This window comes from Taudactylus pleione, unplaced genomic scaffold (genome assembly GCF_031769625.1).
Source record: "Taudactylus pleione unplaced genomic scaffold, aTauple2 ptg000116l, whole genome shotgun sequence".
Classification (NCBI taxonomy): Eukaryota; Metazoa; Chordata; class Amphibia; order Anura; family Myobatrachidae; genus Taudactylus; species Taudactylus pleione.
Window position 1 is genome coordinate 18187313 of NW_028284518.1, and position 288358 is coordinate 18475670.

Sequence of the window (288358 nt, forward strand, 5' to 3'; positions counted from 1 at the left end):
ATGGAGATAATTAGCTTTAGAACTCTCATGGAGTTCTAGCTAATTATAGGAGGAATTCATCATTCCACCTCTCCATAAGTATCTATTCCGAAAAGCTGTAATTTTTGCGATGACAGCTTTTCGGGAAATAGATACTTTTCCCTGCCTACACTACCTTATCGCGTCTGGAAACAGTGCTGCGCATGCGCTGTTACATCTGTAAAACCAGCGCATGCGCAGCACTGCCTACAGATGCGTTAAGTTTCGTACCCCCGACCCCCCCCACCCCCCTCCGCTCACCTTCCCGCCCCCCCGACTTACCTGTCCGCGCAGCAGCCTCCGGCTCCATCCTGCTGGTCTGTCATGTGGTTTCCCTGCAGACCACATGACAGATTAGAAAAAAAAAAATGTTTTTTTTCTTTTTCTAAACTTTCTTGTGCTCTGCTGGGGAGCACACATGACAGACCAGCCTCCGGAGCCTGAGGACGGAGCAGAGCGCCGGAGGGACTCGTCGGGGGACCTGCACACGCTGATACAGGTAAGTGGATTCTGCTATTCGCCACCTCACAGTGGCGAATAGTAACTGCACCAAATTCCGAAAATTGATCATTTTCGGAATTTGATGAATACCACAATTTCCACATCCCCATACTAATGTATGGGGAGTGTGGAAATTAACGCAGGGGAACTTAGCAAGGAGATATCTGTGATATCTCCTGTGTTAAGTCTGTTCATGAATACCAAAATAACGTTATTTAAGGAAAATGTCCTTAAAAACGTTATTTTAGTGTTGATGAATAGGCCCCTTTATTAGATAATTATTAAACTTCATTCATCTTCCCTGATCTGCCCAGGCCACTACCAGAACCTGCCAGCTACATATAAAGTTGATCACATTATCTACTGGTGTGGAGCTGTATTATATGTAAAGTGGCATTGTGTGCAATTGTAGCTCTGTATTTTACACTGGGCGTTTTTAGATTGTTTTAAATATTGGAACTTGGAGCTTATCTACAGTAGTTGAATAAGTTAGTACTTGATTGTAAAATAAGCTGGTGTGTGTTATTAGACACTAGCTGGGATACCCGGCGTTGCCCGGGTTGAAGACTGGGCCCTGAAGTACACCTGCAGCCTTTATTTGTTTACATTATTTTCACCTATAACCCCATTCCATTAATCCTGAAAAGGACCCCACTGTTTGCTAACATGCAAGCAAACATTGGGGTAATTACCGAGGATGAAAAGGGTGCAGCTGCTATGGTGCCTGAACTGTCTCTGTGGCACGCCGCTCCCCCTGCACTCAGTCATGCATACAAGGGGGGCAGATCCAGTCAGGGCCATCAAGGGAGGCCTAGGTGTCAGCAATGTTGATTTGATGCCTGCCGACCAGCTGATTACAGCTGGCGCATTGGCAGGAAGTCATAGAGAGACAGCGTTGCTGGTCGCGAGGCAATCAGAGCTCACGGATCGGCAGCCAATCAGCAATGGTGGCTCCTGATTGGCTGTCGGTCCATGAGCTCCGATTGGCTAGCGGCTGGTGCCAGATTCAAAATGCATTGGTGCTGTCTGTCCATGTCTGCCTCTGCCTGCCGCTAGCTGTAATTAGCTGGCGGTCCTGGCTCCAAATCCACACCTGCTGGCTGCTGATGGCACACAATGGGAGGCAAGAGGCTACTGGAGGGACACAATGAGGTGAGTTGCTGGGGGGCATAAATATCAGGCACTACTACTATGTGGCATAATCTGTAAAGGGCATTACTGTGTGATATAATGTGTAAGGGGCATTACTGTGTAAGGTAAGGGGCATTACTGTGTGGCACAATGTATAAGGGGCACTACTACTGCTTGGCATAATGTGTATAAGGGGTACTACTGTGTGGCATAATCTGAATGGGCTCTGTGTGGCATTATCTGAATGGGCTCTGTGTGGCAAAGCATGAATGGGCTCTGTGTGGGGGCAAATGTGTGGGTCTTTTTTTTACCTCTGGGGGGGCCCTTTTAAGATCTTCCTATGTGGCCCACAAAGTGCTAGTTACACCCTTGCATGCAAACACAGACGCTCTTTATATAATATGAACTTGCATGAGTCATCGAGTTTGCACAGACTGAGGTTACAAGGATACTTTTGTATATTTCTCACAGGTTTTTGGCAGACTGCCAATTTCCACTGGAGCCAGCCCCGAAACTTGTGTAATTTAAGAGTGTCCCCATTTTTAGGGATTGTATAACAGTGTATGGCCTTGACTAAGTTCAAACGGGATGGGTATAGGAACCCAGCGCTTAAACCTAACCTCATCTACCCTGCACACTGAACCTAACACTCCCTCCTCCCTAAGTGCCTAACCCTAACCCTTCCCCTAGTGCCTAACCCTAACCCTAATGCTAACCCTCCCCCCCAACCCCATTACTTACTTTCGGGATTCCAGTGGTCGGGATCCCTGCGCCAGCATTCTGAGTGCCAGAATCCCTGCGGTCGGGATATTGACTGCATTCCATTCAAACCTAGGCAAAAACCTAATCCTGTTCAAACTACACCACCACGCCAAATTTGGTGGAGCTAGGGGCCCGATTCAGACCCAGATGCTAAGAAGCATTCACTCATAGCTGCCGATGGTACGCATTGTGCGCATGCTTATGCATCACATTGTGCGCATGCTTATGCATCACAGTGCGCTTGGGCGAACAACTGCGAAAGATCGGGAAGCGTTCGCTTGCCGATCATAGACAGCCCACGAGGAGAAGCCATTTTTGGGTGGTAACAGGGGCTGGCCACTAGAAACGGGGGCGTGTAGATGTGAATGCAGGCGTGCCTGACCAAAATAACGCCATTTCAGAGGCGTGCATAATTAATAGGCAGTGTCATAGTACACGTCACCTGGTTGTATTTCACACTGAAGTGATCGTAGTGCTTGAGGTAGGGTATAGTCTGCATTCGCTTCCGATGGTTGCATACACTTCCTGGAGATGACGTGTGCAAGTGGGTGTCTTAAGACAGGCTGGTGGGCGTCTGCATACACAAAGCGATCACACGCCAAGAAATAGTGGGTGTGCTTATCGCTCGCCTTCTTGCTTATTATGTAGATGATGAGAGATGGAGACTTCTGCTTTTTAAGTTAATACTTATTCAAGTCAAGGTAAAGTATTGCTCTCTGTCATTTTCAAAAGAGTGTTCAAAGAGTGTTTCTAAAGTCTACTGTATGTGCAGCAGATGTTTGAAATTGAGTGAAAACAAAGTATACGCTTGTCAGAAAGTTTGTGTACAGGTCAATTGCTTACATTATTTTTTTAGGTCAACAGCCATAAAGGCTTTAACAATTAAAATTAAATACATGATTTTCAGGTGTGCAACTAGGTATTTGAAGCAAAAGTTTATAAGGGCCCCTATATACCACCCAATGTTGAAAAATGTATATAACATTTGTAACTCTTACAAGCAAGACAGGCCACCCTCTGATCCCTTGCATCTATGGTAGATATGCCCATGATGATTTTAATACCTGAGTATATGATAACTTAGATCAGTGGTTCTCAAATTCATTCTGCTGTAACACATTAAGGGGGTCATTCAGACCCGGTCGTTAGCGCCGATGCGCTCGGACCGGGTCGATGGCCCCCCACAGAGTATGCGCACGACGGCGCCGGCACCGTCGTGCGCATGCGTGAGACCCGCTATGACCGACAGCGCCGGTCGTAGCGGGTCTCGATCCAAAGGGGGCGAGCTGTCGATGTTGATTGACAGCTCGCCCCGTTTGGAAGGCAGGCCGGGGGGTGGCAGGCCAAACGGGGGCGTTTCCATGGGAACACCTACCGTTTGGGGGCAGCCACACTGACATCACTAGTGATGTCAGTGGAGAGCTTCCGGCTCTGACAGAGCCGAAAGCTCTCCGGGGCTGACGACAAGGGAGACCCTACCCTAGGGTCTAGTCGTAAGCCCCGATGGTCGTGATGGTCTTGACCATCGCGACCATCACCTTAGGCGGTCGTAAGGCTGTGGGTGTTAACCCACAGCCTTACCACCGCAAAGGAGGACGTCTTGAAAATTCAAGACGTCCTCCCCTCATTCAGACCGACTTCACGCTCTGTGCGACCGGCTCTGAATGAGGTCCTCAGGGCTCTATTGACTACAATCCGCATTTGTAATGCAGATTGTAGTGTGATATCACCGACTGAATTCGCATTGCGAATTCAGGCAATGTCACAGGGATTTACTACAAATTCCTTGCAGGGACAGAGCTTGTGCTAAAACCCTGGACCTCATTCAGAGTCGGTCGAAGCGGCCGCACGGTCGTACGGGAAAAGGGGCCGGATATTCAAATACTTCCCTCGCAAGTTGCGTCCCTAAGTTCGGATCGGTAGTTGGCCGACCAAGGGGAGGAAGATGTCGGAAGACAAAAAATACGCCCCCTTCTCGTACGCATTGCATGTCATCTCCAGGCATTAATCGAGACCATCGGGAACCATCGGAACTGGTCGTAGAGCTTAAGGTTGACCATACCCTCTCTTAAGCTCTACGATCATGTCAGTGTAAAAACCTCCCATGTCACATGTGCCATGACGCTACTTTGTTAATTATGCACTCCCATAATCCGTATGCACTCCCATAAAACGCAGTTCGCATAATGAGGCACGACTGCGTTCGGATCTTCACTCCCCCGTTTTCAAGCACCTTCCCCTGTTACCACCCACAAACGCCTCCATCTGTCACTCAAACTACTGACCTGGCTGTGTTCAAGGAGAGAGAAATTTCTGATCATAGTGGCTAGTTTGCGCATGCGCATTGCGAACTTTACGCATGCGCAGTATAGCGAACATCGGTGGCGTACGACCATGCGGCCTCTTCGACCAACTCTGAATGAGGTCCTCTGTCCCTGCGAATCCCCTCTGGAGCCTTATTACGGTATTTTCACAAAAAATGACGTAACAAGTGCCCCGCGCATGTGCTGACTGGCCGCCGCTGCTACCCCCCCTCCCTTAATTACACTTACCTGCAGTTATCGGGCCTCCGGTGATGTCCTCTGTCGCTCCGGTCAGGTGACATCCCATACTGCACTGGGACCCTGTCAGGTGATGACCGGGCCCCAGTGTAGCATGGGAGACCAGCTGACTGGAGGGAGGACATCACCGGAGCCCCGAACTCCGGTCCCTGGACTCAGGTAAGTTTCTTTTTTTTTTACTTTTTTTTTACAGTGAATCAGCTTGTGGTCTGTTTAGACCACACAGCTGATCACTGGGGCCGTGCCCATTATAGTGGAGCAAGAGTCCGGTAACTGGGGAGACCCTGGATAGCACCACCTCCAGGTGGATTATTATCACAGGGATTTCCCCGGTATTTTTCACATTTTATTTTTAGTAGCTTTGGTCAGATCACATTTCCCATTACAATTATGGAAAATGCGATCTGCTTACTAAAAATAAGTGATAATTAGGGCTTGGAGTAGAATTTTACGAATTCTACTCCAATTGCCCTTTAGTAACTGTAGGTGATCCTAAAATAATGTGAAAAGGGTGTGAAAACACCCTTTTTCACATTATTTTAGTAAAAATAATGTTCATAAATAGAGCCCTAAAAAGTGAGATCCACATACTTGACACTAAATTTTAAAGATATAAAAATAAATGTAAATTAAACTTATTTTACCCAAAGTACATACTCCCACACCCTTTTCCCCCTGTTCTCTTTAACCGCTGTAGTCTACTTACCTTAGGACTCTTTACCTCCCCATTTCCTCTTAGTATTCTGACCCACTGAGTCTGCGGATGCCTTCCCCGCCTGCTCTCCGTGACAGACGTCATGCTGCTGAGAAGTCTGCACTGCTGCGTCTGCCTGCCTGCTCTCGGCTCTGATTACAGCTGACACACCGGCCGGCAGACATAGAGAGACAGCGCCACCGAGACAATCAGAGTTTGCGGACTGGCAGCCAATCAGCAGTGGCTGCTCCTGATTGAATGCTGGTCCGCGAGCCCTGATTAGGTCGCAACCTGTGCCAGATTCAAGTTTGCGCCGGTGCTATCTGTCGCTGCCTGCCGTTGCACAGGCTGTAATTAGCTGTCGGCCTGGACCCAAATCCACACCTGCTGGCTGCTGATGGCACACAAGAGGAGGCAAGAGGCTGCTGGAGGGAAACGGGGAGGTGGGTTGCTGGGGGGCATCATGTTACTGTCATCTACTTCTTACCCCCCACCAGGGCACCTAACACTTGGTTGCTTATGCTCTGTTGCATATCTAGGTTTTGTGGTCACTAATGTAGCAATGTATATTATCTATGTCCTTGTCCTATTTTGTGTTTGATGTACAAATAAGCATGTGATGCCTGGGGTCCTTGGCACCAATATATAAATTACTTCTTATCTGCTGTTATCATGGCCCCTCTTCTGACCTATACTGGACAATGGATGAACTGGTTTATGACTGCCCCAGGTCTGCTACACTATGATTTTGATCTTATTTATATGTATTGCCTACACCCCTGTGCATACCAGTGCCCATTCCATTGTTTTGTGACATGGACAGGAGAACCTGTCTCACAGTGAGACAGATACATCTGCATGCATTCTGTCTAAGCATTTGACATATATATTTAAACCTATTTGATTTATTTCTTCCTTTGAAATGTATATGTGCAATGTATCTGAAATAACAATTGGTGATGTTTTATTACTGGCGATGTCTCTCATCCTCATATTCCTAGAGATATATATTTAATTTTACAAATGATTACCAGCTAGCTGCGGTGGCAGTTCCTCCCTTGTGGCCGTGAGAGATTAATTTGATTGGCCCACCAAATAACAGCCTGGCGCTAATAAACTACAATTGAATAATAGACCACAGCTGCAAACACCTATGGGTCTGTGTAAACCCAATAAAAGATCACCTGCTGATGATCCCAAACAAAGATAATACACTGATGGTATTGCGCTAATTGGATTTGTAATTACAAATAAATACTTAACGTGGCAGAAATGAATTCAAGACACCAAATAAATCTACCATGAATTTAATAAATACACAATAAGCATATCAGTAATGGTATACAAATGACATATAACAATCACCTTAATATTGTAAAAGTCTGACAGACTATCATATATTACCATGGAACCTCTTGATTCCTAATAGAAACCTGCATAACTGACAGGTTTACTAAAGAAAACATAAAAATATAAAAAAAATTGTATATTGCATGTAAACTGTGACCAATCAACCTGACAGTTCTCACCCGATCAAAGTCCACATATGAGAGTCCTAATAACCCCTTTGATTTTACCTCCGGGTTTTGACAAGGGGTAGCGCTGGAATGTTTTCCAAAGGTGTAAACAATACAATGTTATTTAGGAAACACGGACTCCATGCCAATTCGAAGCGCACATATAATCCACCTGTATATCCTGAAGAGTTGTAGCGGTTATTGGTATCTCCTACCGCCTGGCCAATGGACAAGGTTATCCTCTGATGGGGAAATCCTGAGGCTGTAATATGGTCAACACATGACCGCCTGGTTATCTCTCACCGTCTTGAATCCAGCCAGCGGGCACTGTCACCGCAATGTGTAGCGCTTATGGCTCTCCGTGGAAATAAACGAGTATCCAAAGTCAGCAAAACGACTGTGTCACTTGATGAAAATATTCTAACTAGTTTCGCTTCCACTACATGAAGCTTTATCAAAGAGCATTAATGAGAGAGGGAGAGAGAGAATATATTAGACATTTATATTGGAATTAATAGTGACATGTCCAATGTATTATATATATCCCAGCTTTCGTGGCTCACACAATCCATATAGTCCAGGGATGGAACCACATATTAACATTGTGTTTGGGGTCATAATGTATAGAATTGTGTTAGCATAAATCCGGTGGTTGCGAATAGATTTTCGCACATTACGGCAAGCAGATATTTGCAATGCCAGATTTATGTTTAATAATAGCATATAACAATGGTTGATTTGAGCTAGTTTTTCAGAGGGAACCCAGAGGTGAACTCCTGTAACAGCATCCTGAACCAACCAATGACCCCCAGTGAACTGGAAACGTCCTGCCCCTGGACCAATGGAAGATGACACAGCCTGCTATTATACACACCCATAATTTAACTGTTTAAATTAGGCTCCCCTAATCCAGAGAGCAGTAGCTGTATTCTATCAGTCATCTGGTGATGACTGTACTCTGGATCCAGGGAGCGCATGTGAACGTATGTATACTGGTTTGTAACTCTGACCTCTTTCTTGAACTATATTGTACCACTGTATAACTTGTAATAATGTTATTTATACTTTCAATACAATATTTACTTTTGTGTGTTGGACCACAGAAACTGGTGTGTGTGTGTGTGTTCACTTGATTTTGCATAAGGTTATTATACTGTGATATATATATATATATATATATATATATATATCACTGTAATTCATATTGTATTTTTGATATAAAGATAGCTACTATTATGCATACTAGTGATGTTACAATAAGGGAAGGTATTGCGTATGCATCACACGTTGCGTGCACTGTGCACACACAGTTTCATATTGCCATACGCAAGGTGCGTCCACGTGGCGTCAACAGGAGTAGTGAGATTTAAAGTAGGATTCCACAGTTGGGGGCTTTGTCCAGTCCATCTCACGCTCGGTGACTAACAGGACAGCACAGACGTTGGTCTAACAACAAAGGGTGGAGAGATGCGTCAATAAAACAATTTTGCTTTAAAACTATCTAATGTTGTTAAACCACGTCTGTCTTGTATAATCTCAGAGGTGCTGGTGCGAACCGAGGGACAACAAAGAAAAGCTATTTCTTTAGTCTGTTGGCGCGAAAGTACGCACAGCGAAATTAGGCGCACTGTATAAATTATGTCCTTGTACTGTTGCCATAAGTTATAGCACTCATTTTAGGTCTGAATCAAATTGGATAAGTTTATTTGTTTGAAATTATAAAATTGTGTGAGCATATAAGCACATAGGACCTCATTCAGAGTCGGTCGAAGCGGCCGCACGGTCGTACGGGAAAAGGGGCCGGATATTCAAATACTTCCCTCGCAAGTTGCGTCCCTAAGTTCCGATCGGTAGTTGGCCGACCAAGGGGAGGAAGATGTCGGAAGACAAAAAATACGCCCCCTTCTCGTACGCATTGCACGTCATCTCCGGGCATATAAGGATTAATCGAGACCATCGGGAACCATCGGAACTGGTCGTAGAGTATAAGGTTGACCATACCCTCTCTTAAGCTCTACGATCATGTCAGTGTAAAATCCTCCCATGTCACATGTGCCATGACGCTACTTTGTTAATTATGCACTCCCATAATCCGTATGCACTCCCATAAAATGCCGTTCGCATAATGAGGCATGCCTGCGTTCGGATCTCCACTCCCCCGTTTTCAAGCACCTTCCCCTGTTACCACCCACAAACGCCTCCATCTGTCACTCAAACTACCGACCTGGCTGTGTTCAAGGAGAGAGAAATTTCTGATCGTAGCGGCTAGTTTGCGCACGCGCATTGCGAACTTTACGCATGCGCAGTATAGCGAACATCGGTGGCGTACGACCGTGCGGCCGCTTCGACCGACTCTGAATGAGGTCCATAATACTTGCATAGGTCTGAGATAACAAAAGCTCCGTTCGTGCCTAAACGTTTAGGTAGCATGCAGCGGAAGTTGTCCGCCTGGGTAACTTACGATGCTTGTGGGGAATGTGGAAGCATATAAAAGTTCCAATCATTAACAGCAATGAGAATACAGTTTACGTTTAATTGCTAGATTTGATTGTTAACGTGTGATAGTTGCGTACACAGGCATGCAACGATACAGACACATGGTACGGTACGCAAGTACGGTTGAGAGTGTGTAAATTTGCTGCACTATAAGCAATGGGTTAATACATTAAATTAAGAGATATATATATATATATATATCTTATGTATATTGACAAAAAAAATAACTATCTGATTTGAATAGGATTACTGTAAGATTTTATAACAAAGTGTAAAACCTCTGGGAAAGTACTAAAGTACTATCTGTTTCTGTGATGTGATTTTTCTGTACAGAAAATATAGGCCCTCATTCAGAGCCGTTCGCTATTTGCGGTCGTTCGTTTAAAAACAAGGGGTGGCTATTCAAATGATCCGTACGCACATTGCAGTCTGTTCACACCTCTAAGTCTGAACGAACGAGCAAAACATACGCTCGTTTATTTGTTAAAAACGCCCCCTGGCCGCTCGCACCATACGTCATGTCCGCTATTTATTAGATTAATCGAGTACATCGACCAGCGTATGAACTACTCGCTATTCTTGTGGTTGGTGTTTGCTACCACAAATTTGCGAGCAGTTCTGGCTCTAAAATAACCCAGTGACGTGGTCATTGACGCTGCTGTTTTAAATATACACACCCATAAAACGCCCGTTTTGACCTTTAAGCACGCCTGCGTTCGGATCTCCACTCCCCATTTTCAAGTACCTTCCCCTGTTACCACCCACATACGCCTCATTCTGTCACTCAAAATAGCAGGCACTCGCTATATAGCGTACAAACAATTTTCGGCCGCACTGACTGGTTCGCGCATGCGTACTAAAAAGCGTACGCATGCGCAGATGTGCAAACATCGCTCGGAACGAGCGTACTGCCGCTAACGAGCGGCTCTGAATGAGGGCCATAGTTTTTCTTTTTGTGTATGTGAACAGTTGAAAGAGAATTGCATGAGTGTGTGAATCATAAAGGTACCGCAGTAAAACGCTGAACAAAGAGAGGGTCTGGCGGCGTGTAAGGATCGCAACCACACGTTAAAAGGTGCAGGAAACGTGTCCTATTTGAAATCGATTTCCAGGTGTGAGGCTGTCCTATGAAGACCTCAGGTGCAGGGTGCATGTCCTAGTTAAACTGCCTCTGTAATCATAAGACACATAGATAACCAGTACCTGTGTGTCTTGCGATTGGACCGCACGTTTGTGTATTGTACACATAGAGTATAATACACAAGCATGATTTGTGTAAAAGAAAGGAAATTTCACTGATTCTCTCGGTTCAAAGGTGCTGGTTGAAGTCCACTGGATGGGGTGGTGACGTTTCCCATCCGGAATTCTAGTGGAAATAAACCAAAGTAGGTAGGGACCCCGCTATATGCGTTGCCTGTTGTAGAACGGTCAGTTGCATATTGACGGGAAGAAGTTCCGTGGGAGTACTTAGAAAGAATCCCCCACCGGTCATCCTAAAGAAGTAATTTAGCAGTTTGGTAAAGATACCAATATGGGTGCTAAATCTACTCGTAGGATGACCGAATCAACTGTGGTTCTAGTTGAGGGTGGACCGAAAGGATCCACAGCAGAGGCGGGCTGGGCCAGGGGGCAGGGTGCCATGTGCCCCACGGGCCGCATGGCCATGCGGGCCGCGGGCAATCTATGTCTCTGACACAGCTGCCTGCACCGCGCATATATAACGCTGACCGGACGGAGTTCGGTCAGCGCTACACAGTGGCTGACAAACACACAGCTGCTGGTGCTGGCAGCTGTGTGTTTGTTTTAAGTAGCAGCCAATGAGAGTCTGTCAGACTTCCACTGACTGCTGCACCCACTGCCAGAGCCGCTCCATCTTCCGACTCCTGCAGTGGGTAATGGGAGAGACGTCATGACGTCTCTCCCTTAGTGCAGAGCGGACCGGCCTGGGAGGACAGACGAAGGAGCGGATGGCGGCGGCAGGGATTCAGGTAAGTGTTTATTTTTATTTTTTTATTACGTGTGTCTACTGGCGAGGGCACTACAAGGGGGGAGACCTCTACTGGGGGCCCTACAAGGTGGGGCACTACAAGGGGGAGATCACTACTTGGGGCACTACAAGGGGAGCACTACTACTGGGGGAACTACAAGGGGGGGGCTACTACTAGGGGCACTGCAAGGGGGGAATACTACTATGGGCACTACAAGGGGAGGGGACTACTACTAGGGGCTCTGCATAGGGGGGAGGGGACTACTACTAGGGGCACTGCATAGGGGGAGGGGACTACCACAGGGGGCACTGCATCGGTTGACCACTGCTGGGGGCTCTATATAAAGGGCAATACTAGGGGTACTGCATAGGTGGGATACTACAACTGGGGCCACTATTTAAGGGGCACTGCATATGGGCACCACTATGGGGGGCTGCCCCTAATCTTTATTTTTACTTTACATTAATACCATATGGACCCGCCTCCTCCCCAGAACACTTGAGGGGGGGGGGCGCCGTAGCACGCACGTGCTCAAGGCACCCTGGCTACATGCTACTCCTCTGCCAGGGCCACCTGCATGCATTTGCCCCCAGGCTAAAAGTTGCCAGCCAGCCCCTGATCCGCAGGGTACCTAATGCGTATGGTAAGTACGCAATGGCTTATGCTAATTAATGGATATGCATGACTGAGAGTGGTAAAGTATCATTTCCAAAACTTGGTAGTTTCGATCCCAAGGTATTATATATAGTACAAAATCAAATATGCCTGTTAAAATCACACAAATTGAGGATGAGAAGGGGAAATTCAAAGAGAAATGAGTAAGGAGCAGAAAACTGGTACTTTAGAAAGAATGAATGCACCGCCACCATATGTGGGAGGGGAAAGAGTTACAAACCAGTATAAAAAAAAATATATGAAAATAACTTTAACCTAATTCCCTGTACTAACTAATTTGGAATGTTTTTATTCATGAAGAGATGATGATCCTACCCTGGTCTCTGGCATTTCTCATGTACTCAGCATCCAAGAAGGGCAATATTGCCAAAGTAAAGGAGAGGCTGCAGCAGATGCAGGAGAAGTGGCTGGGACCAGCGAAGCAGGTAAGTATGATGCCATCCATAGTACCGAGACAGTAAGGCCCGGAATTAATTTAGAAAGTAGTGAAGTAACAGGAATATACCCTGTTTGCACAATAGCAGTTCCCAGTGTGAAAGCGGACAGGCATGGGGTATTCCTGTTACAAAGGTTGACATGTATTGCCCTTGGACTAGGTCCGAATTGCGGTCCATTAACACAGATTTTGGCCACATACTTCCCAGTTACAGTGGACTGGAAGAAAAATCTTTACTATAAAACAAAAAGATAATGAGACTGCAATGGATTATTTTACAAGGGAATTACAAGAGATGGCTAAATATACTGGGGTAGCCGACATAAAAGGTGATATACATCACCGGGAAGTAACCGTCTCAGTACTAATGGATGGACTTATAGAATCTTTGAAAAACAAGGGTACAAATCTCACTGCCCAATTGGAGGAGTATAACTGTAGATGCCCTTAGGGAATCCGCCTTACAACATGGTAAAAACATAAGTAAGCGCAAGGAAGAAAGGGCAGAGAGGCTAATGATGGTAAGTATCCAGGCTCTGGAAAACACACACACGACCACTACAAAATAGCACATATAGGGAACAGAGATGGTAGATACAGGGCCGGATTAAGGGGGGGGCAACAGGGGAGGTCATCCCTGGGCCCCCACACACAGAGGGGCCCCCACTAGCCACGGTGTAGTCGGTGGCTTCACCCGCTGCTAGTGTCCCTGCCGCTAGTGTAGTGTAGACCGCGCAGTGAGCGCGGCCACACTACACAATAACAAACACACAGCCGCCAGCGGCAGCTGTGTGTTTGTTACAGCAGCCGATGAGAGACACAGACTCTCATTGGCTGCTACTTCAACGGAGGGAGCCGGCTGGAGCTCACTTATGAGCTCCGTTTTCCGGCTCCCCCCCGGGTGATGATGGGAGTGACGTCATGACGTTGACATCTCTCCCATACTGCAGAAGAAGAGGAGCCGGAGCGGACAGTGGCGGTCGCGTCAGGAGCGGGGTTTCAGGTAAGTTGTGTTTTTTTTGTGTGTGTGTAAGGGGCACTGCATAGGGGGGCGCTTCATGAGGGCACTGGGGGCAATGCATAGGACAACTACTGGTGGCACTGAATAGGGGTGGGCTACTACTGGGGGCAGTGTGTAGGGGGGGACTACTTTGGGGGCAATGCATAAGGGGGAACTACTGGGGGCACTATATAAGGGGCACTGCATGGGGGGAACCACTACTGGGTCTGGGGGCACTATATAAGGGGCACTACTGAGGGCACTGTATAGGGGGACCACTACTGGGGAGTTATATAAGGGGCACTGCATAGGGGGGACCACCATTACTACTGGGGGCACTGTATAGGGGGACCACTACTGGGGCATTATATAAGGGGCACTGCATAGGGGAGCACACTACTGGGTCTGGGGGAACTATATAAGGTGCACTAATGGAGGCACTGTATAGGGGGACCACTACTGGGGCATTTTATAAGGGGCACTGCATAGTGGGGACCACTACTGGGTCTGGGGGCACTATATAAGGGGCACTACTGGGGGCACTGCATAAGGGGACCACTACTGGGTCTGGGGGCACTATATAAGGGGCACTACTGTGGGCGCTGCATAGGGGGACCACTACTGGGGGCACTGCACAAGGGGCATTACTACAGGGGACGGTGGTGTATAGGGGCCCCCACAAGTTTGTTGCCCAGGGGCCCCCACAGACCTTAATCCAGCCCTGGGTAGATATGTATAATCCCTTATATGGTGATAATTCCTATGAATATATATTAGTTATGTAATTCATGTACCATGTATTCTTCAATCTCTCATATACCCCATAGCACCCACACACAAGATTCTCTCTATTGTATCACATCTCTCTCTCTTTTTTCCCCATAAGTTTTTTTTCAAATAGATTGTATTCCCCAAAGTATCAATAAGTCCCGGATTTGCTCTAAATGCATAAAGAAATATTTCTACCCAATCTCCTCATACATACACATGTTTTTAAAACATATTGGAAATGTGATAATACTGTTTTACATATATGTGAATATTATTTAATAAGAAATTGTTATTGAAATATATTTTCCTTTATTTTATTTCATACCTGTGTACTCATTTATGAAATAATTATCCAAATGATTTAAAAAGGTATACACAGTAATCTTGAGTAAACTTGCAAGTACTGTAGGTTATTAAATGGTTTATAATTAATTATGATCTGTTATTTAATGATAATAATATAGAAATGTAGCCAGATACTAGAATCATACCTCTATCATATCATTTGTCTCTTAAACCTTTGTTCGAGTTTGTTGAACCCAGATATATTATATGTATGTTTGATGTCCATACACTATTTATGTTACTACATGAGTTAAGTTTAAGGTGTTTTAAAAGGTACCTGTAGTTAAGATGTATTTTAAAGCCTCAATGGAGCGTTATAAACCTAAGCGCTATTGTTATTATTTAATTCTCTTTTCTTTTTTTTCCTTTATATGATCATGATCAAGGTTTTTTCCCCCAAAATTTATGCCAGAGAAAAACATGTTTGTTATATGCCTTTTTCAAAAATGATAACATATTATTGTTTTGTTTCCACAGAACTGAAGTAAATGTTAACGCTTTCTGCATGATGACATTTAACCATCTATTAACAGTTTAAACTACCCTTTTGTATTGAGACTGGATAGAAGTATAAAGTAGAACAGTTTACTGTTGATCTTGTATGACTGCTAAAAAAAATACCTTATAGTTTGTGTGCCTTGTAATGCACAAAGGGTGCAGGATGAGAACACTGGTGAGGGAGGAGTTAGTACAGATATGGTGTGCACTAGTATAGTCTCAAACTGGGTAGAGTCATTCCCTGCTGCTTCAAATACTGCCGTGTTTACAGCACAAAAAAAAAGAAGTTTGTACAAGAATTTGTGTATAGATGGTATCCCTAAGATTATTGAAAGTGACAGGGGACCCATTTTTTTTGGGTGAAGTCTTTCAGGTCATGTGTAAGCTTATGGGCATTAATAGTAAAGTTCATACTCCCTTCTGACCCCAAGCCAGTGCGAAGGTGGGGAGAATGAACAGCTCTATTAAGAACAAATTGAGCAAAGTGATGACTGAAACGGGATTATATGTGGCCAGAGGCACTGCCACTAGTATTGTATAGCATCAGAACCACTCCCAGATCCCTGCTTAACCTATCACCCTTCAAAATCCTTTTTGGATGACAGCCACACGTAATGATAGATCCCCAGGATGATTTGAAGTGTAACAGTGAAGTGACAGTACAATACCTTGTCAGGCTGAGCCAGCAGTTGAGAAATCAGCAAAGAAGCCTGAAGCTGGTGATTCCTGACCTACCAAACACTAACTGTTATGATATGTTATGGGGACTATGTTATGATTCAAAATTGCTCAGGTTGCCTAACAGACAGGTGGGAAGGACCATACCAAGTTTTGTTGACCAGCACGACATCACTGAAAGTAGCCGAGAGAGAGACTTGGGTCCACTCCTCCCATTGCAAGAAGGTTGCTAACCAGGAGAGAACTCGTGAAGCAGAAAAAGGTGAATCCACACTAATATCACTTGAGAACCTGTTCCGGGAGGACTGAAAGGTAGCACTGTTGAACTCTACCTGAGCGTTTCAGAGAGTTAATGGAGGACTGTTATTTCAAGTGTTTTCAATCAAGAATTGTTTTGTTCCTGTTTTCCCTTTGTACTTTTATTTTGATCAGGACATTTTATTTTTGTGAGAGGCCCCGAGAAGTCGAGTATGGGTCTGGAGGTGGTTCTGATGGAGAGGACGAGAACTTGATAGAATCCCAGGATTGGTCTATCACTTTGATCAAAGCCAGAATAAGTAAGAGGTCTGGTAGTCACAGAGTTCGAAGACAGTGGGATGGACTATTGTCTGAGGAATACTGTATCTGTAAGTACTGCAAACCCATAATTGAGGATGAGTGCATCCAAAGATATCAGTCGAGTAGTAATGTTGAATTTGACAGACACCATTTGAGTGATTACCACTCGTTAGTGAGTAAGGTTCTAAACCAAACAGAGTGTTGTGTGTGTTCACAAGTACCTCAAGGACAGAGTAATTTCGGATTAGTGCCATACCCATTAAAGTTAGCAGAAGTCCTTGAATTATATGGGGGGAGACTGGTAGACAAGAAATATAATGAGACAAGAAATATAATATATATAGACCCCCTAGTCTTAAGCTCCACCAGTACCATGTAGATAGATCCCTGGTATGTTTAAATCTCACCAATTTTAGAAAACCAGGAAATAGGGAGGTGATCTGGAACAATCAGACAATGACCTACTCACACAGAGCTGATAATGAGCCTATCGATTCTGAACTTGGACGCAGAATTATTGCAAGCGGGAGATACTTCTGGTATAGTTACACGTGTAGATACGACAAAGTAATTGTTGGCAGAGTATCACTAGGGTACTGTGCAAATATTATATAACCGGAAATGTGTACCAGTCAAATGGGGGAGATGGGGACATGATTCTTTGTCAGAATAATGTGTTCAATGATAATGATGCATTCTGTTCCTTATGTTCTCCCAGATGATGTGTATTTCATATGTGGAAGGAAAGCGTACAAGTGGCTCTCTCCGAACTCTGAAGGTTTATGCTATCTCGGAAGGGTACTACCAGAAATCATGACCCTTACACATGATAAAATGATAGACATTCACTACAACTCTCCCCCTCCTTATACCCATACTCATTATGAACACATTTATAAAAGACACCTCGTAGACAGGGGAGACCCCTTAGCCTCAAATTTGATACAGGAATCCACCAGGATTCAATTCCTCATCGCCTTAGATATCACCCGTACAGCCAGAGGAGTTATAAATTATAGGTACATCCAAGTGTTGGCAAACTTGATTGATAATATCACTTAGATGTATGTTGACACCTCCAGGTTAATGGTAGGAAATTGCAAGCCTACAAGAAAGAGCTTGTGCAACACAGGATGGTTTTGAATTATGTCACGGCTGTAACGGGTGGGTACTGTGTAACCTTAGCAACTCAGTATGGAGTAAAATGCTGCACTTACATCACCAATAGTACAGATGATCCGAAGGAGGTGATTGAGCAGAAAATGGACGAAATACTGCAGGTGAAGTGGGAATTTAGGAGGAAGCACAACCTCACTTTAGCTGCATGGGCAAGGAATTAACTGGATGGGTCACCTGGTTGAACCCACTCAAGTGGTTCTCTGGGTTAGGAGAGTGGGCATAAGAAATGGTGACGAATGTAGGGAAACTTTTATTCTGTATCCTGGGTGTTATACTTATCGGCCTGATATTCAAATATGTTCCAATTATGACCCGGCAAAAGAGGGCAACCAGAAATACAAATTTAATGAGTCTGAGGAGGGGCAGTGTTGAAAATGTGGCAGATGTGGTGTATAATCCTGAGATCGAAAGCACAATCAAGTAATAGAAATGTGAATAGGTTTAGTCATGCTTAATTATATGTATAGTAAATGTTACATTAGACATCATAGAAAATGTAGTCCTAATTTCCCCATGCATTCTTTATAGGTTACATGAGTTCCCACATCCTACCAATGATCCTCAGAGGATCCGTTGATTGCGTATAAAGGCTGACTTACCCCTGTAGTCCCCAACACAAATTTAATAGTCAATGTCTGACTTGCGATATAGATATATATACACATACCTAAGTTATCAATTAGTGTATTGTATGAATTAATATATTTTTTTTGTGATAGTTTATGAAGACTATCAAAGGCTGGACTGTCGAAGTCAAAAATATTAAATACACTACAAAATAACTTATATCCCATATTTTACTATTAACTGGCATATTATCATAGACTTTTATGCAATAGATAATTATAGGTTAGCTAGTTAACCTCCAAGGAGTTATAAATCATGTTTGCTGACCCAGGTTGGATATTTCTGCTCAAACAACCATGGTATCATAAAATGTGGAATTTCTATTCCCCAACATTCCCCTGTGTTTGATGTACAAATAAGCATGTGATGCCTGGGGTTGGTACCAATATATAAATGACTTCTTATCTGCTGTTATCATGGCCCCTCTTCAGACCCATACTGGACAATGGATGAACTGGTTTATGACTGCCCCAGGTCTGCTACACTATGATTTTGATCTTAATTATATGTATCGCCCACACGCCTGTGCATACCAGTGCCCATTCCATTGTTTTGTGACATGGACAGGAAAACCTGTCTCACAGTGAGACAGATACATCTGCATGCATTCTGTCTAAGCATTTGACATATATATTTAAACCTATTTTAATTATTTCTTCCTTTGAAATGTATATGTGCAGTGCATCTGAAATAACAACTGGTGATATTTTATTTCTGGCGATGTCTCTCATCCTCACATTCCTAGAGATATATATTTAATTTTACAAATGATTACCAGCTAGCTGTGGTGGCAGTTCCCCCCTTGTGGACATGAGAGATTAATTTGATTGGCCACACATTTCCAGTGTTTGTGTCTGTATAATATATATATATATATATATATATATATATATATATATATACAAGAATCAGACATTTATATTAGAATTAATAGTGACATGTCCAATGTATTATATATGCCCCAGCTTTTGTGGCTCACACAATACATATAGTCCAGGGATGGAACCACATATTAGCATTGTGTTTGGGGTCATAATGTATAGAATTGTGTTAGCATAAATCCGGTGGTTGCGAATAGATTGTCGCACATTGCGGCAAGCAGATATTAGCAATGCCGGATTTATGTTTAATAATAGCATATAACAATGGTTGATTTGAGCTAGTTTTTTGGAGGGACTCCAGAGGTGAACTTCTGTAATAGCATCCTGAGCCTAGGCATCGCCCACTGTTTGAACCAACCAATGACCCCCAGTGAACTGGAAACGTCCTGCCCCTGGACCAATGGAAGATGACACAGCCTGCTATTATACACACCCATAATTTAACTGTATAAATTAGGCTCCCCTAATCCAGAGAGCAGTAGCTGTATTCTACCAGTCATCTAGTGATGACTGTTCTCTGGATCCAGGGAGTGAATGCAAACGTATGTATACTGGTTTGTAACTCTGACCTCTTTCTTGAACTATATTGTACCACTGTATAACTTATAATAATGTTATTTATACTTTCAATACAATATTTACTTTTGTGCATTGGACCACAGAAACTGGTGTATGTGTGTGTTCACTTGCTTTCACATAAGGTTTTTATACTGTGATATATATGCTGAAAGGCCTAACACCTGAAATGGCCCTGTGGATGGAGCCCTCTCTTTTCTCTCACATCCACACCCCCAGGACCCATTCTCCGGCTTTTACCAAAAGCCGACACTCAGATCTGTTTGTAAAACAGACTTTTCCTGGGGTTTAAAATACATATTACAGGAATCTGGAACACATATATATGCCATCCCTAACTTCTCCAGTGCTCCTATCACAATATATATGTCACTTTAAAAAGGACTAATGGTGCGTACACACTGGGCGATTAAAGTGGACGACTGAACGATAACGATATCGTTATCGTTCAGTCGTCCACTTTATCGTCCATTTTTAACACAAAAAAGATGAACGATGACGACGACGCGCGTTCCCGCGGGTCGTTCGTCATCCTCGTTCATCGGGCTGACATGCAGGCCAACCTGACGACCTCGTCAGGTTGCTGCATGTCAGGGAATGGGTGAGAGAGCCCGGCGCTGAACGATATCGCTAATGATATTGTTCAGCGGCTGTGCTCAATGTCATGAACGACATTGAGCACAGCCTGCCGGGGACACACTAGACGATATCGCTCAGGGAGCATATCGTCTAGTGTGTATGCACCTTAACTCTGGATTTATTATGAACTTGCATGAGTCATACAGTTTAACACTTGCTCAGACTGTGAGGTTAAATGGATAGTTTTGTAGCTTTCTGGTTTTTGGCAGACTGCCAATTTCCACTTGAGCCAGCCTTGGAACCTGTGTAACTTAAAAGTGTCCCCAATTTTAGAGATTGTGGGCCTGATTCAGAGCCGCTCGTAAGCGGCAGCTCGTTCGCTCCGAGCGATGTTCGCACAACTGCGCATGTGTATGGGTTGTAATACGCATGTGCGAACCAGTCATTGCGGTCAGAAATTGGGTGCTCGCAAAATAGCGAGGGCCTGCTAATTTGAGTGACAGAATGAGGCGTTTGTGGGTGGTAACAGGGGAAAGTACTTGAAAACGGGGAGTGGAGATCCGAACGCAGGCGTGCCAAACGGTCAAAACGGGCGTTTTAAGGGTGTGCATAATTAACAAAGCAGCATCATCGACCACGTCACTTGGTTTTCTTTTAGCCTGAACTGCTCACATGATTGCGGTAGGAAAATGCTACCACAAGCACTGCGAGCAGTTCATATGCCTTTCGATGTACTCGATTAATCTAATAAATAGCGGAGATGACATAGGATGCGAGCGGCCAGGGGGCATTTTAAAAAAATAGCGAGCGCATGTTTCATTCGCTCGTTCAGACATAGAGGCGTCAACAGACCGCAAAGAGTGAGCGCTCTATTTAAATATCCGGCCCCTTTTTCTGAACTAGCGAGCGCAAATAGCGTCCGGCTCTGAATCAGGCCCTGTGTTACAGTGTGTGACCCTGACAAAGTTCAATCCTAGGCAAAAACCTAATCCTGGTCAAACTACACCACCCTGCCAAATTTGGTGAAGCTAAGTCCAAAACTCTGGCCGTGCATAAAGGACGAACAGACAGACATGCTTTCTCATTTTTCATATAGATGTGATAAGTATTTTGACAACCAAACTGTTTAATTACTTTAGTTAAGGCTGAGCTATACTTGCCTACTCTCCCAGAAATTTGGGGAGGCCTTCAAGACTCTCGAAAGGTAGGACAAGCCTCATGCAGCTGAGGGTTTAATACACAATTTGCAGTAAACTGCATCATTTTTGCACAATGACACAAATTGTGGCAATGGACAGTGGGGGGCAAGTGGGGTTGTGTATGTAATTCCGGCGGCTGCACAGCCAATGCCAATGCTGGAAGACCGAACAGTCAGAATCCCAACGGACAAGGTAAGTAAGTACCTTATCCCTACCCCTCTTCCCCCCCTAACCCTCCCTTAGGGGTGCCTAACCCTAACACTCCCAGAGTGGTGCCTAAGCCTAAGTCCCCCCGGGGGTGTCTATACCTACCACCCCCTGCTCACACCCTAAATCTAACCCTCCTGGGGGGGGTGCGTAACCCTCCCCGGGGGGGTGCCTAAACCTAAGTCCCCCTGGGGGTGCCTAAACCTAACCCCCCCGGGAGCTAACGCTCACCCTGTCCCCGCTTACCTTCGTTCGGATGGCTTCTCAGGTGTCGGCATTATAACTACATCCCGGCAAGTGCTATGATGCAATTTACATTTTTTCTGTATCTTCCACCTGGGCCTCCATGTCTGCCATTGCCTTAAGGGCTACTGTGAGTAGTTCTCAGGTATGGACTAAACATTTCATGGAGGGATTACAGGTACATGTGTTTGATATCTTAACACCAAAGGCGTAACTATCGTAGGTTTAAGGTATGTGGCTGCTATGGGGCCCGGTCCATCTCCAGGACATGGCCCTCCCCCTGCATCCAGTTATGCTGCACCACACTTAGTAACTATTACTCAGTGCGTGACGGGCTCTCACCTACAGAGCCCCATGGGCGGCATCTTCTTTCCTAGCAATGTGCTGCTGAAGGCACATCTGCTGTTTTAGCCAGCTCTGTCTGTCCTCACTGATGCTGGTAGCCTAGGAGGCATAGCCATGGTCGGTGTACATCCCAGCAGGCTCAGCGCGGACACACCTCCTCCCAACATCAGTGAGGAGCAGTGATGATTTTCGGGGTGGGCAGTCTCTCCAGTCTCTCAGCAAATGTGGACACCAGGCTAATGCATCTACCAGCTGAGGTGGCTCCTGTCTCCTGTTGCTCTGGGACCTGCACCTTCTTTTGGTTCAGACACTGGAGATGCGAGAAGGGAGGGCAGGGAGCGTGGCTTGCGGGGCTCACGTCACATGAAAAATGGAAGTGTTGCTTGTCACCAGCCTTGGGTGTGGTGAGAATGTGGGGGCTAGGACTAAATGTATGAGTACCACAAAGGTACTAAGATTGGTCAATGGCAGATTGGGGGAGCGGCATATGCTTGTCATTTTTATGGACTTTTTTTTTTTAAGCTTTTTCTATTTAATCTGACTCCTCAGGTCACTAACACCCCCAGCCATATGTCCAACACCCAATTCCTTGACTCCTTCAACCATCTGCCCAACACCCCATTCTCTGACACCCCCCGTTCATCTCTTCTGCTCCAGCACACCATTCTCTGAAACCCTGTCATCCATACCCTATTCTGACACCCCCAGCCACCCTTTCCAGCACCCTGATTCTCTAACTGCTTCAGCCATCTCTCCAGCATCCCATTCTCTGATATTCCAGCCAACCTGTCAAGTACCCCATTCTCTGACTTTAGATAATTCTCCAGCACCCCATTATCTGACATCCATCCCCATTCATGCACCCTTCTCCAGCACCTCATTTTCTGATACCTCCAGTCATCTAGGAAAAAACACAAACCCGGGGTGCTATACAACTAGAGAGAAATAATGATAAATGGTGTAATAAGAACAAAATAAAATTAAAAAAGGGGGAAAATGCAAAAAGATAAATAAAAAAAATATTATTATTAATAAATGGGCCTCAGGTGATTGCTGCTACCAATAGAGGAGCTGACCCTCTTGAATACAAAACAATACAATACCAAAAAGGAACGTTATCGGTAAAGGCCTGAGGGTCTCATTTAGACCCGCTCGCAAGTGCTGAGCGCTCGCAAGCGGGTCGATATTGAGGCCATGCGCACGCGCAAGCCCCGGAGCGAGAGAGAAATTCTCTCATTACGGGGAGGCTGTCGATGGTAATCGACAGCTCGCACCGTTTTGTAGGCGGGTGGGGGGTGGCTGGCCAAACGGAGGCGTTCCCGAAGGAATGCCTGCCGTTTGGGGGCGGCCCCACTGACATCACTTGTGATGTCAGTTGTGAGCTTCTGGCCCTATAAGAGCCGAAAGCTCACTGGGGCTTGCGGAAGATGAGACCCTACTACAACCGTCCCGTCGCAAGCCCCGATGGTCGCAATGGTCTCGACCATCGTGACCATCAACCTGGTCACTCGCCAAAGCTGTGGGTGGTCACCCACAGCTTAGCAAGCGGCCAGGATGCTGGATTTTAAATGAGAAGCGGCCACCCTCATTCAGAGCGAGCACTCGCATTTTGCGATCAGCTCTGAATGAGGTCCAGAGTGTAGTAACTTGTTAATACATAGTAAAATCCACTATATGGAAAAATTTACACAGAATAACAAGAATAGAAAATCCCACAAATGAGAAATCAAGTAAAAATCTTTATAAACATTAAAAATACACAAAAAGCAAATGAAAATATTACATACAGAAAAATATAAAAATACACATATACAGCAATGACATGTATGACATGGACATGAATAGGACTAGAGAATAGGTGTATCCAAAAATGGCAAAAACTGGAAAAAAAGATCCTAAATAGAATCTAATAACCCATTATGGTGACCATTTGGGAATTCAATATATTTTTTAATTTACATATTTATATGCTGTGCATAAGGACTGAGATTTGACACAAATCCCTTTTTCTCTGGCTATATACATGGATGCTCAATGAACCAGTTCAGCTGCTGATATTTATCAGCTACACACAAGACGGGAGGATTTCTATTAAACTTATCCCACTTTCACAGGACATTATTGTCACGAACTGGCAACATAGTTGCACACTATTGGAGAACTGACACATCAGTCCTCACTCATGGCAGTTCTTAGACAAGGGGTTACTAGATTCTATTTAGGATCTTTGTATCCAGTTTTTGCCATTTTTGGATACACCTATTCTCTAGTCCTATTCATGTCCATGTCATTCATGCTAATGTCATTGCTGTATATGTGTATTTTTATATTTTTCTGTTTGTAATATTTTCATTTGCTTTTTGGGTATTTTTAATGTTTATAAAGATTTTTACTTGATTTCTCATTTGTGGGATTTTCTATTCTTGTTATTTTGTGTCAATTTTTCCATATAGTGGATTTTACTATGTATTAACAAGTTACTACACTCAGGCCTTTAGCGATAGAGCTACTTTTTGGTATTGTATTGCCTCCAGTCATCTCTCCAGCACCCCATTCTCTGACTCCTTCAACCATCTGTCCAGCACCCCTGTCACGGCTGCCGACACTTAAGACTCCTGGAGGGAGGCAGGCCTACTAGGCACAATAAACTGGGGTGGTCTTAGGAATGACCTTTCCATGAAACTCAGTAGCACAGGATAAAAGTAAAATAGAATTTTTTCACAAAAGAATTATAATCAGCAAGGTCTCATATAAAGTCTCAAACAGCACAGAGGTTCACATATGCAATAATAAGTATAGGAGAAAATCCCCAAATATATATATGCAGTCTTTAACATATAAGAACTAACGTGGTAGAGAACCCAGAGTCCTGTATGAGGCTAACACCTCAGGATGGCATTGAGGACCTTGGCCAGAGTAGAAGCCTGTAGTAATGGAAATCCGGAGCAGAACGAGCCCTGCAGAATAATATATATAATATATATAATATACTATATAATATAGTTCCGGGACAGGGACGAGACCTGCGGTGCAGTGAGAGATGAAGCAAACTTGAGCCTTGTGGTATAATGAAGACGGAGCAGGGTTAAACCCTGTAAGGCGATGAAATTCCTGAACAGGGTTGAGCCCTGCAACATGGCTAGAGTACAGAGTGGGGTTGACCCTGTGATGCGGAGAAGATTGTAGCAGGTTTTAGCCCTGTAATGTAGCTAGGGTTCAAAGCGGGGTTGAGCCCCTTGATGTGGAGAAGATTGTAGCAGGGTTGAGCCCGTGGTGAGGCTAGGGTTCGGAGCGGGGTTGAGCCCCATGATGCAGAGAAGATTGTAGCAGGGTTCGGCCCTGTAATGTAGCTAGGGTTTGGAGTGGGGTTGAGCCCCGTGATGCAGAGAAGATTGTAGCAGGGTTGAGCCCTGTGGTGGGGCGAGGGTTCGGAGCGGGGGCGATGCAAAGATGATACTGTAACGGTGCAGTTGACAACTGTAACAAGGATGAGTTCAATATCCACAGGAACGGAAAAACAACAGGCAAAGTAAATAGTGCAGGAAAATGGTGAAACTGCAGTGATGGAGCAATAAGCAATACTTAGGCAATAGGAATGCTGGGCCCTGTAGTGCAGCGGGTGACTGACATCAGAAGTTCATCTGGAATACAACAAAGTCCACAGCAATCCACAGGCACAGCGGGGATCTGGCAGGTGTCCAAGAAAAGACCTGAAAGCAATGTTGCACAGACACTGAGACACAGTTAGTAACAGGCTTTATACTAGAGGTCTGTGATCCATAGGAAGTTTCAGAACATCTGACCCAAATGGAATCAGATTTGAAATAATGAGCAATCTAGGAATCACACAACCTGACGACACCTGGGAAACAGATGATCACTTCAACACTCTATCCCCTGAATGAGAAGCATGCCAGCAAGCAGGATAGCTCCTCCAACGACCACAATGGAACTTTGGCAAAAGTAGTCTATCTTTATGTACTGAAATAGTCACAGTCCTGACAACCCCATTCTCAGATGTGCAATATTGCGCTTTATGCAGCAATGTTACGTCTTATGTATCAACACCGTCTAGATGAGAAAATAATCACAATGTTGCGTAATACAAACTCTGATTTCATATGTCCAATAGTCACTCCAAATCCTCTAGTATTCCTCCTTCTCATGGGGTCACTTCTTGTGTATGCAGAGTTCTCAATGTCAATTCATGCAAAACAAAAAGAGGGGTACCCACATAGTGTAAAACCTTTAACATTTATTTGAAATGTAGTAAAACGTATAAATCGATGCGTACCATTAAAAACCTTTTGGGAAAGGCACACTGTTAGACATATAGGGGCATTAATATGCCCCCCCTACAGAGCTTTACCTTCCCAGTCTGGATATACAGTTGTAATCACCATACAGCAAGTCATCAATGCGTTTCAACCTCCTCACAGGTCTTTATCAAGGTGTACAGTGATAGTGGAGTGACTCTTTTTATATAGGGTTAAGGCGATCCAGCCCCTTGCTTGTGTGTTAATACGTCTCTTTATGTATTATGAGGCACTAATCGCTTACCTACTTGTGAAGCTGTTGTGGAGCTATCTCTGTGTTTGTGGGTGCTGAGAGACCATGTGATGCATTCCATATCCCGGAGCGCATCACGTGACTGTTCTTTTGAACAGGAAATAGTGTAGCGTTCCACTCACTGGAACGCAGCATACGTTGCTCCGTCCCTTTGGATGTCAAATCCAATCAGATGATAACCCCTCTTAGTGGAGCTCAACGTATGATTCAGTTTATAAGGGTGTGCTGTACTAGCGCCCCTTGTGGTGTGGGATTTATTTTTAAATAAGTGTGTATGTTTTAACGGTAATCAGCACCTCCTCACTATGAGTCCTCAGTGCTGAGCTGGTAAACCATGTATAAATTTAAAATCATGAAAGCCGTATGTATCTTTACCTCCTAATTGTCTCATAATCTCTTCATTGTATTTGTCAGTATCCATTACTACTATACCCCCGCCCTTGTCTGCTGGTTTGATAGTAATGTTACTATTTTTTTCCAGTTGTTGTAGGGCCTTAAATTCTAAATGGGTTAAATTACTGTATATATCATGTTTTGTTTTGTCTCTAATTTCTCTACTTCTGTACACACAATTCTATTGAAGCTCTCTAAAAAACAAACCTCTGTTATGCATAAGGTTGAATGTAGATTTTGGTCTGTAGGTTTATAAATGACATATTTATTTGGAGTGGGTGTGAAGATGATCTTAACAAATTCTGTGAGAATCTTAACAACAATAATTATAACATACACTTAACTTTTAATATTAACCAGAAGGAGGTGAACAATTACATTTCGTTATTTATTCTACAGATGAGGGCATAGCTACAAGGAACTACAACAAGCCTACAGACAGTAATTCTTATATTAACATTAAGAGTCATCATCATCCTAGATGGCTTAGGAATATTCCTAAAAGTCAGGTCCAGAGGACCCGTAGGAACTGCACACAAGAAGATTGCTTCATTGAACAGGCAGGAGATATACGTCAAAAATTCCTAGCAAAAGGATATGACAATAGCAATATAGATAAAGCCATCAAAGAGATGGGGATGATCCCTCAGAACGAACTGCTAACGAATAAAGTTAATAATCTAAAAAAAAAGAAACCTAGAGTGCCTTTCATCACCACATTCAACAATCATTTAATGCCCCTATATGTCTAACAATGTGCCTTTCCCAAACGGTTTTTAACGGTACGCATCCATTTGCACATTTTACTAGATTTCAAATAAATGTTAAAGGTTTTACATTATTGTTTTGCATGAATTGACATTGAGAACTCTGCATACACAAGAAGTGACCCCATGCGAAGGAGGAATACTAGAGGATTTGGAGTGACTATTGGACATATCAAATCAGAGTTTGTATTACGCAACATTGTGATTATTTTCTCATCTAGACGGTGTTGATACATAAGACGCAAAATTGCTGCATAAAACGCAATATTACACATCTGGACTTAGCGGTTGGTGTTAAATGCTATATTGCTACACACTCATCCAGACGGTGTTGATACATAAGACGCAACATTACTGCATATAACGCAATGTTGCACATCTTGACTTAGCGGTTGGTGGTAAATGTTATATTGCTACACACAACGCAACTTTGTGAGTTATTCTGGGATTTAGCATCTGCACGCTAAATTGCCACATACTACGCCACAACGTGACCGCTGTATACTAAGACTTGGTATACGGATGTGACATTATGATTTGTCTACAATTGCATTGTATGTGGATATATACACAATATTGCGTCTGAAAAAGGGATTTCACTATTTTTCACCCTTAAATGAGTGATTCCCATTAGGAGCTCTTGGGAGCAAATTTTCCTTTATTGCATGCTATTTTAGTGATTTGTGATAATCACTTAGCCCCCAGGCTGCCCTATTTAACGAGGATTGCAATTGTTTTACACTAGTTACACCCCTGACTAGATGAGGAGGAGATATGGAGTCGTCTGGGACAGCAGATGTGTCTGCAGCAGCACACTCCTAAGAAAGAAGCTATGATAGGCCTCAGGAGGTGAGTGTCCACCCCGCACTGAGTAATAGTGACACAGTTCAACATGCAGGCCCCACTGTGAGGGAGCATGGTAGGTAGTGGGGGGGGGGGATGTGAGGGCAGGGGCATGTGCCCCGGTTACTTTTCTCAGGGACAGGGGACTCATTGAGATGGTATAGGGCACACATAGGCCGTCATGCAGAGTCGCTCGCAAAAAGCGCTCGCTCTGAATGAGGGCGGACGCTTTTCTTTTGAAAGGCGGCCTCCTGGCTGCTCGCTAAGCTGTGGGTTACCACCCACAGCTTTAGTGAGTGACTAGGTCATGGTCGAGACCATCGCGACCATCGAGGCTTGCGACGAGACCCTCGGGGTAGGGTCTCATCTACCGCAAACCCCAGGTAGCTTCCTGCTCTTCCTGAATTTGTCACTCGTTCTGGGGCTTGCGCATGCACAGTGCGAGCGCTGCGCATGCGCAGGCCCTCACCATCAACCCACTTGCGAGCGGGTCTGAATGAGGGCCATAGTTCTAGTTATGCCACTGGCTGACACATTTAACATTCAAACTCAGAGTATAATTGTAACTGGGAATTGGAACATTGGAAACCTGAAGTTTTGTGATCATGTATTCATAATTATGCCTACAGAGGCTTTGCTGCAACCAATTTAGAAATCCAACCTTCATCAGTAACCTCCCCAACAGTGCTGTGGTATGCTATTCATGGGAAATAGAGAACCACAATTCTGAAAAAATAGATGTGTTTTGGATTCAATGTTAGATTGGGTCATAAAGGTCCCACTGGGGGAATACAGTGGTAGGGGTCCAAGCTTAAGGGGTGTGACCAGCCTCCAGAGGGGGTGTGGCCAGCCACCAGAGAGTCTTGGCTAACCATTAGAGAGTGTATGGTCTGGGCACCTTTGTAAATATATATATATATAGTAAATACTGATAATATATATAATTATAAAGTTGCCCGGGCCATACACTCTCTAATGGTTAGCAAATGCCAGAAGGGCTGATGGCCCCCGGCGCGGCTCGAGAAGGGTGTAAGTGCCCCCGCTCTCCACCAGGGGCGTAGGGATGGCGGTTCCAGTGGAGCGCAAGCTCCAGGCGCCGAAGGTGTCTTAAGGCGTCGTGCCTGCTGGTTTGTAGGAGGGCGGGTTGGGACAGCGGTAAAGTCCCCGCTGGGCTGGGCATCTCCTGGGCCGCTTTGAACTGGCCGGCCAACCGCAGATCTAATGGCCGCTACCACGATCGGAGCATGCGCAGAAGCTTGTTCACCAGTGAAATGGCTGCGGGAGGACTGCTGAGAATCCGTAGGAGTTCCTCCCATGGGCCATTGCGGAGCACGTGAGTGACACCTCACGGCTCCGCCTCCAGCAGCAGGACTCAGAGTCAGGAGCCGGAAAGGGGCGAAGTTCCAGTGAAGGGACAGGGCAGCCACGGGAGTCGGGACTCAGGTAGGACCAACTGCTTCTCTCACCCACACCCTGCACCTCACACTACCTGCTCCTTTCACCCTCCCCTGCACCTCACACCACCTGCTTCTCTCACCCTCCCCCTGCACCTCACACCACCTGCTCCTCTCACCCTCCCCATGCACCTCACACTACCTGCTTCTCTCACCCTCCCCTTGCACCTCACACTACCTGCTTCTCTCACCCTCCCCCTGCACCTCACACTACCTGCTCCTCTCACCCTCCCCATGCACCTCACACTACCTGCTTCTCTCACCCTCCCCCTGCACCTCACTCTACCTGCTTCTATCACCCTCCCCCTGCACCTCACACTACCTGCTCCTCTCACCCTCCCCCGGCACCTCACACTACCTGCTTCTCTCACCCTCCCCCTGCACCTCACACTACCTGCTTCTCTCACCCTCTCCCTGCACCTCACACTACCTGCTTCCCTCTCCCACCCCCTGCACCTCACACTACCTGCTTCCCTCTCCCACCCCCTGTACCTCACACTACCTGCTTCTCTCACCCTCCCCCTGCACCTCACACTACCTGCTTCTCTCACCCTCCCCCTGCACCTCACACTACCTGCTTCTCTCACCCTCCCCCTGCACTTCACACTACCTGCTTCTCTCACCCTCCCCATGCACCTCACACTACCTGCTTCTCTCACCCTCCCCTTGCACTTCACACTACCTGCTTCTCTCACCCTCTCCCTGCACCTCACACTACCTGCTTCCCTCTCCCACCCCCTGCACCTCACACTACCTGCTTCCCTCTCCCACCCCCTGTACCTCACACTACCTGCTTCTCTCACCCCCTGCACCTCAAACTACCTGCTTCTCTCACCCTCCCCCTGCACCTCACACTACCTGCTTCTCTCACCCTCCCCCTGAAACCTCACACTACCTGCTTCTCTCACCCTTCCCCTGCACCTCACACTACCTGCTTCACTCATCCACACCCTGCACCTCACACTACCTGCTTCTCTCACCCAGCACCTCTCACCCCCTGTACCTCACACTACCTGCTTCTCTGCCCCTCCCCCTGCACCACACACTACCTGCTCCTCTCACCCTCCCCCTGCACCTCACACTACGTGCTTCTCTCACCCTCCCCCTGTACCTCACACTAACTGCTTCTCTCACCCTCCCCCTGCACCTCACACTACCTGCATCTCTCACCCTCCCCCTGCACCTCACACTACCTGCTTCTCTCACCCTCTCCCTGCACTTCACACTACCTGCTTCCCTCTCCCACCCCTGCACCTCACACTATCTGCTTCCCTCTCCCAACCCTATACCTCACACTACCTGCTTCTCTCACCTCCTGCACCTCTCTCTACCTGCTTTTCTCACCCTCCCCCTGCACTTCACACTACCTGCTTCTCTCACCCTCCCCATGCACCTCACACTACCTGCTTCTCTCACCCTCCACCCGACACTTCACACTACCTGCTTCTCTCACCTTCCCTCTGCACCTCATACTACCTGCTTCTCTCACCCTCCCCCTGCACCTCACACTACCTGCTTCTCTCACCCTCCACCTGGACCTCACACTACCTGCTTCCCTCTCCCACCCCCTGTACCTCACACTACCTGCTTCTCTCACCCTCCCCCTGCACCTCACACTACCTGCTTATCTCACTCTCCCCCTGCACCTCACACTACCTGCTTCTCTCAACCTCCCCCTGCACCTCACACTACCTGCTTCTCTCACCCTGCACCTCACACTACCTGCTTCTCTCACCCTCCCCCTGCACCTCACACTACCTGCTTCTCTCACCCTCTCCCTGCACCTCACACTACCTGCTTCCCTCTCCCACCCCCTGCACCTCACACTACCTGCTTCCCTCTCCCACCCCCTGTACCTCACACTACCTGCTTCTCTCACCCCCTGCACCTCACACTACCTGCTTCTCTCACCCTCCCCCTGCACCTCACACTACCTGCTTCTCTCACCCTCCCCCTGCACTTCACACTACCTGCTTCTCTCACCCTCCCCATGCACCTCACACTACCTGCTTCTCTCACCCTCCCCTTGCACTTCACACTACCTGCTTCTCTCACCCTCTCCCTGCACCTCACACTACCTGCTTCCCTCTCCCACCCCCTGCACCTCACACTACCTGCTTCCCTCTCCCACCCCCTGTACCTCACACTACCTGCTTCTCTCACCCCCTGCACCTCACACTACCTGCTTCTCTCACCCTCCCCCTGCACCTCACACTACCTGCTTCTCTCACCCTCCCCCTGCACTTCACACTACCTGCTTCTCTCACCCTCCCCCTGAAACCTCACACTACCTGCTTCTCTCACCCTTCCCCTGCACCTCACACTACCTGCTTCACTCATCCACACCCTGCACCTCACACTACCTGCTTCTCTCACCCAGCACCTCTCACCCCCTGTACCTCACACTACCTGCTTCTCTGCCCCTCCCCCTGCACCACACACTACCTGCTCCTCTCACCCTCCCCCTGCACCTCACACTACGTGCTTCTCTCATCCTCCCCCTGTACCTCACACTACTTGCTTCTCTCACCCTCCCCCTGCACCTCATACTACCTGCTTCTCTCACCCTCCCCCTGCACCTCACACTACCTGCTTCTCTCACCCTCTCCCTGCACTTCACACTACCTGCTTCCCTCTCCCACCCCTGCACCTCACACTATCTGCTTCCCTCTCCCAACCCTATACCTCACACTACCTGCTTCTCTCACCTCCTGCACCTCTCTCTACCTGCTTTTCTCACCCTCCCCCTGCACTTCACACTACCTGCTTCTCTCACCCTCCCCATGCACCTCACACTACCTGCTTCTCTCACCCTCCACCCGACACTTCACACTACCTGCTTCTCTCACCTTCCCTCTGCACCTCATACTACCTGCTTCTCTCACCCTCCCCCTGCACCTCACACTACCTGCTTCTCTCACCCTCCACCTGGACCTCACACTACCTGCTTCCCTCTCCCACCCCCTGTACCTCACACTACCTGCTTCTCTCACCCTCCCCCTGCACCTCACACTACCTGCTTATCTCACTCTCCCCCTGCACCTCACACTACCTGCTTCTCTCAACCTCCCCCTGCACCTCACACTACCTGCTTCTCTCACCCTGCACCTCACACTACCTGCTCCTCTCACCTCCCCCTGCACCTCACACTACCTGCTCCTCTCACCCTCCCCCTGCACCTCACACTACCTGCTTCTCTCACCCTCCCCCTGCACCTCACACTACCTGCTTCCCTCTCCCACCCCCTGTACCTCACACTACCTGCTTCTCTCACCCCCTGCACCTCACACTACCTGCTCCTCTCACCCTCCCCCTGCACCTCTCTCTACCTGCTTCTCTCTCACACCCCCTGCACCTCACACTACCTGCTCCTCTCACCCTCCCCCTACACCTCACACTACCTGCTTCCCTCTCACATCCCCTGTACCTCACACTACCTGCTTCCCCCTCCCACCCCCTGTACCTCACACTACCTGCTTCTCTCACCCCCTGCACCTCACACTACCTACTTCTGTCACCCACACCCTGCACCTCACACTACCTGCTTCTCTCACCCCCTGCATCTCACACTACCTGCTTCCCTCTCATACCCCCTGTTCCTCACATTACCTGCTTCTCTCACCCCCTGCACCTCACACTACCTGCTTCCCTCTCCCACCTCCTGTACCTCACACTACCTGCTTCCCTCTCCTACCCCCTGTACCTCACACTACCTGCTTCCCTCACTCTACCTACTTCCCTCTCCCACCCCCTGTACCTCACACTACCTGCTTCCCTCACCCTGCACCTCACACTACCTTCTTCTCTCACCCACGCCCCGCACCTCATACTACCTGCTTCTCTCACCCACACCCTGCACCTCACTCTACCTGCTTCTCTTACCCACCCATTGCACCTCACCCTACACCCATGATGTGACATAAGACTATATATATATATATATATATATATATGGGAAAAAAAGGGGGACAAGGACAAGCGCCTGATAGTGTAGTAATTAAGCACAAACAAACAATCCTTAGATCGCAGTCATAGGATCCCACATCAGATGTAGCCTGCAGCTTTTGTCTCTCCACCCCACAACAGCCAGGAAATCACCAACCGGACCATTACAACCTTTTTGGAGCAGAATAATTTGCTTCCACGTCTTAGTAGTGCCGGAGTAGCGGATGTGGCGTCAGTGTGGGGCTGCTACTAGGAAGTAGGGGTGTGCACCGGCCACTTTTCGTGTTTTGTATCTGGATCTTTCTTCGTGTTTTGGATCTGGATTGGTTTTGCCAAAACCACCCTTTCGTGTTTTGGGTTCTGGGTTTTGTGTTTTGGATCTGTATTTTTTTTAAAAAAAGCATATAAACTGCTAAAATCACATAATTTGTGGGTTTTTCTGCTCCTATGCTATTATTAACCTCAATAACATTAATTTCCACTCATTTCCAGTCTATTCTGAACACCTCACAATATTGTTTTTAGTCCAAAACGTTGCACCGAGCTAACTGGATGACTATGCTAAGCAACACGAGTGGGCGGCAGTTTGAAAAACTAGACCCCAAACAGTACATAATGCAAAGAAAAAAAAGAGGTGCAAGATGGAATTGTCCATGGGCCCTCCCATCCACCCTTATGTTGTATAAGCAGGAGATTCACACTTTAAAAAACCAATCCTTTCAGTACCAGGGTCTGCCACACGACTGTGGCTGAAATGATTGGTTCGTTTGGGCCCCCACAAAACAAGCTGGCAATTAATCTGTCCCTGCACAAACTGGCTCTATGGAGGCAAGATGTCGTCCTCATCCTCCTCATCCACCGATTCCTCACCCTCTTCAGTGTTGTGTACATCCTCATCCTCACAGAGTATTAATTCGTCCCCGCTGGAATCCACCACCACAGGTCCCTCTGTACGTTCTGGAGGCTGGTCTCCCTGGAAGAGTTGATAATTCATTTTGATGAAGATCATTTTCTCCACATTGTGTGGAAGCAACCTCCTACACCTTTCGCTGACAAGATTCCCGGCTGCACTAAACACTCTTTCGGAGTACACACTGGAGGGTGGGCAACTCAGGTAAAATAGAGCCAGTTTGTACAGGGGCCTCCAAATTGCCTCTTTTTCCTGCCAGTACAGGTACGGACTGTCTGACATCCCTACTTGGATGCTGTCACCAATGTAATCCTCCACCATTCTGTCAGTGGTGACAGTATTATATGCAGTGACAGTAGACATGTCAGAAATTGTTGGCACGTCCTTCAGTCCAGACCAGATGTCCAAACGGGCCCTTGACTTATGACACAGGCGCACGCTTGGCACTGCTACTGTGTTGATGCACGTGCAGCTACAGTGTACACAATTCACAAACAGAAAAAAAATAATTTTTTAATTTTTGTGGAGCGCACTTTGGGGGTTACACCACCCTTTAACAGACAGAGGCACACTTGGCACTGCTGCTTTGAGGATGTACGTACAGTGCACACAATTCACAAACACAGAAGAAAATGTTTTATTTTTGTTGGAGTGCACTTTGGGGGTTACACCACCCTTTAACGGACAGACGCACGCTTGGCGCTGCTGCTATGAGGATGCACACACAGTGCACACAATTCACAAACACAGAAGAAAATGTTTTATTTTTGTTGGAGTGCACTTTGGGGGTTACAGCACCCTTTAACAGACAGACGCACGCTTGGCGCTGCTGCTTTGAGGATGCACGTACAGTGGGCCTGATTCAGAGCCGAACGCTCTGACCAGAGTGCTCGCTCTGAATCAGGGCCCTCCTCCATGAAAATGGAGCGTCCTCCTGGATGCTCGCATAGCTGTGGGTGACCACCCACAGCTTATGCCAGCGTCCATGATGATGGTCGCGATGAGGGCTTGCAATGGAGACTCTGCGGTAGGGTCTTGCTGCCACAAGCCCTGGAGTGATTTTGGCTCTATCAGAGCCAAAATCACTCCCACTGACATCACTAGTGATGTCAATGGGGCCGGCTTCAAACGGTAGGCGTTCCCATGGGAACGACTCCGTCTGGCAGCCACGCCCCCGGCACGCCCACCAAAGGGGGCGTGCTGTCAATCAACATCGACAGCACGCCCCCTTTGGTGCGAGACCAGGAGCTACGGAGAGCCCATGCGCAGTGGGGCTCCATCGACCCGCTTGCGAGCGTCCTGCGCTTGCAAGCGGGTCTGAATGACCCCCTGTGCACACAATTCACATCACAGAAAATAATTTTTTATTTTTGTTGGAGTGCATTTTGGGGGTTACACCACCCTTTAAGAGATGAGCCAGCTGGCCCTTTACTTATGGGACACAGGCGCACGCTTGGCACTGCTTCTTTGTTGATGGAAGTGCGGCTACAGCGCACACAATTCGCAAACACAGAAAATATTTTTTTATTTTTGTTGGAGTGCACTTTGGGGGTTACAGCACCCTTTAACGGTCAAGCCAGCCGGCCCTTTACTTATGACACAGGCGCACGCTTGACGCTACTTTGTTGATGTACGTGTGGCTACTGTGCACACAATTCACAAACACAAAAAAATATTTTTTTTATTTTCTTTGGAGTGCACTTTGGGGGTTACAGCACCCTTTAACAGACGAGCCAGCCGGCCCTTTACTTATGACACAGGCGCACGCTTGGCGTTACTTTGTTGATGCACGTGCGGCTACTACGCACACAATTCACAAACACGAAAAAAATGTTTTATTTTTTTTTGGAGTGCACTTTGGGGGAGTACCCCTGATGGACAGATCACCCCCTGAACAACACTACAGCACCCCTCTAGGACTACAGCCTTTATGGGACACTGCACAACACAGTCCAGCCAGCCCCTATAGACTTTGGAGTGGACACAGCCCCTATGGACAACTGACTGCACAACACAGCCCAGCCAGCCCCTATGACAGCAGCACAACACAGCCCAGCCATCCCCTATGGACAACAGCAGCACAACACAGCCCAGTCAGCCCCTATGGACAACAGCAGCACAACACAGCCCAGTCAGCCCCTATGGACTGAGTGGTCACAGCCCCTATGGACAACAGCAGCACAACACAGCCCAGCCAGCCCTAGCTCCCACCCTCCCTCTTCACTGTCCACAGCCAGAGTGAGAAATGGCGCCGACGCGGGGACCTTTTATAGAATCCAAAACCCGCGAGATCCGGAAGGCGGAATGATGAAGTTTTGCCTCGATTTCAGTTCCGAGTCAGGTGGGAAAAGTCGAGCCTGACTCGGATACGACTCGGATCGGGGCGGATCGGGGGTGTATTGGGTGCCGCTGATAAGTTGGGCAGGAGCCGCTCACTGGTACGGCCTGAAAGAAGGAGGCCGTCTCCAAAGGATCACCTTATGGGCACTACTACAGGAGTGATACGAAAGGAGGCTGGAAAGCTGGGGCAGGAGGATGGAGAGACAGGGGGAAGAAGGAGGAATAAATTTAGCCCTCCATGCCACACTTTGACGCTGCCCCTAATCTTTATTTTTTCTTCTCTTTACTGTAATCCCATATGGACCCGCCTCCTCCCTGGAACACTTGAGGGGGGGGTGCTGGGCACCCTGGCTACACGCTACTCCTCTGCCCTCCACCCCACACCACAGGATTCATGATATGCGCTCAGGGGGAGGGAAGAAGTGGCAGCAGTGATGGGCCAGGAAGAGACGGGGGCATGCTGTGAGGTCAGGCCCCCGTGACTGGCAGCACACCTCCTTCACGAGCACTCGCCCCTAAGGTGCACGCACAGGGCAGACTGCCGGGGCTGATGTACAGCCTCAGTCCGTCCCTGTATGCATAGTCTGGAACAAGACCGCTACAGTAGGGGGTGGGTCCTCAGGCAGTGGGGCCCTCCAGGTTTCTCAGCACCCCGCACTGTCCTGTGCGACACTTCCACTGCCCTCCCCTCCACCCCTTCCCTCCCCTGCTCCCACCCCCTGAGCTTATAACTCCAGCATGTGGGTGGAAGGCTGGGTTCTCCTGGAGCTGGCCAGGTTTCGGTGCTGGCCACACAGATAGAATGTGCCTCAAGCCGGCCTTGCCCTCTACTTGTGTTATTAAAATATAAACTGCCCCTGCAGTGGCACCTATCTGGCTACTAAAATATTCAGCATTGTATTATCCACGAAGTGTCAGAACTGCTTTTCGTGAAAGGGACACCAGGGTCGGATTAAAGGGGGGGGGCGACAGGGGCGGTCGTCCCTGGGCCCCCACACACAGAGGGGCCCCCACTAGCCACGGTGCAGCCAGTGGCTTCACCCGCCGTTAGTGTCCCCGCCGCTAGTGTAGTGTACACCGCGCAGTGAGCGCGGCCACACTACACAGTGACATACACACAACCGCCGGCAGCAGCTGTGTGTTTGTTACAGCAGCCGATGAGAGTCACACAGACTCTCATTGGCTGCTGCTTCAATGGAGGGAGCTGGCTGGAGCTCACTTAAGAGTCCCGTCTTCCGGCTCCCCCCCGAGTGATGATGGGAGTGACGTCATGACGCTGACGTCTCTCCCATACTGTAGGAGAAGAGGAGCCGGAGCTGACAGCGGCGGTCGCGTCAGGAGCGGGGTTGCAGGTAAATTGTGGGGTATGTCAGTGTGTGTGCATAGGGGGGCCGCTTCATGGGGGCAATGCATAGGACAACTACTGGCGGTACCGAATAGGGGTGGGCTACTACTGGGGGCAGCGTATAAGGGGGACAACTTCTGGGGGCAATGCATAAGGGAGGACTACTGGGGGCACTATATAAGGGGCACTGCATGGGGGGACCACTACTGGGTCTGGGGGCACTATATAAGGGGCACTACTGAGGGCACTGTATAGGGGGACCACTACTGGGGAGTTATATAAGGGGCACTGCATAGGGGGGGACACTACTGGGTCTGGGGGCACTATATAAGGTGCATTAGTGGGGGCATTGTATAGGGGGACCACTACTGGGGAGTTATATAAGGGGCACTGCATAGGGGGGACCAGTGGCGTAACTAGGGGGGTCGAGCGGGGCTTGTGCCCTGGGCAACGTGGCAGGCCCAGCAGAGGGGGGCGCCAGCCAGGGCATTGTTACCCGCACCGCCCCCCCCCGCTTCCCCGACAAAATTTACTACTGTAGTGAGTGACTACAGCAGCAAGCTGCTGGTGCTGACTGTAGGGGGAGCTGCAGCAGAGACGCGCAGCCCCTCCAAGGCAGTCCTCCTGGCATTCTGCAGCATGCTGCTGATCCTGAGAGCTGCTGCCGGCGCCGGGTGACACGGATAGTGAAGGTTCTCCTTCCCCAGTGCTCTGCAGCTTCACCACTGGTAAGTATTGGGGGGGAGGGGGGAGCAGCATGTCAGCATGTGTGTATATGCATCAGCGTGTGTATATATGTGTCAGCGTGTGTATCTGTTTCAGCATGTGCATGTGTGTATCTGTGTCAGCATGTATGTATCTGTGTCAGCATGTGTGTGCATGTGTCAGCATGTGTGTATCTGTGTCAGCATGTGTGTATCTGTGTTACTGTCAGCATGTATCTGTGTCAGCATGTGTGTATCTGTGTCAGCTTGTGTGTATCTGTGTTACTGTCAGCATATATGTATCTGTGTCAGCATGTATGTATCTGTGTCAGCATGTGTGTGCATGTGTCAGCATGTGTGTATCTGTGTCAGCATGTGTGTATCTGTGTTACTGTCAGCATGTATATATCTGTGTTACTGTGAGCATGTATGCATCTGTGTCAGCATGTGTGTATCTGTGTCAGCATGTATGTATCTGTGTCAGCATGTATGTATCTGTGTCAGTGTGTGTGTGTATCTGTGTCAGTGTGTGTGTGTATCTGTGTCTGTGTGTGTATCTGTGTCACTGTGTGTATATATGTGTCAGCATGTGTGTATATATGTGTATCTGTGTTACTGTCAGCATGTATGTATCTGTGTAAGCATGTGTGTATATGCATCAACATGTGTGTATCTGTGTCAGCATGTGTGTATCTGTGTCAGCATGTGTGTATCTGTGTCAGCATGTGTGTATCTGTTACTGTCAGCATGTATCTATCTGTGTCAGCATGTGTGTATATACGTGTCAGCGTGTGTATCGGTGTCAGCATGTATGTATCTGTGTCAGCGTGTGTGTATCTGTGTCAGCGTGTGTGTATCTGTGTCAGCGTGTGTGTATCTGTGTCAGCGTGTGTGTATCTGTCTGTATGCATCTGTGTCAGTGTGTGTGTGTGTATCTGTGTTAGTGTGTCTGTGTCAGTGTGTGTATGTGTATATGTCAGTGTGTGTATGTGTCAGTATGTACTGTATGTGTATATGTCAGTGTGTATGTATGTGTATGTCAGTGTGTATGTCTGTGTATATGTCAGTGTGTGTGTATATATGTGTCAGTGTGTGTATATGTGTCAGTATGTACTGTATGTGTATATGTCAGTGTGTATATGTCAGTGTGTGTGTGTATGTGTCAGTGTGAATATATGTCAGTGTGCGTATGTGTATATGTCAGTGTGTGCAGCGCCGTAGCAGGACGGCAGTGCGCCCTGTGCTGCACTTCCACCCCTCTCGCTCACCCCCATCCCCCTCCTCCCCCTGAGCGCTTACCTTTTCCTCTCGGAGGTGGGTGGAGGGCGGGGATCTTCGCCGGCATCGCTGGTGTGCGCCGCGCAGCACTGCAGGTCACTTTCTGCAGACCTCTCCGGAGTTGGGCAGTTTGTGGCCAGTGCCGCTAGAGGATTCCGCCCTGTGCGGAGGCACTGGCCGCACCATCCTCCCTACGGCCCTGAGTGTGTGTTTATGTGTCAGTATGTACTGTATGTGTATATGTCAGTGTGTATGTATGTGTATATGTCAGTGTGTGTGTGTGTATGTCAGTGTGTCTGTATGTGTATATGTCAGTGTGTGTATGTCTGTGTGTGTGTGTGTATATGTGTCATTGTGAATATATGTCAGTGTGTATGTGTATATATATATATATATTGTGACACAGTCAGATTAGGAGGTCCCTCTCCTGGGTAGGGGACTCCTTCCTTACACACACACACAGCAGCAGGGAAGCAGCACACCAGTCTGGATGCGAGTACAAGCTGGTCGGCGCCAGTCTTTATTGTGCAATGTCAGAAATAACATAAAGAAAACATAAACATAAATCCTAGCCCTGTCGGGGCACTAACTTCACAGGTGGTTCCCTCACTACCATAACCTGGCAGGGCCTAATGCCCTCACCAGCAACAAGGCACAGCACAGTACTCACGGATAGGTTTTCAAGTGTCTCTGAGCAAACTCCCTGTCTGCTCTCCCAGGTGAGACAATCAGCCCTCAACACACTAGGCTTATATTGGCCACCCTCAGGTGGGAACCCAATCAAGCCTGTTACCAGGCTGCGAGAACCAAAACCTGGAGTGGCCGTGGGTGGAGCCCTCCCTCTCCTCTCACCACAACCCCCAGGTCCCAAACCAGCTTTTCAAAAAGCCGAGACTCAAGCCTGCTACACTGCAGACTTTCTCCTGGGGATTTAAAACACATAAGACAGGAATCTGGGATAAATGTCCCTGTCACAGACCACTTTACCAGTGATCCTATCACATATCCCCCCCCCTTTGTTTCGACCTATGGGGCGGAACAACTGAAGCCCCCAAACAATGAACGCGTGATAACGCGTCTGTTTTAGACAACAGGCCCCTGGCCTGTGTTCCACTGAAAATTTAAAAGTTTGTAACGCCAAGAACCATCTCGTAATTCTCGCATTACTGTCCTTATTTTCGGACATCCACTTCAAAGGGGCATGATCAGTGATCAATTTGAACTTTCTTCCAACCAAGTAGTACCTGAGAGCCTCTAACACCCACTTTATGGCCAACGCCTCCTTCTCCACTGTGGCACCGGGTAGGCATTGAATTTTGAAACACTGTTCAACTTTCGGAAGTCATTGCAGAAACGCACACTCTCGTCCGGCTTTGGAATCAACACAATGGGACTTGACCATTCACTATGTGATTCTTCAATAACCCCTAACTCTAGCATATTTTTAATTTTATTCGACAGTACCGTTCTATCTCTCCAGGGCTTTAACAGATTTATATGGTGTATCTGTTCCGGCTTTCTTTTCCCCGGCTGGTACACTTTGTAATTGACCTGTCCCACTCTTTCTAAGATTTCAAAGGGCCCTTGCCATTTAGCCAAAAGTTTATTTTTCCCCGTGGGAACCAATACTAACACTCTGTCCCCAGGAGCAAAGCTGCGTAACCGAGCATTGCGGTTGTATACCCTCTGCTGTGCCTGTTGAGCTTGTTCCAGGTGCTCTCTCACTATCGGCACCTCTATAATAGGCAATGGAACTAGTGTACCCTTAAAATGTGGTCTGGGAGCATAATACTGACACTCAGGGCAGGATGCGCAAAAGTTAGATACCTCTTTATGGAGCCCGGGCCAGAAAAACCTCTGCACTATTCGCTCAGTGGTTTTCTCTACCCCAAGATGGCCTGCCGTTATATGACCATGGGCCAGATCCAACACTGTTCTTCTGTAGGCTTTGGGAACTATTAGTTGTTCCACAATATCTTCCCCCTTCTTAATCACCTGATATAACAAATCCTGACACATTACCATGTGGGGATAGGACAAAGGACTATCAGGGTCTACGGGTTTACCATCAACTACTTTTACATTCTCCCTGGCTTTTACCAAAGTAGGGTCATTCAACTGCTCCACGGCAAAGACCTCTCTTCTGACCTCTAAATCAGGCAGATGATCAACTGGCCCAACAACACGTCCCACCTCAATGGGAGGCACATCAGTTGGCAGGCCACCGTCATGCTCCGCATTCTCTAGTTCGCCAATCATAGTAGAAAAAGGGAGTACCTCTGACCCAGAAGAAACTCCCTCCTCCACTACATCGACAACCTTCTCAAATGTATCGGGGTTGTTCACTTCTGGAACAAAACGGCTTTCCCACAACTTCCAGAAGTGAGCAAAGTCTCTCCCCAATATTGCATCGCACATCAGACCATGCACCAAACCCACAGAAACTATAGCCGAACCACATGGTGTCTCGATGTTCACCTCGGCAGTAACATAATATCGAGTATCCCCATGTATGCAGGTCACACCAACAGTTTTCCCTGTATGCCTCAAGGGGTTCACCAGCTCAGCTTTTATAAGTGTCACCAAGCTACCAGAGTCTAACAGTGCCTCTACTCGGTTGCCATCTACAGTGAGTACACACATGTGCTTATCAGTCTCAGCCTGCCGGTCAGCCGTACAGGCTGTCTGTGCAAAGAAAGACGCCCTGCGGTAGACATGAGCAGTATCACATTGCATAGGTTCAGTTGTAAGTGAACAATTAGCGGAAATATGGCCGAAGTCACCACACCGGAAACACTGAATCATATTAATGTCTAGTCGTTTACGGGGCAAGAACCTTCCTAGCCTGGCAGGCCTGTCTCCAGGTTCTACACCCTCAGTCTTAGGTACATTCCACCGCCCAGCACCCTTCTCCCCTGGAACAGTCTTACCAGTGTCTGTGGGAGTTCGCCGGTGCGCCATCGGGGCTCGGTGGGGCATACTCATCAGCTCCTCAGCCGCCACGTACCTCTCCACCAGCTCGACCAACTGGTCCGCGGACTTAGGGTCTGCATGGCTCACCCACTTGCGCAGAGTCGCAGGTACCGGTCCATCACGACCCTTTCCACGATCTGTGGTCCCGTCAGCATCTCGGGCTGTAGCCATTTTGAGGACAGATTTACGAGGTCATGCATCTGTGAACGTGGAGGCTTGTCCATATGGAACTCCCAGCGGTGGACCCGTTGGGCACGAACAAAGGAGGTGACTCCCAAGCGAGTTAGGATCTCCTGTTTTAGTTTTTTATAGTCCTTGGCATCAGCCAGGCATAAGTCGAAATAGGCCTTTTGTGGCTCCCCAGACAAAAAAGGTGCCACCAGACTTGCCCACTGCTCCTTGGGCCAACTCTCCCTTTCGGTCGTTCTTTCAAATGCGGCGAGATAGGCCTCCACATCATCGCCCGAAGTCATCTTTTGGAGGAAGTGACTGGCTCGTACGGAGTGAGTGGTGGTGGGAGGACCAGTAATAACATCTCTGGGCCGGGCGACCAGGTGCTGTACCACCTCTCTTATGGCCTGGCTGTTTTCCGCTAAGGCCTGGCGGGTTTCCTCAATGGCGACCTGTTGTTGCCTCTGGGCTGTCTCCAAGGCCAACAGTTGCACCCTGGTGGATTCCTGCTGAGCCCTGGTAGATTCCTGCTGAAGTTTGTTTGTCTCCTGCTGAGCTGCTGTAGCTTGGAGCAAGGCCTTAATAATGTCCTCCATTTTGTCCTGGGGTGTAGGTTGGAAGCTGAACCTTGCCTCTCTGAGCATTGGCTGACGCCTCCTCTATGGGACTCCAAGGACAGTGTTATTTCCACACTCACCAATTGGGTGTCTGTCCCTTTAATTTTTAAACGGAAAGTTTTCCTCTCGCTGCAACTTCAGTGTGTGTGGGTGCCAGCATTCTCCACCATATTGTGACACAGTCAGATTAGGAGGTCCCTCTCCTGGGTAGGGGACTCCTTCCTTACACACACACACACAGCAGCAGGGAAGCAGCACACCAGTCTGGATGCGAGTACAAGCTGGTTGGCGCCAGTCTTTATTGTACAATGTCAGAAATAACATAAAGAAAACATAGACATAAATCCTAGCCCTGTCGGGGCACTAACTTCACAGGTGGTTCCCTCACTACCATAACCTGGTAGGGCCTAATGCCCTCACCAGCAACAAGGCACAGCACAGTACTCACGGATAGGTTTTCAAGTGTCTCTGAGCAAACTCCCTGTCTGCTCTCCTAGGCTTATATTGGCCACCCTCAGGTGGGAACCCAATCAAGCCTGTTACCAGGCTGCGAGAACCAAAACCTGGTGTGGCCGAGGGTGCAGCCCTCCCTCTCCTCTCACCCACAACCCCCAGGTCCCAAACTGGCTTTTCAAAAAGCCGAGACTCAAGCCTACTACACTGCAGACTTTCTCCTGGGGATTTAAAACACATAAGACAGGAATCTGGGATAAATGTCCCTGTCACAGACCACTTTACCAGTGATCCTATCACAATATATAATGTGTGTGTGTGTATACATGTGTCAGTGTGTGTGTGTGTGTATATATATATATGTGTCAGTGTGTCTGTGCTGAGAGAGAACGCGGGGGGAAGATGATGCTGTGACTGAGAGACGACGCAGGGAGGGAGCTGATCGCCTGACTGAGAGACGACGCAGGGGGGGAGGTGACGGTATGTTGAGAGATGAGGCAGGGGGGAGATGATGGTGTGCTGAGAGTTGACACAGGGTGGTGTTGATGGTGTGCTGTGAGACGACACAGGGGGGAGGCTATGGTGTGGCTGACGGATGATGCAGTGGGATGATGGTGTGGCTGAGAGACGCAGGGGAAAGGAAGTTACACAGGAGGCACGAGGCTGGTTGAACCGCTGTTGTATGATGATGACTTTGTTATTATTCCCACACGAACAGGCATCTTCCGGACAATGTGACCTACATGAATAGTGAATACCGACTGAAGACGCCATCGTCCCAGGGAGGATACATTTCTTCAGAGGTTCCACGTTGTGAGAAACCACCGCAGAGGTAAGGTGCATATGGAATGTAAAGGAATGTGCCTTCGGCGCGCAAGATATGTTTGCGGTATGTGGGGGAGGGGGGGGGGGCGCCAATCTGAAACTTGCCCTGGGCTCTGCAGACCCTAGTTACGCCACTGGGGGGGACCACTATTGGGTCTGGGGCACTAATGGGGGCACTGTATAGGGGGACCACCACTGGGGCATTATATAAGGGGCACTGCATAGGGGGGGACACTAATGGGTCTGGGGGCACTACATAAGGTGCATTAGTGGGGGCATTGTATAGGGGGACCACTACTGGGGCATTATATAAGGGGCACTGCATAGGTGGGACCACTACTGGGTCTGGGGGCACTGCATAGGGGGACCACTACTGGGGGTTTGCATAAGGGGCATTACTACAGGGGACGGTGGTATATAGGGGCCCCCACAAGTTTGTTGCCCAGGGGCCCCCACAGACCTTAATCCGGCTCTGGCAAACACCGTGCAGTGCACATCATAAATTGCTATTGCTAGTAAAGTTTTTTACATCTGTTTATAGAATGAGAAGTGTCGGAAGAGAAGGGACCGACAGGGGTCAGTAGTGAGCCTCCAGTGACAGGAGGCCGTCTGTAAACAAGGAGTCTGTCAGCAGGAGGGGACGGAGCAGAGCGATGCGGGCGGGCCCGGCATGATGAGCAGGGAGCAGCTCCAGCTGTTACTGACTGATCACTGAGCCAGGGAAACGTAACCAACCCCGATCCTAGGGAAAGTTAGAGCCGGCTCCCAGCGCTAGCCCCAGGCACACTGCACTCAGACACCTGCACACATTCTCTAGCAGCAGCCGGACACTGACTTAGCAGCAGCAGCAGATCTGTGCACGTTTTGCTTCCTGTTGTGCTGTAAGTGCAGCTCAGCCACAGCAATGGGCAATGGAATGAATAAGGTACTGTACATTGCATGGCTTATCTATTTCCCTAGGTCTGTGTTTATAAATAGATGTGTCCGACATGCTGTTATATATCGCGATGAGACAGCCCCACCCACACTCTGTAAATTCCAGGACTCACTACAGGAGAGGGAAGACCCATGCTGTGTGCACTGTGCTGGCTGGTTTCCTCAGCAGAGGCGGTGTCTGCATGCTTTTATTTTTTACTCAATACCACGAACTCAGACGTAACTCTTGCTGTGTAATGGTGGTTATCTGTATAATCTACGGTACATATGAATTATAGTATGTATGTATGTGTACTTTGTGTATGTCTAATTACTATATGTCACCCAGCATGGTGATCTCATAAGGGGTGTGTCTGGTGTGACACACATGCTGGCAGGCAGCTTAATGGGACTAATATATTCTATTTGCTTCTTCACGTTTTCTGTCAATGGTGATCACATGCGTAGCTCCATTCAGGGACGTGCAAGAAATGGCTCATTTCCGTAGCCACGCAGTGAGAATCCAGGTGTCTGGGCCTCATCTTCCCTCATAAGCCACACAGATGGAATGGGCTGTTTATTTAATGCACTTGTGCCTGTTTCTAGCCTCACTGATCCCTCTTTGCAAGACTTTACCAAATCATACTAACTTTTTATTATAAATTACATTTTGTAGAGTATAGTAAATGACAGTGGCCGAAAGAACTATCCATTGGTCTTTAAAAAATTTTTTTTTAATTTAAATATTACCATTTCTCCCGCTGTAAGAATGTTTAAATATTAGCCATCAAAATGTACCTGGTTAGAGGGTAGCGCTTATTTCCCCTGCATGCTAAGGACCTGGAAGTGATGTGAGTGAGGGCGGAAGTGCGATTCCATGACCATAAAGTCCACCTAAAGAAGAATATTGTCCCCTCATGGGCTCGCTTCGCTCACCACAAGATTATATCCCCCCTCTATGTCCACGTGGATGGTAGGGAATGATGTTGGACAGCAGTTGATGATGTCAGGGTCCTCTCCGTGAAGGACATCTAGACTCTACCCTAGTTGGAGATATTGGGGAACATGTGAAATGTGATTCACACAAAACAAAAATTGCTGATACTCATAGCAACCAATGGGGGAGATTTACGAAGCCCAGAAGCAGTATCAGCGCACGTTATGTGCGCTGATACCGCTTCTCCCCGATGTATGATCTGGGCGGTAAATGACAGGGGCGCCATGCGCCCCTGTCATTATCGGTGCTGCTATCTACAAGATAGCGCCGAGCGGCAGGGCCATGTATGAACGGTCATAACGCATGACCGGCCGGCTGTAGCTGTCGTTAGCTACAGCCTGGCGCTAGCCTATCCCCACAGCAGGGACAGCGCTGTCCCTGCTGCGGCGGCTGCCGGCTGCAGGCTGCGTGCGGGGATCTCGCGATACTTGCGAGATCCCGTGCATGCTCAGTGGAGCCGGCTGGGACAGAGAGACAGCGCATCAGCACTAGGCTGATGCGCTGCTGTCTCTAGCGGGTAGCGCCGGAGGGGGGAGTTAACGCTCCCCCTCTCCGGCCGATGAGATGTTCATACATCTCATCGGTAGTGCTTCCTGCTTCGCCTCGGTAAAGAGGCGAAGCGGGAAGAAGCGTTATAGCGGCACGGTAAGGGCCGCTATAATACATCTACCCCAATGAGACATCTGCTCTTATTTTCCAAACTGTACTGGGAAAAAAGTTGGTTGCTGTGGGTGACAACACTGCTTTAAGTTATTGTAAATATTTATTCTAATGTATTTAATCATAATTTAGACTGTTTTGGACTAATAACTTTTCACTTCTGGTTTCTGTAAGACCTAACTTTGAAAGGCCTTGTACACATTAACATTATTTTAAAGCATTTCATAAGTGTTTTCAATGGTATTAAACTTGCTTGAAAAATACAGCATATAAGCTTAATGGATCTGTACATCAGTAATTCAGCAAATGTACGGATATATTTCTCAACATGGCAGTTTTTAGTGCTGCCTCTACAGTGTTCGGAAGCATTATTATTATTATTATTACCAGTTATTTATATAGCGCACACATATTCCACTGCTATTTACAAAGAATATTTGGCCATTCACATCAGGCCCTGCCCCAGTGGAGTTCACAATCTATATTCCCTATCACATGCTCACACACATACACACTACTAAGGTTAATTTTGTTGGGAGCCAATTAACCTACCAGTATATTTTTGGAGTGTGGGAAACTGGAGTACCCGGAGGAAACCCACACAAACAGGGAGAATATACAAACTCTACACAGTCAGGGCCGTGGTGGGAATCGAACCCACGACCTCAGTGCTGTGGAGGCAGTAACGCTAACCATTACACCGTCTGTGCATTAAACGTGTTTAATACAATGTGATTCTAAAGAAACATTCAGTTACTAACCACTTGCCAGGGTCTGTTTGTAACTTGTGTTTGACCAAACTGTATGGGAGCTTTGAGATGGGTGTTTTAATTTTTTTTGTTTGAACTTCAAAAGTTCTATGAAAGCAACAACAAATTGCAAGGGTTTGTCTTTCCTTTTAAGTAGCATCATTTTAAAGTGCCAGTGTGTAAGAGTCCTTACAACGTTAATCTAACTTCAATTTCAAGTAGTCCAATATAATCAACATTCAAACCACATTGAACACAAAAAAACTGCAATAAGGGACACAATGTATTTAACAAAGTGCTGATCAAAACTACAGCCACCAAGTCCAAGATGAAACAAAAAATATATATCAGACACTGTGCATACAATTGAATATGTAACTCCAAATTCCACTTCTGCTATTTAAACGGGATGTAGACACTATCCTGATGGTGTGAATGCCGTCTGTCGCAATACCAACAGCGGCATCCCGACGGTCACAATCCCAACAGATTCCGGTGGTGAGTGTTGGGGTTAGGCTGCGGGAGGGGAGGTTAGGTTTAGGCTGCGGGATGGGGGTTAGGCTATGGAAGGCGAGGTTAGGATTAGGCTCTGGGAGAGAAGGTTAGGCTATGAAAGGGTAGATTAGGGTAATGGTGCATACACACATAAAGATTTTCTGTCCAACCATCCAACTAGTTGATTGGTTGGAATGAAAATCTGGTAAGGTATGAAAGCAAATGACAATCAGCAATTTGCTCCCAAACGCCGGAAATTGGACAGAAACTGTTGTTTGAACAAATTGTTTAGATCAAACATTTAACAAACTTGTCTGAACGACCATTTTCATCTGTTTTCTGGCATTTAGGAAGCAAATTGCTGATCATCAGTTACTCCTATACGTTACCAGATTTTCATTCCAACCAATCAACTAGTTGGATGGTTGGACAGAAAATCTTTACGTGTGTATGCACCATTAGGCTGTGGGAGGGGAGTTGGGGTTAGGATTGGGGTTAGAATGCTTACCAAATCCGTCAGAATACAGATGTCGGCATGGTGATTGTCTGGATCCCGTACCCAACCCATTCAAACAAGTATTGCAACTTCTAAATACAGGTAGTACAACTAGGAGATGAGATCAGGACAAGACAGTTTTGATATACTGGTGGATCTGACAAACCTTGTGAATACCATAACTTTATCTAAGTAAAGTTGTGGAATTATTAGGTGTATACAGTACTTTCTGATATTTCACCCAACATGGAATTTATCTCTACTGGAAGTATCGCTGGTAAAGACATTAAATGTTTCACTTGAAATAATCCTTAATAAATTCCCTCTCATAAATGTACTTTGTATGGTGTCCATACCCAAGATCCACACTATTCACTCTAGTTAGCAGGATACCGACCCTCACAGATAGCTTGGCCCACTGAGGACTAACTTTAGTGCTCCAGAGTCAGATGCATGAACTCTGATTGCCTACTTCTAGCGAAGCAGAATGAAGCCTCAGACACAATTAGCCGTAGGGAATATGTTCTATTACTGCTTATGTACACTGGCGTGACTAACAATAAAGTGAGTGCACTGACTATGGGCTGTCATCCATATGCTGTGATGTTTATGTTGTAATTGGATACCCAAGTGGCAGTAACGGCAATAAGTCCTATGTGCAAAGGCCAATACCAAAGTAAAATAGTAACTATTGTAAAATCTTGCATTATTTGCAAATATAAATAAAAAATAATGTTGATTGCTAAATTTAATTCTTTCATTTTACACGACAAATTTCAGAATCATAATTTAAATCTTTACTCAGAACTTAATCTGTATAAGGCAGTATTTTCTTGTACATTAATACAAAATACACACAATCCCAACTTAATTGATTGTTCTTGTGAACCATCATCAAGCCATCTTGTTTATGCCAATTGCAAGAATCATCTCTACAGGGCTGCTGTACATTACGTGGGGTACACACTTTGCAAAGGGATCCATTTGGTAAATATGTGGTTGTGCATATACCCTTGCAATCGGCTGACTGATAGCTTGACCGCAGGAACCAGTTGTGACGTCATTGTTGCTGGTTCCTGCAACCAGCATATGGGACGGTGACCTGTACACACGGGCAGATATGCACGCTATAGCTTTCAGATATATCTCATCTGCCGTGCTAATTCACATATACAGTCAGGTCCATAAATATTGGGACATTGACAGAATTTTTAGATTTTGGCCTCTATTCACCACCACAATGGTTTTGAAATGAAACAAACAAGATGTGCTTTAACTGCAGACTTTCAGATTTAATTTGAGGGTAATTACATCCAAATCGGGTGAACGGTGTAGGAATTACAACAGTTTCAATATGTGCCTCCCACTTAAGGGACCAAAAGTAATGGGACTATCAACTCAAAAGCTATTTCATGGACAGGTGTGAGCTATTCCCTCGTTATTTCATTATCAATTAAGCAGGTAAAAGGTCTGGAGTTGATTCTAGGTGTGACATTTGCATTTGGAATCGGTTGCTATCAACTCTCAATATGAGATCCAAAGAGCTGTCACTATCAGTGAAGCAAGCCATCATTAGGCTGAAAAATCAAAACAAACCCATCAGAGAGATAGCAAAAACATTAGGTGTGGCCAAATCAACTGTTTGGAACATTCTTAAAAAGAAAGAACGCATCGGAGAGCTCAGCAACACCAAAAGACCCGGAAAACCACGGAAAACAACTGTGGTGGATGACAGAAGAATTATTTCCTTGGTGAAGAAAAACCCCTTCACAACAGTTGGCCAAATCAAGAACACTCTCCAGGAGGTAGATGTATATGTGTCAAAGCCAACAATCAAGAGAAGACTTCACAAGAGTGAATATAGAGGGTTCACCACAAGATGCAAACTATTGGTGAGCCACAAAAACAGGAAGACCAGATTAGAGTTTGCCAAACAACATCTAAAAAAGCCATTACAGTTCTGGAACAACATCCTATGGACAGATGAGACAAAGATCAACTTGTACCAGAGTGATGGGAAGAGAAGAGTATGGAGAAGGAAAGGAACTGCTCATGATCCAAAACATTCCACCTCCTCAGTGAAGCATGGTGGTGGTAGTGTCATGGCGTGGGCATGTATGACTGCCAATGGAACTGGTTCCCTTGTATTTATTGATGATGTGACTGCTGACAAAAGCAGCAGAATGAATTCTGAAGTGTTTCGGGCAATATTATATGCTCATATTCAGTCAAATACTTCAGAACTCAATGGACGGTGCTTCACAGTGCAGATGGACAATGACCCGAAGCATACTGCAAAAGCAACCAATTAGTTTTTTAAGGCTAAAAAGTGGAATGTTATGCAATGGCCAAGTCAATCCCCTGACCTGAATCCGATTGAGCATGCATTTCACTTGATGAAGACAAAACTGAAGGGAAAATGCCCCAAGAACAAGCAGGAACTGAAGACATTTGCAGTAGAGGCCTGGCAGAGCATCACCAGGGATGAAACCCAGCGTCTGGTGATGTCTATGCGTTCCAGACTTCAGGCTGTAATTGCCTGCAAAGGATTTGCAACAAAGTATTAAAAAGTGAAAGTTAGAGTTAGGATTGTTTAGTTTGTCCCATTACTTTTGGCCCCTTAAAAAGTGGGAGGCACATATAGAAACCGTTGTAATTCCTACATCGTTCACCTGATTTGGATGTAATTACCCTCAAATTAAATCTGAAAGTCTGCAGTTAAATCACATCTTGTTTGTTTCATTTCAAAGCCATTGTGGTGGTGAATAGAGGCCAAAATATGAAAATTCTGTCAATGTCCCAATATTTATGGACCTGACTGTATATATTGTGTATACACCGGCAGATGGTCGAGACTTTATATTATGTTCGCCGGCCGTACGAACTATATATAGTCCAGTATGTACCCAGCATTAATATCACTTAGCCAACATCATTTTCGAAATCCTACCATTGCATTTCCTGTTACCTGTAAGGGTGGATACACACCTAAATGACTGGCAATCGTGCCGTTGTTCAGGGTGACTTGTTTTCACCCTGGACATCATATGATTGCCGGTACACACTTAAAAGATGTCATGAAAGACGGAACAATTACTGTTCCGTCCTTCATTAACTTGTACAGGCTCACATGCGATATCGTATGATTGACTGTGCAGCAGGAACGCGCAAATTGGGCATACACACTGCACGATATGCCCGATTTGTCGTTCCGATTAGGCTAATTCGGCCAAATCGGGCCGATATAGTCCTAGTGTGTATGCACCCTAACTTATTATTTTAGTTAGTAAACCAGTCATGTAAATAAAGACGCATAACAGCAGATACCAGCCACAGGCCAGTAGTTTCCAGTAGTACATTTAGGCTGCCTGGGCTTTTCTTTGGTGACCCTCCCAAGGTCCATCTGTTAGGTAACAGTAGGTGGAACAGGAAATGGTCAGGTTATATGAAAAGAGAAAGGTGTTTATTACATGTGATGCAATTTTATGTTTTAGTAGACATGTCAAATGTGTAACAAGATAAATCTGTTATTAAAGTGTAACTGGACATGTCTGCAAGCAGTACTATAGTACTACAGTATGTGTAAATGTTTTCATTTAATTTCATTATTAGCCAGATGTTTTTAGTGATGTAACAGAGTGACGGATGGTGATACATTTTGTCCGTCCAGTGATGTAACTGGACGGATGGTGATACATTTTGTTATGGGTAGAAAGAATGATCTATGTTACTTGGTGTCAAAATTCCTTAAACTTCCTGGCTGTGTAAGAATGACTTCATAGTGTTACGTCTGTGTTTCTGCTGTAGTTGTGTTGCAACTATGATAGTAATGAAGTGTCAACTTGTTACTGCAGATTATGTTCTCAACCAAAATGTATCTTTCATAAAGTAATGCTCAGAAGACAGCATTTGCTGGTTTTTGTTTACTTTTCCCCTTCTCCTTGAAGTTTACTTATGATGCCCATATATAGTAGGGGAAAGTACAGAATTGGGATAGAGGTGGATCCTAAGTTTTCCTTTCACCAAATGATTCATATGCTATTTATATACATACTTTTATTATAATTCGCAGGTATCCTGTAGATGTTCCCCGGAGTAGCATACAGCTTAAATTGCTAGTTCCATCGACATACTATCTCTGAACTTTGCTTACTTGAGAATGCCCAGTTTTGCCTTGCAGTTGAAAAGCGTAAAACTCTGCTTTGCCTGTATTTGCGCACACTCAGTTCTGGTGCTTGTGCAGTGCAAAAACTCGTAAGATCTACTCCACAAATGAGCATATGGTGTTGATAGGTATTTCCAGGCATATTTAATTCCCCCTTGCCACTCCTTGTTCTTGCCTATGTACGGTATTCCGTGAATGCTGCTTTCTTGTTTATCCAGCTTCATCTTCCCCCCAAGTGTATGGTAGTACATTCCTCATAGCAACTTTATGACATGAGTCCCAGTGGTCGCATGCTAAATCAAGGGCAGGCGACATATGCATCTTTGGCTTTTATTATACCCTACAATACATGAAATGCTCTGCCACCCAACAGCATGTGGAAATCTGAGCTCCCCAACAGCTGAAGAGCTCCAAATCGTACAGACATGATCGAGTTGCATGGCATAGATATTACTGGGATAGTGAGACATAATGAATCTGGTAACCCCTTGTACTTGTATTTTACTTAATATAGTTGTCTATCAATTATTATTAAAATGTTTGAATGGAGGTCATGCAGTTCTGTGTCCTCTGGTTAGAACATGGAAATTATATGTTGGGCTTGTGCCCAAACTGACGTAATTGACTTTCAAGTGTCAGCAAAACAAGAGGGATTCTTTATGTACCCTATGTAGCCCTCACTGGCAGTGTTTGAACAGGTATATTGGTCTCAAGGTGTTATATAAACAGTAATGTGTATAAATTAGCACAAACATTTCTATTATTATGTCAAATATATACAGTATATTATGATCTATAAACAATGGACTCATTCAAATCACCTAAAACTGTAATGCTGGCCATACACTAGTACGATTTATCTTACGATTTCCCTTGAACTCCCCGGCAGCTCTCTGGCAGTCCCGAATGCACTTTGGACACACGATGTACATATGAACTCACGTTACGATCAATCATCATTCTTCAAAATGTCACTGAAATGACAGCGGTCGGACGCACGATGCATCGCATGGTGAAAAACACGGCACGATCAGCAGATGAATACGACGGATCATAAGGGCTGCACATCTGATCATACGATATGTTTTAGGAGCTGAGGGAGCGCCCATTGGATCGTATCCTAATTAAAGAACACACGATTTCTACACAATTCATCTTGTGACGCATCGAAAATCGGGCAATCAGCCCGAAATCATGCTTGTTTATGGCCAGCATTACTCTAAACCTTTCTTATTACTTGCAAATGTATGGATTATTTGTGGGTGTGTTCAGTAAATGGCCTAGATTGCCATCATGTCTGTTAATAAGTCTATAATATTTACTCCGTAATACCACAGTGAAAGACCCGCCATCAAAAAGCACTGAGTGTATTATTAACCTCTGTGAAGATGGGACAGTAAAATGTGCATCAGGACAGATGTCAGAATGCCTTCTAAAGTACACAATACTAATAGGGAACGCTGTATAAATGTTTAGCTAAAAGGTCATACAGTAGTTATCATCTAGGTTGGTGACAATTTTGTAAGCAATTACTCTATGGGCGCAATTCAATTGTTTTATCGCGCCCTATCTCCCATCTGAAGTGAAGGGAAATTGCAGAGCGATTTTCAATTGATGCAAATTATCGCAACGATTGTGCCCAAAGAGGTTGGGTCGCATAAAATGGCTAAACCCAACCAAAGTACTGGGCGTGATCGCTCCCGACAGGAGCAACAATTGAATAGCTTCGTTGGGCGCCGTCGGGGGACAGCTGCTGGTGAAAGCAATCGAATTGTGCCCTGTGATGCAGCAGGAGCTATTTGACAATTGCTGTGTGCTCAACTTTGATCCAGTTTTAAGTTTAGTTGTAAAAATTTATGTATACAGGTTGAGTCTGCTATATCCATATATTCCGAAATACGTTTTTTTTTTTTTTGTAGCATGACTGAGATAGTGAAACTTTTGCTTTTTTGATGGTTCAATGTACACAAACTTTGTTTAAGGCACAGAATTATTAAAAATAAAGTATACAATGACCTTTTAGGCTTTGTTTACGGTGTGTGTGTGTGTGTGTGTGTATATATATATGTGTATATATATATGTGTGTGTGTATATATATATATATATATATATATATATATATATTAGGGGTGAGCGGATTCGGTTCTGTTCGGATTTAAAAACCGAATCTTATTGGCTATCAGCTGTCACGAGTTTTGGATAGCCAATAAGATTCGGCTTTAAAAACCGAACGGAACCGAACACGCTCACCCCTAATATATATATATGACACAAAAATTAATTTAATGTATGTACACACACATTGAACCACAAAATTATTGTATAAAATTACATGCAGGCTGTGTGTATTAGGTGTATATAAAACATAAATTCATTCTGTGTTTAGATTTGGGTCCCATTCCCAAGATATCTCATTATGGTATGCAAATATTCCAAAATACGGAATATTCCGCTATCCAAAATACCCCTGGTCCCAAACATTTTGGATTTGGGAGACTCAGTCTGTATTATTATTTAGTACATGCATCTCCCGCGCGCTCTCGCCCGCGCTCGCGCCCTCTCCCCCGCTCGCGCTCTCTCCCCCGCGAGAGAGAGCGCGAGCGTGCTCTCTCACTCGCGCTCCTAAGCAGTGGGCTTAGAGACGCCCACTGCTGCTTTCTCACATCTGCACTACTTTGCACTCCATCGTATACATCGGTACCATCGACGTAAATTGGACCCTCACACACAATTTACACCAGGTCTGACAGCCACAGAAACAGCAAGTCTTGTCGCACGCAGTGAGGACTCAAGGGGCATATGCAATCAGAATGGCTAATGTATGCACACCCATTAAACGGCATTCAAGTGGACCTGCCTGCTTATTTATGACCACTCCGCTGTCACCACCCCAAACGCGCTCAGCCTGTTACTCACTCTGCGATGGCTTCTTATGTGCGTCTGTAACCTCAGTGCGATCGCAGCGCACGTGCAGTGAGGCTTTTACGCATGCGCACTACTGAACAGTTGGCTGATCTGCATAAGCAATTGCATCTGCGAACGTTGCTGAATCAGTCCCAGAGAGTGAGAGAGCCTCCAACGAACCCATGAAGATGCCCTGATGCCGACAACCAACCAACCAACCATTGGAATACCATTTGATGGTGGCAAACATTGGACCACCACCATAAAATGGTAAAACCACTACCATCGGAACAAAAACATTGGTTATTAACCATCGGATTCTGATGTCCATCCCTACGCTGAACCTGCACCGTGAAGTGCTCCTTCTCCAGCGTGATGTTCCCTCTCAGCCACGCACCCTCCGTAAACAGGAGGCACCTCCCATGGAAGTCAGCGCTGTTCTCGGACAGAGAAGCTCAACAGCAAGCTCTGGAAATACAGGGTACATTATACAAAGAGGACATGGCTCGTCGCCTTGTACAGTAGGTGGAAAGGGTTGTGCATGGAGGCTGTGGAAATATGCACAGGTGCCCCAGCCGCGGGGACATGCTGCTGATAATGCTCACGGTAGCTGCAATACAAATATCTCTCATCCATGATCCTCTGTCCTTCCCAGCACATCCCAGTGGTCGGGTCCCAGCCAGCTGCAGAGCAGAAGCAGTGGGAGTTGTAGTGAGATGCATGGGGCAAGTGTGAGAAGCAGGAGGTTGTGGTGAGATGCATGGAGCTATGGTGACATGTTTTAGGTTGTTATGAGGTGCGAAGCCCGGGGGGGACGCTAGTATAGACATATATACTGTTGCATACGGAGGATGTTTACGGTACTCTTCGCACAGCAAAAACTGTTGTCCTACAGAATATTTTTTGGTAAACAGCTAAATTAGCATAAATTGTGTCAGTATTGAAATATATATGGACCTAACTGAACATGCTGTAAATCTATTGGGCACATAAGCAATATGTTGTACCTACCCAATTAATGTATGTGTATATATAATATGATATCTAGTTTTCTAGAATGGCTAATAATCTCACCTGATCGTGTTTGTTTAAACATCCTTTTCCTGTGTGCAAAGCTGCTGTATTTGTCTATGGACGTTTATACAACAGGGAGTGCCTGAGGGCTTCATTTGTTTTTAAACTATTATTGGACATTTTGTTTATTTAAAACATTTTAGTCTATACCATTTCATAACTAAACTCAACATAATACCAGAACCTTAACTGCTACATGTACATATTTACTTTTATTTGTAAATAAAATGTATGTAAACAAGTGAGCTGTTTAGGTGTGAAGTGATGGTTTTGGTGAGTAGTGTTAAGCAGATCATACATCAGACCACTTTCCTCCAACTGACCAACTTATGGTGCGTACACATGGTCAGATATAACAGGATGATAGGAACGATAATGATATCGATGATATCGTTATCGTTCCTATCGTCCTGTTTTGGGGCCCCTCCGAACACCAAAGATGGTCGATGCGTGGGCACGGATGGTCGGATGGTCAATATCAACCATCGCCCGTGCATGATATCAACCAGGTTAGCCTGGTTACTAACGAATGCCGGTCATTATAGACTTTTGGGGGTTGGTGCATGTGCTGGATGTTCGATACCTGATAGTTGTCTGATCGCTCCGTGTGTACGTAGCTTAACGATGACTCCACACATCTAACCAACTTTTCATCAGACCAGCCAACTTTTTTTTTAACCAGCCACAGAAGTAGGTGGACAGTTTCTGCCTACTTCTGCATGTTTTGAATAAATATATTAAACACAGACATATGTAATACTGCTTCCGATGCCGGCACTTCCTATGATTTGCTTAAGATATTGCGACCGGTGCCCTCCAATTACCTTAATCCGAATGTTGAGGGAAAATAATATGACAGCAACACAGCGGCACTCGGTGCGCCTTGTAATAAACACACGGATCCGTGTGTATTAACACATATGGCTCAGTGTATTTATTACAAGACGCCCTGAGTGCCGCTGTGTTGCTGTCATATATATAGTCAGGATGGATATTGGCGGGTGCGGGGCTTGACGGTGCCCTCACAAAGAAGCAATACACAGGGCAAAAGCTGTGGCACTCCTATCCATAACAAACGCCAGACACTGGTGGGTAAATCAACATTTCAGTGTAATGACACAGTGTCATTATACTGAACCATTAATTTACTCACTAGTGTCTGGCGTTTGTTATGGATCGGAGTGCCGCAGCTTTTGCTATATATATATATATATATATATATATATATATATACCCACAGCGCCAAAAGGAGGTAAGTAAATCCACTATATCCCTTTTGGTAGTAATCAAGTGATTTTTATAATTGGTGTCAGTGTAATGCACTCCTTAATTAGTGTAAGTGTCAGCTCTAACAAGAGGGGGAATGGTTGTGGCTAACCACCATAAATAAAATTAAAGATGGTATACACAAGGGTTGAAAGTGAGCGACCAAGGTGCTTAGTACACAATATTAAACAAACGATAATGAAAGTGCTAGATGTCTTAAACAATTAAATACAATAAAAATGATAAATGAAGTCCTTATTGACTCAAGTAAAGTGCTTAGTGAATAAGAGAGCTAAATATTTTAGACAGATAAATATGGTGAATATAATAAATATATAAATTTCCTTAATAACTCACATAAAGGACCTCATTCAGAGGCGGTCGTTAGTTGCAAGCGGTCGCTCTGAATTAGGGCGGCCGCTTGCATCCTGAACGACCGCCTCCTTGTCGATCGCTAAGCTGTGGGTTAACACCCACAGCTCTAGCGACCGACATGGGTGATGGTTGCGATGGTCAAGACCATTGTGACCATCGGTGCTTACGACCAGACGCTAAGGTTGGGTCTGGGCACTCGTAAGCCACAGGGAGCTTCCTGCTCTGATCGAGCAAGAAGCTTCCCACTGACATCATTGCTGATGTCAGTGGGGCCGCCCCCAAACGACAAGCGTTCTGGCGGGAATTCCTCCGTTTGGCCAGGCACGCCCCCTGCCCGCCTCCCAAACGGGGCGAGCTGTCACTTACCATCGACAGCTCGCCCCGTCTGCTGCGAGACCCCTAGCGACGCATCCGTCGCTAGCCGGGTCTCGCGCATGCGCACAACAGAGCCGGCTCCATCGTGCGCATGCCCAGTGGGGCAACATCAAGTCTGTGGCGAGCGCTCAGAGCTTGCGACCGACTCTGAATGACCCCCAAAGTGCTTAGTGATTATATAAGATACCCAGGACAACGCCTCTACTTAAATAAGAGGTAATAAAATATATATATTTAATCCACAAACGTGACAATTATAGCAATAATTAGAATTAGTACATTTCAGAGCATGTCTTAAGTAAGAGAAAAATACCATAGGAAATAAATACTTAAAAAAATAAAAAATATATTTATTTTTTTTAAAACATGGAGGATAACTGCAATATGCTTATCTTAGAATAGAGATGATTAAAAAGTTCATGGAGGTAGAATGGAGTTAGCTTTCCAACGCGTTTCGTCAGCTGTATGATTTCATCAAGGGACTACCTATCTAGTGGTGTGCTCCAGCTTATAAACACCACTAATAGGGACAATTAGCACTTCCTGTGAGTGATTCATTCTAATATGTTATTCATATATTACATAGAGTTCCTATAGTGTATAGATTGAATAGAATCATGAGTCCAAGATACATAATAATCATATTAAATTACTAAATATGATTGCCACATTGCCGAGCGGACGTCACTTCCGCCCCCTATATCTGAATGTGAGAGTCCGGCGACTTCCGCCCTGACCTTCAGTGCAGCTTCCGTCCGATCATCATAGCGCGACACGTCCAGTCCCGCTGAGTGTGCTGCGGTCTTTATCCATGCGCCCGTGGTCATTGTTGGTGCTTCCGCCCAACGTCTCTGGTACTTCCGCCTGTCTTTACATCCATAGCTTCTGCCCATGCGTCTTTCTCATTCCGTTCACAGCGGTGGCCATCTTTGTAAGTCCTTTTCAAACAGCTTATGCAGAGCCCGATCGCCATGTTGGAAACTCCGATTTTTATGTGAATCCACACTGGACTCCGGGCAATTTAAATTATTCATAATATGTATAGAATCTCCATCTTTTAAAGAAAAACATTGGGATATTAATTGCTTCCTTAAAAAAATATTGAATGAAAGAGGGAGGCAACCCATAATGACCTCTTCCATATGTCATACAATATAGACTTATAAATAGCCCAAACCTTATATAACCTCTATCTAAAAGATGTTGAAGTGATATATATATATATATGTGTGTGTGTATATGTCCAATTAACTGTAGGTCATAGAACCATAAAACATAACAGATCAAAAAATTCCATAATGTATATAAAAATTACCTAAAATATGCCATCGAAATATAAAGGATATCAGATCAAAGAATTGGAGCTGTTTCTTAAAAACTAATTCTTAAACTTTTTTTTATCACTTAGTGCTCAATCAAAAATTGGAAACTATATGGGAAAGAGCAGATATCATAGGTTCTAATGTATGAATCAAACCCAGAAAAAAAATCGAAGAAAGAGATATATACAGTCAGGTGAATAAATATTGGGACATTGACAGAATTTTTATATTTTGGCCTCTATTCACCACCATAATGGCTTTGAAATGAAACAAACAAGATGTGCTTTAACTGCAGACTTTCATATTTAATTTGAGGGTAATTACATCCAAATCTGGAGTTGATTCTAGGTGTAACATTTGCATTTGGAATAAGTTGCTGTCGACTCTCAATATGAGATCCAAAGAGCTGTCACTATCAGTGAAGCAAGCCATCATTAGGCTGAAAAATCAAAACAAACCCATCAGAGAGATGGCAAAAACATTAGGTGTGGCCAAATCAACTGTTTGGAACATTCTTAAAAAGAAAGAACGCACCGGAGAGCTCAGCAACACCAAAAGACCCGGAAGACCACGAAAAACAACTGTGGTGGATGACAGAAGAATTATTTCCCTGGTGAAGAAAAACCCCTTCACAACAGTTGGCCAAATCAAGAACACTCTCCAGGATGTAGGTGTATGTGTGTCAAAGTCAACAATCAAGAGAAGACTTCACAATAGTTAATATAGAGGGTTCACCACAAGATATAAACCATTGGTGAGCCTCAAAAACCGGAAGACCAGATTAGAGTTTGCCAAACAACATTTAAAGAAGCCATTACAGTTCTGGAACAACATCCTATGGACGGATGAGACAAAGATCAACTTGTACCAGAGTGATGGGAAGAGAAGAGTATGGAGAAGGAAAGGAACTGCTCATGATCCAAAACATTCCACCTCATCAGTGAAGCATGGTGGTGGTAGTGTCATGGCGTGGGCATGTATGGCTGCCAATGGAACTGGTTCCCTTGTATTTATTGATGATGTGACTGCTGACAAAAGCAGCAGAATGAATTCTAAAGTGTTTCGGGCAATATTATATGCTCATATTCAGTCAAATGCTTCAGAACTCATTGGACGGCGCTTCACAGTGCAGATGGACAATGACCCGAAGCATACTGCAAAAGCAACCAATTAGTTTTTTTTAAGGCTAAAAAGTGGAATGTTATGCAATGGCCAAGTCAATCCCCTGACCTGAATCCGATTGAGCATGCATTTCACTTGATGAAGACAAAACTGAAGGGAAAATGCCCCAAGAACAAGCAGGAACTGAAGACATTTGCAGTAGAGGCCTGGCAGAGCATCACCAAGGATGAAACCCAGCGTCTGGTGATGTCTATGCGTTCCAGACTTCAGGCTGTAATTGCCTGCAAAGGATTTGCAACAAAGTATTAAAAAGTGAAAGTTAGATTTAGGATTGTTTAGTTTGTCCCATTACTTTTGGCCCCTTTAAAAAGTGGGAGGCACATATAGAAACCGTTGTAATTCCTACACCGTTCACCTTATTTGAATGTAATTACCCTCAAATTAAATCTGAAAGTCTGCAGTTAAAGCACATCTTGTTTGTTTCATTTCAAAGCCATTGTGGTGGTGAATAGACGCCAAAATATGACAATTCTGTCAATGTCCCAATATTTATGCACCTGACTGTAAATATCATATACAGGTCGAGTCTCCCATATCCAAATATTCTGAAATACGGAGTATTCCAGCCGTGACAGAGATAATGAAATCTTTGATTTTTGATGGTTCAATGTGCACAAACTTTGTCTAAGGCACAAATTATTAAAAATATTGTATAAAATTACCTTAAGGCTGTGTGTATTAGGTGTATATGAATCCTAAATGAATTTCATTTCTGTACACAAACTTTGTTTGAGCCACAAAATGATTGAAAATATTGTATTGTATAAAATCACCTGCAGGCTGTGTGTATAAGGTGTATATAACACATAAATGCATTCTGTCTGTATATTTGGGTCCTATTCCTAAGATATTTCATTATGGTCTGCAATTATTCCAAAATATGGAATATTCCATTATCCTAAATACCCCTGGTCCCAAGCATTTTGGATATGGGAGACTCAACCTGTATGTATGTATGTATGTATGTATGTATGTATGTATGTATGGATGGATGGATGTTGTGGTTCCAAATGTGCTTCCTTCATCTTTTGATTGACCTATGAGGGTGTTCTTCACTTGTATCTTCATTCCGAATTTTACCATGGAATCCAAGGGATTATGTTAACCTGTGCATTCGCTTCCAACTACAGTACCCGGTATTCCCAGGAGGTCCCCCATCCAAGTACTGCCCGGGCCCATTTAAACTTTACTTCCAAGATCAGATGAGATTGGTGTTCAAAAAGTGGTTTGACTGTAGGATAATAGCTTACACTGTATCATGTTCCATACCCTATGGAAAATATATCGGAAACACGGGTCTTCTTATATGAACGGTGCGATTTCATAATTGTCATTAAATCCCAATGGAACCAAGGTTTTCAGTTCAAAGATCCGATACATTTCCCTCTTTGACAGTTTCTTTGCCAGGTCTCCTCCTCTTTCTCCCAAGATAACCTGTTCTATAGGTTTAAAGGTAAGGTCCTCTGGGTTGGAGTTATGATGGAGTAAAAAATGTTTTGACACAGCATGACCCTCTAATTTATTCCGAATATTCCTTATATGTTCCTGTATGCGTAATTAAAGTGTTTTCGTCTTTCCAACATACTTCATGCCACAAGTGCTCTCCAGGAGGTAAATGTTGGATGTAGAATTGCAGTTCATATATGTTTTAGTTTATATTCTTTCGAGTTGTCTGAGTTTGAAAAGCATCTTCTCTGTGGATGAAGATGTTTACATATATTACTCTCCCACACTTGTAGCTTCCTATGCATTTTGGTAGCTGATTATTGTCAGTAGTACTGTCTCTAATCATACTTGGAGCTTTTGAGTCTTTTAAGCATCTGGCCTTCCTGTAGACCACCGGAGGTTTAGGTGGGAGATAGTCTTTGAGGATTGGATCCATCAGTAAAATATGCCAGTGTTTGTTCAAGGTATTCTTAATCATCTTTTCCATGATCATTGTAAGTCGTGATATAGGGGATTAGTTTATTGCCTTGGATGTCTTTCACCTTGTATGTCAATAGATCTGACCTTTCCCTTTGATTAGTTTTCCTGGCTGCTTCCATTAAAAGTTATTTTGGATAGTCTTTTTCTAGAAACCTGTCTGAATACAACTTTATTTGTTCTTCAGCTGTAACTGCCTCACTGCAATTACGCTTGATCCTAGAGAACTGGGAATGTGGTATATTGTCTTTCCATTTTTTTTAAATGTCCACTTTTATAATGAAGGTAACTGTTGGTGTCAATCTTTTTTTTAATAAAATTTCTGGTCACGATTTTCTTTTCTTTATGCATCAGGATTAAATCAAGAGAATCATTTGATTGTTCACTGGTGTTGAATGTGAACTTCAAATTCATGTTGTTGTCAATAATATAAGTAAAAAACATCTCAAATTATTTTCTCGTTCCATTCCATACAAGTAAAATATCTTCAATATACCTTTTGAATAAAATAATCTGTTCTTTAAAAGGGTTATTATTTTATATGTGGTCCCTTTCCCAGCAGCCCAAAAAAATATATATATCGCTATCTACCTCTCTATCTAGATCACAATATGTGGCAGAAAGGTAGCTGGTCCATCATAGTGGGAAGCCATTCACAGCGCCCCAGTGGCTGTAGAGACAGGGATCGTAGGTCAGTCCTGCAGCAGCACATCTGTGATTTGGGGGAGGGGGGGGAGTAGTATACTGTACTCACTATGAGGATCTGGACTGCACCGATCCTCTTCTACTACCCAGCCTGCCACTGACTGGGAGTGATCCCGGGCTGACAGGAGCAGCACAGCCGGCATACATTGAAGTAGGCGGACACTACCAGCCAGTTTCAGACTACTTATCGTTCAGGGTGAGGGAAAGTTTGAAAGTTCCCACTACACTAGAGCGACTAGTTGGGCAAAATCAAGCAGGTTTGATTTCACCAACTAGTTGGACCAAACTAGTTGGCTGTTTGGAACGATATCGTTCTAGTGTGTGGCCAGCATTAAAACTATATATTTTTAGTTTTCAGTTTTGCTATAGAGTGTGTTATTTTTTACTGGACCTATTTTTTTGTCGTGGCAATCACATAAAATAGAAGCAAGGTACAAGCCATAGTACTACACTCTTCTCTGTGTGAAGTGACGTTGGGTTGAATCTGGAATTCTTACAGCGGTACAGCTTTCTATAGTACAGTACAGTGTATATGGATTAAAATTCCATTAGTGTCAGAGTTCACATTTTTAAGGTTAATCATGGTTGTCAAAACAATACTCTGTTTACACTCAACAGTATATTTCAAAATGATTTTACCTTCTGGCAATCCCAGTTCAGTTGGGCAACTGGAATTGTTCTGCAAGAGATTTTTTCTATATCTGTATCTCTATCTCTCTACTTCAACCAATGGCACTTGCGGGACTCTACATCACACAAATGCAGGCACCACACTGTGGACTACTATGTCATAAGAGGGTAAAATCCAAAATGTTGGAGTGTAGATCTCCAGTGTAGTGTCTTAATTTTTGTGATGTGGAGTCCCGTGAGTGCCACTGGTTGGAGTAGATATCTGTTTTAATGTGTACACCTGGCCAATTGCTGTATTTTCCAAAGGAGTGCCCTGTCAGCGTTGTGTGTGTGTGTGTATGTATATATTATATATATTTATTATATAAAGTATATTTGTTGTACCTGAGGGTGCTAAAATGCCAAAGTCAGAGGGCAGTGACTATTTCTGGATCATGTTATTAGGTGTTTACAAGCCTTTTGGGGCAATACTCATTGGTTGCACACTGCTTATGATACCAGGTCCCAAAAGGATCATCCAGCGGAGAAAAGTTTTTAAAGGCTTTTTTCTAAAAATTAGCAAATTCTGTATTCTGGTGACTTTTCGGTGTGAGGGTATATTTACAGGACAATTCCATTCACCATAACAGTTCCTCCATATCCTATGAAGAAAAGTGACTTGCTGCTCAGGATTTCTTTGAACCATTTCAGATTGGAACAAGCACAAGGGCTCTCTTTAAAAATACGGACTGTATTTTAATTTTATTTCATTATTTTTACCACATTAGTTGTTTACTTGTAATTCATGTATCCAAGATGCTCTGGTCTCTGGGATTTGGGTCTTGACAAAGGTCCAGGTATGGTCCGAAACATCGACGTCTTTCTTTTACTATGATGTGAGTAAATAAACGTTTTCTACGTTGAAAAGACTGGTGAGTGTTCTTTTATTACCCGGAATATATCATGGCTAACTATGTATGGACTCTTTTTTTTTTTTTTTTTTTATGCCTGAGAAATATGCACCCCAGCAACTGTGATGCAAAAAAATTTGTGTGCCACTTGACTTTGGACTAATATATATATATATATATGTGCTATTTTGTGTGTAATAAGGGCATACAAGTTTATTCACTGTACAAACGGGACTTTCAAAAATAAAACGTTTTTTTTTTTTTCAATGTCTGGTCTTTTACTGTTGAAGACACCAAATGTTACCTAGACTCTGACCTAAAAACCTGAGAGGAAAGGTGGTTTCTGTGCTGCGTCCCGCAATGATATCCATGTACAGCTAGAGTGATTGTCTGGGTGTTGGAGAACTGTTTTGGTTTGGAATCTGTGTGTTGCTGAGCCACATAACATAGCTCGTCTGTTGTTCACAAATATTTGTTCTCATTTTGCTGATAAGAATGTTAAGAAATCATGAAGTCATTTTCTGCAAAACTAAAAATGAAATTAGATGAAGTGACACCAGCAGATCCATAAAGCTTCTTATATTGGGTGGGTGAGGTCTTCCTATTTATTATATAACATTTGTGATATCACTAGTGCACACACCTAATTAGAACATACTTTTTACTTTATAGCCCATGAAACGTGCATATTACTGATGTAAAATACTGCAGTACGTCCCATGTACATAATATAAAGCTCACGGGAGGTCAAGAACTTGTTATGGTTACCCTGTGTAAACCCCTAGAATCCAATGGTCGAGGTCTTCTGCCACTAACAACCGCCCGCTGTTATAGCGTTCACCGGTACTTAGGCGGCCGTCTGGACTTAAACTCTGGATAGTAGAGGTTTACACAGATCCCCTTAAGAAGACCGGAGTAGATGTGACCGCTAAAGGGCCAGTGATTTAAGCACAGTAAGTCCAGCAAATGGAGCGGCTAGAGAGCCGGAGATGCGGCTGTGTGCCGGTGATGTGATGCGGCTTTGGGAGCCTGGAGGTGAAGCTGAGTGCCGGTAGTGTGGCTTGAGAGCCGGTGATGTGATGCGGCTTTGGGAGTCGGAGGTGCGGCTGTATGCCAGTAGTGTGGCTTGGGAGCTGGTGATGTGATGCAGGTTGGAGAGCCGGAGGTAACGTGGAAGCTGGAAAGAGGAAATCCACTCGAAATAACAGGTTCTGGGATACTCTTAGACCATGCAGCAAGGCTGGGAGATAATCACAGGAAACGCTGAGTCTAGCAACAGGAACCAGAAGTGCACGTACGGAGACTCTATAGCCGGCAAAGCCATGAGTACGCTGCCTGGTATAAAAAGGATGAGGAACCAATTACATTGATGGATAATCATCCCATGTTCCCTGTAACGTGTGACGTCTTTCGGCATCCAGGTTGCCTAGAAACCGGTGGTGCAGTTCTTGCAAGGCTGGTGGAAGCGATGCCTGCAGTGTCGGAGAGTGACAATAGTGTCTGCGACTTGTAACAGAACTAAACTGTTCTGGAGTGTTTCTAATATCTTAATATATAGAATTGTGAATGTAAGAAAAAATGGTCAGATGGTCCGTAACACTGTAGCCTCCTAAATCTTGTATGGGTTTGTCTCTTCAGATGAGGTTGTGTAGTTTTCCTACTAGGACCCTTTTGATCATTATGCTCATTGCATAGTTATGGTTTCCATTTTTGTTAAAACTGTATAAACTCCTTAAGATGAAGCAATGACCTACCTACTTTTGGGGGCATATTTACAGCATTTTTTGAGGTTGTGATGTGATAATTTTGCCTAAATGTGCATTGTGAAAACTATTTTTGCAAGAATTTATCAGTTGAGCTGCTGAAACAGACCTTGCGAGAAAGCCCCATCACGGGGATGAGTTGGATGAAAACGATAGCATGTGCTCATGCGGGACAGTAGAGAGAGATCTGATTTAAGCTTTAAATATTTTTTTTTCTTAGTGACATCCTCAGAGTCTAAGACATTTTATATAGAATATTTTAATGCATTTTAAAGTTAAATAAATTCACTTTAGCCAAATTAGTAAATTCATAATACACGGTGTATTTCAAGTGTGTGTTTTCAACCCAAGTTAATTCAAATATATTCAAATTTAAAGCTGAATAATATTGCATTAAAGGATAATTGCTGTTATATCCTAATTTTAAATAAATGTCCCAGAGGATTACTTACTCAGGATCCAACATTTGGCTATATGATGGACCCTCTGACGATTTGGCCAGCCACTGTTGCTGAGTTCTCTCCTTTACATTCCTTCTGGCATGTGTTGTCAGCCTGTCTACAAAAAAAGAAATTGATTGGTGGGAGCGAAGAGATTGCAGCAAACTCATGGGACCATGGCAGATTTGATGTAAGCAATGGCAGTAGTAAACACAACACAACATATCGAAGGACCTACCAGGTGGCCTCAATGCTGGACCCAAATTTTACTTTGGATAGTACCCAATTGAATATTCTCTTTTAGATGTTACTAGGGGAGTGCGTACCCAGCATTAGAATTTCTTTATTCAAGAAGCTACTTTTCTCCAGAAGTTTCTGGTGACATGATCTTATGCCACCCAAGGCACCCTCTCCGACTGGGGGTGTGTGACCACTTGACAGTACATTGATCCTGTCCCAACCTTGTTTCTGTGACCCATGTACAATACAGAAATCATTTTCTGGTGGCCAGTGTGTAATACATTCCCATTCCCAAGTTTCAAGTGACTTGTATTCAAGATGCTCTTTTTCTGGTGGTCCGTATAGAATGCAGAGCCTCTTGCCTAATGGGTAATATAATATGCAGAGCCTGGTTGCTAGAATAAAGTGAAAAGCCCTTTTGCTTGGAGTACATTCCTGAACCAATTGCCTTGTGGTCATTGCACAAAGCAAGTCCTAGATGGATGTAATCACTTTCTCTGCTCTGCATAAAATTAGCTTTTTTTTTTTTTTTTTTTTCCTCCTTTTTATTTTGTTTTGTTTTCTGTTCGAACTGCACATCTGGAACTAGTTGGCTAAAACAAGTTTATACTGGGATCAAGTTCCCTAGCAGAACAATTTTTTAAAATTTTTTGTTTCATTATGATTTATGGAGGATAGGTGTACTGAATGTCACTGTCTATAGTAGTTAATAGTAGTTTCCTATTGGCTTTAGTTTATGATATTCCTTAAGTATGAGGAAGCTGCAATATATAGCCTGGCATCGGCCGTTACTCGCCGAGGCGCCGATTTCACCTGATTAGCCACGTGGTCAGATGCCAGGTGCGGCGGCGGGTGACATACTGAGTATTATCCCCAGGGCCCTGTTGAATTCCACGCAATCCTGCATATCGGAGTTCCTGCGGCGGTAGCCATGGGCGCAGCCATATTGTCTGACTCACCTGACCGGACTCTCCACCAATGGTAGCCTGGTCACCTCTCAGCTAGCTCTCTCCTCCAAAGGATGGCTACCTCTGGGGTATAAAGGAGGACTCCAAGAAACAGGAAGTCGCCTGAACAACTTTTCTTCTCCAGTAGCTGCTAGCTTCGGATCGATGTTTCAGGCTCCACGTTGTATCCTCAGTACGCTTCACCAGTTTCTGTGATGTTTAACTTAAGTCACTACTGTTATTCTCCAGTGATATTCGGCATCGGTCACTACCGATATTCTTCAGAGATATTCGACATCAGTCACTTCAGTGATATTCAACACCAGTCACTACCAGTGATATTGTACATCGGTCACTTAAAATATTCTTCAGTGATATTCAACTTTAGTCACTACCAGTCGTATTCAACATTGGTTACTACCAATATACTTCAGTATTACTAACATCAGTGATTACCGATATTCACCATTGATAATTTCCAGCCACTCAGTTATCCTTCTTATCTCCCGGTCAGTTGCTAATTCCTGGGTCCCTGACCAGGGGACCGCGACCTGCTCATTGGGCATAGTAAAACCCATATTCCAATTGGAGATGTCACTGGTGAAAACCAACAATGAGTTAGACTCTGCCCCTCTGGTCAGGTCTTTTTAATTGGGGCACAGATTATTATTAGACACTGGTCTTTATTGCTTGGCGGTCACATGGCACATTACTGTGTGCCATATTATGAGCTTTGCATGGAGCCTAGAAGGGAGTGCGCCCAAAGCATATTTTTGCACCTTGGCCCACCACTTGCAGGTTCTGCCACTGAGTGTACTAGTCCAATGCTGTCTAGCACTGTGCCCTTCCTGGCACCTCTTGCCGGTGCATAGCAGGGTATAAAAATATGACAATTTATTGCAAACCCTTGTAAAACTACCTGTGCCAGCATGGGCTTCCCTGCGTACTTGCACTTTTAGTTCCACAAATGTGTAATACAAGTTTTGCCACTGTAGATAAAGGGTATTGCATAAATAATGAATAGTGCCAGTGTACATAAATAATGAGAGTAGTATCCCTATTGAAAAATAAATTTCTAATAGTGATCAGCCATTCACAGATAAGAGCCTGCAACTGATTGACTGCCTGACTATTAAGGGGTTGGGTACGAGATGCCAGCGCTCAGAATCCTAATGCCGGCATCCCGATTGGGTTACAATCCGGACAGAAGCAGGTGAATAAACTTATCCTAACCCTCCCTCCCTGCAGTCTAACTCTAACCCGCCCCCTAGTGCCTAAACCTAACTCATAACCCTCCCCCTAACCCCAATACTTACTGTCAGAATGTCAGCGGTCTGGATGCTGGAACCAGGATTCCGGTACCAGCATTCAGGGAGCTGACATCCTGACAGCCAGAATTATTAAGTAGATGGGCTCACCAGAGATCAACTCATAAGGGATTTACTTATTTCCCATATGAATCCCAATTTTATTTTGGATTGTGTCGGAACAAGAAAATATAATGATTTTAGGTAAGCATTTAGTGAGGAGACCATGCTGAATTAGAAACTATGGGGGCCACCCACCCTGGCCCTTTGGAATAGACTTTGGAAACTAAGACGCGTTTTTTCCATATTCTCACCTTTGACCCCTCTTTTTAGTAACCCTGACTTCCTCCCCGGGTGTTGCCGTCTCTGCGTTTGCTGTATGGAAGCATCATGGAGTGCAGCGAGTTGGCCATCTGGTGGATTGGAGGAGCGTGTTTTCCTTCTCTGCTCTGCAGGCTAAGTGGGTTCTTTCTCCATCTGAGATTTGGATTTATTTACAATTGAAACATTTTATACAAAGGTGTGATGTTCACGCGGCTAGTATCTGACCCTTGACTCCCTTTGAGGACATGTGCCTGGCCCCTTTGTGCCTGGCCCCTTTGTACCCAGCGCATTCTCTTTCGAGTAGCTACGCACTCTTGATTGAACACATGTACTCTGCCCTCCCCAAGTATGCTTAAGACTGGGAGCAAAATCTACAACTTGATTTAGAGGATTGTGACTGGAATGAAATTTTTCAAAATACGCTTGCTAGCACTAGTTGCTTTATGATTTGGACACCATTTAAGGTGCCCCCTTATGCTAGCAAAGATGTTTCCTGGACTACCGCATAAATATTGACGTAATACGAAGACAGACTCCCCACTGCACAATTGGTGAAATTGCAGTCTCCTACGCCCATTCTTGGGACCAAGTGATTACTATTGTTAAGTCTATAGTGGATAAGAAAACTCTCTCTAGCCCCTCCTTTTTGGCTCCTTAACTTATATTCTGGCCCTCTGACACTTGCCCGTATGGATATGTTATGTTACATCTTGCTATGGAAGACCTTCGGATGAGCTCTGAGAGAAATCAGGAGTGTATCTCCACTTGGCCTCCATAGTTGGAATTCAAGTCTTCAAGAACATACCTAATGTTTGCTGCTTGAGCCCAGATTTCTCTTCCTTGCTAGAGCTCGTGTAGCTGCTCCTGTTAGATGCCACCTACTCTAAGAAATCCCTTCTATATGCACTCTCGATTTACCAACTCTCCCCCCAACCCCCATCCCCTCCCTTATTTGTACAGATTTTATTTTTGCTGCATTTTTGTCTGTTTCCAATATTTGGCTTGCTTCATGTTGGATATCTCTCGAACACTGTTATTATGTTTTGGATTTATCTCCATGTCTCTTTTCTGTGTGTGTGTGTGTGTGTGTGTGTGTGTGTGTGTTTTTATCCCACAATTTGATATACTTTTTCTGGTGATTTTGTAATGTATTTTACAAGAACAATAAACATATATTGCCAAAAAAAAAAAACTGTGGGGGCCACATTAAATTATGCACAAGTGCAAACCTATTAATTTCAATACTACTGGAACCACTATTATATATTGATATCTAAACAGGGGCACTATTATTATAAATTGGCATTCCTCTTTTATGTGTTGGGGGCACAACTTGTGTGCAGTATATTGTCACTCTGTTGTCCCGATACCCACCAGCCAGGGCTAGCAAGGGCTGTGCAGTGTTTGTTGGCATTGGGCTAGTATTCTCTATTTGTGGCAGAGTACCATTTTTAGGTGCCCTTCCTAGATGACGGAGCTCAAAGCTGAGTGGGATTGACTCGTACAGAAGTAAATGCTGTTTGAGTTTTCAGCCACCATACCGCAGGATATTTCATCCTGCAGGTTGGCTCTGAGATCTCATACTATGGGCGGAATTCAAATGATTTTGCGGCCCGCATCTCCTGTCTAAAGTGACAGGAGATCGTGGGCTGCTATTCAATTGTGCCAGCGTTTCACGCTGATCGCACCCAAAGTGGTCGGGTTTAGCCGCATAAAACGGCTAACCCCGACCAAAGTGCTGGGCGCGATCGTGAAAAGTGCCGTTTGGGCGCCCAAACAGGACACTTTTCGCCGAAATTGAGCGCTGGCAGCTGATCGCACCCGGCAGGAGCAACAATAGAATAGCTCCGTTGGGTGCGAAGGGGGGAATAATCAATTGAATTCCGCCCTATGTGTGGCAGTTTGAAAGCTGCACACAAAACTGTAATTTGTAAGTCATCACTCTAGTGTTTATACAGGACTATAACATCATTACAAAGTTTGATTAGCTTTGTCCTGAGTCTTATTTGCACTTGTATTGACTAAATATTGTTTATAAACCATTGCGTATAATATATCCTTTGTTGCAAACAAAGTAAAGGGTTTTTAGACCTACTGTAGGCTGTATGTGGCGCAGAAGCATATATTATCTATTAGTAGTCCTTTAAAATAGTACTTTCTAAACTTGAGCGCACTTTAATTTTTAACTTTGTAACAATAAAATATCTTGTGTATGCCAAGAGACTTCAGAAACTACATTGGCACTTTGTACGCATGCACCACCCAGATGTTGGTGTATTGAAAAATAAATCTGATTAAATCTGTCTCCGCTTTCATTCCTTTCTCCCTTGTCACATTGATGCTCTGTGTACTGGACACATGATCAGGATCTAAAAATAGTTTTCTTAGTGTCACCCCGCAGTTAATCATATACTGTATGCACTCTGGCACATCCAAAGCATTCCTCTTTGTATGTTGACTTGGTTGCAAGGATATTTAATATGTTGCTATGGCTAGAGGAAGTGTGTCAAGGCTTTTAGGATACCCATTTATTTATAATTTCTCACATCATCAAAGATGGAATAAACATTTAACTATTTATTTTACTTTATCTGTTGGCAGGCTTTTTTTTTTTTTAAATGAGCCTATACTCCACTGTTGTTTAGTTAGAATTCTAGACACACAAGTTTGATGATCTGGCCAAACAAAGCAAAGACAACTAACCAAAACCCAAACTCCAAATGAATCTGTTCTGTAGTAAAAATCAATAAACAAACTATTCCCAGATAAAGAAAAATAACTTATTGCTGAGATTTTTGAGACACTTCAGTTTAAAATATTATTTTGGTACTTACCAGTAAAATCCCTTTCTCCGATACCACAGGGGACACTGGAGCTCAAGACACTGGGGCATAGACAGGTGGATGAGTGGAGCTGGCACTTTAAAATTTATAAGTGTGAGTGACTCCTCCCCCTCTATCCCCCAGAAACCCCAGACCTAAACTGAGGAGAAGGAATCAAGCCACAAGGATGGCAAAGCCGAATAGAAACACACATTACAATAGAATGTAGTCAACTTGTGTAAAAAAACAGAACACAATGTCAGGTAAAGCAGTGCTGTGAGGGCATCCAGTGGTCACCTGTGGAATCTGAGAAAGGGATTTTACTGGTAAGTACCAAAATCCTATTTTCTCCTTCATCTACCAGGGGACACTGGAGCTCAAGACACTGGGGACGTCCCAAAGTTTTACTCAACTGGGTGGGAGAGCCCTGAGGAACCTGCAAAACCCTGCGACCAAAAGCAGATACTGAGGCCGAAAAGAAAACAAAATGAACAAAAAGGATGCGGACCCAGGATCACGGGCCCGCACGGAAGGACAAAGTGGCTGAGGCGCCATGATGGGCAACCCAAAAAGAATCCACGAGTGGAAAGCCCAGAACAGAAAACCGTCGAAGGCCGGGCACTAGCAACATACTCCTGATTATTGATCAAATGGATCCATGTGGCTAACATCTGCCTAGAAGCAGGCCACGCACGTTTAGCAGCACCATAAAGGACAAAGTATTTGACTTCCGCAATGCTGCAATACAGGCCACCTAAATCTGAAGAACCCACACAAATCCACGATTAGAGAATACGGAGAGCCATCCAACAGCGGAACCAATAGACTGGTTGATGTGGAAGGCCGAAAAACCACCTTATGTAGGAAGACTGTCTAGAACAGAGTTCCACATGGTCATCATGAAAATGAGATAAGGAAGCCGACAAGAGCTCTTAATTCCGAGACCCGCCTGGTCGAAGCCAAAGCCAATAAGAGGACCATCTTCCAAGAGCGGAGTTACTTTTCCACATCCTCCCAGTTGCGAACAGAGAAGACTGGAGGAACAGCAGAATCAGGGTAAGGTGTAGGCGGGACCACTGAGGCTGTCCTAGGAGAACCCCTTGAAGAAAAGATTGATTCTAAGGGGAAAAAGGTTAGACCGCTGAAATATCGACAATGCCGAGACCTGAGCTTTTGAGAGAACTGAGGCGTAACCCAGCATCCAGGTCCCCTTGAAGAAAGGAAGGAGATGGGACGAAGGAAGCAGTGATGGGAAACCCCTGCTCTTCACACCAGATCACATAAGAACACCAGATGCGATAATGAGATAACGGAACGGGCTTGCGAGCCCAGAACACGGTGGGAACAACAGAGTCCGGAAACCCCGCAACATGTAAGACCATGGCCTCAACAGCCACGCCATGAAAGGCAGCCACTGTAAGTAAAGGAATACGAACTGACCTGGAAGCAGGAGGTCTGGCGAAGAGGTACACAAGGAACCTTGACGAGGAGCAGTTGGAGATTTGAGAGGCAGGCCTGTATGGAGCCACCAGAAAAAAAAACCTGTGTCCACTTCTTGCTTGAGACACAGGAGGGCTAGCGGTAGAAAGGGAAGAGGTACAGTAGATCGTACTTCCAAACACTCTCAGAGAGCCTACCACCTCTGCATTCGGGTCCCAAGTCCTGGAATAGCACTGAGGCACCAGATGACTGTGCCTGAAGGCCATGAGATGTATGTCTGGCATGCCCAACCTACTGACAAGCAATTGGGAAAAACCGCTGGTTGAAGGTCCCATTCTCTAGGATGAAAGTCTTGACAACTGAGAAAGTCGGCCTCACAGAATTTTATTTCTGAAAGAACACCCTCGAGATTGCCAAAACGGACTCTGTACACCGTAGAAAGCGTCTCGCCTCGCACAAGCTCTGCGATTGTGCGTCCTTCCTCGAAGAAAGATTTACACTATGTCAGTGGTGTTGTCCGACTAGATCCGAACAGGCCGACCTTCTGGAAGGGAGGTAGCTTCCAGAAGAGTCATGAAAATCGCACGGAATACCAGCACCTTGATCGGTGGTTTCGACTCGTTTAGCAACAATCGACCTTGGAATGATTGTCCAAAACAACAAACAAACATGTAGAGTATGCTGGCCAAGGCGTATCGCTCTAGGAAGGAGGGAAAATGGTTAAGTTAAAACTATGGGCACGTACAGTATATACCTCAGTAGGCAATGTGGAGATAATCCCCAAGGAGATATTGGCGCAATAAAGGACTGGCAGACCAGGTCTATTCGACAGGATAGAGAACCAGCAGTAGATAAAACAAAGCTAACATAAAATAATAATGTAGTAGTTTATGTATACTAGGTCAGTGCGAATCGGCGATATAAAAAACACTCAGGTGTAGAGCCAAACTGATATAAAGGAGGTACCCTACAGGGACAGATGTCTGCCAGTATAGCTGTTAAGGTGTTATGTCAAAAGCATGCAGTTGCACAGTGAGCTTGTCACTCTTCTAAACGGATTTGAGACAAGTGCTTGCCTAGAAAAGTGGAGCAAGCCCTTACCTGCGAGCAACCAGGGACCACCTGGTCTCTTCTTGTAGATTTTTACTGACCCGTATTCAACAATGCCATATCATTATGCAGGTAGAGTACCAATAGTTTCCATAGCTCGTCTGAGACGGTACGCTTTACAACCTGGTCTTTCGACTAGAGTTGCATTCGTAAAGGCGTCGCCCTGTGTATAAAAAAGTAACACTTATTTAGTGGATACATCTGTGGTCACATGAAGATACTACAGTCTATGACTCTCAGAATGATAACTGCGCAAAACTTGAATTCTTCGTGTACACACATGGGAGGAGAAGAATACTAAAGGAACTGGTTCAAAGAAGAGACCAGACCTATAGCCTAGTATCAGGATGGATATAAAATATAATATACACTGAATAATGCAGACCCTCCTCAACAGAGGGACAGAGAAGAAGATATACTCTAATAATGTGTGAGTGGACAGAGCAAGCTCTTTTTCCATCTATCTGTTCTAAAAACAAACAAAAACATTTAATTTATGGCCCACAGTTAGGGGGCGTATTAGATATTAAACTGATAAGAACAGATACTACTTTGTTAAATTGTTTGTTCCTTAGTCAAGAGATACACTAGGATTCAAACCCCAGTATACGTGTATAATAAAGCAGTGCAGTAACTACACTAGTATTCATCTAGCAATCTCCTTATATCTATAAAAAGGAATAGAAAACCTGAGCCAGATACTGATACACAGGGCAGTCTACACCCTCATTATTTGTACGAGAGATAGGGAGGCCCAGCAGTATAGTGCAATAACAAACTGTGCAGTATCCGCATTAAAAGCAGAACAAAAGAGATATATATATATATATATATATATATTATAATTCTATTCATTCCTTGGTCTGAAAACGAAAAGAAAGACCGGAATATGTTGCCCAGATGTATGTTATACATAGGAGAAGCACTGTGATAAAAACTTCTATTCCTGGGTTGATAGGTGGATTTCATAATATCCAACGAGAAAACACGAAAGTGTCTGAACCCTGGACTGAAACCTGCATAAGCCCCAGGGCTATGCCCGTTCACACTAATCTTAGCTATTAAATGCAGGGGTACACCTATAGCTCTATTATCGTGAACATTAGTCGCCTGGGAGACAAACACATTAAGAATTGATCGAGAGATCTGCTATGTGTACTGTGAGATGACAATAGGTAATTTTGCCTGCACCCCAGAAAGCAAGGCATCAGATATAATACTGATAACAATCATATTACTTATATAGAGGTGGTCTGGGGCCCCTCCAATATGCAATTAAACATACCGCAGTAGCCCTAGCACAAAGCTGCTTACAAATCTGTAGCTGAAATTACAGGTTACAAACATACACTGCATATTATCAGAGTCCGCATGAAACAGGTGGATACCTGGAGTACAAGTGTGTTAAGTTATCATATTCGTGTAGACGAAGCTGCTATCACAAATAGCCACAGACATTAGTGAGTATTGGTGACAATTACAAGGTATTAAGGACCTCATTCAGAGTCGGTCGTTGCGGCCGCACGGTCGTAAGGGAAAAGGGGCCAGATATGCAAATGATGCACTCGCAAGTTGCGTCCTTAAGATCGGATCGTTAGCTGGCTGACCAAGGGGAGGATGGGGCCGTAAGACAAAAAATACGCCCCCTTCTCGTACGCATTACACGTCATCTCCGGCCATATAAGGATTAATCGAGACCATCGGTAACCATCGGAACTGGTCGTAGAGCTTAAGGTTGACCATACCCTCTCTTAAGCACTACGATCAGGTCAGTGTACAAACCACCCATGTCACGTGTGCCATGACACTACTTTGTTAATTATGCACTCCCATAAAACGCCGTTCGCATAATTGGGCACGCCTGCGTTCGGATCTCCACTCCCCCGTTTTCAAGCACCTTCCCCTGTTACCACCCACAAACGCCTCATTCTGTCACTCAAACTACCGACCTGGCTGTGTTCAAGGAGAGAGAAATTTCTGATCGTAGCAGCTAGTTTACGCACGCACATTGCGAATTTTACGCATGCGCAGTTTAGCGAACATCGGAGGCGTACGACCGTGTGGCCGCAACGACCGACTCTGAATGAGGTCCTAAGTATTAACCAGGCCTGACGCTGCTTAGCTCCAAGATCAGACGAGATCGGGTGTGCTCATGGATGTGTGTGCAGCAATCTGAGGTAGTCAGATTAATGTTATAACATAACCCCACTGGGCTGACAATTGTTTTCAATCAATTGCCCAATAGAAAGAATGTAAGTATATTCCTGCAATATACAGTGCAATAAACTGAGACAGAGGTTCTATAAAAAGAACTGCAGCGGTCTACCAATTAATCCCGCAGACTGCACTGGGGGTGGGGAGGCTTTTTAACACATGCAGAGTGAGCTAGTATGACATAAATCACTCTAAAGCTGCAGCACATGTGTACATCACTGTATGGAAGGCAGTGAATTATTCTCTACACCACCAGGGTGTTCTACAGTCTGTGAGGGCAGAGCCAGAAGGACTCAGTAAGCATGGAGGGTGCCCATCTTGCTATACAGAGTGGCTGTATTAGCTTACTGAGCCACTGAAGCTCCTACTGTATTACTGGTACAGCCCCAGATGTGTTGCTCTGGGCTGTAGATATGGCCGGGTCACCGGGGAGCTCTGCAGGCTCTTCCGGACCAACAAACAGAGGAGCGGTAGTGCCGCGCCGCAGAACCCAGTCCACCGCTAGCTGTGGGAAAAGGCGATCAGGTCTGTGGCTAGGCATGGGGAAGCACGGACACAGCTTCTTAGAGTAAGCTGTGGCGTCTCCCTCCATGAGCTACTGTCAGGGTGCCAGGGACCCGGACACCCACTCTAGAATTGCTGCGGCGTGTCCCTCCTGATACCTCCATGTAGCAGGGTGACAGATGCAGCTCACTGTCAGCCTGTCCTGAATGCTGTGGGAGGCTATAACATAAAAAAAATTTTACAATTAAAATAAAATCTACAAAGTGTGTGCTGAGCTCAGCCCCAAGTGACCGGCTCCCTTGGGCACAATTCTCAAACTGGGGCTTCTTGGGTATAGAGGGGGTGGAGTCACTCACACTTATAAATTTTAAAGTGCCAACTCCACTCATCCACCCGTCTACCCCAGTGTCTTGAGCTCCAGTGTCCCCTGGTGGATGAAGGAGAAACATGATACTTTAAGTGCTAAGTGGACAATAAATATATGCAAGCATTTCAGGTACTAAAGCTGCCCACACACATAGCGATATTTTACCCGATTTGGCCGATTTCGACGAATCATGACGACAAATCGTGAAAAATATGCTCAAATCCTGAGTTTCCACTCACGATCATGTTGCCAATGCGCGTCCCCCGCTGGTCGTACATCTTATCTTCAGATCTGCCGTGCTGTAGGGCAGATTTGCCAATCTGGGACACGATGTGATGCAGATCGTGAGTATTTTTTACTAACAATGTATCTCATGATTCATCGTACGTCACGGAATTTGTTAGGCAGGACCATGTACACGCTCAAACGCCATCTTGTGAGGCATCGTGGATAGGAGAAGAAGGAAGCACGATAGAGCCTGTCTGCACACTGAAGGCTGGATTGCATCACTTTGGTGAGTATTGGTACTGTATTTAATCAATCCCCACTGCCCACCAATGTGTGCCACCCACCTACCCACCAATGTGTGTGTCGCCCACCTATAAATGCATGACCCAGCCACCGCCCGCCGGGATGAGGCGGCCGGTGACTGGGTCATGTATTAACCTTCCACTGCCCACCAGTGTGTGCCACCCACCTATCCACCAATGGCCACCTAATAAATAACTGCAAAATCCTAAAACACTGTAAATAATTTCAAATTGCAAAAACAAATTTAGTTCAACAACAAAAATTAAAACATTACAACAACATCAATACATATCTAAAGTTTGTTTTTGTTGTTGTGATATATTTGTTGATGTTTGAATATACCACCATAAACAAATGTATGTCAACAACATAAACAAATAATACACTGCAACAACAAAAATAAAACAAATTACAAAACTTATAAAACACATTACATTCCAGTAAAAAAAAATATTGCAATACAATAAAAATACATTAAAATCCTGAAAAAAAGATATTAAAATAAATATAAAAACACATAACATTCCTGTAAAAAAAAACATATTACAGTACATATAAAAACACATTCAAATCCTGAAAAAATATATATATTAAAATGCATATAAAAACACATTACATTCATGTAAAAAAAACATACAATTACAAATAAAAAACATAATAAAAATACAAATAAAAACATTAGAAACCTTAAAAAAAAATTTTTTTTGTAAATCTCGAAAACTGTAGAAATAAACATTAAAAATGTACAAAACAATTCACAATTGTAGATTAATAAAATGTCCTTATTTTTTTCTTCCTAGCAATGTCTATGGATAGTGAACGGGAGTTTGTGACAGGATTCCTAGAGATCCTCCAGTCAAAGGAGTGTCTATGGTGGATATCCTGTCGATAGTACCACAACAAGTTGCAGAAATTGGCAGCTTTGGGGGTGTTGTTGGAGTTGGACTATAACAAAAAATTAATCGTGGATGCTGACCTTAAAACAGTACGCCAGAAAATCCAGAACCTGCATACCGTCTACATAAAGGAAAAGAGAAAAGAGGACGATTCAAAAAGCTCCGGGGCAGGCACTGACGACTTGTACCAGCCAACACTGTGGTACTATCACCTCATAAACTTCAGGAGGCGGCAGAAGTGAGTGGACCCTCCGAGGAAATTTTGGTAAGTAGAGAGACAGTTCATAAACCAAAACCTTTTATTGTTTTTGAAGCTCAATCCCAATTGTCCACTATAGTCATTTATCTCACATACAGTCCTCCTGCCATGGCACCGCACCTGGTCCGTTGAAATAGGCCATATACTCCTTCCTCACTTCTTTGGCACGTGCTGTCGATGTTGTAGGAATTGGTGGTGCAGACACTGATGTAAACTGGGCACTCTCCTCCGGAGGTCATACATCCTCTGGTCTAGCTGGGACTGGTCCTCATTGTGTAGCTTTCCTTCGCAGAAAGTTATGCAGCACACAGCACGCCATCACGACCCAGTCTATCTTCTCCACACGTAGGTTTATGGTGGTGTGGAAAATGTGGAACCGGTTGCTGAGTATTCCAAACGCATTTTCTACAATGCTCCGTGCCCGGGATAGATGATGGTTGTAGATCCTCTTCTCTTTGTTCAGGCCTCTCTGTGCAAATGGCTTCATGACATGTACATGTAATGCAAAAGCCTTGTCTGTAAGGAAAACGTAATTTAGACTGTGCTTTGTCTTGTCCAGTGAAGGCAAGTGGAGGGTTTTGTTGGTGAGTCTCTGGTAGAAAGCAGTCTGTTTGAAAGACCCACCATCTGAAACACTGCCATTCTTGCCGACATCCACAAACAAAAATTCGTAGTTGGCATTCAACACTGCCATGAGAACGATGCTGAAGAAGCCTTTGTAGTTGTAGTAATATGGTCCAGTGTTGGCAGGTCGGTTGATGCGGATGTGTTTTCCATCGATGGCTCCTCCGCAGTTAGGGAAATTCCAACGTTGTTCAAATTCTTCAGTGATGCTCTTCCATTCTTCCACGGTGTTAGGAAACTGGAAAAATAGTAAAAAATGTGTTAAAACCTGATTATAATATTGCTTTTCTTTTTTTTTGTTCCTATACAGACTCCCACCCAAGAGCCTGTTCTCCCCTAAACCCCCACCTAAGTTTGCTCGGGGACAGCGAGGTGGAAAACTTGACCCCAGTGCTAACACCCATTCTACCAGGACCATCATCTTCTTCGGTACCACCCCAAAAAAAAAAAAAAAACGGCAAGAAAGCAACAGCACAAAGAACAGGAGGACTTGTTTCTCCAAGAAGCTGAAAGCATCCTTCAGAAAGTGCCGGATGATATCAAAGATTTTACTGCACATATTAATAGTCGCATGAGAAAAATGGATGAGGTCACTAAGAAAAATTTTCACAGGCTCGTCTGAGCTTCTAATTCGGTTACTCAACAGCAATTTATACGACTCCACCTACATTGCAGACCCACTGCTTTGTTCGTCTGCCCCAATTGCCTATGTCAGGCCCCCCCCCCAACCCAGTTGGAGATTACTACCCCACCCAGGACTCCAACCAAAAGGCAGACAATTTATAATGATCTGCTGGAGTTAGAGGAAGATTTGCCGCGTTACTCTTAATTTTTATTTTTCTTCTTGCCTGTACTATCACCAAATTTTATCACTCCCAATAGCTGCTGGCTGTATGCTATACGGTGGTGATGACACTAATTGGACAAGGTCACTACACACATGGCGCAAGTACAGATTGCTCGAAGCCGGGGCCACAATCTGTACTTGTGCCATGTGTGTATTGGCCTGTTCAATCTGGTGTCTGACCGATCCTACAACATACAGCAGGCTACCTATTGGGTTTGATCAAATTTGGTGATAATGCTGTCTTGTACAATTTATATGCATGTTTATTTTATATATAAAATAAACAAGTTAAATTTATGTTATTGCCTACAGTTCAGTGCACAGTATGGTTTATGCAGCCTAATTGGCTGTCTTATAATAAAGAGTTTAAATAAAAACCACAGAAAAATTGTTATTGACACAGTGCTGAGCAGTGTTATTGCCACAGTGCCTGACAGTTAAAAAAATTTTGTATTTTTTTTATTGACTACTATGTAGTGTTGTTGCCACACAATATGTTAATGCCTGCTATGCAGCACAGTCTTGTTAATGCTGCCTTATTGTCTGTCAGTTATGAAAAAGAGTTAAAAAAAAAAAAAAACTAAGAAAAAAAATGTGTAGTGTGTTTTTTTTTTTTTTTTTCCTTTGCAATACTGGTACTGCAGCACTTTAACGATAGCCTTGCAGGTCTCCATCCCGGTGACGGATGACGCCCAAGGACTGAGGTGAGATGAGTGTCCCAAACTTCAGGTCTTCAAATGGTACCTCAGGGTAGCCACCAGCCTCTCTTCAGCAGGGATTGTCCTCCGCCACCTTGTGTCTTGCCTCTGGATATGGGGGGTCACCAGATGCAGCAACTCCTGTAAGATGGCATCATCCATGTGCAGGTAGTTGCTGTAGTCGTCCGGGTTGTTCTCCTTGATCTCCATCAGTAGGGACATGTGAGAGCGAGTATCTCTTTGATGCAGCCACTCCTTGGTCCAGTATGGTCTTCTCCTTGATCACCTTGACCCCAGCTTAGGCGACCAACACTCTATACCGATAGGGATCCATCGGCACAGAATTCAGGAACAGGATAGAATGCAGTTACACACACTTGCAGGTAGAAGACACTTTGTAAAAGGCAAGCCAAATACAAAGAGTGCAGTAGCATTGTACAGGGTTCAGCTGCTATACACCTAGCCTCACTAGTAGCAGAGCAGAATGTGCACAGGGTTAAAATGGTGCTTGCTTTTTATACCCCTGGCTAGCCCCTCCCATTGTTATTATTTAAATTTACCATCAATCATGAAGAGCCTCTTCTATTGTTTTGGGAAACCCACGATTTATCCTGCAGATGCGCACAATCCGATAGATCGTGAGATTGGAAGTCAAATTGGCAGCTTTTTTGACCAAATCGTGCCCACGACTGCCGGGAAGCTCCTGGGGAGAGTTCAGGGGAAAACGTACATGATGTCGGATTGTGAGCACATCGCTATGTCTGTGGGCACCTTAAGGTCCAGTAAAATGGCCAAGCATGCTTTGATATCACCGGCTGTAATGGTAAATGGCCCAATATTGCAGTTTGTGTAGCACCAAAATATGCCTGATTTTAATGAAAAACGGTTTAGATCATTATTGAGCATGTTGTAAAATTACTTATAGGATTGTATCTCCTGTCATCTTCTGGCTATGCGAAGAAGGCCCACTGTGTCAAATAGCGGGATCTCATCCATTTTGGTCGCCCACGTTACTGGCTGATTCTGCTGCTCAGGCCAGTTGTTATGAGGCTAATTTGTTCCCAGTTTTAGTTTCACCAGCACTTGCAGTAATTTCCACTATACTAACTTATTGATAAGTCACATTTTAAGTTCATTATTTATTTACAGAAGTGCTTTGCTCTCATATGTTATGTTGAACAAAATACCATCCTGTGTTACATTAACTGAGAATTAAAACTTTAGAAATCACTACACCATCAATTTAGTGTACTTCCTGTTGAATATTTTCTTTTTCAAGTTTGTTGTAAATGTGTTCTCTCCCTGACCATTCATTGGAATTTGACAGTGATTGCCTGTTTTGGGGTTTCAGTGTGTTTTAGTGCTAGGCTTTCTTGTGTCATTTAGTGGAAGATAATAGTCAAACAAGTTAACTCCGATAAAACACGGATACCTATCTCTCCAGTTATTTTAAAATTAGTGTCTACTCGCACTTCTCCCCATGCAGACATGCAATTTACCACTGCAGTTTTTTCAAAGCTCCATCTTGGCAACATTTTATATTAACTTGATTTTTATTTCCTACAGATTCTCCCTGGGTTGTTCATTGGAAATTTTAAAGGTACGTCCAAATTATAATGCATCTTATCTACTTTCCATTTGTTACATCATTATCCAGTAGCCAGTGCAGCACCGATATGATAAAAGATACAATGAAACAAAAGTCTATTTTAGCATGACTGTATCGCATTACAATAATAAATGCTGCACAGACGGTGTAATGGTTAGCATTTCTGATTCACAGCACTGAGGTTATAGGTTTGATTCCCACTATGGCCCTAACTGTGTGGAGTTTGTATATTCTCCCTGTGCTTGCGTGGATTTCCTCCGGGTATTCTTGTTTCCTCCCACACTCCAAAAATATACTGGTAGGTTAATTGGCTCCCAACAAAAATGAACCCTAGTGTGTATGTGTGTCCGCATGTGATAGGGAATATAGATTGTAAGCTCCACTGGGGCAGGGACTGATGAGAATTGCCAAATATTCTCTAAAGTGCTGCGGAATATGTGTGAGCTATATAAATAACTGGTAATAAAATAATTATTCTGTAAAATGAATATTTTACTAATAAGTATAATGAGTAAGCGGTATTAGACCTCTGTAAGGGTTGGGTATGGGCTGCCGGCGCTTGGGATTCTGGCGGTCAGAATCCAGACACAGTTATCCTGTCAGGGTTAGGATACAGACACTTGTTGACCCATATCCTGACCCCCCTTTCCCGCTGCCTAAACCTTACCTCCCCTTGAGAGGCTAAAACTTTTTTTTGCATTTACAATGTAATGTAGTGTTTCCCAAACTCACTCCTCAGGGAGCACTAACAGTGCATGGTTTCCATTTTTTTCCTAGTTTGTGAACTGTTCATTACTGGCTGACCCATTTTAAAAGATCCACAGGTGGAGCTAATTATTTCACTTGTGATTCTGTGAGGGAACCTGGAAAACATGCACTGTTAGTGCTCCCTGAGGAATGAGTTTGGCAAACACTGATGTAATGCATTAATGAATGAATAGCTAAAAATAAATATTTGTTTCCATTGATTTAGATAAGTATGTCTTTAATTTATCAACTTTTTGGCCAACAGTGGTGCTTTTATTTTGTTTGTTTTGCATTTACTGAACCTCGCTTTTTTTTTTTTTTTTTTTTTTAATTCCTTCAGTCAGGCATACAGACAGATACAGAGGTGCCCACATACACCTTTCCTCAAATCATGGCAAATAGCCCTGTTTATTGCGCCATGGACTTTGCTACTTGGCCATGCTAAAACATTAATCCTAAGAACCTAGTCAACTATTTGTGAGGAAAAAGTGCCAGGAAAAAGTATATTGCGGAAATAATTAAGAATGATATATTGTGTTGGGTATTTTGCACTACTCTGCACGTTCTGGATCACCTTCACATATGCACATCTTCAACACTGACTGTTCATTTAAAAATTTCTCACAAAAATGTAGTTTTTGTTGCTCTTACACCTTCTAGTTGCAGTTTCACACCTATTCTACAGGCACTGGCATATCCAACATGGATGCACAGGATGGGATGCAGTGCGGGCCCATGAGTCAATAGGGCTCTGTGATTGGGGAACTGGATTACTAATATCTGATTTGGCTTGGAAACTTTGATAGCTTTCTGCAGTGCTCTAATTCCTTGCTTTGCCAAGTCACCATTCTCTCTCTACCTCTGCTGACACCCTCTGCCAGTAACTCCATGTCCAATTCAGAATTAATTTCAAACTTACTTTCTTTCACCTAGAAAGCCCTCAACTACACCTCTCTACATCTCCAACCGAATTTCCCTACACAATTCCTCCCACCCTCTGCCAGTGGCTACTACCTTACCTCCTCCTAGATCATCACTTCCCACTTCAGCAAATGCCCTTCCACCTTCCATTAGACTATAATCTAGCCTTCATTCATGCACTTACAATTATTATTTTAATTCTAGCTGGCTACTCCTCATAGCTCCCCAGTGTCTGTCCTCCCCTCCCCTTCCCTTCCCTCCTTGTTGTGTCCACCCATATTGCCTCTATATATTAAGCTTGTGCAAGCAGGGCCCCTGTCCACTTTGCCTTCTCTGCACAATTATGAATACATTTTCAGAAGTTCTTGGCTAATACTAATAATTCTGCCTCTAAATGTGTGAGGGACCTCCATAAGATATGCTGAAACTAAAGTATGGATGCACTTTGGTACTTCCTGTATGTCCAGTATGGAGATAGTATATTTTTACAATACAAATGGAACAATAATGTGCAGCTCCTTGAAAAGTGAGTGAGGACTTAAAAATATGTTGACTGTCACTTTATTTAACTATGCTCATGCTATATATTTGTTACATGAACAAAATACCAAGTTTTCTTTTAAATGTGCATGCAGTTCTTAACAAACCAATTGGATATGGCCATAAATGCGGTTAATGTTTTCTCTCTTTAATATAGTAACAGTAACTGTACTCTGTAGATGAAGATAAATGAAGACTTAATTGACTTATTCCCGTTTTGGCAGTAAACCATAGAGCAGTTTACATTTAGTCATAAATTCAATGAGTGCTAATTCCACCTATCATCTCATGTCTGGAAAAAGCCTCTGCATGTCACTAGAAGATTCATCTTCACAAACATAATGTTACTGGCAGCAGTATCGTCTCATTAGGAGCTTAGCATCCTGGCTATATTTCTGGTCATAGAAGTATTCGACTTATTTGCCTATCAGACTGCTCAGTGTGCTGAAATAAATTACCTGGCTAAGTAGTACTGCTCCACATGCTACTATAGTACTTACAAACTGAGTTGCATTCAAGAGCTGCTTTAAATAGTTCACTATTCCCTTAATTGAGTTAAATCATTTCCTGGTAACCAGTTTGTGCATGGTAATATGTACATTGATCTTAGCACATTGTAACTGTAGAGAAGTAAAGAAATACTATAAGCTACCGCATGATAAATGGAGCAGGTGTTTCTAATGAGTCATTCAATTTGCATCTATTTCTTCTCTTTTAAGGAGGGCTTATATACTTAACATTATCCTAGCAGTTTAAAGATAGCTACACACATACTGTACAGTGTATGGTTTTCCTGAGAACAAAGTTACTTCTTCCCCCCCCATCTCATCAGCTACCAAAATGGGCAGGTTCACGGCCACCAAAATAAGTGGGACATGATAATTTAGAGTGTGGTGTACTAGGTTGACATTTAAAGTGTTGACATGCAGCATGTGGAAACTATTGGAATGTTGATATGATAGAATGTCGACTAACCGTCCCTGGTGGTCTAGAGGTGTCTTACTTGGTCCTGACTGTGAGGAGCAGAGTCGCCGGAGACATCTGATGGGCAGCCTTCTGGTGAGTATACCTAATCCCAAACCATCCTCCTAGTGCCTAAACCGATACTTACCTAAACCTCACGTTTTTGCAGCTTAACCCTAATGTCGACATTCTGAAAATTCCGGGATTTCAGCTGACCTTTCCACAATGTCACATCCCAACAGTTGACATGGTGTCAACATTGATTGCCAACATTGTGAATATCGACCCTTTGTTATGTCCTCACTATATGCATCCATTGTACTTTGCATAATGAAAGAGACTGCCTAACCACTCCTACTCAGGCCCGCCAAGAGCCGCGGTGGGCCCGGGTAAAAGGAGTCATGGCCTAATAGCGGGAGGCGTGGCCACACCCCCTCTGGTAAAAAAAATGTAAACAAGTTTTGCAGCGCCGCGAAGCGCGCTGACGATTGGGGCGCTCTGAGCCCCCTCAGCCCGATGCATAACCAGTGGGGGGGCGCGATCAGCTTGATCGCTCCCCCCACGGGCATAGTAGACTGCTGTGGCTGCTTCTTAGCAGCCGCAAGCAGTCTCCCAGTACAGACCAGCACAGCAGCGTGTGCTGGGCTGCTGTGATGTAAGAGGGGGGGAGCGGTGCCGAACCCGGGCCCCTCCAGCAAACCTGGGCCCTGGTAATTAGTACCCGCTCCCCCCCTCTCGGCACTCCTGCTCATACTTGTCAATAATTTAATCTAGATGTGTAGATCTGAAGAATGGTGTTTATTATAGTAATATGAGAGTATGAATACCAGGGAAGCTGAAGGGGGAGGTTAGGTTTAGGCACCCCTAAAGGAGGGTTAGGGAGTAAAAATAGGTTAGTTTATACTTGCCTTTCTAGCTACGGGATTTTCACCCCTGCCGGGCTTCCGCTGTCAGGATTTGAACCGCCGGCCATGCGGCTGTCGGTAAATCATACTGATTCCGAATACCATGGTAAAACTGTAAAGCTGGGTACACACTGACAGCTACATTGGCCAATCAATTGAGTGTCTGCCTGCACGTCTCAGTGACCAGGGGGCGTGTCCCGCCTTCCTCCTTGCGGCAGCAGCTGTGTTTATGGGTGGTCTGCAGACCGCCCGTACACACCTGCCGATGGACAGATATGTCTGCAGACATATCTGTCCATCGGCTGTGCAGCACAGCAATTCGATATGTCGGTGAACGCCGACGTCCACTGACATATCACGGGTACACACTGCCCGACAGGCAGCAGATACATTGGCCGATCAATTGATCGGCCAATCTATCTGTCAGTGTGTACCCAGCTTTAGACTGTTCTATGACCTACCAAGGGTGTATTAGGAGCTTCAATGAGGATGTAGTCATAATCCCAGCTGTCGGGATGCTGGTGCCTAGAATCCCTGTGCTGGCATCCTAACGGTAAGTAGTGGGGTTAAGAGTTTGGGTTAAGCACTAGTGGGATGGTTAGGGTTTGGCACTCGGGGGGCAGGGGGTGGGAAGGTTAGGATCAGGCTCTAGGGGGTAAGTTAGGTTTAGGGTGAGTGGAGGGATGGTAAGGGGTAGGGTTAGAATACTTACCAACAGGTGTTGGTATCCTAACCCGGTCGGGTTGCCGGTGTCATGATTCTGACCGCCGGGATCCCAAGTGCCGGCATCCTGTACCCAACCCCTTCAATGGTATCCTATAAGGCTCAAACCAAGCAGATAAAAACTAGGTGGAGCCCACACAGACACAAATATAACAATTAATGATACTGAAGGCAGGCCAGGACCTGCTTTCAGTCTCCCCAAACTCTTGCGGTTAGTATTATGCCCTTGGCTCTGGCCTACTTGCCGCACAGCATCTTGGCCCTAGTTTTGTGATGGCTAACAATCAAGATGTCCATCTCCTTACCTGCTGGCCTGTAATTCTTGGTCCAGGGACACGATGCTTGGGTCCTGACTCTCTCTTTCTCCGCTTCTTTAAAACCCAAACTATGCTGTCCGTTTCAACTGGTTTGACTTCTGGCTACCCCATAGCCCAGCTTAAGGCTACTGCCGCCGCTCTTCACTTTTCAGTATAGCCAGATACTGTGGTTCCTAATCTGATAATTCTAATGCGGATGGCCCAGTTACAGTCCGTAAATTGCTACAATTGAAAATGGCGTAGCAACATTAGGGGTTTTCCCCTTCGGTGCTGCAGTCTCAATCTTGGCTATGTGGGTCTCCGGCCACAGGCACTCTCATTTTACATGAATTCTCAGTTTACCCCAGATACTATATTACTGGGATTTTAATACAACATTATTGGTTATGCATGACTGTTCTACAGGGTTTCTGCTGTCTCCAGAGGATGCAGTTAAAGCTCTTAAGGACTGGCATGTCCTTTGTTCTGAAGGAACACCTGACTCCATTCCCAAGATTCCGAAAGACTGGCCTCAAGTTGATCGTTGATGCTCTGATAATAGGCTGATCTTCTCCCTCTGTGCTCTTTAAACTCGGGCCTTTGTTGCCCTTCCTATAGATTTCTACTTGGGACTTCATATGATGTGTTCCTCAATCCTGGACAGGATGTTTGGCCTTTGGCGCTTTCTTGTCTGATGTACAGATGTGTCCTCGTACAAAATTGCAATTACAGTGCAAAAAAAAGACACCCCAGCCTTCTTAACTGGACAGTCTGCTCTGTTACATTGAGTAAGGTTCTGTTCTTGGACCTCACCTATTCTCACTCTGTATGTCCTCACTAAGTGAACTCATCAGCTCTTTTGACCTCCAATATCATCTCTATGCTGATGATACTCAGATCTACCTTTCCTCCCCTGATCTCTCTCCTTCTCTCCTCACTCATATCTTCAGCTGTCTCTCTGCTAACTCTTCCTGGATGTCCCAGTGATTTCTCAAACTTAATATGTCAAAGACTGAGCTCACCTCCCAAAATAACCGCACTTCCCACCATTTCTTTATCAATTGATGGCACAACTATCTCCTCTAGCCCCAAAGTGCGCTGTCTTGGAGTTATCCTGGACTCCTTCCTCTCCTTCAAACCACATATCCAGAAACTTTCGCAGTCCTGTCGTTTTCATCTTAAAAATATTTCCAAGATTAGACCATTTCTCACCCAGGATGCCACTAAAACCCTCATACACTCACTGGTCATCTCCAAATTGAGCTACTGTAACCACCTCCTATCTGTCCTCCCCAACTCCCTTCTCTCCCCGCTCCAGTCTGTCCTCAATGCTGCTGCTCAGCTCATCTTCCTCTGCAAAAACTCTGCATCTGCCTCCCCTCTCCTACAAGCTCTCCACTGGCTCCCCTTCCCTTTCAGAACCCAATTCAAGGTTCTCACACTCGCTTACAAAGCCCTCACCCATTCCTCTCCCATTTACACCTTGGACCTCATCTCCCTTCACTCTCCTGTCTGCCCTCTTCGTTCACAAATGCACGCCGCCTCTCATGCCAATTGATTACTTCCTCTCATTCCCGCCTCCAAAAAGTTCCCCGCGCCGCTCCCCACCTTTGGAACTATCTCCCTCTTCCCATCAGACTCTCCACCTCTCTACAATCCTTCAAACGGGTTCTCAACACCCACTACTTCATTAAAGCCTTCCATCTCTCATCTTAACTCGCTGCTACATACTCTTTCCTCCCAGCCTACCCCATCTGTGTCACAACTGTTTGTCTGCCCCTCCCCTTTAGAATGTAAGCTCTTACGAGCAGGGCCCTCTACCCTCTTTTGCTTCTTTTTCGCTACTTTAATCTACTTCTTACTCCCCACTAGGGCACCAAACACTTTGCTGCTTTGCTCTGTTGCTTATCTGGGTGGTATTTTCGCTAATGTAGCAATGTATATTATCCATGTTCCTTGTCCTGTCCTGTATTGTATTGTATTGTACTATAAGTCACTGGTCAACTTATTTGTTTATGTACTTTGTACGACACTGCGGAACACTTGCGGCGCCATATAAATAAACAATAATAATAATCCGAGAAGGCGGGGGGGACAGCAAAATGTGTTTCTGAACCGCTATGATATAAGCTTTGTGTTTAGCAAGGCAACAAAAGAGCCAGTCTCCTCTCACTGGACGATTGCAAACCTTTAGCTTTTTTAGATAAAACTTTAACCATTGTGACAGGAAACACAATGCAGCCATGAAAACAAATCCAACATGTCAAGACAAAAATAACTCCTTTGGGAGGGAGAGAGAGAGGGGGAAGGGAGAACAAGGGAACAAGGAACATAAATCACTCTGCGAGGAGAGCCAAATTTGGCTGCTAAGAATTGACGCAATATAGAAATACCTGGGGGTAGTGGCCAAAAAAACTTCTCCACTTGTCAGGAGCAATAAATTCGATACAACAGTATAGATACAACACATCCACATTAATAAAAAGCTACAGACAAAAGAAACAGAGAAAACACGTTCTAAGAAATGAAAAATCCTGCAGTGGGACATGATGGGAATTTCAGCATCACAGGACAGACTGGAAAAGTTCCCCAGCGCTGGGGATGGACATCGGGAGCCCACCATCAAATGATGGTTGGGCTTCCACCATCAAAACTTTCTATGCGATGGTAAGTATCGCATCAAAATTACTTAATGAAAAAAAGTATTCATATGATATGCACATGAGCAAAAGCCTGTGCTTGTGCAATAGCCCTATAGCACGGTTGGCAGGGGGCGAGACTGGGTGGGATCAAGGGTGGGCCAGGAGTAGTTCCTGTGAGAAGATGCCCAATACTGATAGTTGCAGTCTGGGACAGTACAGCTCTCAGCATTAAAAGAAGAAAAAAAAAAGTTAACCATCACAACACCATTGAATCGATACCATTCGATTGCGGCAAACATCGGAATGCCGCCATTGAATGGTAAAAACACTACCTTCGCAAGAAAAACATTGATGGTCGGCAAACATCAACCATCAATGTCCATCCCTACTCAGAGCAGGCAGCATACATATGTATCCTCATGCACCTAGGCTTGAGACGCCTGGTACAAGTGAGCTGGACAGTGCAATGTACTGTAGCATATTTTCACCTGAAAATGAGTCTAGGTCACAAACCACTTCACGAGACTGCACTAATTTTTGTGTGCGACTGGGTCAGAGAGCCATATTTAATTAATGGCGATATTATCGGACTTGCTATATCGACGATTTTTCGGCGATATCGCATTGGCGATAATTTATCGCTGATTTTTCATGTACAAATTGAGGAAACTTTTTTTTTCTCCATTTTTAAAACGGGAGATAATGCGCAAAACCCTATTTTTGTGCAAAAATGTGGGGATTTCTTACAGAACCCTTTGGTCAGCCCCCCTAATGATGATTTAGCAAATTTTTTTTTCTCGTAAATTGCGTATTTTGGCTAAAAAACGACCGCTGAAATTTCGGTCCAAATTTTATTTTATTTTTTTTGTAAAACATTAATTTAATGTATTGGGGCTGGAATTCCGGGTGCCATAAGGATGTGCCAAGTGTTTTAAACATCGCACGTGGCTGGGGCAGGTGTTTTTTTTTAGTGGTTTTAAAAAACCACCTGCGCCAGATATGTCTGTGAACGACGTCGTTCAGACATATTGCATTGGCTGTTCTGCACAGTCGATGAACAGATATGTTTGCAAACATATCTGTCCATAGTCAAGTGTGTATGGGCGATCAGCCGATCGCCAGTACACATGGGTGCCGAGAGGGGGCTGGTACTAATTACCCGGGTCCAGCACCGCTCCCCCTCCCTCTTAGGTCACCGCAGCCCAGCACACGCTGCTGTGTGCTGGGCTGCACTGGGAGACTGTCTCCTATGCCAAAAGTGGGGAGCGATCACGCTGATCGCGCCCCCCCATTGGCTGTGTGCCTGGCTGAGGGGCACACGACTCTCTCCTCCCCAGCGCGCAGCGCTGCAAATAATTTTGTATTTCCTTTCTGAAGGGGGCGTGGCCCGCAATTAGACCACACCCCCTACCCGCACCCAGGCTGGCCTGACCCTCTGCAGCATGCAGATGATGGTCGTTAAGTGTGTATGAACGACCATCATCTGCAGATCACTCGATCTGCAGATATATCGCTATAGTGTGTACCCATCTTTTGTTATCTTCATGCAAACAGGCATGAGCAAGTGCAATGATGTAATAAATTTGAATGGGTTTACTGTGTAAGAAATCCCATATCAGCATTTATCATATTGTTTATCTGAGAGCATTTAAATATGAGTATCCAGAAATTACCATGTCTCAATGACCTCCTTAGTGATACAATTTCAGGAATACTGTCTCTACTCACATAATGGCGGCCTGTTGTGTATGTTTGTGATGAATAATAAGAAAAAATTAATTAAAACCCTGGGTAGCGTAGATGGTAAATAGTAGTTCAAAATTAGAAAGGCTCTGATTAGGTCAGGAACACGGGAATATTAATGTGATGCTATACTTTGTGTCCTGCATCTGTAGACACCAGTGTATCCAAGTTGTTCCAACTGTATCTGTGGTTCCATCAACATCAACTAGACGATATTGGTTGATCCGGCGGATCGGACGTCCTATCGTCCACATCGGCCAGTGTGTACTGGCTATGTTGTGGACTATGCGCACTCCCATGTGTCGTCGGCGTCATCGGCAATATAGTCAGTAGGGGCCATGCTGCGAATGCATCGTGTCCCCCGCCATTGCTCTTGGCATTGGGAAGTGTGTATGCACTTAACGATGCCGAGACCCCCGCCAGGTCTCGTCGCAAACGAGATTTTGCTGAATACACATCGTTTAGTGTGTACCCAGCATAAGTCTGTTATTCCCTTCTGAGAATTTTTACTTTTTTTTAGTGAGTTTGTGTTTTTGTTTGTTTTTTCTAAAGTATTATAGGGAATGGGCACAGGAAATTAGAGTCAGTAAAACATATACATGTCAATCAAGGATTTTTGTGTGATAAATATAAATAGCAACCATTTAAGACAATGGGCTTGGCATACAGTGAAACTCAGGAGGTTCTATAATGCTTAAAAAGAGTGACTTCAATGAATCTCGAGAGTCGAATATAGTCGGGCCCTGCACCATCCGTAATAATATTCATGGCACTTGAACTACTTTTAGCAAAGGGGAGGAAGGGTTCACACTTTACAGATATATCTGAAGATCGAGTGATCTGCAGACGATGGTTGTTCATACACACTGAGCAACAATCATCTGTGTCGCGCCCTCCACCCCACGGCCTCCGTTGCAAGTGTACGGGAGGATTGACTGCCCGTACACACAGCACGATGCCACAATATATCTGCAGATATATTGGGCATCGGCTGTGCAGCACAGCAAACGCAATACTGTATGTCTGTGAACGACATAATTCACAGACATATCGCTGGTATACACTGGCTGACGCACACAAGATATATTGGCCAATCAATTGAGTCGGCCAATATATCTGCCAGTGTGTACCCAGCATTAGAGTACAAAGGGCCTGATTCAGAGCCGCTCGTAAGCGGCCGCTCGTTCGCTCCGAGCGATGTTCGCACATCTGCGCTTGGGTATGGGTTGTAATACGCATGCGCGAACCAGTCATTGCGGTCAGAAATTGTGTGCTCGCAAAATAGCGAATGCCTTCTAATTTGAGTGACAGAATGAGGCGTTTGTGGGTGGTAACAGGGGAAGGTGCTTGAAAATGGGGAGTGGAGATCCGAACGCAGGCGTGCCAAAAGGTCAAAACGTGCGTTTTAAGGGTGTGCATAATTAACAAAGCAGCGTCATCGACTCCGTCACTTGGTTGTCTCTTAGCCTGAACTGTTCGCATGATTGCGGTAGGAAAATCCAACCACAAGCACTGCGAGCAGTTCAGACGCCTTTCGATGTACTCGATTAATAAAATAAATAGCGGAGATGACGTAGGATGCGAGCGGCCAGGGGGCGTCTTTACAAAATAGCGAGCGCATGTTTCGTTCGCTCGTTCAGACATAGAGGCGTCAACAGACCGCAAAGAGCGAGCGCTCAATTTAAATAGCCAGCCCCTTTTTCTGAACGAGCGAGCGCAAATAGCGTCCGGCTCTGAATCAGGCCCAAACTGCCTAATTCTCCATCTCAAAAGCATATTGAACTGTTGCTATGACTTCTTAAAGGGGAGGTGTAGAATAGTTTATTTAGAAATGCACACAGTTGACTTTGTAGCAAGTAAAATATGCCTAAGAATTTTACGTTTTAACTCTATATTAGGGCAGCACAGCCATATATGTGTGGAGTTTGTGTGTTCTCTATATGCTTGTGTAGGTTTCCTCCGGGTGCTCTGGTTTCCTCTCACAATACAAAAACAGACTGGTGGATTAATTGGCTTCTAACAAAACCATTCATTTTCCCATTTCACAAGCAAACGCGATGTGAACTTTCACATCGGATGTTGACTGTTGGAGCAGGATAAAGAGATTTCCTTTGCATGTCTCATGGCTATGGATGAATGCTTGGTCTACCTGTACGATCTGGAGACCAATGAAATGAGCAAGGAGTGGAAATGCAGAGGCAGAGACTAATTTGAATGGAAAACTTCTATCTAAAATGCTGCATACTGGGGGAGATGTATGAAGGGGCGATATGGGGGAGGAGTGGTATCCGCTCACGTTATGTGCGCTGATACTGCTCCCCCCCTCCCCCCATGTATTGTTGTTGGGTGCGGGGTTAAATGGCAGGGGCGCTATGTGCCCGTCATTATCGGCTTTGCTATCTACATGATGGCAGCGCCGATGTGCTGGGCAATGGCTGTTCCGACAGCTGCAGCTATTGATATTCACAGCTGCGGCTGTCATTGACCCATCGCCACAGCACTGTCCCGGGTGCCGGCTCCGCACAGGACATCTCGCGCATGCCCAGTGGAGCTGACTGGGAAGGAAGATAAAGCATATCAGCACTGTGTGCTCGGGTGGGGATCGCCGGAGGGGAGAGTTTTCACTCCCCCCCCCTCCGGCAGATGAGATGTTAAGATATCTTCAGTAGTGCTTCCTCCTTCGCCTCAGTAAAGAGGCGTAGCAGGAAGCGTTATAGCGGCATGATGCATGCCGCTATTATACATCTACCCCAATATGTCTGCCCTTTATATGTAATAGTTAGGAAATAAAATAGGTTTTGAAGATTTTTAATTTCAATGTACGACTGTCTTAAGGGCAACCAGTATGTAAAATCAAGGTATTTTGCCCAATAGGGTGGGAGAATTTTTATCAGTAGTCTGGTTAAAGTGGCAGAGTTTTGGGTTCGTATCACCAGAGACCGTGTGATGTAGCTGAGGCTATTTGTCTACGGCTGTGTAGATTGTGGTGTGTAAAGTGTCCGTAGCTTTGGGCGAGAGGGTAGAACTGGGAGAGGGGAGTAGTTTTAGAGGAGCTGAGAAGAGGGTGGGGTCTAGGTCAGTGCAGGTGGGGTTGCATGTAGATTGTAACGCAGAAAGGTAGTAAATAAGGATAAAGCTAAGCAGGAGTGACAGTGACAAAGATAGAGATTTATCAAACCTCCAGGGTACTAGTGGAGGTGTTGCCCATAGCACTCAATCAGATTCCAGCTTCATTTTATAGAATGTACTATATAAATGATAGCTAGAATCTGATTGGTTGGTTGGGGCATTACCTCCACAAGTCGTCTTTAGAAGTTTTGATAAATAGCCCACTAAATGGTAAATATGAACATGAATATGAGAGGTTATTAGTAAGTCATGAAGAGCAGTAAAAAGCAAGTGTGGTTTGTAACACAAATGGCAGTAAAAGTAAAGTGGTGCAAAATCGTCATTAAAGCACTTGGTTTGCATACATTATAGAAGGAAATGTCCAGACCGTGAACTAAGCAGGTGCATGAGGTGAACTCACAGGATAATATTGGATTTTGTCCTTCTGTACTAGTGCTTTCAGATAGAATATCCCCTTTCCAACTCCTGTGTAACTCTTGCTGTGCTATATAAATCCATACTTTTGAAAAAACATTTCAAGGAGATTGTGAAAGGAACACCTATGAGCACGGCGGTAAAGTGAACGTGTACTGCTACTTCTGAGAGGCGTGTCATAATATTTACTTATTTCCAAATGGAAAAGAGTCCCTAAAGCTGGCCATACACTCTGCAATTATCGGGACGATCCGCCCGATATCGGCGGATCGCCGCGATAATTGCAGCGTGTATGCGGGTGACCGAGGGTTAAATATTGCTCGGTCGGGCATGCTGGATTGTCCAGCATGCCCGTCCGATGCGATATTTACCCGGGAAACTGACGGCCGCATCGGGCAGTGTATGCCCAGCGCGGCCGACAGACAGACATTTCCTGTGTTCCTTCCTACGGAAAGAACAGGGAAATGTCTCCTCCCCCGGGGGCGGAGAGCGGATGTCGGGCTATACACTGTGAGATTTCTCTCACAGTGTATGCCGGCGACATCTGCGGCTGGCAGGCAGCCAGATAAAATGTCTGTCGGTCTGACAGACATTTTATCTGGCAGTGTATGCCCAGCATTAGTAGTTGGTAAGATTTACAGTATATGTTGATGAAAACACACTGATACTTTCAGAGCTTGCTCATGCATTGCGTTTTAAAGGGGTTCCATATAAGTGGCCAAGAGAAACCTTGTATAAAAATGCATGTAGCCATAGGGATCATTGTGCCTTATAACCATTGCAGGGGAATGTCACCGACTTATACCAGAGGTTCCCAAACTCGTTCCTCAAGGCACCCTAACAGTCCAGGTTTTAAGGCTATCCATGCTTGACCAATAGTGATTTAATTTGTACCTCAGTCAATTTGATATAACCACCTCTGCTCAACCATGGATATCTCTAAAATCTGAACTGTTGGGCTGCCTTGAGGACTGCGTTTGTGAACCTCTGGATTATACCATTTGAATGTACAGTATATAGCTCAGATTTATTATTATTTTCCCAAGTATATAATAGCTATATAATGGGGGTAAGGTGTAATCAGGGAAATTACTAGACTCTTCAGAGAGTCAGGGAGATTGCTACTATATTAGTGAGTCTCCCTGACAATCCGGGAGAGTTGGCAAGTATATATAATTCTGCATACGCAATTGTAATAAACACGGAACAAAAACACAGTTTAACAGCCTATTCAGACTGGATAAGTAGGGTTACCAGTCATTTGACTGGAAGTAACCCTCGCCAAGCTTGCACTACACAGACAGCAATGCATCTCTTAAAAAAACTGTAAAAATTCTCATTGTATAGCATTAAGCATACTATTAACTTAATAATAATAACAATAGAACACCTGAGTACATGTAAAGATAACTGGTAAAGAAGAGATGTAGTAGAATAATTACCTATGACTTATCCTACCTTTTTGACTTGTAGGAATAACTAATAACTTGTAACAAACCCATACTTAAAACATATTTATATACATGAAAACATTAGGTCTACATCCTAATTCTGCTTAAGCATCCTATTAATATGGTAATAGTGGTGCCTATATAAGGGATACAAATATCAACTACTGAAATTTTCTCCATGACAGGATTATTATTTTTCTTTTATAAATGTACCTCACAACTTTCCAGGCTTAGTAAATTGCACATTCCATGTTGCATTTAGTTCAACCAAAACTATGCCTCAAATCGTAACCCTCTACTGCTCTAAGCTTTCTCCTTTTCAGATGTGTATAAGGGCAGTGTACTGACGAAGGCCACTTCTATTGAAGTAGAATTAATAGAATAAAATGTATTTATAATGGACAGGCATACTGAGGTAGAATGGAAACCAATTATTAATTGATGCAAGGACAAGATTTACATTTTGGTCATTTGAGTACTCAAATGACCAAAATGTAAATCCCTTGATTTCTCTTATGGCAGGTTAGTTTACTATAATACTTTGATACCCTACAGTGATCAGCAAAGCACTAGTCCACCTGGGCCAGGTTGTTTAAGCTCAGTCTGAAATTTCAAATGTTTTGCTTTAGTTTAAGCCTGGAGCAGTTCTGTGGGGCAATGTTTCAAGATGCGAGTCTTATAGTAGTGATGTAAAGTTTCATGTTTTTGTTTTTATTAATTTGACTAAAAGTGATTTTATTATTCCCCTGCAGATGCCCGTGATATTGAACAACTACACAAGAATAACATTACTCACATTTTGTCTATACATGACAGTGCCAGACCTATGTTAGAGGTAAGCAGAACTGGCTTTGCATTTTCTGCCTTGCTTTGTGAGTATGATTTATTACATCCTTCCACATGTCCTTGTCTGTAACATTGCATTTACTGGCAAAGGCGTGTCTTGAAAATATGTAATTGCTAGTCTGGAAGTAGTCTTTATAGTTTTGTGTAATTCGTATTTCATTATGCAATTTATATCACATCCTATATGATTTAATCTGTGTTAAGAATTTTGCACTAGTCCATAGTTGTTTGCTATGTTTAGTGAAGGAAACATTGGGGATCATGTAGACATTTATTCATTAGTTTTCTTTCTGTTTGTATTGAGCCAGGATAATACTCGAATGGCCATTTACACTGTGCAAATGCAATGACAGAAGTATGAAAAAAGTGCTAATTTACCAAGTACTGAAGCACAGTGCGAACGCTGTTTGTGGGTCACGTCCACTTTTATGTAACAAATTTCGTAAAAACAGGTGGCCAATTGTATTGCGTAATGGGACCAGTTGGGCAGATTTATCACATAGGGTGACTGTAGTGAAGTGTGATATGCAGAAATCACCATGTAAACCACTATTTATTTATTAACTTGTAATTCAGGGGCATTTCGAAAGGTGAGAGTGCATGTTTTTCGAAACAGTAACAAAATTAACAGGTATTTATTAAACAAGCAATCACATTTTCAAAGGTAGCACCACATTTACTTCAAATAATTTCTGATCCAAGCAAAGAGAAAAACAAGTGCGCTATCACTAATAGAAGAGAGGTAGAGAAGGCTGCCAGTTAAGGGGTTAAAACCATTCCCCCTGAAAGAAGACAAAAAAGCAATCCGCGGCTATAACTTTACTCTTACAGAAATGACCATATGTTAAATCATGAGTAAAATCTAGATATGTAAAAATGACATTTCTTCCAGCTCATATATCCAGCAGATCTATTTTTATTATGATAACATATCAACACATAAAATGTATCAATCACTAAAAGGTACAATAAAATGTAAAACAATTGCAATATAAACGGAGCTTCATAGAAACAATTATAAGGCAGTATATGAATAACAGACGGAGTGTAGTTGTTAGACAATACCCATCCACTGGTCGGAGTACACATATAGTCCCTTGTTTCCTTATTAATATCAGTGGGTCCGCTTATGAAAATAGAGTCTCACAGGGTGAAATATTGTAATCCACGTATAGACAGGTGTATCCCACTGTTACAAACTTACCAATGTGTCAGTGCATAGAGAATATCACAGTGAGTTACACAGGGAAAATCAATCGCTTTCTCACCAATGACTCTCGCAAATCAATGAGGTAGGTGAAATGAATACTGCATATCCGATAGCAGGCTTAAGTTCATCGGACACTTATTGTGTCATCAGCCGCTCCTATGCCAGGACATGGCTCTCTGTCAGGGCTGCTGTCTGGTAATGAGCGTATCAGCCCATCTCTTCTGGCCGCGTGCATGTACAGCTGTCTATCTCACTTCATGCGGCTTGCCTTAAGGCATGGGTCTTCAACCTTTGGCCCTCCAGCTTCTGTGGAACTACAGATCCCAGGATGCCCTGCCACAGTTTTAGCATGCTGTTATATCAAAACGGTGGCAGGGCATGCTGCGATGTGTAGTTCCACAGCAGCTGAAGGGCCAAAGGTTGAAGACCCCTGCCTTAAGGGATTGATGTATTAGCCGGCAGGTAATCAATGTGTAGATTCACAATCCCAGGTTAATCTACTCTCGCTGTAGGTCTCGTTCCAACAGGGGGGCAATAGATCGAGAGCTTGGCACACCAGGGAGATCCTTGATAGATAGCAGTTTGTGAAGCTCAGTATGGTTTCCTTACTGAGCCTCACAAAAACCATACTGAGCCTATGTAGGTGGGGCATATTTAAAATGTGCAGAGAGATTTAGATTTGAGAGGGGGGTGTCCAACTGACATCTAAATTGCAGTGTAAAAATAAAGCTGTGCAGTATTTGTGGGCTACATGCAAAAGCAGCCAGTATTTACCCCTCATGCAAAATAAAATTTATGTATTTGCACTCCTTGCATTGCAACATGGTGTGTCCTGGTTCACAGTTACTTGCTATATCTTACTCTATTCCCAAAGCTGAATCAGGCCCTATATGTATACTCTGACCAGTGGATGGGTATTGTATAGCAACTACACCCCGTCTGCTATTCATTTACTGCCTTATAATTGTTTCTAAGAGGCTCAGTTTATATTGCAATTGTTTTATATTTTATTGTACCTTTTAGTGATTGATACATTTTATGTGTTGATATGTTTATCATAATAAAAATAGATCTGCTGGATATATGAGCTGGAAGAAATGTCATTTTTATACAGTCAGGTGCATAAATATTGGGACATTGACAGAATTTTCATATTTTGGCCTCTATTCACCACCACAATGGCTTTAACTGCAGACTTTCAGATTTAATTTGAGGGTAATTACATCCAAATCAGGTGAACAGTGTAGGAATTACAACGGTTTCTATATGTGCCTCCCACTTTTTAAGGGGCCAAAAGTAATGGGACTATCAACTCAAAAGCTATTTCATGGACAGATTTTACTCATGATTTAACATATGGTCATTTCTGTAAGAGTAGGGTTATAGGCGCTGATTGCTTTTTTGTATACAAATATTTTCTATTAATTTCACAACAAACTACCTATTAATTCTTTTTTTAATCTTGCAGAAGGTATTCTAAAAAGGTGTTGGATTATTAATCTATTTATGCCCATTAGAAATCACCTCGATTGCTGTCTATCTTGTTTGCATTTTTTGTAACACCATGGACCTTTCCTGGTGGTCGGCGAGCGGTAGTGTTATAAATGCAGAACCTGTCTGCGCAGACGAACAAAGGAGAAGTGTCTAGAACGAAGCAGGACTAAATTGGATTGGCTGAAATCTGGAGCATGCGCAGTGTGTTTAGTAGATGCCGAGTGAACCCTGTCCCAGCGTCATTGGTTGCATGTGAGTGGCGGGCTTCGTTTTCTGCGTTCAGGTATTTCACCGGGCTAGCTTATGTTTTTTTTTTCTTGTTAGGGTTTGGTTTTCTGCATGGTCTCTCTCTTTTTCTCTCACTGACATGCAAATAATGATGACGGGGGTTGGGTTCACTCGGCACCCACTAAAACACACTGCGCATGCTCCAGATTTCAGCTAATCCTCATTCCAGTCAGTCCTGCTTCGTTCTGGGCACTCCTCCTCCCCCCATCAACCCCTGGCCCCCTTCTCCATTCTCTCTATGGGTAAAGAACAGCAGGGAGGGACCGTTACGCTCGTCAGATATAAACAACTGTAGCTGCACCTTGGAGACGAAAAGCGGTAAGTTACAGCGAACGCTCGTTGTTAAATAGAACAGCCTATTACTTAGAGTAGGCAATCGCTACATGAATAGTGCGGTGGACGCAGACAATAAACTCTAGTAGGAGCATCATTAATAAATAGCAGATACAGACTTAAGACACAAAATAAGTGAAAAAACACAACACTCGTTGATGAATGGGGCCCTCAGTTCTCCATCTCTATCATTTATCATTTATCAAATATGGAGTGCATGTGTTAGGGACTATCATTTGCATTTTGATCTCTCTAATGCCTGAGTCCTGTTGTAAAATGCTGTGTTTTTTGGCTTTCTTCCAACACTGCAAACTCATGACTGTTACTAAGTAAGGAAAATATTTTTCTGGTAATCAGTGGACCTAAAAATGCATATAGGTATTTGTTATTTTGGAAATCAAATTATTCTCAAACAGAATCCTGTAACTATTGATAATCCTAGTAATAATACTATTATGTAGTATAGTTTAGGTATACCAGTGTACTTTAATACAGAGGTTCCCAAACCCCCACATTACAGTCCAGGTTTTAAGGATATCCATGCTTGAGCACAGGTGACTTAGTGCCTGATTCAACAAGGTTCGCAACTGCGATTACAAACGCAATCGGCCTATTGTTGCATTCTGCGTATGCATCGCAGTACGCGAACCAGCCACTGCGATCGGGACTGCAATCACAGTGACTACGCAGACCCATCGCAGAGTGATGACAGAAAGTGCCGTTTGTGAGAGGTGACTGGGGGTGGTCGGTGAAATGCAGGTGTGTCAGGGCGTTTGAACGCAGTTGCAGGGGTGGGCATAAATTGGGCACTGCGATGCCACATGCCGCTTCAGTACTCATTGCATGCGATTAGGTTAGCAATTCCTGTGTGCAAGTGTGCGTGAGCCTCCAATTGTACTCGATGTTACTGATGGTTTTGCAGCCTTGCTAAACATTACGGCTGTGTGTAAGGTGAGGCGGGCGTCCTTATGTTGTGCTGCGATTGCAGTGGATTAGCATATCATTGCAGTGAGACTGCATGCGTAAACGCCATTGTATTTGCAGTTGCGATCCGTAATGAATCAGGCCCTTAACTATTACCCCATCTGGACTGAATCATGAATATCCTTAAAACCTGGACTGTTATGGAGGAGTTTGGGATCTGCTTTAATAGAACACTTGCAGTGCCAAACCTACTGTACTATTATAAACCTAATATATAGGTTGCCAATGATTAAAGTGCCTATATGCAGTTTGAGTGTCTGTGTGTATATATTTTATACCTACAGAGGGGCTGATGCAAAGTTGTGTTTCACTGTCATCAGCTGCAGAGTGCGTGTTAAAATAAGTTGACAGAACTTCAGATATTTCAGCATTGTATTTACATTGGGTGTGGTATAGAAGATCGACAGTGTCTAGATAGGCACTCAATAGATCGACGACAGATGGTAGACAGACAATAGGTCGACATATACAAATGGTCGACACTCATATGGTCAACAAACATGATCGACGCAAAAATGGTTGACACTTTACTTGTGTTGTTTTTTAAGTCTATTCTTCACCTTAATGCCTAACCCTAACCCTCCCCAATGTGTCTTAACCTAACCCTAGCCTAACGCTAACACTCTTCCTATTTCCTAACCATCCGCTTCCGCAGCCTAACCCTATCTTTCCGGCAAGTGCCTAACCCTAACAATGTTGAAAAAACCCGTTGATCATTTGCACTGTGGATCTTTTGTCCCTTGCTGTCTAGTGCAATGCCAGCTTTTATTCACTGATATCAGCCATTTGTGTTTAAAATGTGAAGAGGTTGCCTGTCTGTAGTGTTTTTTACTTATATTAATGACCAGATGTCGCGTTTGTTCAAATAAAACATCCTTTCCCATAATCACTTTAATTATTTGCGTTCCAATAAGATTCTTTAATTTGTCATGTTTGTCCTGTGAGCGCCCTCTGTGGGTGGCACTGTGGAATCTTTAGTGGGCTATGTAAAGGAAGTGGTCCAGAAAAAGAAGGGTTTCTTTTAGAATTTAAGTGCACCTAACATTTGTCAGTTACCTCTGGGTTCCGGCACCACAGAAAAACAATTTTAGGAATACATGTAATGAACATAATATTTAAGATTTTAGTATTTAGTTGTTGCTTTTTTTAAAGGATTATTTGTGACCACTGCCTGAGATTTTTCATTCTTGTAGTTATATTTCATAGCTTTATAATTTCAAATGCTTTCCAGCTGATCCCTCTTCTTACAGCTTTTATAGATGTTTTATAAACCTCTATGATAATTTTGTGTAAGTGGGTGGTGTAATTTGTGGAATTAATACTACTAAAGACGAGCTTTGATTATCGGTTATTCTTTGTAAAAATTTCTGTTTTTATGTTTTCACATTAGATTGATGATGCTATGAACATTTTTTTGTAACCCATCTCCAGAGATTTACACTTAAGAGATGTCCATACATAGAAGTAGTCCATTCGTAAGTTACAGACGTGAGGGAGATTCTCACCCTCCTGCAGCTGTCTTCTGGATGATTTTCCTGACTAGAGAAATGTGAATTTTTTTTTTTTATTTTTTTTTTTTAATGCACATTGTGGCTTGTACTATGTAGAGAGAACTGAGCACTAGGTTTTCTGGATACATAATATGGCAGGTTTTGGGGGAAACGTATCAAACCTTGGAGAGATATAAAGGATGAGCGGTATAATGTACTAACCAACTTCTGACTGTCATTTTCCAAACACAGCATGTAAAACGGCAGATTGGTTGGTACTTAATCTCTCTCCAAGGTGTAGAACATTTCCCCCTTGGGGGAGGACTGACCAGAGACTGCTCTGGGCACATTACAGAGGGCCATATTCAGCAGTGCATGCTGCTGCGCAGCTGATCGAAGATTCCTCATGGTTGGGAATCTGTGCATGCGCAGGACCTGTTCTGCAATCACACAAGCAGTCCGGCCGTTTCTGGGCGGGGAGGGTGCAACTGTGGCTTCAGTTTCTCAAAATGGAGGCATGTCCCCACCAATGGGGGGGAGTGAAGAGACCAGGATCTCTGTTGGCTGATGGAGATTTCCTGGCCTCTTTTACTCATCTGCATTGGCCGGCTTGCGTGACCCCCATGGTCACTCAGCCGGTCGATGATATCCAATGCTGCGTCCAAGGAAGCAGCTCAGATCCATAATGCTACATTATCATATTAGTGCTATAGCAGCTGCTCCCATGTTAGCAGCTGCGATAGCCTCTGTGTCCGCATCTGAATCCGAAGAGAGAGCCGTTTCTCAGTTTCTGCTATGGGCAGCAGGACAACTGCATGCAGGGAAAGTATTTCCTGGAGAGCGGGGTGTGTGCAATCTCAGGGAGGGATGTTGACTAGTAAAGTGTTTCTGAGTGCACATTGCATGGTGTAATCATTTTTCATGGTTCGCAGTCAGGTTGAGAGATTTCAGATGGCTTTTTCTCATGCAAATAATAACCATAAAGACTTATAGCTACAAACACTGCAATACAATATCCCACGGTAAATTATACACATTACTTCTGGAACACACACATGCACTTTTTGGTGAACATACTGTATTAACATTTTAAATTTATTCCACAAACAAGGAACACTTGGAGTGTATGTTTGTTCACTATAAGACCCCCCCAAAATAACACAATTTGCTAGTAAGTTTTGTGTGTTTGCACTATTTCCATACACTTTTAGTTTGATTTTAAGTTGATACTAATGTTGACTGAAGTTTCTGGGCTGCTGTGCTAACTTTCTGCTCTGGGATCTCAATGTGCTGATCATTTCACCTTAAAAGTCTGACTTGTATTTTTCTGAAACGTTTTGTGAACATTGTGGCTGGTTTTTCAAGGTATAAAAGGTATTTAAACAAAAGGAAGAGCTGATATGCATCTGAAATAAGACGCACACAGCATTCTGTGCACTAGTAGGAACATGTTATAGGCTCTATAAAAAACAATATTAATATTTTCCTAAAGTGTGACAGACCTGTGAATTATACATTATTTTAATCCGGTTATACAGTATAGTAAATACATATTTTTTTATATCAACTAAACCAGATTTTTTTTCTTTAAATTTATATTTTTGTTGTTCATTTTAAGTTAGTGGTTCTTTAATTGACACATTTATTTCTACAATGATCACTCTAATGTATTTACAATTTTACAGTTAACTGAGGGTTAGCATGTCTATTTTAGAAAGATAAAAAGAGACCTGCAAACTCATTTTTAAAGGTTTTACATTTAGGATGAGATACGGTATACACTAAGGGATATATGTAATAGGCTGCAGACCTCAAGCATCGGCTAGTCCTGTGCGAGACTGCCCGATGTTTTAAAATAGCAGTCACTTAAAAGGCAAAATCAGGTTGAATTTGCCTTTTAAATGGTTACTACTTTACAACACCAGGCAGTCTCGCTCAGGATTCGCCGATGCTTGAGGTCCGCAGTCTATTACATACACTGCTATATCTGAGGTGAAGACGTGCTAGTACAAGAGAGGTCATGCCCTGGAAGTCAAGGGTGGGTAGCTGTGGAATATAGATAGGAAACTGCACTTGACTGAAGAATGGGGACACTTGCAATGTATAAATCTACTGGACACATTTACATTAAAATAATTTGTTTAAATATAAGATTTTTTTAATTAGTGGCTTTTGTATGCATAATAAATATTTCAATGACAATGTTCCACACATGCAATGACCTACAGACATATTACTTTAAGGTTTGCTCAATAACATGTACAGGTAGCCTTTATAAGAAGTAACTATATTATCTAATCAATTAATCATCCAGATATTTGCATTTATTAGTTTATACAGAGCTAGCGTGATCAAAGCCAATATCTGTCAGTTTTTGTATAAAGCATATATGCTATATGGAGCATGCAAGTGAAGGATTAAGAATAAAGGAAAAATTTATTTTTACTTAGCCTTAAATGGTTAACACGTCTTTGTACAGTATTTGCTAGTTAGGCACGCTCCCCGGGTGACGTGGGGACTAGGGACACAGCTGTAACAGGCCCGAGGTTCTAGGGGGCCCCAAATAAATCCACAGATGAACCTATCTCTAACTGCTGTTGCCGTGATCAACAGAGCACGTGCAACGGGATCTGTCTGGGGAACAACTGCAGCTGTAGCACTGTCTTATTGCATCGGCGGTGGCCATTGCAATAAAGATTTTTTTCATTTATTACTGCAAAGTGCGAGTGACGTCATGACATCATGCAGTGCTGCACCACTGAAAGAGAGGAGCCGCAGCATGCAGCCAGAGCTTTAGGAGACATAAATAAGGTAACTGTGGGGGCTGGGGCTGAAAAGACAGAAGGGATTTGGGGCTGAAGATACGGAAGGAACTGGATACGCACTGTGGGAGTTGGAGAGGCACTGTGGGGGCTGGGGCTGAAGAGACAGAAGGGTCTGGGGCTGGAGATTCACTGTGGGGGCTGTAGAGGACCTGTGGGGGCTGGGGCTGAAGAGACAGAAGGGGTCTGGGGCTGGAGATGCACTGTGGGGGCTGGAGGGACACTGGGGTCTGGAGAGACATTGTGGGGACTGGAGATACACTGGAGGCTGGTGACACTGGGGCTGGATAGGCAGAAGGGGTCAGTGGATGGAGAGACAGAAGTGGGCTAGAGCTGAATCGATAGAAGGGGGATGGGGAGACAGAAGGGAGCTGGAGAGAACTGGATTAAGATTATACACAATTGGCAGGATTAGAAGCAGGGATAAAAAAAAACTTTTTTTTCTACATCAGGGTCCATAGGGTATCCACAGGATACCTTGGGGTATAGGTGATGACGTCAGGCATCGGGAACCATAGAGTTACGTTTTCAGCCTCCCAGGATGCACCAGGGTCCCCCTCCTATACCCCGCCCCCGAACCAACGCATCTCAGTTTCGTTTGGTGCCCGTCTGGAGTCGGATGCACCTGTTAGAGGGGGGCTAAGAAGAGCCCCTGAAGTTTTCTACAATGCAGCTGTGGCTGCACATCTGGAAGCACAGCATGGACAGTCAGTACTGACTACCCCAAGGTATCCTGTGGATACCTTATGGACCCTGATGTAGAAAATATGAGATATGGTAAGAACTTACCTTTCTCTATTTCTACGAAGTCCATAGGGTTCCACAGGACTCCCGCCCTGTAGCACCAGTGCTGCAGATGGGCTTTGCTCTGGTCACCGGTTTTTCCGTCTCCCTCTGGTGAGAATGTGATTCTTGTGTGTGTCCAGATCTTTTTTCTCTCTCTTCCTTCTCCTCCCCCGGCCTATGGCTTGGTACGTAACTGAGATGCCTTGGCTCGGGGGCGGGGTATAGGAGGGGGATCCTAGTGCATCCTGGGAGGCTGAAAACTTAACTCTATGGTGCCCGATACCTGACTTCATCACCTATACCCCAAGGTATCCTGTGGAATCCTTTGGACTTCGTAGAAATAGAGATAACAAAGGTAAGTTCTTACCATATCTAATTTTTTTTTTTCCAATCCTGATGGAAGGAAAAGACTCTAGGACAGTTATCTTCCTTCTAAAGAACCGTTACTACGTAATACAAATGGTACCAAATTAGCAAATGCAGTTAATATAACATTGTTTGATCAGGAAAGTTCACCTTTTGCCCTGCGCCAAAACTTCTGTTACTATGTATTACCTGGTCGAACCTCTGCTATATGACAATGACAGTGGTATTAATCCTATGCAAACAGACGTCTTCTGTACCATGTCATCTTCTCGTGAATAGTGAATACCGACTGAAGTCACCAACTGCCCAGGGAGGAACAATTTATTCAGAGGTTCCCTGTTGCAGAGAAACCTCATACAGGTAAGGCAAACTCTCAATAGAGGAGCCTGTACCTGTAAGGGACCCAGGAATGGTGAGTTAATAATAAAAATGGTGTACCGGGCCCCATGATTTCTGTTCCCAGCGGCAAACGCAGGATTTCTAGAGGGTGGTTTCCAAATGCCTGATTTTAGAGTGAGTGTGGCCAGTCCATGAAGAGGGCAGAATTAGTACTTAACCAGCTTTAATATGCGTCATACAAAGTATATTGTGTGTCATAATTCCAGCATATAGAGGACCAGCGATCACAATAAGCCATCATATGGGGCAGTAGTTCCATCCTGTCTGAGCTGAATGGTTTTATTTTAGATGTGGGTACCATTCCAGAGTATTAGAGCAGTTCCGGGAGTCTGGGGGAGCAGCAGAGGAACCTAGCACTGCCCTGGACATATATGTACATATTGGGCTTTATAGCAGCACATCCTTAACAGTGAATGTTTTCCAGATCTCCTAGTTGGTGCACAGGTTATTTATTACTGGCTGATACATGTTAAAAGATCCACAGGGGGTGCTAATTATTTCATTTATGATACTGAGAAGAACATTCAGCACTAGTAAAATTCTAATATATTATATTACTATTTCTATTGTGGTCATGGTGTGGGCTGGGGAGGGGGGTTTCCAGGCAGATGGAAACCCCCCCTGCATTTGCCTATGGTTTCCAATCCTGCCTTCACAAACTCTTTTCCTGGGGGTCCCATTCTTAACTTCCACCTTTCTCAGATTGGAATCACTTGCCAGGAGAGTGGAAGTCTATAGGTGCAGGATGCGAGAGTCCAACCTTTTCTACTTTGGTAAATGTGGCTCTTGAATGGATATTAGCCCTGGCTGATTCATTAAGGACTCTCATCTCATCTCAATTGCCCATCCTAGCTGCTAGGTTGGTTTAATTTCTCTAGACCTTACATGTTTCACTGTCAATACTCCTCTACACATACTTTCCATTCAGTAAACCAATTAAGTAATTATATGCAAACAGATCAGTTCAGATAAAACCTAGATGTGGATCTTTGTATTTACTTGCCACCTGTGCACCAGCTCTCATCCATGTTTTCTTTGCATCAGAACCAGGTGGTATTCAATGTGTACAATGTTTCTACAGTAAAATTGGTATCATTTTATGTTCAATAACAACCCTAAATGTCTTCCAGTGAGGATATACTCTGCACCAGGGGTCGACAGCCTAAGGAACTACATATCTGAGCATGCCCTAACAGCAAAACTATAGTAGGGCATGCTGGGAGGTATAGTGCCTACTCCAGCCATGCACAATCTTCCCTGCAATCAATGACATTTTAAATCTGCAGTGGTGCCCAAGCCAACTTAATTAAATCAGTGATTAATGTAGCATTTTCTAAATAATCCCCATATTATTATCATAAATATTAATTTATATGCAAAAGATCTGCTGTCCAGTCAACTAGACTAGAGTCAACTACTCTCCTGAGTTAAGATTTTAAGTGCGCAAAGTTAGTGTGCAAGCCTAATTTATCCTCCATTTATTGTAAGTGAGCTATAGGCTGTTGTTAATTGCAGGTACATTATTTCTTTACTTTCAGTCCTATCAATGTGAAAGCACAAAGCAAAGTTGTAGCATGGCATCTGCACAGTGAACTACAGTGGACACTTCTGCTTATTAGCTCCGTTTCATGAGCTGCTTGTTGAAAAGCGTTGGTTTATGCGCTGTACTTTTGTTACACTGTTGTTCACATATTAAACATGGCTTACTGTATGCTTGCAAGATTTTCATGAGTCATCTTAGCTGAGGTCTGTAACACAAACAGATGCTCTGTCAGAGGCATAATGGACATCCTCCAGACTTTCAGTGTTGCCTCAAACAACCGCTGACAGTTTTGATACTGGCAACATGTACACCGAAATTAAAATGTCCTTGAAAAAGGCTATTTCAGTCATCTGTTGATGATAAAAGTCAAATACTGTAAGGGTTGACAAACCTGAAAGGACTGGCCAGGTGGCAAACACCTTGTTATTTGCATATAGCAAAACAAATTAAACTTTCGGGTTAACTCTGCAGTAAAATATCTTATAACAAACTTTCCTGGAAATCATTTTTGCAAACATGCATTAGTAGTAACTAAAAGTTGTCTCAAATTACCTTTATCATATGTTATATTTGGAAAGCTGTAGATACAGATTTCTAATTTAACAACAAAACAACTTTTATGTATAGAGTAAAAATCTAGTTGCAGTATTTTAGCTACAGGTATTAGATTATTAATTTTACATATCTTGACAGATTGGTCAGTAGTTTTTCAAACAAAACTTTACAAGTTAATGATCATTATGCATAGCTGGAATGTGCTTAGAACCTTAGAATTTCATGAATCATTTCAAGACACACTTCTGAAATACAAAGGGACTGTTGAATATGATAATGCTATTGATAAGAGTATAAAAATATAGTAAGTGTTTAAGTGCTTCGTACGTTGTTTGCATTCTGAAATAAAAACTCATGATGTGAGATGTTGCTATATAGCATATCAAAAATTGAATCCTAAAAATAAGTTTTGTTTGTTCTTTGCCAAACACACAACACAGATTGTAGTAGTGTGCTGTACGGTCACACATGTTTTATCACCATTATAAAATCATAGATGCTCTATACTCACCTAGTACTTTCCAAGCTGTATTTTATGTAAAAGCAGAGACTGTTTGTCCCACATACTGGAATAGATTTCAAGCTAGCCAGCTGTATCAAAGTTTTATGTACTTATTCTTGTGAAAGAGACCTTCTACTTATTTTTTTTCCAGTGCTGTTCACTGTAGCACCATTTTCTAGGATTACATTTTCTCCATTGTGACTGTTATATCATCATCAACATGGGACAGGCTATTCGCCCTGCTTTCCAATAAAATTAATCTGTCCATTTATTTAGAAATGGCTATGCTTTTATTTTTTTTATTACTATCTCTGTCTTTACAGTTATTTATTTATAATTGCCCTTGCTTTATTTCAGCCTTGTCTCCCATAATCAGTCAGAAAGATTGATCCGTGGTAGATTATTACAAAACATACTTGCCAATATAATTATTCTACATGATTATATACATTACAATAGATTTATATAGTTTTAATTAGGATAATTGTGCTTGCTTCATAGTCTGAGGATTTACATATTTTTTTTAGTTTCATTAAGTGCTACTCCACAGGAGAATAATGTATAAAATACAATATTTTTATTTTACTGAGAGTCATTGTACTGGGCATGGGGGGACATTCATTTGAGCCCTACACTGGCTCTGGCATACAACAGCCATCAGAAAGAAAGTACAGGATATAAAGATGGTACAAAAAGCAAAAAGGCCTGCACATACCCAATATCCAACTCTGGATTCAATACCCGCAGTGGATCCCCTGTGAGATCAGCAGCACAAAAGGATTGTAAATACAAAAAAAAATAGCAAGTTACTTGGCCTTTTAACCTGACTGGCTTAAACACCTAGAAGATAAATTATATACATTATTAGCATTAAACCATATAAAAATATGTAAATTATTATAAATGAAAAGTGTATGATCAATCCAATTCCTAACCACCAAAACTAGATGAAGTTGTTGTCTCCTGAAACCAAAAATCAGTTTAACCGATACAGTGAGAGCTTTAAAAACTAGAATAAGTTATAGGATTTCCCAATTGTCAAGACTTGAAACAAGCGAGAGTTAAATATCTGAAAGAAAATCACAGTTCTTTCTCCAAAGCATGAAGATGGTGAGCACAAATGGTGGCAGTGAAATAGACGGCTTTCATGTGCTACCGTCAGGTGTTCTCAGCTATGCTACAAATTGCTTTGAGTTCAAAATTGGGATTATCATAGCTGTCAATGACCAGCCATCATAAAGAAATGACTATTTATGTCTTATGTAGTTATACACTTGTTATATATAATGTTAGGGTGTTTTTGTGTTCATGGATTACATTTAGTATTTAAATCAATACAATGATAATTATTGGAAGCATTTGAAAATAATACAAATAAAATTATATCTCTAAGAACAGATAATGTTTACTATTTTTGAACATTTAAGGTGCGTATCCACCAGGTGATTAAAATGAGCGATTGAACAATAACGACATTATCGTTCAATTGCTCATTAATCGTTTACAAATCGTGCAGGGAGGGTGCTTGCATTGAATGACATATAGTTCAGTGTAGGCATATTATCCACTGCACAGGATGGAGAACGATTGCATGATTACAATGTTGCAATTGTGCAGTCGTTCCACACTCGTGTAGTAGATACGCACCTTTACACTTCATATTAAAACAAGCCAGTAGAAGGATTTCTCCTGCACAGTGTTTTAGGTATGGTACAATATGGATGCAGAAAAATAACTTTTTAGACCATAATAAAATGTAAGCTTTTGATCTTTTTATATGTATTGTTACATATTGATGGACTTTTACAGATAGTTCTTTCAATTACAGCTTAGTTCGTGCTTTGAGAATGTACCCGCTGTTAGATTAATCATCAGTGATGTAATGTAATGTATACCCTTACCTTCCTGTTTGTTTTGTTGCCAGTAATGTGATGGGCCATATACAGCCTAGATTATCTCATCTGCTTGAAATATCATCATTACTGCTTCCTATTGGTGGAAATTTGCAATTCCCTATATGATCCGTGGGTATATCATGCTGGAAGGTCACAGGCTGACTGTTGATATCTGGGCATTATTGGGTTATCAGAAACAGATGCCTATTTAGCAAGTTCACATCTCTGCTAGGTGCGGGCTAACTACTGGACGGGATGCGGACGATCTAAATATCGGCGCCGGAATCCTGATGGCGCTGGGATCCCGGCTCCAGTATTAAAACCTTTGGCATCCCGAAGCTAATATTGGAAGTTAGGTTTAGGCACTAAGGGTTAGGTTTAGGCACCGTGGAGAGAGTGGTAGGGGTTAGGGTTAGTGGTAGTATACTTACCTACGGGTGTCGAGATGCCGCTGTCTGTATTCTGACTGGCATCCCAACCGCTGGAAACCCATACCCAGCCCCTCCTGGACACCTTGATGTGATATAGGGGGATATTTATCAAATCTTGGAGATAAAGTAGAGGGAGATGAAGTACCAACCAATGAGCTGCTTCATCTCTCTCCACTTTAGCTCTCTCCAAGATTTAATAACTCTTCCCCATAATTGCTTGACTGTAATATGTTCTTTTGATCCAGTCTTGTGTCTGGTAATCTACTGTTATGCTTTGGGCTGATGTAATTAATTGAGTTACTGAAAAAAAGCAATATTGTGAAATGTTCACATTGTACACAAGGTGTAATTTATATAAACTCTTTATCCTTTTTTTTTTTTTTTTTTTTAATTCTCAGGGTACTATGTACCTTTATACTGTACCATGATCATATCTTCCGTTACAGTGCATGCCACATTTTGAAATTCTTAAAAAAAGCAAGGAATAATTATAAACCTTGATTTATTGCTATATTTATAAACCTGGCTTACCATTCTGTGCAAGCACCTTTTGTGGCAAGTACCTTCTTATAATTGTATTTTCTCATTTTTTTTCAGTTAATTAAACAAAGTATCTTTATTAGCTAATGTTACTTTGAACATGTACACACTGTAATAATATCAGACTATCTCTATCTGATTTAAAATAAATACATTTCATCCAATAATACTCTGTGTAGTAAATTAAATATAGTAAAAGCTGGAGTCAAACTACATATATCAGCAACCACAAAGAAAAAAAAAATCACAGATTCTGAGATTCCACCTCCCCATTTAAAGCTTCCCTAATCCACCAAATTACACCAATCCATTACAGATTTCAGTGATTTGCAGATCATTTTCAGGAAAGACCGATCTACCAATCATGAAAGGCTCATAATCTTAATAGTCTGCAAATTGCCTGATTTTTACCATACACTAGCAATCTATTGCCCCAATTGATCTGTGAAATACAAATTGTTGGACAACCTGATTCACCAATTCCAATCACTTTTTGATCTGTGAATCCCATACATTGCAATTTTTTTTTTTTTTTAGAAAATTATATGCAAAATGCAGAATTGCCCCTATTGATTGCTGATGTATGGGGGCCTTAAGGCAATGAAAACAAATTTACTTTTAATTTATTTTTAATACCATTGATGACAAACCTTTTTTGCGTTAGATAATTTAGGGGCCTATGTATCGATCTGTTTTTACATAAAATTATATAATTTTATGCATTGTTGTTATTTACTAAAAGCACAATGCAGGAGATTTCATAGAAACCTCTGGTAAAGTGCTAATGTGCACTTCAGATTGCAGTCCCCTTTAGTACATAGGTGTCAGATCGTAGTCCCCTTTGATAATAAACTCCAAAAAGCAAAACTTTTCGAAGTTTAGCCCCATAGTTTACACGATTTTCAGATGGTGTAAACTACTGTAAACCTATAGGGGCTCCAAGGGTAAGAGAGATCTTTCGATCTCTCTCCGATAGCCCCTGGATGGCCCCGGAAGCTGACACTGTGCGCGTGCGCAGTGTCAGCTTGCCCTGGAGAAGTCTTTCTACATTTTACCGGGGATATAACTTGCAGGGACCGCGGTTACCGCAACCGCTGTCCCTGCAAGTTCCCCTTTGTACATAGCGGGATATTTTAATTAAAAATTAAAATATCCACGACGATATGAATACATACATGCAGCTGGTCTGCAATTATTAGTACATACACCCCTAAGCCTTAATTGTAATTAGAGTATATCCTTTTGAAGTACGATTCTTTTGAAACGTATACAACTATTTTAGAATGTTATCATTCCTCAAACTGTTGAAACCACATAGTCTGTGACATGCCATGTGACGGCTGTTAATAATGGGAGTTATACAAAGTTTATTTTTGATAGAAAGCGTTAACTGTCATTTTACAGAATTTCTAAGCACATAATCTTCTAAAATTGTGACTCACTATGTAAATATTTACTGCTATGTAAATTGTGTGGTTGTCGTGTTTTTTTTTTTTTTAATTATCTATAATAGTACAAATATGTGGCCATCAAATAATCATATCAGTGTGGATTTCAGATGGATACATTATTTTATATTCACATGTAAAATGTGGATGACATCTCTTAAATTCACATGGTCTTTTTTGCAATATGGCAGTTATATCTAGCACAGTGTTTACTATTGTGTGTGTCCATGTTGCAGGCAGCTCTCCTGCCACTGGTAACCTCACAGCTGCTGAACAGATTCTAGTGCCGCACAACACCTGTCTTTCATGTGAAACAAAAGCTCTCGTTATAGCTCAGCCTGTTTCGCATAGGTTACTTTTTCTTCTCTCGACATTCAACTTTCGAGTTTCATATGACACAGCTGCCTTAGATTTAAAGCAGTTTCCTATTTATAAACTTTTAGACATCTTGAAACAAAGTGGCTATATTTTTCTACAGCTAATATCTAATATTTTATTCTTGAAAAGTCCCTTAGATTTAGGTGATTAAATCAAATCTTAACCATGGGAATGTTGTACAGCATTTAATGTTAAAGATTCACAAATTCTTATACCATGAATCTTCTCAAATGAGAGACATCCTTATTCTATTTGATATGTTGTGTTGGACAGTTAATTTGTATTGTGTAGAAGGAGAATGAACATGGCAAGTCAGGGAATATGTTGTTTATAGGTAGGATGGAAATATGTGGAATGGATGGTTCTGTTAGTTTCTCGTATTCAGTAATTTGTGTGTCATTTTTTGTAGTTCACCATTATGGATTAATATCTCCATGTGTTGCATATCCTGTCCAATGTATATAATATACTGTCCAAGATGGCTGCTGTACAAAGTACTTTCATTTGTGGGATGTATAGTCTGTGGATATTTTGTTGTTCATATATTGATTGTATTTTATACTTTGAATCTCCCCAAAGTGTAATCTTATCTCCACATATTGTTTATCCCGCCTCATCTGGTACTTTTGTGGGTAGGATGAACAATCTGAAAGAACTGAGGAATCTATCAATATCTTGTCCATTTTTTTACCATTGCAAATCTGATGTAAAATGTGTAAATAAGCATACAGTACTTAGTTAACTTAATACTCATAACCTTGTTTTACAAAATGCTTATTCATACTTAAATTAGAATATTAATGAGTAATTTTTGGAGGGAATACTGAAAGACTCTGGAAGCTGAAAGGGTGGCCGTATAATGGGACAAACTCTGGCGATTGTCTCAAGTATCATGTTAGGGGGAGGGGTAGAAAATGTAAGGGGAAGGCTTTATTTGTTCTTGTTTTTTTGTAGGTAAAGTGTGAACGAACGGTTCCTACCTTTTTAAATGATCTTATGATAATTAACATAACAGTATTTTTTTATATTATACCCTACATTGCTTTAATGTTTTGTTATTTGCAATCTCAGTTTCTACAGTACGTCGGGTAGCAGAACTGTTTTACCTCAGTGGCGTAAGTTCATCCCAGACGCCCGGAGGCAAGTTATAATTTGGTGCCCCCCGTCACAGCCTCTGACACTGTAATGTACTAATTCGCGTGCACACAGGCTATAGATAGAAGAAGGCAGCAGCTGATGGTCTGACATGGAGCTCCTAGTATATGGTGGCTTCTCAGATGCCAGGAAGGGGTTCCATGTATTGGGTAGCCGTGATGGTTCACTCCGGGTACATAGTTACAGCCATAAGTGGGGTGAATATGTTGTGGATAATGGAGGAGGTGCCCCCCCAGAGCTGGAGCCCAGCGGCAGGCGCCTCCATTGTCTCCCATAGTTCTGCCCCTGTTTTACCTATCCAATGCCACCTATTCCTCCTTTCTACAGATCAACTGTCCCTATTTTAAAACTTTTCATATATTTTACACAAATAATTATGCCAAAAAAAAATGCTTTGCCATTTCCTCAAAAAATATAATCTTACATCTACTGTATATTTGGTGAAACTTAGCTCTTTTTTTGTGAATGTTGTTGACATTTGTTGCTTTGTATCGTAGTTTTGTTATGCCTTTCTGTGGTTATGAACCGTATTGGCAAGGGTCTCTATCTGGACCCCACACAGCATTTTATTATGGAAATTTCCCAGAACCTGTTCGGACACAAAAATTAAACCATTGTAGAATATATACATTACTTAAAACGTATATGTCACCTATACACAGTGAAGACATTAATTAAATATTCATAAAAAGGCCGCACTTCCATATTTAGGAATCTGCACCTCCTATAAACATGTCAGACTTTAGGGAGGCATCCTAATTTTTTTTTAGTGTCACTTGTTTCAAGCAAATTAATATGTTGCAAAAAATAGATGCCTCCACTCTGTATAGATGACAGGTCCACTTCAACAATGAGCATTCTGTGAAAGGTTAGGACCACAGGGCATTGTCAGACTCAAACTAGCCATACTGTATCAGCCACTAGCCACACAGCCATTAGTCAAATCCATTGGGTTTGAAAAGCCTATTTTTTAGTTTGTGGCTATGTTGTCATTATTTCCCAGGGCCTATTGACCTTTGAGAAGTTTCTTAAAATAATTGAAATATTTAATAATCCAAGACTACAGTTAAACTGTTGTCAAGGACCCACCATCCCATCTTGTGATCAAGCAAGATGAATAAATATCCATCTGTACAGGCTACCTAGGAAAAACTCAGCAAATATTTTGAAGAAATCACTGAATTCAATGTTTGTTTTCTTTAAAAAAATATGTTGCCAAATAAAGGGTGGATAGGCATTAGATCACTATGCTCTACCACTTAAAATGGCTGCCCTTGTTAATATCTACAACTTCAAATCAACATAATATTACACTAAGGGGCAGATGCCATTAGCTGCAAGTTGAGTTGACAGTTTGTTTTCCCTGTTAAGGTGTGTGCAAAAATAAGCGTAACTGCTGCCTTGGGGCTGCTTGGAAGTCTGTAATTGAATAGCTCCAGGCACTTTACCCAGGAGTCACTGTTTTTTGAACACTGTATCTTAATAATAAAATGGACTATTTATGGTTATAGTCCTACATTTATGGTTATGGTCTTGCTCTGACCTGTGCTGTTGGGATTTACCTTTTCCCATTTAATTATCCCTACAGCCATACATCACTAGATTGAACAATCTCGTTTGATCTTGGAAGCTAAACGGTGATAGGCCTGGTCAGTACCTGGATGGGAGACCTCTAGGGATTACCAGGTGCTGTAGGTTAAAAGAGGATAATTTTGGATTTAACATGAACTGGCAGAGCACCATAACTGTGTCCTTGTTCATCACATTTGCTCACTGTTAAACTACTCTAATTATTTCCAACTAAATCCATCCATACCCATTGAAATGGAGATTGTATAAATATTTTGCCGGAGGATTTCCTCTAGACTTTATTATCTATAGACATTAATTATATCATTTTGATTAACCCCACTGGGGTATATGGTACCGCATAATTTTATTGATGCACATTAAAAGTTATATTTTAACTGCATATGTCACTAAAGAGTGCTTCAACAACAAGCCCTACTTTTTCCTTTTTATAAACAGTTCATTGGGCTATGGGAGCACCACAAGCAACTTTTTGATGATATAATTTGTACTCTAATAATCGATGGTTGGTTTATACTAAATGCAATGTATAGGTTCTGTGCAGAATTCTCTCTTTTCTCTTGTACTTTACCCAGGAGAACAGACCACACAACACATTTCTAACTAATTGAATTTCCCGTTAAATCTTCCTTGCACTTTTCCCACTTTAGCTTGGTTTTGCATTGCCCTGCTACGTCCTTCTCCTAGCATTTAGAACAGAATTTTCCAAACACTGCAATTTCAGTGCAGGTTTTAAGGATACCCATGCTTGAGTCCAGATGGTTAAAGCAAATTGACCAAGGTACTAAATAAGTCACCTGCACTCAAACATGGATATTCTTAAAACCTGGAATGTAATGATAGAGTTTGGGAAACTCTGGTATAGAAATATGGTCTACTTTCACCCAAGGAAATATTGTAAAGTTCAATCCAGTGCTCATTCTTGCCACTGATCTAGTTAGTTTGCAATGCTTATTTAGTAAAAATATGGCCATCCAATACACTTTGATTAACAAATGTTAGGATCCTGTATTTGATACTTATAAGGAAGCAAGAAGTTGTAAATATTGGGTTTATGTTAATGTTGTACATATACCAAGGTGATGAATGCACCTTTAAAATGTTCTGAATGGTGCTTTGATATATTTAGGTGGTGTGAAAATGTAACTGTAGTCTGCTCACTTTGGCAAATCATCTTCTGAAGCTCTTATGCAAATCAGTTGGTGATGTTTGATGGGGTCATAAAGGGAGGGACGCTGTCACTTTGAAACCTATGTTCTTCCTCTAGCATGATATTTAATAGGGTTGGGGGAGATGGTCTTACAGTAGGTTTGACGATGCAGAACTCTGATGAGATTTTGATTTCTGAAATGATCTGGGATCTTGCATACTTCAAATGCGCTATCATGTAATTTATTAGTGAACCTTTTATACATATCTATATAACAAATTGTAAAAAAAAATGCCTGTGATAATTCTGCCAAAATCTTAAGAATTAAATGTATTTGTAGCTTTCTTACCAGAAAAATGAACCATATTCCCTCCAGAAACATTGTAGAAAAGATGAATTGCTCATTGGACTGTAGGTACAGCATATTATATATATATATATATATATATATATATATATATATATATTATGAAACATTTATTTAAATAGCGACACATTACATAGGAGCTTACAATCTATATTCCCTTACACATGTACATACATAGACACACTAGGGTTATTTTTTATCAGAAGCCGACTAACCAAGTAGTGTCTTTTTGGAGCATGGGAGGAAACCTCCACAAATCCTGGGAGAACATACAAACTATAAATGTATGCGTTTTCAGTCATATTGTCTACTTTTCTATTAAAAATAACTAGTGTTTTGAATCATACAAAGAAAATCTAAACACTTTTCTGTCATCCTGCTTACACCATCACTGTATCATGTATGGGTAGGTTTTGGCAAGCGAACAAAACAAAAAAGAAAAATACTCTTTTTGGGGGCACTCTTATTCAGTTTAAATTTAAAATAGTTATATTTAATAGATATGCATTAAAAATTGTACTTAAACATATAAAAGACACACATAGAAAAAACACACAGAAAAAATTGTCCTTATAAAGGGACAATAGGGTACAATTGCTTCTTATCAAGTGATAATGGGAAGCTATCCCAGAGAAGCGATCCTTAATGGTTGGGCGAAAATATTTATTATACACGCTGCTCAGCTGCAGATGTTGATGTAATATTAATAGGCACGAATAGTCAAATTATTGTTTGTAATATATAACATAGTATTCAAAGGTAACCAAAAGAAAAAGATGCATACCCAGACACCTAAGAAAAACACAGATGACCTTAGTCTGAAAATGCAGTCACATTTTCATATACAGTTCCACAGATATATAAAAATTGCAGGTTCAAAAGACAATATAGACCTGCCTGTATGTGTATATCAAAATACGGGAGCTCGAATATCAGAGACAGACACAAGGCATCTGACATGTAGTTGTCAGATATGTGCTTTAAACATATATAGTTGTAATACCAGATTTTCTGGTTTCAGCAATTTCAATGGTCGCAATACCTTTAAATGCAGATTCCAAACACATTAGCAACATTCTTGATGGTCATCTAAACATTTGTCTATGATAGCACACTATATTTCAGGTTTGATAAGTCTGCAGTTTTTGGCAGTACCAGGTTTTCTGGTCTAGGTAAATAATCGCTAGATAACTTGGGGTCATGAACCCAAGCAAGAAGACTGGAAGTTCCTTTTGGAAAAAAAAATTCAAAGTGTTTATAGATTCAGCAGCCATAAATATGTGAATTATAGAATGGATCAATAACATTGATATTTATCATAGGTTATCTTTGTCCAAAAGATCAAAAAAGCATAAGCTGATACATTTTTGGAATAAGGGTGAAAAATTGTCTTCATTCTAGCACCCTGCACCTGTCACAACCTGTGCAGTTCCTCTTTCCTGCCTGGGTGTCACACTCTGCTCTGGTGCTTCTAGCACGCTCTGGTCTTTATATCAGCAGTTTGTTGCATCAGCGGAATGTGCTATAGAAGCACCAAAGCAGAGCGTGACATCCCAGGCAGGAAAGAGGAGCTGCATGGGGTGTGACAGGTGCAGGGTGCTGGAATGAAGACTAAATTAGAATGAAATCACACTACAGATGTTATCATTAGGGGTGAGCGGGTTCGGATTTCTGAAATCCGAACCCCCCCGAGCCCCCCCGATCCGAGGCGGAACCGAGTCAGGCTCGACTTTTCCCGCCTGACTCGGATCTGAAATCGAGGCAAAACGTCATCATCCCGCCTTCCGGGTCTCGCGGGTTTTGGATCCTATATAAGGTACCCACGTCGGCGCCATTTTCTCACTCGGCTGTGGACAGTGAAGAGGGAGGGTGGGAGTTAGGGCTGGCTGTGTAGTGTTGTAGTGTAGTGTTGTGCTGTGCTGTGCTGCTGTTGTCCATAGGGGCTGTGTCCACTCCAAAGTCCTGTGCAGTGTCCCAGTCCTAAAGGGGTGCTGTAGTGTTGTCCAGGGGGTGCTCTGTCCATCAGGGGTGCTCCCCCCAAGTGCTAAAAAAAAAAATATTTTTTCTGTGTTTGTGAATTGTGTGCACTGTGGCTGCACGTGCATCAACAAAGGAGCAGCGCCAAGCATGCGCCTGTGTCCCATAAATAAAGGGCCGGCTGGATTGACCGCTAAAGGGTGCTGTAACCCCCAAAGGGCACTCCAAACAAAATTAAAAAAAAATTTCTGTGTTTGTGAATTGTGTGCACTGTGGCTGCACATGCATCAACAAAGGAGCAGCGCCAAGCGTGCGCCTGTGTCCCATAAGTAAAGGGCCGGCTGGCTAATTTCTTAAAGGGTGGTGTAACCCACAAAGTGCACTAGTCTCCAACAAAAATAAAAAATTATTTTCTGCGTTTGTGTGCGCCTTAGCCGCACGTATATATCAATATAACATAAATGGAGGACCAAACTTTCTCCGATTAAAAATAAAATAGGGAAAGATCAAGAACCACTTCCTCCTAGTGCTGAAGCTGCTGCCACTAGTCATGACATAGACGATAACATGCCATCAACGTCGTCTGCCAAGGCCGATGCCCAATGTCATAGTAGAGGGCACATACAATCCCAAATGACAAAGTTCAGGAAAATGACCTTGAAAAAACATTTAAATCATCTGAAGAGAAACGTAAACTTGCCAATATGCCATTTACGACACGGAGTGGCAAGGAATGGCTAAGGTCTTTCCCTATGTTCATGACTAGTGGTTCAGCTTCACATGACGATGGAAGCCCTCCTCCCACTAAAAAAATCAAACGAGTTAAGCTGGCAAAAGCACAGCAAAGAACTGTGCGTTCTAAGAAGATATCACAAATCCCCAAGGAGAGTCCAAGTGTGGTGGTGGTTGCGATGCCTGACCTTCCCAGCACTGGACGGGAAGAGGTGGCTCTTTCCACCATTTGCACACCCCCTGCAAGTGCTGAAAGGAGCACCCACAGTCCACTTGCTGATATGCAAATTGAAGATGTCACTGTTGAAGTACAACAGGATGAGGATACTGGTGTAGCTGGCGCTGAGGAGGAAGTTGGCGAGGAGGATTCTGATGGTGATGTGGTTTGTTTAAATCAGGCTCCGGGGGAGACAGTTGTTGTCCGTGGGATGAAAAAGCCCATCACGGTCATGCCTGGGCAGAAGACCAAACATTCCACCTCTTTGGTCTGGCAATATTTCTATCCAAATCCGGACAACAACTGTCTTGCCATATGTACCATATGTAAAGGTGGAATAAGTAGGGGTAGGGACGTTAACCACCTAGGAACATCCTCCCTTATACGGCACCTGCAGCGCGTTCATAAAAAGTTACTGTCAAGTTCAGAAACTTTGGCTAAGACCGGAAGCAGTCCAGGGACACCTAAATCCCGTTGTCCTGTTGTATCCAAGCGCCTGCAAACCACACCGTCAACTCCCTCCTCGTCAATTTCCTCCTTAGTCAGGATCAGAAGTAGTCCTGCAGGCCATGTCACTGGCATGACTGACTCTCCTATCCGGGATTCCTTCGGAGGATCCTGCATTGCTACGCCTCCTGCTGCCGCTGCTGCTGTTGCTGCTGCTGGGAGTCGTTCATCATCCCAGAGAGGAAGTAGGAACACCACTACTTTTACTAAACAATTGACCCCCCAACAGTCCTTAGCGAGGAGGATGAAGTACGGACAGCAGTCATCCTGAAGCAAAACGTATAACTGAGGCCTTGACTGCTATGTTGGTGTTAGACGTGTGTCCGGTATCCGCCATTAGTGCAGTGGGATTTAGACAATTGATGGAGGTAGTATGTCCCCGGTTCCAAATCCCGTCTAGATTCCACTTCACTAGGCAGGCGATACCAAGACTGTACAGAAACGTCAGAAAGTGTCCTCAGTGTCCTGAAAAATGCCGTTGTACCCAATGTCCACTTAACCACGGACATGTGGACAAGTGGAACACGGCAGACTAAGGACTATATGACTGTGACAGCCCACTGGGTAGATGTATCACCTTACGCAGCAACAGCAGCAGCGTCACCAGTAGCAGCATCTCAGAAACGCCAGCTCGTTCCAAGGCAGGCTACGCTGTGTATCACCGGTTTCAGTAAGAGGCTAACCGCCGACAACCTCTTAGAGAAACTGAGGGAAATCATCGCCCAGTGGCTTACCCCACTTAGACTCTCCTGGGGATTTGTAATATCTGACAATGCCACCAATTTTGTGCGGGCATTACATCTGGGCAAATTCCAGCACGTCCCATGTTTTGCTCACACAATAAACTTGGTGGTGCAGAATTTTCTGAAAAGCGACAGGGGCGTGCAGGAGACGCTTTGGGTGGCCCTAAAAATTTCTGGCCACTTTCGCCATTCAGCGACTGCGTGCCGAAGACTGGAGCGCCAGCAAACACTCTTGAACCTGCCCCGCCATCACCTGAAGCAAGAGGTTGTGACGCGGTGGAACTCAACCCTCTATATGCTTCAGAGGATGGAGGAGCAGCAAAAGGCCATTCAAGCCTATACATCCACCTATGACATAGGCAAAGGAGGGGGTATGCACCTGACTCAAGCGCAGTGGAGAATGATTTCCGTGTTGTGCAAGGTTCTCCAGCCCTTCGAACTTGCCACACGTGAAGTCAGTTCAGACACTGCCAGCTTGAGTCAGGTCATTCCCCTCATCAGGCTTTTGCAGAAGCAGCTGGAGAAAGTGAAGGAGGAGCTAAGAGGGAGCGATTCCGCTCGGCATGTGGGACTTGTGGATGAAGCCCTTCATTCGCTTTGCCAGGATTCCAGGGTGGTCAATCTGTTGAAATCAGACCACTACATTTTGGCCACCGTGCTCGATCCTAGGTTTAAAGCCTATGTGGTGTCTCTCTTTCCGGCCGACACAAGCCTGCAGAGGTGCAAAGACCTGCTGGTGAACACACTGTCAGCTGAAGCGGAACGTGACACGTCAATAGCTCCTCCTTCATTTTCTCCCGCAACTGGGTCTGCCAGGAAAAAACGTAGGTATCCTAAGCAACCCGCTGGCGGTGATGCAGGGCAGGCAGGACCAAGTTTGGACATCTGGTCCGGACTGAAGGACCTGGCAACAATTTCTGACATGTCTACTGTCACTGCATATGATACTGTCACCATTGACAGAATGGTGGAGGATTACATCGGTGACAGCATCCAAGTAGGCATGTCAGACAGTCCGTACTTGTACTGGCAGGAAAAAGAGGCAATTTGGAGACCCCTGTACAAACTGGCTCTATTTTACCTGAGTTGCCCCCCCTCCAGTGTGTACTCTGAAAGAGTGTTTAGTGCAGCCGGGAACCTTGTCAGCGAAAGGCGTAGGAGGTTGCTTCCACAAAATGTGGAGAAGATGATGTTCATAAAAATGAATTATCAACTCTTCCAGGGAGACCAGCCTCCAGAACGTACAGAGGGACCTGTGGTGGTGGATTCCAGTGGGGACGAGTTAATACTCTGTGAGGATGAGGATGTACACAACACTGAAGAGGGTGAAGAATCGGTGGATGAGGAGGATGAGGACGGCATCTTGCCTCCGTAGAGCCAGTTTGTGCAGGGACAGATTAATTGCCAGCTTGTTTTGTGGGGGCCCAAACGAACCAATCATTTCAGCCACAGTTGTGTGGCAGACCCTGGCGCTGAAATGATTGCTTTGTTAAAGTGTGCATGTCCTGTTTATACAACATAAGGGTGGGTGGGAGGGCCCAAGGACAATTCCATCTTGCACCTCTTTTTTTTCTTTGCATTATGTACAGTTTGGGGCCTAGTTTTTCAAACTGCCATCCTGTCTGCCACTGCAGTATCACTCCTAGATGGGTCACGTGTTTGTGACGCCCACTCGTGTCGCTTAGCATAGTCATCCAGCTACCTCGGTGCAACCTTTTGGACATAAAAACACTATTGTGAGGTGTTCAGAATAGACTGGAAATTAGTGGAAATTAAGGTTATTGAGGTTAATAATAGCATAGGAGCAGAAAAACCAACACATTCTGTCATTTTAGCTGTTTTTATGCTTTTTTTAAAAAAAAATACAGATCCAAAACACAAAACGCAGAACCCAAAACACGGAAGGGTGGTTTTGGCAAAACCAATCCAGATCCAAAACACGAAGAAAGATCCAGATCCAAAACACAAAACACGAAAAGTGGCCGGTGCACACCCCTAGTTATCATACACCTAGCCTCGGTAAGCCATGCTGCGCTAGGTGCCTGGCATGAGTGTTCTGCCAGGTCCCATGCAACTTTGCTTACGCCGAGCATCTTTTTCGCCCGAAAGTGCATCTTAGTCACAAATATTTTTTCATTGGAGGTGAATTTATTTGAAAATAAAACTCATGGCTATGAAGGTGTTTTTATGGAACTATTTCTCAAGCTTGCCCGACAAGAGAATATTTCCTATGGAAATAGTGCGAGATGAGGTCTGGAGAGAGGATCAGAATATCCACTAGTTAAATGCTATTTCATTGTTTATGATCTTGAAAGGTCTCATGTATGATATTTGTTGGATATATCACCCTTCCCAGTACATGAAGTGAGTCGAGCATACAGACCTTTGAGAGGAGGATGAATTGGGCCTAGAGAGTGGATAACACATGAAACCAGTGGCCAATTTGATGGTATTTAAATAACTCATGAGAGCTGCGGGAATAATGGACCTGTAGGAAAGAGTATTAATGGAGAGAACCACCATCGACAAAATCAGGGATCAAACTGGTTAGAGCTAAAATAAAAATCTTGGTAGTGGGCAGAGAGACCACTTCGTGTAAGGAAATTAAATGATCCCAAGCCTATATGGAGACTCTTGTAGAGGAAAGAATTGGAAGTTGGCAAGGACGAAGGCAATTTGGAATCCAGAGGCAGTCAGCCAATGGAAAGCCAGTTACCCAACACTTTGTGATGGGAGAACGTGTCCAGTCTCTAAGTTGAGTAACCAGACCTGCATCTTGGTATCTAGCAAGTTCAGGGAAAACTTGCCCTTTAAGAAAGGGATATCCTACAAGCAATTTTGGAGATTTATTTGGGGATTTATTCTTCCACACATTTTTGGTCCGTATGGCCTGGCATTTAAATATGTTCTAGAAAAAGCATATGGGATTGTACAAAATACATACTTACAAATGACATTTTAAAGGCAGCTAAACAGCCTAGCCATGAGATATCATAGAAGACCCAAGATTTAGTAAGGGATGACAACTGAATAGGGATATTGACATCAAAACCATTGACAGAGACTGAGGATCCTGAATATCCAAATAGAGGAATAAAGTTGATTGCCAATTATATTTAAAGCTTGTGCAGTGCTGAAGTATAGTGTGCTGTGGGAGATTAATGGTTGAGGCTTCTGATTTAAGAATTTGACTTGTAATAGGAAGCTAAATTATAACTATCCAACAGGTCATGTAAATAAGATTATGAGGCCAATGGCTTCATAGCAAAAAGGACGACGTCATCTGCAAAGAGACAGAGCTTATGAGTAGAATCCCCAGCCCTGACCACTGGGAAGTTCCCCTGCAGCAGGAATTTTAGCAGCAAGATGTTCACAAGCTACAAAAAAAAAAAAGTGGAAAGAGGGCACCCTTGATTAGTTATGGGAAATGCGTCAGCAAGATACCCATTACTAAACACGAGCAGAAGGGGCAGTATATAAAGCTAAATTAGAAGACATAATATGTCCTTGAAATCCAAATCTGGAGAGAACAGCCTGCATGTATAACCAATGCAATTAAAATCCTTCTCTGCATTTAGAGAGAGCAAAACAGTCTACTCCCAATGCAGAGATGACATCAATCAGATTGAAAAACCCTAAAGATATTGTTTGAGGCCTGTCTACTTGAGACAAATCCCATTTGGTCAAGGTAGATTAGTGAGGGGAGAAGAGATCCAATGCGGCTAGCAATTAACTTAGGATAAATCCTAAACATCACCGTTTAAATTGGCAATTGGGCTATAGTTTTTAAAATCCACAGGGTACCTCCCAGGTAAAGTGTCTCAATTTGTGCCTCTAACATCTCTGGGAGAATATCCGTGCCTCGAACCACCACTTTAAGAGCACACCAAAATATTGAAAGGGGCAATTAGTGTTCAAGTAGAGTGAAAGACTATGGTCAAGAGCTTATTTAGTGTCTATATTAGACAAAAGATGGGGTCTCCAGGGACTTGGGGGCATTTTGATAAGAGATAGTTTCCAAAACCTCAGTGGTGGATCATGGTCTGCCCAAGTAATTAGGAGGACAGAGATTGTCCTAGATTGCTGCATTATCCATTTATCAGACAGAACCATATCAATCCTGGAGCTATGAACAGGGAAGAAAAGGGTGCAACCTCCAAAAATCATACAAATTGAATTCTGCTAGGAGATTATGCAATGCAAGAGAGAATCCAGCAGTTGAGCGGAAAACACAAGTTATGGTATCTATCCAATTTGGGGTTAAGGACCAAATTAAAATCACAACATGTCCCAGTTTTTTTTTTTTGTGCAATTTCCCCATACACCTGGGGAGACCTGGGTAGTGTTCATCGCATAAACAGACACGATAGTGACCCACCTGTCCTCCAGGAGATCAGTCAATATATTTCACTGTGCTGTTTACCTTATGTTCAGAACTTTTAATAAGTATATAATGTTAATTTTTAATACGAGTGCAACCACTTTTTGACAATTCTTTTTCTTAGTTTTTGTTTAGTATAATATGAGATAATGGACAGAGTTGTACGCTATTTTAGAAAATGCAAAACAAAATATATATGAAGCTAAAAAAAAAGAGAATCACTGCCCCATTATGTTTAAGCAGACTATTTGCAAAGTGTCTCAGGGGATATCTATGATAATGGAGTAAAGTGAGTTTCTTGCCGAGCTTCCAAATTAGCCAGTTGATTATGAAAGGTGTACAGTGCCAATCTACGCTTATTAGAGGAGTTTAACCCTTTCACATTCAGAGAAAAAAAAATGATCGCATAACTCTTATAAGAACACCATATTAAATCCCATATGAGGAATAAGGGAAGGGGGTTAGGAAAAAGAACAAAGAAAAAAAAAAAAACCTAATCAACCCTCTATAATGTGCTAGTGTGTTTACTGCAGGGGAAAATGGAGTTGCAGTAAATTGGAAAAAGCCGGGAGAAGTGGTACTAAAGCTATTACCCATGTATAACATCTAAACACAGAATTGGAGAAGACATAAACAATATAACAAATAACAAACACAGCATTAAAGATATCAGAAAAAACTGGTGAATATAATAATATATAGGGAGGAGAGACTATAAACATATCATAAATTGCAAAGTCCCAGTATAAACTCGCGTATCCCTTAAGGGGTCTTGCCAAGAGCATCTGTCCATAGGTAGAAGACAACAGTTTGGAGTTACGTAGAACATTTTAAGGAAACGTGAAAAGGGAGAAATATGACAATGGGCTAACTAAAGACAAAGGGACTGATTCAGCACAGGATGGAATTGCAAAGCTGCATGCAAGCAGGTTTGCAATTCCATCCTTGCAATTATGGTAATGCAGCAGGAGGTGCCATGCCTTCTGCGTGCATTATTTGTCCAAGGACGCAGCATCAGATAATCTGTGATTTTGGTCATGTAAGCTTGGTGTCACTGATACAAGAAAGAGGCCAGGATCCCGGCCTCTCCCAAAACATCGGCGACACGCCTCCGTTTTGGAAACCGGAGACCGTCGCTGCCCCCTTCCCGCCCTCAAATGGCAGCAGACTGTCAATGGCAGACAGTCTGCTGTCACTCTGCGTGCGATGACGTAGGACCCGTACTGCACCTACTCTGTACAGGCCCACCACCTGCACAGATTCCCGACCATCGGGAATCTGCCTTCTGCTGAATAAGGCCCAAAGTCACCATTCAGATATAACAGAAGCACTTCTTTTAGCTGAAGATGGCAGGACAACAGAGAAATCCCAATCGGAAAGGAGTTTAAACCTGGCATACACTGGAAATCTCCATCATTATGTGAATTCTTGAGCGGGAAAAGTTGGAGGCCACCAGTCAGCCACCAGCCATCTCAGTCGCTAGAAATTAACCCTCAGGGGCATGGGCGTCTTAACAGAGGAGGGGGCCCATGTGCATTCCCCCGTCAGGGGCCCCCTCCTCTCACCCTGGCAGCCGACTGACACGGCTGGCCATCCACCGCGTCATCAGTACACTCTAAGCACACTCTAGTGCGCATGTGCAAATCGCCGGGGAAATGGTTCACCGCAATTTTCACAGCGATTTCCTCACAGCGCATGCGCAGAATGCCAGAAAAATGGCCGATGATGGATTTGATGGTGCTCCGGGGGATCATTAAAGATTTGGATATGTTTTTATAACCCAACCCAGAACTATACTTCTCAACAACTTTGTCCCTGACTTGTTTGGAGAGCTCCTTGGTCTTCATGGTGTGATGCTTCTTGCTTAGTGGTGTTGCAGCCTCTGGGGCCTTTCAGAAAAGGTGTGTTTATACAAGTTGAGTCTCCCATATCCAAATATTCCGAAATACGGAATATTCCGAGATACAGAATTATTTTGGCATGACTGAGATAATGAAACCTTTTGATTTTTGATGGTTCAGTGTACACAAACTTTGTCTAAGGCACAAATTATTAAAAATATTGTGTAAAATTACCTTCAGGCTATGTATGAAACATAAATTAATTTAATTTCTGTACACAAACTTTGCTTGAGCCACAACATTTTTGAAAATATTGTATAAAATTACCTGCAGTTAAAAAGCCAAGGGGGTGAATACTTTTGCAAGGCACTGTATCATCAAGTGTCTATCCAGAATAAGAGAAGAACATAGGCACTCATTCAGAGGCGATCGCGCTCTCTGAATGAGAGCGGCCGCTTCTTTTTTTTTAGTGCGGCCTCCTGGTCGCTAGCTAAGCTGTGGGTTACCACCCAGAGCTTAGCAACCGACCAGGGTGATGGTCGCGATGGTCAAGACCATCGGGGCTTGCGACGAGACCCTAAGGTTGGGTCTTGCCAACCGCAAGCCTCAGGGGGCTTCCTGCTCTGATCGAGCAGGAAGCTCCCCACTGACATCACTGCTGACTGCTGATGTCAGTGTGGCCGCCCTCAAAACGGCAAGCGTTCCGTCCGTTTGTGTAGCCACCCCCCCGCCCTGCCTACAAAATGGGCCGAGCTGTCGATCAACATCGACAGCCGGGCCTTTTGTAGTGAGCTCCGCAACGAGAGCGTTTTTCTCTCGCTCCGGGGCTTGCGCACACGCAGTGCGGCCGCTGCGCGTGCGCATGACCAAAACATCGACCCGGTTGTGAGCGCGCAGCGCTTGTGACCGGGTCTGAATGAGGTCCATAGTTCCCAAAAAGTTGATGTCCTTGTAAGTGTTTCACCAGAGAAGAGAGATGTGAAAAAAGTTTACCTTGGTATGCTTTCAGATGAGGTTGCCAAACTGTAGCTCAAAGTAGACACTGCACACTGGCTGAGGAAAGTCCAACAGGCCCGAGGATCAATATTGGAATACGGTGATAGAGGAATGTAAAGGCAAGAAACTATGGAGAAGGCACTTTTATATTACTCAAAATAACACTTTCATAATTTGATGTGTAACGTGATGACTGAAGCTGGTCTTTGTGTAAGCATTACTTATAAACCCTAAAATATGTGGGTACCACAACATCAGCAGAGCACATGGTCTGAATAAACTAATGTGGGTATGTATGACACGTCTGTACTGCTGGCAATTGGTACTTCTATCCTAAGCAGTGAGTGACTGCAATTCCTGGCGCTGTTGATTAATAAATTTATTTGAATCAATCAACACTTGCTGCATGTACATTTAGGTCTGGTTAAGACCCTAAAGATATAAAATCTCAATACAAACAATAAAAAATACAAAGATTACTGCGCTTGGTGTTGATATAAATTGCATTCAGATAGAAAAAAAAATCAATATAAAACAGTTTGCTCTCTATTAGTAAACAGGATGCTCTATTGGGAAAATACCATTTAATGGTTGAATAATCAAATCGCAAACAAACAATAATAAAATAGAATCTAAAAACAATTGATACACCTAAATAGCAACATAAATATATAGCAGCATGTAGGGATTGCATATACATATGCACCCAAATCCTAGTATCTTGAAATTGAATACAAAATGTCTATTCAAACCAAATGGAAGGGTTACTTTGTTGCAATCGTGTCCTTTCACAGAGGGAATGTCAATTTATACCCCTTTTACACCGACTGAAATATCCCGGGTTGATGCACGTGAACGCGCATAATCCCGGGAATTTCGTCGGTGTGAACGGATCAACCCGGGTCCAGTGACCCAGGGATCCGACCCTGCTCCATTGCAGGGTTGAGCGCGGGTTATTCCCCTGTCACCCTGCAATGTAAACGGCGCGGCGCGGCTCACGATGACCCGGGTCATGCCACCTGATTGGCCGGCTTCAGTGGCACTTGGAAATGACATCATCTCCAAGCGGCCACTGCAAGCAGCGCCTGGCCGAGCGGCACAAAGCAGCGCACCCCACCCGCTCTCCCTGCCTCCGGACCGCTGCAGGATAAGATAAGTAGGTTGCGGGGGGGGGGAGGGAGGGGAAAAGCGCTGCTCACCGTCGCCGGGCAGCCGGGTCAGTTGTGAATGGTGCCGACTCGGGCATAGCCCGGGTCGGCGCCGCAGTGTAAAAGGGGTTTGCCCCGGGTCTGATCCAGGTTGGAAACGTGTTCCAAATCCCGGGTCAGACCCGGGGATTTTGGTGTAAAAGGGGTGTTAGTAAAATATAAGTCAGGTTCAAATCCTTGTTTAACAATGCAGACATACCGGTTATATATTGCGCAGCCTTTAATAGATAAACACTGGCATCCCAGTGTTGCGGGGTATAACCAGAGAATATGTGGTGATAAAGAGTTACCTCTATTGGTGCAGGTTGATGTTTTTTTGTGGGACCGCAGGGTAGTCAGGCGTGGCAGATATGATGTACAAGTCAAAGCCTGCCAAGGTACAAACCTCTACGATGGCGATATTTTTTACGTGTGCCCAGTGTAATGTCAAATTGCCATGTGGACAGTTAGACTCCGGCGCTGTGCGTGGACTGTCAGATGGGGCCCACTTGTGCGCAGGCGTCAGGTGGTGCCACATCCGCCTCGGACGAACTGGCATGGGCTCAGGCTATGGGTCGGTCGCTTTCTGACTTGGTGAGGCTCATGGTTCGTCAGCGGGAAGAACAGGCTCAGGCGGCCGCGCCGGTCCCTATCATGCAGTCGCCTCCCACTGCCGAAGTAGTCACCCACCCGGGTCCCCGATCCACCTTGGTTTCGTACCATGAGCGCACAGTGGCGGGATTCGAGAAGGTTTCCTCTTATATGGAATGGTTCTTTGAGGATCCTAAGCTCTGCACTGCGCATAAGTGTCTTCCTTCATCCAGGGGACCGTTAGACATTTCGGATCCCGAGGAGGGGGAACTTCCAGAGGAGGAGGTTCTTTCCATAAGAGGAGGGTCCAGTGCCCTCTTTGGGTCAAGGTGTGGAGGATCTCATTACGGCAGTGAGGGCAGCCTCTGGACAGCCTAGACCTGGATACCCAAGCAGCAGTGGTGGGACCATTCAAGCGTAGGCGTAAGAGGATTGTTTGTTTCCTGCCTTCCTTGGACCTCTTGGATCTTGTCGAGGAGGCGTGGAAGACGTCAGATAAGAAATTCTCCATCCCTCGTAAGTTTGCAGCCCTTTACCCATTCCCGCCAGACCTGGTCACCAAATGGGAACAGGCTCCCAAGGTGGATGCGGCTGTGGCACGTTTGTCCAAACACACTGCGCTTCCAGTCAGGGTCTCTGCATCCTTTAAGGATCCCCTGGATAAAAAATTGGAAGGTTGCCTTTGGGGCATTTTTATTGGCTCGGGTGTCATTATTTGCCCTTTGCTGGTCTCTGCATTAATCACTCGGGCCATGGAGACATGGGCTGATAGACTAGTTGCTGGACTTCAGGGTGACCTATCCAGAGAGGTGTTGCTGGTTTTGGCGGAACAATTTAGTGGGGCGCAGCGGAATATGTGTGTGAGGCCATCCAGCATGGTGCTCAGGTATCCTCCAGGATTTTGGCTATAGCAGTCTCGGCTTGCAGGGCACTCTGGCTCTGCGCCTGGGAGACCGATGCTGAATTTAAGCGTTCTTTAGAATCTCTCCCTTTTTGAGGGTTAGAGGTCCTGTTTGGCTCTGAATTGGATACCATCATTGCCCAGGCACCTTAAAGGAAAAGCACTTTCCTTCCCATAGTGGCCCAAAAACAATGGGGCCCTTGGTTCAGGGTTTTTCGCTCTTCCTTTCGAGGGGGAGTATCGGTTAGAGGTCAGGCTGCTAGGGATGATTTTTCCCCAGCAGAGGTTTTGCTCCACGGGGCAGGTTTTCCAGTGTCTTCAGGCGCTCGGGAGCAAAGGCTCCTGAGAAGCCTAGCACCTGATGGGGTCTCTGCCCACTAAGGCCCTCATTCAGAGGCGCTCGCAAAATGCGAGCTGTCGCTCTGAATGTGGGTGGCCACTTGGGTTTTGAAGTGCGGCCTCCTGGTCGCTACCTAAGCTGTGCACCCACAGCTTTAGCGACCGACCAGGTTGATGATCGCGATGGTCAAGCCGCCTCCTCCGATTCAGGGACTGGTGAGTTGTGTCGACAGCCGATGCCTGGGTGAGGGACGTTGTCTCCTGAGGCATGTAATTGACCTCAGGGGGCCATCGGCGCAAAGTTTTTTTTCACGACTGCCCTTCCCAGGGACACGGAGAAGATAATGGTCCTGGACCAGGCCATCAGTTCTCTGCTTTCGTAAGGAGTTATTTTTCTGGTGTCACAACGGAAAAGGGTTTTTGCTCCAACATTTTCCTAGTCTGAAAGCACAATGACGCCTATTCCCGATTTTGAATCTACGGACCTTGAACATCAGACTGTGGGTGGACCAGTTCCGCATGGATTCTCTCCAATCTGTGATCCAGGGAATGTCAGCCAACAAATTTTTGGCTGTGCTCGACGTCAGAGATGCATACCTCAATGTTCCTATTTGGGCAGGGCACCATTCTCCCATCAAGTTCACAGTCAGACAGGCACATTACCAGTTCCAGGCCCTGCATTCGACTTGGCAACAGCCCCACGTGTCTTCACGAAGATCATGGCTGTTATGGTGAGTCTGCTGCACTCGCAAGGCTTAACGGTCATTCCCTATTTGGATGATCTGCTAGTGAAAGCAGATTCGGCGTCCCAGTTGCAGGCCCATCCTGAACTTCGAGAAGTCTCACCTCACACCTTTCCAGCGCCTGATGTTTTTAGGGGTGATATTCGATACGTCTCTCCAAAAGAGTCTCCCTGCCCGAGCCCAAAGCCTGGGCGCTCCAGGATTTGGTCATGAAGGTGCTGTCAGTGCCTCGCCCCTTCAACTGGCTGAGCATGAAGTTACTGGGTACGATGGTCTATACCTTTGAGACCATCCAGCATGCACGCTTCCACTCACGAAACTTCCAGTGGGAGATTTTCTGAAATTGGGCGGCTCGCACGGAGGACCGCTCCTATCAGCTTTTGGTTCTGCCAAACAGCATTCGTCAGTCTCTTCAATGGTGGCTGGTTTCCGATCACCTGCTCCAGGGTCGTTCCTTGGTCACTCCCAGCTGTGTCATTGTGACTACAGACGCAAGTCTCAATGGTTGGGGAGTGGTGACGTCGAACCTTTTGTCTTTGGTTGTCATCAGAGACTGGGAGCCCAGAACATCCTGGCTGGCTGTCCAGTAAGGATTCAGTCAGACAATGCCTCAGCGGTGGCTTATGTAAACCACCAGGGCAGTACCAAGAGCGCGGTTGCCATGGCAGAGGCAAGTCGCATTCTCACTTGGGGAGAGATTTTTGTCTCGACTTTCTCGGCAGTGTTCATTCCGGGCGTGTAAAATGGAAGGCGGATTTCCTCAGCCGGACCACCTTCCTGCCGGGGGAGTGGTCTCTCCACCCGGAAGTCTTCCAGCAGTTGGTGGACCTGATGGCGTCTCAGCACAATTGCAAGATCTCCCGATTTTGTGCGAGATCCCAGGACCCAATGGCCTTCGCAGTGGATGCCTTGACGATTCCCTTGAACTTCTGGCTGGCCTACCTTTTTCCTCCGATTCCTATGTTACCTCGGGTACTTAGGCGGGTCAGGGAGCAAACAGGTTCCAGTGATCCTAGTGGCTCCAGACTGGCCATGCAGGTCGTGGTTCATCACGGTCCTCAAGCTGGCCGTAGGTTCCGGTTGGCGTCTTCCGCTGTGATTAGATCTAGTCCTGCAGGGTCCGTCCGGGCACAACGACCTTCCTTGATTGGCATTGACGGCCTGGTTGATGAGACCGAGCTCTTAAAAGCTAAGGGGTTTTCCCCTTCCGTGATCCGGACGATGTTGTGGGCTCGGAAACAGGTTTCGTCACGCAACTACCACAGAGTCTGGAAGACCTACATCTTGTGGTGTGAATGGCGCGAAGTTCATACATCACAGTTCCGCCTTCCGAGGCTGTTGGCTTTCTTTCAGGGAGGCTTCAATCCTGAAAAGTACAGATTTCAGCTCTGTCAATCTATTTTCAGCGACGTCTGGCCCTCCTGCCGGAGGTTCGGACTATTTTGCAGGAGATGTTGCTGGTTAAACCTCCATTTCAGCCGCCAGTGGCTCCATATGATTTGACCATGGTCCTATCTGCTCTCAAGCAGGCTCCCTTTTAGCCGTTGGACTCTGTGGACCTTAGATTCATCACATGGAAATTAGTTTTCCTTATGACCATTGCCTCTGCTCGGCGGGTCTCTGAGTTGGGGGCTTTGTCTTGCAAACCACCGTTCCTTATCTTCCATGGCGATCAGGCTGTTCTCCGAACAGCTCCTTAGTTTCAACCGAAGGTTGTTTCAGCAGACCATTGCAAGATGGCTCCGCTCTGTCATCTCTTGGGCCTATTGTGATGCGGGGCGACCGGCACCTGCCAAGGTGTCAGCTCATTCTACTTGGGCTGTGGCGACCACCAGGGCTTTTGAACGTCCCATAGTCCAGTGGCCCCCAGCCTTGATGAAGGAGAAAAGGGGATTTTTGGTTACTTACCGTTTAATTATTTTCTCTGAATCAGGCTGAGGGACACTGCATACCCTCCCTCATGCTCAGTCATGTTGCGTAGTATTTTTGACAGCATTGGTTTCTATGGTAATGTTATTTTGGTTATATGTATGACAGTGTCACTGAGTTACTGCTTCTCGTTACAAGGCACTTTTGAAGTTGTACTGCAATCATGGGGTTGCAGAGGAGAGGAGCTTGGGTTAAAGTTACAGAGGTTTTGTTAAGTGCCAGCTCCTTGCAGTCCCAGCTACAACCCCATGGTCCAGTGTCCCCCAGCCTGATTCAGAGAAAAGGATCCAACGGTAAGTAACCAAAAATCCCCGTTTGCTTGTCTTGGGTGCAGATATACATATATTTTTTTATAACTTTAAGACTTCTGACTTTTCCTGTTCACTGCATTCTATAAAACAAGGTCATTTTCTTTTTAACATATAAAGAATCTCTAGCATAAAAATCCATGTGACCTCTTAACCTGTTTTGTTTTTACTGTTTTATTGTTCAGCTGCTGATTTGCATGATGAGTCAGGTCAGTGATGTCATGGGAAGAAGAAGGAATTTGTACACCCAGGTTTTTATTTTACTTACAAACCATTTATCACAATACTACAATATTCATTGTTTCAAATAACTACTTGGCCAGTACTTTCACTTTTATGTGACAGCACAAGGGTAGAAAGAAACAATAATAAAACAAAATAAGTAGTAGTAATTTACCTTCTGATAAAAAAGTAAGGCTTTTAGGAAAACTTCATGCTTCTCCCTATGGACACTATCTTATGGGAAAATACATTTCTCCTGAATAGATTTGTTTTGGGTACAAATCTGGAGTTCAAGAGAAGGCATCATCCCCTGGTGGTGATTATAGGGGGTATATAGTTGGCTAGAACTAATAGTACGCAGTGCCATCACATATTAGTTTATTGATTGGACATTGCAGCTCGATAGCTGAATAAAACAAGCAAATGTTATTGTGTGTTATGGGGTGCTCTGACTGCAGTTGTAGCAATTCTCAAATCCAGCCAGCATAGATGGAATATTTTAGTCCAGGCATCGCCTGGATTAGATGGTCATGGAATCTGTGTAGTGAGATTCTTCCTGGACATTAATAGTTATTTAGCAGAGCTTTTGCTTAAGAACTTCTTCAGTTGGAGGATTAAACAGGGCTATGCTCTGGTAACAGTGCTATTCCAGGGGGTGGATTAATATTTATTCTACTGTGAGGGGATGGGGTGGGAGGGGGCATTATTTAGCTGGAAATGCAGCAATGAAGTATTTGGCTCAAAAATTGTGCTTCCTCTCCCAGGCATAATTATTAAATTGCTATCTATATCGACATAATAGGCCTAGAGATCAATGAGTCTCTATGCTTTTAGAAATGCTTCTTAGCAGACATGTTAATTACACTTCCATATGACTTTGTCTAAAGAGTACCCCCCTAAATAATATCCAATTACTGCCTGGGACTGATCAGTGAGCATGTGTTCCCCCATTTAAAGCGCTAATGTGCAGCAGGCTTTTACAGGTTGTACCAGTCTCACTAGAGCAGGGAACCAAACCAGTGCAATCAGCAGGAACCACTGGGAAGGCGGAGGCCGCAGAACCCTATGAGAAAACCAGACCAGTACTGAATAAAATTTTGGCTGCTCTTGACCTCCTGGGGCAATGAGCTCCAGGGTAATAGTGATTTTAAAGAAATATGGACGACTGTAGTAGCAGATATTCTATCACAGTGGTTCCACCTATTGTGGCACTCTATTTTACAGAAAGCCCTATCTGTGCATACTAGTCTTTGTATAACTGTTCCGAGGTATCCCCACTGCTAAATTACATTGAACCGAAAAGACTGGAATGGTCAATAGATGCTCAGCTAATCACAAGTTGCCAATGTGGAAAAGTTATACTTATTTTGGCTGAGGAGCAAATGCTTATCGACTCTATTCAGTCTAGTGTCAATCCTATTGAGCAAAAAAAATGTGAACTCTCCTTCCCTCCTCCAGAAGTGTAGGAGCTGTGTTGAAGAGGCTGGGACTCGTACCCATTGAGACAGGAGGACCCACCTATGTTGTCGGCTTCTCTGTGTAGTGGCACAACTTCAGTTGATCCTTGTGCTAGCACCCCATTAGCAAGGGCACTTCATCATTGTTATCCACCTCCTTTATTGGTAAAATGCCTCAGTTTATTACTTTATTGTGTTTATTACTTTTAGGCGGTGGGGACCACACTAAATAAAAGGCAGGCAATGATGACTGTTTTACTTTGCTCCAGCCACTTTTAAACACACCTCACTTAGTCTGTGCCAATTACACACATTAAAATATATCTTTTCAAATACATTTATATGTCTACAGTCTATCCTCATCTTTACGTTTTGCTGTAGACGAGTGACTTGCTGTGCAACCTGGCCTCCAGCTTCAGAAAACAGAGGGATTACGTGAGTGGGTTGTATGTTGTATTGAGAAGGGGTTGTGCATAAATGAACAAAGCCTGTATAGCAATCGGAGTTCATTTTTGTGATTCCTGGTAACATACTAGACACAATGAAAACAAATCATTGAGGATTGTTACAGTACGTGATTTCTATCTGCTGTCTAATTTATTGTATAATAAGAATGTAATGTGTGTTTTGCTTAAATCATTAGTTACATCTAATCATTCTGTGAATGTGTTTGTTTTCTGTGTTTATTTCCGAAAGGACAATTGTTATTTTCAATTGTTATGATCTTGGTTTACAGGGTATGAAATATCTCTGCATTCCAGCATCAGATTCACCAAATCAAAACTTGTAAGTAAGCTTACTTTAACTGTATGTAGACAAAACATGTTTGGCTTTTTTACATTATAATAAATACAAACAGGTTCTACATGAGGTTCTAGGTATTCCCTTGTTAGACCGCTTGGAGCATTTTGTCTGAATGGGTCCAAATACAAATTATAATTGAAAGGATTTCTCCATTCGATGATAATTTGGTTTGGCTTTATGTGGGCACTAGGTGTTGAATGTAGTTTACATATTGCTGTTCTTTTGACTCCAAATATTTTGACATTGTACATCCTCAGTCCCTTGGTTACCAGAGTTTTCTAAGCAATTGGGTTGCGTAGCAACCACTTGAGCTTGATTGTATTTAATAAAACATCCTATTTTAGGAGTATAACACAGAGGATGTTCAATCTAATGTGATACAAACTGTAAAGTGCATAACAATCCAACTGCTTATTGAGCTATATAACCGGACCTGGAGGAGAAAGTGTCACACTGTTAAATGGACGCAGCCTGGACAGCACACTAAACAGGTAACATTAAATGCAGAGTACCCACACACAGTAAAATAAAACAAACATTTACAGATGTTTGCTTGTGGATCCTGTATGTAGTCACAAACCAGACAAGTGTAAGTGAGCAGTTCTATACTGGTTACCGTCAGACTTCATTAGTCATGTTAGCCATCATATTTATTCATGTGCGCAACAGTTTTCTTTATCTGATTAATCATTTGAAACACAGTATATGATGATCTGGTTTATGGTATCAGAATTTATCAGAATTGAATGAGAATATTCAAAACAAAGAAATACAATCCAGCAATGGCATTTATGATCGAGAATTATAACAATGTAAGTGGCAGTAGGACATATCTTTAACCGGATGTGGGATTAAATGTGGACGTTCAGTATGTTTAACATGTTCATATGTCGACATTTGCAATGTACAACACTGACATCGTGTCACAGTTAGAATTTCGACACTCCTATATTAACCTAACCTTAATTGAAGCCTAAAGCTAATTTCTTGTGTTGTCATTTTGAACATGTCTCCATGTCAAATGTTGATATCCTGAATGTAGACATTCAAACCATTGTTGTATGCCACCACTATTAAACAGATAATTGAGACCAGAGTGTAAAAAAAATAAAAAGCTAAACATGACAATACCTTTTAAAACTGAAACGACAAAGATATAGAGAAGTGTAAAGAAGGACGTTTAAAGGTGATATGAAGGGGAAGCCCCTGTCAGTATGCAAAAGCAAAGCAAGCTTAACATGGTTAAGTATGTAGCTAATCTAGAACAGTATGTTCTAGTTACAGGGGAAATGTGCCCTATTTATAATTTGGATGTTTTTCCCCATACATAGGCATTTAAATATATGGGTAGAGATGAGGAGAGGAGAAATATTTATACCCCATCAGTAACATTTTATTATTAATATTTAACCAAAGGGCCCATAATAGTCACATTGGACAGATACCATCCATTGCTATAGTGCTACCATTCAGGTGGGTCACTGTCATTTCTCCAGAAATGAAACCCCTCGAAGATCCATTGCCCAGAGTAATTATATGATGAACACCAGAGCTGCTCTAACAGATCTTGAAAGCTTATAAAACCTCAAGGCATTGGCAGCACATATACTTCATAAGTCAAGTACAGGTGGGTCAGAGTATGCTTTGCTGGAACTGCCACAACATCTGTAGTGCCACAAATTGCATCTCTATAATTCAGTCTCACTTAGTCCATGTTGTCATGTGCTTGTTTAACACTGGAAGAAGAACATAGTTTGATATTTGTTTCCCTTGCAACAGCCAAGTGTATACTTTGATTTTCAACAAAGAGCTTTCCCATTAGATTATTAGTCACTTTTAAAAATATTTTACTCCATGCAGGGCCTTCTTAACTATCTAAATGACTTTAGTTCATTACAGCAGTATCCACTATTCTCACTTAGGGGGGTATCCAGTTAGCCGCAATAACAATGAGTTTTCTCCAGAGAGAACTTTTTGGAGCATTTTCCCTGAATCTGCAGCTTATCGCATGTTTGCGTGCTCCTGTTTATCGTTCTATCCTATTGTAAAACCGGAGATAACCAATTTGCACGATAATTATTGCATGGATGACAGGCGATAAGTACAGGTGAAAATGGGGAAATGAACCTGTACCCCCCAAGAAGGTTAACTTAGGTTGGGTAATGGTATAGAAGTGTTAGTGGCCATAATCCAAGGGTTTGGGGTTCTTAAATTGTGTCAAATGGCTGTTATATGCATTTTTCTGGTTGTAACTATATATTTGTGTCATTATAGGGCATTTTTTAAAAATTTTAAAAACACATCTGTCACTTGCAATGTTTAAAATACCTGTCCCATCCATACAGCCCCCCATATACCTGTCCCACTACTTTAAACCTATTTTCCAACACTTTTTACTTTTTCACCCCAAAAATGACATGTAATTATTAGCCAAAGTTAAGCTAATTAAAAAGGTATTTTTCCTAATTAGTCAATAAGGAGGGTGTCCCAGTGGTACTGCACCAAGTCCTGGTATTTTTAGCCAAAAATAGGGGTTTTGAAAAACTTAAGCTGCATACACACGGTTCAATCTGTACCACCAACGACTTGAAAGATATCTTTCGGTAAAGTCATCCTGCCACATCTCTGAACAGGCAAAGTTGACAATATTGTGCAAGTTGAGCTGCATGTACGGACGATTATAGATATCGTTATCGTTCATGCAGGAACGTGCATCGTTAGTCATTCACTGCAGAAAAATCAACGATATATATCGTTGAACGTTATCGTTCATATATATCTTACCGTGTGTAACCTGCTCAGAGGTGGTGAAAAGAAATTTGCGATAATTCCTATACCTGTACCAGTTTTTGCATATGCGAAAACCACGGCTAATAGGATAGCCCAGTAATCCTATATGGATAAGTTCTCCCAGTGAAAACTTTTTGGAGAAAAACAGGTTATCGGGGCAAATTGAATACTCCCTTATGGTGAACCTATATTGCAATCATTGGACAGCTGCTCACAGGGCTGTCCTGATTTTCAGCAGCAAATAAGGGCATGGCCTCACCTACGTGGGAATGTTGTCAGGTATAATCTGATCCATGTAGCATGTAGGCAGTGAAGAGATTCTTAGAATCGACTGTGGTTCGCTGCCATTTAGGGAATAAGTGGTTGGAAACTCATATGATAAACCATACTACACAATTTCAAGTAGATTGTTTACTATCACTTTGCAATGCCAAAGGGAAATGTATAACTCGCAGCGAAGCCTATTAGACACACAACCTCATATATGTTACTTCATACAGTAGCTATCTATCTTTCAGTCTAATGTCTAAATAACCACCTGTTCTCTATCTAAAGCATCACCACTGTGCATTTTAGTGCTTTTTTGTTGCTTTTTGATTTTATGTGAAATTAAAGTTTTAAACTCTGAATATATGTTGAGGTGAGTTCATCTGAATTGAGATATAGATATATATATATATCTATATATATATATATATATATATATATATATATATATATATATATATATATAATATATGTAGGTTGGTTAACACAATTTGTAGGTATCCGTACTCCTTGGCCAGTGGAAATGTTGGAAGGTCTCTCTCCATAAAGCTGCCTTATTCTTATTGGATGGCTGCATGCATTTTAAGTTCCAGTGTAAGTTACACCCCAATATCTAGCAATAGTAAGATATGTGCCAAAGCAAATCTATACAGTTTAACTAATACTGCTGAGTACATGCCTGTCTGCAGTAGATTATATTCAGTAGTAAAATCCTATAAGTAATATACATGTGTATTATAGTGATTTTGGATCTACGTTATTTGTGTCTGCTTTGATGATTTCGTCTTCTCTTTTCAATTTTTTTTCTTATTATTTTCTGCTTTTTTTTTTCCTCTACCCTGTACAAAATTGTTATTTCTGCTTTATATTGCAACATCATATTACACAGTGCATTACAGAGAATATGTTATCATTCCTTTCCCCATTGGAGCTTACAGTTAAAATTCTATACTACACATATATATGCACACAAATACACAAGGTCAGAGCCAATTAACCTGCAATTATATTTTTGGACACTGGAAAGCAACCGGAGGAAACACGCACAAACACAGGTAGAACATGCAAATTCTACTCAGTTAGGACCCTCATACGCATCAAGCTCATGATCCCAGTGCTATGAGAAGGCAGATATATCTGAACATAAACATTAGTGGATCCTACAGACTCTTAGTTAGGACTGTATTCATTTTGTTTGCTATAGAATAATGCCAAGCAAGAGCTAATCATGAATACCAAAACAATCTGACTTTAACTAGTACAACCACAGCAATTCCAGAAACGACAACATTGATAATCCTGAGTACAAACTAGATGATGCTGGGTCATCAGAGGAACTGATTGGACATAATTATGTTTTGTCTAGCATCTCCTCACCACACGCCAATAGTAGATTCTCCTGATCTACAGGGTTGATGGTCATTGTACCTCTCTGGCTGTAAAAGTTGGGTATAGTGGAAGTAGGATTCAAAATATTGTTTTTTAACGTTTGCCCTAGTTCATAATCAGAATCTATGACCTGTCAGCCTAATCTCTGATTTATGACCCTATTCTTACCACCATAATGAACCTACAACTCTAAACTTCTTTATTTTCAAATGGTTTCTCCTCACTGGAAGAAACATAAACAACTAAACAATACTGCTGCTTCCTATATGCCTCAATAATTTGATTACCACTTCCAGTAACTTAACCTTACTTAGCTGGTTGCTTTTATTCTGTTTTTTAACTGCTTTTTATTCTCACACCCAGATTGTTTAGTGTGGACTCTTTTTTTCCATAATTCCTAGTTCTAGCTATTTTTTGTTGGTGAAATTACATATGTGGTTGGTTATTATGTTTAGCACTTTGTTACTACATAACATTATTTTTTAAATGAAGAATTGAAGCCCCCTTCTCAGTATTGATTATTATTATTTTTAGTTTTATTCACTAAAATATTCACAAAAGAAACTGACATAAAGTACATTTAAATATCAGACTTTGCGAATAAGCTCATAATATACATATTCTTATCCTAATTCTCAAAGTATCAATGTGTTGAGGTCTCTGTTTGTGCTTGCAATCTCAAAATACGAGATAAACATAGTGTATATTATAATGTTACTATAACATGTTGATAATTTGATATACTTAATATCTATAAAAGGGTGGAGAACTTTAATCGCAGATTATTTTTCATCAGCTGAATAGCAACATTCATAGGAGACAGCTATCTGGGTGCTGTAGGTGTTTCACCCTGATTTGTGAGCTGACACTATCCATTGCTATTGAATTTCTCAATAATATCGGGGGGCAGGGTACTTACAGTAAGCACTTCAAAATTTTTTAAAAAGTTGATCCGATGGCAACACTTCACCTTCATTTAAAGGTGCTAAAATCTCATCCATTGAGAGGCAGTTGAGCTCTAGCACAGATCTAGGCTGTTAACAATCCCCATTTTATTAAATGGCAGAATTTGTAATAATGAACAAAAAACTATGACACACACTTGCCTACATATGTTGTTGACACTTTAATTTAAACAATTCTGTCTATATACCATATCAATAGGTAATTTTATTACAATTAATATTAGTGGGGATCTTTTTAATAATTAGCACAAATCCAGTTATTTTTAACATAATTCTTATGCCTTCACAGAACAAAACAAGAAAGCAAATATGTATTATACTGTACTGTAAATATGACTATTACTTCTACTTTGTTGCCTCCCAGGATACAACATTTTAAAGACAGTACAGAATTTATTCACAAATGCCGACTGAAAGGTGAAGGCTGTCTCGTTCACTGGTATGTACCATTCCAATCTTTAAGAAATGACTTATAGTAAAATAACTTTAAAGTTACTTACTGGTGATTTGCTGGAGCTATATTTTCTTTTTACTTGATTTATAAAGATTTGAGAAAGGGATTAATAGGTAGAGCTTGATAAAGTGAGAGAGATGGATAGATATGAGCAATAAAGTAGTGATATATTTGTATGTCCCCTTTTTATGTATGTTCTATTTTCCCACTCTCCAGCACTGCAAAATACTATGCAGCATCACAAATAAAAAATAGATATGAGACGTGCACAAACAGTATTATCCGGCATAATGCCCTGGACCTCTCATTTGTATATATTACATCTGTGATGTTTGTCTCCTATATTATGGGGGTGTCTTTTTACTGCAGTCTCTGATTTTGGCATTCACATATGCTACAGTTCTTAGTAATACCAACCTACAAATGGTTGTATTCTAGTGGACATGTCGGGCTCCCGCCAACTTTGTCATTGCAACATCTTTCTATATATAGTGAACCTAGGTACAGAGGTATAAATGTCATAATATATCAGATTAACTCTTTTCTTCCTGGAGGTGGGGAGAAAGTACTGTACTTTGCAAAAGCGAGATGTGCATACGGGAGTAATTGCAAAATTACATGTTTTAATGGTAAACTTACATAGTGAATAATAGGATGAGAAATAAAGAACAACTAGGGAATCCTGGCGGTAACCACTTTAGTTTTAGAGGATATTAGTTACTGAGGATATTATGGAGATGAGTCTGAAATTTGAGGGTATTTGTCATAAAGAGTTCTGTTAAATATTGTGGAACAGCCACATTGTGACAGTAGTCTACATTAATCTCTTCTACCAAGAAGTGTAGAGCACCACAGTTCACACATTGCACATCCACAGGATCCAAATAGTAGTATTGTGGCGAATATGTCATGTCCACTGCAAGAGCATACCTTCCAACATGACCCTCTCCAGGAGGGACACAATGCTCTGGTCCTGGACTTCCTTGGTAAGAGGCGGGGCTGCAGCGCAGTTAAAAATTCATATAGGGGAGCCGCACCAACTGTCATTTCACACACTGCCAAACATCACTGGCTGTGACTCACTGGCACTTGGTGTGACTCCCCTATTTGAATTTTGGACTGTGCTGCAGCCCCACCACTGGAGCCTCCACTGATGGTAATAATCAATGGTTACACCACCAATCATAAATTACCAGGGAAGTCCAGGACCAGAGCATTGTGTCCCTCCTGGAGAGGGTCATGTTGGGAGGTATGCAAGCGGTGGATCAATTGATTTTTGAACTGTGCGCTCTAGGCATGTTTGGTGTAAACAAATCATGGAGAAGTGATTAATGAAATAACACAGCAGTCTGTAATTGAGGTCCCCGCAAGATGCGCTGATATAGGTCGCTGCAAATCACTGACAGTTTCCAGACAACCCAGCAGGTCACATGTTCCAGGTCATCCAGCAGGTGCACAGGGAGAGCTCACCAACTGTCACATTTTCCAGAGCACAATGGTGATGCATGAGGGGTGAACATTTTGCAACATAACACCAAAACGAAGCAACCAATTTAACGATACTGCCTTTGAACCTTATGAATACCCCTGCCTATACCTTCTAATATCCTTCCTATAAATCTCTAAGGATGACGCTATTTTGCGTATGCATGCATACAGTAAATAAAGACCAGACCTAGAACCTGTGGTTCCAAAGCACAAAGTATTATTCAAGTAAAAAGTACAGCAGTTACACGCTATGATCCTCATATAATCTTAGCGCAAAGAAATTATACAGACCCAAGTACAGTTATACATACGCAGCGCTCTCTGGTCCAGATGTAGGCATCAGCAAGAAACCCCTCGTCAATCAGCATTCAGCACGAAGACCAGGAACCCAGGGTCAGAGCACACATATTTATACCCCCCAGAAATAAACAACACAGTAGAGAAGTTTGTTGCTAATACCATTGGTCCTAAAGGAGAGGGCATATGTTACAAGGCATTTAACAGGTTGGTTCAAATATACACAGTCCAGCCTCTAACAACTGGTGGTCTCTGGTTTCCCGCCTCATGCAAATTCTAACCGTTCATATAATGTACATTTTATTGCTTGAAGTCTCTGCGGTCCATAAGTTGAGAATGCATGTTGCGATCTCTCCATCGATATTACCGGAATACTGTTGAGAGAGTACGCATCAGTACAATACCAAACATGGCTTACTTATCACGTATAAAACCTTAGTTACGAAATAATCTTTATTTCCTAACAATTATAATAAATGTGCATACTTGAATCTTTTACCTTAAAGCTTATGGAATCTTGTATGTGAATATGTAATGTGTGAGTATGTGGGGTTTGATGTAAAGACGCTAGTTAACTTGGGGCAGATGCGTGTGCATGTAGCTAATATTTGGCGTTTTCATACAGAATCTTATGCATTTGTTAATATGCGACTAGTTAACAGCGCTATTGTGCATATTAATGTGTGTATGAGAAATGGTGTAAGATGCAATCGCATGATGCAAATAGTAATATCGCCACATGTACTAAAGTGTGAGTTTATCTAAAATAGTGTTTAGGCGGCCATTCGCAAAATGGCGTCTTGCGATCTCATTTCCAAGATGGCGTCTTGCGGCCAGTCGCAAGATGGCGTTACTGCGATCCAATTTTAAACTGATCTTGTCTCAGCCAATTATCCAGCTTTGACAAATTACAATGCCAATATTTTTCTGCAAATTGACCAAGACCTTTGATCTGATATAGGATGTGCCCTGCTCAGGCAACTGCATCATAGAAATATGTCACTCATAAAAGTTGTCCTTCTGCTCTTCATATATAGATGAGAACTAAAGAAGAATGCTAGTCCATGTTTCTGATTATTGTCCGAACTGCAAAATTCTGCCTTTGAAATGACACAAAATAATCCCTGCCCAGATCTACCCATACCCACCTACAATCTATCTGACCAACTCACCCTATCATGCACACATTTTGTCAAAGCTACTGTACACTCTGTCGCAGTCAATTATGCTCCTAAGGCTATGAGAAGCAGACTACCCAGACAAAAACAGTTATGCACCCCCTCTCCCCCATAGCCCTATTTACATTTTAATCTAAATGCTCACTCCCGGATTTTGAAACTCATTCTGTGATCTTTAAGTTTGGCAGGTGTTTCCAGAAGTGTGACTTTGGTAGTCGCGTATGTCATGACAATCACAGATTTGGGATGGGAAGATGCTCTGGCTGCTGTTAGAGGTGCAAGAACATGTGCCAATCCAAATATGGGCTTTCAGAAACAACTCGAGGATTTTGGAAAACGTGACGTACATCACGTAAGTAACCATAAAACATGGCCTGAGTTAGTATTGCATGGCAGTCAGTAGTTCTGGACAAGTTTGGAAAATGATTGTGACACAATACATTACGCTATACTTTTCTTGTCATTATATTAACATAAGAAAAGGTAGGATGTGTTATTTTACAGTGAAGGGAAAAGTATGATTTAACTGATCAATTCTATGTTTAAATGCTGACTCATTTCCACTAGACCAGAAAATCCACCCTAGGTCACAAACACATTATTTGCCTACCCTCCCTCACCACTAAATAAATTTCAAACTGGCTACATTACTTCCTTGTACTTCTTAGAATAGAGAACATTTTTACAGTACAGAAATCTGTTTTTTTGTGGGATTTAATGTGCATTGGGGAATAGTATACATACTGCATCAAAAAGGTCTGCAGGTCAAGGATTTAAAATATGATAAAAGTTGATAACTATTACAGGAGAGAGTGATGTGTTTTTCTAACCCCATTCCATACTTTTACAATGTGGTAATGTTCCATAGGTGCCTCTGTGCCCCATTATGTCACTCATACTGTATTATAGTCGACCCCTAAACTCTGCCCCCTTAAATGACCACCTAGTTACCACCCTAGCTCTTCACAACGCGGGTGACATAATGAGCTCACCCACACACTGCATCACTGGGAACGCTGGCCTCTGAAGTGATCAGAGGCTTCTTTAGTCTTTGATCGCTTCAGAGACCAGCATTCCCAGTTTCTGCAGCAAGTTGGTCGTGATCTACCGGCGAGAGCTCCACGAGATACTGGTAGATCGCGATCGACATATTGGCCGGCCCTGTGCTAGAGTATAGGCTCCAAGATTAAGTGTGTGAACATGCAGTAAAAATTGAGCTATTAATTGTAAAAGTAAAAGAGGTTCACAAACTTACAGACGGGTTATTAATATAAATCAAATGTTTGGTATGAAGAAACGGGTTCCCATGTCGACATGCATTAGGTCGAAATGTGTACATGCAGTGACCATGGTAACATTCATAATGCCTACACGGATGACATGTCAACATGATAGAATGTCTACCTAACCTCCCCAGTGGCCCGGCACTACTTACCTGGTCCTGGTGGCAGTAGTGCCAATAGTGTAGTATACTGGGTCTCAACGGTCATGTAATGTGCCAACGTTCATATACCTGCCCTAATCTCTAACCCTTCCTCTAGTGCCTATCTCTAACCCGCCCCATCCGCAGCCTAACCCAGACCCTCCTGGCGGCGCCCAACCCTGATCATCAGTATTCTGGGAGTATCAAGTTTTCACATGGTAACATTTCATACGTGGACATTGTGAACATGTTGACATTCTGAGGATGTTGACTTGGTGCCTGTCAACATGTTGAACCATGTTGACTTTCTAGTGTTTACATTGTGATGTTGACATTATGAATGTCGACATGGTAAATATCATCCATGTGACTTGGATACCAGAAAAAATACCAGAGGTCAATAAAAAATAAAACACCCTACTGAAAGCATTAGTCAGAATTTGTAAACCATGAGCCACTTCCCATGCCAGCTTCTCGCACTGATGGCAGAGCTACGATGATCTCACCCAGCTTCCGCAGTCCTTTTTCTGCAGGACATGAAGATTACTTTGAAGACTAACAGTTGTTCTTGAAATACACTACAAGCAGTACATATAAAACACATTGCACGCTAGGTTATATATAAATTGTACATTCACAGAGAATGCCCCTATACACATTGGAAGGATGCCTTTACAAAAGCTTTAGTTTAATTCAATGTATTACTATTGAACCGTTGCAACTAAATAAAGAATGGAAGCTTAGGTTGCATAAAAAAAAAAATCGGAATCACTGCATATGCCATAATTTGTTTATTCATTGGCAACAAAATTCATAGCCGTAATCCAAGGAAGGGAGCCAGAAATTGGTTAAAATCAGTTCAAATTATAGGAGGCCATTTATTTCTTGTGTACTGTAATATCCCTACAATATGCTTGTTAACAGTAATGTAAATGGAGCAGACCCCTGACATGCAGTGTCTTCAACCGTGAAATGTCATCTCTAAAGGTGTTTCCCAATCACACAAATCAGCCAATGGGGTTTGAAGAAATTGATGAAATGATGGGGACTTTCCATCTTCCTCCATTCTAACCCAGGGCCTTAGTCATTTCTAAGGCATGTTAGTATATGATTATTACAAAGCATAAAATAAATGATCAATGAGTTGAAAACCATTAACTATTTAATGGTTTTGGGGAAAAAAAATTCTCCAGGGTAGGTAACACATTTGTCACAGTGCGAGCTAACTATGACTTGGGTCCTGGGGCTCCAGAAAGATATTTTCCACAATAATTTTTCCCTCATTCACGAAGAAAATATTGTATATTTTAATAGCATTTATTCTGGGAATACTGTCTCATGTAGTAAATGTCTACAAATACAGCAACTGCCCAGTCTGGATCCAGCAAATTGGGTGCAACTCACCAGTCCATTTTACTTAAAAATATTTAGAAAAAAAAAAAATCAGAAGTGAAAAGATTAATGTTTTTCCAGTTCAAACACCATGAAGATATCCAACGTCTGACAAAAATATAAACAATGTGCATATTGAAATGGTTCCATATTTACACCGATCAGCCATAATATTAAAATCAAGTGCCTACTATTGTGTAGGTCCCCCTCGTGATGCCAAAACAGCTCTGACCCTTCGAGGCATGAACTTCACAAGACCTCTGAAAGTGTCCTGTGGAATCTGGCACCAAGAGGTTAGCAGCACATCCTTTAAATCCTGTCACTTGCCAAGCTCTGACTTGTTTTTCCAGTGATTGGATTGAGATCTAGGGAATTTTGGGGCCAAGTCAACATCTTATACTCTGTCATGTTCCTCAAACGGAATGAGTACAGAATCCCGAAGCCGGCATCCCGACAGGGTTAGAATACAGACACTTGTTGGTCGGTATGCTAACCCTCCCCCTCTCCCTACCCTAACCCTCAGCTTGTGGACTCTATCCTCCCCACCTAGTGCCTGAACCTAATCCTCCCCTCCCCGCACCCTAAACCTAACCCTCCCCCTAGTGCCTAGTCCCACACCCTAATCCCCGTTATTTACCTTCAGGATGCCGACGGAGCCGGGATTCAGACTGCTGTTGGGATTCCGTTGCGGATATTTAGACCGATTACAAAGTATAATACCTTTAACTTCTACTAATATTCTCCTTGTGTATTTTCTATCTAATAAGCTAATGGTTAGTGTATGTCTAGGGATTGAGGAGTGAATAGGGAAATGGTTGAGGACTAGAAGGGAGACGTGAGGATAGGTGATAGGTGTTCATATAAATAGGATAAAGTAACATTTGGGGAAGGGGGAGGTTGAGTTACTGGAGTACAGGGGGTTTCGGATATATTAGTAATATTCACATATAGGCAAACTAGCTGATGTACCTGGTTTCACACCCGGGTAGACCTTTGGATATTTACGGTTTCCATTTCCATCTCACCACACCAGTAACACATTAATCCTTAACCTCTATAGTAGTACATCACTGCTATAGTAATACATTACCCTCCCTCACCTGTGTACTAACACATTCCACTCCCTCACCACTGTAGTAACACATTATCCTCGCTCACCTGTCGTAACACCACATTTTCCTCCCTCGCCCATCTTGTAACACATTAGACATTTCCCTCCCTCACCTGTGTAGAAATACAATTTGTCCCTCACACCTGTAGTAACACACTACCATCATTCACACCTGTAGTAGCTTATTCCCCTCCCTCACCTATAACATATTACCCCCGCTAACCCCTGTAGTAAAACATTCCTCTCCCTCACTCCATAGTAACAGATTTGACATTCCCCTCCCTCACCTGTGTAGTAACACATTCCATACCTATGTAGTAACACATTCCCTTCCCTCACCTCTATAGTAACACATTTTCCTCTCTCACCTCTGTAGGAAAACATTTCCTTCCCACACTATTCAAATAGGGGAGCCACACCAACTGCCAGTGATGTTTGGCAGCACTTGGGGTGACAGTGCTGCAGCCACCATGAGTCAGTCAGGCAGGACATTGCACAGGGGAAGAAATATTTTAGCCCTTCTCACCCCCTTAGGAGTCAAATGTAGAAAAATCCTTTCTTAGTGGGCACCTACGTCATGGAAGGAATATACTCTCCGATTTTCATGTTTCCAAGTCAAGGTTTATGGGCTGGGCATTGATGAGTCAGTCAGGACATTTAATTTAATATATATATATATATATATATATATATAACACACACACTAGCTGAACTACCCGGCATTGCCCAGTGTAAATATTCCCATGAGGAAAGTTCTGTCTGGCGCACTCAGCTGTGAGGTCCATTCGGGACCCCGACCACTCCATTAGGCATCCCAGACCAATTGGGGTTCCGGACTGTAGATAGACAGTAATTAGATTGACAGTGTCTAGATCGACACCAGATGTTAGACAGTCAAAGGGTTGACATGTAAGAAGATCAATGCGGTCAAAGGGTCGACACGAAAATGGTCGACGCATGATTTTTATTTTTTTTAGGGTTAGGCACTTACTGGAGGGTTAGGCACCAGGAGGGAGGGTTAGGGTTAGGCACTAGAAGGGACGGTTAGGGTCAGGCACCTACCCCGACGGTTAGGCACCAGGAGGGAGGGTTAGGGTGAAGATTAGGGCTAAAAAAAAATAATGTGCCGACCATTTTCATGTCGACCTTTTGTACCTGTCGACCTTTTGTCAGTCTAACATCTGGTGTCTACCTAATTACTGTCTATCTCTTATACCACACCCGACCAATTGTCACCCCTCTGTGAAGTTTTCATCAAAATCCATACAGTGGAAGGCCCAGAACAGGCTCCCCGGGTCAAAGTTCTGCCCAACGTACACCGAGAGTTCCGACCGGGACATCAACCCCCTAGTATATCTTCTGGGATCCAGTGTTACCACACTGAGAAGTTTTTGTCCAAATCCATCCAGTGGAAGGCTCAGAACAGGTTCCCCGGGTCAAAGTTCTGCCCAACATACACCAACGGGAGGTTCAACCAGGACCCTAACCCCCCTAAAACCTGGCCAGGATTTAACTGGACCACCTCGCGTTGGTTTCATCCCAATCAGTTCAGAGGTGTCCGATTGCATAACCAGACAGACAGACAAACAAACGGACCAATGAATTTTATATATAAGATGAGGTCTTTATAATAGGCACCTTACTATATGTCTGATGGATATGCGTTTGAACGTTCTGTTATTATACCAGTTCCAATAATATAAGTAGAATACATATGTTCAAAGTTTGAGAATAGAGGATCTGAACTCTGTTAATAAAATCTTCATACAAAGTGTGCTGTCTTATTGTCTGCAATTTAGAATTTAGCGGTGTGACTCTAATAATATAGGAATACTATAGGTGAAGACCATAACCATAAGTTACTGTGGAGGCACCAAGAAGAACATTAGATATCAGCAACTGAATTCTTGTCTGCAGTGTACCAGGCCATTGATGGTGAGGCAGGGTAACCATCTTGCCTTCAGGTCCTGTTCAGTACCTCATATGGGCAGGCCTTGGTACAAAATCAAGCAGCAAGCTCAAAAAGTTGCTGATAACCCGGTGGCTTGTGGAGTGAAGTGAGTGCAATGCATTTAGACTGGAGTTATCATGGTGTGCAGTGAACCTCTTCTGGAAATACTGTCCTGCTGTATCCCATCACAGCAAAGAAGCAAGGTTTTCCACAGGTTAAATAATACTTAATAGGGAATCTGGTATGAAATACCGACATTCGGGATCCTGGTGGTCAGATTCCGATGCCGGGATTCCGACAGGGTTAACATACCAAGACTTTTTGGTTGGTATGCTAACCCTTCCCCTCTCCCTACTCAAACCCTAACTCTTGGTGCCTAACCCTAACCTCCCACTCCCCGCAACCTAAACCTAACCCTCCCCCCAACCCCGTTACTTACCTTTGGCATCCCGGCGGTCGAGATGCCGGCACCGGGATTCTGACCGGCGTCGGTATTCTGGTGCCGGTAATGTAAGTGTCTGCATCCCGACCACTGGGATGCTGAACGCATACTCTTACTAGGAACACCGATATCATGCAAAAGATTAAAAAGGTTTGTTTAACGATCTGGTATAAATCCTAAAATAATCACAATATAAATAAAGTTATATCCTACTCTTACAATATAGTCTTCTCGTTATACATTTGTATAGCATTTCAGTAAGTAACACTAGTTCAACAAGGTTAAGTTTCTCAGATATGCACAATATACAATTTAACAATATCTATAAAAAGGTAATGCACACAAATATTAGATATTCTGCACTAAATTGCTCTGTATTTTTCTTTATGCAATAGCGGCCTACAGCATTCACTATACTGAATTGCAAGCTCGCTCAAAACTCTACAAGGACTACAGCTCACACTATACTGAATACATCGTTGATTAAATTGAAATAAAATCTTACACAATAAATGTAAATTAGTAATACTTATCAAAAAATAATATCACCATATTAAAGAGTACTTTTGTGGCTGGATAGTGCGCCGGAGAGCGTTGGCTAGCATAAGCTTAAAGACCTGCACAGTACTGAGTACTGTTGCAGCGTATCGCAGTGACCACTACCCCTCTGCTTCCAGCCTCAGCAGGAAAATCTGGGGGTCTCCAAACTTCTTCAGCTTATCACCTCCCTGCAGCTTGTTTGTCTGCTTCTTTCTCTCATTTAGGATCTAACTCCGATTAATGGCCATATTCAATTAAATGCGAAAAGTCAGTTGCCGGACTTTTTGCCGCCATCAGAGGTTTTGGGCGCGAAAAAGTATCGCGCTCGTCCCCGCGTATCCCAGTATTTAATTCCAAATCGCCGAAAACGGGTCCCGGCGAAAATGAAGTGAGTGAAAAGTGCTGTCATTTTTAGGGTAAACAGCCTTATACCCCCCTAAAGATGCTGTGACATGGGGGTTCACTATGGATACCCCCGAATAGCCCTGCTGAATGTATTTTTGCTGAATTTGTGTTGATAAAACAGAAGTCCTTATGATAGGTCACAGGACAGGGCTACAGCATAGCCAACCAACAGAACTTACGATTGGGGGGTTCAGAATTACAAAACACTAAACATGTGCGGAATCTTGGTGTTGTCCTGGATAATGGTTTGACACTTAAACATCAGGTATCAGCCACAATCAAATCCTCATTCTTTCATCTGAGGAACATAGCCAGAATCAAGCACAATAGGGCCTGATTCAGAGCCGGACGCTATTTGCGGACACTCGTTCCAAAAAAGGGTCCGGCTATTTAAATTGAGCGCTCGCTCTTTGCGATTTGTTGACGTCTCTATGTCTGAGCCTGCGAATGAAAAATTTGCTCGCTATATTGTAAAGACGCCCCTCTAAGTCTGCTGTCTGAATCCTTTAGCCTGTAGCATAATCTCTTGCACTTGGCCTCACTGTTTCCATCTGCTGCCTTTCCCAGGATCTCTATAAGGAAGTGGCTATTGTCTTTTCTCAGTATGTCTTAGTCTGTCTGCTGCCTATCTTGGTCTCTCTAAGAATGTTTCTCAGACTACCAAAGCTATCTCCCAGTGTGACAGCTGTGTGCCCCTCTCTCTCTCTGATCATCTTCAGCTACTCAAGGACGTCCTCAGCTCTACTCTCCCAAGGGCTCCAATTGTCACTCCTCAAACTACTCTTTCTTTAACATTTTTTTAAATAAATACTACTTTGGGGCCTATTTATGAACGAACTTTATCATACGCAATTGTTTGAAAAATGACTGGAGCTGATTGGCTGGAGCACCATTTTTCATACACAATGAGTTTTATTACTCGTAGCATATGATAAAACTTGTTGGTAAATAGGCCCCTGTTGCTCTGAATAATCAGTAGGGGCAAAACAAATATACGTAATAAAAACAAACTTACTTGTTCTCCCACCTAACGACTGGTGGGGACCCCAGCAGCCCCCTGGTCAGATTGGGAAGTGATGCTGGCATGCACATTACTTTTGAAAAAAAACAAAACACTGAAAATGCTGTGGGTAGGGACTTGTTCCACAAACTTCAAAACCCCACCACATAGAAAGATGGGAGACCCCTCTTTCAAACAATATGCCACATAAAAGCTAATGTTTGGTGATATCACTGATACCCAGACATTAACCACCAGCACTACAGAAGAATGTAGTCCAGACATGGGGAAGATCTCCCCCAACCTGGCTACAAATAAAAGGGCACCCATTTTAGAAATAGGGAGATCTCCTCTTTCACATGTTGGGACCCAGTATTGCCTGTTGATCACTGTGCTCTATCACACCCATAATGACATCTGCAACCTAATGGGCACCCATATTTCAAGGTGGGGAGTCCCATAAAATTATGTGGCCCACTAGTAGCTATTGTCTGGTGTTCATAAGTCAGTATTTTTTTGCGCTACGGAAAATGTTTTCCGTATTTGGGAGGGATGGTACTACGTGCCTTATCACACATTAATTACATCTGTAAATTTTGGTTTACCCACATGACCAAGGGGAATCCCCTCTTTCAAATATAGTTTTCCATAGATGGAAGGGCATGTTTCTCCCTTTATCTCCCATACTTGCTTGCACACACATGGGGGCACCCTCTCTTGAAAGAGTGGAGCCTCTTTCAACAATGATCACCAGACAATAACTGAAACAGTACATACAAAAAAAATCCAGTTTTCCACAGATGGGGGATTTAACGCCCATATCTCCCCCTTCTTGTGTCAAATTAAAAAAAAGAGATCATCCCTCATTGCGGAAGGTTGTCTAGCATATAAAATGGTGGTAGTCCTTTTTGGGCTACCGTATTCTTCTTATAAATAGTAAGCACTTAAATCAAGACAGCAAATTTAAAAAACATGCATTTTCATTTCCAGTGCAGATATTGTTATCAAAATCTACACATAAATCCTGCTTTTCACTACTTTGAAAAGGTGGATTATTGTTGAAAGAAGAACCACAAAGTATATCTTTGCAGTGTTTATAAAATGTAAAAAAATCATGTTTGCACTTCTATAAATTTCAATAAACAAGAAATACAAAGGTGTGTGGGTAACACATAAAAAACATAATTAGTGTTGTACATTAACGAGCGCAAATGTGAAAAAATGACCTTAACATAAGGGTGAGAAAACCCTCAGCATCAGCAGTGAAGGGGTTAAAATTACACTGGCCTGTACGCCCTTTGCCAAAATAGAGTGATTTTAGTGGGGTCTCACCGTCCACAGGCGTAGTACTATCTGCGGCTGGGACAGGTCTTTTAAGTGATACCGCGCAAATGAGTGGTAACACATAAAATGCTAAATGTAATTACATCCAAATCAGGTGAACGGTGTAGAAATTACAACGGTTTGTATATTTGCCTCCCACTAACTTTCACTTTTTAATACTTTGTTGCAAATCCTTTGCAGGCAATTACAGCCTGAATTCTGGAACGCATAGACATCACCAGACGCTGGGTTTCATCCCTGGTGATGCTCTGCCAGGCCTCTACTGCAAATGTCTTCAGTTCCTGCTTGTTCTTGGGGCATTTTCCCTTCAGTTTTGTCTTCATCAAGTGAAATGCATGCTCAATCGGATTCAGGTCAGGGGATTGACTTGGCCATTGCATAACATTCCACATTTTAGCCTTAAAAAAAACTCTTTCTACTTCAGGGTCCATAGGGGGTCCACAGGGTTGACCTTGGGGTATAGGTTGGGAACCAAATCCGGGCACCACACAGTTAAAGCTTTTAGCTCCCAGGATGCACTTGGGTCCACTCTCCCTATAACCCCACCCCCAAGCCAGAGGCTTCTCAGTTTAAGTTGGTGCCCGGCCGGAGTCGGGTCACCGTTTAGTGCAGTGGGGAGCTGATTAGCAGCTCCTAAGCTTTATATTTTCTAAAGGACAAAGTTTTTTATTTTTACTTTGGATTCTTCAGAGCGGCTGCGTCAGACTGTCCATAGGACGTCTAAGCTGCCGCTCCGTCACCCCGCTGGTGCTGAGACGCCAGTACAGATCTGGGGATCTCAGCGGAACCCCAGAGTCTGTACTAGCCGGACTCTGCGGGCGCCCAGGACTGCTGCCGGAACCACGGGGAGCAGGTAAGGCGCGGGTCACCGCTTGCTGTGATCCGCGCATTTAAAATGCAGTCCTGTGCCTCCGGTCTCTGGGGACAGACCGGAGGCGCCGGCAGTGGCGGCGGGCCCCCCCATACCCCGTGTGTCCACTAGACCACCAGGGACTTAGTGTTCGGTGCAGGGAGCCGGCGTCCCGGGGGTTAATAGCCGGCCAGGGGAGGCAGCCTTCCCTGTTAGAGCGGCTCCTCCCCTCAGCTCAGCGCGCCTTTCAGTACCTATAGTCTGGCGTAGCTGAGCTGCTTCCTCCGCAGGCCACGCTTCTTCTGAGGTCTCCAGCGGCCATTTTCTCTGTGGTGCAGCAGAAATCTCTGGAGATGGCAGTTGGTCCAGTCCCCCTGCGTACCTTACCATCAGGTCAGTGTACACAGCGCTGTAGCCTTCCCAGACACTGAATCTGGGTAAGTTGCATGCAGTGTAATAGTGCAGTATATTATATGACATGTTCATGTATATATCTGCATTGTATGTGACTTATGCTAGTGCTGACTGTACTTTATTCTCTCACCTGTCAGTGTATATCTATCCCTTTTCCTTATCTGCCCTAATACAGCTGTACTTAGGGTGGTTCTGAGACCTCACATTTATATACTTGTTAATATTTGTGAGGTTTGTCACATACTGTTGCGTGCTGCACGTTGCCATATTTTGAGTGGAACTGTGTGTTGCATACGCTGAAAATGGGTCCCTGCAGCTAATTTTTAGTATCAGTCAGGACCAGTATAGCGCTGCTTGATCGCAATGCTTGGTCAGATATGTCTGACCAGGAGATAGAGCGTTATACTGCACCCATTTTTACTATCCTGCAAGCCATGTGCTGCAGGTGTTAGTGCGGAGGATTTAACTCTTAAAGGGTTCTGTATGTGGCGTCATCGGGTGCCGGCCCCTTTCACGACCCCCTTGGGCGGTTTGTTTTCTCGGGATCCTCTCAATTGCGGAACGCCGGGCGGGCCCTATTGCTGTACCTCATTTGGGGTTACTTCACCATACTGCCTTTTTCATCTCAGGGTATCTTGCAGTTTCTTGCACTCTTCTCCTGTGACACAGACTATAGCTCCCTGCAGGGGTTTTTCGAGTATATGAATTCTCCCTGGTGCCACAATAGTCTGCCATTCCCCTTGCAGGGATTACCACAACAGCCACCCTGGGTGGATGTCGTTTTCTACGAAACGCAAATTGGCGTGGTTGACGCCCTGTGGTTACTTCCCAGTTGGCTCTGCTGTGAACTGGATACTGTTTTGGGCTCTTTCCCTCTTACACGGGGGGAGCCTATTTCAGGTATTATTATCCCTGCTTTCGGGCTGGTAGCAGGTCCATTGGTTAGAGTGAATGTTGACCTGCACCTGTATCATACACCCTCAGTGTTACGTGCCTTCTGGTTCCCTGTTGCTGACTAGCGGGTGGATCGCATGGCAGGACTCTGGCTGTTGCCAGATACGAGGTATTACAACAGTGTTTGGCCTCCTGTCCCAAATTCCCTGGGGGTCATCACGAGCCCCTCCTGGGGTGGATGGGCGTGTTGCTCGTCTGATTACAGACGTTACTACGCATCCCATTCCTTCGTGGTCGGATTCTTCCGATCCGTAGGTGGTAACTCTGCCTGAAATCAGTATACTCGCTTTCAGGGGTTGTTACCCATCCTACCATGGCTATAGCATGGTTGGTTAATACTATTGCATACTGAGCTGATGCATTAGTAATGTTTTTTCCCCTCCAACACGTCTGGGGTTCAAATGTATTTGGTCGCTCACGTAATATTTGCAGTTGTCATAGGTGGACATGCCTATATTGGATACCAGTCTCCTAACTTTCAGAGTTCCGGCTGCGACTGTATCCTCCGTAATACCCTATGGCTGCGCTCTGGGAATGCAGAGGTGCAGATACCATCTATAGAGTAGATCTTGTTGGGTCCTGACCTTGACAGTGGCAGTACAAATTTACCGCCTTCAGCTATGCCACTACAGGGCCTCAGACTAAGTCTATTAAGTCTTTTTGTCCTCTGGGTCAGCCTAAAGGTCTGTTTTTTTCATAGACTGTCGGCCTTTACAAGGGCCGACATATCCAGTACCGAGCAGGCCTGGACTGCCAGCCGATCCTGCTTCTGAACCTGACGAGACAGGCCTACCACTGGGAGATGGCGATTTTCTCAGTTCGCCCGGTACTAGTGTAAGTTGCCGCGGCTACGTGGGTAGGAGGGTACGCCCTCTCTTTGCTCAGGCGGCCTATTTCCATGTGATGGTACGTAGGCCCTTATTCGGACCCGAACAGGGCCTTACAAATCCAGAAAGCTATACAGTTGTTGCGGTAAGCGGAGCTAATTGGGCCATCCCCACTTTCTCAGCGAGGAACTGGTTGTTCTGCTTTCTTTCTGGTGCGGTGGCTGAATGGTCCTCTTTGGCCTATTCTCTGTCTCAATTCCCTGAACCAGTTCCTAAAGCTACCTGGGCTCAGGAGGCAATCCCTATGCTCCATCATACTATGTTTGGAACCTGGGGACTTTATGGTATCACTGGATATACAGGACGCGTGCCTACGGGTACTTACAGAGACCTTGCCTCAGCATGGACTGAGGTTTGCTGTATCACAGCACTTACAATTTTTCGGGCTCTGCCTGTTGGGACTGTTCTCAGCCCCACAGGGGTTTACCAGCGTTTTGGATTTTCTGACAGTTCTTCTGCTCAGTATATCCCAATGCTCCTGTACCTGGATGGCCTCCTGCTCTTAGCAGGATCACCGGGGTATTTTACAGCTGGATCAGGTTGACTGTGGCTTCTGCAGGGTGCAGACGTTTAAACAATGGGGAAAAAGTCCTCCCTGCATCCCTCTCTAGGTATTCTTCACCTAGGAGCCTGCTGGATTCTCAGAATCTGAGAATTCTTCTGGCGTAAGACGGTATCTCCACTCTTCCATTAGGAGTACATGGATGTCTGCGCAGTCGACATATGTCTTTACACTCTGGGATGCATGGTCCACTATTCAGTGTCTGCCTTTGGAAGGGTGGAATGGGCTTAGTTCCATTCCAGGCCTTTCCATAAGTGGCTTATCTCCAGATGGAACAAGTTTTTCCTGTCTGATCACTGTTCAAACGATGATGCTCTCCCGGGAGGCAAGTCGGTCCCTTTTCGGGTGACTATGGCCATCTCGTCCAGGGTATTCTTTGTTAAGGACAGTGTCTGGTTAGCATCCATTTCAGTGCAGTTGGATGTCTGTCGATTCCACCCTGTCAATTAACTTGTTGGAACTTTAGCCTGTCTTGGGCCTTCACTCTGGCATAGCCCTTGTTTCCCGGTGACCCTGAAAAGTTCAGTCCGACAGGGTCAGAACAGTGGCTTCCTTTTTAGCAATACTATTCGTTGGGTGGCAATGTCAGGTATGTCATACATTCGGACATTGTCCGAGGGTCTCCTCCCAACCATCTCCACAGTGTTCATTTCAGGTGCTCTCCATTGGGAAGCGGGAGTCCTCAGCCGTCACGACGTGCATCCCGGGGACTAGTCTCTTCCCCAAGAGAGGTTTCATCTCCTGGTGAGCAGGGGGGGGCCCTCCTGAGGTGACCCTCATGGCCTTCTGACTCTATCACACTATGGTGTTCCAGTCCAACTCTGGGGATTCTGAAGCAACCTTCAGTGACTTTGTCGGTGAAGTGGTCCTTCCAATTTGCGTACCTGTGTTCTCCGGTCTCCATTCTTCCTCGAGGGAAGTGTTTCAATCGAGACGGAGATGCTTTCCTGCTGGTGGCTCCTGATTGCCCCAGATGTCAGGGGTACTTGGTTTTTCGGAGTCTCTCCATCGATACTCCATTCCTGATGCTTCACTGCCCAGACCTGTTGTCTCAGGGTCCTGGGGTTTGCCTTGGACCTGGGTCGTTTGTCTTTGACTGCGTTCCTACAGTGCTCTTACGGCTTCCCTGGCTTTGTCATCGTTGGAATGATTAGAGCACATGGATCAGCTTTTGCTGGGACCTACCACAAACTGGCAGCCATAATTCTTATGGTATTATACCTGTCGATACGATCCTCCGGTGTCCAGAATTTCCAGATATTCTGGCATTCCTTCCGGCTGGCTTGGGTTTCACCCTCGGCCTGGCCTTCCTGACAGTGCGGATCTCTACACTGTCAGTATGATTAAGATATGGAATTGCTCCACTCTGGTATCCAGTTCATCCTTTGGTGTGTTTTCTGGATTATGCCTCCATTTGTCCTCCCTAGGGACTCCTTGGGAGTTAGTAGTGGTTCTTCGTTCCCTCCGGGGACAGTCAATGGAACCGCTGGTTGTGATAGCCATTACATGGTCTATTGCTTTGGCTCTCTCTCTTTCTCTCAGGGTGTTTATATCAACCAGGTGAGTGTCGGAATTGGGAGCGTTCTCATGTGGCTCCCTCTTCTGGAGGGCATCATGTCAGGGTGTGAGTTGCTCTCACCCTGTGTTTCTTCTTAGTGATTTTTAGGTTCCATATTATTCTGGAACTTATGGTACGGCCATTCAGTCCCCAGTCCTCTCGGCTGGTGTGGCCTCATTGACTGTGGTCCGGCCTCTGTGGATTTATGTGATCCGTTCAAGTTCCTTACGGAAATCGGACTCCTTATTGGTGGTCTGAGATTTCTGGTTTTAACAGGAAAGGATGGCCAGGCCTATAGCCAAATATTGGCTGGATTGCCTCGTATGTCTTCTTCAGGGGCCTACCCATGGGTAGGCCTTTCTGTTGTTGATGCTTGTTTTTTCTCGGGCCATGTAACCCTCGTGAGTGGCTTGCTGTGGCGCCTTGGCTGTTTTGCCTTACTAGGTGAAAACGTGGTCTTCTGTCCGCACCTTTTTAAGGTTCTAGGCATTGGTTTCCTTTGCCTCGCAGGATGCTTCCTTTTTGGCGGCGGATTCTCCTCTCAGCACAGGAGCGTCCCCACCCTTGGTTGAACTGCTTTGGGACATCCCCAAGGTCAACCCTGTGGACCCCCTATGGACCCTGAAGTAGAAAACAGGAGATATGGTAATAACTTACCTTTGTTATCTCTGTTTCTACGAAGTCCATAGGGTCCACAGGGCGCCCGCCCTGATGCACCTGGCTTCATATGGGCTGTGTGGCTGGTCACCGGTTTTCCATCTCCCATTTCTGTGAGTATGGTTTCTTGTGTGTTCCAGTCTTCCTTCTCTCTTTTTCTCTCCTCCTCCGGCCTTTGGCTACTTACAAACTGAGGAGCCTCTGGCTTGTGGGTGGGGTTATAGGGAGAGTGGACCCAAGTGCATCCTGGGAGCTAAAAGCTTTAACTGCGTGGTGCCCGGATTTGGTTCCCAACCTATACCCCAAGGTCAACCCTGTGGACCCTATGGACTTAGTAGAAACAGAGATAACAAAGGTAAGTTCTTACCATATCTCCTGTTTTTGCAGTATGCTTCGGGTCATTGTCCTTCTGCACTGTGAAGCGCCGTCCAATGAGTTTTGAAGCATTTGACTGAATATGAGCATATAATATTGCCCGAAACACTTCAGAATTCATTCTGCTGCTTTTGTCAGCAGTCACATCAATAAATACAAGGGAACCAGTTCCATTGGCAGCCATACATGCCCACGCCATGACACTACCACCACCATGCTTCACTGATGAGGTAGTATGTTTTGGATCATGGGCAGTTCCTTTCCTTCTCCATACTCTTCTCTTCCCATCACTCTGGTACAAGTTGATCTTTGTCTCATCTGTCCATAGGATGTTGTTCCAGAACTGTAATGGCTTTTTTAGATGTTGTTTGGCAAACTCTAATCTGGTCTTCCTGTTTTTGTGGCTCACCAATGGTTTACATCTTGTGGTGAACCCTCTATATTCACTCTTGTGAAGTCTTCTCTTGATTGTTGACTTTGACACATATACACCTACCTCCTGGAGAGTGTTCTTGATTTGGCCAACTGTTGTGAAGGGGTTTTTCTTCACCAGGGAAATAATTCTTCTGTCATCCACCACAGTTGTTTTTCGTGGTCTTCCGGGTCTTTTGGTGTTGCTGAACTCGCCGGTGCGTTCTTTCTTTTTAAGAATGTTCCAAACAGTTGATTTGGCCACACCTAATGTTTTTGCAATCTTTCTGATGGGTTTGTTTTGATTTTTCGGCCTAATGATGGCTTGCTTCACTGATAGTGACAGCTCTTTGGATCTCATATTGAGGCGATTCCAAATGCAAATGTCACACCTAGAATCAACTCCAGACCTTTTTACCTGCTTAATTGATAATGAAATAACGAGGAAATAGCCCACACCTGTCCATGAAATAGCTTTTGAGTTGATAGTCCCATTACTTTTGGTCCCTTAAAAAGTGGGAGGCACATATATAAACCGTTGTAATTCCTACACCGTTCACCTGATTTGGATGTAATTACCCTCAAATTAATCTGAAAGTGTGCAGTTAAAGCACATCTTGTTTGTTTCATTTCAAAGCCATTGTGGTTGTGAATAGAGGCCAAAATATGAAAAATCTGTCAATGTCCCAATATTTATGCACCTGACTGTATATCTGCATCCCAGTCTAAAATGCTGAGCCACATCTGATACCAAGCCTAATATATGCAAAGCCATATCTGGCATGAAGTGTAAGTTGCTGGGCTATATCTCATGTAAAACAAAATATCCAGAACTATATTAGGTCCCAGGTGTAAATTGTAGAGCCATTTTTGGTGAAAGTCTACTGTGCCTGTGTGCGACCAAAGAGCATATACAGTAGTGATTAGGCAAGCTTCATGGTCACATTATGTACTAAGCCATCTTTTATGTCACTTTGCATAGTGCTGCGTAACCTTCTATGTCAAATACCCTAGCTTCCAGACAGTATTTAAATTACTATAGATTAGTATGCTTTAATTTACACCATGGTCCTAGTGTTTTAATGAAATGTTTATTATTATTTGACTTATTACTGTAGCTCAGAAAGTGGCTGAAGGAGACTTATGGTGAAAGTCCTTTCCTTGATGAGGAGGAAGCCAAACAACTTGCTGCCAAACATAAGCAACAAGAGGAGGAATCCAGCGCTGGGACTTCAGGCAGACAGTGGAGTCACTTAACCCCTCTCTCATCTTTGGCTTACAGCAATTACACGACAGAGACATAAGTTTCTACTGTAGCACTGTATCTACTGTCTAATGTACTTTACACAAGTCACCAATCAAAAGTATATAAGCAGAGTTCACATTGGTTATTGGCATCCAATGAAAGTGAGAGATTCAGTATAATTTAACAGGTCTTAAGAAAGTTTATCGATGTCTATATCACAACAGGGAGGAGCAGTGTATTGCAGAAGTGCAATCTAGATTGTGAATATAAATCTAGACTGATCTGGGAAGAGGGTTAATTCCACTATTGTGTTTTATTGGGATCCTGGCACTTTGTTATATGTATATCTACACAAGTCCCCTGAAAGCTTTGTTATAAGTAAGCACTGTATTATAGCTCTTACTGTGCTTCTGTTTTTATTGTATAGTTTTAAAGTTTCTACCTCAAGATGCCATTTATTTGTACAGTTACCAAATTGAACTACTTGCACCCCAAGCCAGTGATACAAGTTGATTTTTTCCTCAGGTATAGTAATAAGGGAGATTGTTAAACCATTGAGTTCCAGGACAGATTTGCTGTTTCTATGGTGCCATAATAGACTCAGGTAATGAATACATTACATTTCCCCATTGGCTGTATACAATAGCAAATATCTCTTCTACCTGAAATGGTTTTCTCATGAATACTGCTGAATATATAATTTTGCTAAATAAATGTTGGATTATTCGATGTTGCAGCTCTTCATGAAAATATACTGTGCTAAATACATGGAGATATATAAAATAAAAATAAATGAAACCAAAATCACACTTAAGACACATCATGTAACCTACTATTCTGTAAGGTGTGAAAGAAACATTTTCTTAATGTTTATGTAAAATAGCAAATTATTCCTCAGTGAAATATGGCAAATGAGTGATATAGAGATACGTGTATCAGGGCTTTGGGGTATCATATAAACCATAAACTATTTGTCAAATTTGCAGGAACATATCCGTCCTAGTAAGGACTTTGCACTACGTTAAGGGGAAAAAAAAAGTACTTAAGGTGAAAAATACACATTTTTAAACTGCTATGGTGTTTTAGTGACACGAGATTCTCTTTTGTGCCTCTGCTCTCCATCACCGGATTCTTCCTTATGATGTCACTGGTCATATATGTAACTTTGTTCTGCGATTAAAAGGCTTTAGGAAAAATCTTGAACTTGGCATATGATAGATGCAAGAATACTTTTTTTCTTTTATGTATGTGGTTGCATAAATAAAAATACATTTATATTTATCACAATGTTATTGTTTCAATGCAAATTCAGGTTTCTTTTTAGTACTGTACTATTGTCATGTTATCAGGGTTAGTTGCTATCCAGAGAGTTCAGGAAATACCCAGTACTAGGAACTTCAGAAGATATGGCATCGGGGAGTAAGCAAAAATAGATGCAGGTGCATCTTTTTTTTTTCTAGACTGGAAATTATGTAAATGTAATGAGTAGCACGTGTATATCTATAACAAGATACACAACTTTTTAGCAGGTGCAATTAGAAAAGTGCTAACTCCAAGTCTGAACAGTTCTGGATTCAGTACCCATATGGCCAAGGTAATGACAGGCAATGGCTAAATTAATATCTTTACGCAAAAGTTCAATATCCGAAAGAGTAGACCTAGGCTTAGTCAAATTCAGCAGTATGGAGTCATGCAATAGGAAAGTCAGGTATTTGTGGCAAGTCAAGTACACAGTATGTCAGCAGGCTAAGGGAGTAAATTAAAGAGAAGTCAAGAGTTGCAGTCTAAATAAGTGGAAACTGGTGTGCAGTATTCATAAAAACGAATCCTGGAAATCACCTATCACAGAATCTTAGGTCTTAAATGCTTATACTGCAAGCAGGCAGATATATGAGATCAATTCTTCCTTCTTCTCAGCTTGTAGGCATCTTTACTGAAATTATGAAACCCAAATCGCTTAGCCAACTTTGCATAATGGCACACAAGGACAGAGTACATGTGGTGTTCAAGTGCATGAAGCATACTTTCTGACAACTGACCATGTGGAACCCACTCTGCAGCTTATATATAATATAACAAATACATATCACCATATTCTTGAGCTTCACCATAAACAAATAATGTGTTCAAAATAGAAGAATATGCTTGCTGCTTCTCCCAATATGTCTTCAGCCAGAAATGGAATATAGAGGATGAGCATGAAAAAGAGAGCTCAAATAGGAGTGCCTTCATGCTTATTTATTGTACATACTACAGAGTGCTACATACAGTGCCTTGCAAAAGTATTCACCCCCCTTGGCTTTTTACCTGTTGGTCACATTACAACCTATTTGTAATTTTTTACAACCTTTGTGTTATTTTTTTTTCATTCTTTTAATCTGAATTTTATGTGATGGATCTGCACAGTCTAATCTGGTGAAGTGAAATTTGAAAAATATATCTAAAAAAAAAATTATCTTTATAAATAAAATTCAGAAAATTGGCATGTGCATATGTAATCACCCCCTTTGCTATGAAGCCCCTCAAAAGTTCTGGTGAAACCAATTACCCTCAGAAGTCATAGAGACTTATCCAAACAACTTGCAGCTGTAATTGCCGCAATAGGTGGCTCGACAAAGTCCTGACTTTAGGGGGGTGAATAGTTCTAGAAACAAATGATAAATGCTTGCGATCCACGCTACACCTGGCAGCTGATAACCTGCGTGATATTCACCAATCACAAACAAATAGGTACATAAATAAAAGATGGTTAAGAGCGCTCTGGTTAAGGTGCAGATGCAATATGTCTAATTTGTCCCATATGAGTGCAAAAAGACGATTCAATAGTCTACTTTTTTGCAGTTCAATTATCGCATATGTTCCAATCACGATTCTTCTGCACAATTTAAAAAAACCTGGTCTCTCCACTTGGTTCTCACACCATTACCCCTCAATGTCAATAGGCCATAAAAGACAAAAGTGGGGAAAACATATAGTGTAAAACCATTAACATTTATTACAAACAAAGTATAATTAAAAAATGGTTGCGTACCATCAGGGACCTTTTCATGAAAAGCACAGTTTTAAGCATATAGGGGTGTTTTTATGCTCCCCCTATTAAGCAATACCTCTCCAGAGTTAAGGATCTGAATGGCAGCAACCCAGGGTACAACACCAACGCGTTTCGCCAGTATATGGTCTTTTTCAAGGTGTGCTGGCTGGTGAAGCTAACCAGGTTTTTATAGTGAAAATGACTCCTCCCCTCGATAAGGGGCTTAATTGGTTAAATGATTTCTGACTTATTTTCTAGGTATATAAATTCCATGTTTTTCACCACTGTATATGAACTTCTGTGTCCCGGTATTTATGCCTCTTAAAATGATGTCTCCCCGTCTGTGTACTTACTAGGAGTGGGTATTGTTGTTCCGTGTTGCGTTCCACCTTGTGGAATGCATCATGTGTTTGCCATCTCGAGTGATGTGATCCTATTACAACACGTGATGCCGGTGTATCGTCTTATCAGGAACACAGGACCTCATTCAGAGGCACTCGCTCTGAATGAGGGCAGCTGCATCTATTATCTGGCCCAGCCTCCTGGCCGCTCGCTAGGCTGTGGTTGACTACCCACAGCTTTAGCGAGCGGCCAGGTTGATGGTCACGATGGTCAAGACCATCGCAACCATCGGGGCTTGCGATGAGACCCTTGTAGTAGGGTCTCGTCTGCCACAAGCCCCAATGAGGTTTCGGCTCTATTAGACCCGGAAGCTCACCACTGACATCACGAGTGATGTCAGTGGAGCCACCCCCAAACGGCAGGCGTTCTGTCGTGAACGCCTCCGTTTGGCAAGCCACCCCCCCACCCCACCTACAAAACGGTGCGAGCTGTCGATCACCATCGACAGTCACCCCTTTTGTAGAGGCCCTGTGCGCGTGCACAGGGCCTCTACATCGACCCACTTGCGAGCGGGTCTGAATGAGACCCTCAGTGTTCCACTACCCGGCTTATCATGTGACCTATATCACGTGGTGGCAGTCCAACGCCGTCCTTGGAGCATGTCATTCTCTGTGTTCCATTCTCCGTGACTTGGACTGTCGTCACGTGACACGCACAGGCAATGCCCTTTCTATTATTGCGGAGTTAATTATTAACTGTATGTTAGCCATAATAAACCATGTAGATGTCTACATTCATTGTGTATGTTTTCACCTTATGTCAAGGAAAGTACCCATTCCTGTAACACTGTATGACATGTTTATGACATCACAATGATATACCCAGCGGGAGCACTGATCTATACTAATGTGGCATCTGTATCCATACAAATCATGGGATAAAAAATATAATATATTTCCCTGAGGTGATGCTATACAGCAATTTGACATGAGTATTATGCATAAATAAAAATATAAATATTTAAAAATATAAATATATACATAAAGTGAAAACTCATAAATTACATCTATCATGGAGATTTGTCACAGGAGTTAAAATCCAACTAAAATCAGATAAGACAACAGTGCTAATAATATGTGTAAAAGGGTTAAGTAAATGAAACCACATAATATATATATAATAAATGGAATAAAAAAATATATAAGGGATACATTAAAAAGGAATAAAAAATAAATAGGGATACATAAAAAGGGATCATGTTTTTAAAATGGTGGGGGATTAAAAGAATGATAGAACTCATGTGAACCACAAATATTTCACAAGAACCACAAAATCTGAGTTTAGACCATAAGGCTCAAGGGTTTTGGCTTCGTATATATATATCTAATTTCTGCTTTGGACAAAAATGTTTCCACTCCTTTTGTCCGCCAATTACCTTTCACTTTTTTTTATACCTTTTATGTATTTAATTCCATTTACTGAACTCTGGTGTTTCTCCAAAAAATGTTTGGATAATGAATGGTTGGTGACACCTCTACTAATGTTTCTTAGGTGTTCAGCCCATCTTTCTCTTAATTTCCTGGATGTTTTTCCTATATATTGTAGCCCACAATTACACTCTAACATATATACAATTTGTACTGTTGCACGTTATAAACTCATTAATTTTAAAAGTTGCATCATTTGAACTGGATTTTAATGTTTCTATTTTAGTTGTTTGCTTAGTGTGTTTGGTACATACAATACAGGACCCACAACAGTGGAAACCTTTTGTCTTTATCCTTCCTGTTCTTTTTTTCTGGTCTGGCGCTTTTTACTAATTTGTTAGTAATATTAGGTGCTCTCCTATAAGTAAATGTAGGTTTGTCTGGAACTATGTTTTTTAAAATCGGATCCTGTTTTAACAGGTACCAATTTTTTCTAAATATATTTTCAACCGATTTGTATTTATTTTTATAAGTGGAAATAAATGCAATTCTTGGTTTCTTAATAACGTCATTCTTTTTCTGATTTTTATAGTCTATAAGATCAGCCTGAGGAATATTTTTCAACTCATCTATAGTATTTTCTATTGATCCTTGATTATATCCCTTTACAATAAATTTTTGTTTTAAATTTTCTACCTGCTTATTAAAAATTTCTTCATTTGTGCAGTTCCTACGGATTCTGTGGATTTGTCCCTTTGGGATATTTTTGAGCCACCTGGGATGGTGGTGGCTGGTCATATTGATGTAGGAATTGCTATCCGTTGGTTTTTCATAGTTCCTAGTACTTAATTTGTCTTCTATTTTGTAAATAATAAGATCTAAAACATTTACCTCATTAAATGATAAAAGATAAAAGATAAAGAAATGTTAAAATTATTGTCATTAAGATATTCACAAAACAGTTTAAGATCATTCTCATTCCCTCCCCAGATAAAAAAATATATCATCTATAAATCTTAACCAAACAACTAGTTATGCACACTGGAGTTTTCTGTTATGTTGTCCTAAATGTTTGATTCACAATATAAAAAAACACAACTTCACAGTAGTAAGCATGTTCTGTGAATGAAATGATGGCCACCTTCAAACAATCCATTTTAATTTCAGGTTGTGGGGCAACAAAACATGAAAAATGCAAAGGGGGGTGAATACTTTTGCAAGGCACTGTACATCAAATGAGTGCCTTCATGCTTATTTGATGTATGTAGCACTCTGTAGTATGTACAATAAATAAGCATGAAGACACTCATTTGATGTATGTAGCACACTGTAGTATGTACAATAAATAAGCATGAAGACACTCATTTGATGTATGTAGCACTCTGTAGTATGTACAATAAATAAGCATGAAGACACTCATTTAATGTATGTAGCACTCTGTAGTATGTACAATAAATAAGCATGAAGACACAGATTTAATGTATGTAGCACACTGTAGTATGTACAATAAATAAGAATGAAGGCTCTCATTTATTGTACATACTACAGAGTGCTACATACAAATGAGTGCCTTCATGCTTATTTATTGTACATACTACAGATGCTACATACATCAAATTAGTGCCTTCAGGCTTATTTATTGTACATACTACTTGGCACTTCAAATCCAGGGAACATCCGTATACCATATGTAGATTCCAATGTAAGTTTTAGGTATAATTGGGTGATTCCATTTGAGACTAGACTCACAAAAAAACCACGACAGAGTACGGCTTCTAAGCAACATTTTGAAAATCTAAAAAGATTTCAAAGTTTAACTTTAAACCTTATCTGGTTATTGATACTTCATGCAAAAAGTGTAAACAACTGGGTCCAGATGCAGATGTGACATATTCATTTAGGTACTTTGCAAGGCATTATTCATTATATTCCCCAGTTTCAAACACACAGTTTAGGCCACCCAATGCAGTTTGTCAGAAGAGACCTCCACGCCAATTTTTTTTTTCAAGGGTTCTAATTTAGTAACACCTATTTTCATCATGTAGGACCATGTTTACATAAGTGATCAGATGGTCCACTGATTATGGAATTGATCCTGGTCTTGTACTGTATTCATACATTACTCTATATTGACCTTCACTATAGCTCTGATTTTTTGGACATCTGGCATTCTAGTTTATGTTGTAACTGGTAGTATTTAAAAGTCAAGACTTAAAGTATTTGATTATCAGCAAATGTTGGTTAATTGGTTTATTCAAGCTTCATAAAGAATAAATTATTAGGTTTCTAAGGGAAACCACTAAATGTATTACACATCTACAAACCCCTAACTCAGTGGTGTAAATTCATCCCAGTCGCCCGGAGGCAAGTTCTACTTTGGCGCACACTTCCCCCAAGAAAAAAAAGCAAATAAATGTGATGTATATCTATCAATCTATACACGCACACAAACACACACTGAAATAGAATGTTTCTATTGGGCCTATTTGCTAAAGTAAGTTTGCAGGATATGCACCTTTGTTGCTGCCGCCAGTTGGTATATTTCCACCCAGAAACACGTGCCTCTACGCCATTTTTTATTTGAAAACAAAACAGTCGAGTGATCTGTCTACAACAAGTTACTTATTGTTACCTAAACCAACCAATTACACATTTCCTTCTACCTGTACCCCCTTCTGTCTGTCCGTGCGTCTATATGTGTAGGCTCGCCAGATCATCCCTTTTAATTCAGGACACACATGAATTACACAGGTTCTGTGGCTGGCTGACTTCAAGTCCCCATATCACCTGGTTTTCATCAGCCACAGAACCTGTGTAATCCACATGTATCCTGAGATAAAGAGATGATATGGGAAGTCTACACACTTGTGCCCCATTCTGACTCTCAGTTCCCCACTCCCACCTTTCTGTGCCTCTATCTGACTGCACCCCTTCTGTCTGTCTAGGCCCTTTGTACCTTTCGCATCTCTATGCCCACTTGTGCCTCTATCTGTGCCCCCTTCTACTAATTTTGATTTTCTAAACTTTCCTTTCTCTCTCCACCCCCCCCTACTCTTATGTTCTCTCCTCGCCACCATGATACACCCTCCTCCTGCGCATGTTGAATGCAATTTCCCCTCACTTTGTTATTCTTCTTACCTGTTACCTTGGCTGGGACATCTATAGCCAGGGTCTCCTATCCCCTCCATGCCGCTCAGAGTGATTCACAGCACTGGTGCCTGTCCACGGATACCACTGCCCCTGCTTATGTGCTGGCTGCTCTCCCAGTCCCGAGTGCCGGCTGCTCTCCTGACTCCTGCACGCTCCCCACAGTGTGTGACAGCCATCCTCAGCATGCACGCCCAGCCACACTGTCACCTACCCTCCAAAATGACCCCTTCCACCCGGTACAAATTGCTCTCCTGCTGGACTTCCTACTTAATGATTGCAGACACTTGTGTTGAACTGGTTAATAGATGAGACAGGTGTTTCAGCACAGGTGTCTGCAATCAGCAATCCGGCTCCCACTCAGCAGGCAGGCGGCTCAGGGTCGCGGTCACATGTTAAGTGACGTCCGTGACCCGAACAGAGGGTCCAGGTCGCGGTGGAGGAGTGCCGCTGATCGGCAATCAGCTCGGCGGCTCCTGTATTACAGCAACAGGAAGCCACAGAACAGGGGACAATGGAGGAGGTGCCTCCTTCAGGCCTGGAGCCCGGCGGCAACTGACTCCATTGTCTCCGGCAGTTCCGCCACTGCCCTAACTTACGTATTTCCAAATAAGTGTTTTTTCCTTAGTTTGGTACACTTGTGCTGAAAATATACTAAATGGCATTGATCACACTCTGCCCATGACCGTCCCCTCCTTACTACTGTACATCGATTAGCAGTTCCTCACACTGTCACTGTAAGAGGGCAAATAAGTGATCATAGCTCTATGTATGGCATTACAGGAGCAACTATTTCCTTCTTGTTTTCCTCTTTTCAATTTCACATTGTTCAGTCATTATACAATTATAATTGTGGGCTATTATCCATAATTATAACCAACAGAGAGGTTGCAGTATATACTGTAGTTCAAAGAGGGATTTATAAATTGTCTTGGCAGACTTGTACAACAGCATGAGGGGCAGTCTGAGAACTCCTCACTGTAAACCATACAGTACAATACAGAGTACTTCTTCTGAATCAGGACCCTACAATTGCATCTGCAGGAAAACGTGAACAACGTATCTAATAAGATAGACATGGCACCACTGACAGACTGTTCCCTTCTAGTTTACCAATCAGGTGTTGAATAACTAGGGGCTGATTCAGACTTGGGTGCAAAGCAATAAAAATTAGTACCTTGCCTATCTCAGCTCTAAAGCTGGCCACACACCAGGACGATATTGTTCCAACCAGCCAACTAGTTGGAACGATAGTTGGGTAGTGTGTAGGAGCAAACGACAGTCAGCAGTTTGCTCCCATACGCTGAAAAACGTCCAGAAAAGGTAATTCCAACTAGTTGGTGAAAATCAAACATGGTTTATTTTCACCAACTAATCGTACTAGTGTAGGGGGACAGTTCTCCCCAACTGAACGATAGGACAGACACTGGCCGGCAGTGCCCACCTACTTTTGGATCAGCAGCAGCTGCGGCAGTCCATGACTGCCGGGCTGCTGCCACTGTTATCCCAGGATCGGTGGCAGCAGTGGAGCTGGAGCCGGGAGGAGTAGCAGCTGCAGCAGTTCATGGCTGCCGGGCTGCTGCCCGTCATCCAGGGATCGGTGGAGCGGGAGCCAAGAGAAAGATCATCACTGCTGGGAGGATTAGGTGAAAACCGGACCTCCTCCCTGCAGCATACCCTTCTTCAAATGCAGCTCTCAGTGCCCGCCTCGCCCGGAGGGTATATGTGTGGCAGCTGTCATTTGCAGGCGAGGAGGGAGAGATTACAGTCTCCCCATACGAAGCTGCAGCCAGGCTGAGAGATGAGACTGCCGGGCTGGGAGCTTACTGTCAGCCCTGTACACGGAGATGTGACAGCCAGAGCTGTAACTAGACTTCTTGGTGCCCTGTGCAGAAAGAGCATTGGTGCCCCCCCTATATTTCAAATAGGCACAAAAAGCACCTGAAAAAGGGGCATGGCCTCACGGGGAATGGCCAGGGAGGAGATGGGGAGGCAAGAAAGTGCTGGGGATAAAATAAGAGCAAGTGAGAATGATAATAAATAGAAAAATGACAGGCCCAATCAGCGCTCCCTTTCCTGCGCCATGGCACAGGTCATGCCACCCTAGTTACAGCCCTGGTGGCAGCCCCCTGATGCTCCTGGACAGAGGGACCAGCACTGTGATAGCTGCCAGTCCTGCCCCTATTCTACTTAACCCTTGCTGAATACGAGGGGAGGGGCTGGTGCTATGTATATCTCCATAGCATCTTTTGCAGTGCATTGATAAATGTGACCTAGTGTGCCTATTTAATCTACAAGGGGGGGGGGCTTTCTATGTAGTGGAATACCTCTTCAGGCACACCACAAGCTGTTGACGGAGGAAGGGAGCTGTCAGGACAGTGACCATACAGCCCCCTCGACCATGCAACCTTGGCGACTGTACCATTAGCACACTCTTTACCATGGCCCTGCACTCTTGACCAAAAAGTCCCCCGTTGATTGACACATTAGGGGAGATACAAATGTTTTCAACCTTGTTAGTGGTTGGATTACAGTAATTTGTAATACTGTACTGAAATTAATTATAAATTAAAATTACCCCTTGCCCACTGATACTTTTTGGTAGGTTAGGGGATGTAGTCGTTCGGGATGCCAGGCAGGGCACAGTCCACCTTAGCCTGTCATTCTGGGTGCTGGATCGGGGCTCTGACCGCCTTACACAGCCACCCTGAACATTAAAATATGCTCAATTAAGGGGGAATTCAAGTATGGGCAAATTAATTCTGCTGAATCTGTGCGGCAGCCACCCTGCTTTACAGCAGTGGGATCTCGCACAAAAGTGTTTGCTAACCCATAGGGTAGCGAGCAATTGTGAGCGAATCTGGCATTCGGATGGCCGGGCGAAGGGTGCGAGACGGGCTTCCGGAAATCCCCCCTTAGTGTCACCTAAATTTATCCAAAAAGAGAGCAACTGCACTTTGTGTTAAAATCGGCTACATATACATACATACATACATACATACATACAGTGCATCCGGAAAGTATTAACAGCACTTCACTTTTTCCACATTTTGTTATGTTACAGCCTTATTCCAAAATGGAATAAATACATTTTTGTCCTTAAAATTCTACACACAATACCCCATAATGACAACGTGTAAAAAGTTTTTTTGAGATTTTTGCAAATTTAATAAAAACAAAACCTAAAATCACATGTGCATAAGTATTCACAGCCTTTGCCATGAAGCTCAAAATTGAGCTCAGATGCATCCTGTTTCCACTGATCATTGTTGAGATGTTCCTACAATTGGAGTCTACCTGTGGCAAATTCAGTTGTTTGGACAGGATTTTGAAAGGCATACACTTGTCTATATAAGGTCCCACACTTGACAGTGCATGTCAGAGCACAAACCAAGCATGAAGTCCAAGGAATTGTCTGTAGACCTCCGAGACAGGATTGTCTCGAGGCACAAGTATGGGGAAGGGTACAGAAAAAGATCTATTGCTTTGAAGGTCCCAATGAGCACAGTGGCCTCCATCATCCGTAAATGGAAGAAGTTCGGAACCACCAGGACTCTTTCTAGAGTTGGCCGGCCGTCTAAACTGAGCGATCGTGGGAGAAGGGCCCTCGTCAGGGATGTGACCAAGAACCCGATGGTCACTCTGTCAGAGCTACAGCATTCCTCAGTGGAGAGAGGAGAACCTTCCAGAAGGAAAACCATATCTGCAGCAATCCACCAATCAGGCCTGTATGGTAGAGTGGGCAGACGGAAGCCACTCCTTAGTAAAAAGCACAGGGCAGCCCACCTGGAGTTTGCCAAAATGCACCTGAAGGACTCTCAGACCATGAGAAACAAAATTCTCTGGTCTGATGAGACAAAGATTGAACTCTTTGGCGTCAATGACAGACATTATGTTTGGAGGAAACCAGGCACCGCTCATCACCAGGCCAATACCATCCCTACAGTGAAGCATGGTGTTGGCAGCATCATGCTGTGGGGATGTTTTTCAGCGGCAGGAACTGGGAGACTAGTCAGGATAGAGGGAAAGATGAATGCAGCAATGTACAGAGACATCCTGGATGAAAACCTGCTCCAGAGCACTCTTGACCTCAGACTGGGGCGACGGTTCATCTTTCAGCAGGACAACAACCCTAAGCACACAGCCAAGATATCAAAGGAGTGGCTTCAGGACGATTCTGTGATTGTCCTTGAGTGGCCCGGCCAGAGACCAGACTTGAATCTGATTGAACATCTCTGGAGTCTGGAGAGATCTGAAAATGGCTGTGCACCGACGCTTCCCAACCAACCTGATGGAGCTTGAGAGGTGCTGCAAAGAGGAATGGGTGAAACTGCCCAAAGATAGGTGTGCCAAGCTTGTGGCATCATATTCAAAAAGACTTGAGGCTGTAATTGCTGCCAAAGGTGCATCAACAAAGTATTGAGCAAAGTCTGTGAATACTTATGTACATGTGATTTCTTAGTTGTTTTTTTTTATTGAATTTGTAAATATCTCAAAAAAACTGTTTACAAGTTGTCATGGGGTATTGTCTGTAGAATTTTGAGGACAAAAATGAATTTATTACATTCCATCCAATAAGGCTGTAACACATACTTACCTACCCTCCCGACTTGGTCGGGAGCCTCCCGAAAATCGGGTGCCGCTCCCGACGTCCTGGGAAGGCAGGCAAGTCTCCCGGCTGCCGCAACCCCTCCTGGCCCACCCCGATTGTTTGTAAAAACCCCCGCAGCGAAGGGGAGCGGTGACGCATTTCGCGTCATTTTGGCACCGCCCCCTGCATCACACTGCCTGTAATATCGGCAGTGTGTAGCCGGGGGGGGCCAAAATGACGCGCTCGCGTGGCTCCGCCACAGCTCCGCCCACAAAACGTGTCATCTGGCCAGCCACGCCCCCGTTTGCTGGCCATGCCCCCCCAGTAATGCCGATCTGGCTGCTCCCTCCCGGAAGGGGCAGCCAGATAGTCGGCAAGTATGCTGTAACATAACAAATGTTGTGGAAAAATTGAAGCGCTGTGAATACTTTCTGGATGCAGTGTACATAAAACCCCAAATATTTATTCAAAACATGCAGTAGTCAGGCAGACACTGTTCGCCTACTTCTGTGACATCACAAGTTGGAGAGAAGTTGGCTGGTCTGTCAAAAAATAAGTTGGTTAGATGTGTGGAGAAGCGTATTAGTTGGACAGACAAGTTGGACGGTTGGTCAGTTGGATGATTGGAGAAAAGTTGATCTGATGTGTGGCCAGCTTAATCTCTCTGCCCATTTAAATCTGCCTCGCCTGTTGTGCAATGTGGTTTTGCTAATTTGTTTATATTTCTTGCATTGACCCCAATTCAGAATCTGCCTTCTACTTTATATTACAATAAACTTTAGGCTCAGGGCCTGGCTGCAGGACAGTGACCAACACCTTATTGCTACACTGCCAATAACTGTAATCATTTGCCATTACTTATTGTCTTATCTACACTTAATTTTATGCTGGGAACAGTTAATACTGGACATACTCGTATGTAACAATATTCTTCCACCTCAATAATGCTCACAAGAATACTACTATACAATATGTGGACAGAGAGGGGGCAGTAGCAGTGGATAAAGATACTGTAATAACTTTTAATACACAACATACCTAATTTTCTCAATTTCCGGATACATTGGACCTCATTCAGAGTCGGTCGTTGCGGCCGCATGGTTGTAAGGGAAAAGGGGCCGGATATGCAAATGATGCACTCGCAAGTTGCGTCCTTAAGATCGGATCGTTAGCTGGCCGACCAAGGGGAGGATGCAGCTGTAAAACAAAAAGTACGCCCCCTTCTCGTACGCATTACACGTAATCTCCGGCCATATAAGGCTTAATCGAGACCATCGGTAACCATCGGAACTGGTCGTAGAGCTTAAGGTTGACCATACCCTCTCTTAAGCACTACGATCAGGTCAGTGTACAAACCACCCATGTCACGTGTGCCATGACACTACTTTGTTAATTATGCACTCCCATAAAACGCCGTTCGCATAATTAGGCACGCCTGTGTTCCGATCTCCACTCCCCCGTTTTCAAGCACCTTCCCCTGTTGCCACCCACAAATGCCTCATTCTGTCACTCAAACTACCGACCTGGCTGTGTTCAAGGAGAGAGAAATTTCTGATTGTAGCAGCTAGTTTGCGCACGCGCATTGCGAACTTTACACATGCGCAGTTTAGCGAACATCGGTGGCGTACGACCGTGCGGCCGCAACGACCGACTCTGAATGAGGTCCATAGTCCCTTCCATGATGGCACCAGATATATGATGATGTCCTCATATTGTCCCATGCTAGCCGTAAACGGCTTCATTCCTGCAGAACAGTCCCTTGCTCAAGTGCTTTTGTAGGTGGTTTCATCTTTGTCCATTTGTACATTATATGTATTTTTGTATCCAAGTAAATGAAGCTGATCAAAAGCTTATTTGGTTAAAAAATACAACTACATATGTGCAGCTCATTGTAGTAAATACTTTTAGATATACACTACCGTTCAAAAGTTTGGTGTCACCCAGACAATTATGTGTTTTACATGAAAACTGACTTTTATTTATCAAATGAGTTGCAAAATGATCAAGACACAATTTAGGCGCAAAAGGAAATTATACAGACCCAAGTACAGTATACATATGCAGGCGCTTCCGGACCCAGAGATAGGCATCAGCAAGAGACCCCTCGTCAGTCAGCATTCAGCACGAAGACTCAGAACCAGCGTTCGTGCACTCATATTTATACCCCCCAGAATAAACAAGACAATAGGGAAGTCTGTTGCTGATATCATTGGTTCCCAGGGGTGAAGCATTTGTTACAGCACATTTAACAGGCTGGTTCAAACAGACTCTCCCTGCCTCTAACAGCTGGGGGTCTTCCTCTTCACGCTTCTCATAGCATCCTAACACTTGTTTCTAAAATATACATTTTGTTGCTTGTAGGCTCTGCGATCCATAACTCGGGAATGCATGATGCGATCTCCCCACCGATAACACCGGAATACTGTAAAAAGGATATGCATCAGTACAACTCCAAACATGACTTGTTTAGCATGTATAATACCTTAGTTATCAAATATCTTTATTTCTCAGCATTTAAACTAACTGAACCAACTTAAATCATATACTTTAGAGCTTATTGAACCTTATGTGTGAATATGTAATGTGTGGCTATTCAGGGTTTGAAATAAGGACGCTAGTTAACTTGGGGAAGATGCGTGCGCATAAAGCTAATAATACAGCGGTTTCGTACAAAGTCCTATGCATTCGCTAATATGCGACTAGTTAACAGTGTGTATGAGAAATGGTGAAAGATGCAAATGCATGGTGCTATTAGTATTATCGCCACATGTACTAAAATGTGAGTTTATCTAAAATGGCGCTTAGGCGGCCATTCGCAAAATGGTGTCTTGCAATCTCATTTTCAAGATGGCGTCTTGCGGCCAGTCGCAAGATGGCGTTGCCGCGATTAAATTTTAACCTGAACTTGTCTTAGCCAATTATTCAGCTTCAACAGTCCACCCTTTGATAGCAAACAACACACTATCACAATCTGCTATTAGAATTTAATTTAGGCTTACATTTACATATTATTTGGTGTTATTATGGGATGGCACAAGGTGGTTCTTTATCCATCAATAATGTGTCTCTGGGTGGGGGACATAAAACTACTATTATACGCACACCGCGGATCTTGGAAGATCATGTGAAAGGTGTGGGAATGCACCAGTCTTATAATAGCAGTCTTGAAGGGGAATTGAGACTTTACATCATCTGAGGTGTTCTATGAATAACATTTCAATAATACATTCTATGCATGTCTAAATATAATACATCAAACAATTGTATTCCCTAGTTCATGGTTGTAATGCAGTTCTATATTTACCTCAGTATACATATTGTCATTACTGACCACCATCATGGTTTCATTCTTTTGTTTCACTCTGTTTCTACATTTTCCACACTTCAACACAATAGGAACACACCAGACGCATATGCCAATTATTATGATGACAATCAGTATAAGGATTAAGAATTTGCCTATGCTGGCGATCACTTCCTGGACCCATTCCCCTAGACCTGAGAACCATTTTACTGGGTTCAGCCATGACACCCTATCTTTTCCCCTACTTCAGCCACTGAAGCGTTATGGTTTTTGCGAAATTCCCACTTTAGCTGCAGAATTTCATCCATCTTCCGGTCTATCACCTGCTTAGGGTCGCTGGAATCATTGGTGACATAGGTGCAACATTTTACTCCAAATTGGGTGGCCAATGTTACGCAATACCCTCCAGTAACAGCAGTTAAATAATTCAACACTAGCCTGTGTTGCACCAGTTCTTTCTTGTATGCTTGCAATTCTCTCCCTGTATACCTGAATGTGTCATCGTACATCTCGGTGATATTATCTATTAATTTAGCAAGTTCCTGGATATATCTAAAATTTAATGTACCCCGAGTGATCCTGGTGGGGTCCAATGCGACCAGAACTTGAAAGCCAGTTGTCTCACTGATTAACTGAGTGGCTTTATGTATACCACCAGGTACCATATTTCTTTTGCCTCTGTGTTCATATTGTGTATGAAGATATGGTGACGGTGTGTTTTTATGTATACCCAGTATTTCAACATGTGTGAGGTTCATAACTTCTGGGACTATTCCCAGATAACACAAACCTTCGGAACTCGGGGAGAGCCATTTATACGCTTTTCTTCCACAGATGAAATATACATTATCAGGGAGGACATAAGGAATGGTATGCATCATTATCATTAAGCACATTTCCCTTGCAAACAATCCTATTTCTGGTTCTTCCATCTGGTACATGCAAGTTTCTGGCTGTATTATTTTAGCACAATAACCATATGGCACCTTACCAATAATTTCTTTGGTGGAACTCAATGTATATCGATACCTAAAATGTTTCCCACCAGACTTAATGGAGCGCAATAGATCATGGTTTATGGACTCATTATCAGCTCTTTGTGAGAAGGTCATCGTCTGATTATTCCCGGTCACTTCCCAACTCCCGGGTTTATTGGGGTTATGTTTAAACACTAAAGTGATCTATCTACTTGGAATTGATAGAGTTTGAAATGAGGTGGTTTGGATGAGAGGAATTTTCCATCCAATGTTTTCCCTTCTTGTAATTCTAAAATTTCTGTGATATTCAGCAGAAATGGCACCAACCCTACGTTATGCTGTCCCTGGGGCACATGTGAACACACCCAGCAATCAGTTTGATTTAACACTTTGCCTACCATGCTATGATAATCCTCTAGAGGATACCCACCCCAGTACGGATTATATTTAGGTTGGCACCGTTGGATACAATTCTCATCAACTAAGGACTCACAAAGCTCACAAATACAGGAATCTTCAGACGATAACCCTCCACACATTCCCCGAGTATCCGGAATGACAGCTCTTTTAACAATAACAATACTACGATTGGAAAGACACTCCCCTGATTGGCATTGCACTCCTCCTGATTCCACTCCATCAGCACTGCCGTCAGCTCCCGTTTCCTCAATCGGTCCCCCATCACAGACACTGGATATCCCCAGACTGACCAGGATGGTGAACACTCTAAAAGAGAATATGAAAATAAACACAGCAGGCCCGTCCATTGTCACAACAAGACCTGCAAATTTCTCTCAGTTCAGGTATCTTACAACGACCTTTTCTATCCTCCCGGAACAAGCTCACGAGCGACAGATCCACGCTATCAGCTTTGTCTCCGACTTGTTTCTCCACCGGTTGATTGACCTTTTTGCAGTGAGTGGAATGGACCCAGGTATCTCTCTCGGCCACCTTCAAAGATGTAGTACTCGTCAGCAGCACCTGGTACAGACCTTCCCACCGATCAGTCAAACAACCTGAACGCAAGAAATTTCTGATCATTACATATTCTCCTGGTTCAACATCATGACAGTTCGTTTTAGGCATATCATTAGACAACAATTTCAGTTTCTGCTGCTGTTGCTTTAACTGCTTACTCATTGATATAAGATACTTCACAGTTACCTCGTTGTTACCCTTTAGATCTTCCTGTGGACTTATAATCAAATGAGGTTGTCTGCCAAATAGTATTTCAAATGGGGACAGATTCAGAGGAAACCTAGGAGTGGTCCTTATGCTATGTAGGACCAAAGGTAAAGCTTCTGGCCATCCTAGTCCGGTCTCTGCCATGATTTTACTTAGCTTATTTTTAATAGTCCCGTTCATCCTCTCTACCTTGGCACTGGCTTGCGGTCGGTAGGGGGTGTGAAGTCGGCTATTAATACCCATCAGCTTACACATATTTTGAAAAACATCACCTGTGAAATGGGTTCCCCTGTCACTCTCGATGATTTTAGGGATACCGTACCTGCATACAAATTCCTGAACTATTTTCTTAGCAGTAAACGCAGCAGTATTAGTGGCCGCTGGGTAAGCCTCAACCCAGTTATAAAATACGTCTGTGCACACTAATACATACTTAAGGTTCCTGCAGGGTGGTAATTGGATGAAATCAATTTGTATTAGGGATGTGCAGGCTCGGATAGGTTCAAGTTTGCACGTTGAGTTCAGATTTTTCCCTCCAAAAAAACGGAACTCAGAAAGAGGCAAAACGTCATCTTGCATGGACGAACATCATCATTCCTGGACTTTTGTCCAATTATATATATATATGTCCAGAATGTGCAGTCTGAGATCTATTTTCTTTGTAAACTAATTAGTGCATTGATTTGCACACCTGGGAAGCCTGAGCCACTTCCCACTCACTTCTACTACATTGGTTACAGCATGGAGTCTGGCAATGTAATATGCACACCAGTCAGAGGCACAATAATAGGTAAGTCCTGCTAATATTTATTTATGTAGTGAAGCTTTGGTTCATTTTTGGGGTGTGGGTCCCCCTAGATTGCTTTGCTGATCTGCTTCAGGGCACCGCAGTATAACACATTTTCCTTTAACACATTTTAATACTTCACTGTCTGTTTCCTTTATATATATATGTATTTCACTTTTTTATTTTTATGCTTTATATGCGGCCAGCGGCTGCTCTTAACACTTCACTTTTCTTATTAGAGCGGTGCTTTGGGGTGGATTGGCTGGGCTAGTTTGGGGGTGTCCTGCGCTCTGGATTTGAGCCTTAGTATGTTAGGGACCTGCCCGACAAGAGGTTACCCGGATATGGTGGGCAGGCCCATAAGCTTGGCCAAGATTATGCCAAATACCTCTATTGTATTTACTGCAAAATGTATTTATTTATATATAATCAGTTAATTTGGAGTTGTGCATTTCTTCTTTGTGAATATATCAATGATCTCCACAGGTAGCACATACCCTGTTTACCCAGATGAGTCAGACCGTGTGCTGCCTCAGCCAGGCTGGGGTAATATGCCTTGGGGGCTACTGGCTTACCATGTCCGTCCCTCCAGAGCCCAGAGGACTCTTGCCCACACCCCTTGGACTTCCAAATGGATTTTTCCTGAATTGAACAAAATTTTGCATCTCAATTAATTTCAACATATCAATAGTTTGAAATGACATTGTTTCAGTTGGAGGAAACATTTTTAACCCTGCTGCCCATTTTGCAGCTTCATCAGCTCTGTTGTTGCCCAGTGACACCGGGTCATCCTCACATGTGTGGGCTTTGCATTTAATTACTGCCACTGCTTTGGGCAGTTGGATTGCTTCTAGAAGATGTTTTATGTGTCGGGAATGTGCAACTGGTGTGCCTGCTGCTGTCATAAAATTTCTCAGACGCCATAGAGCCCCAAAATCGTGCACCACCCCGAACGCGTACCTCGAGTCAGTGTAAATGTTAGCAGATTTGCCTGCTGCCAGTTCACATGCTCTAGTCAGTGCTACTAACTCTGCCACCTGGGCTGAGTGAGGAGGACCTAGAGGTTTAGCTTCTATGGTGTCTGTGTCATTTACAACAGCATAACCTGTACATAATTCACCTGTGTCTGTTTGTCTATGACAACTCTCATCTGTATAAAAAGTTACATCCACATTCTCTAAAGGTGTGTCATCTATGTCAGATCTAGCAGTAAAGGTCTGATTCAGATATGTCATACAATCATGCGTATCGTTATGTCTGCCAAACTCACCTACCGCCAGCAACTCCTCTCCTTCCACCCTTTTTACATCATGTTGTACATATGGTAGGTATGTTGCTGGGTTCAGCATACTGCAACGTTTAACAGTAATATTTGCAGGAGCGATTAGAGCTAGTTCCCATTTGGTGAACCTAGCCGAGGAGACGTGTCTGGTTTGAGCTGAGTTCAACAGAGCAGATACAGCGTGGGGAGTGTAGACAATCATATCACACATGTTTGTAACTTTAGATATTACTGCTCCCACAGGCTGCATAGCCGGTGGCTGCCATAGTCTGTGTTAAGATTCAAAGTGTTCTGATTATAAGTGTAAATACAATTTGATAACTAAGTCGGAGTTACGCTGCAGATCTTATTTGTCATATGCGCACCATGCAAAGACTGATGTGACTTCTTCTCTGCATTCCACAGGTAAATTACAACTACTGCTCCCATCAGATGCTGTTTTGGTGATTGCCTCAGCACAGTTTTGAAAATTTATACTGGGTAAATTACAACTACTGCTCCCATCAGATGCTGTTTTAGTGATTGCCTCAGCACAGTTTTGAAAATTTATACTGGGTAAATTACAACTACTGCTCCCATCAGATGCTGTTTTAGTGATTGCCTCAGCACAGTTTTGAAAATTTATACTGGGTAAATTACAACTACTGCTCCCATCAGATGCTGTTTTAGTGATTGCCTCAGCACAGTTTTGAAAATTTATACTGGGTAAATTACAACTACTGCTCCCATCAGATGCTGTTTTAGTGATTGCCTCAGCACAGTTTTGAAAATTTATACTGGGTAAATTACAACTACTGCTCCCATCAGATGCTGTTTTAGTGATTGCCTCAGCACAGTTTTGAAAATTTATACTGGGTAAATTACAACTACTGCTCCCATCAGATGCTGTTTTAGTGATTGCCTCAGCACAGTTTTGAAAATTTATACTGGGTAAATTACAACTACTGCTCCCATCAGATGCTGTTTTAGTGATTGCCTCAGCACAGTTTTGAAAATTTATACTGGGTAAATTACAACTACTGCTCCCATCAGATGCTGTTTTAGTGATTGCCTCAGCACAGTTTTGAAAATTTATACTGGGTAAATTACAACTACTGCTCCCATCAGATGCTGTTTTAGTGATTGCCTCAGCACAGTTTTGAAAATTTATACTGGGTAAATTACAACTACTGCTATACTAAGAGCAATTTATCTAAAGGAAGTTAGGAATGTATTGTGAATCTTTGTTGGCCTCCCCCCTTCTCACAAATTGTTTATCTTAGACTTTATTGCATCCCAATTTAGTGTGTGTTAGAGCTTTCGGGGTGGGGTCCCAATCAGTGAGCACAGAGACACATGTTTGTAACTTTAGATATTACTGCTCCCACAGGCTGCATAGCCGGTGGCTGCCATAGTCTGTGTTAAGATTCAAAGTGTTCTGATTATAAGTGTAAATACAATTTGATAACTAAGTCGGAGTTACGCTGGAGTTAAACTGAGGGAAAAGAAACTCAAAACCAGAACAATTTCTGAACAACAAGAAGCAACATACTTATGTGAATGAACAAAATCAACATCTTCTGCTGTATGCATATCCAGGCAACTACTTACTGCACTCACTGCTTGGACACTGCAAGTCTCCCCTGTCTGTGTGCTGCTCTTGTTGATTGATCTTTGTTGATCAGAACACTTCAGACTGGATCAGCTCGGGTACATTGTAATTTTGTCCTCATTCATTTTGTATTGCCTTTTCCAATTGTGTCACATCTATCCACTTTAATCATTTGTTTAAAAACTAATTCCTGCACCCACTACTCACATACCTCTCCTTTATATATCACTTTTGGAGCTGTGCTCATACATTAGCAGCACTGTTCTTTACATGTATTTTTGAACATTTAACAACTTTAATCCACACTGACTCTATATCTCACAGCCTCCACTCCAGTTTACATCTCAATTATTACCTTGTCCACAGCATGAACACCCTTACTTCACACAACCCCCATATTCTATGTCCACATAATCCTCTACTTTATCCATCCCTCTCTTCCCCCTCCTGTTTCCTCCACTTGCTGTTCTTCCTTTTTTTCTCTCATCAGTCTGCTTCCAACCCTCTGCTTCTTTCCCCCACCTCTCCTATACCTCCACTCTCAACCACCTCCCTCCATGGTCTTGTTACCCCACTACTAAGCCCCATTCCCTCCTCGTTCTGTCTGTCACCTCCAGGGCTGCCAAGAGAAATTCTGGGCCCGGGTACTGCAACATCCTGTGGGACCACATCATGTATGGCTGCACCCATTTGTGAGTGGGTCTAGCATGTGAGATGCACCCACTCACAGGAGCATGGCATAGCACCCAGCAGCTGGAACTAAAGTAGTAACTACTGTATTAGGATGGCGGGACAGTCCCATAATAGCTGCATTTCTTGTCAGGCTGTATATAGATGCTAAAATGTAACACACAAATTAAAGTGCTTCTACTTTACTTTGTACATCTCTCATGTAAATAACACAAACAATCTATTTTCTATCATAGAGATAGATGTATGAATGACTTAATTTTTACATAACATCAGGTCATCTTATACACACACATTCCGCAGCACATATCCTAACCCACTGCTCCATGCTCCTTCTTCACTATCTACCCCTCTGTGTCGCCCCTGTCTGTCTGCCCTTCCCCTTTAGAATGTAAGCTCTCACGAGCAGGGCCCTCATCCTCATGTGTTTCTCCTCCCCCTACTTATAGTATCATTTACTCCTAACTCCCCACAACGGCACCTAACACCTGGTTGCTCATGTCCTGCTGCTTGTGTTTTGCAGCTGAGTTTATAACCTTGTCCTTGTCCTGCATTGTTTTGTATTACTATTAACTGTTTTTCTTGTGTGCTCATTTATGTACTGTGTAAGGCGCTGCGGAACCTTTGTGGCGCCATATAAATAAAGGATAATAATAATAATAATAATATCATGGCCCAATACTACGTCCTCACTTTTACTCACAAATAAAGTGGTAGCTGCTACACTTCTCAAACAGGTGGGGAGTGATCTTGCTACCATGTCCAATTGGGCAATGTAGTATGCTACGGGCCTACTGGCATCACCATGTTTTTGTGTAAGGACACCTGCAGCACAACCATCGGCTTCCGTACAATACAAATCAAAAGGTTTTTCATAATCAGGTATTCCCAATGCAGGAGCTCTTGTCAGACTATCCTTAAGATTAAGGAAAGCCTGTTCTGATTCTTCTGTGTGTATGACACGATCGGGTTTTGAGGAAGAGACTAATTCCTGTAAAGGTAAGGCCAAAATAGAAAAACCTGGTATCCACATTCTACAGTATCCACACATTCCCAAGAAGGTACGAATTTGCTGTTGATTCTGCGGCAGTGTCATGTTTTGTATGGCCTGGATTCTATCTGTTGTAAGGTGTCGTAACCCCTGGGTTAGGCAGTGTCCCAAATATTTTACTCTGGATTGGCACGGCTGTAGTTTGTCCTTAGCCACCTTGTGTCCTGTTTGTGAGAGATGAAGTAACAAAAGTTTAGTATCATTCAAACATGACATAAACGAGTCAGCACATAGCAATAAATCGTCCACATATTGAATTAGAACAGATCCATTGGCAGGTTGAAAAGATTGTAAACAGTCATGCAATGCCTGGGAGAAGATACTGGGGCTGTCTATGAAACCTTGGGGTAATTGTATCCATGTGTACTGTAAACCTCTCTATGTAAATGCGAATAGATACTGACAGTCAGGATGGAGAGGCACAGAGAAGAAAGCTGAACAGATGTCAATGACAGTGAAATGGGTTGCATTTGGTGGGATTTGCATCAAAATGACAGCTGGATTCGGCACTACAGGGAATTGGCTCTCTACTACCTTATTAACACCTCTAAGGTCTTGTACCAGCCTATAACCCCTCCCACCACTCTTCTTCATTGGAAAGATGGGACTGTTGGCTACACTAGCTGTACGAACTAAAATTCCCTGTTGCAATAATCGCTCAATTATTGGAAAAACCCCTAGTTCTACTTCCTGCTTTAGTGGGTACTGGGGAATTTTTGGAGCTTGCCTTCCGCTTTTTACATTTACCATTACAGGGCTTACATTTGCCATTAATCCAGTGTCCTGTCCATCTTTAGTCCAAAGGGAATCTGGAATTAGGGACAACATTTCATCTACCTGTGATGGAGTTTCATTTAAAACGGTAGAGTGATACATTATCCTTTGTGGAGTGTCTAGCATATCCCGCACCTCGTATACCATTCTCTCTGGGATATCTAAAAATACACCATCAGGGGTGCAATATATAACACATCCCATCTTACATAACAAGTCTCTGCCCAGTAGGTGAGTAGGAGCCGCAGCAGCCAGGAGAAAAGAATGCCTGGTATGCAACGGCCCAATAGTAACCTCTGTGGACTTTGTTAAAGGATAATGTTCCACTTTACCTGTTACACCCATTGTTGGTACTGTCTCGTTGGTCACCTGCAAATTAACGGGAGATTTTATCACTGACCTGGTCACCCCTGTGTCTACAAGAAAAGGATATTCAGTACCAGCTACATCAACAATCATGACAGGTTCTTCCCTAGTACTTCCCGTTAACCTGACCATCTGTAGACTACAGGTATGACCTGACCCCTAGCATTGGCTACCATTCTCCAATAAAGCATTTACGGCTACAATTGGAGCTAGTGCCTGCTGAACATTTGCTGGCCTGTGTGCATATCCCTTATGGGGATATCTAGGTCTTCCCTGATGTGAGATCCTTACTCCTTTTACTGTACAGTTTCTACTTAAGTGTCCTGTTTGCTTACAGTGAAAACATGTTCGTGTTTCGGGTGAAGACGTGGTGTTGTGAGGTTTGCGCAGAGGGTAAAGGTGGTGGATATGGGTAAGGATAGGGAGGGTAAGGGTATTGTGGGGGATAAGAGGTTGGTGGATAGCCTGGGACCTGTGGTTGCATCGGGCTAGTGGGATAGAGTTGTGTTTGTTGTTGAGTGGGGTTAGTGAGAGCACATACTTGTTCAGAAGTGAGTGTGTGTGCAAGTGCAAGTGTGTCTGTTGGCTGTGGTGTTACCGTCATTCCCTCCAGAGCTTGTATACTGACAGCCATTAGTTTTTCGCTCTGGGCTTCTCTCTTTTTGGAGATGTTTTTATCATGTTCAATAGCGGTTTCTATGAGGGTATCTATTGTAAGTCCCCGCCAACCAGGCTGTGAGGTCTGAACCCGAGTCTTTAAACTCTCTTTCAGACCGTCCACAAGTACCGTGACTATCATTCCCCTGTGATGAGTGCTATCTTTAATATCTTCTATCCCAGTGTACCGGGTGATAGCCTGCAGAGCCCGATCGCAGTAATCTTCTGCAGTCTCACTCTCTTTTTGTTTAATTGTGAAAATTTTGTTCCAGTTAACTACTACTGGAAAATATATACCCAATTGAGTTACAATGCGGGAAATGTTACCTTGGTTTACTTGGTCTGTTAGGGGAACGTCACCATCCAATACACAATCCGTGATAAATTTTGTCACGTCGGTATTGTGTGGCAGACAGGCCCTTAACACCATACACCAATCTTTATTAGTGGGCTCATGTGAACTACCCAAATTTCTCAAAAATCTTTGACATTTGGCTAATTCCTTTTTCGGATCGGGGAAATCATTTATGATGGAATTTAGTTCTGCTCTTGTCCAAGGACAATGCATTACTACTTCCCTCGTGGGCACTATACCGTTTGCGTCTGCATTTCCATTTGGAACAGTTATTGTCCGAATGGGATGCAGACCGGCAGCGCTGCTACCTTTGACCTGGTTACCTGGCTGGGGGTTTAGTCTGCTGCTGCTGCGTATGGTATGAACAACTTCCTCAACAGGTGCAGAGGACACTAACACTTCCCTTGCTGTTACCGATGGAGATGGCGGCACCACTCGTGATTGTGGTGATGCAGCATCTATCATCTGCACAGCATGGGAAATGGCAGACATCACAATAGGCTCATCATCCGCATCATGGACATTTTCTTTATAGTTGCTTAAGAGAGGGTACAAGTTGCTTGTTAAATTTTTATGGGTATTTTTGGTTACTGTACTTGCACCTCCATCCACATAAGGTGGGGGAGGAGAGAGTGAACTGCTGGCAATACTCTCCACGATGCTACTTTGTCACACGTTCGCGCCATTTTGCGGCTCGCTCGTATTGCAATTTAGCGTTGCGGATGTATTTTCTGACAATGTGCTCGCGACGCTAGTTTGCGTCATTTGCACATTGTTAAGCCACGCATCCCCTTCATGCTGCCACAGTTTTAAACATTCAAAATATTTAACCTTTTTCTCTCGGGAGCGCATCAAACTGATGTGGTCCCGGACATTGTCTAACACATTTTTATCGAAACTACCAATTCTGGGAAACGGTCTAACACTCTTTCTCGTCATATTAAACCATAAATCACAATACCTTATTGCATAAGTACCGTACTTGGTATGCATGATACGACGGGCCTATCCGATCGGCGCCTCCATTAGCACCACATCATTGCCTAACATCTCTACTGTTTGCGTGGCTCCCATTCTGAGACAACTCCTACGCTTTTCAATAAAGATTTAAGCCGGTGAAAGACAATCAAGACACTTTCACTTACCTGTGGATGATTTAAGTCGGTGGCGCCCACACACCTGGATAAGATTTAATAAGGCAACTTCCACACCTGGATAAGATTTGAAAAAAGGCAACTTCCACACCCGGATAAGATTTAGTAAGGCAACTTCCACACCTATGAGAGTTTATATGTCGGCTACTCTCACGCACCTCTCTACAACAAAGACAACATGTACACCTGCTACTGTGTATAGAACGGTAAAGCTGCTTACCGAGCGGCTAGCCTAACCCTTGCACCTAGCCCTTAAGGATCATACAATACCCTCAACTTTGTTCAACACGTATTCACTGTTGCACACTTTTTTCCTGCGCAGAAAAATACACGTTAACCCAGATTTTGGTAATAGAAAAAAATGAAAACTCAATGGCTTTGTTGAAACACATGGCAGCACAACCGGAAGTACGTATACGCTATTGTGCGACCAGTCGCATACACAATAATGTGACTACCACACAACCGTATAATGTGCGTCTTTGCTATGTGCAAACCTGCGACTTAGCCACGTACGCAGTACTGCGACACCCCGTTAAACGTAAGGTTCTATCAACAGAGGAAAACAAACTTTTTCCTCTCTTGTCCCTGGATTCTAGTCAGCTTCCTTTATTCACACGGAGATGGATAGCGATCTTTCAGCACAAAGCGGTTGCAGGCAAACCCTGCATGTGGCCACTCCACCCTTTGCTGAAATATCGATGACCGTATGTACCGTGTGAGCAGGTAAGTGACTTCACTACGAGCCCCCAACTAACGATACTGGATCAGAACCTTTATACACACCTTCCTATACCTTCTAATGTCCTGCCTATACCTTCTAAGGATGACGCTAATTTGCGTACGCAGTCACACCATAAATAATAACTTAGACGTGGAATCTGTGGTTCCAAAGCACAAGTGATATTCAGGTAAAAGTTCAGACAGTTACACGCAATTGATCAAGACACAATTTAGGCGCAAAAGGAAATTATACAGACCCAAGTACAGTATACATACGCAGGCGCTTCTGGACCCAGAGATAGGCATCAGCAAAAGACCCCTCATCATTCAGCACGAAGACTCAGAACCAGCATTCGTGCACTCATATTTATACCCCCCCAGAATAAACAAGACAATAGGGAAGTCTGTTGCTGATATCATTGGTTCCCAGGGGTGAAGCATCTGTTACTGCACATTTAACAGGCTGGTTCAAACAGACTCTCCCTGCCTCTAACAGCTGGGGGTCTTCCTCTTCACGCCTCTCATAGCATACTAACAGTTGTTTCTAAAATATACATTTTGTTGCTTGTATGCTCTGCGATCCATAACTCGGGAATGCATGATGCGATCTACCCACCGATAACACCGGAATACTGTAAAAAGGATACGCATCAGTACAACTCCAAACATGACTTGTTTAGCATGTATAATACCTTAGTTATCAAATATCTTTATTTCTCAGCATTTAAACTAACTGAACCAACTTAAATCATATACTTTAGAGCTTATTGAACCTTATGTGTGAATATGTAATGTGTGGGTATTCAGGGTTAGAAATAAGGACGCTAGTTAACTTGGGGCAGATGCGTGCGCATAAAGCTAATAATACACCGGTTTCATACAAAGTCCTATGCATTCGCTAATATGCGACTAGTTAACAGCGCAATTGTGTATATTAATGTGTGTATGAGAAATGGTGAAAGATGAAAACGCATGGTGCTATTAGTATTATCGCCACATGTACTAAAATGTGAGTTTATCTAAAATGGCGCTTAGGCGGCCATTCGCAAAATGGCGTCTTGCAATCTCATTTTCAAGATGGCGTCTTGCGGCCAGTCGCAAGATGGCGTTGCCGCGATTCAATTTTAACCTGAACTTGTCTTAGCCAATTATTCAGCTTCAACAAGACCTTTGGCATTCTAGCTGTTAATTTGTTGAGGTATACTGAAGAAATTTCACCCCATGCTTCCTGGAGCACCTCCCACAAGTTGGATTGGCTTGATGGGCACTTCTTGCATACCATACGGTCAAGCTGCTCCCACAACAGCTCAATGGGGTTGAGATCTGGTGACTGCGCTGGCCACTCCAATACAGAAAGAATACCAGCTGCCTGCTTCTTCCCTAAATAGTTCTTGCATAATTTGGAGGTGTGCTTTGGGTCATTGTCCTGTTGGAGGAAGAAACTGGCTCCAATCAAGCGCTGTCCACAGGGTATGGCATGGCATGGCATTGCAAAATGGAGTGATAGCCTTCTTATTCAAAATCCCTTTTACCTTGTACAAATTTTCCCACTTTACCAGCACCACAGCAGCCCCAGACCATCACATTACCTCCACTGTGCTTGACAGATGGCGTCAGGCACTCTTCCAGCATCTTTTCACTTGTTCTGCATCTCACAAATGTTCTTCTGTGTGATCCAAACACCTCAAACTTTGATTCGTCTGTCCATAACACTTTTATCCAATCTTCCTCTGTCCAATGTCTGTGTTCTTTTGCCCATATTAATATTTTCCTTTTATTGGCCAGCCTCAGATATGGCTTTTACTTTGCCACTCTGCTTAGAAGGCCAGCATCCCGAAGTTGCCTTCTCACTGTAGACGTTGACTGGCGTTTTGCAGGTAACATTTAATGAAGCTGTCAGTTGAGGACTTGTGAGGCATCTATTTCTCACACTTGAGAGTCTAATGTATTTGTCTTCTTGCACAATTGTGCACCGGGGCCTCCCACGTCTCTTTCTTCTCTGGTTAGAGTCTGTTTGTGCTGTTCTCTGAAGGGAGTAGTACACACCGTTGTAGGAAATGTTCAGTGTCTTGGCAACCTCTTGCATGGAATAGCCTTAATTTCTAAGAACAAGAATATAATGTCGAGTTTCACATGAAAGTTCTCTTTTTCTGGCCATTCGGAGAGTATAATCGAACCCACAAATGTGATGCTCCAGATACTCAACTAGCTCAAAGGAAGGCCAGTTTTATAGCTTCTCTAACGAGCAAACCTGTTTTCAGCTGTGCTAACATAATTGCACAAGGGTTTTCAAGGGTTTTCTAATCATCCATTAGTCTTCTAACGTGCTTAGCAAACACAATGTACCATTAGAACACTGGAGTGATGGTTGCTGGAAATGGGCAGCTATACACCTATGTAGATATTCCCTTAAAAATCAGATGTTTGCAGCTAGTATATTCATTTACCACATTAACAATGTATAGAGTGTATTTCTGATTAATGTTATCTTCATTGAAAAAAACACAGTGCTCTTCTTTCACAAATATGGAAATTTCTAAGTGACCCCAAACTTTTGAACGGTAGTGTATACCTAATAATAGTGCTCTTATGTCAGATTAATTTAAAAAAGCCAGATGCGAGTTTCGATGGTGTGACCTATGGCACATAAGGACACACCAATCGGTATGACAAGGTATACAGACTCTAAAAGTGGGCATCTCATACCTTGCACATTTGGCCATACAGATGTCCACAAGAAGTTTGTTGCAGCATTTGCATAAAGTCTACGAATAGATGCATCTGCGACTGCGGCCACTTCTGAATGAGCCCCACAGTGTTTTTCAGAAAAGAAAAAAAATAGGGTATATGACTTTTCATCAATAGACAGAATCTCAGTGCATGGTTTAAGGAGTAATCCTCTTCCAAGTATCGTTAGGGACATATTTTTTAAAGGTCTTTTTATGTAAAACTTGAGTATAGAACCTTAGTATCTAGAATAGGATAAATCTGTAAAACTACCGTAATCTTTAATTTTATGAAATAGTATTAATAATAGCAGTTGTGGCTGCTTTTATTTTGAGTAAATGAGTAACTTGTTGATGTTACTATTGATAGATACAGGGGCTGGGTATAGATAATGATTGTACAGTATCGTATTATCATGACCCCATGTTCATGAGAAAATAACTTCTTTCAGCAGTCTTGAATACTTAAGTGCGCTGAATAACATGTTAATTTGATAAGCTGAATATATACTGCTTTTATGTGCAACAATCCAGAACCAAATATGGGTATATCATCTCTACATTCCTTTACACATGAAATGTATAGCTAGTAAAGCATGATATCATGTGAATTAGTTTTAGTTACTGAAACTTTCCATGGCTGAATATGGCTTGAAAATATGGGTCTGATTCTGAGTTGCATGCAGCAGCGTCTATTGGCGGTCGCCCATCTGCGACTTTATGCAAATGCTGCTACATACAGTATGTCTTCCCTTGTGTGCACCCATGCGGCTGAGAGCAAGTTCTGCGATGCTCACTTTTTGCGTCCATGCACACTGAAAACCAATTAGTGCATCCTTATACGCCACTATCGGTTGCACCATGAAAACTTTCAGCTGTTAAATGGCAGGTGCAGTTTCTTCTGACTATGGCCCCGTATGCCTGTGGCTGTGCGTCTGTGAACGCAGCTGCTTCCAATGAACACGAACGCGACACTCCGGTACCGCCCACAAAACTGACCATTTTTGCGTTAATTTCTAGCCAAGCCCACAGTCACCGCCCAGGATCACCATCACATTTCTGGTGCCATCTGTTTTTATCGCTACAGTGCCTTTGTGCATACGCTCTCCGTAACGTATGTACCATAGGACTTAGGACCTCATTCAAAGCCGGACGCTATTTGCGGTCGTTCGTTCAGAAAAAAGGGGTGGCTATTCAAATGAACCGTTCCTTCTTTGCGGTCTGTTCACGCCTCTATGTCTGAATGAGCGAACAAAACTTGCGGTCGTTTTTTGAAAAAATACGCCCCCTGGCCGCTCGCATCCTACGTCATGTCCGCTATTTATTAGATTAATCGAGTACATCGACCAGCGTATTAACTGCTCGCTATTCTTGTGGTTGGTTTTTCCTACCACAATCTTGCGAACAGTTCTGACTATAAAATAACCCAGTGACGTGGTCAATGACGCTGCTGTATTAATTATGCACACCCATAAAACGCCCGTTTTGACCTTTAAGCACGCCTGCGTTCTGATCTCCACTCCCCGTTTTCAAGCACCTTCCCCTGTTACCACCCACATACGCCTCCTCCTGTCACTCAAAATAGCAGGCATTCGCTATTTAGCGAACAAACGATTTTCGGCCGCACTGACTGGTTCGCGTATGTGTATTATGATCCGTACGCATGCGCAGTTGGGCAAACATCGCTCGGAGCGAACGAGCGGCTGCTTACGAGCGGCTCTGAATCAGGCCCTTAGACATTTTTTTGTGTGTGCAAAAATATTGCTGCACTATGTGAACATCAGAATTGCATGCAGCTCTGATTTAGGCCCTGTATGTTTTCTATTATACCATGTTTCTGGATTCAGACTGGCCGCTCAGGATACCAGTGGCTCAACATACTTGCCACATGAGAAGACTCTTTACTCTCCTGTCGGGTGTGATATGATATGTTGACAGTCATAATGTTGACATTTATCATGTAGACACTGATGAAATGTCGATATGTTAAAATGTGGACATACCATCCACGGTGGCCCTAGCAGTCACTTATTGCTCCAGGCTCATCGCAGCTTCTAGGTCCCGACAGTTATGTGACTGTCACTTCCAGGTCAGACATCCGATGCTCCAGCGTTCCAGTGAGTATTCCTCCCCTATTCCTAACCCTAATACCTACCCCAAGCACTCCCTCTTGTGCCTAAAGCCCCATACACACTGGACGATATTTGTTAATGATATGAATGATAATGTCATCTTTGATCGATATATATTGTTCAAATCGTCCAGTGTGTATGCACTAAGCGATGAACGATGCGCGCTCCCGCGGGTTAACGATATCCCCAGTTGTCTGTGCATGCAGCTCAATCTAGGGATTTCATTAACGACACCATGCTACTGAATGCAGCATGGCCCCGCTAACCCCCCCTCCCCCGTTCGTCATTGCCGGCATCTGCAAGTGTGTATGCACTTACCAATGCCGGCATCCCCGTCGGGCCCGCCACTGTACATGCAGCTCAATCATCTGTGTCAGTATTAGAGATGTCAAGGGCCCACCTGATAAGGTCACCGTGACGTGGTAGGTGGCCAAACATCTTTGGTCAAACATGTACTAAGAACCTCAAGAGAAAACCATGTTAATTGATAGTTTATTATATATATTTTGATATTGAGTATTCTTAGTGCTTAGAGTGTGCATCTGCATCCCCTCCTTTTTTCTGCATCGCTCAATACACATGTCGTCCAGTGTGTACGGGGCTTTACCCTAACCTCCGCCACCCCCCTAACTCTAGCCATCCCGCCCACAGCCTAACCCTGATGTCGATATTCTGGCAATGGGCGAGATGCACTAACACCTCGCAGCACTTACCACCAGACACCGCCTCCCTGCTGATCGCATATGCACTAAGATGCAGCTGATGTCACATTTACCTTTAGAATATTCTGGTATAATTCAGAATTCATTGCCCCATCAATTATGGCAAGTCGTCCTGGGCCAGATGCAGCAAAACAGCCCCAAACCACGATACTACCACCACCGTGTTTCATAGACGGTATGAGGTTTTTATGCTGGAATATAGTGTTCTCCTGTCTCCAAACATAACACTTCTCATTTAAACCAAAAAGTTCTATTTTAGACTAATCTGTCCACAAAACATTGTTCCAATAGTCTTCTGGCTTGTCTAAGTGATCGTTAGCAAACTGCAGACTAGGGACGTGCGCCGGACCATTTTTGCTGCATTTGGGTTTGGCTCTGATTTGGATTTTTTTCTTCCTAGAGTATTATTAACCTCAATAACATTCATTTCCAGTCATTTACAGTAAATTTAGACCACCTCACTGCTTATAATATTGTTTTCACCATTATTGGCCAAAGGTTGCAGTGAGCTGACTGGTTACTAAGTGACACCACAGTTTAAAGCACATCTATGAAACATTGCCACACAGCAGTGGCAGAAATGAAAGGTAGTGCAAGATGGAATTTTCCTTGGGCCCTCCCACCCACCCTTATGTTGGATATTAAAAAGGACATGCACACTTAAACAAACCAAGCACTTCAGCGACAGGAAGTGCCACTTTTGTGGCTGAAGTGCTTGATCACAAAACAAGCTACCAATCGTCACAGCTCTACAGTGGCAAGATGTCATAGTCATTGCCATCCTCACCCTCATCAGTGTGTACATCATCCTCACACAATATTAATTCATCCCCGCTGGAATCCACCATTACAGAAGATTCTGGGCCTGATTCAGACCCACTCGCAAGCGCTCGCAAGCAGGTCGATGGTGGCCCAGTGCACGAGACCCGGATAGCGATGAGCAAACCATCGCTCCGGGTCTCATACCAAAGGGGGCGTGCTGTCGATGTTGAGTGACAGCATGCCCCCTTTGGTGGGGGGGCTAGGGGAGTGGCTACCCAAACGGAGGCATTCCCATGTGAACGCCTCCGTTTGGAGCTGGCCCCACTGACATGTCAGTGGGAGAGATTTTGGCTCTGTAAGAGCCGAAATCTCTCTGGGGCTTGCGACCACGAGACTCTACCACAAGGGTCTCATCGCAAGCCCGATGGTCGCGATGGTCTTGACCATTGCGACCATCTTCCTGGCCGCTCGCTATAGCTGTGGGTGGTCACCCACAGCTATGCGAACGGCCAGGAGGCCGCACTGAAAAACAAGAAGGACAGCCCTGATTCAGAGCGTCCGGCTCTGAATCAGGGCCTCTGTACTGTCACTTAATTGCCAGGAAAGGTCTTCTTTGTGGAATTTCAGGTTCATTTTGATGAACATCATCTTTTCCACATTTTGAGGAAGTAGCCTCCTACACCATTTGCTCACAAAGTTACACACTGGAGGGTGGACAGCTTAAGTAATGCAAAGCCAGTTCATACAAGGGCCTCCAAATTGCCTTTTTTCCTTCCAGTACTCAAAGGAACTCTGGGGGTCATTCAGACCCGCTCTTGAGCGGCAGGACGCTCGCAAGCGGGTCGATGTTGCCGCACTGCGCATGCGCACGATGGAGGGGGCTCCGTCGTGCGCATGCATGAGACCTGGATAGCGACGGGCTCTCCATCGCTCCGGGTCTCGCACCAAAGGGGGCATGCTGTCGATGTTGATTGACAGCACGCCCCCTTTGGTGGGCGTGCCGGGGGCGTTGCTGCCAGATGGAGGCGTTCCCATGGGAACGCCTACCTTTTGAAGCTGGCCCCACTGACATCACTAGTGATGTCAGTGGGAGTGATTTTGGCTCTGATAGAGCCAAAATCACTCCAGGGCTTGCAGCAGTGAGACCCTACCGCAGGGTCTCCGTCGCAATGGTCTTGACCATCGCGACCATCATCATGGACGCTCGCATAAGCTGTGGGTGGTCACCCACAGCTATGCGAGCGTCCAGGAGGACGCTCCATTTTCATGGAGGAGGGCCCTGATTCAGAGCGAGCGCTCTGGTCAGAGCGTTCGGCTCTGAATCAGGCCCTCTGTGACATGTCTATTTTTACGTTGTCATGAACATAATCCTCCACCATTATTTGGATGGTGATCGTATCAGAAGGAGTTATGGTAAATGAGCCACTAATGTTGGGCAATTCTTGTAGACCTGACCAGATGTCAAAATGTATAGTTGACTTATTTGCATCACCACTGGGTCTTTTGGGAAAGCTGATTTTTTTTTTTCTGGCTGCTGCTGAAGAAATTGAAGGAGGAGACGTCGTAGTGCTTATGACACTTGCCAACTTGCTCTTTGCATCTTTTAACATCTGGGTCAGTTGGAAAGAAAGACTCAGCATACAACTTAAACCTAGGATCACAGCACAGTTGCTAAACTATAGTTGCTCAACTGTAGTGATCAGATTTAAAGATTATGGCTACCCGTGGATCCTGGCGAAGCGAATAAAGGACTTGATCTACAAGTCCGGCATACTTTTGCGGATTTGTTTTGTTTAATCATCTCTTTCAATTTCTCCAGCTGAATTTCCAAAAGCCTAATTAGGGGATCACCTGGCTCAAGCTAGCAGTCTCAGCACTCACTTCACATGTGGCTACTTCAAGTGGTTTGAGCACCTTGCACAAGACAGAAAGTACTCTCCACTGTGTTGGGCTAAGATACATTCCCACTTTTCTCCCAATGTCATGGCTTGTTGTATAGCTATGGATGGCTTTTTGCTGTTCATCCATCCACTGAAGCATATAAAGGGTGGAGTTCCACTTTGTTACCACCTCTTGCTTCAGTTGATGGCAGGGCAAATTAAAATGTTCTTGCAGGTGCCGCAATCTCCTGCATGCTGTTGCTGAATGCCAAAAATGGCTCAAAATTTTTTGGGCCACAGACAGCATCTCCTGCATGCCCCTGTCATTTAAAAAAAAAAACCTGCACCACTAAGTTGATTGTGTGAGCAAAACAGTGGATGTGTTGAAATTCACCCAGCTGTAATGCTTTCACAATATTTGTGGCGTTGTCAGAAATCACAAATTTTGAGGAGAGTCCAAGTGGGGTAAGCCATGTTTCTATGACATCTCTTAGTTTTTCTAAGAAGTTGTCAGTGGTATGCCTCTTATTGAATCCGGTGATACACAGAGTCGCCTGCCTGGGAATGAGCTGGCATTGTTTGTTACATACTGCTGCTGATGAAGGTGATTCACTCACTCAGTGGGCTGTCACAGTCATGTAATCTTTAGTTTGCCCACTACCGCTTGTCCACATATCTTTGGTTAAGTGGACAGTTGTTAAAATGGCATTTTGTAGGGCATTAATTAGGTTCTTTTTAACGTCCTGGTACAGCCGAGGAATGGCTTTTCCGGTAAAATGAAACAGAGATGGAATTTATACTGGGGACACAGGACCTCAAGTAACTGTGTAAAACCGCTGCATTAATTGCAGATATTGGAAGCAGATCTAATACTAGCCTAGCTGTCATGGCGTCAGTGATCCGTTGTGCAACTAGGTGAGAGATGTCACTTGCTTCCCCTTGCAAAGGATTGTTTAACAGTTAATTGTTTTGTTAAACTTCTTGTCTTCTTGGTCCACTTCTGGGATGAAGTTCCACCCCCAGCAGCAGCAGCAGGCCTAGTGTTCAAGGATTCTTGTGAGGAGTCCTGAAAAGGGGATGAGTCACCTAGTAAATTGGATGCTGGACTGCCTCTGATCATTACTGTGGATATTGAGGATGAAGGTGTTGGTGGTGGAGATTGCAGATGCTGGGATATAGTAGAGAGAAGGGAGCTAGCTGATGCTGAACTGCTTGTTGTTATTTTTTTAGCACCAGTTTCTGATGTAATAAAATGCTTGTCATGAGCTTCCTGCAGATGATGCAATAGCATGGAGGTTCCTAGATGCTTAACGTCACTACCTCTACTTACTGTGGTTTCACAACGGCTACATATGGCTTGACAAATGTTGTCAGGATTTGGGAAAAAATAATTCCAGACATAAGAGGTGGATTTGTTGGTCCTATGCCCAGGCATGACAATGGCCGCCTTCTTATCATGGCCAAGAGCTGCTTCCACCGGTGCCTGACTTACACAAACAACAACCTCATCCTCAATATCCTCATTAGTGCCAGCGCCAGCTACAGAAATATCCCCCTCATCCTCTTGCAATTCCACGTTGGCATCCTCAGTTTATCAGCAATACTTACGCTGCTCATCCCCACAAATACAGAGGAAGCAGAAACTGGAAAGCGGCTTCTGTGAAAGGTCAGGCTCACACATAGCACTCATGGACACAGTTAGGGGTAAATTTACAAAACTGAGAGTTTGGGAGAGTTTGCAAACTCTGGAGAGTTTGGGCATTTTTTCCCACTCTCAAAGTTACTAATGTCAAACTCGGGAGAGAGATCACCTTTGCTACGGGAAAATACTGGAGACTTAGCAAACTCTCTTCAATTCACCATCGGCAAAACTTGAGAACCTTTTCACTGATAGGATTCTGGAATTTACCAAGCAGAGAGTTTCTAAACTCTCATGAGATGGGAAAACTCTCCTGTAAAAACTTGTGAAAAAAATACACCTGCCTGTGATCTGAGAGTTTGGCAGAAACTTACACAGATCGCTGTGATCCATGTATGTTTCTGCTTGGGCTGATAATGCTTTGGCCCTGGAGCCCTGGTGAAAGGGCCTCCGGGCTGTGGCATTACAGCCCGGCCGTTTTGAGTCTGGTGCTGGTTTTAAATATAAGGGGGACCCTACGCAATTTTTTCCACCCTATACTTAAAACCAGGACTGGCCCTTCAGCCTGGTGTTGGTTTCTAAATTACGGTGGAACCCTACACATTTTAGAAACCAGGACAGGCTGGCAAGCCTGGGGCTGGTTAAGTTTTAGGGGGGGCATATGTCATTTTTTTTTTTTACTTTTAGCCCATTTTTTTATAGATACAACACAAGCAGCTTACACATATCTCACTGATATGTGCAGGCTGCTTGCTCAGGAGAGTTTTGCATAGAGAAGACACTGCAATCTCGGGTGAGTCATCTCCTGCAAAATCTGCTACTCGGAGGAGAAATCTACTGCAAAACCTGCTACTCGGCAGAGAAATCTCGTTCTGCTTCACCATCGGCCAGCTCACTCTCAGCTAAACTCACTTCTTTGTAAATTTGCAATTCTCAGGAGCTTCAAATCACCCGTGTTTAGGTGAAGCTAATCGAATTGAAAAAAAAAGCAAACTCTCCCAGACTCGATTCTTAGTAAATTTACCCCTTAGACTCTCCTCAGGGATTTCTGACATTTGTGTTTCTGAATGCACAGTTTAATCTGTTTCCAGTTTTTTTACACTTCTGTGAAAAGGTCTTTCATTGTCATGAGAGGCAGAAGATGCCCCACTGACAGGTGCAGAACCACCACTATGAAATAAAGGCCAAGGCCTGAGCCTTTCCTTGCCGCTGTGTGTAGTGAATGATATGTTGCCAATTTTCTATTTTTCTGCACTAAACTTTAGAGGTTTTTTTGTGTTTACCCATGTGAAATCTCAATATTTTTTGATAGTGAATGACTAGTATCGTCATCATGACTGGTTCCAGGAGCTGCACTGCCAGCATTGTCTTGATGCTTCTGGTCTACACTCGGTTGGTTGTCATGATCCATATTGATGAAAACACACAGAGGGCTACTGCCAAATTAGTCACTGTGCTTTTATACACAGAGGGCTTATGCAGAAGAAGTCACAGTGCTTGTATACAGTGGGCTAAGGCCCAATTAGTCATGGTGCTTTTATACACAGAGAGCTTGTGCCCAAGAAGTCACAGTGCTTGTATACAGTGGGCTAAGGCCCAATTAGCCACAGTGCTTTTATACACAGAGGGCTTATACCCAAGAAGTCAGAGTGCTTGTATACAGTGGCCTAAGGCCCAATTAGTCATGGTGCTTTTATACAGAGGGCTTATGCCCAAGAAGTCACAGTGCTTATATACAGTGGGCTAAGGCCCAATTAGTTACGGTGATTTTATACACATAGGCTTATGCCCAAGAAGTCACGGTGCTTTTACTTTATTTAAAATTTATACACAGAGGGCTTATGCCCAAGAAGTCATAGTGCTTGTATACAGTGGGCTACTGCCAAATATGTAAGGGTGCTTCTGTACACAGAGGGCTTATACCAAAGAAGTCACTGTGCTTGTAAGCACATTAGAGTACAGCACAAAATAAAATGTCCACGGAGTCCTCTGGATAGTACAGGGCCAGGCTAATACAGCAGAGTAAGCGCAGCATACATCAGCGTGCTATGTGTGCCTCCGATCAGCCCCCGCCAGTCCCGACTCCCTCCATCCGAAGTCCTTCTAACTAAGTAACATGCAGAGCTCAGCTCTGCGCAGTGTGAAGCTTGAAATGGCGCCGAGTCCCGGGCCCCGCGCCTTTTATCGAGGCCGAACGTCACCCAAGTCTCGCGAGAATCCGACGTCGGCCTTGAGATGGAATCCAAGTCAGGCGGAAACACACGAGCTCGGGTGTATTCATATTCCACCTGTTCGGAGCGGTTCAAACCACTCATCTCTACTGCAGACTGGAAGCAATGTTCTTTTTGGAGAGCAGTGGCTTTCTCCTTGTAATCCTGCCATGCACACCATTGTTGCTCAGTGTCCTCCTGATGATGGACTCATTTATTTTATTTATTACCAGTTATATATATAGCACACACATATACCGCAGCGCTTTACAGAGAGTATTTGTTCATTCACATCAGTCCCTGCCCCAGTGGAGCTTACAATCTATATTGCCTACCACAGGTTCACACACTTACAAACTACGGTTAATTTTGTTGGAACCCAATTAACCTACCAGTATATTTTTGGAGTGTGGGAGGAAACTCATGCAAGCACAGGGAGAATATATGAACTCCACACAGTTAGGGCCGTACTGGGAATCGAACCCACGACCTCAGTGCTGTGCTGCCCACTCATGAACATTAACATTAGCTAATGTGAGAAAGTCCTTCAGATGCTTAGAGGTTACCTTGAGTTCCTTTGTGACTTTGCAAACTATTAGACGTCTTGCTCTTGGCGTGATCATTGTTGGTCGACTACTCCTGGGGAAGTTAATAATGGACTGGAATTTCCTCCATTTGTATACAATCTGTCTGACTGTTGATTGGTGGAGTCTAAACTCTTTAGACATATTTGTAACCTTTTCCAGACTGATGAGCATCAACAACTCTTCTTCTGAGGTCCTCAGAGATCTCCTTTGTTCGTGGCGTGATACACTTCCACAGACATTTGTTGTGAACATCAGACTTTGATAGATCCCTGTTCTTTTAAAAATGCAGGTTGTCCACTCACACCTGATAACCATCCCATAGATTGAAAATACCTGACTCTAATTTCACCTTTACGATATCTGCAAAGCCTAAAGGTTCACATACTTTTGACACTCACAGATAGTGGATCATTTTTGGATCATGAACATGTCTAATTTTTTGTCTCATTTGTTTGATTTGGTTTTCTTTATCTACTTTTAGGATTTGTCGTGAAAATCTGAGGTACTTTTAGGCCAAATGTCAGCAGAAATATAGAAAATTCTGAAGTGTTCACAAACTTTCATGCACCACTAGATGTGACTGTCCACTCCAGTACTCAGGAGCTTAGTGTTAATATTGGCCATGCTAGACAAACGATGTAGTTAGCAGATCATTCTTTTATTTTTTTATAGTGCAGGAAGTTACATCTATATTAGTGTGATTGTCTAGGTCTGTCACACTGGTGCTATAACCCTCAGTGTGTCACACTGGTGCTATAATCCTAAATCTGTCACACTGGTGCTATAATCCTAAATCTGTCACACTGGTGCTATAATCCTAAATCTGTCACACTGGTGCTATAATTCTAAATCTGTCACTCTGGTGCTATAACCCTCAGTGTGTCACACTGGTGCTATAATCCTAAATCTGTCACACTGGTGCTATAATCCTAAATCTGTCACACTGGTGCTATAATCCTAAATCTGTCACACTGGTGCTATAATCCTAAATCTGTCACTCTGGTGCTATAACCCTCAGTGTGTCACACTGGTGCTGAGCATTAGCCTTTGGTGCAACTGCATACTGGTGCATTTGTTTTTGTCAACTGCCCGCATTGCAATTGCAACCCACAGCTCCTAATTGGGCAGCATTAACCCTTAGTGCACACTGGTGTGTTTTGTCACTGCCTACATTGCAGCGCAGAGCTCATAATACAGCATTAACCCTTTATTGGTGCATAGTGCACACTGGTGCCTGCAAAGGTTTTTGGTGAGGTTGTCATTTGTGAAAAAAAAAATTTTATTTACTTTTTTACAACTTGTGTGTGTGTTCAATAAAACTCAGTAGGTGCTGTGCCACTACGTTAACAAATATAAGCACTGTGTGAGTCACAGTGTGAAGTTGTCATAAAACAAAAACAGTTGTTTTTTTTAACAACTTGTGTGCATTCATTAACGCTCAGTAGGTGCCATATCACAGTGTTCATAAATATAAGCACTGTGAGTCCACAGTGGGAGCGATACTAGGCCTTCAACATCATCTAAGTTGGTGCTCAAAGGTATATGGAGTTTAAGTTAGGGCATCTGAAATCAAAACAATATTTTACATTGCTGAAAAAAAACACCTAATAAAGGGAAATTTTCCTGCTGAACTATATAAAATTGCCAACATGCCATACACCACAGTGGCAAGGAAAGGCTCAGACCTTGGCCTTTATTTGTGAGTGGTAGTTCTCCAACTGCTGGCAGTCAGGCATCTTCTTCTGCCTCACATGACGATGCAAGACCTTCTCACTCAAAAAAATTAAAACAGGAAAATCAGTGCTGAAAAAAGCATTATGGCAGAAGAACAAACTGTGTTCAGAAATGTCACAAACCCAGAGTCTAAAGCCCTGTACACACTGGACGATATGCTGTATGAGCGGTGCCATCAGCGGCGGGACCCAGCGAGGGTGCCGGCATCGGTAAGTGCATATACACTTCCAGATGCCAGCAACAACGAATGATTGCAGGGGGGGGTGGGGCCATACTGCATTCGGCAGCATGGCATCTTTAACGAAATTATGCGCTGCTTAGAGACTCAGCATACTGTGCCTGCACCAATGTGCCTTTTGAGGAAGCTGCCGATGGGCCAAAGAGGGGGGAGAAACGCATTAAGGGTTCTGCCCATGTGTGGAAAGGCACAAAAATAGAAAGGTTGGCATGTCATCAAGGGTCCCTATTCCGACGTTCACATTGGTGCCGGAACAGAATGCTGAGTCTATAAGCACTGCATCATCATATGAAGGACTGGTACATTCCACAGTTTTCTTAAAACAACAAAGACTTGAATGCTAACAGCATATAAGGGACACCACGAGGGAGTGAGTGTTTGGATAATAATTATCATGCATGCGTGCTTATTTTCTCATACACTCCCCCTGCCAACAATGCCTAAATGAATCCACAGTTCATTATTTCCAATTGGAATATTCAAATTTATTGGATTACCCCCCTTTTTTCTGTGTGTTTTTTAAACACAGTGGATTATCCACAGACTTGTACACATGGACTATACCGTACTAGCACTATAAGTGTTACATTGCTACATATTGCCAACTTGGAACACTGAAAGTATCACTCCATGAATCAGGCTGTTAAATTTTTTTCTAGTTGATACTATCTATTATATTAGTAACTATGTATTTCTAATTGTATATCTGAGTAGTGTTTTTCAGCCGTGCTGTGTGTTAGCAGAAATAAGATTCTCACAGTATCATGTTATTGGCTTATTGATGTGTTTTAATATTTATTTCTAATAGATTGTTTATTGTTTTTATTCTTCATTTAGTTTACCATTTTTTATTACTATAATAAATTCATTATAGATTGACCAGCGCCTCTTACACTTTTTAGTTTTTCTGCTTTCACATTTATTGGGGCACCAGTTTCCCCAACCTGCGTAGGGGCTGCTGTCAATTAACTCCTGCCACCATATTTCAGCACTTTGTGAGTGTTATCCACCCAGAAGATTAGTGCCTATTGTTTGTGTATTTTGCATGTACAGACAACTGGGGATATTGTTAATGACCTGCGGGACCGCGCATCGTTCACATAGTGCATGCACACTGGACAATTTGATCGATATATCATTCACAGATGTCATTATTCATATAATTTTAAAAAAATGTCCCGTGTGTATGGGGCTTAAGGGTGTCCATGAGTGCTGTGCATGAGCCTAAACTTTCTGATACAGGATACGTAGAGAAGCCTCCTTCCACCATTTCTACACCCTCTGCCAATGTGGGGATGAGTGACACAAGTAAAGATGGTGACATAGAAATTGAGGATGCTACTGAGGAAGTGTAAGAGGATGAGGGGGATATTTGTGTAGCTGATAGCATTAATGAGGATGTTGTTTATGTAAGTCAGGCACCAGTGGAAGAAGTTCATGCCTGTGATAAGAAGAAGGCCATTGTCATGCCTGGGCTGAAGACCAGAAAATCCACCTCTTATGTGTGGAATTAATTTAACCCAAATCCTGAGAACAGTTGTCAAGCCATCTGTAGTGTTTGTAAAGCCAAAGTAAGTATAGGTAGGGAGGTTAGCCATCTACAAATCTCCTCCCTGTTACATAATTTGCAGCAGGTTCATGCAAAGTTTTTGCAAAAATCTGATAATTCTGCTATAGTAATAACAACAAGCAGTACAGTGTCAGTTATCTCCCAACTCTTAGCTAGATCCCAACACCTGCAATCTCTACTGCCAACCTTAATCATCAATCTCCTTATTAATCATAGGAGGAAGTCCTGCATCCAATTTGCTAAAACTAGCTGAATCCTCTCCTATCCAGGATTCTTCAGAAGAACATTGAGTGCTAGCCCTGCTGCTGGGGGTGGATCTTCATTCCAGAAGGGGACCAAGAATACTAGTAGCAGTTTAGAAAAACAATTGACTGTTAAACAATCCTTTGCAAGAGGAAGCAAGTATGACGGCTGTCATCCAGTTGCACAAAGGATCACTGAAGTCATGACTGCTATGCTAGTATTAAATCTGCATCCAATATCTGCCATTAATGCATCTGGTTTTAGACAGTTAATTGAGGTCCTGTGTCCCTGCTACCACATTCCATCTCTATTTTATTTTACCAGCAAGTAATTCTTCACCTGTACCAGTAGGTTAAAAAAACTAATTCCTAGCCTATAAAATGCCATTGTGCCTACTGTCCACTTGATGTGGACAAGTGGTACTGGCAAACGAAAGATTACATGACTGTGACAGTCCACTGGGTGGATGTATTGCCTCCAGCAGCAGTAGGTGCCACAAAATGCCTGCTCATTCCCATGCAGGCTACACAATGTAGTACCTGATTCACTAAAAGGCATTCCAGTGTCAACCTGTTAGAAGAATTAAGGGATGTCAGCAAAATGGTTTATGGTTAGGATCTGTGGGTAGCAGATCATCTTGGTGGCAGTTTCCAGTCATAGTGGCTACTGGGACACTCCATCATGTCTTGTCCTTGTTCCGGTTGTTGCAGGCAGCTGGAAATCCTGTCTAGTCTGCTTTCAGCTCTAAGCTGTAATTTTGCCTCTCTGTGTGCAGACTTCAGCTGCACACTAATTAATTTTCTCTCTGTGTGCTGAACCCAGGTGCACAATAGTCTGTCATTAGCAAGGCTTGCAGGGTTTGCTCTGATTGGACCCTGCATCTGTTAAGTTACAGCCAGTCTTACACTCTGTGCTGGTTATACTGCCTGACTTCCAGAGTATGTGGTCATGTTCTCAGTAACCTGAGTTCTAGCCAGTTTTCCTAGTTCTGCTGTTCCAGTACACTGTGCCTGTTTGTCTGATCTGGATCTGCTTCTGTGTCATCCAGCCTGTATTCCTGCTGCGTCTGAGTGCACCTGTCTGCCATCTGATTCCTGCATCTCAGCCTGCTAGGCCACATCACAGCCTGTATATCCATTTACTATCAAGCCGTGTCTGTTTATGTCCACCGGAGTCTAGTTTGCAGTGTTCACATTCATGCTGCTTCCAGTCAGTGTTTCTGCCGTGTCAAAGTTCAACTGTTTACTGTCCTGTCTCAGTCGCATCATCCGGTTCCAGTCATGCCACGGCCGTCAAGACCGCTCCGTCCTGTCTTAAGTCTATCCCGGCTATCATAGCCACATCTCGGCTCCTAGGCCATACCCTTGCCAAGTATATCACAGCTCTCAAAGCTGCATCTCAGCCACTAGGCTGCACCTTTGCCAAGTATATCACAGCTCTCAAAGCTGCATCTCTGCCGCTAGGCTACACCCTTGCCAAGTATATCACAGCTCTCAAAGCTGCATCTAAGTCACATCACAGCCTGCTAGGCCGCATTAAACTCTGTCTATACCATCACGGCTCACTAGCCGCACCCCTGCTGTCTAAGCCACATCACGGCCCACAAGACCGCATCGAACTCTGGGCCTTATTCAGACCCGCTCGCTAAGATGCATACTCTCACTGCTGTCGATGGTATGCAGTGTGTATGCATTGTGTGTATTAGACAGTTAATTGAGGTCCTGTGTCCCTGCTACCACATTCCATCTCTATTTTATTTTACCAGCAAGTAATTCTTCACCTGTACCAGTAGGTTAAAAAAACTAATTCCTAGCCTATAAAATGCCATTGTGCCTACTGTCCACTTAATGTGGACAAGTGGTACTGGCAAACGAAAGATTACATGACTGTGACAGTCCACTGGGTGGGTGTATTGCCTCCAGCAGCAGTAGGTGCCACAAAATGCCTGCTCATTCCCATGCAGGCTACACAATGTAGTACCTGATTCACTAAAAGGCATTCCAGTGTCAACCTGTTAGAAGAATTAAGGGATGTCAGCAAAATGGTTTATGGTTAGGATCTGCGGGTAGCAGATCATCTTGGTGGCAGTTTCCAGTCATAGTGGCTACTGGGACACTCCATCATGTCTTGTCCTTGTTCCGGTTGTTGCAGGCAGCTGGAAATCCTGTCTAGTCTGCTTTCAGCTCTAAGCTGTAATTTTGCCTCTCTGTGTGCAGACTTCAGCTGCACACTAATTAATTTTCTCTCTGTGTGCTGAACCCAGGTGCACAATAGTCTGTCATTAGCGAGGCTTGCAGGGTTTGCTCTGATTGGACCCTGCATCTGTTAAGTTACAGCCAGTCTTACACTCTGTGCTGGTTATACTGCCTGACTTCCAGAGTATGTGGTCATGTTCTCAGTAACCTGAGTTCTAGCCAGTTTTCCTAGTTCTGCTGTCCAGTACCCTGTGCCTGTTTGTCTGATCTGGATCTGCTTCTGTGTCATCCAGCCTGTATTCCTGCTGCGTCTGAGTGCACCTGTCTGCCATCTGATTCCTGCATCTCAGCCTGCTAGGCCACATCACAGCCTGTATATCCATTTACTATCAAGCCGTGTCTGTTTATGTCCACCGGAGTCTAGTTTGCAGTGTTCACATTCATGCTGCTTCCAGTCAGTGTTTCTGCCGTGTCAAAGTTCAACTGTTTACTGTCCTGTCTCAGTCGCATCATCCAGTTCCAGTCATGCCACGGCCCTCAAGACCGCTCCGTCCTGTCTTAAGTCTATCCCGGCTATCATAGCCACATCTCGGCTCCTAGGCCATACCCTTGCCAAGTATATCACAGCTCTCAAAGCTGCATCTCGGCCACTAGGCTGCACCTTTGCCAAGTATATCACAGCTCTCAAAGCTGCATCTCTGCCGCTAGGCTACACCCTTGCCAAGTATATCACAGCTCTCAAAGCTGCATCTAAGTCACATCACAGCCTGCTAGGCCGCATTAAACTCTGTCTATACCATCACGGCTCACTAGCCGCACCCCTGCTGTCTAAGCCACATCACGGCCCACAAGACCGCATCGAACTCTGGGCCTTATTCAGACCCGCTCGCTAAGATGCATACTCTCACTGCTGTCGATGGTATGCAGTGTGTATGCATTGTGTGTATTTGTATGCATCGCAGTGCGCATGTGCATACCTTAGCGAAAGTTCACAATGCATTCGCTCGCTGCACATAGACAGCCCAGCAGAGTGAGTGACAGGAGAAGCTGTTGTAGGTGGTAATAGGGGCTGGCCATTCAAAACAGGGGAGTGGAGGTGCAAACGCAGGCATGACTGAGCATCTCAATGGCGTTTTAGAGGTGTGCATAATTATAAGACAGCATCATAGTACACATCACCCGGCTTGTTTTTACACTGAAGTGCTCGCAGTGCTTGTTGCAGGGTATGGTCAACCTCAAGCGCTGCGATAGCATCCGGTGGTTGCATTCACTTCCTGGACATGATGTGTACAAGTGAGCGTCTTAAAACAGGCTGGTGGGTGTCTGCATACACTGTGATCGCTCTCTAAGAAATAATAGGCGTGCTAATGCATTGCTGTGCAGTAGCACTGCCTACACAATTTTCATACACATCGTGCGAGCGATCGCATCTAGCCAGCGGCTCTGAATCAGGCCCTCTGTCCGTACCTTGGCGACTCAGTAGCCGCACCTCAGTTGTTACAGTTGCTCATGACCCTCAAGGCCACTCTGTTCAAGTCTCGTCTCTGGCTACTTGGCCACATCATAGTCTGCAACCATCTCGGCTCATTAGCCACACCTTGAGCCATGTCTGAACTCCTGCCAGTATTCTTGCCACATCATTGTGCTTTGTCTATTTCTTGTTAGCCTGGTCTTGTCCATACTCTAGTCCTGTCTGCCTTGTCTTTGTCAGTCCAGTCCTGTCTGTCTTGTCTTTGCCAGTCAAGTCTAGTCTGTCTTGTGCTTGCCAAGTTTTTGCCTGTCTTGTCTGAAATCCTGCATACCACTGTCCCGGTCTCTCCTGCCTAGCAACTAGCTATTATTTTCAAGCCGCTCCTTATCTGGTGTCCTAGCTGCACCGTAGTCTCTAGACATTCCTCAGACCATAGTGACCTGCCGCTGTTTGTGTTCCCTCTGTGTTGTGCCATCTTTCTGCAGCCTCACTCCAGTTAGCTCCAGTTGTGGAAGGACTGCCACTCCTCTACCTAGTCTTGTCCGTTGACAGCAGTCCTGCAGTCTTATCATTGTGTGAGATCGTAACACTTACCCTGCGTAGACTCAGGATTTGTCATTTCTGATTATGCCATAAACATTGTGATAGCATTACAGCTGGTTGAATTCAAACACGTCCCATTTTCTAATTTTTTGCTCATACATTCAACTTGGTGCTGCACAATTAAAATATATCAGGGGCGTGCAGGAGATGCTGTCTGTGACACTAAAAATTTTGGGACATTTTTGCTGTTCAGCAACTACATGTAAAAGATTGCAGTGGCTGTAAGAAAAGTTCAGTTTGCCATGCCACCAACTGAAGCAACTGTAGTAACAAGGTGAAATTCCACCCTTTATACAGTATGCTTCAGCAAATGGAGGAACAGCAACAAGCCATCCAAACCAGCAAAACAGGCCAAGACATAGGGAGAGGAGGGGTAATGTGTATCTTAGTCCAGCACAATGGAGAATACATTCCATGTTGTGCAAGAAACTGAAACCTTTTGAAGTAGTCACCTGTAAAGTGAGTTCACACTCTGCCAGCTTGAGTCTGGTGATTCCCCTAATTTGGAAAAGCAGCTTGAGATACTGAAAGAGGAGATTAAATTAAGCGATTCCGCTAAGTATGTTGTATTTGTAAATCAAGGCCTTTATTAGCTTCACCAGGATCCAAGTGTTGTCAACATCTTGAAATTGGATCAATCACTACATTTTATTGACCTTGCTTGATCCTATGTTTCTAGGTCCTATGTCATGTCTTTCTTTCCAACTGACACAGCTTTTAAGAGATGCAAAGAGCTCCTGGTGAGCAAGTTGTCATCTGAAGCATCACATGACACAACAATGTCTCTTTCAGTTTCTCCGCCAACTGCAGCTGCCAGGACAAATTGAGCTTTCTCAAGAGACCCACTGGTAATGCGGATGAGTCAACACAACATTTTGACACCTGGTCAGGTCTAAAAGAATTGCCCAAAATTAGTGACCTCTACCGTAACGTAACATGATCTGGTCACCCAAGGGAGGTTTACTATTAATTCATATTTGTATTAGTATATTTTGTATAAGCGCCTATTTGTGTATACCCTTTTTTGTTTTATATTTTATTCTTATAATCTGGTGATTCCACGAGGAAGACCTTAACTGCCAATTACATCAAAGTACAGAGACTCCTGTAATGGTGGATTCCAGTAAGGATGTGTTAATAGTGTGTGAAGATGATGTTAACACTGATGAGGGTGAGGAGGAAGATGATGACATCTTGCCACTGAAACAAACCAACCACTTCAGCCACAAAAGTGTCAGTCCCTGTGGCTGAAGTGATTGGTTTGTTGAACTGTGCAAGTCCTTTTTAATATACAACATGAGGGTGGGCGGGTGGAGGGGTCTAAAGACAATTCCAATGTGCACCACTTTTCATTATGGGCTTTGCCAAGGTTGTGTACAGGCAGTGTACTGTATATTAGTGTATTTTACTGGGGCATTCATGTTCTTTTGTATCTTGCAATGCCATCCATCACCAGCTACTCACCCAGTAATACAGGCCCCATTTCCTGCAGCTTCTCAGCAGAAACAGAGTAGTATCATCAAATAATATAATTAATATTTCAATTTTGACTGGGCCTTAAATTCAATCTCATTGGGATTTGGGATGCTTGTTTTTTAACAATGGTTTCCATTTCTCTGATTTCCTTTTGTATTATTAAATGATCAACACTAATCAAATAATCAATCAATCAACTTCATTGGGATTTTGGATGCTTGATTTTTAATAATACTTGCATTTTTTCTGTTTACATTTACTGTTTGTTTGCTTTACTGTTTGTTTTACTTTTTATATTGTTAAATTATAAACAATAATCAATCATTGCTTTACTTGGTTTCCACTCCTCCAGTTACCTGTGCTGGCCTCTGGTCTCTGATCTACAGCAGTTCTTTATTAATGAAAATATCCTATAGTATCGTATAGGTTATATTATATACTGACATTCTATCTGCCTTTGCAGTGCCACTATGTTTTCTAGATGTGCTATATTATTTTTTCTTTCATTTTCTTTTACAATTCCATCTTGCACCTTTTTTCTTTGCATTGCATTCTTTGGATGTGTGGCAGTGTTTCCTAGATGTTCTATATTCTTTTAAACTGCTATATGTTTGTGCCACTGATCTGTCGCTTAGTTTAGTCAGTCAGCTTGCTGCAGCCTTTGGCCTATATTGGTGAAAAGTGAAAAAATAATATTGGGATTTGTGAGGAGGTCAAAATTGACTGGAAATTAATGTTATTGAGGTTAATAATACTGTAGGAACAAAAAAAGGCCCAAAGTCTGTGATTTTAGCTGTTATCATTTTAAAAAATAAAATAAAATAAAAAATACAGATCAAAAATATGGGAGGGTGGTTTTGGCAAAACCAAAACACGACACTGAATTAGAACCAAAACCAAAACACAGGGGTCAGTGCACATCTTTATGGATTACATCTTCCAATATGGTCCTAAACAGCAATATCTTACATAATATTAATTACATCTTCAGGTAAGGACTATATAACAAATTTTGGCCTGTCACCCTAACTCCTTTAGATGCCTCCCTTTATTTTATTTCCAGTTTTTAATTTAGAAACAATGGATAAAGCAAATTATTAATCTGATATGATGCTGCATGATTTAAGATGGGTAGACAGTGCCGAAGATCCAACTCCAGACCAGACTGTTGAGGCAATCGTACTGGAGACCTGGACGCAGATACAACACCCAATATTAGCCTCCACACCTGTCCAATTTTGCAGCAGATCTCAGATCTGCATCTGCTCGAGCAATCTACTGAAAGGGTTGTTTCACTGTACACACTCTTCCAATCTTTGGCAGACCAGCTGCCACTCAAAGCCAAGGGAATAGCTACAGTAGGTGCAGAGAATGGAGCGAATATGGGGCCCAGGTCACCTGTGGGGCCTGGCCATCTCCCTGCACCAATTTACACTGCCATCTCTATAGCCCTAACTTTTCTATTCTCGCCAGATTGCTACTGCAGGCATCTGCGCCCGGAGCTGATCTAAGCTACAGCCATCTCTAGCTGCTGCCTGCTTGCATTGTGATGCCACAATGCAGGTCACTACCCTAAATAAAGGATGCCCTGCTACTAGCTTCTGGAGGATGCTTCTGGAGCCCAGCTCTCTCCCTGTACTGGTTACACTGCCATCTCCTGAGCCCCAGCTTTTATACTCTCACCAGAGTGCTGCTGTAGGGCATCTGGGCACAGAGCTGATCTAAGCTACAACCATCTTTAGCTGCTGCCTGCGTGCATTGTGATGTCACAATGCAGGTCACTACCCTACATAAAGGATCCCCAGCTACTGGCAGCCATTTTGTGGTGACATTTTGTCCTCCATAGATGCTCGCTGAGTAGTACCTGCTTTATTTAAGCGACTTTGGATAATGTCTACTGATATGGACTGTATTACATCTTCCAATAAGGTCCTGAACAGCAACATCTTCAGAAAAATAAACTGAATTACATCTTCAGGTAAAGACTATATAACAAACTTTGGCCTCTCACCCTTACCCCTTCAAACAACTCCATTTATTTTATCTGCAGCTTTTAATTTAGAAACAATGGGTAAAGCAAATTATGTATCTGATATGACGCTACATGACTTAAAATGGGTAAACACGTGTCCAATCCTCCTGGGATCCAACTCCAGACCAGACTGTTGATACAATCCTATTGGAGACCTGGACACAGATTCAACACCCAATATATGCCTCCACACCTGTCCAATTTATCAGCAGATCTCAGATCTTTACCTGCTTAAAAAAATCTACTGAAATTGGTGTCACGGTGCACTCTCTTCCAATCTTTGGCAGACCAGCTGCCACTCGCATGCAAGGGAGTAGCTATAGTAGCTTCAGAGAATGGGGCAACAATAGAGCCCAGGCTGCCTCTGGTTCCTGGCCCTCTCCCTGCACTGAGTTACACTGCCATCTCCTAAGCTCCAGCTTTTCTTTTTCCACTAGAATGCTACTGCAGGTCATCTGGGCCCAGAGCTGATCTAAACTACAGCCATCTCTAGCTCTTGCCTGAATGCATTGTGATGTCACAAAGCTGGTCACTGCCCTATAAAAAGGATGCCCAGCTACTGGCAGCCATTTTGTTGTAACATTTTGTCCTACATTGATACTCGCTCAATAGTTCCTGGTTTAGTTAGGCGACTTTGGATAGCGACTACTGAAATGGATTTTTAATTACATCTTCCAATAAGGTCCTTGGCAGCAACATCCTCAAAAAAAAAATCTGAATTACATCTTCAGGTAAGGACTATGGGCCTGATTCAGAGCCGGACGCTATTTGCGGTCGTTTGTCCAGAAAATAGGGCTGGCTATTCAAATGAACCGTTCGCTCTTTGCAGTCTGTTCACGCCTCTATGTCTGAATGAGCGAACAAAACTTGCGGTCGTTTTTTGAAAAAATACGCCCCCTGGCCGCTCGCATCCTACGTCATGTCCGCTATTTATTAGATTAATCGAGTACGTCGACCAGCATATGAACTGCTCGCTATTCTTGTGGTTGGTTTTTGCTACCACAATCTTGCGAGCAGTTCTGGCTATAAAATAACCCAGTGACGTGGTCAATGACGCTGCTGTATTAATTATGCACACCCTTAAAACGCCCGTTTTGACCTTTAAGCACGCCTGCGTTCAGATCTCCACTCCCCGTTTTCAAGCACCTTCCCCTGTTACCACCCACATACGCCTCATTCTGTCACTCAAAATAGCAGGCATTCGCTATTTAGCGAACAAACGATTTTCGGCCGCACTGACTGGTTCGCGCATGCGTATTACGATCCGTACGCATGCGCAGTTGGGCAAACATCACTCGGAGCGAACGATCGGCCGCTTACGAGCGGCTCTGAATCAGGCCCTATGTAAAAAATGTTGGCCTGACGCCCAAAACCCCTACAGGCGCCTCCTTTTATTTTATCTGCAGTTTTTAAATTAGAAACATTGGATAAAGCAAATTATTCATCTGATATGAGACTGCATGACTTAAGATTGATATACACTTGTCCAATCCTCCAAGGATCCAACTTTAGACCATACTGTTGACACAATCCTACTAGAGACCTGGACGCATATTCAACACCCAATATATGCCTCCATACCTGTCCAATTTTTCAGCAGATCTCAGTTCTGTATCTGCTAAAACAATCTTAAAAAAGGATTGTGTCACCGTATACACTCTTCAAATCTTTGGCAGACCAGCTGACACTCATAGGCAGGGGCGTAGCTACAGTAGGTGCAGAGAATGGGTCTGATGTGAGTCCCAGGCCACCTCTGAGACCCAACCCTCTCCTTGCACTGAATTACACTGCCTTCTCCTGAGCCCCGGCTTTTCTATTCTCACCAGAGTGCTGTTGCAGGGCATCTGTGCTCAAAGCTGATCTATGCTGCTGCTTGCATGCATTGTGATGTCACAATACCCAGCTACTGCAAGCCATTTTGTTGTGACATTTTGTCCTACATTGATAATCAATAATCCGGTGATGCTCTCCAGTCCTCCGGTCAGGTGATCTCCCATACTGCACTGGGGCCCGATCACCTGATGACCGGGCAGCAGTGCACTATGGGAGACCAGCTGACCGGAGGGGAGTCATCACCGGAGGCCTGATCACTGGTCCCCGGAGTCAGGTAAGTAAATTTTTTTTTTTACTATTTTGTTTTCTTTTTTTTACAGTAATCAGCTTGCGGTCTGTTTAGACCACACAGCTGATTACTGGGACCGACTCCCGGCTTTGCTTTGCCCGTTAGAGCAGGGCAGGAGTCCAGTAACTGGGGGAGACCCTGGATAACGCCACCTCCAGGTGGCGTTATTATCACAGGGCTTTCCCCGATATTTTTTCACATTTTATTTTTAGCAACTCTGGTAGGATCACATTTCCCATTACAATTATGGGAAATGCGATCTGCTTTTCTAAAAATAAGTGATAATTAGGGGTTGGAATAGAATTTTACGAATTCTACTCCAATTGCCCTGTAATAACTATAGGTGATACTAAAATAATGTGAAAAAGGTGTGAAAACACCCTTTTTCACTTTATTTTAGTCAAAATAATGTTAATAAATAGAGCCCCTATATAACAGATTTTGACCTGTCACCCATACCCTTACAGAGGCCTCCCTTTATTGTATCTGTAGTTTAGAAAAATAGATAAAGCTAATTAATCTGATATGAGGCCGCATGACTTAAGATGGGTAGACACTAGTCCAATCCTCCAATGATCCAACTCCAGAGCAAACTGTTGACACTATCCCCTGGAGACCGAGACGAAGATTGAACACCCAATATATGCCTCCACACCTGTCCAATTTTGCAGCAGATCTCAGATCTGCATCTGCTGAAACAATCTACTGAAGGTGTGGTATCAGGGTACAAACTTTCAATCTTTGGCAGACCATCTGCCACTCACAGGCAAGGGCGTAGCTATAGTAGGTGCTGCTATAGGGCCCAGGCTGCCTCTGGGGCCTGGCCCTCTCTCTACATCACGTTACTCTGCCGTCTCCTCCGGTCCTGCTTGTCTATTCTGACCAGAATTCTACTGCAGGGCATATGGGCCCAGAGCTGATCTAAGCTACAGCCATCTCTAGCTGCTGCCTGCATGTATTGTGAGGTCATAATGCAGTTCACAGCAGGGCGAAACTAGGATTTTTGTCACCCGGGGCAAGACAGTAATTTGGCGACCCCCTGGTAATTTCCACTGCAGCAGTGCCTCTATAGTAATGTCCCCTTCAGCAGTGCACCTATAGTAATGCCCCTGTAGTAGTGCCCATATAGTAATGCCCCCATAGTAGTGCCCATATAGTAATGCCCCTGTAGTAGTGCCCATATAGTAATGCCCCTGTAGTAGTGCCCATATGATAATGCACCATATTAGTGCCCATAAAGTAATTCCCCTGTAGTAGTGCCCATTTGGTAATGCCCCCATAGAAATGCCCATATAGTAATGCCCCCATAGTAATGCCCCTGTAGTAGTGCCCATATGGTAATGCCTCCATAGTAATGCCCCTGTAGTGCTGCTTACACAAAAAAAAAACCACAAAAAAACAATACTTACCTTAAACTAGGGGTGTGCACTGGCCACTTTTCGTGTTTTGTGTTTTGGTTTTGGATCTGGATCTTTCTTCGTGTTTTGGATCTGGATTGGTTTTGCCAAAACCACCCTTCCGTGTTTTGGGTTCTGGGTTTTGTGTTTTGGATCTGTATTTTTTTGAAAAAAAGCATAAAAACAGTTAAAATCACAGAATTTGTAGGTTTTTCTGCTCCTATGCTATTATTAACCTCAATAACCTTAATTTCCACTCATTTCTAGTCTATTCTGAACACCTCACACCTCACAATAGTGTTTTTATGTCCAAAAGGTTGCACCGAGGTAGCTGGATGACTATGCTAAGCGACACGAGTGGGCGGCACAAACACGTGACCCATCTAGGAGTGACACTGCAGTGGCAGACAGGATGGCAGTTAGAAAAACTAGGCCACAAACTGTACATAATGCAAAGAAAAAAAAGAGGTGCAAGATGGAATTGTCCTTGGGCCCTCCCACCCACCCTTATGTTGTATAAACAGGACATGCACACTTTAACAAACCAATCATTTCAGTGCCAGGGTCTGCCACACAACTGTGGCTAAAATGATTGGTTCGTTTGGGCCCCCACAAAACAAGCTGGCAATTAATGTGTCCCTGCACAAACTGGCTCTCGGAGGCAAGATGTCATCCTCATCCTCCTCATCCACCGATTCCTCACCCTCTTCAGTGTGTACATCCTCATCCTCACAAAGTATTAACTCGTCCCCACTTGAATCCACCACCACAGGTCCCTCTGTACCTTCTGGAGGCTGGTCTCCCTGGAAGAGCTGATAATTCATTTTGATGAACATCATCTTCTCCACATTCTGTGGAAGCAACCTCCTACGCCTTTCGCTGACAAGGTTCCCGGCTGCACTAAACACTCTTTCGGAGTACACACTGGAGGGGGGGCAACTCAGGTAAAATAGAGCCAGTTTGTACAGGGGCCTCCAAATTGCCTCTTTTTCCTGCCAGTACAGGTATGGACTGTCTGACATGCCTACTTGGATGCTGTCACCGATGTAATCCTCCACCATTCTGTCAATGGTGACAGTATCATATGCAGTGACAGTAGACATGTCAGAAATTGTTGCCAGGTCCTTCAGTCCGGACCAGATGTCCAAACTTGGTCCTGCCTGCCCTGCATCACCGCCAGCGGGTTGCTTAGGAAACCTAAGTTTTTTCCTGGCAGCCCCAGTTGCGGGAGAAAATGAAGAAGGAGCCGTTGACGTGTCACGTTCCGCTTCAGCTGACAGTGTGTTCACCAGCAGGTCTTTGCACCTCTGCAGGCTTGTGTCGGCCGGAAAGAGAGACACCACATAGGCTTTAAACCTAGGATCGAGCACGGTGGCCAAAATGTAGTGGTCTGATTTCAACAGATTGACCACCCTGGAATCCTGGCAAAGCGAATGAAGGGCTTCATCCACAAGTCCCACATGCCGAGCGGAATCGCTCCGTCTTAGCTCCTCCTTCACTTTCTCCAGCTGCTTCTGCAAAAGCCTGATGAGGGGAATGACCTGACTCAAGCTCGCAGTGTCTGAACTGACTTCACGTGTGGCAAGTTCGAAGGGCTGGAGAACCTTGCACAACACGGAAATCATTCTCCACTGCGCTTGAGTCAGGTGCATACCCCCTCCTTTGCCTATGTCATAGGTGGATGTATAGGCTTGTATGGCCTTTTGCTGCTCCTCCATCCTCTGAAGCATATAGAGGGTTGAGTTCCACCGCGTCACAACCTCTTGCTTCAGGTGATGGCGGGGCAGGTTCAAGAGTGTTTGCTGGCGCTCCAGTCTTCGGCACACAGTCGCTGAATGGCGAAAGTGGCCAGAAATTTTTCGGGCCACCCAAAGCATCTCCTGCACGCCCCGGTCGCTTTTCAGAAAATTCTGCACCACCAAGTTTATTGTGTGAGCAAAACATGGGACGTGCTGGAATTTGCCCAGATGTAATGCCCGCACAATATTGGTGGCATTGTCAGATATCACAAATCCCCAGGAGAGTCTAAGTGGGGTAAGCCACTGGGCGATGATTTCCCTCAGTTTCTCTAAGAGGTTGTCGGCAGTGTGCCTCTTACTGAAACCGGTGATACACAGAGTAGCCTGCCTTGTAACGAGCTGGCGTTTCTGAGATGCTGCTACTGGTGACGCTGCTGCTGTTGCTGCGTAAGATGATACATCTACCCAGTGGGCTGTCACAGTCATATAGTCCTTAGTCTGCCCTGTTCCACTTGTCCACATGTCCGTGGTTAAGTGGACATTGTGTACAACGGCATTTTTCAGGACACTGAGGACACTTTTTCTGACGTTTCTGTACAGTCTCGGTATCGCCTGCCTAGTGAAGTGGAATCTAGACGGGATTTGGAACCGGGGACACACTACCTCCATCAATTGTCTAAATCCCACTGCACTAATGGCGGATACCGGACGCACGTCTAACACCAACATAGCAGTCAAGGCCTCAGTTATACGTTTTGCTTCAGGATGACTGCTGTCGTACTTCATCCTCCTCGCTAAGGACTGTTGGAGGGTCAATTGTTTAGCAAAAGTAGTGGTGTTCCTACTTCCTCTCTGGGATGATGAACGACTCCCAGCAGCAGCAACAGCAGCAGCGGCAGCAGTAGGCGTAGCAATGCAGGATCCTCCGGAGGAATCCCGGATAGGAGAGTCAGTCATGCCAGTGACATGGCCTGCAGGACTACTTCCGATCCTGACTAAGGAGGAAATTGATGAGGAGGGAGTTGACGGTGTGGTTTGCAGGCGCTTGGATACAACAGGACAACGGGATTTAGGTGTCCCTGGACTGCTTACGGTCTTAGCCAAAGTTTCTGAACTTGACAGTAACTTTTTATGAACGCGCTGCAGGTGCCATATAAGGGAGGATGTTCCTAGGTGGTTGACGTCCCTACCCCTACTTATTTCACCTTTACATATGGTACATATGGCAAGACAGTTGTTGTCCGGATTTGGATAGAAATATTGCCAGACCAAAGAGGTGGAATGTTTGGTCTTCTGCCCAGGCATGACCGTGATGGGCTTTTTCATCCCACGGACAACAACTGTCTCCCCCGGAGCCTGATTTAAACAAACCACATCACCATCAGAATCCTCCTCGCCAACTTCCTCCTCAGCGCCAGCTACACCAGTATCCTCATCCTGTTGTACTTCAACAGTGACATCTTCAATTTGCATATCAGCAAGTGGACTGTGGGTGCTCCGATTCAGCACTTGCAGGGGGCGTGCAAATGGTGGAAAGAGCCACCTCTTCCCGTCCAGTGCTGGGAAGGTCAGGCATCGCAACCACCACCACACTTGGACTCTCCTTGGGGATTTGTGATATCTTCTTAGAAAGCACAGTTCTTCGCTGTGCTTTTGCCAGCTTAACTCTTTTGATTTTTTTAGTGGGAGGAGGGCTTCCATCGTCATGTGAAGCTGAACCACTAGTCATGAACATACTAGGGATCGACCTTAGCCGTTCCTTGCCACTCCGTGTCGTAAATGGCATATTGGCAAGTTTACGTTTCTCTTCAGCTGATTTAAATGTTTTTTTCAAGGTCATTTTCCTGAACTTTGTCATTTGGGATTGTATGTGCCCTCTACTATGACATTGGGCATCGGCCTTGGCAGACGACGTTGATGGCATGTTATCGTCTATGTCATGACTAGTGGCAGCAGCTTCAGCACTAGGAGGAAGTGGTTCTTGATCTTTCTCGATTTTATTTTTATCGGAGAAAGTTTGGTCCTCCATTTATGTTATATCGATTTGATATATACGTGCGGCTAAACACAGAAAATAATTTTTTTTTTGGTTTGGACTGGAGTGTACTTTGGGGGTTACAGCACCCTTTAACGGTCAAGCCAGCCAGCCCTTTACTTATGACACAGGCGCCCGCTTGGCACTACTTTGTTGATGCACGTGCGGCGACTGCGCACACAATTCACAAACACAGAATATAATTTTTTTTTTGGTTTGGACTGGAGTGTACTTTCGGGGGTTACAGCACCCTTAACGGTCAAGCCAGCCGGCCCTTTACTTATGACACAGGCGCACGCTTGGCACTATTTTGTTGATGCGCGTGCGGCTACTGCGCACACAATTCACAAACACAGAAAAAAATTTTTTTTTTGGTTTGGACTGGAGTGTACTTTCGGGGGTTACAGCACCCTTAACGGTCAAGCCAGCCGGCCCTTTACTTATGACACAGGCGCACGCTTGGCACTACTTTGTTGATGCACGTGCGGCTACTGCGCACACAATTCACAAACACAGAAAATAATTTTTTTTTTGGTTTGGACTGGAGTGTACTTTGGGGGTTACAGCACCCTTTAACGGTCAAGCCAGCCAGCCCTTTACTTATGACACAGGCGCACGCTTGGCACTACTTTGTTGATGCACGTGCGGCTACTGCGCACACAATTCACAAACACAGAAAATAATTTTTTTTTTGGTTTGGACTGGAGTGTACTTTCGGGGGTTACAGCACCCTTAACGGTCAAGCCAGCCGGCCCTTTACTTATGACACAGGCGCACACTTGGCACTATTTTGTTGATGCGCGTGCGGCTACTGCGCACACAATTCACAAACACAGAAAATAATTTTTTTTTTGGTTTGGACTGGAGTGTACTTTCGGGGGTTACAGCACCCTTTAACGGTCAAGCCAGCCGGCCCTTTACTTATGACACAGGCGCACGCTTGGCACTACTTTGTTGATGCACGTGCGGCTACTGCGCACACAATTCACAAACACAGAAAATATTTTTTTTTTTGGTTTGGACTGGAGTGTTCTTTCGGGGGTTACAGCACCCTTAGCGGTCAAGCCAGCCGGCCCTTTACTTATGACACAGGCGCATGCTTGGCACTACTTTGTTGATGCACGTGCGGCTACTGCGCACACAATTCACAAACACAGAAAATAATTTTTTTTTTGGTTTGGACTGGAGTGTACTTTTGGGGGTTACAGCACCCTTAACGGTCAAGCCAGCCGGCCCTTTACTTATGACACAGGCGCACGCTTGGCACTACTTTGTTGATGCACGTGCGGCTACTGCGCACACAATTCACAAACACAGAAAATATTTTTTTTTTGGTTTGGACTGGAGTGTACTTTCGGGGGTTACAGCACCCTTTAACGGTCAAGCCAGCCGGCCCTTTACTTATGACACAGGCGCACGCTTGGCACTACTTTGTTGATGCACGTGCGGCTACTGCGCACACAATTCACAAACACAGAAAATAATTTTTTGGGGGGTTTGGACTGGAGTGTACTTTGGGGGTTACAGCACCCTTTAACGGTCAAGCCAGCCGGCCCTTTACTTATGACACAGGCGCACGCTTGGCACTACTTTGTTGATGCATGTGCGGCTACTGCGCACACAATTCACAAACACAGAAAATTATTTTTTTTTTGGTTTGGACTGGAGTGTACTTTCGGGGGTTACAGCACCCTTAACGGTCAAGCCAGCCAGCCCTTTACTTATGACACAGGCGCACGCTTGGCACTACTTTGTTGATGCACGTGCGGCTACTGCGCACACAATTCACAACCACAGAAAATAATTTTTTTTTTGGTTTGGACTGGAGTGTACTTTCGGGGGTTACAGCACCCTTTAACGGTCAAGCCAGCCGGCCCTTTACTTATGACACAGGCGCACGCTTGGCACTACTTTGTTGATGCACGTGCGGCTACTGCGCACACAATTCACAAACACAGAAAAATTTTTTTTTTTTGGTTTGGACTGGAGTGTACTTTCGGGGGTTACAGCACCCTTAACGGTCAAGCCAGCCGGCCCTTTACTTATGACAAAGGCGCACACTTGGCACTACTTTGTTGATGCACGTGCGGCTACTGCGCACACAATTCACAAACACAGAAAATATTTTTTTTTTTGGTTTGGACTGGAGTGTACTTTCGGGGCTTACAGCACCCTTTAACGGTCAAGCCAGCCGGCCCTTTACATATGACACAGGCGCACGCTTGGCACTACTTTGTTGATGCACGTGCGGCTACTGCGCAAACAATTCACAAAAACAGAAAATAATTTTTTTTTTGGTTTGGACTGGAGTGTACTTTGGGGGTTACAGCACCCTTTAACGGTCAAGCCAGCCGGCCCTTTACTTATGACACAGGCGCACGCTTGGCACTACTTTGTTGATGCACGTGCTGCTACTGCGCACACAATTCACAAACACAGAAAATCATTTTTTTTTGGTTTGGACTGGAGTGTTCTTTCGGGGCTTACAGCACCCTTTAACGGTCAAGCCAGCCGGCCCTTTACTTATGACACAGGCGCACGCTTGGCACTACTTTGTTGATGCACGTGCGGCTACTGCGCACACAATTCACAAACACAGAAAATAATTTTTTTTTTGGTTTGGACTGGAGTGTACTTTGGGGGTTACAGCACCCTTTAACGGTCAAGCCAGCCGGCCCTTTACTTATGACACAGGCGCACGCTTGGCACTACTTTGTTGATGCACGTGCGGCTACTGCGCACACAATTCACAAACACAGAAAATATATTATTTTTTTAGCACTTGGGGGGAGCACCCCTGATGGACAGAGCACCCCCTGGACAACACTACAGCACCCCTTTAGGACTGGGACACTGCACAGGACTTTGGAGTGGACACAGCCCCTATGGAGAACTGACTGCACAACACAGTCCAGCCAGCCCCTATGGACTTTGAAGTAGTGGACACAGCCCCTATTAACAACAGCAGCACAGCACAACACAGCCAGCCCCTATGGACTTTGAAGTAGTGGACAACAGCAGCACTACACTACACTACACTACACTACACTATACTACACTACACAGCCCTAACTCCCACCCTCCCTCTTCACTGTCCACAGCCGAGTGAGAAAATGGCACTGACGCGGGTACCTTATATAGGATCCAAAACCCGCGAGACTCGGAAGGCGGGATGATGACGTTTTGCCTCGATTTCAGATCCGACTCAGGCGGGAAAAGTCGAGCCTGACTCGGATCGGACTTGGATCGGGGGGGCTCGGGGGGGTTCGGATTTCAGAAATCCGAACCCGCTCACCCCTACCTTAAACCCCGCTCCTGCATCTGCCGCCGTCCGGTCTGCCCGGCTGCTCCTAGGAGCTATGGGAGAGATGTCATGACGTCTCTCCCATAGTGCCCGTGGGGAGACCCAGAAGCTGGAATTCAGGAGAGAACTCCAGCCTCCAGCTACCAAGGTGCTGCAGGGAAGGAGCTGGGTGCCCGTTGGTAATAAAATCTCAGTAGGCATCCGGCTTGGAGCCTCCCTGTGGCGCCGAGTTGGAGGACACTGGCGGCGGGTGCAGCGGCGCACCCGGTGCATGTGCACCTCCAGCCCCCCCCTAGTTGCGGCCCTGGTCACAGCCCTATATAAAAGATGCCCAGCTACTGGCAGCCATTTTGTTTTTACATTTTGTCCTATATAGATACTCTGAGTAGTTCCTGCTTTATTTATGTGACTTTGTATAACGACTAATGATATGGACTTTGGATAACAGATTCTAATAAGGTGCTAAACAGCAACATCTTTAGAAAAAAAATCTGAATTACTTCTTCAGGTAAGGACTATATATCAAATTTTAGCCTATCGCCCTTACCCCTACAGATGCCTTCTTTTATTTTATCTGCAGTTTTAACTTTAGAGATAATGGATAAATAAAATTATTCATCTGATATGAGGCTGCATGACTTAAGATGTGTAGACATTGCCAATGATCCAACTTTAGACCAGACTGTTGGCACAATCCTACAGGAGACATGGACGCAGATTCAACATCCAATATATGCCTCCACACCTGTCCAATTTTGCAGCAGATCTCAGTTCTGCATCTGCAACAACAACCTACTAAAACTATTGTGTCTTCATACACACTCTTCCAATCTTTGGCAGACCAGCTGCCACTCACATTACTTTGCCATCTCCTCAGATCCTGCTTGTCTATTCTCACCAGAATTCTACTGCAGGGCATATTGGCCCAGAGCTGATCTAAGCTACCACCATCTCTAGCTGCTGTCTGCATGCTTTGTGATGTCACAATGTAGGTCACTGCCCTATAAAAAAGATGCCCAGCTACTGGCAGCCATTTTGTGGTGTCATTTTGTCATTCATAGATACTCTCGACTTTGGATAACGACTACCGATATGGACTTTGTATTACATCTTCTAATAAGGTACTGAACAGCAACATCTTAAGAAAAATAATCCGAATTGCATCTTCAGATAAAGATTATGGGCTCTATTTATTAACATTATTTTTACTAAAATAAAGTGAAAAAGGGTGTTTTCACACCCTTTTCACTAGTTATTACAGGGCAATTGGAGTAGAATTCGTAAAATTCTACTCCAACCCCTAAGTATCACTTAATTTAATGTAATGGGAAATGTGATCTGACCAGAGTTAATAAAAATAAATTGTAAAAAAATATTGGGGAAAGTTGGAATCGGATTGGGACCATACAACAAACTGGAGCTAGATTAGGACCGGACTGGAAAACAAACTGTGACCAGATTGGAGCACAAACTGGAGCCAGATTGGGACCGGACTGTAGCACAAACTGGAGCCAGATTGGAACCAGGCTGTAGCATAAACTGAAGGCGCATTGGGACCGGGCTATAGCACAAGCCCGAGCCGGATTGGGACTGGGCTGTGCCACAAGCTGGAGTTGGACCATGCTGTAGCACAAGCTGGAGCCAGATTGGGACCGGACTGTAGCAACTGGAGCCAGAGTGGGACCAAATTTAGCAACTGGAGCCAGAGTGGGACCGTAATTAGCAACTGGAGCTGAAGTGAGACAGGACTTAGCAACTGGAGCCAGAGTGGGACCGAATTTAGCAACTGGAGCCAGAGTGGGACTGAACTTACCAACTGGAGCCGGAGTGGGACTGGACTTAGCAACTGGAGCCAGAGTGGGACTGAATTTATCAACTGGAAACAGAGTGGGACTGGACTTAGCAACTGGATCCGGAGTGGAATCACTGCTGTAGTAAATAAGAGAACAATAGACAACAAGCCAGGGAGCTGGAACCTTGGAGGTTTAACAGTGATGAATCTCAGGCACTGAATGCTGTCAGAGCAGGATACTTACACCCTGAGTCTCGCAGGGATTGGCTGATGTGGTCAGGTGGTTTGAGAGCAGCGCCCTGAGTGGTGGAGGAGAGTCAGGTGACTGGGTCCATCATGGCTGTGTCATTACTGAGTTTTGGAGGGAACTCTGGCATACAGCCTGAGTACTAGCATGCAGTGGAAGTGTAGAGGGAACAGCATGCAAAGAGAACAATTGCATCTTCATTCTCTGCAGCTCAAGACCAGCTCTACTATTTAGACTGCAACACTGTTCTAATCAGGAACCTGCAGAGTTCACAGACAGAAGTAAAACTCAGGTAAATAATCAGCTTGGAAGGAATAGCACATTTTCATGATAACACTGGAGATGTTGTAGCCTGCATGCTGAGCAGACTTCCAAGGCAAATCAGAATATCCTGATCCAGAGTATAAGTTGCAGAGGTAAGTCATAAAAACAAGAAAAATAGTCAGGATCCTGACAGCACCGAGTTACACTGCCATCTCCTCAGTCCATGATTTTCTCTTCTCACCAGAGTGCTGCTGTAGGGCATCTGGGCCCAGAGTTGATCTAAGCTACAGCCATCTCTAGCTGCTGCCTGCACGCATTGTGATGTAATAATGCAGGTCACAGCCCTATATAAAGGATGCCCAGCTACTGGCAGCCATTTTATGGTGACATTTTGTCATTCATAGATATTCTCTGAGTTGTTCCTGCTTTATTTATGTGAGTTTGGGTAACGACTACTGATATGGACTTTGGATTACATATTCCAATCAGGTCCTAAACAGCAATATCTTCAGAAAAATCTGAATCACATCTTCAGGTAAGGACTATATAACACATTTTGGCATGTCGCCCATACAGACGACTCTCTTTTTATTATCTGCAGTTTTTAATTTAGAAACAATGGATAAAGCAAATTATTAATCTGATATGAGGGTGCATGATTTAAGATGGATACACACTGCTGATGATCAAACTTCAGACCAGACTGTAAAGAATATAGCGATATGGCACATAGTGTGAATTATAGATTTCATGTAATAACAGGACAGGTTGGTAATTAAAAGCCATAAAATAACTGGTTATCTAACTGTGAGGAAAGTGTGAGGGCAGGAAAGCTGACTGCCCTTATTAGGTCATGTATCCTGAGAGTCCTGTTACAGGTTAATGAAAGGATAACAAGCAGGGAAGATGCCAATCTAACCATTTGACATGTAAATGGAACCTAGCTCTGTATGTTCCTGAAGAGGCCTCTTTTCACATTTAGGAGACACATCTTAATTTTACGCATTGTTAAGTGTACAGTGCAGAACAGCCTTTTGGTTAAAGTCTTGTCATAATAGCCCAGGTAATGAAATTAGGAGGCATGCCAAGTTGTCACTAGCCTGTCAACAAAGTCAGGAAATACTGAGCAGATTTATCTAGGGTAGAGCCCATCTGTATATTCATTCAGTTATGGTAACGTTGTCACCAGGACGTCTAGATTGCTCAGCCCTTTGTGTTTGCAGCTATAGGAAGCAAAACACCATAGAGGGTGTAAAACAGACTAGTCATTCTGACATTCGGGTGTGATTACATAGCCAGAACAAAAACCAGTCATATTTCAGATGGTTTATGAGATAAAATTGATGAATCAATGATAGCTGGAAGCTTGTAAAATTATATACACATAACTGGAATCAACATCCAGGTTGGGTGTGATTCACAAATCACTGAGACGTACCTTTCCAAATATATGAGATATCTCATGAATGCACAAACACATGATATCTACACTTATATAATAGCTAAAATAAGGGCAAGTAAGGTGAACACCCCATATGTTAGATAAGCCATCTGTAGGGGAAGTTATTAAGGATTATTCGGTTTTAAGTTTCAAGGGATTTAGAAGTTAGCTGGGAGGTACCTGGACCCCAATTATCTTAATCAACCATTCAGAGATGACTGGGATGACATCATCTTAGATGTGATGCTCTGCTGATAAAAGGTATTGGAGTTCTGTGTTCAAACTGAGGGATGAATGTCACGTTGGAGTTTAACCTTCATTCCTTGCACTTCCTACCATTCCTTCTGGGGCAAATTAGCTGAGCGTTAATTTGTAAGTCTTCCTTTTTATTTTAAATTGCTATTCATGTATGTATCTTTGTAACCATTTTTTCTCTGTAACATTCCTTTTTTTAAGCATTGTACTCTTTTTGTAAATAAAGCATTCTTTATTAGTTTATATTATATCTGCTCCGAAACCTAGGGGTCTATTTACTAAGCAGTGTTAGGAGACAGAGTGAAAAGTGATAAAGTGCCAGCCAATCAGCTCCCAACTGTCATTTTTCAAACACAGCCTGTGAGATGGCAGTTAGAAGCTGATTGGCTGGCACCTTATCACTTTTCACTCCTAACACTGCTTAGTAAATAGACCCCCTAGTCTTTGAAGAGGTTATTAGTCCGCTAGGGTGACGCTACATCTATTGTTAATCACTAGAAGCAGGGGCGGTCTCAGTGAACTGTGTGGTTGTCTGTGACACCAAGTCTGCGCAAGTGAGATAGAGGTTATGCTATAACGGTGTCATTTGCAGAAGCAGGGGTGGTCTCAGCGTACTGAGTGGTCGGCTGGGATGCTGAGTCTGTGCAATTGGGATAGAGGTTATGCTATACCGGTGTCAATTGTAGAAGCAGGGGGCGGTTTCAGCAAACTGAGTGTTAATTGCTAGAAGCAGGGGGCAACTGATTAACTGTGTGGGAATCTCGTTGCCTTATTAGTTAATTAGAGGACCAGTGGCCTCTTCAAATTGTTTCCATTGGTGGTGGTAGTGTGGTAAGTAAGGTATTTGTATTACAATGCTCTGTGTATAGCAGAGTTGTATTCCCACGTCAGGGATACTTGGTGTTTGTTCCTGACACAGACTGTTGACACAATCCAACTAGAGACCTTGTCGCAGATTGAACACCCAACAAATGCCTCCACATCTGACAATTCTTGCAGCAGATCTCAAGTTACAAATCCTGGGCATCAATGAACATAGGATGAATAGATCATGACCCTGACTGCGCCTAACCATTAACTATCACACTAGCAAAAATGTACACATAAATACAACATATCAATGTCAAACAGATTAGTGCAATCAGGAAAATATAAACAGTAATAAAGGTGCCTCTACTGACCTCTCTATTGTCTGTAACGTGTGGGCAGTATTCCTTGGGTGCTCCTGGTCGAGCGTCTCACCTCACCAATTTCAGGGACGTCTGCAATGACCTCCTCAACCACAGGCGGATGCCTCATTTCTGGGGTCGGGGAACTGGCCACGACAGGCCAATACATACTCAGGACAAGACTCAATGGGTCATTTAGTATCAACAACTGGTCTCGGGCTGGGTGTGATGGTGGAGAATCAGGTAGTAATTCTGGAGCTCTGGGTTGGTTAGGGCACAATTTGAGTTTATCCCAACTTTCGGTTGACCACCTTCTACCTTATCAATCTGGTACACGGCTATTTCAGCGTTGGGTATGCCGGTAACTACATATGGATCAGGCTCGAATTGGGAATCCAATTTGCTGTGCCGCCGATTATTTCGCCTTAGCACGACATCTCCTATGGTTAATGGTCTGGCATGTGTGGCTGCATCGTATCGATCCTTTTGTCGATCACGGACAGCATCCATAAGTTGGTCCACAAGAGCTCGAGCAGTCTGTAATCTACGCTGGTGTTCTATGACCCAATCCCCTTGGAAGCAAGAACCTGTGGAATCATCCGAGGCCTGGCCTAAGTGAACATCAGTGGGTAGTTTCCCAGATCGTCCGAAAAGCAGATAATATGGCGTGTATCCTGTGGAGCTGTGCACAGTGTTGTTGTAGACAAAGATCAGTTCTGCAAGCAGAGTGGGCCACTCACGTCTTTGTGGAAGGGGTACAGCTGGGAGTAAATTTATCACAGTTTGGTTCATCCTTTCGCAGGCCCCGTTGCCCTGAGGATGGTATGCTGTAGTGCGTAATTTCATACACCCGTACAACTGGCATAGTTCTTGGAAGAGTAGGGCTTAAAACGCAGGCCCCTGATCTGTCAGAATACTAGCAGGGTACCCGTAGGGCCGTACAAATGCTCGCCAGGCGATTTCTGCTGTCATCTTTACCGTGAGATCCCGGACTGGCAGTACAATGGCAAACTTGGTGTAATGGTCAATTTTGGTTACAGCATATTGATATCCATTGCTACTTGGTTCTAGCTTCACATGGTCGATAGTTACGAGTTCCAGTGGTTGTCGGGTAACAATGGGGTGCAGCGGTGCTTTCTCTTCTGATGGAGCAGGTCTACGTGCTGTGCATATGTCGCAAGATTTGCACCAGTCTTCCACATCCTGACGCATATTCCCCCAGTAAAATCTTCGACGTAGGGTCGCCTCGGTCTTTTGACAGCCAAAATGGCCAGAGTGATCATGATAGGCCCGTAGGATAAGATCGATTTTTGCAGGGGGCACCACCAACTGCTCAATCAACAGATATGTCTTTGGATCTGTGCTCTGTCATAGCAATAGGCCTCTTTGCAACGTCAAATGGTCCTTGTGCCGCCACAATTGGATTAGGTCCGGGGTTGCAGCTTGTCTCTAAATTCGTGTCAACCCCTGATGAGAGGCCAGCAACTGTTTCACCCTTTTTAAGGTTGGGCTTGCGTCCTGCCAGACAGTCCAATCTCCTTCCATCTCCATGTCCTGAACTTCATGCACTCTCGCAGGGATGGGAACCATAGCAATCTGTTCCGGTGCTCTTCTTTTAAGACTGAAGTTGGGAGTTTCAATCTGCTCCCACCTGTCTATTCCTTCCAATTCACTTTCGCCCCTCTGTAGCCGGGAGAGTGCATCGGCATTCGCGTTACTTCGCCCACTTCTGTATACTACTTTGAACTGGTAGTTGGCCAGTCTGGAGGACCACCTTTGTTCCAAAGCTCCTAGAGGGGTGGTGGCTTGATGAGCCAGTGGGTTACAGTCCGTATAAGCTACAAACGGTGTTGCCGCTAGATAGTCTCTGAATTTTCTGTCACTGCCCACACCAAGGCAAGAAACTCGAGTTTGTAGGCACTGTAATTGGCATCGTTCCATTCGGTGGGACGTAGACTGTGACTAGCGTAAGCGATCACGCGCTCTTGATATTCCTGAACTTGGGCAAGTACAGCTCCCAACCCTTGCTTGCTGGCGTCCGTGTACAGCCGGAATGGGTGGTTGTAATCTGGGTAGGCCAGCACAGGGGCCTCTGTCAGGACTTTCTTCAGCAGGTCGAAGGCTGTCTGTCGTTCAGTCGCCCACTCTATGGGAATTTGTTTGTTATACTTATCCTTAGGGATCACTCATAGAATTTCTAATAGAGGTATTGATACCTTTTAAACAGTATCGATATTAGAGAGATTTGATTGCACAGTGATGAGACCGGTGGAAGAATTAACCGATATGCTGCTTCCACGCACCTATTCTACAGTTAGCTAATATCTAAAAATAGGGAACACAGCAATACCTACTAAGGCAAGCACAGTAACCACCTATAATAGGGAACACAGGAGTTATCTAGCTATAGATAAAACCACAGTAACCACCTATTGTCCTTTTGTCCTCGCAACCAGCCTCAGTCAAAGATGCAACACTCGTATGGCCCTAACTGACCGATGAATATTACAACTACACTGGAAGCTATATTTTATCGTTAACTCTCTTTAATGATAGGAAACCAGGAGGATCCCCTCTGCCAGTACACCTGTTATGTATACCCTATATTTATTACCTAAAATAGGGACCACGAAGGCACAACCATTTCACAATCTCAATCATACACCTTACACACTTCTATATTGTGGACAAATAACAAAAAAAAAATACCTTTCTTTTGATTAACAGCCTTTTGGAGATTACAGCCCTATCAATATGACATATTTCAGTCTTGATGATTTATTTGAATTCTAACAGAAATGCTAGTCACATGCTTCACTTGCTATTGTGCGCTCGGTTACAAACAATTAGATGTAATCGCTACACGTGGCAGGAAGTGGCCGTACATCCGGTCGCACGCACTATGCTGTGACTGTTTGCACGTGGTGTACACTAAAACCTTTGTGGCGTTATTGTGCGATCTGTTGCGTATGCAATGCGTGGCCGTTCTATAACAACGTGGGCAAGCACAAATCTCTCTCCACTATCCCAGATTCTAATCAGCCCTCTCTGAATTCGCAAACTGCGAGTCTCCGTCTCTGAACAAAAATAGGAATGCAGGAAAAAAGTCTGCGGGCACCTTTCCACTCTTTTGTTCCAAGATGAGGGGAGCAGTTCAAAAATACAGTGATGGGTGATATCCAACTCGGTGAGCCCCCAAATTATTGATACCTTTTAAACAGTATCGATATTAGAGAGATTTGATTGCACAGACCAGATTGCCCATACCTCCCATTTCAATATAAAATAACTTTGTCACACAGAAACAGTTTGCGGTTCCAACACACACAAAGGTATTATATTGTAAAAAGGGTATAATCAGCCTTAATCTATACAATGCAGCTATATACAGGATAAAGACAAAGATACAATTACCAATACTTTGCCATGCGGTCTGGATCCAGGCTAACAGCTGTCTCTCAGATAGCTGGGTGTTAAGGAAGAAAAGAGAGGAAGAAAGGGGGTTGGGATCCAGACTGCATAGGAATTTATAGGTGTACAATTTCCTTTGAACATAAGCTAAATACTCAGAGGGGCTCCCTATTGGCCCTTTATTACTGAGTCACAATGGTTGTTGCTATTCATTGGTTAGTAGATGGTTGACGTCACTGGAGGTTGAACTGTGTTAGAAGATCCCTTTGTCCTACCCTTGGCATGCAAATCTACAGGGGATGTGTACAGTGATTTTTACAGTATAGAGTATAATTCTTGGCAGGTCTTCATAACTCGATAGTGATCCCTTCCATATTCATTCTGTTGGTTTCATATTCCTGTTGAGACAGAGGGAAATCGGTAGATACTACTCATGACCCATTTATCTTATTCCTAAGCCTAGATATCATATAACTGCTATTTAACATGTAACATTCACTGTATACCTTTAAAACACATAAACTTCTATGTTTGGAACATTTATTGTGTAAGTGGGTGAATATTTGTATGAGAGTAAAGAGGTGTTTATGTACTAAATAGCGTTGTGCGTATCTCAGTCAGTTTAGGGTTAAATGGGATATAAGTTTATTGTAAGGAAAAAGAAGATGTGAAAGCGCAATGAGATATAACAATTAAATAATAGATAATTTAATAATATGGATGTGATGTATGGAAAATTGGTTAAAAATAGTACTATATCACAAAGAATAAATAAATACACAGAATATATGATGAAAAGACACTAATAGCATCAAATATATACATAAATAGAATGCACATGAGATACTGAATGTACAGAAGAATAGTTGGTAATGACTGTATTACTGTCTGTGAGACAGAATGAAGTAATTAACCTGATTAATACAAAATAAAACCAATAAAAATATTCTTAAGGGACAAAATGAAATAATAGTCTCGGATGATATAGAAAAAGACAATAAGAATGCTCCTGTAAAAGGTAAATTAGCGTTGGTATTGTGCACAATACAGGCTAACCTTAGAGATGTGGCTCCCGGTTAGGCTTCACTAAAACACAGAGGGCAGTGTCCGGAATGCCTCTCTGGTATATATCTCACTATCTGAGGAAAGGGCCGGACGTTTAAAGGCTGAGAAACGCGTTAGACCACTTCTGTTCCACATCCATTTATTGATTCCACACGACCACCTACATAGTACCATACAGCATCTATTAGAGCATTCATATGGTGACTTTGAACTATCCCGATCCAGCCATCTGATGGAGGTCGGAGTGTGTCAGCACGGCCCTTTTCCATCACGGCCGTTCATCAGCTGGGACTGGGCGCATTGACCCCCTGGTTCTCCTGCACACGGAGTCCCGACAGCTGACAGCAGAAGCTACGAATAGCCATTGCCGCTCACAGGACGGGCAGAGACCAGTCCTCAGATCTTTTCATAGCGGCCTCACACCAGCGGTTACTCCGCATCCAACTTTCCCTGCCAACGCACTTAACATTCATTCCCCTACAGTGGTAGGAGGCTGGATCATTTCTTGGTCGGTGAGATATATACCAGAGAGGCATTCCGGACACTGCCCTCTGTGTTTTAGTGAAGCCTAACCGGGAGCCACATCTCTAAGGTTAGCCTGTATTGTGCACAATACCAACGCTAATTTACCTTTTACAGGAGCATTCTTATTGTCTTTTTCTATATCATCCGAGACTATTATTTCATTTTGTCCCTTAAGAATATTTTTATTGGTTTTATTTTGTATTAATCAGGTTAATTACTTCATTCTGCCTCACAGACAGTAATACAGTCATTACCAACTATTCTTCTGTACATTCAGTATCTCATGTGCATTCTATTTATGTATATATTTGATGCTATTAGTGTCTTTTCATCATATATTCTGTGTATTTATTAATTCTTTGTGATATAGTACTATTTTTAACCAATTTTCCATACATCACATCCATATTATTAAATTATCTATTATTTAATTGTTATATCTCATTGCGCTTTCACATCTTCTTTATCTTTTTGGGTTACCCACCAAAGTGACTAGTCATCACTTTTTTAGAGAGCAGCAGGTAGATTGACAACATCATATATCATTTAACCACAGCGCCTTTATTTCCGATTATTGTTTTCTATTGTAAGGAAAGGCTGCTGTCCGTCGGGGTAAGGTTTCCGACAATAATACTTAAAAGCTGGCTATACGATTGAAACGCAAAACAGTATTTAAACAGTATTGCTGTACTAACTTTGTTATGTGTTTATGTAATGTAAAATGGCGCCTAACCATTGTGAGCACAGAAGCATGGCTCGCCATTCACAATATGGCGAGTTGCGGGGGCATGGGACGCGTGTGCATGCATAGCGAGCATGTGCAATTGTGCGTGCGCAAGTGCGTGCGCGAATGCGGTGGGAGCGTGTGTTCGCATAAAATGGCCGTGGACGATCAAATCGTCCAATGGATGTCGTGTTGCGATTCGTGCGCAATTAAGCGATCGCAACCAATTTATATGGTTTTGACAGAGGGGTGGCGACTTTGGCAAAGTTCTTCATAAACCGTCGATAATATCCTACAAATCCAAGGAACCATCGGACATCTTTGACTGTCAGCGGGATGGGCCATTCCAATACCGCTTTCACCTTTTCGGGGTCCGGGGTCACACCCTCAGGGCTTACAATGTGACCTAAGTACTGAACTCGGGGCTTGAGCAGGTGGCACTTGGATGGCTTCAGCTTCAGGCCGAATCTAGTCAGCTGTTGGAAAACCTCCTGTAAGTGTTGCAGATGGTCAGAGTAGGTTTTTGAAAAGATGATAATGTCATCCAAATATAGGAGAACCACATCAAAATTCCTATGGCCTAGACAATGCTCCATCACGCGTTGGAAGGTTGCGGGAGCATTGCATTGCATTGTATGCCAAATGGCATACGGTTGAATTCATAGAGCCCCATTGGTGTGACAAAGGCGATCTTCTCTTTGTCCTCTTCCATCATCTGAACCTGCCAGTAGCCGCTGGTCAAATCTAGGGATGAGAAATACTTGGCAGGCTTAAGCGCCGTCAGAGACTCCTCAATTCGGGGTAGAGGATAGGCATCCTTATGTGTGATGGCATTCAGCTTCCTATAGTCTACACAGAATCTTAGCTGGCCATCCTTTTTGTGAACCAACACCAATGGGGCCGCCCATGGGCTGTGACTCTCTCTGATGATGCCATTGCTCTTCATGTCCTTCAACAGTTGCCGTACGGGCTGATATAGCGCTGGTGCCAATGGGCGATGCCGCTCCTTTATGGGTGGGACATCCCCTGTCAGGATATGATGTTGTATCTCCTTCACAATACCCAGATCTGTAGGGCTATGGCTGAAAGTCTCAGCATTATTCTTCACAACCTGGAGCATTCCGGCCTTATGGTCTCTCGGTGTGCTGCCATCCCCTACCTGAATCTCTGTCCACCATTCATCTTCCTGCTCATCAGCTGTACTACTCTCCGTGGTTACTTGACACTGATTAGCTTGTAAGGATGGATATACGACATCTTGAAATCAGGTCCACAATAATTGGGCCAGTGGCTGGCATCGATACAACTTGATTGCGTAATTATGGGGTTTTAAGATCCGCACTGGGACATTGTCCGTTCTCCACAGTGACTAGGGTACTGGCTACTACTGCCTCCTGGCGAGCGGACGTTAAACAGGGTTCAATTAAGGCCTCATAGCTTCTGCCAGCTGGTCCGTATCTTGCCTTGCCCCAGAGGATGGTCTCTGAATTGGGTTGCAATTTGATGGGCTTACTATCCATTAGTCTAACCTTTCCAATCTCTCCCTCACTATGGGCGAACCTCTGATGACCTTGAAGCACCCTGATAGTCTTCTGTATGATTCTTCACTCCCCGGTGACCAACTGAGACAATTCACTCCTTAGTGTGGCCAATAGTTCCTCCGGACATTGCTGTAAGATGTTCATTCCTAGAATCACCGATGCTACTTTAGCTTCACTGCTCTCAGTGATCAGACATCCCTGTAGTGGAAGGTGGGTTTCTCCGATCTGCATATTAGCCTCCCAGTACCCCACGCAGGAGATCCCCAGTCCGTTACTAGCAATTAATTGCAGCCATGAGGGAGGTGGCATCAGCAACTGCCCCTCCTTCCAATAGCGTTGAAAAGCAGGTAGCTGTATGGTGGTGATTTGGGATCCTGTGTCTAACATGGCCAAAACTTCTATGCCATTTATGACAATTGGGATTGTCGGACACGTCCCGACATACCGGGGCCACCACTCTTCAGAATTTGGGTCTACTCCTCCTGTTCTCCCCGAGGCTTGACCCCCATCCTCGGGGTGTTGCAGTTTAATGTCTCCTCTTGCCTGCAGTATCTCTCCACGTGATCTGCCTTCTGGCACCGCCTGCAGATGGGACGGCCTTGAGCATCAAACCGATCTGTTGATCTTCTCCCTTGTCCCCGTGGTGGTTCCCACCAGTCATCAGCCCTTTGTCTTCTCGGCCGCTACCGTGGCTGGGATTGAGCTAGGCTGTGCACCTCCCTATGTATCTCTGCCATTCCCAATGTCATTTCTTCCATCTGTTTCCTCAACAGTTGTATTGGGTCAGGGGATGGCAGCTGCAACCCATGGGAGGTGGGGTTGGTTTCTTTGGGTGCCTGACATGCATTCCGTAAGCCAGCTTCTGCCAAGTAGGACTGATTTGGTAATCCCGGTAATTCTGGGAATTCTGTATTATGCTCTTCGACCATGCCCAACATTTTGGTAGCCGCTTCTTTAAAGTCTAGGAAGGTATGCGTCGGAAGTTGTAGTTGCAGTAGTCGCAGTTGAGCTCGTGTTCCTTCTCTGATAGCTCCCTCTATCAATTGGGTGACCAAGGTCTTATCCAGGTTCCTGACTTCTTCCTGATCGACAACCTGGATTGCCCTCAAGGCCTCCTGCAGGGTGAGGGCGTAGTCACGCAGACTCTCCCCAGGTTTTTGTTTACATGCATATAACCTCATTTTAAAGGTGGGTAAGGTATGGGCATCAAAAGTGGTCACCAGTCGTTTAAGGACTTGTTCTACATTCTGTTTTTCTCTGGCGGGCCAGGACGTCACTTCCCTGAGTGCCGAATTCTTCAATTGCCCAATGAGTATCTCGACCTGCTGCTGATCACTTAGCGTGTACAAACGGAACATAGAAGTCATCTTCCTTTTAAATTTGGTGAGAGTGCTTCCTTCTGTGCCATGGTCCTCACCAGAATACATGGGGAGCCACAGGGCTCCGAAGTAATAGGGGAGCGTGATAGGATTGATCTGTCCCACAGGTGGGTTGATCAGTGCTCTTGAGCCAGCAGGTGGCACTGCCTGAGCTGGTGGATCGGTCGACATGGCTCTTCTATACTTCCAACCTTATCACTTTGGACTCCGTTAATCCTGTTCGTGACGCCAGTTGTGGTAACCTTGACTTAATATGGTAAGTAAAGAGTTTACCTTGTGTGTTGTGGTTCAATCTTCACTCGATTTACGGAGAGGTGAGAGTAATGGAAGCACATGAAGGGGTGACGAGGCAGCTTGTGGTTTTTATTTTGTGAACACAGGTTTATTAGAGAGTCAGCAGGACACTTGCATAAATAACACACCTCACTCAATGAGGCAGCCTTTGTATTGCATTATCAGTGGGAAAAACATCAATAATGAGATTACACATAAAAACAATGGCATTTGCACGGCACCATATGGATTGGTGTAATAATACTTTGGCTGTATGACCGTACAATGTAAGACAACTTTTACGTTACTATTCACAGTTAAAGTCAGTATTAAGCATACATTCTTTTCTCAAATGGTTGCACACTACAAGAAAACAATTCAGCAATGATGACAGTACTAAACTAACTAACAATTTCAATGTCCAGATGACCTTAAACACAAAACACTGTATTCCTACCCGTCTTCGCTGCTGCAGCTGGTGGAGCTCTTATAGATCAGTTTAAGTTGACCATGGTACTAGTCCCACTTAGTGTAACATTTGTTAGTATTAAATCTGGGAGGGAAGAGTCGCCAATGTGTATATGGAAGTCCTGTACACAGTACAGCAATTCAGTCACTGAATGTTAATTCCACTTTTCTCTCTATAGGCACATTCAATTCTCAGGCAATCAGAAGGTTATTTAATATTCCTAGACAACTGTTACTGTAAAGTGTCCCGCAGTTCTATCCCAGGTTGATGGACTATATTATCTCCTTTAAGTAGTGTATTCCAGATTTCAAGTATCAAAGAATCACTGTGCTGTGAAATAGGACAGTCTTGGTGTGATCCGGAAAACATGCAGGGTAAATGGTAAGCTTGGTCAGTGAAGCAGATAACTCGTATATAATGAAAGTGAAAGTAACACTGAGGTTCTGCTATTTGCAACAAGGTATGAGAAAGTCCACTAATACTGAGTGTCAGTGCAGCTCTGCCTGTGGTGCAATCAGTCTTCCACTCACCACTCCACTCCTGTAGTTACCTCTGGTGCAAGGCTATGTAACTTTTCCACTGCTGGAGCTGTATGTCTATACTGCAGTTAATCGGTGGCCATCTTGTGGTTGGCAGAAAAGTTATAAATAGGACAGCACCTTCTATTACAAGTAGTATAACTGAAATGAGGGTGCTTTGGGGTTACACTATGATGGCTGCTGCTGTGGTATGGGGCAGGGAGGATGATTACCCTGTACTGCGTGTTGCCACTGTGGCTGCATACCTCCACCAACCGCTTCTTACTATTGTGCTGGACGCCTTAATGGTGTGCTGCTCAGTACTGCCCTTGGTCCCAACTTCCCACTGCTGTGGCTCACCTGACCCGGTCTATCTTCCGCGGGTCCCCGACGTCCACGCTCCCGGCTCGGCTGCTCCACACTACACTAGAGCTTTGCAGCTTGGCGATCTCTGCCCGCTGTCCTCGCGCTGCACGCCACACTTCTCCTCAGCTCCTGGTGCGCACTCTATAATTGACCCTCTTCTTCGCGGGCACCTGGCCACACCCACCGCTTGAGAGACAGGACAGGCTCATCCAATCAGCACCCACTGTCCCCTTGCTTCACATGTGCTCGGGGAGATAAGTATTAACACCTTCCTTGCCCAAGGTGGTATTAACCCCTCACGGTCCTAGGGGTGTCCGTTTCATGGGTGTCACACACACTTGTCCAATCCTCTGATGATCCACTTCCAAACCACATCAAAGTGCATCTCTGTTTGCCCTTCACCATTAGGACCCAGAGCTGCTGTATCAACACAAGCCACCTGCCGCTCACACTTTGTGGAGACATTGACCAACATACGTCCACTGCAGCAGCTCATGTGTGACCGGGGCACCAAGACTAAGCCCCACCCACCAGCACAGTCCCCACACTATCTCGGCTTGCTAACCCTGATCGGGACAGCGGGCGCACTGTCAGGTGACTAAGTGAAACTGAAATATTGAGGGGTTTAAGTTTATATTAGAAATCGCCTACTGTATTATTGACAGAGTGCAAGCTCCCCATCTATTCTCCCTCTTAAAGACTTACTAACCTTTTAAACTTGTTGCATAGACTCTGACTGCGCTTTCATGTGGCTTCTTACTGAATAACTTGTATACTAACAGCTTTATGAGTGGAGATTAACAGAAGAAACATACATTGCTTTCACTAACCATTTTAAGACCAACTGATTCTAACTAATCACTGGTTATGAATACCCTTTTGTGTGACTGCTTGATTGCATTAACCAATCACTTTTAGATTGATGACTAAAGTAATGTTATTGCTTCCATTGTGGTTTCTAGAAAGCTGTTTCTTATACATATATTGAATGATGTTATTTGACACAATTTTTTGCTTTTTATTATAAATGAAAAATATATATTCTTTAATCCAGCGCTCCCTTCTCTATGTTGCCTTTGTGTTTTTTGCGGGGACATGAACCCCAGTACTGAAGAGAGCAGCAGGTTTTAAGTGTTATATACAAGTACATCATATACTATTTTATGTTTTTTTGGTTGGACAGCCATACATCTTAGCACCTGGTGTATTTTTCTCACTTCCAGACCAGTCTGTTGACACAATTCTACTGGAGACCTGGAAGTAGATTTAACACCCAATATATGCCTCCACACCTGTCCAATTTTGCAGCAGATCTCAGATCTGAATATGATTAAACAAACTACTGAAAGGATTGTGTTACAGTACACACTCTTCCAATCTTTGGCATTGCAGGTGATACTCACAGGCAAGGGCGCAGCTACAGTAGGTGCAGAGATTGGGGCTGCTATGGAGCCCAGGCTGCCTCTGGGGCCCGGGCCGTATCTCTGCACCAGTTACACTGCCATCTTCTAAGGCCCAGCGCATCTATTCTAACCAGAGTGTTACTGCAGGGCATCTGGGCCAAGAGGTGATCTAAACTACAGCCATCTCTAGCTGCTGCCTGCATGCATTGTGATGTTACAATACAGGTTACTGCCCTACATAAAGGATGCCCAGCTACTGGCAGACACTTTGTGGTGACATTTTGTCCTACATAGATACTCTGGGCCAAATGTAATAGGGTGAGAGTTTAGAAAATGTGACAGTTTTCTCACACTTTTTAAACTCAGGCCAATGTAAGAGAGTCCGAGAACAAAGCATCAGAGCAAACTCACATGTTTTTCAGACTCAAAAAACTCTCACAATTTAAACTCTCATCCAGATGTTTTCCCATTTTGAAGATAAAACTCAACCAATGAGAGAGATTATTGCTAAACTCTCACATTTTACATTACATTTGGCCCTCTGTGTATTTTCTGCTTTATTTATGCAACTTTAAAAAAAGACTACTACTGATATGGACTATGGATTATATCTTTCATTATAGTCCTGAACAGCAACTTTCTCTGAAAAAAAAATCTGAATTACAACTGCAGGTAAGGATATATAACATATTTTGGCCTAACACCCAAAACCCCTACAGATGCCACCCCTATTTTATCTGCAGTTTTTAATTTAGAAACAATGGATAAAGGAAATTATTAATCTGATCTGAGGATGCCTGACTTAAGATGGGTACTCACGTGTCCAATCCTCCTGGGATTCTACTCCAGAAAAAACTGTTGGCACAATCCTACTGGAGACCTGGGCATAGATTCAACACCCAATATATCTCAGTTCTGAATCTGCTAAAACAGTCTACTGGAAGCATTGTGTCCAATCTTTGGCAGCGCTGCCACTCACAGGCAAGGGCATAGCCACAGTAGGTGCATAGAATGGGGCTGCTACGGGGAAGAGATCACTTCTTTGGTCCCGGACCTCTTCCTGCACTGGTTACACCGTCATCTCCTGAGCCCCATCTTTTCTATTCTCACCAGAGTGTTACTGCAGGGCAGCTGGGCACAGAGCTGATCTAAGATACAACCATCTCACAACGCAGGTCACTGCCTTTTATAAAGGATGTCTATGTGAGGAAAGAAAAGTACTCTCTACCAAATTAATAATAAAATATAACTTTATTATATTCATTAAAAAATATTCCTTTGAGAGTACATGGACAAAGACAGACAACATTTAGACATATAAATAAGGCAGAACAGCCTCAAGTGAAAATACTCAATTGGTCAGTCTATGGATATCGCTGAGGTCAATTGAGCACTTCAAGATATAATTGTATAAAGGTTAAAAAAAAATTGTATTAAGCTTGATATACTTAATTAAGAGGGATATAGGACCTGAATCAGACCCGGTCGCTAAGTTGCACTCGCTTGCTCTGAGCAATTTTTGCCCATCTGCGCATGCATATAATTTGCAGTGTGCGTACGCAAGCCAGTCGTTGCGATCTGATTTTGGTTGGTTGTAAGCCACTATCAGGTCACCGCTTAGAGTGACAGATAGTGCCGTTTGTGGGTGGTAACAGGGGAAGGTGCTTGTGAACGGGGGAGTGAATGTGCGAATGCAGGCGTGTCAGGTCGCCAAAATGCCATTTAAAGGGCGTACATAATTAGCAAAGTAGCGTCATTGTACACGTCACCTGCATGCAGGGCTGCCATCATAAATTGTGGGGCCTGGTACTGACAAGATAGGCAAGCCCCCCCCATCCCCTGGGGGAGGAGGGGTCACAGGTGGGTGGAGCTACACAGGATGGGTGGGACATTAATTGGTGCATTTAAAAATTGTCAAACCTTGCACTGTGGTTGTTGTTCGATTGAACAACAATATATATATATTAGGGATGAGCGGGTTCGGATTTCTGAAATCTGGACCCCCCTGAGCCCCCCCGATCCGAGTCGTATCCGAGTCAGGCTCGACTTTTCCAGCCTGACTTGGAACTGAAATCGAGGCAAAACGTCATCATCCCACCTTCCGGATCTCGCGGGTTTTGGATTCTATAAAAGGTCCCCGCATCAGCGCCATTTCTCACTCTGGCTGTGCACAGTGAAGAGGGAGGGTGGGAGCTAGGGCTGGCTGGGTTGTGTAGTATAGTGTAGTGCTGTGCTGTGCTGCTGTTGTCCATAGGGGCTGTGTCCACTCCTCCAAAGTCCATAGGGGCTGGCTGTGTTGTGCTGTGCTGCTGTTGTCCATAGGGGCTGTGTCCACTCCTCCAAAGTCCATAGGGGGTGGCAGGGCTGTGTTGTGCAGTCAGTTGTCCATAGGGGCTGTGTCCACTCCAAAGTCTATAGGGGCTGGCTGGGCTGTGTTGTGCAGTGTCCCAGTCCTAAAGGAGTGCTGTAGTGTTGTCCAGGGGGTGCTCTGTCCATCAGGGGTGCTCCCCGCACGTGCAAAAAAAAAATATTTTTTTTCTGTGTTTTTGAATTGTGTGTGCAGTAGCTGCACGTGCATCAACAAAGTAGCGCCAAGCGTGCGCCTGTGTCATAAGTAAAGGGCCGGCTGGCTCGTCCGTTAAAGGGTGCTGTAACCCCCAAAGTGCACTCCAAAAAAAATAATATTTTTTTATGTGTTTGTGAATTGTGTGCACAATAGCCGCATGTAGCCGCACGTGCATCAACAAAGTACCGCCAAGCGTACACCTGTGTCATAAGTAAAGGGCCGGCTGGCTCGTCCGTTAAAGGGTGGTGTAACCCCCAAAGTGCACTCCAAAAAATATATTATTTTTTCTGTGTTTGTGAATTGTGTGCACTGTACATGCATCCTCAAAGCAGCAGCGCCAAGCGTGCGTCTGTCCGTTAAAGGGTGGTGTAACCCCCAAAGTGCACTCCAACAAAAATGAAACATTTTCTTCTGTGTTTATGAATTGTGTGCACTGTATGTGCATCCTCAAAGCAGCAGTGCCAAGTGTGCATCTGTCTGTTAAAGGGAGGTGTAACCCCCAAAGTGCACTCCAACAAAAATAAAACATTTTTTTCTGTGTTTGTGAATTGTGTGCACTGTACGTGCATCCTCAAAGCAGCAGCACCAAGCGTGCGTCTGTCCGTTAAAGGGTGGTGTAACCCCCAAAGTGCGCTCCACAAAAAATAAAATATTCTTCTTTTTTTTCTGTCTTTGTGAATTGTGTGCACTGTAGCTGCATGTGCATCAACAAAGGAGCAGCGCCAAGCGTGCACCTTTGTCCCATTAGTAAAGAGCCGTCTGGCTCATTTCTTAAAGGGTGGTGTAACCCCAAAAGTGCACTAGTCTCCAACAAAAATAAAAAATTATTTTCTGTGTTTGTGTGCGCCTTAGCCGCACGTATATATCAATATAACATAAATGGAGGACCAAACTTTCTCCGATAACAATAAAATAGGGAAAGATCAAGAACCACTTCCTCCTAGTGCTGAAGCTGCTGCCACTAGTCATGACATAGACGATAACATGCCATCAACGTCGTCTGCCAAGGCCGATGCCCAATGTCATAGTAGAGGGCACATACAATCCCCAATGACAAAGTTCAGGAAAATTACCTTAAAAAAAACATTTAAATCATCTGAGGAGAAACGTAAACTTGCCAATATGCCATTTACGACACGGAGTGGCAAGGAGCGGCTAGGGTCTTTCCCTATGTTCATGACTAGTGGTTCAGCTTCACATGACGATGGAAGCCCTCCTCCCGCTAAAAAAATCAAACAAGTTAAGCTGGCAAAAGCACAGCAAAGAACTGTGCGTTCTAAGAAGATATCACAAATCCCCAAGGAGAGTAAAAGTGTGGTGGCGGTTGCGATGTCTGACCTTCCCAGCACTGGACGGGAAGAGGTGGCTCTTTCCACCATTTGCACGCCCTCTGCAAGTGCTGAAAGGAGCACCCACAGTCCACTTGCTGATATGCAAATTGAAGATGTCACTGTTGAAGTACAACAGGATGAGGATACTGGTGTAGCTGGCGCTGAGGAGGAAGTTGGCGAGGAGGATTCTGATGGTAATGTGGTTTGTTTAAATCAGGCTCTGGGGGAGACAGTTGTTGTCCGTGGGATGAAAAAGCCCATCACGGTCATGCCTGGGCAGAAGACCAAACATTCCACCTCTTTGGTCTGGCAATATTTCTATCCAAATCCGGACAACAACTGTCTTGCCATATGTACCATATGTAAAGGTGAAATAAGTAGGGGTAGGGACGTTAACCACCAAGGAACATCCTCCCTTATACATCACCTGCAGCGCGTTCATAAAAAGTTACTGTCAAGTTCAGAAACTTTGGCTAAGGCCGTAAGCAGTCCAGGGACACCTAAATCCCTTTGTCCTGTTGTATCCAAGTGCCTGCAAACCACACAGTCAACTCCCTCCTCGTCAATTTCCTCCTTAGTCAGGATCGGAAGTAGTCCTGCAGGCCATGTCACTGGCGTGACTGACTCTCCTATCCGGGAATCCTCCGGAGGATCCTGCATTGCTACGCCTACTGCTGCCGCTGCTGCTGTTTTTGCTGCTGGGAGTTGTTCATCATCCCAGAGAGGAAGTAGGAACACCACTACTTTTACTAAACAATTGACCCTCCAACAGTCCTTAGTGAGGAGGATGAAGTACGACAGCAGTCATCCTGAAGCAAAACGTATAACTGAGGCCTTGACTGCTATGTTGGTGTTAGACGTGCGTCCGGTATCCGCCATTAGTGCAGTGGGATTTAGACAATTGATGGAGGTAGTGTGTCCCTGGTTCCAAATCCCGTTTAGATTCCACTTCAATAGTCAGGCAATACCAAGACTGTACAGAAGTGTTAGAAAAAGTGTCCTCAGTTTCCTGAAAAATGCCATTGTACCCAATTTCCACTTAACCACGGGCATGTGGACAAGTGGAACAGGGCAGATTAAGGACTATATGACTGTGACAGCCCACTGGGTAGATGTATCACCTTACGCAGCAACAACAGCAGCGTCACCAGTAGCAGCATCTCGGAAACGCCAGCTCGTTCCAGGGCAGGCTACGCTGTGTATCACCGGTTTCAGTAAGAGGCACACCGCCAACAACCTCTTAGAGAAACTGAGGGAAATCATCGCCTAGTGGCTTACCCCACTTAGACTCTCCTGGGGATTTGTGATATCTCACAACGCCACCAATATTGTGCGGGCATTACATCTGGGCAAATTCCAGCACGTCCCATGTTTTGCTCACACAATAAATTTGGTGGTGCAGAATTTTCTGAAAAGCGACAGGGGCAGGGAGGAGACACTTTGGGTGGCCTGAAAAATTTCTGTCCACTTTTGCCATTCAGTGACTGCGTGCCAAAGACTCTAGCGCCAGCAAACACTCTTGAACCTGCCCCGCCATCATCTGAAGCAAGAGGTTGTGACGCGGTGGAACTCAACCTTATATATGCTTCAGAGGATGGAGGAGCAGCAAAAGGCCATCCAAGCCTATACATCCACCTTTTGACATAGGCAAAGAAGGGTGTATGCACCTGACTCAAGCGCAGTGGAGAATGATTTCCGTGTTGTGCAAGGTTCTCCAGCCCTTCCAACTTGCCACACCTGAAGTCAGTTCAGACACTGCCAGCTTGAGTCAGGTCATTCCCCTCATCAGGCTTTTGCAGAAGCAGCTGGAGAAAGTGAAGGAGGAGCTAAGATGGAGCGATTCCGCTTGGCATGTGGGACTTGTGGATGAAGCCCTTCATTCGCTTTGCCAGGATCCCAGGGTGGTCAATCTGTTGAAATCAGACCACTACATTTTGGCCACCATGCTCGATCCTAGGTTTAAAGCCTATGTGGTGTCTCTCTTTCCAGCCGACACAAGCCTGCAGAGGTGCAAAGACCTGCTGGTGAAAACACTGTCAGCTGAAGCGTAACATGACACGTCAACAGCTCCTTCTTCATTTTCTCCCGCAACTGGGGCTGCCAGGAAACAACTTAGGTATTCTAAGCAACCCGCTGGCGGTGATGCAGGGCGGGCAGGACCAAGTTTGGACATTTGGTCTGGACTGAAGGACCTGGCAACAATTTCTGACATGTCTACTGTCACTACATATGATACTGTCACCATTGACAGAATGGTGGAGGATTACATCGGTGACAGCATCCAAGTAGGCATGTCAGACAGTCCGTACCTGTACTGGCAGGAAAAAGAGGCAATTTGGAGGCCCCTATACAAACTGGCTCTATTTTACCTGAGTTGCCCCCCCTCCAGTGTGTACTCCGAAAGAGTGTTTAGTGCAGCCGGGAACCTTGTCAGCGAAAGGCGTAGGAGGTTGCTTCCACAAAATGTGGAGAAGATGATGTTCATAAGAATGAATTATCAACTCTTCCAGGGAGACCAGCCTCCAGAACGTACAGAGGGACATGTGGTGGTGGATTCCAGTGGGGACAAGTTAATACTCTGTGAGGATGAGGATGTACACAACACTGAAGAAGGTGAGGAATCGGTGGATGAGGAGGATGAGGATGACATCTTGCCTCCGTAGAGCCAGTTTGTGCAGGGACAGATTAATTGCCAGCTTGTTTTGTGGGGGCCCAAACGAACCAATCATTTCAGCCACAGTTGTGTGGCAGACCCTGGCGCTGAAATGATTGGTTTGTTAAAGTGTGCATGTCCTGTTTATATAACATAAGGGTGGGTATCTCTTAGCATAGTCATCCAGCTACATCAGTGCAACAATTTCTGACATGTCTACTGTCACTGCATATGATACTGTCACATATATATATATATATTTTTTTTTTTTTATTTTTTTTTTATTACACTGAAAAAGCTGGATCCACAGAAAAAGCCAGGGCAGGGAAGGCTGGCTGGATGGGGGGGCAGGGAAGGCTGGCTGGACTAGGGGGGAGGCATAGGGCTGAGAATGCTGACTGGACTTGGAGGGACTGGGCAGAGAAGGCTGGCTGACTAGGGGGAGGTACAGGGAAGGCTGTCTGGACTAGGGGGTATATAGGAAAGGTTCCTGGACTGCACACCCTGAATATATATAATGGGAGGTGCTACCTGATGAGACTAATTGTAGGCACAGAAACAGACAAATCTCAGGTGCACAACTCCACAACCTCATACCTCCCAACTGTCCCGCATTCAGCAGGACAGTCCCTTTTTTCTGGGACTGTCCTGCTGTCCCACTCGCGGGCCACAGTGTCCCGCGGTGGGGGGGAAGTTGGGGAGAGTACACCCGCTGCTCTGCATAGCAGAGCAGTGGGTGTGCAGAAGGTGAACAGATGCCATGTGATGCGCATGGCATCTGTTCACTAGTGTAGGGAGAGCCTGGGGGGCTGCCCAGCATCTCGGAGAGTGCTGGGTACGCCCCCTATAGTGATTTAAATGGGGGTTTCCGCGAGGCTCCGCCTCATTTTCTCGGTGACACGCCCCTTTTTGGAAAGCCCCACCCCCTTTTCGGGTGCGCTCACTTTCTGCGCGCAGAGTCCCGCCTCCCTGCCTTAGAAACATAGGCAAACGCAGGGGGGGGTTCCGTCTGCCTGGAAACCCCCCTCCCCAGCCCACACCATGACAACAATAGAAATAGTAATATAATATAATTTTACTAGTGCTGCATGTTCTTCTCAGTATCACATATGAAATAATTAGCACCACCTGTGGATCTTTTAACATGTATCAGCCAGTAATAAATAACCTGTGCACCAACTAGGAGATCTGGAAAACATTCACTGTTAGGGATGTGCTGCTATATATGTCCAGGGCAGTGCTAGGTAATTCTGCTGCTCCCAGACTCCTGTACTTGCTCTAATACTCTGGAATGGTGCCCATATCTAAAATAAAAACATTCAGCTCAGGCAGGATGGCCTACTGGCACATCTAATGGCTTAAGGTGATTCCTGGTTCTCTATATGGTGGAATTATGACACACAATATACTTTGTAAGATGCATATTAAAGCTGGTTAAGTGCTAATTCTACCCTACTTATGGACTGGCCACACTCTCTCTAAAATCAAGCATTTGGAAACCCCCCTCTAGAAATCCTGCGTTTGCCACTGTTAGAAAGTTGGGAGGTATGCAACCTTATTGGTTTAAAAGCATGGAGTCTGGTAATGTATATGCACACTAGTATTAGGCACAATTCTAGGTACCGTATATACTCGAGTATAAGCCGACCCGAATATAAGCCGAGGTACCTACTTTTACCCCAAAAAACTGGGAAAACTTATTGACTCGAGTATAAGCCTAGTATGGGAAATGACAGGAGCTGGTAGTGCCCCCAGTAGTAATTCCCCCTGGTTGTGCCCCCAGTAGTAATCCCTCCTGGTAGTGCCCCCAGTGGTAATCCCCCCTTTCAGTGCCTCCAGTAGTAATCCCCCCTGGTAGTACCCCCAGTGGTAATCCTCCCCTGGTAGTTCCCCCTGTAGTAATCCTCCCCTGGTAGTTCCCCCAGTGGTAATCCCCCCCTGTAGTAATCACTCCCTGGTAGTGCCCCCTGAAGTAATCCCCCCTGGTAGTTCCCCAGTGGTAATCCCCCCTTTTAGTGCCCCCTGTAGTAATCCCCCCCTGTAGTAATCCCCCCTGGTAGTGCCCCCTGTAGTAATCCCCCCCTGGTAGTTCCCCCAGTGGTAATCCCCCCTTTTAGTGCCCCCTGTAGTAATCGCCCCCTGATAATGCCCCCTGTAGTAATTGCCCCCTGGTAGTGCCCCCTGTAGTCCCCCCCCCCAGTAGAGAGAGACGTGACAAGAATAAAAAAAAAAATCACTTACCTGAAACCCCCGCTCCTGGTCCCGCCACTGTCCGCTCCTCCGGCCGCTTTGCATGGGAGAGACGTCGTCATGACGTCTCTCCCATGCAAAGCGGCCGGAGGAGCGCCTGGGGTGGCTTAGCTGGGCTAGTTTGGGGGTGTCCTGCGCTCTGGATTTGAACCCTAGTATGTTAGGGACCTACCCTAAAGAGGTTACCTGGATATGGTGGGTAGGCCCATAACCTTGGCCATGATTATGCTAAAAACCTCTATTGATTGCAAAATTTCATTGCATTTATATATTATCAGTAATTTGGAGTTGTGCACCTGAGATTTGTCTGTTTCTGGACTAGGGGGTAGGCACAGAGAAGGCTGGCTGACTGGGGGGGGCAGGGAAGGCTGGCTGGATTACTGGAGAGGCACAGGGCAGGGAAGGCTCAGTGTCAGTACAACTCAGTGTCAGTCTGAGTGGGGGGGACAGAGAAGGTTGGCTGATTTAGGGGTAGGCACAGGACAGGGAAGGCTGGCTGACTAAGGGGGGGGTACAGGGAAGGCTCAGCTGGCTGGACTTAGGGGCAGTGGCGTAACTAGGGTATTTGGAGTCCAGGGCAAATTTGAAAAGGGAGCCCAACCTCCCCATGTGCGCGCGCCGAAGGCGTGTATGGCAAAAAATGGGCGTGGTCACTTAAAAATGGGGCATCTCAACATGACACACCCCTTTATTTTCAAACTGAACATTCCTATCCATATGCACCTTAACCCCAGTAGTACCCCTTATACAGTACCCCCAATATGCAGTTGTGTTCCCTCTCATGCAGGCCCATAGTAGTGCCCCTTATACAGTATCCCCAGTAGTGGTCCCTCTTATACAGCCCCCAATTAGTTCCCCTTACTCAGTACCCCCAGTAGTGGCCCCCCCAAATGCAGTGCCCCATGTAGTGTTGCCCCTTATGCAGTGCCCCCAGTAGCAGTCCCCACAATGCAGTGCGCCCAGTAGTGGTATCCCCTTATGCAGTGCCCTTTTATATAGTGCCCCCAGCAGTAGTCCCCCCCATGCAGTTTTCCCAGTAGTGGTCCCCTTATGCAGGCACCCTGTAATGATCCCCCCTATCTAGTGCCCCCTGTAGTGGTCCCCGCAGTGCCCCTAGCAGTAAGCCCCTTATATAGTGCCCCCAGCAGTAGTGTCCCCCCCTCCCATGCAGTGCCCCCAGTGGTGGTCCCCCTGATGCAGGCTCCCAGTAGTGACCCCCCCCCTATCCAGTGGTCCCTGTAGTGGCCCTTCCTATTATTGCCCCCAGTAGTGGTCCCCCGAGTGCAGTGCCTCTAGTAATAGGCCCCTTTTAGAATGCCCCCAGTGGTAGTCCCCCCCAAGTAGTAGTCCCCAGTAGAGTAGCCCCCCCCCCAGTAGAGGTCCTCCCAATGGCACCCCCAGTAGTAGCCACACCTCCCCCAGTAGAGGTCCCCCCAGTAGTAGCCAACCCCTCCCCCGTTGTGCAGATAGGTTTAAAAATAAATAAATATATATAAAAATATACTTACCTGATTCCACGCTGCTCCTGCTCCTGTCCGCGATGCCGCTCCCGCCCTCCAGTCCGCCCGGGCTGGCGCGCTCAGCATTATGGGACTGACGTCATGACGTCATGACGTCAGTCCCATTACCCACTGCAGGAGCCGGACGGAAGTCCGGCTCTTGCAGTGGGTGCTGCAGCAGTCAATGAGAGTCTATCTGACTCTCATTGGCTGCTGTTTAACACACGCATCGCCGCCAGCGCTGACGGCGATGCGTGTGTTATGCACAGCCTGAGCCCGCCTCCTGGCGCTCTTGGGCAAGTGCTCAGGGGGAGGGAACGGGCTCAGGCGTGCAACACAGGACCGGCGCTGGAAGCCTAGCGCCGGTCCTGTGCAAATGTGTAGCGCTGACCGCACTCATTGCGGTCAGCGCAACACTGGCTATCTAGGGCGGGCCGGTACCGTGGCCGGCGGCGCCCCCCCGCGCCGCCGGTCCAACAGCGCCCAGGGCACGAACCCCGCTCACCCTGCCCTAGTTACGCCACTGCTTAGAGGTAGAAAAGGCTGTAACGGGGAGGCAGGCAGGAAAGGCTGGCTGAAACAGCGGGTGGAGAGGGAAGGCTAGCTGGAACAGGGGGGTGGAGAGCACCGGGCAAAGTCAGGTAGTACCTGTCTTTTCAGCTGGCTGCACTGGTGCAGCCAGCCAGGTAGCATTAGCACTGACTCCTTTTCAGATCTGGGGTCCCGGGTGGCAGCGGTGCTGCACCGGCAACCAGGAACGGCAAGCCAGCAGCATTCATACAGCAGCTCTGACAGCATTTCAAAAGGCAGCCGCGAGCAATCACAGCTCGCTGACCGGCAGCCAATCAGGAGTGGCCGCTCCTGATTGGCTGCAGTCAGGAGCGGCCACTCCTGATTGGCTGCCTTTCCACGATCTCAGGCTGGCTTGTGGCCACAGGCGTGGATTATATGAATTCTCCCTGCATCCCTGTCTGCCGGTGTGGTGTAGCACCGCTGCAGCCTGGTCACCCTCTCTCTCCCTTCCCTCCGGGCCCGGGACTTGAGGCCCGGCGGTCCCCCCCCTGATGGCGGCCTTGCCTGCATGTATTTCAGCCAGCACTGATCGCTGTGCTTGCGGCGGGTTAAGGCAACCTCAAGGGCTGCGAGCAGCTCCGATGGCTCACGATGGACCCGATTAATCCTACATTTCCTGGAGATTACGTGTGTTGCGTGTTGCAAGCGGGCATCTTTAGACACTTGCAAGCACACTTTGCTGTAGCTCACTAAAACATAGTGGGTGTCCTTACACGACGCAGTGCGAGCACTTCATTTAAATATCCGGGCCCTTTTTGCCAGCGAGCAGCCGCAACTTGCGAGCGGGTCTGAATGAGCTCCATAGTCCCTCAATAAAATTTGGACATACACAAACCGCAATTCAGTAAAAACACAATTCAACTCATTACACTCTAATATATAAGAATCAAATCAATCCCTTGTAACTACATATGAGTAAATTGACCATCATGGGTATTAGCAAAACATGAAACAAACGGAGAAAATATCGATATTTTTGGTCAATTTGAATACCACTCCTGAAAGGATTTCATGCAAATACTAATTTAGGGGCATATTCAATCAGACGCGAAAAGGCCATTTCGCCGACATCACTGGTTTTCATGCGAAAAAGCATCGCACGCGTCCCTGCTTATCCCCGTATTCAATTACAAATCGTCAAAAACGGTACCCGGCGAAACACAAACAGTCTGTCAGATTTGAGGAAATCAGCCTGACACCCCCCAAAAGATGCACTGACATTGGGGAACACTACAGATAGCCCCGAATAGGCCTGCTGAAGGTATTTGGGGTACTTAAATGCTCTCAATAGCTGCTAATTAGCGTCTTTGCACAAGTGGTGAAGAATACCATTTTGGAGGTTTTTTGCGGCAAATAAGTAGTCCCAGCAAATTTGGGGTACATGAAAATGGGTGCAAACATATTTTAAAGTTGCTAAAGTGAAGTTTTAAAAATTTAGAAAATCCACCTGCCGCAACCACCTGCAAACTTAAAAACACCTGGGGCATATTTGGGGGCCCCTCTGGAGTCTATTTCACTAGTTTTTAAATTTGTCGCCCAATTTTGTACATTTTCGCCCCCAAAATGAAAGTACTTTTTTTTGGGATGATGTTTTTTTGACGCAGTTTACCTTTGTCCCAAAATTCTGCCCTTTTTTCGACACCAATTCATAGGTGAAACTTTTTTGCTAGTTCTGTTCCATAGAGTTTCCGCACCGGCGAAAAGTCTCCAGAATTGAATACGGAGGAAACTTTTCGCATCGCAAAATGACGTCACTCGCGAAACGTTAACGCTGAGAACGGCTTTTCGCTGCTAATTGAATATGGCCCTTAGTATGTCATAGCCAATAATCCATATCATGTACAGTAGTATATAAGTGTTATCAATACATATTCAGTGACAGTAAATACTGTATATTCAGTGAATAATAAAGAGATGACAGCATGTCCCTGAAATAAAGTGTACAGTACCTGGTAGTAAATAGTGTGTTGCGGCAGCAGTGTGTCCCAGGATGAAGTCCTCGTGTGCGCACCGAGGACCCCCGTCAAGACGCGCGTTTCACCAGTATGATGGCTTCATCAGTTGAGCTCCATGACGTCACGGGGATGGCCGGGTTTATGTGTTCCAACGGCCAATCAACACACTACTTACTACCAGGTACACTTTATTTCAGGGACACGCTGTCCGCGCCACCTCATTTATTGTTCCCACTGCGCTGTCTATCCTGATATCATTGGGGTGAGAGTGAACTACATGGATTAGCTGACTACCTCTAATTTCCTTCAGGTGGGAAACGGGGACGGGTATATGCTCATTGGATGTGCAGTGAGGACAGCCTAACATATCAAGTATAACTATTCTGTTCTGAGATTTTTTCAGGCATTCCTATATTTCTCTCACCCTGCACCAGATACCAGACTCACAGTATATGTGGTGGGTCCGCTCATGTCTCATCCACTACACTGTACATGAGACACAGTAGCCACCTATCCCCTTGCCATTAGTGAGCGGTATCTATCTCATTTTTCCTATTATCATAGATACCTGGATAGTATCATCTCTTTATTATTCACTGAATATACAGTATATACTGTCACATAATATGTATTGATAACACTTATATACTACATGCTATGGATTATTGGCTATGACATACTACATTGGTATTTGCATGAAATCCTTTCAGGAGTGGTATTCACATTGACCAAAAAATATCTATATTTTCTCTTTTGTTTCATGTTTTGCTAATACCCATGATGGTCAATTTACTCATATGTAGTTACAAGGGATTGATTTTATTATTATATATTAGAGTGTAATGAGTTGAATTGTGTTTTTACTGAATTCCGGTTTGTGTATGTCCAGATTTCATTGAGGTCCTATATCCCTCTTAATTAAGTATATCAGGCTTAATACAATTTTTTCACCTTTATACAATTATATCTTGAAGTGCTCAATTGACCTCAGCAATATCCATAGACTGACCACTTAAGTATTTTAATTTGAGGCTGTTCTGCCTTATTTATATGTATAAATGTCATCTGTCTTTGTCAATGTTCTCTCAAAGGAATATTTTTTAATGATTATGATAAAAGTTATATTTTATTAATAATTTGGTAGAACTTGTGCCTCAAACAAAAAGAGAGTACTTTTATTTCCTCACATGGATATACTTACTTTACTCTCATGGGAGCACCTCCACAGTAGCTATACCATATCAGTATTTAATTACTTTAATGAAATATAAGATTGTGGAAGTATTTCTACCTTTGCAACTAACTTTTGGTGCCAATCTGAACTACATCTTTAGGTGAGAGTTATATAACAAACTTTAGCCTGTCAGTCTTACCCCTTCAGACACCAGTACTTAGGGTCCCCCCTTTTTCCCCCTTCCCTAGTTTATAAAGGATGCCCAGCTACTGGCAGCCATTTTGTTGTGACATTTTTTTCCTACATTGATACTCTTTGAGCAGTTCTTGCTTTATTTATGCAACTTTGGATAACGACTACTGATATGGAGTTTGGATAACATCTTCCAGTAAGGTCCTAAACAGCAACATCTTGACAAAAAGAATCTAAATTACATCATCAGGTAAGGACTAGGGGTGTGCACCGGCCACTTTTCGTGTTTTGTGTTTTGGTTTTGGATCTGGATCTTTCTTCGTGTTTTGGATCTGGATTGGTTTTGCCAAAACCACCCTTCCGTGTTTTGGGTTCTGGGTTTTGTGTTTTGGATCTGTATTTTTTTTAAAAAAAAGCATAAAAACAGCTTAAATCACAGAATTTGTGGGTTTTTCTGCTCCTATGCAATTATTAACCTCAATAACCTTCATTTCCACTAATTTCCAGTCTATTCTGAACACCTCACACCTCACAATATTGTTTTTATGGCCAAAAGATTGCACTGAGGTAGCTGGATGACTATGCTAAACGACACGAGTGGGCGGCACAAACACGTGGCCCATCTAGGAGTGACACTGCAGTTTCAGACAGGATGGCAGTTTGAAAAACTAGGCCCCAAACAGTACATACTGCAAAGAAAAAAAGAGGTGCAAGATGGAATTGTCCTTGGGCCCTCCCACCCACCCTTATGTTGTATAAATAGGACATGCACACTTTAACAAACCAATCATTTCAGTGCCAGGGTCTGCCACATGACTGTGGCTGAAATTATTGGTTCGTTTGGGCCCCCACAAAACAAGCTGGCAATTAATGTGTCCCTGCACAAACTGGCTCTACGGAGGCAAGATGTCGTCCTCATCCTCCTCATCCACCGATTCCTTGGATAAAACAGGAAAAAGGGATTTAGGTGTCCCTGGACTGCTTACGGTCTTAGCCAAAGTTTCTGAACTTGACAGTAACTTTTTATGAACGCGCTGCAGGTGCCGTATAAGGGAGGATGTTCCTAGGTGGTTAACGTCCCTACCCCTACTTATTTCACCTTTACATATGGTACATATGGCAAGACAGTTGTTGTCCGGATTTGGATAGAAATATTGCCAGACCAAAGAGGTGGAATGTGTGGTCTTCTGCCCAGCCATGACCGTGATGGGCTTTTTCATCCCACGGACAACAACTGTCTCCCCCGGAGCCTGATTTAAATAAACCACATCACCATCAGAATCCTCCTCGCCAACTTCCTCCTCAGTGCCAGCTACACCAGTATCCTCATCCTGTTGTACTTCAACAGTCACATCTTCAATTTGCATATCAGCAAGTGGACTGTGGGTGCTCCTTTCAGCACTTGCAGGGGGCGTGCAAATGGTGGAAAGAGCCACCTCTTCCCATCCAGTGCTGGGAAGGTCAGGCATCGCAACCGCCACCACACTTGGACTCTCCTTGGGGATTTGTGATATCTTCTTAGAACGCACAGTTCTTTGCTGTGCTTTTGCCAGCTTAACTCGTTTGATTTTTTTAGTGGGAGGAGGGCTTCCATCGTCATGTGAAGCTGAACCACTAGTCATGAACATAGGGAAAGACCTTAGCCGTTCCTTGCCACTCCGTGTCGTAAATGGCATATTGGCAAGTTTACGTTTCTCTTCAGATGATTTCAATGTTTTTTTCAAGGTCATTTTCCTGAACTTTGTCATTTGGGATTGTATGTGGCCTCTACTATGACATTGGGCATCGGCCTTGGCAGACGACATTGATGGCATGTTATCGTCTATGTCATGACTAGTGGCAGCAGCTTCAGCACTAGGAGGAAGTGGTTCTTGATCTTTCCCTATTTTATTTTTATCGGAGAAAGTTTGGTCCTCCATTTATTTTATATTGATATATACGTGCGGCTAAGGCGGACACAAACACAGAAAATAATTTTTTATTTTTGTTGGAGACTAGTGCACTTTGTGATTTACACCACCCTTTAAGAAATGAGCCAGCCGGCCCTTTACTTATGGGACACAGGCGCACGCTTGGCGCTGCTCCTTTGCTGATGCACGTGCAGCTACAGCCCACACAATTCACAAACACAGAAAATATTTTTTTATTTTGTTTGGAGTGCCCTTTGGGGGTCACAGCACCCTTTAACGGACAATCCAGCCGGCCCTTTATTTATGGGACACAGGCGCATGCTTGGCACTACTTTGTTGATGCACGTGTGGCTACTGCGCACACAATTCACAAACACAAAAAAAAAATTTTATTTATTTTGTTTGGAGTGCCCTTTGGGGGTCACAGCACCCTTTAGCGGTCAATCCAGCCAGCCCTTTATTTATGGGACACAGGCGCACGCTTGGCACTACTTTGTTGATGCACGTGCGGCTACTGCGCACACAATTCACAAACACAAAAAAATATATTTTTTTATTTTGTTTGGAGTTCCCTTTGGGGGTTACAGCACCCTTTAGCGGTCAATCCAGCCGGCCCTTTATTTATGGGACACGGGCGCACGCTTGGCACTACTTTGTTGATGCACGTGCCGCTACTGCGCACACAATTCACAAACACAAAAAAATATTTTTTTTTATTTTGTTTGGAGTGCCCTTTGGGGGTTACAGCACCCTTTTATGGACAAGCCAGCCGGCCTTTTACTTATGGGACACAGGCGCACGCTTGGCGCTGCTCCTCGTTGATGCACGTGCAGCCACAGTGCACACAATTCACGAACACAGAAAAAAATGTTTTATTTTGTTTGGAGTGCCCTTTGGGGGTTACAGCACCCTTTAGTGGTCAATCCAGCTGGCCCTTTATTTATGGGACACAGGCGCACGCTTGGCACTACTTTGTTGATGCACGTGCGGCTACTGCGCACACAATTCACAAACACAAAAAAATATTTTTTTTATTTTGTTTGGAGTGCCCTTTCGGGGTTACAGCACCCTTTAACGGTCAATCCAGCCGGCCCTTTACTTATGACACAGCCGCACGCTTGGCACTACTTTGTTGATGCACGTGTGGCTACTGCGCACACAATTCACAAACACAGAAAATATTTTTTTATTTGGTTTGGAGTGTACTTTGGGGGTTACAGCACCCTTTAACGGTCAAGCCAGCCGGCCCTTTACTTATGACACAGGTGCTCGCTTGGCACTACTTTGTTGATGCACGTGCGGCTACTGCGCACACAATTCACAAACACAGAAAATATTTTTTTATTTGGTTTGGAGTGTACTTTGGGGGTTACAGCACCCTTTAACGGTCAAGCCAGCCGGCCCTTTACTTATGACACAGGCGCACGCTTGGCACTACTTTGTTGATGCACGTGCGGCTACTGCGCACACAATTCACAAACACAGAAAAAATATTTTTTTTTTTAGCACTTGGGGGTTGCACCCCTGACGGACAGAGCACCCCCTGGACAACACTACAGCACCCCTTTAGGACTGGGACACTGCACAGGACTTTGGAGTGGACACAGCCCCTATGGATAACTGACTGCACAACACAGTCCAGCCAGCCCCTATGGACTTTGAAATAGTGGACACAGCCCCTATTGACAACAGCAGCACAGCACAACACAGCCAGCCCCTATGGACTTTGACGTAGTGGACACAGCCCCTATGGACAACAGCAGCACAGCGCAGCACAGCACAGCACAGCACAACACTACTCTGCACTACACTACACTACACAGCCCAGCCAGCCCTAACTCCCACCCTCCCTCTTCACTGTCCACAGCCGAGTGAGAAAATGGCACCGACGCGGGTACCTTATATAGGATCCAAAACCCGCGAGACCCGGAAGGCGGGATGATGAAGTTTTGCTTCGATTTCAGACCGAGTCAGGCGGGAAAAGTCGAGCCTGACTCGGATCGGCCTCGGATCGGGGGGGTTCTGGGGGGTTCGGATTTCAGAAATCCGAACCGGCTCACCCCTAGTAAGGAATATATAAAAAAAATGCATAATTACCCCTACAGACACCTTCCTTTTATTTTATCTGCAGTTTTTAAATTAGAAACAATGGATAAAGAAATGTATTAATCTATATAAGGGTGCATGACTTATGATGAGTAGACACTTGTCCAATCCTCCAATGATTTAACTTCAGACCAGAGTGTTGACACAATCCTACTGGATACCTGAATGCAGATTTAACACCCAATATAATCCTCCACATTTGTCCAGTTGTCCACAAGATCTCACACCTGCATGTGCTGAAACAATCTACTGAAAAGATTGTGAAAAGGTTGTGTCACCGTTGGATGCTTCTGGGGCCTGGCCCTCTCCCTGCACAGAGATAAGCTGCCATCTCCTCAGCCATGGCTTTTCTATTCTCACCAGAGTGCTGCTGTATGGCATCTGGGCCCAGAGCTGATCTAAGCTACAGCCATCTCTAGCTGCTGCCTGTCTGCATTGTGATGTCACAATTCAGGTCACAGCCCTATATAAGGATGCCCAACTACTGATAGCCATTTTGATGTAATATTTTGTCCTAAATAGATACTCTCTGAGTAATTCCTGTTTTATTTAAGATTCTTTGGATAACAACTACTGATAATGACTTTGGATTACATTTTCCAATAAGGTCCTGAACAGCAACAACTTCAGAAAAATGATCTGAACTACACCTTTAGGTAAGGGTTATATAACAAACTTTGGTCTGTCAGTCTTTCCCCTTCAGACACCACCCTCCATTTGATCTGCAATTTGTAATTAAGTATCAATGGATAAATCTAATTATTCATCTGATATGAGGATGCATGACTTAAGATGGGTACCTCCTAGGATCCAACTCCAGACCAGATTGTTGACACTATCCTACTGGAGACCTGTATAAGCCTTCAGGCCTGTCCAATTTTGCAGCAGATCTCAAATCTGCATCTGCTCAAACAATCTACTTAAAGGATTGTGTCGCCATTAGACATGAGCGGGTTCAGTTTTGTGAAAACCGAACCCAACCAAATTTAGCATATCCGAGTCCTTCCGAGCCTGGGCTCTGTTTCTCCACCATATTTGGAATCTAGAACAAGGTAAAACAGCATCTTCCCGGCATCAGTTCTAGTGGGCTTTGCTAAAAGTCTCACCCTCATGATCGCAGCCTCCAATTACACAGGACGCCAGAAGTTTAGGGTGTGTGGGGCAGGCTGTAGTGTGACTGAATCTGTTGGCTACTGTGTGTCATACTCAGTGTCACTGTCTGTGACTTTCAGTGTCTATCATCACCAGTGTGGGGCTGCAGTGCTGCGACTCTGACTCTGTGGGCTTAGGACTACTGCGTTTTACACTCAGTGTTACTGTCTGTAACTTGGTGTCTATTATCACCAGTTCAACAGTGATTAGGGGCTGTACAGGCTATACTATGTGCCACACTCTGTCTTCATCACAGTGTACTGTGTCATTATCATTAGGCAAACCACCATTGTAAAAAATAAATAAAATGTGCAGGTCAGGACAGGTTTAGGCACTGTATTTAGCAAATAACTTTCAGTAGATGCAGTGCCACTGTTAATAAGATATGTGATGTGTAACACAGTTTGAAGTTGTCATTTGGTAAAGTAAAAAAAAATATATAATTTTTTTTAGTAAAACCTGTATGTGTTCACTGGGCATTGCATTTTAAATGTTAAAAAGTAACATATGGTAGGGGGATGTAGTCAGGATACCAGTGGGTGCTATCCCACCCGCCAATATCCCGACACTTACATCCCGACATGGGACTAAAGATAGGCGTCGAAATCCCAACGCCTATCATTAGCCCCACTATGGAATCCCGACACCCGGCATACTGAACGAAGGTATGCCGGGTGTCTTAGCGTCTAGCCAAGGGGGGGTGGGGGTTAGGTTTAGGAACTCCCGGGGGGACTTAGGGTTAGGCACCCCCCCCGAGAGGGATAGGGATAGGGTAGGGGAAGGGGGATTAGGCTTAGGCACCACTAAAGGGGGGTTAGGGTTAGGCCCCCCCAAGGGAGGGTTAGGTTTAGGGTACGGGGAGGGGGGGTTAGGTTTAGGCACTAACGGGGGGAGGTTAGGCACTCGTAAGGGAGAGTTACCTTCAGCTGTTGGGATTTCGACCCACCGGGCTGCCGCTGTCAGTATATGATCCAGCAGCTAAACAGTCGCTGGCATTACATACCGATTCCAAAATAGGGGCAGTCTACTGTTAATATCACTACTGTGTGAAGTCATGTCTTACAAAAGTTAAAAACAAGAAAGAAATCTTAGTAAAATGTAGGTGCAGTCCACAGTTAATATCATCGCTGTGTGACTTGCAGTGTGAAGTGGTCATCATTTGTAAAATATAAAAAACTTTTTTTTTAAATAAAAGTTGTGTGTGTTTAGGGCCAGGCAGTGGCACTGTGTTACAGTAACATTCAGTAGGTGCCTTGCCACCGTGTTAATATCAGTGCTGTGAGTCCATATAGATTATAATAAGTTGGTAGAAGAGCAGGAGCAGCAACCGAGTATTAGTGCAGCAGCTGCTGCCAGTGATGATGATACTAGTAGTTCAACATATACTATAGCTTGGTGCTCAAGGGCATAAAGGGTTTAAGACAGGACACCTGAAATCAAAACAATATTTCACAAAGTTAAAGAAAAAACCATCACCTCTAATAATGAAATAAAAATTTACTGCCCAAAAATATAAAAGCCAGCATGCCATACACCACATGCAGTTGCAAGGAAAGGTTCAGGCCTTGGCCTTTATTTGTGAGTGGTGATTCTGCAATTGCTGTCAGTCAGGCACCTTTTTCTATAATCTCAAATGGTGATGAAAGACCTCAGTCAGAGTCTAGATGAGGTGTCAATATTAACACAGAAAAATCAGTGCAGAAGAGAACACAGGCTGAAGAGCAAACTGTGTGTTCAGAAATGTCACAAATACCTGAGGAGAGCCTAAGGGTGTCCACTGGTGTGACTTTACTTGTAGAGAAGCCTCATTCCACCATTTCTGAAAATGTGGAGATGAGCAGCACAAGTAAATATGGTGACATAGGGCCTGATTCAGCTTGGATCGCTATTGCAATCACAGCTATGATTACACAAGCAGTTCAACTGCTATAGTATGCTAATTCTTGCTAATACGTTGCAATCGCAATGCCCCCGCAGCACTGCACTTTACCTTACACAAATCCATAATACTTAGCAGAATAGCGAAACCATTGGTACAATAGAGTACCATCGCAGCCTCAAGCACAGTTGCACAAGCCCTGACCTTACTCAGAAATTGCTAACAGCCATGCACGCTATGAGACCTCATGCTGCATATGCTGCCGCAGTGGATAATTTATGCACACCCCTGAAATGGTGTGCAAATGCACTGACATGCCTGCATTCAGCCAACCATCCCCCAGTCACCACCCACAAATGGCACTTCCTGTCAATCACTCTGCAAGGGGTCTGAGTAGCCTCTGCGATCACAGTCCCAATCACAATAGCTAGTTCCCGCATACGCAATGTGATGTGTACGCATGCGCAGAATGCAACAATCAGCCGATTGCGTGCGTATTAGCAACTGCGATTCAAGCTGAATCAGGTCCATAGAATTTGAGGATGCTACTGAGGAAGTGCAACAGGTTGAGGGGAATATTTGTGTAGCTGATGCCGGCACTAGTAAGAATGTTGATAAGTTGATAATGAGGATGTTGCTTGTGTAAGTGAGGCATTAGTGGAAGCAGTTCCTGCCTTTGTTAAGAAAAATGCCATTGTCATGCTTGTGCATAAGACCAAAATATCCACCTTTTATGTGTGGAATTATTTTTGCCCAAATCCTGACAAAAATTCTCAAGCCATTTGTAGCGTTTGTGAGTTCATGCAAAGTTTTTGGCAAAATTTGAAAATTGTGCTAAAATAATAGCAAGCAGTCCAGCATCAGCTAGCTCCCTTCTCTCAGCTAGATCCCAGCACCTGCAATCTCCACTGCAAACACCTTCATTTTCAATCTTCTCATTAATGATCAGAGGAAGTCCTGCATCCAGTTTGCTAAGGCTAACTGACTCCTCCCCTATCCAGGATTCCTCATAAGAATCCCTGAGTACTAAGCTTCCTCCTGCTGCTGCTGGGGGGGGGGGTGAATCTTCATTGCAGAAGAGAACCAAGAAGACTACTAGTACTTTCAAAAAACAATTGCCTGTGAAACAATCCTTTGCAAGAGGAAGCAAGCATGGCAGCTGCAATCCAGTTGCACACCGGATCACTGAAGCCATTTAGGGTTTGCTAGTATTAGATCTGTGTCAAATATCTGCCATTAATGCATCTGGTTTTAGTCAGTTAATTGAGGTCCTATGTCACCGCTATCAAATTCCATCTTGGTTCAATTTTACCAGAAAGACAATTCCTCGCCTGTACCAGGATGTTAAAATAAACAAATAATTCTTGGCCTACAAGATGCCATAGTACCCACTATCCACTTAACCACAGATATGTGGACAAGTGGTAGTGGTCAAACTAAAGATTACATGACTGTGACAGTCCTCTGGGTGGGTATATCACCTTCAGCAGCAGCAGCAGCAGCAGGTAACACAAAACACCAGCTCATTCCCAGGCAGGCTAATCTCTGTATTACCTGCTTCACTAAGAGGCATTCCGGTGTGAACCTGTTTTAAAAGCTATGGGATGTCATAGCAAAATTCTTGGAACTATTCAAATCAGCACGTTGTTAAGCCAACTAAAGGATTTCTTCTCGCACCCTCCTGAGGGAATCAGTATGAATTACCAGTGGACGGGATGCCAGCTGTCAGAAGACCAAAAGCGGCATCCAATGTTGAAAATCCTGACAGGGGCCGGCAAGTAGCTTAACCCTCACCCTGTCCCCCCTAACCCTCCCCGGGCGGTGCCTAACCCTAATCTCCCCCGTTGGTGCCTAACCCTAACCCTTCCTGGTCAGTGCCTAACCCTAACCCACCCCGGCAGGTTCCTAAACCTAACCCCACTATCCCCAGCCTAACACTAACCATAAACTCCATATTTACCTTTGGGATGCCGAAGGTTGGGATGATGACATCGGTATCTTGATCCCTTTGGGATGCCATCGTTGGCATTCTGATGTGCGTCAGGATTCCGGCATCAGTATCCTGATGTTCGACATCCCGTCCATTGCCATCTTGACTGGATCTCTTCCTGAGGGTGCAAGGAGAAATCCGACTAAAGCTGTTTGCTAGCGCCTCGCAGCCGGTACTTTAGTCGGAGAATGCTTGTTCTCACAATTAAACATCCAGTTTGAGTTGTGAGAACCAGCATTCTCTGACTTAAGTTGTTATAGTCAGACTAAATAGCGCGCTGAATTGAATAGCTCTGGGACCAACTTCCCGGAGATATTCACAGAACACTAAATTGAATCTGCCCCATTGTGACAGCATTACAACTGGATGAATATGAACATGTCCAATGTTTTGCGCACACACATTCACCTTGGTGGTACAGATTTTTTTTCTTAAATGACAGGTGTGTGCAGAAAATTTGCTGGACATTTTTGGTATTCAGCAACAACATGTAGAAGATTACAATGGCTGCAAGAACAGTTTCATTTTCTATGCCACCAACTGAAGCAAGAGGTAGTAACAAGGTGGAATTCCACCCATTATATGCTTCAGCAAATGGAAGAACAGCAACAAGCAATCCAAACCAACACAGCAAGCCATGACAGATGGAGAGGGAGAATGTACCTTAGTCCAGCACAGTGGAGAATACTTTCCGTGTTATGCAAGATACTGAAACCATTTGAAGTAGTAAGCTGTGAAGTGAGTTAAGACAGCTTGAGTCAGAGCATTCCCTTAATTAGACTAATGGAAAAACAGTTCGAGAAACTGAAGGAGCAGATGTGCCACAAACACAAATGAGACATATCACCTGTACTCACAATATGTGGTTCGTCAGCTGTACGAATGACATATTGCATATTGTGTACCCAGCATTAGATGCGTGCAACTATTTGGAAACAGATTAAATGTGGGGAGCAAAGCACAGTCCTGAGTCAGGGATGACACATAGGCAGCGGACTTGAGGAGTAGGGTTGATTTTTGTGTTTTCAACACAGATGGAGATATTAGTTAGGTGACATTAAGTTTGATGCAGCGAGAGCACATCCAAGATGAAATGGCAGAAAGACTGGGCCAACACAGAGAGTGACAGATCTGGAGGGGAGAAATAAATGTGGGCATCATCCACTTAGAGAAGATAATGAAATCTAAATGAGCTTATTAGTTTCCTCCCATATCTGTATCTCCATGCTGCATTGTCTCCAAAATATTTATCTTGGGGGACAAAAACATCACCCCGTTGTCGCATGCACATCACTGCTAAACAAACATGATGCACGCTTACTGATGAGTGTCTCCACAGCCAGTTTAATAAAAGAATAACATCCACAAAAAATAACTTGTATTGGGGCTGCTCTATAAGCCCCTTGCCCACCTCACTCACCAACTCTGTTTCAACTGTACACTAAGGCTGATGAAGTAAGTTCGGGCCCACTGGTGTAACTACCGTAAGTGCAGGGGGTGCGGCTGCTATGGGGCCCATTTCGCCTACGGGGCCCGGCCCACCCCCTGCACCTACAGTGCCAGGCCAGCACATCCTCCTTCAGCAGCAGTGCCAGGCACATCTGCCATCCCTGTCGGCTCCGCTTCTGTCTCTCCTCACTGACTGATACTGGGAGGAGGCGTGCCCGTGATGTGGGAATGTCCCATCAGGCTCAACACGGCTCCGCCCAGCATCAGTCAGTGTATAGAGATGAAGTTGACCGGGAGAGGACATGTGCCTGTCCCGCGCAGCACACTGCTGAAGGAGGATATGGCGACGGAGCAGAGGTAAGTTGTGGGGGGGTGCAGGAGGGGGGTTTGGAGGAGGCTGTGGGCTCTGGGGGGGGGCATTCAACCTAGGGGGTCCTGAGAAAATTTTTCTATGCGGACCCCCAGGTCTACTTACGTCCCTGCTCGGGCCGGTCCATGCTTATATGCAATCCAACAAGGAAAAAGCAACTTTGGAAGCTTTAAAGATTCTCTTCACCAAGAAATTTAATGCAAATAATGCCACTAACAGTGACCTATTAAGCCAGCAAACATCCATTCTTGGCAATAACAGTATTGATGTTTTGTGTTATTTGATTCTCTATTTCTCTCCCTATCCAAATGAATATAAACCTATTTTATACTGTGAAAGATCAACAAAGTAAGTTATACCCTGAAATACAAATCTGTTTGAAGTAAATCAAGCTCCAAAAAAACCCCAAAAGACCGTGTGACCGTTAGTACAGTATATTTATATCCATCCACAACTGTCTGACTACATTCTTGCCTTTACATGACTGAACATACACGATTACATCTGACTTACAGATATGCAAATTTAAGTTCTCAATGAGTATATCATACTGCTCTTGTGACACAGCAGACTTTCCAGCTTAATATAAAGTTGTTAAGGATCACAAACTATGAATTTCTTTAAATACTAATGCTACAGTTATAAATTATACATTATTCAGCTCAGAAGTAGAAATGCGTGTGTATATATTTGTGTGTGTACAATATCTAAATGTGTGTGTATATAATATATATATATATATATATATATATATATATATATCCAGAGGAAGTCCTGTACATTACAAGAACAGAGGGCACTCACCAATAGCCAACAAATTATTTTTATTCCATATCTCACATGGGTGAATAACTTTAGTCTTAGTCGACGTTTCGATCCCGGAGGACCTTTGTCAAGAATATCATCACTTGTACTTGATAGCCAATAGTGTCACCAACACACGTATATCACCCATGACATCATAACATATAATGAACATACAGGCCCCTATTTATACCATACCTACTGCCGCCGCCGCGCGCGCGCAGTCCCACGTGTAGCGCATCACGGAAGTGACTAACACTTCCTGTCACATGACTCTGACATCACGCTGCGTCTCAGGTGGTTGCTATGCAACCAGAGAATGCTAGTCTCAGACGCGATCCTGACACACGATACCAAAACACAGGATCCCAGCGTGTTGCTAAGCACCAAAATAGCCACTAGAAAAATAAAGACGGAGACGCAGCGTGATGTCAGAGCCATGTGACAGGAAGTGTTTGTCACTTCCGTGATGCGCTACACGTGGGACTGCGCGCGCGGTGGCAGTAGGTATGGTATAAATAGGGGCCTGTATGTTCATTATATGTTATGATGTCACGGGTGATATACGTGTGTTGGTGACACTATTGGCTATCAAGTACAAGTGATGATATTCTTGACAAAGGTCCTCCGGGATCGAAACGTCGACTAAGACTAAAGTTATTCACCCATGTGAGATATGGAATAAAAAGAATTCGTTGGCTATTGGTGAGTGCCCTCTGTTCTTGTTATGTACAGGACTTCCTCTGGATATATTCGGACTTACAGTTAAGTCTTGGGAGGTTGCACCCCGCTGTTGAAGTTACTGGACGTGAGTGCAGGACCTCTGGATTTTTATATATATATATATATATATATATATATTTATCTATCAGTACTGTGCAAAAGTGTTAGGCAGGAGTGGAAAAAATGCTGCAGAGTAAGAATATTTGGTAGATCACCGTTTGCCTTCAAAACAGCATCAATTCTTCTAGGTACACTTGCACACAGTTTTTGAAGGAACTCGACTGAGAGGTTGTTCCAAACATCTTGGAGAACTAACCACAGATCTTCTGTTGATGTAGGCTTGCTCAAATCCTTCTTTCTCTTCATGTGGTCCCAGACAGACTCGATGATGTTGAGATCAGGGCTCTGTGGGGGCCATATCACCACTTCTAGGACTCCTTGTTCTTCTTTATGCCGAAGATAGTTCTTAATGACATTGGCTATATGTTCGGGGTCATTGTCCTGCTGTAGAATAAATTTTGAGCCAATCAGACACCTCCGTGATGGTATTGCATGATGGATAAGTACCTGCCTGTATTTCTCAGCATTGAGGACATTATGGGGTAAATTTACTAAAGTGAGAGTTTTTAGAAGTGAGTTTTAAAAGTGATGTTGCACATAGCAACCAATCAGATTTAAGCTATTATCTTCTAGAGGGTGCTAGTTAAATGTTAAGTAGAATCTGATTGGTTGCTATGGGCAACATCACTTTTAAAACTCACTTCTAAAAACTCTCACTTTAGTAATTCACCCCTATTAATCCTGACCAAATCCCCAACTCCATTTGCTGAAATGCATCCCCAAACTTGCAAGGAACCTCTACCATGCCTCACTGTTGCCTGCAGACTGCTCTCCAGCCCTTCGGCGAACAAACTGGCTTCTGTTACAACCAAATATTTTAAATTTGGACTCATCAGTCCAGAGCACCAACTGCCATTTTTCTGCACCCGAGTTCCTATGTTTTCGTGCATAGTTGAGTTGCTTGGCCTTGTTTTCATGTCGAAGGTATGGCTTTTTCGCCGCAATTCTTCCATGAAGACTTCTACTGGCCAGACTTCTCCGAACTGTAGATGGGTGTACCTGGGCCAAACTGGTTTCTGCCAGTTCTGAGCTGATGGCACTGCTGGACATCTTCCGATTTCGAAGGGAAGTAAGCATGATGTGTCTTTCATCTGATGCACTAAGTTTCCTTGTCTGGTCACAGTGTCTACGGTCCTCAACGTTGCCCGTTTTATTTGTGCTTCTTCAAAAGAGCTTGAACAGCACATCTAGAAACCCTAGTCTGCTTTGAAATCTTTACCTGGGAGGGACCTTGCTGATGCAGTATAACTACCTTGTGTCTTGTTGATGTGCTCAGTCTTACCATGGTGTGTGACCTCTGACATGAAACTGTCTTCCACAACCTCACCTTTGTAGCAGAGTTTGGCTGTTCCTAACCCAGTTTTAAGCCTCCTACACAGCTGTTTCTATTTCAGTTAATAACAGTATTTCAACCTACGTATAAAAATGATGATCATTATCACCTGTTTGGTATGATTGGTTAATCATACACCTGATCATAATCCTACAAAATCCTTAACTTTGTGCAAGTGTACCTAGAAGAAACAATGCTGTTTTGAAGGCAAAGGGTGGTCACAGAAAATATTAATTTGATTTCGATTTCTCTTCTGTTCATTCACTTTGCATTTTATTAATTGATAAAAATAAACTATTAACACTTCTATTTTTAAAAGCATTCTTACTTTGCAGCATTTTTTCCACACCTGCCTAAAACTTTTTTACAGTACTGTATATATATATATATATATATATATATATATATATATATATCTGCAGTATTCCAAGGAAATGGAAAATGAGAGCACTCACCAAGTTTTGAAGAGGTGTATAACTTTTAACATGCCACAGTCATAGGCAGTGCAGGTAACAAGCTCAGTTAATGTTCAATGCTATACAAATGCCACATGCCGATGTTTCGGATCCTTTATCCAGCAAACCAACAAATAGCAACTTGGCAGCAGGTCGGAGAGTCATCACATCAGTACATCAGCAGCAGCATATATTGTGCTACTTTGCGTGTGACTCACCCATTTTGAGATCTTTAACATATTCTATATATCTAAATTGCACTTAGGTTACAGTAAATTCAGACACATGACAGCATCAATCTAAAACACAGTAAGTTCCTCTTTCCTAATGCTCAGATTTAATATTTGTTACCAGAAGCAATAATTCAGATATAAAACATTTATGTGATATTTTGATAAATACATGTTATCACCATCTAAAAATACCAATTTCTACAATATATGAGAACATGTGTCATCTGTGGCCCACACCAGGTTTTTTTCCCCTGCATGTGGGAGATCTCGTGATGGCTGACTCTAAAAGACAAGTGAAAAATGGGTCACAAGCACCAGTAGAGTGCATAAACATTGATTACACTGCCAGATGTCTGGGTATTTTTTATTTATACATAGTTTCCACATCAGCTTATATAGAATAACAGTACGTCGATAATTAAAATAATCACAGTAGTACATTTAACGCGTATTGCAAAACATCTGTTCGTTTAATCGGAAAACATGCTGTAGTCAAATAGTAGGGAAATCTTGATAGCTATCCTTGTGGATACCAGAAATGTTAATCTGTGTATATTGTCCCTGCAGCTGCTCAAAGTTTGTGCTACATGTTGTGGAAGGTATATATTAATTATAAATCAATATGTTAGCGATATATAGATAAATTAAATATTTATTAAACCAGAAAGAATGATTCAGACATATTGAATTTTACATTCAGATTCTCTCTGTCTTGTCCTACATGTTGCAGGAAATCAAATTACTCAGACTTTGGTCCACTGGGAATCTATTGCAGTTAGACCTACTGTACTTAAAGCAAGGAACAAAAATAGTGGAACTGCAGAACATTCACATATTTAAGTCTTAGGGCCTCATTTACTAACGAGTTTTATCACCAAAATGAGTGATAAATTTCACTGTAAAACCAAAAGGTACCCGGTGCTAACAGTGGTGTATATGGATAAAGTGTCAACATTTGCTACACACCTATACGAGAGGCTTCGCCAAGCTTCTCATAAAGAAAGATACAACCAAAAATGTATAAGGTGGCGCTAAAGAACACAAAACATTCAGATAATAAAATATCCTATTTTAATCACGATATCACAGTAAATAAAATACAATCTAAAAAAAAATAAATGTCATGTTTAGATTGTGTTGTATTTACTGTGATATCGTGATTAAAATAGGATATTTTATTATCTGAATGTTTTGTGTCCTTTAGCGCCACCTTATATATTTTTTGGTTATAAATGTCACTGTGTATGATAAATGGTGCTCCAGCCAATCAGCTCCCAACTGTCAACTGTTAGAAAAATGACAGTTGGGAGCTGATTGGCTGGAGCACCATTTATCATACACAGTGAAATGTATCACTCGTTTTGGTGATAAAACTCGTTAGTAAATGGGAGCCCTACTCCCCATCCGTCTCATTGAGGGGGGCGGGAGGGGTGTAGTGCAGCAAACATGTGCAGGGAGAGTCTGGGAGCAGTGCAGTATATCCAGGAGGGCTGAGCATGCCCTCAGAATAATGGAAATGGGGGCTTGCCATGAGGCCACACCGCTTTTCTGAATTTAAACTCCCATATGTTGGGAGGTATGTTTAAGTATCCTCCTTATTATTTATCATATTTGTTATTTACAATCTAATCCTAGAAATATGACATTTATGTCTCTCCTACATGAATTATTTTTGCTTTAGATCACCTATGTTATGCCACATACTGTATAACATTGCTTGTTTTGTCGGACAGATTTCTGCTCTGACCTATTGCAGTATAAAAGCTGGCCTGTTTACCATGATACCATGGAAATCCATATCCTATTGCCTCATTATCGCCCATATGACATCCAGCCAAATTCACTAAAGTGCTTTTAGGTTGAGTTTCAAAAGCTGTTAACAGCAGCAATCTCATTACATCCAACTTACCACATGACTGAATCACTCCATTCTGAATTTGAGGAGGATAAGAAAGATCTCTTGACTAGCTTAATAACAAATATTATCTAAATAATTCCCTTCTTATCACATCTGTAATCTAACACAGAAAAAGAAAGTAGTTATCTTGTACCCTACGCACCTCGCATTCAGTGCCTCTGCTACTAGATCTCTAAATATTATGCCCTACAGCTTTGTCACTGTTTAGTGCCCCAACTGTGCTCAACTCCAATCTATTATTATAAAATTTGTCCTTAATAAAAAGAAAATTAGGTAATCAAGTTTGCATAATTACCTAATTGTGGTTAGATGCAGAACAGCAGTCCAGGGGCCAGATGTACTAAGCTCTGAAAAGTGATAAACTGGAGCCTGATAAACCACCAGCCAATCAGCTCCCAACTGTCATTTTTCAAACACAGCCTGTAAAATGACAGTTGGGAGCTGATTGACTGGCACCTTATCACTCTCCACTTTATCACTTTTCAGAGCTTAGTACATCTCCCCCCCATGTATGCTATATGTGAGGTGCATGCACGCCCCACAGTCGCAATATGGAGCAGAAGAAGAACTGGGACGAGATAAGTATAAGTGGAGGGGATGGAGCTGCTGAGGTGACCCAGGTGACGCCGTTTCAATTTTCTTGTTCTTTCATAATTTAAGTGGTCTTTTATCACTAATTAGGAGGGGTACCTTCTCCCTTATATATAATGTCTACTCATGGGTGCACATGATCTTTTTTAGTGTTGATCCTGTTCAGCTTATTTTAGATGTTACCTTTCCCAGCAAGTGTCCAGATCATGAGCAGGTGACAGTTGACATTGAGAGCCCTTGGTCTGATACATATTAAAGCACCTGAGGGTATATTTATCAAAGTTCGATTTTACTTTTGTTTTGAAGTTCGATTTAGCTCACCTCAAACCGAATCAAATCGAAAGTACAAATCCCTCTTCAAATCCCTCATTTACTAACATTTGATTTTAGAAGCATGTTCTAAATTGAATTAGAGATTTGGTTCGGTTTTGAACAGTGATTTGGCATCTTCCTGTACAAATCGAACAGCAAATCCCACTTCAAAACAAACTGCAAATCCCTGACTGAAAAGAACTGCTTCATGCTTTCACTTTCAGCATGAGCAGTTCGTTTTCATAAAGATACATGCATACATCGGTGAGACGCCTGCATGTATCTTACTGTAACAAGGTTAGAAAGAGTTACATTTAATAAAAAAATTATGTGTAGTCCCCCTCCTAAAACAAAACCAGCCCCGGACTTTTCCCCCCAATAAAGGGGTCCCCCTCTCCAGGGCACCCCTAGCCTAGGCTGATAGCCTGGGGCTATCCCCGCCACCTTTGGGCAGTGGGTGGCGGGTTGATAGTGTACACACCATACACAGTATAAGTTTATTAAACATACATGCACTCATACGCACCTATGTTTCCCTGTAGCACCAGTCCCCTTCTCCAGTAGATTATCCATAGGGTACCTTACCATAGGATCATCTTAAGTTCATAGTAGGCATCCATGGTCTTCTTAAATAAAAAAACGAAGATAAGCGAGCCACGCAACAAATAACAACCATGATGGTTGTTATCTCCTGAATGAAGAACTCAGACATGGCTCTAGCCTTTGTCTAGCGTTCATTGGCTGAGAGAGGTCAGCCCCCGTTTCTCTCAGCCAATGAATGGCTCCCTCCACTGAAGTCAATGGAGAGCCGCAGGGTAACTAAAGTTTATTTTGCAGTTCCCACCATTCACTTCAATGGAGGGAGCTGTTCATTGTCTGAGAGAGGTGGGGGCTGACCTCTCTCAGCCAATGAACACTCAGATACAGCTCTACAAAGGCAGAAGCAGTGTCTGAGCGCTTCATTCGGGAAGTAACAACATCGTGGTTGTTACTAGTGCGTGGTTCGTGTTTTATTGTTTTTTTATTTTAAGAAGACCATGCATGCCTACAGGGAGAAGGGGACCACTCCAAGTAATATAGGTGAGTATGTGTGAGTGTGTATGTATGTATTAAAACTTTACTATCACGGTGTGTGTGTATTGTGTTTATTTAAACATTTCTTTACTGGTGAACTACAGGTACAAGCTGGCCCTTAATGCACCGAATGCTGGTACTTGTGGTTCTCCAAGTACCAGCATGCAAGGGAGGCTTGCTGGGACCTGCAGTCCTACTGTAAATACAATGTTTATACTCTTAGTTTTTACACTACACCTACACTATCAACCCGCCACCCACCGCCCAGGGGCGGCGGGGATAGCCCCGGGCTATCAACCTAGGCTAGGGGTGCCCTGGAGAGGGGGATCCCTTTATTGAGGGGTCCCCAACTTCCAGGGATCCCTGGTCTGGGATGACTAGTGGTCAGGGCTGATGCTGTGGATGGGGGGCATGTTGATAGGGCTCCCCTGGCTGTGGCATCAGTTCCCCACTAGAAAAGGTCCAGTGCTGGTTCAGGAGATTACAGGGGGACCCTACACATTATTTCTCCTGTAATTCCAGAACCAGGACAGGATCAGAGCCCAGTGCTGGTTGTGATAAGTACAGTGGAACCCTACGCAATTTTTCCCCTATACTTAGACAACCAGAACTGTCTATGAAAAGTCCGGGGTCGGTTCTGTTTTAGGGGGGGGGGGGGGTCCCACATAATTTTTTATCTAAATTTAAGGGTTTCTAAGCTTTTTACAGTAAGATACATGCGTGCATCTCACTGATGTATGCATGTATCTGTGCCAATCTGACCTGCTCATGCTCAAATTGAAAGTATGAAGCAGGTCTATTCATTTGGGGATTAGAAGGTTGATTTTGTTTTTGATTTCAAATCAAATAATAGCAAATAAGGGATTTGTGTGTTGGTCTATGTAAAAGTACAGATGTTTTTCCGATGTTTGAGTGCGATTTGAGTAAAATTTGGTTTTAAGTTCAATTTTACATTCGATTTGGCCTTTAGGAAATACCCAATGCAAAATCGAATGCAAATCGAATGCCAAATCACTCAATTTTCAAAATTGAATGTTAGTAAATTTACCCCCTGGTGTCTGAATGAAAAAGTTCTCCTTAAACCTCACTTATAAATGCAATGAATTAGATTACATTTTTAAATCACACTTTTTATGAAAAAGGGGACAAAACAGATAGGTTGCTGGCTTTCAGGCTGGGGGTTACATATTCACAAAAAGATGTTCTAGTCATAATATCTAAATACAATAGAGTTGTGCGCCGATCCCTGTGTTTTGGTTTTGGATCTGGATTCATCTTAGTGTTTTGATTTTGCAAAACCAGCCTCACATGTTTTAGTTTTGGTTATGGATCTGTATTTTAAAAAAAGCTAAAACAAAGTAATTTTGACCTGTTAGCAAAACCTGAGTTCGGTATTTAAATCAGAGTTCCAAAGGAAGATCCGAACCAGGACTTAATTCGACTTGGCACCCCAAAGAGATTCCAAACTCAGAGTTCGACTCGGAACCCCTAAATTCAGTTGTTGTCAATTCTCTGAGAACTGGACCCGCACATCTCAAATTACAGGACATTTATATGTTAATCTTGCTCCATCGTTTTGTGATGTTAAACATCGTACTGGTTGAAGGCTTTTTTTTTAAGAGGGTAATTGAGGCCAGAGTGATGGGGATCCTAAATTAGTGAATATTAAACATCTAACTGTGCCTACTACCAACCCATCTCGCTGTTGAACGCCAACAATAATATTGTAAAAGTCCTAGCAATAGGCATGAATGCAGTTTTTCCTGAGCTGATTCATAACGAACAGGTAGGCTTCATTCTTGGGAGGCCAGACCTGATAATACTAGACAAGTCTTCAGCCTTTTCCACTCTATCTACTCTAAGCAAACCCTGGCCATGACACTTTCTGTTGACATGGGGAAGGCATTTTATCAGATCAGCTGCAGCAATTTGAGTTTGGGGGTGATTTTGTACATGGTATCCAAGTGCTTTATTCACCAGGTATGGTCAGGCCACACAAAATCAGTGTGTGCAAGTTACATTAATTATCTTGCCCTGCAGTTTGTGTCACTGCAGATTTCTGCTTTCTCCAAGAAACTAAGAAGGACAGTTACTTACTGGTCCCAAGCCTTTGTGTTTATGGATATGATCTGTGCAGTAGGGTGGGTCGAAAAAAACAAAATTGCGAGTTTAAATTTCAATAGTGCAAAAAAAAAAGGTCAAAATATTGCAATGTTCCACAAAATGCCATCTTTGCCGCATGGCACTATTTTTAGGTATTCTGACTTATAATATAATGTTATTTTATAGGAAGTATGGAGTAGGGATGGACATTGGAAGCCCACCATCAAATGCTGGCTGGACTTCTACCATTGAAATTTTCAATGTGATGGTAACTAATAGGGGTGAGCGGGTTCGCAGAGAACCGAACCCACCCAAATTTCAGGGATCCGGGGCGAGCAGAGCCAAGCTTGGATCTCCCTGCCTGCCCCGGATCCCTTACCTGAGGCAAAACCTTGCGATCCCACTCTCGGGTCGCGAGGTTTTGTATTGAGCGGGCTTAACGCTGATTGGTGAGAGAGCAGTCTGTCACGGCTCTCAGCCAATCAGCGTTAATCCCATTTAATATGCACACAGGAAGCAAAAGTAGATGGCACCCGCCATCCCCCGCTGCCTGACACCACCGGCACCCCCCATTGCTGACACCATCGGCACCCCCACCGCTCCCGACACCACTTGACGACACTGCCAACACCCCTGCACTGCTGTCCCACGTACTGAGGACACCGTCAGTGACCCCCACACTGCCGACACTGCTGGCACTCCCACACTGAGGACACCACCAACGCCCCTGCACTGCCGACACTGTCAGCACACATTCACTGAGGATACCGCTGGCACCCCTGCTCTGTTGACACCGCCGGCACCGTGCATTGAGAACACCCCTGCACTGCTGACACAGTCAGCAAACCTGCACTGAGGACACCGCGGGCACCCCCGCACTGCCGACATCACCGGTACCTTTCACTGAGGACACTGCCAGCACTGCAGCACTGCCATTCCACATACTGAGGACACCGTCAGCAACCCCTGCACTGCTGACACAGCCAGCAAACCTGCACTAAAGACACCGCTAGCACCCCCACACTGCCGACATCGCCGGTACCCTTTACTGCACTGCAGGCACTCTCAGCACACATGCACTGAGGACACCGCTGGTACCCCTGCTTTGCCGACACCACCGGCACCCTGCACTAAGGACGCTGCCAGCACCCGGCACTGCCGCTACTCCCACACTGAGGGCATCCCCGCACAGCCAACACTGTCAGGACTCCTGCACTGAGGACACCGCTGGCACCCCCGCTCTGCCGACACTGCCGGCACTATGCACTCAGGACACTGCCAGGGCCCCCACTCTGCCAACACTGCCACACTGCCAACACTGACGGCACTTCCGCATTGAGGACACCACTGGCACTCTCGCATTAAGGACACCGCCAGCACCCCGCACTGCCGCCACTGATGTCACAGTTAGTGCACTATTGGTGTATCCAACACAGTCGGGCAGGGGAGAGGCTAGGGGCTGCTGTACTGCTCTGCTGAATAAGCCCTACTCAGTGCAGCAGCAGTTGCTGGACAGCCAGCAACAGCCTCTCCCTCCTCTCACGAGTGTGGCTGCTCGGTGACACCTTCCGAGGGGGTGACACCAAAATAGCAGAGCAGCTCTGCTATTTTGGTGTCACCCCCTCGGATGGTGTCACCCGGTGCAGCCTGCACCCCCCTGAACCCCCCAGCACCCCCCCGCACCCCCCTTGTGACGCCAGTGCTCTCTACCTAGCTAGCAGTGCTACTGTGCTGTGGGGACTGGAGGGTACACTACATTTACATATACAATCCGGCTCCAGAGTTCATCATGCCCGGCACTGGTGGGGAGGCCACTGAAGTGAGTCCAGTGTGTTACAGCCAGGCAGTGATGAGCAGTGACAAGCTGACAGTGACAGCATGAGAGTGTGTCTCTGTGCTGTGTGAGTGACTGCTGCTGGGCGAAGGCTGCTCTCTGATTGGCTCTCTGAGACATTTTTTAAGTTTTCTTCACTTAGGAGTGATCAATGATTGATGAAGTGTCATTGGGAGTGATGGGACCTAAGTCTTGCAAAACTGCAGTTGATATGACAGCAGTTTCCCTACTTGACATACCATATCGATCACTAACGAGAGCAGTGTTTGGAAGACTAATGCACATTTGCGATGAGGAGCTTTCATGGCTTAAAATCATCTTCGCCGGTGTCTGAATCACTTTTAGATTGACTAGAAGAATGTTTTCACTTTCAACATAACAACTGCATCAAAGATATGAAGATCTTTGTCCTAGAGATGATAAATTTAGGCATTAGGGGAGGCGACACTACAAAAGAACTCTTGCAAAAGACATTGCATGGAATTTTAATCTAGGGGCATTGTCCCCCAGTTGACTAATCAAATACAAAAATTACAGTGTATTACTTTAATATATACACCAAGTACTAGTAATTTCCGATGTTATACATTAACTTTCTAATATGCTTTGTCATTTTTCATTTTTCAATTGCATCATGCCCAATATACTTGTAATTCACTCTTCACAATATAATTGTTATTTATTATTCATACAAACACAGTAACTATCAGACACAACATTTAATACTTGGTCATTCACTCCCCAGGAGACATTTCCATCACAGCTTTTATTCACACCAATTCAATTATTTAATAACCACATAACATCAACCATCACTTTATACTTTCCCTATTTAGGTTATGTTGATTTTTTCTGTTGCTGTGGGATTTTTTTGGTCACATATCTTTAACCCCCACTCCCCCTCCCCTTCCTTTAAAACTATCACACATGTACCTAGCTACATATACTTGTTTATAATTTCATAAAGACACTACCTACAAACAGGGCCTGATTAAGGTTTATGGGGGTCCTGGGGCAACAACAGTGTGGGGGCCCCTATCAATATTATTGAATTAAAAGTATAAACATACACATTGTGCAAGAGAGGCAGGACAGGGAGTGGGTGTGCTTGGCAGGTGCGCAAAGAATCCCCCCCGACATGCCGGGATATGGGGAGCACTGAGTGGCTGGGGTCTCCATCTGCACACTGCGGCCATCCCGGAGCACGGATACAGTCAGGATTTGGGGTTTTGGTTCATCATATATATATATATATATATACATACTGTGGCAAAAGTACCTTTAGCGACTATGCACCAAAGAAAAGCACCACACGTCACTCAGGAGTTTTGCAAAATAATTTTTACTCACAACGTTCTACGTTTCAAGACTCAATAGGCCCCGTCATCAGGTACAAACAGAATACAAACATAAAACAAGAGCTTACCTTTATACCCCCACCCGATAAGAGCACACGGAGGCTTGAGGTGGCACTCTGCAGACTTGTTAGCAGTTAGATTAAAAATCCTTATTCCGACACAGGCTCGATGATGTCACTCGCCGGCGCCACACTAGAGGCCCAACTGTATAATCCACAGAGAAGGTTGCCAGGCAACCAGGTCCGTGCTGAAAACAAATAATTAAAAAAAACACATAATAAAAAGACCTGCTGATATTGAAGTCTATGAATCATATATATATCCTAATGCTATGATGATTACTTCAATATTATAGCTGCATGTTATTCGCATTATGTGACTGCTACTACAATGCTACAAAAAACTACAAAAAACACTTCAACCCTAGTGATTCATTTAACCCTTTAGGTGTCATGGTGCCCAATTTATAGATCCATTCACACTCCTTTTGGCCTCTATTGCCACTTTTCATGTTAATAGGTACATGATCAATAATGATAGCATGCATACTAGCAACATTATGATTAGCATGTAGGCAATGTCTGGTGACTGGTTGGTCGCTATGACATACCTCCCAACTTTTCTACTCCTTGAAGAGGAACTCTTGGCCGAAAAGGGTGTGTGGCTTTGCTAGAGGGGCGTGGCTTCTTGTAAATGGGGCGGAGCCTCGCATCAACCCCTGTTTGTGTCATTTTAGGGGGCATGCCCAGCATCTCCCTACATGGGAACAGATGCCGTGCGCATCTGTTCACTTTCTGCACACCCACTGCTCTGCTATGCAAAGCGGCGATTTGTGCTCTCCCCAACTTGCCCCCCACTGCGGGACACTGCGGCCCATGGATGGGACAGCGGGACGCTCCCAGAAAAACGGGACTATCCCACTGAATGCGGGACAGTTGAGAGGTATGCTATGACCTGTCTCCAATGCCTGTCTTATGGCGCTACAATAGCGCCATTTGTTCCCTAAATTGCCTTTGAGTCTTCCAAATATGTGCCAGTCCACATGGACATGTTAGCATATATAAGACATACGTAGTTGTACAGGTGACTGCAAAGTTATACTATAATGCTTCCCTGTATTTAGGTGGCTAAAGGTACTACCTACCACCTGTTGAATTTGTCAATAAACCTCTAAGATTCACCTGCCTAGAACCTCTAAGACAAAACCTGCCTATAAACCTCTAAACACAACGCTAATTGCGTACGCAGTATGACCGCAAATAAAGACAGGAGTGGAATCTGTGGTTCCAACGCACAAGTATCATTCAGGTAAAAGTACAGTCAGTTACATGCAATCTATACATACACAAGTTAGGCGTAAAAGGAAATAATACAGACCAAGTACGGTTATACATACGGTGCGCCTCTGGACCCAGAGATAGACTTCTGACTAGATATCCTCAGTTCACCCAAAATTCAGCATGAACTGGCAAACCAGTGTTCGGACACATGTATTTATTCCCCCCCAGACTGAAACAGGACAAAGGGAGAACTTCCTGCTGATCTCATTGGTTCCCAGAGGAGAAGCATATGTAACGACACATTTAACAGGTTGTTTCAAATAGACTTTCCCTGCCTCTAACAGCCGGAGTCATTCTGGTAACGCCTCCTTTAGCATCCTAACAGTTGAATCTAAAATATACATTTTGGTTGCTTGTAGGTTCTGCGGTCCATAACTCGAGAATGCATAATGCGATCTCCTCACCGATAGCACCGGGAAACTGTGGAAAGAGTATGCATCAGAACAACTCCAAGAATGACATGTTTATCTTGTATAATTCCCTAGTTAACAAATATCTTTATTTCTTAGCATTTAAACTAACTGAACCTTCTTGAATCATACATTTTGATGCTTATGGAACCTTATGTGCGAATATGTAGTGTGTGGGTATTCGGGGTTTGGTATAAGGACGCTAGTTATTAATGGGTG

The 288358-nt window shown here is 44.0% G+C and overlaps 2 protein-coding genes and 1 pseudogene across 3 annotated transcripts; 1 reads left to right on the plus strand and 2 right to left on the minus strand.

The window, feature by feature from the left end:
• The first annotated feature begins 46649 nt into the window (after positions 1-46649).
• DUSP22 (dual specificity phosphatase 22) lies at positions 46650-170676 on the plus strand. Of its 2 annotated transcripts, XM_088471720.1 has the most exons (7): positions 46650-46977; positions 86076-86109; positions 101345-101427; positions 142972-143021; positions 148815-148889; positions 152048-152219; positions 169262-170676. In XM_088471720.1, exons 1-7 carry the CDS (start codon positions 46957-46959, stop codon positions 169445-169447), a joined length of 621 nt encoding a protein of 206 aa, XP_088327846.1. In that variant the 5' UTR covers positions 46650-46956; the 3' UTR covers positions 169448-170676. The 2 variants fall into 2 exon arrangements, with proteins under 2 accessions (XP_088327846.1, XP_088327845.1); XM_088471719.1 differs by lacking the exons at positions 46650-46977; positions 86076-86109 and adding an exon at positions 47098-47249.
• LOC148524806 (U2 spliceosomal RNA) lies at positions 77978-78153 on the minus strand (annotated as a pseudogene).
• Positions 170677-244757: 74081 nt separating the features above from the next.
• On the minus strand, positions 244758-245624 carry LOC148524807 (uncharacterized). The gene has a single exon (XM_088471747.1). The coding sequence runs from the start codon at positions 245622-245624 to the stop codon at positions 244758-244760; it is 867 nt and encodes a 288-aa protein (XP_088327873.1).
• Positions 245625-288358: the final 42734 nt, after the last annotated feature.

What these genes read in the sequence shown, in the direction of transcription:
- LOC148524807 (XM_088471747.1), bottom strand. Translation starts at nt 245,624, where the DNA reads ATGTCGACCGATCCACCAGCTCAGGCAGTGCCACCTGCTGGCTCAAGA.
- DUSP22 (XM_088471719.1), top strand. Translation starts at nt 47,171, where the DNA reads ATGCTTTTATTTTTTACTCAATACCACGAACTCAGACGTAACTCTTGC. An exon ending in GATTCACCAAATCAAAACTT is followed by an intron (nt 143,022 to 148,814) that starts GTAAGTAAGCTT and finishes GTTGCCTCCCAG; the next exon opens with GATACAACATTTTAAAGACA. An exon ending in GAAAACGTGACGTACATCAC is followed by an intron (nt 152,220 to 169,261) that starts GTAAGTAACCAT and finishes TTATTACTGTAG; the next exon opens with CTCAGAAAGTGGCTGAAGGA.